At 37.9% G+C, this 288,358-nt stretch overlaps 20 protein-coding genes and 1 pseudogene across 31 annotated transcripts; 12 read left to right on the top strand and 9 right to left on the bottom strand.

Moving 5' to 3' along the window:
• Nucleotides 1–8,218: 8,218 nt before the first annotated feature.
• LOC115632958 (GTP-binding protein Rhes) lies at nucleotides 8,219–11,331 on the top strand. Its single transcript, XM_030530257.1, has 4 exons — nucleotides 8,219–9,025; nucleotides 9,104–9,297; nucleotides 9,774–9,957; nucleotides 10,720–11,331. Exons 1-4 carry the CDS (start codon nucleotides 8,556–8,558, stop codon nucleotides 11,123–11,125), a joined length of 1,254 nt encoding a protein of 417 aa, XP_030386117.1. The 5' UTR covers nucleotides 8,219–8,555; the 3' UTR covers nucleotides 11,126–11,331.
• Nucleotides 11,332–22,131: 10,800 nt separating this feature from the next.
• Nucleotides 22,132–106,419, bottom strand: LOC115633094 (collagen alpha-1(XVIII) chain). Its single transcript, XM_030530474.1, has 23 exons — nucleotides 106,263–106,419; nucleotides 85,151–85,252; nucleotides 84,214–84,752; nucleotides 52,412–52,489; nucleotides 50,132–50,201; nucleotides 49,896–50,059; nucleotides 49,006–49,143; nucleotides 45,198–45,389; nucleotides 41,156–41,306; nucleotides 35,494–35,574; nucleotides 35,009–35,163; nucleotides 34,004–34,081; nucleotides 33,569–33,824; nucleotides 33,250–33,327; nucleotides 32,552–32,694; nucleotides 32,378–32,470; nucleotides 27,904–28,026; nucleotides 26,693–26,719; nucleotides 25,472–25,486; nucleotides 25,062–25,192; nucleotides 23,778–23,957; nucleotides 23,468–23,695; nucleotides 22,132–23,347 (listed from the first exon to the last, which is right to left on the bottom strand). Exons 2-23 carry the CDS (start codon nucleotides 85,236–85,238, stop codon nucleotides 23,278–23,280), a joined length of 3,078 nt encoding a protein of 1,025 aa, XP_030386334.1. The 5' UTR covers nucleotides 85,239–85,252; nucleotides 106,263–106,419; the 3' UTR covers nucleotides 22,132–23,277.
• On the top strand, nucleotides 39,184–40,183 carry LOC115633093 (GTP-binding nuclear protein Ran-like). The gene is made up of 2 exons (XM_030530472.1): nucleotides 39,184–39,796; nucleotides 39,880–40,183. Exons 1-2 carry the CDS (start codon nucleotides 39,362–39,364, stop codon nucleotides 40,096–40,098), a joined length of 654 nt encoding a protein of 217 aa, XP_030386332.1. The 5' UTR covers nucleotides 39,184–39,361; the 3' UTR covers nucleotides 40,099–40,183.
• On the top strand, nucleotides 62,351–63,292 carry LOC115633092. Its single transcript, XM_030530471.1, has one exon. The coding sequence runs from the start codon at nucleotides 62,361–62,363 to the stop codon at nucleotides 63,048–63,050; it is 690 nt and encodes a 229-aa protein (XP_030386331.1). The 5' UTR covers nucleotides 62,351–62,360; the 3' UTR covers nucleotides 63,051–63,292.
• A 7,613-nt stretch (nucleotides 106,420–114,032) lies between the features above and the next one.
• Nucleotides 114,033–115,778, top strand: LOC115632605 (differentially expressed in FDCP 8 homolog). The gene is made up of 2 exons (XM_030529832.1): nucleotides 114,033–114,775; nucleotides 114,947–115,778. The coding sequence occupies exons 1-2, from the start codon at nucleotides 114,085–114,087 to the stop codon at nucleotides 115,660–115,662; spliced, it is 1,407 nt and encodes a 468-aa protein (XP_030385692.1). The 5' UTR covers nucleotides 114,033–114,084; the 3' UTR covers nucleotides 115,663–115,778.
• On the bottom strand, nucleotides 115,682–118,810 carry LOC115632604 (protein KRI1 homolog). Its single transcript, XM_030529829.1, has 4 exons — nucleotides 118,677–118,810; nucleotides 117,104–118,614; nucleotides 116,882–117,045; nucleotides 115,682–116,814 (listed from the first exon to the last, which is right to left on the bottom strand). Exons 1-4 carry the CDS (start codon nucleotides 118,792–118,794, stop codon nucleotides 115,776–115,778), a joined length of 2,832 nt encoding a protein of 943 aa, XP_030385689.1. The 5' UTR covers nucleotides 118,795–118,810; the 3' UTR covers nucleotides 115,682–115,775.
• A 116-nt stretch (nucleotides 118,811–118,926) lies between these two features.
• On the top strand, nucleotides 118,927–119,517 carry LOC115633144 (autophagy protein 12-like). The gene is made up of 3 exons (XM_030530553.1): nucleotides 118,927–119,070; nucleotides 119,132–119,268; nucleotides 119,323–119,517. The coding sequence occupies exons 1-3, from the start codon at nucleotides 119,001–119,003 to the stop codon at nucleotides 119,443–119,445; spliced, it is 330 nt and encodes a 109-aa protein (XP_030386413.1). The 5' UTR covers nucleotides 118,927–119,000; the 3' UTR covers nucleotides 119,446–119,517.
• Nucleotide 119,518: 1 nt separating this feature from the next.
• LOC115633143 (NADH dehydrogenase [ubiquinone] 1 beta subcomplex subunit 5, mitochondrial) lies at nucleotides 119,519–120,457 on the bottom strand. The gene is made up of 4 exons (XM_030530551.1): nucleotides 120,301–120,457; nucleotides 119,994–120,223; nucleotides 119,820–119,926; nucleotides 119,519–119,762 (listed from the first exon to the last, which is right to left on the bottom strand). The coding sequence occupies exons 1-4, from the start codon at nucleotides 120,383–120,385 to the stop codon at nucleotides 119,624–119,626; spliced, it is 561 nt and encodes a 186-aa protein (XP_030386411.1). The 5' UTR covers nucleotides 120,386–120,457; the 3' UTR covers nucleotides 119,519–119,623.
• A 100-nt stretch (nucleotides 120,458–120,557) lies between these two features.
• LOC115633142 (rho GTPase-activating protein 68F) lies at nucleotides 120,558–124,706 on the top strand. Of its 2 annotated transcripts, none has more exons than XM_030530549.1 (6): nucleotides 120,558–120,645; nucleotides 121,904–122,008; nucleotides 122,759–122,881; nucleotides 122,939–122,974; nucleotides 123,044–123,239; nucleotides 123,300–124,706. In XM_030530549.1, exons 2-6 carry the CDS (start codon nucleotides 121,972–121,974, stop codon nucleotides 124,354–124,356), a joined length of 1,449 nt encoding a protein of 482 aa, XP_030386409.1. In that variant the 5' UTR covers nucleotides 120,558–120,645; nucleotides 121,904–121,971; the 3' UTR covers nucleotides 124,357–124,706. The 2 variants fall into 2 exon arrangements, with proteins under 2 accessions (XP_030386409.1, XP_030386410.1); XM_030530550.1 differs by lacking the exon at nucleotides 120,558–120,645 and adding an exon at nucleotides 122,617–122,649 and having other exon boundaries at nucleotides 121,926–122,008.
• A 194-nt stretch (nucleotides 124,707–124,900) lies between these two features.
• On the bottom strand, nucleotides 124,901–127,107 carry LOC115633140 (eukaryotic translation initiation factor 3 subunit L). 2 transcript variants are annotated; one of them, XM_030530548.1, is made up of 5 exons: nucleotides 126,987–127,107; nucleotides 126,360–126,835; nucleotides 125,336–126,308; nucleotides 125,132–125,275; nucleotides 124,901–125,076 (listed from the first exon to the last, which is right to left on the bottom strand). In XM_030530548.1, the coding sequence occupies exons 1-4, from the start codon at nucleotides 127,014–127,016 to the stop codon at nucleotides 125,141–125,143; spliced, it is 1,614 nt and encodes a 537-aa protein (XP_030386408.1). In that variant the 5' UTR covers nucleotides 127,017–127,107; the 3' UTR covers nucleotides 124,901–125,076; nucleotides 125,132–125,140. The 2 variants fall into 2 exon arrangements, with proteins under 2 accessions (XP_030386408.1, XP_030386407.1); XM_030530547.1 differs by having other exon boundaries at nucleotides 124,901–125,275.
• A 232-nt stretch (nucleotides 127,108–127,339) lies between these two features.
• Nucleotides 127,340–139,325, top strand: LOC115632319 (neurexin-4). Of its 2 annotated transcripts, none has more exons than XM_030529422.1 (12): nucleotides 127,340–127,765; nucleotides 130,744–130,860; nucleotides 133,461–133,657; nucleotides 134,901–135,042; nucleotides 135,100–136,278; nucleotides 136,335–136,460; nucleotides 136,525–136,728; nucleotides 136,796–137,725; nucleotides 137,793–137,972; nucleotides 138,036–138,380; nucleotides 138,436–138,573; nucleotides 138,703–139,325. In XM_030529422.1, the coding sequence occupies exons 1-12, from the start codon at nucleotides 127,672–127,674 to the stop codon at nucleotides 138,891–138,893; spliced, it is 3,843 nt and encodes a 1,280-aa protein (XP_030385282.1). In that variant the 5' UTR covers nucleotides 127,340–127,671; the 3' UTR covers nucleotides 138,894–139,325. The 2 variants fall into 2 exon arrangements, with proteins under 2 accessions (XP_030385282.1, XP_030385283.1); XM_030529423.1 differs by lacking the exon at nucleotides 133,461–133,657 and adding an exon at nucleotides 133,980–134,176.
• On the top strand, nucleotides 131,178–132,190 carry LOC115632320 (L-aminoadipate-semialdehyde dehydrogenase-phosphopantetheinyl transferase). The gene has a single exon (XM_030529425.1). It carries the CDS (start codon nucleotides 131,252–131,254, stop codon nucleotides 132,134–132,136), a length of 885 nt encoding a protein of 294 aa, XP_030385285.1. The 5' UTR covers nucleotides 131,178–131,251; the 3' UTR covers nucleotides 132,137–132,190.
• Nucleotides 139,326–140,348: 1,023 nt separating the features above from the next.
• Nucleotides 140,349–149,019, bottom strand: LOC115632889. Of its 2 annotated transcripts, none has more exons than XM_030530170.1 (3): nucleotides 148,826–149,019; nucleotides 142,734–143,321; nucleotides 140,349–141,176 (listed from the first exon to the last, which is right to left on the bottom strand). In XM_030530170.1, the coding sequence occupies exons 2-3, from the start codon at nucleotides 143,166–143,168 to the stop codon at nucleotides 140,817–140,819; spliced, it is 795 nt and encodes a 264-aa protein (XP_030386030.1). In that variant the 5' UTR covers nucleotides 143,169–143,321; nucleotides 148,826–149,019; the 3' UTR covers nucleotides 140,349–140,816. The 2 variants fall into 2 exon arrangements, with proteins under 2 accessions (XP_030386030.1, XP_030386031.1); XM_030530171.1 differs by lacking the exon at nucleotides 148,826–149,019 and adding an exon at nucleotides 144,992–145,064.
• Nucleotides 149,020–154,135: 5,116 nt separating this feature from the next.
• Nucleotides 154,136–168,607, bottom strand: LOC115632451 (opsin, ultraviolet-sensitive). Its single transcript, XM_030529602.1, is given in 4 exon segments — nucleotides 154,136–155,010; nucleotides 155,523–155,872; nucleotides 157,015–157,541; nucleotides 168,420–168,607. Coding segments are annotated over 3 exon segments (1,452 nt in total). The 5' UTR covers nucleotides 157,242–157,541; nucleotides 168,420–168,607.
• A 5,562-nt stretch (nucleotides 168,608–174,169) lies between these two features.
• LOC115632296 (carbonic anhydrase 2) lies at nucleotides 174,170–179,660 on the top strand. Of its 2 annotated transcripts, XM_030529390.1 has the most exons (5): nucleotides 174,171–174,516; nucleotides 177,443–177,915; nucleotides 178,350–178,577; nucleotides 178,630–178,816; nucleotides 179,256–179,660. In XM_030529390.1, the coding sequence occupies exons 1-5, from the start codon at nucleotides 174,465–174,467 to the stop codon at nucleotides 179,300–179,302; spliced, it is 987 nt and encodes a 328-aa protein (XP_030385250.1). In that variant the 5' UTR covers nucleotides 174,171–174,464; the 3' UTR covers nucleotides 179,303–179,660. The 2 variants fall into 2 exon arrangements, with proteins under 2 accessions (XP_030385249.1, XP_030385250.1); XM_030529389.1 differs by having other exon boundaries at nucleotides 174,170–174,516; nucleotides 178,630–179,660.
• A 2,461-nt stretch (nucleotides 179,661–182,121) lies between these two features.
• LOC115633062 (arginine-glutamic acid dipeptide repeats protein) lies at nucleotides 182,122–205,145 on the bottom strand. Of its 7 annotated transcripts, none has more exons than XM_030530422.1 (16): nucleotides 204,922–205,145; nucleotides 203,646–203,883; nucleotides 193,183–193,299; nucleotides 191,799–192,032; nucleotides 186,686–191,483; nucleotides 186,496–186,619; nucleotides 186,178–186,322; nucleotides 185,957–186,114; nucleotides 185,756–185,815; nucleotides 185,414–185,497; nucleotides 185,202–185,319; nucleotides 184,669–184,768; nucleotides 184,470–184,564; nucleotides 184,367–184,419; nucleotides 183,893–184,201; nucleotides 182,122–183,757 (listed from the first exon to the last, which is right to left on the bottom strand). In XM_030530422.1, exons 3-15 carry the CDS (start codon nucleotides 193,228–193,230, stop codon nucleotides 184,186–184,188), a joined length of 6,033 nt encoding a protein of 2,010 aa, XP_030386282.1. In that variant the 5' UTR covers nucleotides 193,231–193,299; nucleotides 203,646–203,883; nucleotides 204,922–205,145; the 3' UTR covers nucleotides 182,122–183,757; nucleotides 183,893–184,185. The 7 variants fall into 7 exon arrangements, with proteins under 7 accessions (XP_030386282.1, XP_030386284.1, XP_030386280.1 ...); XM_030530424.1 differs by having other exon boundaries at nucleotides 184,669–184,702; nucleotides 193,168–193,299; XM_030530420.1 differs by having other exon boundaries at nucleotides 184,367–184,410; nucleotides 193,168–193,299.
• Nucleotides 205,146–205,550: 405 nt separating this feature from the next.
• LOC115632390 (UPF0687 protein C20orf27 homolog) lies at nucleotides 205,551–215,719 on the top strand. The gene is made up of 2 exons (XM_030529519.1): nucleotides 205,551–205,777; nucleotides 214,205–215,719. Exons 1-2 carry the CDS (start codon nucleotides 205,744–205,746, stop codon nucleotides 214,705–214,707), a joined length of 537 nt encoding a protein of 178 aa, XP_030385379.1. The 5' UTR covers nucleotides 205,551–205,743; the 3' UTR covers nucleotides 214,708–215,719.
• Nucleotides 215,720–237,102: 21,383 nt separating this feature from the next.
• Nucleotides 237,103–237,887, bottom strand: LOC115632943. The gene has a single exon (XM_030530239.1). The coding sequence runs from the start codon at nucleotides 237,774–237,776 to the stop codon at nucleotides 237,150–237,152; it is 627 nt and encodes a 208-aa protein (XP_030386099.1). The 5' UTR covers nucleotides 237,777–237,887; the 3' UTR covers nucleotides 237,103–237,149.
• A 7,128-nt stretch (nucleotides 237,888–245,015) lies between these two features.
• On the bottom strand, nucleotides 245,016–246,117 carry LOC115632901 (annotated as a pseudogene).
• Nucleotides 246,118–255,248: 9,131 nt separating this feature from the next.
• On the top strand, nucleotides 255,249–256,305 carry LOC115632942 (protein phosphatase 1 regulatory subunit 7-like). The gene has a single exon (XM_030530238.1). The coding sequence runs from the start codon at nucleotides 255,294–255,296 to the stop codon at nucleotides 256,215–256,217; it is 924 nt and encodes a 307-aa protein (XP_030386098.1). The 5' UTR covers nucleotides 255,249–255,293; the 3' UTR covers nucleotides 256,218–256,305.
• Nucleotides 256,306–257,510: 1,205 nt separating this feature from the next.
• Nucleotides 257,511–258,059, top strand: LOC115633008. The gene has a single exon (XM_030530334.1). The coding sequence runs from the start codon at nucleotides 257,583–257,585 to the stop codon at nucleotides 257,940–257,942; it is 360 nt and encodes a 119-aa protein (XP_030386194.1). The 5' UTR covers nucleotides 257,511–257,582; the 3' UTR covers nucleotides 257,943–258,059.
• Nucleotides 258,060–288,358: the final 30,299 nt, after the last annotated feature.

Raw genomic sequence — 288,358 nt, forward strand, 5'->3', positions numbered from 1 at the left:
CTGACCTTGTAGTTTGCGTATGGTTTCAGTTTTAAAATTTCTGCAACTGCAACTAAGGTTTCATCTTTGCGTTGGGCCTTTAAAAATTGTGCCTGAACTTCTGTGCTTACGATCATGACTGGGAATCGACTGAGGCTGTCGACATGCTTCATCCTTATACCAGCGCGATGTTCTATGGTATACGTAAAATCTTGCAGATACATTAACCACTGCACTACTTCTCTGGGAATTTCTTTTTTCGTTGATGTCATCTTAAACGCTGCGCAATCAGTAACGAGAACAAATTCAATGCCCATTAAATAATGTCGTAGCTTTTTTGTTGCTAAATATGCTGCTTTCACTTCCAAAAAATAGCTATGCAACTTTTCTTCTTGAGGTGTCGTTTTTTTACTCCAGTACAGAATAGGATGCCACTTGCCATCATGCTGCTGGAGAAGAGTAGCACCAAACCCATCTTTTGACGCATCAACATGTAACTGTGTTGCCGCATTCTGCATAAATATCTTCAATACTGGTTCATTCGTCAAAGCATTCTTTAATTGTTCTATCGCCTGTACATGTAACCCTTCAATTTTGAATTCGGCTTCTTTTCTCAACAATTGTGTCAACGGTCTGGCTAGTAATGCATAATCTTTAACGAACTTTCGAAAATACCCCGTTAGTCCAAGAAAGGCCTGTACTCCCCGTATGTTTTTGGGAAGAGGAAAATTCTTCACAGCTTTTACCTTTTCTTGACCTGGCCAAACACGTCCGTTTTCTACTTCATGACCCAGAAAATTTATTTTCTTCTTTAAGAACTGACACTTGGCCCATTTTATATCAAGCCCATACATTTCTGCCTGCTTCAGTACAATTCGCATATTTTCCAAACATTGACCAGCTGAATCTCCGAAAATAACTATGTCGTCAACATACATCTCCATTATGCCTTTGTTAATCAATGTTTGAAATATGTAATTAACGTATCGTACGAACACTGCTGGGGAGTTGCAAAATCCAAAGGGTGCCCTATTAAATTCATACAACCCTTCCTTGGTAACAAACGCTGTATACTTTCGACTTTGCTCCTCTACCTGCACATGAAAAAAGCCATTTCGCAAATCCATAACAGTAAAATATTTCGCATTTTGCATCTTCTCGAGTACTTCTTCGACAACTGGTACTGGGAACCTATCCTTAAGTACGAGGGTATTCAGCTTACGATAGTCCACACATAATCGGTAGGTCCTATCTTTCTTTTTGGCCAACACCACCTTGCTTGCAACGTTTGACGACGACTCTCTGATAATGCCACAGTGAAGCCATTCATCCACCTGTTTTCGTACAAATTCACGTTCTGTTGTAGACAATCGGCTTGGACTTTCGCGAAAAGCGATGCTTGGAACATTCGGTATGATGGTCATTTTTATTGGGCATTCTACTGCATTGTCCACCGGCTTGTAATTGGCGATCATTTGTTTGACTGGTTCGGCATACTGGGATTCAACATTTAAATCGATCTCGCTTGCTGGACTTACCACGTTAAAAACATTCAACTCAGACTGCTCATCATCAGCTTTTGTTTGCGCCTGTACGAACGTGTAACCATTGGAATTTAGTGTGACAGTAAACTTCTGTAAAAAGTCATAGCCAACAATTATTTCAACTTTTAGACTTGCATCTGGTACAACAAGAAATGTATGATTTGTCACAAAACCATCGACCTCAACTGTTTCTGTAAATTCACCCAACACGACAGTGGCAATATTGCCTAAGCCAAACAGTTTAGTAAAATTCTTTTGCAACTTTTGGTCACCGAAAATGTTTTCATATTTTTGTTTTCGCATAAGTGAAACATCCGCGCCAGTGTCAATCAAACACGATACAACTGCTTTCCCGATTTTTATTTCTTTAACGCGATTTTCCTTTAATACAATGTTAACGCTTTGTTTGCTTGCCACGCACTGCTTCGCTATGTGACCGACACCGTTACACTTAAAACATTTTGTTTCTCGTTTACATTCTGCCCGCTTATGTTCTGTTGAACCGCAATTGTAGCAATGCTGCTGTTGTTGTTGTTTGTCTCCTACTTTATCAACGTTTTCGCGACGTTTGTTATACGAACTGCTCTTTGCCACTAATTCAGTAAGCTCATACCGACTTCGAAGTTCTTTGTACGTGGGCGCACTGTACAACGGAAATTTTAGATCGTCACGCACGTCTAAGCCATCAACTATATAATTTATAACCGACTGATCTTCAACTTGTCCAAGTGATGCTATTTTTCGCATCTGGAGCACATAATCATGAAAATTTTCCGACACACGCTTTTTCCGCTTTTGCAACATTTTATGTACTTCGGCACTGCTCAGCTGTTTATCAAATTCTTCTATTAAGGCTGCACATAACATTTCATAATTTGATACAGTAATAGTTTCCACAAATAATTTGGCCGTGCCAACCATTTTATTTCTTGCATTCACATACTTTTGTTTTTCACTTAATTCGTATGCCTCGGCGTTTTCGTCGAAATTATTTACCCACTGCTTAACTGGTATAGCTATGCCATCGAAATCAGGGACTACTTTTGCAAAGCTTTCCACCGACACACTGTTCTTGTTTGGGTTAGAATCGTTCTTTTCACTCAGCATTTTAATTAAAATTGACAAATCGTGGTTTTGTATACATGTGTGTGTCTCCTCAGAATACATTCTTTTCTCGGTATTTTCAACTGCGCAATTATCATGTAGTTCGACGTTCGCACCTTTTTCTTTTATTCCTGCCGTTGTGCCTTGTTCGCACTTGTATATATTTATCTCTTTTTCGCACGTATGATTTACACTTTGTTCATCATTTACCACTGCTCTGCTTTCCTCTACCATTTCAAACGTTAGATCGAGATCGTCTACACTTTGTGATGTCTTTCCATTTTCCATGCGCGCCACCGGCAACAGATTTTTCTTGCTTGGTGCGCCATTTTTATTTTTTCTGCTTGAGCGTATCATTTTTAAGCACTGCAACTTTTAGATGTATTATTTCAACTGACTGCGTATGAAAATTTATGCGGCTGAGCCCTTATGTAAGAATCATTTTTTATGAATGCTTCACTTAAAAACTTTGAACTGTTCTGAATATTTGTCCGGCTGCTCGACACGGTTGAGCCCCCATGTAAGATTTATTAGGTTTATAAATCGTTTAATAAAGTATATCGAGTATTTGACAAACAATAAGAATAGTATTATATAATAACATAAGACTTAAAAATATGTTTAGACGCCGACTTTTGCAACTTCTGACCAACTTTAGTGACTGCTGTACAACTTTACTACTGACGACTGAATGCCACGACTGCTGCTTACGACTGTTGAAAAACGACTATCCCACGACTTCTTCTTAATTACACCTTCGCCTGATCGGGGGTGCCAACTGATGATAATGGCACAAGGATGCCACTTTACATAAATACTATAGTAATTTTGAGGATATAACAGTTTAAGTAACTATCTCCTAAGGGGCTATTAGCTACTAGCTTCTACATTAAAAGTAATACACTTGATAGATGGATATAACTAGGGAAGCCAACGTACGTGTGCACTCATCTTGAAAGGCATACCCTTAAAGTTGTGGACTTAGCTGACTACTTACAATTTTGGTTTCGAGCTCTCTCTCTCTCTATATTTATGAAAATATGAGTTGTCGGCTCCATCTTGCACGCTCCGGACATAAAACGCAGAAGTGAGTCGCGGCGTTGGATGTTCAGTGCATTGCAGTGTGGATGTCTCCCGAGTGGGTGAATAAGTTGGCATTTGTATGCGTGAATTGTAAACGAATATAAAAATATGAAAAAATATTTTGCTCACAGGCTAAAATTACTCAACCATGTGGGAGCGTAATAGTAAGAACTCGGAGGAGCGGCTGACAGCTACACATCATGCCAATTGTCACTTGTGTGTGGCAAGTAATGAAAAAAACACAAAAAACTTGCACTGCCTCGCACTTAATTTACATTGTTTTTTATGTGTGTCGTGCATTGTTTCGCTAAAATCAGCATAAAAATAACGCACCTGAAAAGCATACTACTTACTATGTGATATTTGAAGTGAAAACAACACTTTGTCGTCGAATACGCGCCTCAGTCATTATAGTCGTAACAACGCAACCAGTTCTTTTTATCATTTTTTCTTCCTACATTCCTATTATCTGCGATCGTTCAAAATATGTTAGTGGGAGTTTTATTTTATTCTAAAACTATCACACTGAAATTCTCTGTATTTTAGACTATTTGCAATTTGCTTTCTAATTTTCTGTATCCACCAATGAATTTAGAACAGAGGTAGAATTTTCACATTATCATTCAAGCACATTTGAATAAAAACATATTGATATTCGACGCCTCCATCTTTATTCAATACTAGAAACATTTACAATTGCTCTTGAATCCCAGGACCCTGAGGTATTTTCAATGTGCCTGTGAAAAAGTAACTTGATATTTTGCGCCACCAATTGCAATAAAAGTATCAGTTACATTCTAAATTGTCATAAATGGTTTGGCCGGTTGACTACTTCAGAAAAAGAACATATCGGCGCATCACCAAAAAAAGAAGAAGAAGAATAAATTGGCATTCTTTGTATTTTATTGAATCTCGGCGAAATTGTTAGCTTTTTAGTAAATTTTCCGCAACTTTTTATTTGTCGAGCCTGGATCATTGAAAATTCCCAAAAGTTTCGGTTTGTTGTCTTAGTAAAGTCTAAGAACGAGGCAGCTATATGTTCGATTATTAAATTATCCATTAACTCTCTAAGTAATGGCCAACATTTTAAAGGAATTTATATGAAACAACATTTTCTTTGTCAAACAATTTATCACAATTATCGCATTTTAGTTAATTATAGATATTAATAATAACATGGTAGACACAAACCATCGGTTTATTCAAAATGAATAAATAGTCTTTAAGTTAGAAGAAATTTGTTGGGTATTTTTTTACTCTTCCTTTTTCTGTACTTTCTTATCTAAAATCATTCTCTGTAGAAAAACTGCCTGTATTAAATCTTCTGTATTTTAACTTATAGAGTGAGTGCTAGTTTTAGTTTCTAGTTGTCTCGTTGAGACATTATAGGGGGAGAGCTCCGTTCCTTGCGTGGAGCTGGGAAAGTCGCCAAATTGATGAGCGTCTGCTAACTTCTGTGTAGAGCATATTTCGAACCACACAGTTTTTAAGTAAAGGGAGACCAAAATGTACAAGGATTTATGTTAAAACATGAATATATTTTTGAAGTATTTTTAGCGCATCGACAAAGCCTCCTTTGTGGTACGTGGCTTTCCACATAATTTAATTATCGAAATTTCATGTAAATCATTTAGTTTCCATATGGCTTGTGTCTCCAAATTCCTCAAGGCAGGCTCATAACTACCTATCGGCTTTGCAATTCCCCAGCAGCTTGTCGTGCAGTTCAAAGGACAATCCATGGCCAAAGCCAAAGTACATCATACATAAGTCCAAGAGCCTGCAGCTGCTTAGGGGCCCACATACTCGTAGTATGATTACTCGCAAACAGCACACATCCCGAATACCCCAGCCAGTATTCATTCAGTCAGTCACGCGACTGGGGCGCACACAGGTGCAGCAGCAACTAAAGTGGGGCACAATTTGTTGATTATGTTTCTTTTATATACTCGTACTCGTACTCGTACTTGTCCTCCGACTCAACAATTGTGGCTGAGCTTATGGCTGCCTTGCATTTGACATTTTCACAGGCACTTTTACATTGTATGGGGAAAAATATGTTTTTAAAATGCGGTGGCCATTGTGGGCATTGTCTCAGTCACTTGTGTGTATTTTCTTAACAAGCATAAGCAGCTTGGCGTGCCCATAAAACCGAAATCAATTATGAAAACATTACGAGTAGTTGCGCTAAATGGCTTTTATGGTACGCCAACGCTGACGCCAATGCCAAAGCCAAAGTCAAAATCAACGTCTGTGAAGGGCTGTTGGCAACTCAGCAGCTTGGCTTCGCTTTGTTTTTCTTGCCATATAAATATGTATGTGTGGGCCTGTGTCTGCGTGTGTGTGTGTGTAATAATATGCAGCGAATTTCCACTCGAATTCTTTTGAACTAATATGATGCTGTGTGGGGATCCATTTGGAAGCATATTATATGCCCTGGCCACAAGTGCAAAACGAGAGCGTGCACGAAAATGAGCAAAATGGCAAAATGACAAAGAAAAAAGAAGAAAAAAAAAACAATAAACAAAAATAAAATAAAAATCTAAGCTCGGCACTTGCAGAACTCGACTACGGGCACTTTCCGGTTTGATTTCGTTCATCCGGTCATGGACGCGCCTGCATCCTACGAGGTTATGCATGAGTCCGAGTCCGAGTCCGACGAACTTCTGTTGCTGCTATTCACGCTACTGTAAACCAAACACGTAGCAGGCTAAAACAAAGTTAATTAGATTTGTTGCAAGACGACCATTATAGAAGCCAAATGGTTGCCGCTTCACCGATTCCCCGGCTCACCGATACACCGATACACCGATACACCGTCACCGTCTCTACTTGCCACGGAGTTGTGTGCAAATTCCTGTTGTACTTGCCTCCTGTTAATCCATGCCTGGCCCGACACTTTCAAGCCCTTTTTATGGCGCGCCAGTGCAGCTAATTTGAAATTTGTATGCGCCATTTTGTAGAGCCTGTTCGCTTGGAATGGTCCGGTCCTTGACGTGCTCCAATAGGGCCCATGCTAAGTACGCCCCAAAAATGTGCAACGGCAGCAGCAACAGCAGTTCAAAATAATTATAATACTATACACTCGCCAAAACTAAGCACTTCGGCATTAATTTTTTTCTGCATCCTTAAAAGTAATCCTTGAGCTAGAGAGTACTGTAGTTTGTGTACTGTTAGGATGTTACGCAACAAGCCAACACATTTTAAAATACATTTTTTTACATTTATACATTTATTTACTATAAATTTTTATTTTCTAGAATACATATATTGTAACATATTTTTTTCAATGCGTCACTCCACTATCAATTTCAAAAAGGTTTCTATATTTTTTATAAAAATAATATTTGTTCATGTAACTGATCTAAAATATATTCGTAGTAATATAGTTGAACAATTTTTATATAAAGAGCTAAAAATATTTATTTTTATTATTATATCTAGATGTGGTCTTATAGCTATTGAATCTAAAAAGATATGAATTCTAAACTTGGAATTGGAACACTGTGTGTGTTAGTTATAGTTAGTTGTAAATAAAATAAAAATCATTTGAACTCATCTTTGAAATAATCAAATAGGAACTTACATTTTATTTTAAGAGTCATTTAACTTAAAATGAATGATTCGGCCGAGTGGGAAGCCATTAAAAACCCTATCCCGAGAACACACAAGTACCAAGTTTGGTTATAGCTCTATTACTTAGCTTACTACATTTAGTACACCCTTTTACTTCTTGGGTATATAATATATTGAGATCATTATGGAATATGTATATAAATGTATTTAAAGTCAACCAATTCAGATTGTCATCAGTTATTCCTTTACCGGTCAGTCTGGCCTGGCATCTTCTAAAATCATAATATTTTGACAAGCACGTTGAAAATTCTTCATGGATCAGATTAATCAAAAACAAAAGTTATGTTCTGTCAGAGCTGATTGAAAACATATCTTAAATGGAAACTGTGGTTTGATTTACAATTTTTTGCAATTAACATTGTTGATTGTGTATACTCCATTGAGATCGATTTGATCCATTATCCAATTCGATTTCCAGGAATTACAATAGATAGCAATTTGAATAGATATAAAAGTATATAATGCTAATGTATATAGAACATACAACTACATACGCTGAATACACTTACTATAAGTAGCTTACTGTTAGCCATAAATGTAATAAATCTCACATGTTTTTCTCTCTGTGACTTTATATTTCTTCTTTTTGTGCATTTTGTGAAAGTTTTTTCTATTTTACGACTCAAAACCTTCTCATTCGTCTTTGGCCTTTTGCAGCTGAGCAAAGCTAATGCATTTGCCTGAGCATAATGCAAATGTGTCGAGCACTTGGACCAACAGGAAAAACGCAAACGAGCCCAGCAACCATCCTAGGCTAAGCTAGAGAGGCAACTCAACTCAACACAAGGCACCGCAACGCAAGGCAAGGCAAGGCAGAAGCAACCGCAAAGCAAATAGGAAAAGTTATATCATTAAAGTAACAGAAATCGTACATATGTAAATGTCAGCTTGTTAACGGCGCTGGGGCAAAAGTTGAGCCTGACTGATTGAAAATGCAAATTGTGCAGTGAATCAACAGACTTGTGGTATCACCAGCAGAAGTAGAAACAGGAGCAGAAACATCAGCAGCACTATTGCGACCGCCAAAGCAACAAAAACAACAATTACAGCAAGAGGAGTGTTTGTGGCAGACAGTGAAGTGAGAAGTGGATTTGGGGCAGCGGCTAAAAAATATACATATAGACAAAACACAAAGCAATCAACTGCACGCACGTTGCACGGGGCGTATGCGTAACGCGAAGCATTAAAGCTGTTGGAAATGACACTCGCAAAATGTATCGTTGCAAAAACTGGTTTTGTGCGCGCAGCAACAACAACAACTACGTCGATGTTGCACTAAATGAGCCTACGCCCACGCCCGGGCCCACGCCGACGTCTAATAACATCAATAGTGTGCGAAACAAAGGCAATCAGCGCGAGCAACAACACCAACAGCACAACAGCTCGAATCGACCCACCGACGATGAACCACCGCACACACCACCACAGACAACGGGCGCCCATGTGGTCACTTTTTTGGATGATGCACCAAGCGGCAGCAACGGAACTAGCAGTGCTGGCATAACCAGCAGTCGAATCGTGACCACAGCCGAGCTCCACCAGGCCCACATGCTCGAGCATCATTCCAATTTGGATGCCATTGAGCAGGCCGATGATTTCATTTATGGTCCCGGTGCCGGATTGTCGCTTTGCGATGATAGTTTGCCATCGGCTAAGAATTGTTACCGTCTGGTCATGTTGGGGTAGGTGTTATATACTTGTGTATCTGTGTATATCTAGTTATATCTTTGTGTGTGGCTAACAATCTGTCGCTCTTGCAGCTCCTCACGCGCTGGCAAATCGTCGATTGTGGCACGTTTTTTGGGCAATCGGTTTGAGGAGGCCTATACGCCAACCATTGAGGAGTTTCATCGTAAACTGTATCGCATACGAAATGAGGTCTTTCAATTGGACATTTTGGATACTTCTGGCTATCATCCGTTTCCTGCAATGCGTCGTTTGTCATTTCTAACGGGTAAGTGGCACGACAACACAGATACATGTCTATGTGTTCGTGTGTATATGTAGTCGTATGTGTGACTGACTTTGCAATCCACACCAAACTCACGTTTCATCACTTAAGTTGCCGAGTGCCTGACGCTATTTAATGTCCTATAAATTATCATAAAAATCAGGCTCAGCTGTTGTTGAGCAGTCGCTCCTACATCTTTTGCCTTTTGTCACCCACACTCCACCGCATTCACACATACATAGAAGCTGTGCAACTGTGCGTATGCGCAATATTGGATACATATTGATGGCTGCTTCATTTAGTGGCAGCAAATTTGGTGAATACGCAAAGACGACGCATGAACGACACAGATACTCGTATATAACCAAATAAATAAGCCATAAATTAGCATTAACCAAATCAAACGCCGATTAATGTTGATTTAATGTTTAACTAAATTGCAGCACTAAACCTTGAGCTCATATTTTTTCTTTTTACAGGCGATCTTTTCATACTAGTGTTTAGCATGGACTCGCGCGAATCTTTCGAAGAGGTGGTGCGTTTGCGAGAGAACATTCTTGAGACTAAATGGGCTGCGTTGAATCCCGGCTCTGGCTTCAAAAAAAAGAGTTTGCCAAAAATACCCATGATACTGGCGGGCAACAAATGTGACCGAGAATTCAAGTGAGTTAGCAGCGAGTGGCAATTTTTCATCGATCTAGAATTAATGGAGCTCACATAATAGCTGCCATTTGTCCCTTCTTTAAGCCCCAGAAATTTAACTAATTTTGAAACATATAGTAGAACCATTTAGTATAAACAGAGAAAGGGGTCCCAGAACATGTTGGTTCGAAGGAGAAGAGCTTTCAATATTTGCAATTATGATAGGAAGAAACAAACATAATACAAATATGCAGGAAAAAGAAATGTGGATTGTAATAATCTAAAGAGCACTTGGAATTGTCCTATTTATTTTAGCACGGAGCCAGGAAGTTTATTTTGAATTTGGTTTCAGTTTCCAAACGTAAAAACAAAATCTAATCTAATTTCGAATTTGTTTCTATACGCCAACCAACGCTGAGTAACAATAGTAGGAGGTTAAAAGAGAGTAAGAGTGGCTGCACTCTACCGATAAATGTAGATGGAGAACACATCTTAACATCAAATTATCCAGTATGGTCAACTTTACATTCTACGATATATTCATTTTAATTCAAGTCTTAGCTTGACACAATACTACAAAGATATGTCAAAGTAAAATTCTTGGGCAGGAAATAGGTATAAATCTCAGAAGATATGTATTAATCTGTTTAAAATTGCCAGTGGACTGCCTCTAACCCTCATTCAAGTTCAAAATAATTTACAATTACATTGTTATTTTTATTTTTTAAGATTATTTGTTATTTGCGTTATTTGTCTATTAAATGTCTCACTGTCCTTTAACAGAACCGTGCAACTGGACGAGGTCATGGGTTACATAGCGGGTCAGGACAACTGTTGCACCTTTGTGGAGTGTTCGGCTCGTCAGAATTATCGCATCGATGATCTGTTTTATGCACTATTTATGGTCTCGAACTTGCCACTGGAAATGACGCCGAATCATCATCGGCGACTGGTGTCTGTCTTTGGAGCACCGTCGCCCCTGCCACCGCATGGTGCGAATGTGGGCGGTGGCAAAAAGAATGCCCTCTCCATAAAGCGACGTTTCAGCGATGCCTGTGGGGTGGTCACGCCCAATGCTCGACGCCCCAGCATACGCACCGATCTGAATCTAATGCGTTCAAAAACGATGGCGCTAAACGAGGGCGAGGGAGTGCGAACCTCGCGCTGGAACCGCTGTGTCGTAATGTGAAGTAATCCTGATCTCAGAGCCTATTGAGCTCTAGGTTGGGCGACCGGCCTTGTGATAGTAGTGTACGAGAGCAGTGGACACGGTCGGGGGCGGGCATAATTTTAAACGCAGCGTTTGGGTGATTTTGATATTTAATGTAAAAGCGAATAACGTACATACATATACATACTATATACTATATATACAACTTTTTTGCATTATTATTATGTTATAAGCCAACAATGAAAATTACATACTCGTATAAAAAAACTATGATTATTTCCATTTTACAAGTGCTATATGTACATGTCATTTCTGTCTGTCGCACAATTGCAAATATTTACTTTTCCTGCTCAACTAAACATACTTATATACTATACATATGTATATGTATATATAAGTACAACATGTATTTTGTCTAAATTCAATTGTTATATAATGGCACAAGTGTTTATTTTATGCACATATAAAAAATAGGAAATTAAAGAGAGCAGCAGCCGACGACAATAATGTTACAACAAAATTATGTATGTAGTACTATTGCGAATTGTTATTGAATTTAATTTCAAAATTGATAGTAGCAACAAATTCTATACATTTTTAACAGTTAATTTTAGAGTTATTGTTAATTGTTGAAGTTAACTCAGTATTTTATTTCTTGCCCAACATTTTACAAAACATGTCGACATTTGCATATCAGCAAAATCAAATAAAATAATAAAATAAATGAAGAAAACTATTCAAGTGAACCGAAGGAAAGAAAACCAAAGCTATCAAACCAAAACCAAACCAAACTTGACCTAAACTTGACTTGGGTCCAAACAAATTCTATGAACTTGTACACCGAGCAACTTTAAACTAACCTGCTAAATATGTATAAACAAACTCTCAGCTATACATACAGACTATATAACATTTACAAAACTGTAGTGTTAAACCGAATTTACCGGCAATAAATTCGAGATTCAACTAAAAATACTCATACTCATAGGCAAGGGTCGAAATGAAGGTACGCGTTGAACATTTAAATGATACGATTAAACCAAATAAAACATATGCGTTTCTTCGCTGATAACAATAACATTTATAAGATAAACATACATATGGAACAAAGACCAAATTATAGTTATACACAAGCATATATTAAATTAACTGAATTATGCAATTGAGCATGTGCTAACAATTTGTATAAAAGTTACACAGCCACTTGATTTATAAGCATAAATTTGAAATTAAATGAAATTAAATGGAAATCAAAGTGCATATATAGTATATTTACAATTTCATGTTGAATCAGGCACCGACCATTTGGTGTGCACTGACAATGATTTATTATGTCCTTATGTACTAAAATATTTGACCATAAAAATGCGTTTTAAAAATTGCAAGTATGTTAAGTAAACAATTTACCATTTGATGCTTTGGATTTGCATTATTTTAACATTAACAAAATAAATGAAAACTGAATAAAACAATTTGTTGAGACACTCACTTCAGTAGTAACAAAAATTTGGGTTGGTTATTAGAATCTTTAAATTTTGCAAAAGGTCAATATACAATTCGATTATATTTGGGGGCAATGAAATATTTATTTTCTGTATTTCTTTTACCGATCAGATGATTTTTTTATTATTTCTAAAATGCTTTGAGAGACCCTGTACTTCAAAAACTGCGAATATTAATGTTATTATACAGGCCCGTTCTTAGATCAAGCGTAGCTGCATTCTTGCTTCTATAAATAGGTGACAAAATTTGAATCGCAATCAGTTTCCCAGTTTCGTTTTCTCTATTTATGTAATTGTATTTAATGTTGAAGATGCAATAGAAAAATAAATAAAAATATAGTTAGTATCTTGCTTGTTAGTATCTTGAAGTGCTCCATGTGTGCTAGAGTCGAGCGCGCACAATTCTTAAATACCCTGGTATTTATTATTGTCTATTCTTGTATAGTACGAGTTAATGCACAATGGGCAAATTTAATACTCAAATTTAGTAAACAAAATTCCAAGAATTACGGGATTTATGGAAAAATTATTAAAAATATAATTTTATATACACTCATTATACATACACACATATATTGCACAGAACCAATTGATCTTTTCTAATATGAAGACAAAACGAAACGTTCCGTATTAGATTACCATTACATTTCTTATTTTTATTTACACAAATGTGTACGGTCCATTCCTTTTTTAAGCTTCATATTATAACCGCAAAGGATCGGGTTTTTTAGTTCCTTTCCTTTTCAGTATTGGCTTCTTTTCGCTGTCATATTTGATGTTTATACTCTGTACATAAAATGTACAAGAGTATATTAGGTTTTTTTTGTATCACTTGTTTTTCACTCCCTCCGCTGAAATAATAACTCGGATATGGTTTCACGGTATTTACAAATTTGTTGACTCACTGATTTTTCGTTTTGTTAGGATTTTTTTGAAAGTTAGCTTTAACCGCTACCAAAAAGCTTGACGTGTTTAAAAAATGTCCTAAAAGCTGGAAGCTACATTTTAGTACTGTAACTTTACCACGAAGCTTTTACACATATTTTCCAAGTTTCATACCGACATTAGAGCTTTAGGTAAAGCTCTGAATACTCTACCTTGGCCCACCTTACTCGACCCTTGCATTTGTTGCAGCAGCCGGCGAAACAATTGCCAAATTTGGCCCAAGCTTTATCGACCGTTTGATAAGGAGTCGATGTGAATTTTTGTTCCATGTCTTGACATTTAGGAACTTTTGTTACAAGATTACGCTTTAAGTAGACACACGAGCACCCACATGCCATTCATCAAAAATTTTGCACAAATTTAATGCAGCTGCCGGGAACACCTGGATTGTTGCGTGATATTTGAAATGCCGACAAAACAAATCAAAACAGACTCAGTAGCAGAAATGTTGCCGGCATGTCGGCAGGACTGGCAAGAATCTGCAGCACGTCGACATAAATTTAAAAGCATGTGCCTTACAAATTTATGTTTTCGAGACGCGCACAACCTGACAAAATAATTGCCAGTTGTCTCGACAGTCGGTGCCGGCACGTGTCCACACACATCGTCAATGCCGATAGTGTCGAGGACGACGACACATTCACGCCCAATTGAACCGATTAGCAGAGTGGGGGCCGCATGCTGGATTGCAGGACGCTAAAAAGTGCAGTCAATTTTAATTGTTTGTCTGATCGCAGACAGGAGCTATTAATGGGCTTATGGTTTATATGATATACTGCTCTGTGTGGCTTTTGTGCTTAGCTGCCTAACTTATGCACATTCGTCGGTTGTATGTGTGTGTTTGTGTGTGTTTGTGTGTGTGTGAGTATGTAGTGTATTTGGTATGAGCTTGGCACTCGATAATCGCTGCGGTTATTCTGTGGGGGTGTAGGTGGGGCGCCATTGACATGGTCTGCAATTTGCATATGCGGCTGCTCTAAATACTGGTGTTATTGCCATCGCCGCTGCCAATTGCATTACGAAAGCTGAATAATATTTGAAATTATTTGTTGTCGCACATTATGCTATATTGCTCATATTTGGCATCTACCTAATTAATAGTTAAGCGGTATTGGCACGCACACTTTTGCCAAAAGAGCATGCTAATTATCTTATCGGATTAGCAGCATGCAAAAGTTGGTCTAAAGAGAAATTCCCTGACAGGGCTTAGAATTAGCATTCGCACAACGAGAAAGTTTGTATTCCCCAGGCAATTAAATGAGCTGAAAAGCTTGTTACTTTTACCTCGTAATCTTTTATCTTCTTTTTAAAATTATCTTATGGAAAAAGTAGATGATGTAAGAATTATGTCTATCAATATTATGATTACAGTTAGTAACTCTTTGAGTTATAATTAGCACTTCCGGGTGGCATTTTAGCGATATGATTAATACAAATGATACAAATAATACAAACTAAAAAAACAGAAATATTAAATATAATTAAATATTGAAGAATTAAGGAACATACATGACTTTTTTTTTTGATTATATGTATTTTATTGCTACCCACATTAAACGTTTATTGCAGATATCATTGTTTAATTTTGGCCATGGCCAACAAATGTATTTTTTAAAGGATGTGTACAAGTGTGAAAAAAGGCAGCGACTTAATTCAATAAATAAAGACGGAAATTCCATAAAGTATCTATTATTTATATAATACCGATATTTATCTCTACGCTTTTTAAGCTTTTGATTTTCTTTCTGGAGGCTATTAGAAGCAAAATATTAAATTAACCATTTTAATTTTAAATACGTATTTATATGCATATCATATATATAATTTGTTCTCTATTGTTTGAATTTTGTTTGCCTTTAGTGTTGGTAAAGAGGCTTTTTTTAGAAATACTTAAAAAGGATTAACCAAAAAGCCATATATTGAAAAATTGTTCTTTCGATGAAAATTGAGCTGTTAGAGTTACTTTCTGATTTGACTATATATATTTATATCAGAAATTTGATTTATTTAAAAAACGATATCTAATTGATTTAATTAATTTTCCTTTATTTTAGGAACAATTAAGAATGCTTAAATTGACTGCAGGGTACATTTCTTTATCCATTATTACTTGTATATAGTGTGAAACTTATTTTCAAAAAATATTGGGGGTAGTGAACTAACTTGATGCTTTGATAATTTAGTTGTAATTATACTTGTATTTTAAAAATCGTTCAATGAAGTTAAAGTCAACTAGTCTATAGCAGCACTTTAATTAGATTTACTTTAGAAATAAATACAACTATAAAAATACTATAAGTTTTTTTTTTATCCAGAGCTGTATTGCTTTTAATAGCGATAACACATTACAAATTTGAGAACCGTGCACAAAAAATAATTTCCATTGCTAGAATCATTTCAAAATATTTTTCCTAGATCACCATCGGGAACCTTTTAGTCATCCCGCTCATACTTGTATGTATGCCTATAGGTATACAGAATAATTACATGAATGAAATGCTTAAAAAAAATTTAACACTGTGTTACATTCAGTAATTGCGAATGAAAACAACTTGTGAAGCCACAGTTTCTGAAGCTTACTGTCTGGGGCACGTATCAATAAATTCAATATTCAATTACTTAAAATACATATCTCGATATACTCGTACATATACTTGTATAAGCTGTTGTGATTTCGCATTTCATTTGCTTGCCCAATTTCCATTGAAACAAAAATCGATTCGGACGGCAAATGAAATATCATAGTGTTGCCACAAAAAATCTTTCTGTGTGAGTATAAAACAATGATGGAAAATAAGCGTAATGTACTTATACTATATGCAGCTGCAATCCGACTGTGAATGCAGACAGTAACAAAGGAAGAAATGGGAAAAGACGAGTATTATAGGAAAAAAATACATATAATTAAGCTTATGCCAGGGATCTTAAAATGTTGTAAGTATGACTGTCCGTTTAGGGAAAATTGTGTGCATTTTGATTTTATTTAAGTGCTTGTGAAGCAGGCATTATGAACGCCATACCGGTTTTGGCTGCTTAGCCTCAAAATATTTGCTTAAGTACCCAGCGACCAAAATAATAAAACTTCTATGCACGTTTCACCGACAGACTTTACTTAGTTGCACGAATATACATTCATACACACCCATATAAATACTGGAAAACTACGTAAACAAGAAACTTTCCGTGCAAACAAGATAAATATTTAGTGCAGTCAAACTTTCTTACAACGCACATTTTTGTGTAGGTATATTTTTTCTACAAACTTTTATAAAGAAAAGTCTCTTCGGATTGTAACAAAAATCTATTGAAGTGCTAACAAAATATAACTTTAATTATAGTAGGCCCAGGAATTCAGATGCCATATAGTCGCACGAGAAAAAACCATTATCTTTCACATAATATCTTCATAAATCAAAGATCTATTCGTTGGCCAATATTGCATCTACCGAGGTATGAAAAAATTGTACCTCTGGGAAACATTTACATACAATACTTACATACTGAGAAGAAATTTCTTTTTCTGCTTAACCATTTTTCAAATATCCAAAATGATTCGATCAAATAGATATCAGAATTACTTTGTAGGAACAAGAAGTGAATTAAACTTATTCAAAAATATATATTCAATAGGATAGATAGATTCCTAGGTCTATGTCTCTATGTCTTGCATGGAAGTCAAATGGTTTTTAAAATATTCCCCACGAATACAATGAATGCGTAACATTTTAAGTGAATATTAATAAATAATAATTTGAAGGCTAGGGCAATTGGCTGTTAAGTGATTCATAAGATATTGCTATATGAGTCGATGTGAAGAGATGAATATCCGAAACAAAAACTGTTACAGATCCAGAATAAATATTATTTATATGATACTATCGGAATGATTACTTTGTTTAATAACCCAATTAATGGCCTCTATTATTCTTGCTAAAGTTGTTTGACTGTAGAGGTAACTGTGGCGCCTTAAAGTCTCCTACACCTGTGCAGGTTACGCGCTTACACGTGCAACAAAAACAAAAACAGCAGCAGCAACTGAATGAGAGTCGCGGACGAGTTAACAGTAGCTGAAAGTTACTGCTATCGTCATCGTCATCGTCGCCACCGTCGTCGTATTTGCTTATTGTGTTTGTAAACATTGCTAACAACTTGAGTAATGCCGGCGACAATGCGCCAAGGCAGTTTCTACCGCAGCTGTTTCTGTTTCTGTTGTTGTTGTTGCTTCTGCTACTGCTGCTGCTGCTGCTGCTGTTACAATTGCTAATAGAAAGGCAGCCGTTGCTGGAATTGGTAATGTGTGCAAGTGAGTATCTGTGTGTGGGTGTGCTGTGTTGTATTTGTAAGTGAGTAGCGCGGAAATACAATATATACATATGCCACATCGCTGACTGCATAGGTGTGTAAATATATATGTGTATTTATATATGTGTGAGCTCAAGTTGGAAGTGCTCAAGTTTTTCAATTAAAAGTTGCTACCTTTTTGTGTTGCTGCGGCGGCATTACATAAATATGCGAACCTGCATGAACAAACAAACAAACATACAAAGGTATATATATATAGGGGGGCGTGTATCGTGTGTGCGTGTTGGTGTTTGTGGGTACGACTGACTAATAGCTTTCACTCTTGGCTATTTACCAATCAGCAAAACACACACACACACACACACACACATACATACCCCTCAAACCTGATATCAATCCATAAGTCTCGCGGGTCATTGTAAGTACAAACAAAAACATCACAGTGAGAAAAAAGATACCGAAAGAGAGGGGGACGAAACCGCAGGTGTTGAAGTCCAGAAGCATTATAAATTCAAACGAAAAATACCGAAACGTCAAACAAATTGCAAGTTTTCAGTTACATTTCCGCAAAAACGTTGCACAAATAATATGTTGTCGACAACGCTGCGCCGCAAAGTATGCAACAAAAGCCCTCGCTATATCGAATGCCACATGATGCAGCACGACAAAGTGAAGGTGTTGCCCCACAGCAATACTAAAACATAACCCTCTGGCACGGTCTCAGTCTCAGTCTCGGTCCCGGGCTCGCCTCATGGCAGTCCGCCAATCGGCGTCTTCGACTTGGCATGCACCTGCAACACCAGTATGTGAATGAGTGTGCGTGTGTGCTGCTGCTCGCCTGACAAGTTGAAATGTTGACGGCTCACTGACATTGCGTGTGTGTGTGTGTGTGTCTGTGTGTGTGTATGCGCTGCTTGAATGGAATGTATGTATGAATGATTTTGTGGCGTTGCGCCGTTGAAAAATCATACAAAGTTATGCAAATTTTGATGTGGCAACCACGTTCCTGTCACCGCCGCCAACATCGTCGTCAGCTACGTCGTCATCGTCATCGTTGTAGTAGTCGCTGCTGGCGCATTGGTTTTTGCGGTTCGGCATGCATAATTGTTGGTTTTTAGTTACACGTTAGGTCGCGCATGCATACAGAGCTGTTGAATGCAGGCGGCAGCCATAATAGTATTTGCGAAACTTCTACCATACACCAAAACAGTTAGGCCTCGATTATAATGAGCCTAACTGCACAATTTGTTGTATTTTATTAACAGACCTATTTCGAATAATACAATATCTCTTAAACATGTTTATTTTTTGTTAATATGCATAAGCGTTCTATTTCTTAATTTAGAAAATCAATTTTGAAGAAACATAAACATAACAGCATAATTTCGAAATACTTGTAAGATAAACATCCAAAATAAACAAATGTAAATTTATGAGAGTAGCAAACAAATTGGTTTGGAATACGTAGTAATTTTATTTACATTTATAGCTTGAGGTTAAAAATATACACATCAAACTATCTTTCTAAGCACATGGGCTTTAATTAAAATAAAAACTCAATTATGCCCGTTGTTTTTGGCTCAGAGAATTTTTAAGCAAACATGATTGTTTTAAATTAAATTATTTTATTGGGTTTCAAAGGATTTTCTACATAAAGGCGAAAAATATACAAGTATTTTAGAAATGAAATCCTACAATGAAACGGCCGTCTAGCTATTAGAAATGCTATCGTGTTTCAACTGTACCTATATAGAAAATATGTATACCATATACATATGTATGTAGGTGTAATCCAATGACTGCGGCGACTCCAATCAGTCGTAATCAAAATCACATAGGCATTCGTACATGCATACTTACGTTTGTACTACATTTATAGAACTAGAACAATAATAATTTCTTGGCAATTTCTTATGTTACTTTGTTGGTGTTCCTTTCCTTTTTTTTGCAAGCGCCTGTTATTTAACTTGGGGCTATCATCAAAAAACAATTCCTGGGCATGGCGTTCGCAAAATAATGGACGTTAGGCCGCGCTTGATAAGCTAAATGATAAATTGTTTTTATTCGTGACATATGCTTGTGTGGTTAGAGTTTAGTGCCGCACATTCACATGTGGAACGTGCTGGAGCTGTGAAATCTACAGCATCCTTGTACCCGCCTGTCAGGGAGGATGTGCGCCCAAATGTTTGCAACATGTTTTGGGATGCTCTGCGTGAAGTGCGACAAGAAAGTTGCGCATGTATGTTGTTTGTTCCTTTTTTGCTGCTACGTATAATAAAAATATAAAAAAAGAATAACATGCCGAAAAACTTGTAAACGCGCTTGGGCACAAAAGTGAAATCTAATAAGCTTAAGGCTAAATGTGTTATGATGAATAATGACATTGTCAGGCACATGGAATTCCAAAAGTTTGCGGCGCCTAATTGAAAAGTGCAAATAATACAACTTAAATGGCATATGAAGAGGTGGTAGTACGCAGATTTTAGCAGTGTACTTGTATATCTACACAACTGCGATGACCTCAACAACAGCCCTTAACCACAAGTTTCCACCTACACCCAACCACTCCCTTAACACACAATGGCCGCACGGGCCTCTGCTTCAGTTTCTGTTTCAGTTCCAGCTCCAGTTCTTCACTGACTACGCAGCTAATCAACTAATACAAAATTTTCGTATTCATTCATTAAATTAAAATTTCATCTTGCTCATCTGGTTTGATTGCCTTGCGCCTAAGTGGCATTCACAATCCCAACCGTTGGCTGTTGGTTTCCTTGCTGCCCGTATGTCTGTCTGTATGTATGATTGTCTGAATGTCTGCATGTTTGCCGACTTGTGTGCTTGTTTAACTGTCGGATTGACTGTCAGAACCAACTATGTTGCCTGGGCATTGAAATTCATAAAGCATCAATATCTGCGCGCCGAATTTGGAGCCTTCCTTGCGCTTTTTGTTTGAAATCATTTGCTTTAATTCAAGTGAAAAATTATTTAAATTGCTTATCAAATACGCGCTGCTGACGGAACATAGCTGTTTATTTGGTTATTGGTTGCCAACTTGTACACACACACACACAGTTACACACACACTGATACCCATACACAATCGTGCAGTTGGCGGTTGTATGTCTGAAATAAAGATTTCTTTTGTGTTTTTTGAAGCGCTTGTGTGGCATTTTTGATGGGTTTTTGTTTTATGAAATCGAAATGAAAATGAAAATTGATTCCAAGTCAAATGAAAAATATTGATCAAAGTAATTTCTTGCCGCACGCAATCGTAGGCTAACAATTTTGTTTTCGTTTTGTTTTATTTGTTATGAGAGAAATTTACGTGCTCATGCATGCACAAAATACTTGTATTTGAATACGGGGGGCAAAGCTTTATTTGCATAGACAAAACTTAGGCATAAACTTTGCCTGAATATCAATGCGAACTTTTCTGCTCTGCCGAAGTTCAATCAAAGTTTTTAGAGCATTGCCCAGAATCCTGAAAAACATAAGTAATGACATTAAATTATAATTCCGGATTGGAGATTTTAAATAAATTCCACAAATTCTAAGAAATATCAAAAAATAAAGTTCTTGTTTTTATTCATCTACTTGTATGCGAGATAAATATATTGGTAAGTTACTAATGGTGTGCATTCAAATTTACTTCATGCAGTATTTTTTATATACATAGACTTTATATATTGATGAACTTATAAAAACTTTCTACGATAAATGTAGATATTTCTTTCGAGTGGGGATAGTTTAAACATATCGTGCACGTAAATTTTTTAGCTAGTATATACATATACATATACTAAAATGTATTTAGAAAAAGGAAAATGAGTCTAAATTATTTTTGTGCCTCGATTTTTGCATCAGGGTTTTTAGCTCGACGTTTATTAATGTTGAAAATCAATAATGTAAGAAAAACTACTCATATATATGGCTTGGAAAAATGAAAGCCACCCCAGTGGTTCTCCAGCTTTCGCCAACAAAATGGATAAGAGTTGTAAGTTTTGCTTTGTTTTAAGTATTGTTTTTGGTTTTTTATTATTTATTTTTACTTTTTTTATTTAAATATTTTAAGCTTACGACTAGAGGGTTCTCTGTGTTCATTTTGATTTCACTAAATGTAATTAATTGTATTATGTATATATTTATTCTTTAGTACCTTCCATTCTTCTGTTTAACTGACTTGATTTAAGTTGCGTGTGGAGTTTTTGTTGTTTACCTTAGATCTTAAGTTATGTATTACAATTATAATTTATTACAATACAGTATTAAGCTGGAAATGCATTGATTAAATGCAAAAGAAATTATGTAACTAACTAGAACTATAATTCATTTTAAATATTCGTAGTTTTTTAAAGTTACACTTCTGTTTATATGCATAATATTTTTGAATTTATGGCTACGATTTATCTCCACTTGTTCAGTTACGCTCTTATAAAAAATCGTTTGGTTTTCATATAAATATTTAATATTGAGTATTCCAATTGCAACTACGAGTAAAAATTTTAGAAATCAAAATCTGAATTGAGTATTTCTATCCTCCCTTTTGTTTTTGTGTGTTTCTTATAAAAACAGAATGTTCGTGATTTTCTTAATCTCTACACAATAGAGTTGACAGCTAAAAATGTTTGGTTTAGAAAATCGATCGTATTCTGTGGTTGTTTGTTTTAATTCATTTACACATTTAGAAGTCTTTTGACAAAAATACATTAATATGAATGTATGTATATGTATTTATGTATATACAGCAGCCATTTTTAAAATGTATTTTCCAGTGGAGTTTTCCTTTAGTTGTGTCCTTCAATCGTTTTGTCGCGCTTCTAAATACATAGGAGACTAATTTGGCCTGTGTACGCAGTTGGAAATGATTTGCTCTGTTTCTCTAAATACATACAAGAGATATGCATAAATATGTGAGTATGTATGTATGCATGTATGTATTTACTTGAATACTATGCAGTTCTGTATGATGCGCAACGTGTTCTTAATTATAAAATTACATTAGGTTTTATATATTATTATATTTACCATAAAGTTACAAATACCTTTCGTCGCTTGTACAAAAACGGTTCTCGTTATTTTTGTTGCAGTTGTTGTTTTTGTCGAACATACAAAAATTTTACATATTACAAATTATTTGATCTGCCTATTTATTAGTGTTTTTATTACCTACAATATGTATGTATGTATGTATAGTATGTATGTATTTTTATGCAATCTCGCACTTGCCGTTTGTTTTACTTAAGTATTTTTTGGTTTTGTTTGGAATTCACTGATTATATGCATGGCCATGATTTACGTTTACATTTAATGTGTGTAGTATGTGTTTGTGTTTGTATTTGTATTTGTGTGATTGTGATTCTGAGAGTACGCATGTACGCTGTGAATGACTGGCATTGTTGTTGTCATCAGGGCTCGCCCGCCTTACAGCAGTAAATTGTCTAAATGCGCCGCATACTCCTGAGCCGTGCTGAACTCGTCGAGCTGCCGTTGACTGTAATGAGCAAAGTTTCGTAGCCATAAAATGTTAATGCCAAATCAATAGAAATTATTTCAATGTTGCAAGCATATACATACAAGTATGTATGTTTGTTTATTCAAATGGTACACTCACCTGTCGCTAACATCCCGCTTTTTCCGCCGATCCTGCGACAATGCCTCCACACACAACACAATCAGCTTGCCATCGCAACTCTGGCGCTCCTGATCGAGCAGCTTATTGCCAAGCAAATTGCTGGCATAGCCAAATTTGTCCCGTGCGCTCGAATGCCAGGCATCACAGTAAGTGTCCATTGAACGCTCCCCATTTGGCAGCGAGCCGTGCCACACCAACTTGAGCGGCCTGTGCAAATGGAATAACAGAAGAAGGGGCGAAGGAGTCAGTACAGTGGTTCGTTAAGCTCCAGCCAGAAATTGTCAATTACCATAATGGATCTGTCAAGACGTTCTTGCCACTGAAACTGTAAATACGCGGTGCCTGCGAAAAGAAGCCACCCTGTCCGTTGAAAATCCCCTTCCACGAATTGAAGAGCACATCGCCTCGCGTATTGACAACGGGCAGATCACGGTCGGCCACACGCACAATGGAGTCCAGATTTTGTACTCTGCATAAGGTATTCAGTATTTAGTTTAGTATATTGCTTTGTTTAGTATACTGCTGGACGCTTGCATGCGACAACTAATGATTAAATAGTCTAGCATCTTGTTATGAATATTATTTTCAGTTCATGTGTTTTAGTCAAAATAAGTCGTACAAGTTAGTTTTATATTTCTACTGTTGTTCCCTCAATGCCATTTAATTTTCTCATAAGCTTTAATTTTTTTCCGCCTTTTCATAGCTTAAGTTTGTAAATTTTAGCTTGTACTATGTATAATTAGTATATCAAGTAATGACAAAACAGCAAACTTTTAGGGTAAGTAACACAATAGTACAAAGTAATTTATTTGTAGTTTTTAATAAAAGGTCTAGGAGTCTAATTGTTATGCCAAATGTATTCCTTTGATGGAGCTTTTAAACACGCAACAGAACAGATACTGTTTAAGTTTTGCTTGAAATTCCCATCTCTATCGTCTACAGCTCGGCTGTTGTAGGTAGTACGTGCCTCTCTCCACATGTTCTTTTTATTTATTTATGTTTTTCTTTTTTCCATCCGGCAGCGTTAGTATTCATTTTGTTGCGTATGCCATCAAACGGCATTTCCGTAACGACTGCCTAACCTCTCCCCTTCATGTTACCGCCCTTTATCCACTGCCCTTGCTCCACACGTCAGTCATTCACCGTTTTGTGCGCCACCCAAACAAAACCAAGCCCAACCACACAGAGCACTCGGAGCCTGACGTTGTGCAAATAAATTGTACGAAATTGTTTTCAAAAGCTTTTGTTTTCATATTTTCTGCGCTTTTCGCTCGCTTTGGTCTCAAATATCAAGATTAAATTCCAGCTAATGAGCTCAGCCTGAAAGGTTAGTCCATGTATCTACTCGTAAAAGTGCGGCCATGGCACACGATGCGCATAAGCACCGCCCTCCCATCGAACAGAGCGAGCCTGGCCAATTTATTATACAAAACTGTCGAGTCTGGCAAAATAATGCCGGAGTGCCCACACTTCGAAGCCGAGTATATTCCCATAAAAGAAAAGTCTAAATGTAGATAAGACACACACACTGAACTGACAGCCACACCTCATTAGGCGGACGTGGTGCACTTACCTGGATGAGAGGAACGCTTTGAATGTGCCCCGCAACCCGGCGCGTCGTCCTTGGCGATAACAGGCGAAATCGGCACCGCGAATTCCTTGCAGGTCGCCTACATAGGGCTCATTTAGAGCCGCTACGCGCAGCTATTGAAAATATGGCAGGTAATTAATCGAGAATTTATTTCAAATATTTTCAAATTTAATTAATGGAGATTTTTATGACTGTTTGGAGAATGACAAAAATATGCAAAATATTGGGAACAGCCATTAAAATGATAATGTTTGTAGAAAACCAATGAGGGAACAAAATTAATATCAAAGTAAATATACAATTAATTCGAAAATGTGTGGGCAGCTAATTTAAAAAGTAACCTCAGATTACAGTTGATTGGGAAATTTTTTAATGGATCCTTAAGCACTCACCATTCGTGGATACCACTACGATTGGCATTATTGTTTTTTTTTTTTTAATTATTTGTAGCGTTTCCAGCATTTGCAGCAAAGTCGCGCAAGCGTAAAAAAAAAAATAAAAATGATTTTGTAAAATTCCGAGTACATTCAACGTTTCTTATTTTATTAGAAGACAAAAATAGAGCAAACTATGTATACGACCATATTGAATACTCTAAACTGATACAAAATACAAAGAAGCTTGTTAAAAGACTTTTAGAAACACTTAGTTCTTGGGCTAAATAGCGAAAAAAACGTTCATAAATCAAAGAACTATTAAATGTGATAAAGGCTCAATTACGCTGATTTTGAAACAATACTTGTAAAAATATAAGAACAAGTACAACTTTTATATTCTAAGATAGTTCTTTTACCGTCTTCGCAATAGGCTGTTTAAAACATTATGTAATGCAATTGAACTGGATGTCGAGTGCTTGATCTTTGCAGAAAATGGTAAAGTTCCTTTTAGATTTTTAAATTTATCAACTAAGCAGCTTCTGTTTGAGTTAAACTTGATGTTCGAGGGGTATTTCTATATATTCTCACTTATAAATACACATATATGCAAACACTATGACCCTGAAAGTCTATTGCGTCTCAGTTTCATCGCAATACTACAAATATTTCTTCTATTTCACGTTAATTGGCTAAAAATTAATAGGAAAGAGTATTTGATTCTGAATTCATTGCCAATGACTATTTCTGAATTATTTAATGGTAATAAATTACTCCGGATCTATTTTTCAGAACTTTCAATCACTTTAATTTCAATTTAATGAAATTAAAATTTTAAAAAATTTTGATTGCAACCATAACCACGATTCTTAATAATGCTTTAAATGACTCATTACCCAGTATTAGCCGCTTATTACAATTCATTTCGAAGCTGGAAATGTGAGTTTTCATTGCACCAAAAGGTGTATTTTTTTAGACAGCCTATCGGCACAAACAGTTAAGAGAAACAAGAATATAAAGCACAACAAAATGAAAAGCAACTACAACAATTTTGTTCGTTACATCACACTGAACTTAAAAGGCAATTTGCACTAATTAGAAACATTTCCATAGACCAACTAACATAACGAAATTATGTACTATAATTATATTGGATGCGTTAATTTGAATCATTTTGGTTTTGGTCGTTTTTTGTTATTAGTAGGCGAATATTGTATTTTATTTGTTTAATTTAATTACCGTTTCGTATTCGGGCGCGGTTGTGAACTGCATTTAATAACAATTAATTATTAACGATTTTAGTAGTGCCTATTAATAAAATTTGCTTTTTTCTCTACTGTTTTGTATTAATTATTGAATTAGTAATATTTCTGTGTGTGTATTTTACGCTTGTACTATACATATTTGTTGTAGTACTTGTTTCACAAAACTGTGCACATATACATACGAGTACATACTTGTATATGAGCTTTGGTTTAATCATGATGTATCGATAATTGTGGAGTGTGAACAATTTTATAGGTAAATTAGAAAATTGCAAAAACGGTTTCGATGCAAACAGCTTTGAAGAGAATTATTAAATTTTGGTTAAATAAATACGTAAACATACAATGTAAATATTTGCATGGTAACAAAATTTCTGTCGTAAAAAAAGTTAAGCGTGTTGGTCTGTTTAGTTATGTATATAAACCATAGGATGCGCATATTTCGTCAAATTCATAGAAATTATGTTATTTATTTACTTGACTGCGTGTAGTAAGGGGAATATAGAAATTTCTATGACATGGCTGGAGGGCATTTTGAACTAAATTGAATGGTTTAATTCTTATGCGTTGATTATACTCAACACAGCTGATAATCGAAATTTCATTAACTCAAATGTATTGGTTAGTTGAGTGACGTGGACATCTCTACCACTAGCAACAATTGCAGACTACTGTAATTTTGATTCATTTTTCTAACCTCTATCCTATTTTTATATACAAGTATTGTATGCCAATACTCCACCCCTTACCAGGCGGTAGAATGAATAACGATTATGGTAGTGTAGTGGGAAAAAACAATACTAAATAATAATAATATCTGTACTATTTTCAATCTCCTTTTGTTTTAAAAAACAAAACAACAAAACAAAACTATTAAATATGCTTATTGCTTTTATAACTTTTCATGTTGTACGGCATTGTTGTATATACTATATTTATGGTGCCCTTCCTTCATTATTGCACAAACCATCTTAATGCTACAGACAAAGTTTTACGAATGATAACATTTATAAAAACAACAAATGGATGAATATTAAGATACTGATGCATACTTAAAAAAAAAAAGGTTTGAAATTTGAAAAAGGCAGTTCTTTGCATAGAAACCATTTCATCAATATTAGTAAGAAAAGTGACGTGTATAGAATTTTGTAAATCTTTGTACCGACACATATCTCTGTTACTTACCGTCGGCGTGTTGAGCAATGGTGGGGGGCTGTTTAATAAGTTCTTCGATTGCAAGTCGAAACGCACAGATGGTGCCACTGTGGTGGGTGGTGCGGGTGTTGCAATTGGTACCAAGGTGCCCAGCTGTAATGAAAGAAGGAGCCAAAAATTAAACTCAAACGTAAAGGAAAGAAAACATCGAAGCACACCAGCCCTTCACAGCCAGTCAAACAGACGTTTGATGAATTTCAAATTAATAAAACAGCAGCCGAATGCAAAATATATTTTAAGGCCCGCAGCCTATGTGTGGGCTTTTGCCGCAATCCCCGGCCCACGCACCAAACTGAAGACCCACTTCAAGTAGTTAATATTTCAGTAAAGGAGCTTGCAACATTACGAAATGAAATCTGCGTCGCGCTGTATCAAAACTTTTGCTCAAATATTTGCATTTCGTGTAGGAATATTTGTAAATTTGTGACACAAAAGGACGCTGTTCGTCAGTTCGTCAACTCGTCGACTCATCAGCACTGTCCCCTTTTTTGAGCGCTATACTCGTATATATATTTTTTGAGCGAATTAAGGTCAATTTTTCGACAGCTTTGTGGCGTTCGTCGTGCCATAATGCGATGCCGCCATTTTACTGTCTACTGCGACGACGACTGACAAAACTTTTAATTACTATTTTGAACTTTAAGTAGTCGGCTCGTGTACTGAAATCTAATTAGTATGGCGGAAGAGGCGATCCAACAGCAGTAGCAGTAGCAGTAGCTACCAGCAGCTAAACCTAGTGACAACACGGAGGCGTTTTGGCTTAATTTGGCGGCGTGTTTATGATAAATTTGTACTTTGATGTTGCTTTGTATATATATGCATGTACACTCCTTTAAATAGAAACATCAACTATAGGACAAAGACTCCTTCTTCATATCCAGGTCATTAGAAACAGCTGCAATAGCATTGAACAATTTAAACAGCGAAATATGAAAATTCTAGTATATTTGTATATAGTATATGTATAATATTTCCAGTCTATTGATTTTGCTTAAAAAATTTAAGTACGTCAACTGTAATATGAAATGAGATTTTTTTTCTTTGATACTAAAACTTATAACAACAATAGACCAGGATCAGGAAAATATCAAAACTGATTAGCCCGATAGCATTCTTCATTCTTTCTTGCGCTCAAATCACGACACATTTTTATGGCGCTTCAATTAATAGCTAAAAAAGCTAGTACGTCTAAACTTAGTACTGCAGTAAGAACCAACCAGTATTTAGTTAAAACATGCAAATGTAACATTGCAGATTTTAGTTCAATTTTCTTAAGTAGTGGCTATAGAGAGACTTTTATTGCTTTTGATATCATATACATATTCTGTTTATATTTTTAAATCTACTTAATCTAATGGCTACGGATACCATTGATTGTAAATTTGACCTACATAGGAAGTATATAAAATTATTATTATGTAGTATGTATACCCAGAAGCAGGCGTACATATGAGACGAGTCGTTCTTTATATATCCAACTGTCCTTCAGTACGTCTGTTCTTCCGCCCGCCTGTCTGTATTAACGCAAGGATCTCCAAAAATTTAACAGCCGGAGTCACCAAACTTGGTAAGCATGCTCTCCTCAGTCCGATGCAAGCTTCTGGGTTTAAAGTTTACTTTTTCATATCGTACTGCTTACATCGTGGAGTTTGAAAGCTACATTTTCGACATTTGTCATCTTCATTCCTCTAGACTCAAGAAAAGACTACAAGTAGTATAGGTTTCTTTTTACATACTATATACTCACTTTGAATGGAAGTTATATGTACTATGTATGTATATGAGTTATACTACGTTATCGTCTTATTTAAAATAATGTTTTAACTTTTCAGTTGAGAAATGATTTCAGTCCTAAATTTAATTAATACCCGGCCAGTGTGTATAAGAGTTAAGCGCGCTCGACTCTAGCTTTCAAGCCGAAATAAAAATTTTGTGTTGGTGCTAATCATGTTCATACATATTTATATCAATAGATTTTGGTTACGGTCTGCAGACTGCAGTTATAAAATGAGCAGTCATTAGAGTTCCATATATATTATACAATTTGTATACACTAAGAAGAAGGGTGTATAAAATATGTACATGCCTGTAGAATTTGCTGGAATTGTAAGTAGTTGTCGTGGATGAGGCAGGCTTTATGCTGAAAGTGTTTTAATGCTACTACGGCAGCTGCTGCTTTTGGCAGCCGAGAGCTAATGCATAGGCAGAAACACAGCTGGCGATTGCCGCCTTGCCGAGCAAACGGCCACGCCCACTGTGCAGCTGACAACACGTGGCTTTGTGGCTCATGCAGCAGTCAGGTAGACGGCATTAAGGTAAGCGGAAATCGAATCTTGGGGAATTTTGAAAATATTGTTTATTTAGCATGGACAGAAAAAAAAGTGCCAGCTTTTGCCGAGGGTTGGGGGAATCATATAAAAATAAACTGAAGCTTCTGTTGCCAGCGTTTAGATGTGTTCAACAAGCTATTGAATAGAAGAAATGGAACCGTTTAATGTTGCGTGTAATTTTGAAATACCTACACATATACACGTACATGTTAAATTCATTTGTATGTGAGCTTTTTTTATGCTTAGCTGCCGCTCACAATCGCTGACCATGGCAAATTGCCAGCCGGTCTACCTTTGAAGAACTTGTACACGTTGACAGGCAAGATTAATTGCTGGCTGAGAGCAAAGAGTTGTGCTGACTGTGCCAAATGCTGTTCACAGATTCGTGCGGCAGCCCTGGCATCGTGCCTGCAAGCAGCTTTGCCATTTGAGTCAAAATAAAATATTCGATTTCCGTTTAATATTATTTTTAATCTGCTGCAGCAGTTTATGGCACACACGCGTCCCTCCCCACACACACACACACACACACACACACACACTTATGTTTATGTGTATAGGCAGCATGTGCTTGTAGCTTTTGGGTCGCATTGCCTATGTTTGTTATGTATGTGTGTGTGTTATACATATGTATGTATGTATGTATGTATAAGTATGCATGTTTTATGTTTCGTCAATAAATGTTTTCCAGCGGCTCAACTGCTGACTGAACTCTGTCTTTTCCTTGTAAGTAGACACGAATTGTTCGTCCGTCCGTTGTCTGTGAGTCGATCTGCTATCGAAATGCCTTTTGTACCGTTAACTTGCACAGCTAAAAAAGCAAGCTCAAGTCAATATAATTGAATAACGTGCACACCCGCGCACACATACTCATACACACACTCCTACGGGTGTATGGCCAATCAGTCAGTACGTCTGTGCAGCATTTAATGTGCAAATAAAAATACAAGAATTCCGATACAAGGGCAATGCCAAGCGAACCTTATTTTATGGCTCTCAAAAAAAATAAAAATAAATAAATAAATGATAGGAAAAAGCAGCTACATAAACAATTATTTGGGAAGTGGTGGTGGTGCTTAAACAAGGTACGGTATCTTAAAAACCTCACTTAATAGAATTTCTTGCACTAGTAGAGATTTACCGAAAAAACGCTCCTTTGAGTTAAACTAAGTACGAGCTTAGTGTTATTTAGGTAAATAGAAATAGTAAAATCTCTGCACAAATTTGTGTATTTCTATTAAGGAATAAGAAGTTATATGCGTTGGTAAAACCATAAAAATAAATACATAAAAATTAAACTCTATGCTTATATTAGATAAGCATCTTTTTTAGCATTTCATAAATTGTTTGACTAAGAAAACGGTACTTAAATCTAATAACTAAAAACGTCATTACATTTGAAAGATGCCCTGAGCTTTTTTTTATTATTATTAATTGTTAGTTAAAGGATCAAAGTTTTGGATAAAAAACTTTGGGCTGTATGTCCAAAGTTCATTGATTATAGAAAATTTAAAAATAAGCCAATAAAAACATTATAAATACTGAAAAGCGTTTGAGTTATTTAATAAGGGCACACTTTTAAACCGAGTTTTCTTTTATATTTAAATGTTTAATGCATTTTTGAATTAGTTATTCTACTCATTATACTACTATTCACTATTTTTTCGCGTAATGTTTTTGGCTACTTTTCTGACTATGATTTCTAAAATATGTGGTAAATTTATTTAGAGAAAAATATGCAAAAATGAAAAACATTTTCTGAATTGGTTTTCGTTGCATGCAGACTATATTTTATTGTTTGGGAACCCATTTTGTTCAAATAAATTGTGGAATTATCACACTGTGCCGTGGCTCCCTACGGTCTTTTTTAGCTAAAAGGTACCTCTGTGGGTGCAACTATCCTGGCAGCGTGTTTGAGATTGTTTTTCCAAGCGATATTGTCATAATAGAAAGCAGCAAGGCAAACAACTCAAAGAACGCTCAATAAAATAATAACGTGGACCCCTTTTTCCCAGTACCACTAAAACCTCCCATAGCGCGACATAAATTGCTTGTTTAAGAATACTGCATGTTATTTGTTCAGGCGCCGAAGTCAAACAATGTGGACAACTCACCGCTATGTATTGCCAGCCCTTGTTGACGCGCACCAGCAGAGCTTCCTCTTCCGTGATGTAGGCCAGTGTGCCAGGCGGATTGAGTGCCGATTTCTATAAGCAGGAAGGGAGTCAAATAGATGCGTGAAACGTTTTGGAAAGTGTGGGATAGCCGGAAAGCGGATGCACACGCACCTTTGACATCTCATCAATGTTCTGGAATGTGACTGCACCTGGCACGATTCGCATGTTGGAAGATGATGCGGAGAAATATGGCCCCTCCTCGCCCTCGTCGTGCTTGTGGGAGTGGGCGGTCCGAGGAGGCAGCAGCGGAGGCTCTGAAAGTAGTGCATTGCAAGGCGTTAGGTAGTGGCTTGGCAGTTAGAGTTTGGCAGTAAGTGGAATGCAAAGCTAAGTAAGTTGGCAAACATTTACATATAGATTACATCAAAATATACATAAGTGTATACGAGTATATTATTATTGCTGGGCCATGATTTGTGAGTTTTTCACTCGCGCTGTTGTTGCTGCAATAAATTGAGTGTGCGAGAAATTGTGGGGCAAAAGTGAAAATCAAGCTACGACATGACGCGGCAGAATTACGAGTATGTGTGCAAAATATGAAGAGGTATGTACGAGCATGTATGTATCGGTGGAAGTATCTGCAGTACGAACACACTTAATTAAGGTTAAATGAGTTAATAATGATGGGCAGAAATGAGCGCCAGACATCCAATTGGCTATGACATGGTATGTGGTATGAAAAATGCATGAGTTATGAAGCTGCTGAAAGTGTTATTAACGCCTTAACTAATGAAACGCTGCAAACGAGTACAAGTAACTGCCATGCAATACACAAAATACAATTTCTAGTTTTTTGATATTTCCTTTACCGGCTGTGCCATCGGGTCTGTCGCGCAGATCTTGCAGCTCACGCAGCGCTTTGAGTTCGTCTAAAGATGAGCGCGCACCTTGATCATACAAATCAAAACAATACAATACAGAAATGGGTAGGGTATTTTGCATGGTTGTTGTTCAGAGTGGGTTAGAGGGTAGAGGAGTAGTTCGTTACATGGGTACATATATACACGCTTGTGACATGACATATCGTGTGTGTGTGTGTGTGTGTATATGCATCTGAGAGCTAGCCTACCTATACATATACATATTTACATGTGCAGGAAATCTCATTGAGCGCCTGCTTTAACTTACCTGGTCGACTGTAGTAGGAAGCATCGCCGAAGAAACTGCTCCGCGGATCCATGCCGGGCTCGCCTTTGGGTCCGGAAATTGAAAGACCCGGCATGCCGGGACTTCCTGGAGGACCGGGTGGACCGGGGGGTCCTGGCATTGGTATATATTGTACTCCACCACTATCGCCATCGCCGCCAGTTGGTGCGGGCATTCCCGGCGGACCGGGCAGACCGTCGCGACCATCCTGTCCACGATCGCCTTTTTCGCCCTTGGGCTTTTTGAAGTGAGAACAAATAATAATAATAATAATAAGCATGTTACGTATACGTTATTTTTACTTTACTATTTATCGAGCAGGCTAAGATGGCCTCTGATTTACAACTAACTCACTAACTACCTAACCTGCGGCCTTGATAACCACTTCAGATGTGGTATAAGGTATACCCTACTCACCCCTTCACGTCCGCCTGCATCTCCTTTGGCACCTTTTGGGCCCGTTTCGCCTTTGGCTCCCATCATGCCAGGACGGCCCTGTGAATATAAATAATTTTGAAATCTCTGGCTCCTTTGTCATGTCAATAAATGAGCAAATGCGGATACTCTAGCGAGGTAATGGCAAGTACATGCACCAACTGCCAACTGGCAGTGGCTGTTGATAAACAAAGGTTAAACATAAGCGTATTATAGCTGCAACGGCAGACTTTACTAAGTGCTTGACTGCCAGTAAGTTTGAAAAACTAAACAAAATTGCTTCATTGCTCGAAATGGTGAAACTTTTGCAGTTTAAAGTGCAGCAATTTTGTACTCGTAGTGGCATATATCCAAAAATTGAGTCAAACTTTCGTTTGGCTTCACTGCATAGCTATATCCGTAGCTATAGCTGCGATTCATGTAAATGCATGGCTTGATTTTGATTTTGCTAGGCGGTTAGCGGAAAGTGGTAAGCGATGCCAGTTGGCAGACGTGCAGACAGAAAAGTTTGCTTTTGTTTGTGCCGCCGTGTCGTGACGACAGAGTCGACAGAGAGTTGCTATTGTTGTTGATCCTGTTGTTGCTATTGCGGAATAATGGCTGAAATTCTGGCACAACTGCAATTGGAATCGTGCTCGCGTCCTGAATAGCCGTGATGAAAATGCACTTAAAATACTTTTCGTTTGAGTTTATTTCGCCAAGTTGAGCGCCTCTCGTGCTCCCATTCCCATTCTTCTTCATGATTGTCTAGCTAGCGAATGTGGCCAGGAGCTGTGCCTCTGAGACTTTGACGAACTTTTCATGCTAGCTATAATAACAGCAACAATAGCAGCAGCAACAGCAGCAACAGCAGCAACAGCAACAACGGCTGCGGCAACAAAACTGCATTGCTTAGCTGAAAGTCGCAGAAGAGTTCATGAATATGCATGCTGAAGGAATGAAAAGTTACCTGGACATTGTCAAGTGTTGTGCTCTTGCTTTGCTTACCGAGTGTCCAATATCACCCATGGCTCCTGGTTTGCCAGGTGGCCCAATTGGTCCAGCGGGACCCGATTTGCCGCGTCGTCCGCGCATACCCTTCTCACCTTTTTCGCCCTTCGTCCCATTGGTAGCCATGCCTTCCAAGCCGCCGGCGAAAAAGCCTTGCCCCGGCGGACCCTCAGGCCCACGATCGCCCTTGGGGCCACCCAAACCGCGCAAGCCTTTTTCGCCCTTTTCTCCTTTTGCACCAGGCAGGCCGGTCAAACCGATAGGTCCAACTGGACCAGGCTCACCGTTCAAACCAGGAGCCCCATCGAATCCGTGTGGTCCGCGTGCTCCTTGCGGTCCAGGCGCTCCGGCTGGACATGCACACTGCGAGATATTTTGCACGCCATTGCCGAACGGTGCCTCAGCATACACCACTTGCCCGGGTGGGCCAATAGGTCCCACAGGACCCATTTCTCCGGGTAATCCTCGATCTCCTTTTAAACCGGAGGCGCCCGGCTGCCCAGCTAGACCGGGGACGCCAGGAGATCCGGGTTCGCCCTTGGCACCACTTGGTCCGTGCGCACCTTGGTGACCCTGCGAATGAAACAATTTGGGACATTATTCATGTATACACACAGACACACACACACACATATACACACGAGCACATATATGCGACCCTCGGGGGCACCCGCTTGTCTAATTTTGGTCGTAAAACTCAATTTCAAACGTTTTGTCGTCCGCCAAAATTCAATTCAAACTCATTTTGAAATCAAATCAATTCTGAAATCCACAATCCTCACAATCACACGCACCACACATTCACACACACCGACACACACATGCCGCCAGTTACACTTACGCACCGTTGAAAAATTTATGCGCCTCAATATTTGCAGTATGGGTGACAAGCCTGAAAACACAAAACCATTGCCCAAAGACTACAACGGCAGGGTTTGCGTATTTTTAGCTCTCGATTTTCTATACCCTTATTGTTCCGCAATTTCTGTGAAAGGGTTTGTGACTTGCTGGCGGAAATAGGCCGGAACAACGTTCCCATTTTTCTTTAACTGAGCCGATATCCATATAACTTATCAAAATACATATATGTACATGATTTCAAATTTCCAACTACTGCATTTGATCGGTAAACCAGTAAATTATACAATGATATACCATAGATATTTTTTAATTGATTTAATTATATTTTTCCTATTGCGCTTATTTATTTATGACAGAATTACTTGTCAACATTTTAATGAAATACGTGAAATATTTCAACTTCATACATAATTTATTGCCACATTTTTTATTAGTAATTGCAATCTAGAAAGCCTAACAGCTTAGTAGAATAAATCATTAAAATTAATGTATTAATTATTATTGGAAGTTTCGATATTTTGTATATCAAATTGGAAACTTCAGTCAAAAGAAAATTCTACCATAAAATTGTATAAATATAGTAAATATAATATAATAAATATAATAAATATACTTTTGGAAATAAATTACAAAGATTTAAGACAAGAATTCTAGTTACTATAGAAGCCATTAGCCTCAATGTAGAGAATCATGTATTCGACCCAATGAAATAAACGTTTTTATATTGAATATTGTAAGGCCTTTCGGGGTTTGGCAGTGCTTTGTGGAAATTTGCAAAGCGCTTGCCGTAGCCCGCTGGCGTTGCCCTTGCCAACTGTTTTCAATTTATTCCCAGCGTAGCTTTCACTTTTGTTTCCCCTCCACACCCAACCACATCCACATCCGCATCACCATAGGCATCGCCATCGCCATCCTCATCCCCGATACCATTGCCACCGTTGTCGGCGTCATCTTCCACATCATCAGCGCCTTAAATGGTTTGCCATAAATTTGCAGCGCCTTCTTGTTCCTGTTGTTGTTATAATGTTGATTGTGTGGGTGAGAAGGAGAGGAGGAAAGAGGAGGGCGGTATGAAGGGCGGCATGAAAGGCGGCATGTAGGCCACCACGCCTATACGGCAGTTTAAAATTGACCCTGTGCTAAGCTTTTCGCTGCTTTGTACTTCGCTGCCAGCATTGCCAACTTAATGCCAACTAATGAATAATTAATAAGCTACGCACACACACATAAACACAGATATGTATACGCGCACATACGCACACGCTCACGCACACGCACACCCACACACATGTACGAGACCCTTACAAAGTACGCGTGAATGCTTCCGGCTTCCTTGTCTGGGTGTGGGTGTGGGTGTGGGCGTGGGTGTAGGCTCCTCTTCTTGGCCTTGTCTGTTGGATGCTTGTCGTCGTCGCTGTCGTCTTTTGAGTTAAATGAAATGTGCTTAATTGTGCGTTTAAAATGCTAATTTCAATTTTAGTTTCACAAAATTGTAATGCAATAACCAAGAATGTGCGATTATGCGTAGCCTAATTTGGCGTAAATTTATCATAAAAATCAAATCGATTTTTCCCTCCCATGTGCAATGTGTGGCCAACAACTGTTGGGGTTGAGTGAAACTTTTGCATAATTTCTTTTTATTTCACGCACGATTAAGCTGGGCGTGGCCCTATGTTGTCGTCTCTTTGCATGCGTGTGCATGTGTGTTTGCGTCTGTACAAAGAAACTACTTAAGAGAAGGTTCAAGAAAAACTGATATATTGCGTACAAACTTACCCACAACCGTGGCCAAATAAATAATATATCAAAGGTCAAATAAATCTTGTGCCTTCAAATTAGGTTGACACACACACACACCTACATACACACCAACTCTAGGTGTAATAGCCTGCAAAAATAACTATACGGAAACGGGCTTTCAGTGAGTTATGCGACATCGGAAGTCGGCTGACAATCCGAAAAAGCAACGCCCCATGCCCACGTGCGACACGCCCATCAGAACACACACGCATTATCTGCATGTACGTAAGTATTCATGGATGATATATGTATGTACATATATATGTACATATATACATACATATATTTGTATGTCACAGCTCTATGTTTTGAGGGGCACATAAAAAATATATTTGGGCTCTGCTCCCTAGTTCTTCCTTTTTTTGTGTGTGTGTGTGTTCGTTGTCTTTTAAACTAACAGTGAAGACAGCAAATGGCAACTGCCTGCCCTTGATTTGGTTGGGCTTGACTTGGCATGCACATGATGCTAACGAGGGTAGCATCAGCCTCTAAGCCGCTAAATGGTGTGCAGCGTAATGGGGAAGAAGTAAGTGAGTGCTGCCCCCTCTAAGCAGAATGAATGCGACGGAAAAAACTTATTATGAAAATATATAGTGCCAGCCAAGTGGGGCTGAGCAGTAAATGACTCAGGGTTGAGGATGGCTTATCTCCATAATTTGCCTGAAAGAGGGTGGTATTATTTCTTTGTTAGTATTAGTAGTTAACAAAAAACAAGCTTCTTAGAAAATCCAAATAAATTAAAATAAGAATTGTAAACTAGGAAGTAGGGCATGAAATCACTTTCTCCAGTTCTCTTTTGCAACCTGCACAAAAATGTTTAATTTCCATTGCATTACTTTTACTGAGATTAAATGTTATAAAAATGAACTCTATCCTGTACTAGACTATGTTAAGATAATAGGTATTATGAGCATGTCAACATTATTATTTTTCATCGTTGGACAAAATATTGTTAATTCCAAAACTATAATTTAAAATGGAGATAACAATATTTGAAATATTTTGTTTCGAACTCAAATCAAGCGAAAAACTGGGTTGAAACCAGTGCTTTTGTTCGTTATTAAATAAATTTTGAGCTGACTGTACTTTAAATCTTGTATTAAACATATCAAGAATTTTTTATACACGTATCTGTAATATGCTCTCAATTTTTAAAAAGAAACAAGTCTTATGACTTTTTTTTGCGTATAATTGAAAATATACCAGTTTCAGCATAAGGTCGTTTCTAAATATATAGAATTATATTTTGATGTATAAAAGTTCTAACAAAACTGCTCCCATTACTCCATATTAACCGAATCGGTAATTGAATATATTAATACATGAAAAAAGACAAGCAGCTGATTTATATACTACTTATTACATTTTATTCATGTAGCATATTTATCACAAAAAACCAAAATAGAGCTGTGTTCTATTGAAAATTTGAAAAAATGAAAAAGTGATTACAGAACAAAGTACGTGCTGAAATTACAGTAAAGAGCAACAGCATTTGATGAATATCGGTTTGTCTCTAGAAACGATTCAGTATTGACGTATAAATATACTTTTTGTACTGCGCCAACAGAATATCCTTACGAAAAGCCCTCAATTTTCGGCACAAGCGTTGGTAAAGTATACCTGTATTGGCTGATTGCCAGCACACGTATTTTATTGTCCACATTCAATAATATTGTCATTGCGTGTAATATGACTCAAATGGCTGACAATGTACCCACTTTCAAGTGCGTAATGGTTGGTGATGGAGGTACGGGAAAAACAACATTTATCAAGCAACACATGACCGGTGAGTTCGAAAAGAAATATGTCGCCACAATGGGCGTGGAGGTGCATCCATTGATTTTTTACACAAATCGGGGTGCTATACGATTCAATGTTTGGGATACATGCGGGCAAGAGGATTTCAATAGCCTGCGGGATAACTATTATAGTCTTGGGGATTGTGCCATTATCATGTTTGATGTCACCTCACGGACCACTTACAAGCATGTGACCAACTGGGAGCGCAATCTGAGACGCATTTGCGATAATATACCGATAGTGCTTTGCGGCAATAAAGTAGACATGAAGGATCGGAAAATTTCGGAAAGAGAAGTGAAATTCCAAAATCACTCCAATCAACAGGTGAGCAAAATTGCTTAAAACGCAAATAAATTTATGCTTTCTAATAAGCAGTTTATGAATTAATAGTCTTTCTACCATCCTAGTATTACGAAATCTCTGCCAAGTTGAATCATAAAGTAAAAAAACCATTCCTTTGGCTGGCACGTGCATTGATTGGCGATCTTCAACTAAAATTAGTTGCAATGCCAGCTTTGAAGCCCCCAAAAATCCAAATGAACAAGGGGAGGAAATTTCAAACTGAACATGAGGTGCAGGCGGTGCAGGAAAGTAATTTGACAGATGACGGTGACCTTAATCCATAATAATTCATCTTTTAAAAATTTCAAAAGTTCCTATGTACCAAACCAACAAGATAATATGGAATAAAAGCAATTTTGATTTCTGATTTTACGCACTTAACACTGCTCGAAGTACTTCTAAGTATAACTAATGACAAATGTGGTCGGAATTGTGAACTTATCTAATTGTACAGATTTTAATCGAAAAATGATTGAGCTTGAAGACTTTTTTCCAACAATAGCAGCTTAACCCACATACTGATGTCTTCCGTTGGAAGCAACTTGATGCCTTTTTCCAAATTTCGCTTTCAATCTCATGAAGTCTGAAACAAGTATAAACTTGCCACACCACCCTCGTTAGTTCCAGTCATTGGCAGCGATGTGGTAACTGCGAAAGCTCTTAAATTGAAGTCACGAAAATGATTGGCAGAGAGAATGATAGTCAGAATTATTATACAAAGTTCTATTTGTGTAAAGGATAATCTAAAAAAGGGAAAAGCATATAGCCATAAACGACAACAAATTGCCATGCTAAGAAATCAGGCAATCATTGAATACTTATAGACCAATATTGTTGAAATGGGCGGCTGATATAAATTTATGTGCCCAATTATGTGCTGAATATTTTCCGCTGACCAAAATTTGTGTAGCGCAATAAAAATATCCACAATCCAGTTAAATGTTGAGCATTACGAACACATGTACATGTCGTCCAGCACAGGCTCTGTATGTGTGTGTGTGTGTTTGTCTGTATGTATTACGCATATTACACATACGCAGCAGTGGCCCTGCCGTTGCTGGGGCGTGTTGTTTTAGGCCCTTGCTTCAAAATCAATTGAGTAATCAATAGAGCAGAAATTATTATTTGAAACAACAATGGAACATACACACACATATGTACAGATGTATATACACATATATCCTTGTATATACACTTTAGACAAGCAAACACAGACAGACAGATAGACTCATACACACACAGGCATATATACACAGATGACCATTTATTACACATGCCCCGAGGCTTGTGTCGCCCTTTGCCATTGCCTTCGCCTTTGACTTACCCGCTCGCCTTTTTCACCGGTCATGCCTGGATCGCCACGGTCGCCCTTCTGTCCCGTCTGTCCGCGGTCACCGGGACGGCCTGTTTCACCTTTTTCGCCAGGCGCACCTTTGGGTCCTGGCACCGTTGAGCCTCGAAATGTGCCCATCGAGTTGACCATTAAGGATTCCTGTACATTATGTTTGTGTGTTTGTATGTGGGTGTGTATTAGTGTGGGAATAGAACGTAAGCATAGTAATTTGTTAAATATTTGCTTGTTGTACAATTTATTTTCGATAAATGTATTTTTCGCCCCACTTTTGCTTTCTTTTTTAACAGCAGGCACCACCTACTTGTAGGGCGCACATACATACTATACACACATAGATGTACGTATGCATGCACACATACAAGTACATACACGTACATGCTGTATATGTATGGATATATGCTTAGCGAATTTGATTAATGATCTTGTGCGTCCCTCTTGGCAATGCCGCTAATGTTGCGCCTAATGATGCCGAGTGGTTCAAGTCCATTAAATGTAGCGTTCGTTTCTTACCCAGATCAAGTATTTCATTTCTTTTTGCACTTTTTGTGCATATTTTGTATATTTTATAAAAAAATAGTTAAATTGTTAAATATTTATACCTTGAAAGTCCTGGTAGGATTCCAATTTATCTGTTATTTATGTGTTGGTTTGGTTGTTACAAAAAATATGTGTGTATGGTTTTTCGTTTCGTTTGTGGCAAGATTTTGTTTCAAATATACATTTTGAGATATGTGCGTGAAAATTAAAGCGTATTATTATATATATGAGCTTTAAACATTTAATGCTTAGAAAATAAAAGCACAAATTGAGCTTGTTTCTTTGGTTAGTTGATTGTTGGTACAAATTTATATTTATTTACTCCTTCTGGCTTCACAAAATTGCACCTTTTTGTACTTACATGTTTACATAATTGACTTTCCCGGCGAAGTGGCATTAAAAATGTATCAAAACATTTCAAAAGTTACAGAATCGTCCTCGACGTCGTCATGTCAACAATCAAAAGTCGCTCTAATAAACATAAAAGCATTTTGATGCACGCACAGCCCGCAACCTCCTCCGACCCATGCCCACATTTCGCCTGCCGACCTTTGCCCACTCCTTTTAGGCACACCCACACCCACAAGGTCAAAATGTTTGACAGCAACAGCAGCAGCAGCAGCAACAACAGTAACAACAATTGCAAAAGCTTTTAAGGCTACTGAAATAATAAACTGCCGTACAAGAGTGCGGCGCGCATCCTGGCCTGAGCATAAAACAATGGGGAAGCCTGATTTAACGGCAACGCGACTGCCATAAGTAGCTTGACACTTTCATAACCGTAACAGTGCGATAATGATTACGACCACACACACATACACACACTCACCTACACCCACGAGTAGGCGGACACCAACTCTTCCCAGCCTGATAACCTTTAACAACAGGCGACGGTGTCGAAATACGGCAGCCAAACCGTTAAAAAGAACCAAAAGTTTAACAGTTGCATGAAAGGGTTAAATGTCGGGCCAACAAATGCTGGCGCGATATGAAAGTACCTCTTCATACATAAGAATATTCCTATTGACAAACATACAAACATATGTACAGTCGAAACTTTTTAAGCGGAACTCGCTGCCAAGTTCCCAAGAAAATGAAGTCAACAAAAATTCAAGTCAATTAAAATGAAATTAGAACAACATTATTATTTAAAGGCTCAAAGGTAAAATCTGTTAAAAAAGGGGAAGCAGTTGAGATCTTAATCCGATTTTCAATGAACAACACTAACGTTTCTTAAGAAATCTGGGAGAAATTTTATATTAAAGAGACTGAGAAAACAATAAATACTCTTTAGTTATAGCTCTGCATGAAAATGTAAAATGGTCTTTTTTAGATCTTCGCAAAATGCTGTACTGGGGCCTTATTTGTTTTCGTGAATATTTTGTAGAAGGAAAACTTTGAGCCTGCTTCAAAATGAAAAATTACTTTCACTTTATTCAATGTTGGTATTAACAGGTGTTAAAATTCCAGTTTGTTTAAGATATCAGAAGATTATTTGGAGGCCTCGAAAGCATTTGGGTTAATAAGATTTGATAATTTCCTCCAAAATAATTGCGTGCACATTGAATTGATTTTTGATACAAATACATACTAATAGACCGACTTCGATATTTTATTTTCAAATTGTCATTTATTTGTAAGAATAAAGCGCTACGTCAATCATTCATTTCCTACCTTTGTTTTATAAGTACAGTTCAGAAGTAAAAATGAAGAAATATTTGATATCGCTTTAGATGATAAACTATTGTTGTTGATTAGGATTTTACAAAAACCCGCCGAAGGTAAATAAGTTCATTATAAGGAGTTTCGACTTTTGCTGTGTGTTTGTTAGCGTTTAGCGGCGTGAGCTGCGCACCATGCGCTGATAACGGTAATTGCCACAAGCTGGCATGCCGACACATTCAAGCAACGCCTGCAGGCGCGACCAGTCGCGGAGGCGCCTTCGCCTGGATTTGACTTGTTTCGGTTTGCGTGTTCAAGACACTTACGTTTCAGCATTTTTGTGAGATGTTGTTTTCGTTGGTGGTCTTGCTATCAGGGCTGTTGTTCTTGCTGTTGTTGCTGTTCTTGTTGTTGTTGTTGTTGCCGTTGTACCTGTGTGGTTTTAAGATTATTAGCACAGATAACCCATTTGCGGCATTGCTTGTGCCAACGACATCGGGAACGAAAAGCACGTCGTGCACACCGCCAGATAGAGCACCCCCCACATTGCCATTCGACCACACCTACACCAACGCCCACACCAACTCCTTCACAACTGGGAAGCTATTTTTCACAGTGTACAGTGTGCGCGGCGCCACCATCAGGAAGGAAATTAGTTTAGGCAAATTGTGGAGCTTGTAAAACATGACCGACGTTTACAAACACCACCGTCGCGTAAATAAATATTGCGGTGGCGTCTGCGGTGGCTTTCAATTCATAAACCTGTGCGTGATTAAGAGCCCAGACGCACCCAACACAACACAACCACTTACAGGAAAATGCAGCTGATGGAGTGGTTGCCTCACGCAAAAGGTGCAATTTTGTACCAAGCCACAACAAATGGGAAAATTAAAATAAATACATATTTATTATAATGTTAATTTCATTAGAGATAAGCTTCCGGCAGGCCGAAAATTGCATGCACTTTACAAGCTTGTCCACGATTAATCGGTGTATATACTTTAAATGGAAGAAATATTTGGATTTTTTCCACACAATGAAATATATGATAATTGTAAAAAGTATGTTGTGAGCATAATACAAAGCGATGAGTCAAATTTTATCGCTATTCGAAAAGCCGTTTTCCAATTCAAATTTTCTAATACTATGCAGTCATTCCCCAAGGTCGTACTCGGTTATTAGATATTTTATAAACAATGAACATATCAACGATCTATGGATTCCAAAACCAGTCTAGAATATTTGTTTTTGTTGCGCCTTTGGGTGTCCTGAAATTGCTCTATCTAGTTATAACTTTAAATGTACGTTCATTCTTCAGTCTTTAAGATTACTCAATTCACATGTTTTTTTGCATCTAATAACTAGTTTCCAAAATATCACATTTTCAAAAGTTATTGCGTAGAATAACACTTTCTGGCGCCCTTGATGAGAGCAGACAAAATTTCCGGTCAGTTTTCAAAACTAGCTCTACCCGTTTTGAAGCAAATTGAATGAATGAAATGAATTGTGGTTATTTTATTTCACTCTGAAATCCGTGACCACTTAAATAATTCTAATGCCATTATCTATAGTACGGGCGTTTAAGCTCTACCTTAGGGCGCTGTCTAAAATTATTGTGGTATTAGGTCATAGCCTTTACATGAAACTGTGGCAATTTAATCATAGCATGATTGTTTCCGAATGGACACATTTATTGAGATAAAGGATTAGTGACTATCCTGAGGGCTTACACATTTAATTATATGTGCACTTGAGCTTGCAAAGCACAATCTATTAAGCATATTACTTATAGGTTGACAAGTGTAGAATCGATTAAAAAATTGTACTTACATCGTAATTCTCTGGCAAGCCAGGCTGGCCCGGTGGTCCTGGTGGACCTGCGACGCCGGGCATTCCGTCGACACCTGGCTCACCCTTGTGCCCCTGAAGCCCTTCCGGTCCACGAGCGCCAGTGTCGCCACGCTCGCCGCGATCTCCTTTGAGACCGGGAGCGCCACGTTCGCCAGCGACGCCCGTGGCTCCCTGCAAATGAAAATGGATGGAGAGAGAGAGAGAGAAGAAAAATATAAGAAATAAATCACATTAGTGGGAGTCCGTAAGTATATGTATACGAGTACATACAAGTATATAAAAGCTACATGTACATAATCCTAGCTATGTACTATACTTAGTTATTTTTGGTGGGCGGTCAATGGGTGGGGGAGGGGCGTTATTCTATGGATAGCGTTTCAACTGCCTGTGGTTGATTTACATAATCGTTGCGTTTTAGTCCGAGCTCATTAATCTACGCGGGCCAGCTGCCCCGGATCTGTTGTTTGGTGATGTTGGTGGAGGTGGTGCGGGTGGTGGTTGCCGAGGAATTTTCTAGCTGGTCAGGGACAGGCGCAATACACAACTTAAGGGGAAAAAATGTGTCTCCCAATGCTCTTAATCTTATGTAAAATGGTCACGATGTGAGCCATTTGCGTGTTATGTTGTAACTGTTGTTGTTGTTGTTGTTTTTGTAGTTGTTGGAATGTTCTGTTTCTTATCGTCGTCTTTTAAATTAATTGCTATTAGTTAAGGGATTAGCAGCACAGCAACAAAATTGTCGCAGGAATTTCCGGTATGCGCGCCTGCTTGCCATATTTTACTCAAACGCCATACTTGGAATGGTCGAAATAGTGGGTGGGCGGTGAGGGGATGGGGAGCATCGTACATGCTACAAGGGTCAACAAATGTCTCTTAGCTTGCTGTGTGGCTTATGGCCTAATGCTCTGTTCATGTTGTTGGTTAGTTGGCTGGCTGGTTAGCTCTGGCGCGCTTTACATTTGGGCATATTTTGAAAGCTCGCATATTTGCGCTACTTTGGCCACCGCAAAATATTTGTCATACCATTTTTCTTTTGATGTATTCCAAGGTATTAAATAGACTACGTTCCACAAGTCGCTGAACGCCCGAAAGCCCAAAAGAAGAAAATCTTTAATAATAATAGCCAAGCTCTCAAATCTGTTACATACATATATGCATATAGTATATAGTGGCAGACTCGCAATTTAGTTGAGTTGAGGTTTTAGAAACTATTTACGAACAATTGCTTCGCCTTAAAACTGTCCGTTCGATTTAAATAAAACTATCATAATTTTAACAAGTAAAAAAGCTAAAGTCGGGTGTCCCGACTTTGAAATACTCTGTACATATGTTTACAATAATTATAGAAAATAAAAAAAATTTGATCGATTTTACCTCTCTCGGTATTCGAACTCACGTAATTGCACATTTACATAGCAATTGCGTCTGTGTGAGTGTATGTATGCCTATGCGCATCTATTCGTGTATGTGTAAGCATTTTCGCAGTCAACCAAACAGCAACATCAACAACAGCCGCGGGCAGCGCTTGAGCAGCGCTGCAGCAGCGCTGCATCAGCAAATATATTTATGGCTATAACTTCTTGTTAAATCGGTCTATCATAATGAAATTTGGCATACGGACACATAATAACCAACTGGGGGTATTTCCAAAATTTTAGTTCGAAATTCCAAGAATTACGGGAGTTACGATTTGCGGGGTAGAGGGGGGAGGGAGGGGAATTCCAAAATATACATTTTCTGCGTATTCACATAAGGCATCTGGGACTAAAATTTGGTGTTCCTAGGTCTTATAGTCTCCGAGATATAGGCGATTATACGAATGGAAAATCGGGAAAACCCCCATAGGGGGGAAGTGGGGGGGAAAATCAAAAAAATAAAACAAACTCGTATAGAATACACACATAACGCATCTTCGTGCAAAATTTGGTGTCTCTATCTCTTATAGTCTCTGAGATCCAGGTGTTCATACGGACGGACAGACGGACAGACGGACAGACGGACAGACAGACAGACAGGGCTAGATCGACTCGTCTCGTCATGCTGATCAAGAATATATATACTTTGTGGGGTCTGCCACGCCTCCTTCTGCCTGTTACATTTTTCAGCTCCCGCAAACCTAATATACTCTTGTACATTTCATGTACAGAGTATAAAAAGGAAAGTAGCAATCATTTTATAATTAATTGTAACTCACTAGAGAATTTAATGAATTTCGGTGCAAAAATGAGAAGAATTTACATCATACTAATTGAATATTTTAACAGATAATAATGTTGCATCACAGGTGGGCGAGGAGCGTCTCACCCTTCACATAAAGTGTATTTAAAGCATTTTAATAAAAGTTAATAACTAAAGTTTTACATTTTATTAAATTTCAGAAATTATGCCAGTCATCTTAATATAATAAAACATTCAGCTTTTATTAAACACATTTAATTCTTTTAATTTCATTGGCTTGTAACGTTCACCACTATTATCAGACTCACTGAACTCCTACATTCTGCACATGATTCGATTACGGATATTTCAAGTGGATATACGGGATACAAAAACCGAATTTTTTGTGTTAATCAGCATTAAATGCAAAATTAGTGAATATAATTATTTAATTTGCCTTTTAAAAATATTTTCATTTTCAATTTCGTATGCCAAATCCTAAACCTAAGTATTTAGTTGAGTGGCAGGGTACGTATATTTTATGTCTATCTTTTGACACGTACTCAAGTCTGGGGTAAAATGCATTTTCATGTTGGCTCGGCATAAGCTGCATTTGCAAATGGATTTCACCTTTTTTATGTATTCTATGTATGCATCCATATGTATGGCATGAGAATATGTGTGTGCGATTGTGTGTGTTCCTGTATCTATTACATATTTTCGGTTAGCTGGGCAAAAGATACAACTGCAACTTTGACTGTGCTTAGATCTCTGAAGAGACGGCATGCACTTTAAGTAAAGGCCAACAGATTCTTGTAACAGTGTAGACTTTGCCTTTGACCCACTACTCTATGTACACGCACACACACATACATACACCATGCATACACATGCTCGTTCACAGGACTAAATGGCAAGTACACACGACTACGAGTACGAGTACAGTTGTCGCTCGAGCAGGCATGCATGTGTGGGTATCTGTGTGTTTGCACGCTCATGTGTATATAGATACAACTCTTATGGTTCCCAAAGACGCTGCCAGTTGATGAGATAATATAACGAGAAGCACCGAGAGTGGATAAGTGTTTAAGCGTGAGCTGCCGCTTACGCTCAAAGTCATAAAGAATTTTTTGTTGCGTTGCGTTTCGTGTCGTTTACGTTTTTGTCGTTTTGCTACGTTTCCTTTCTCTATTTTTTTCCATTTCCGGTTACACACTCAAACACACACACACACACACACACACACACACAGACACCAACATATACTGCAAATTATAATGTTTGACATAGGAAAACAGCAGTAGCTGCAGAAGCAGCAAGGGCAGAGCATATTGAGGCAGCCTGTCGGTTCCTGTGTGTCGGTGGGCCAGTGGGGCCAGTGGGCTGGTGGATCGGTGGGTCGGAGTGTGTGTGCTTACCCAGCCAGTCACTCCATCAGGCACTTGCCCCCCCCCCCCCCACCACTTGAAGATTAGACGATGTGTGTAATGAAATTGAAAATGTGTTAGATTCATGCCAAATATTGCCTTTTTGCCATCGTCTCCGGCTGCCGTTTTCTAACCCGTTCTTCCCTACACTCGTTCTCAAACCCGTATATAGTATGTTATAGACGATTTAATGTTTTACTTACGGTACTTCCAGGAGCTCCAGTTTTACCCTCCTTGCCCTGTGCGCCCGGCGCTCCACGTAGCGATTCACGTAACCTTTCGTTGTCTTTGAGAGCTTCTAGGATATCAGACGCATTACATGTACATTTGCCAGTGTATTTCTATACGAAGGCGTAGATACAAGTAGAAAAAAGAAAGGAAAAAATTATAAATCATGGCTCAGCCTAAAACACATGTCAAAAGTTCAATTACTGGAACAGACAGGCATTCAACTGTAAGGACAGCAGCTCTATCTAATTGACAATTTGATTTCAAGTATATGTCTAGGCCGCATTAGCATATGACAAAAAATGTTTAGATCTTTATACTCGAGTTGAGTTGGCTGTCATAGAGCAACACGCAAATATTAACCTGCCCGAAATCCACTCCTGGCCACAGTTAACCCTTAATACCCAATTGTATGAGTTGCTTAGCTATTTAGTGGAATGAATAAACGTCAAAGTTTGCAAACGAAATAAAATCAAAACGGACGAATTATTTTGCGAGGAGAATTTACCAAACTTTAGTAGCAACATCAAATCTGAGGGTCGACAAGGCAACGTTTTGTATATGTATTTTTGGGATAAATATAGTATACCTAAATGTTTTTGCGAGCAGGTATTATTTTTCACGCATATTAAGTGCAATTCAAGTGAGTGCCTACTTTAGTACAAATTTTAATTGTAAATACTACATATTTTCTTAACCTTTTTTCTTTTAAACAATTTGTCAGCAGTATTCTAAAAATTAGAAAATTTATAATTTGTCCATCGTACAATAATGAATGTTCTACATTTAAACTAAGAATTGTAAAAATGTATTTTGCATGTTAAAATCACATTTGTAAATCTCTTACAGACTGTGGAATACTTACAGCCCCCGCCACAGACGTATCTATAAAGGGCGGATATGTTGCCGATTCCCCTTTGGGACCTGGGGGTCCTGGCTGGCCCGGCGGACCCGGCGCTCCGCGAATAGTTTCGCCAGGAGGGCCTTTGGGGCCACGTTCGCCCTTCTCGCCCTTTATGCCGCGATAAGCTAAAAGTAGAGAAATGATAGCATTAACCGTTGCTCAATTAGTGGCCTACTCCTTCCTAAGGTTTTACTCACGTCTCTCGTGTGTGTATTGTGTCTGTCCAGGTGGGGGCTGAATTCCACTGGCCTCGTAAATGTCTGTCGCCTGCGAATAAAAAAATACAGAGGTGAGAATTGCATGTTTAGTGATGGCGAATTTATGAAAGCGTAAGTGCAAATGGTTGTTATTTTTCTATAAAATTCACATTAATTTTATTTTAACTGCATATTGCAATTAACTTATGGCTAAATATTTAATTATACACAATATACACTTCACTTCCAATGACCGCAGTGTGGACAAACACGTTGCGTCATTTTTGTTGTTGTTTTACATGCAAATACGAAATCGTACGTACTTTCAAGTGCACTGTCAATAACAATGAGAATTGCTTAATGCGGTCGACTCTATAACAATTTGCAGTTATTTGCATTTAAAGTATATTAAATTGTATACTTTGCTTTAAAGCTAAGCTGCAATGGGTGAAGCTGAAAGATGTCAAGTAAATTAAGCCACTCACATCAAGTGCTTTGTTCCACACATCGTCACTCAAAACATTATCTTCATCATCAATAAATGGCTCATCTAAGACCTGATTAACACAAAAAAGGAAAGGAAAGGGTGAAATTATGGAAATAAAAAATGAAGAAATAATTTCAAAATATAATTAAAGTACAAACAGTGTTAAATAAATAAACAGAAAAATTTTTCAAATAATTAAAAAATACATATAAATACACATACCACAGAGTCTGGATTTTCTAATATTTCGTTGTCCATCTCCTAAATTAAACGGCAACAAAAACAATAGGGAAAATTAAAAAAATATAACAGAAATAAATGAAATAAAAATAAATATATCTTTTTTTACGCAAGCTTGGACTTTTTTAAGCAATCATATATGTTTATAATATAATGTAGGCAAAGGGTAATATACCTGAGGCAGATAGTTATTTCAGTACTTCTATGATCTTGCAATAAACAGTATTGATATTTTTTGAGAAACTCCTTATTAACATAAAATATTTGATTTCAGTAATTTTAACAAAATTGATGTAACGAACTAAGAACGGTTTATTTAAATTGAAGAGTGTTTTGCTAACATTACCAAGCTATCTAATACATAGCTAATTAAATACAAAATACACTTCACTTCCAAAGACCGCAGTGAGAGTGTATGTACTTTTAATAGGACTGTCAATAACAATGAGGCTTTTTTAATGCGGTCGACTCTATAATTATTTTCATTTAAATTTTACTAAATTTGTAAAGTTGGGATAAGCTGAGATTTCGAGTTAACCAAGCCACTCACATCAAGTGTTTTATTCCACACATCGTCACTCAAAACATTATCTTCATCATCAATAATTGGCTGATCTGAGACCTGATTAACAAAAATAGGGAGTGGGTAAAATAGTGAACTTAATAAAATTACAAACAGTTTTAAATAAATAAACGTTGAAAATGGTAAAAATGGTTTAAAAATGTAAGTACACATACCGTCGTATCTGGATCTCCTAATATTTCGTTATCCATCTCCTAAAATAAACAACAACAAAAGCAAAATTGGGGAAATTAAAAAAAAAAAAAAAACAAAACATAAAAGAAACGAATAAATAAATATTTAATTTCTTAAGCAACCTGATTGGTTGTCTATTACGAATGGTTATTCAAACCTTATTCGGAATAAATGCATATATACTACCTTCAGTAAAAGATCGTTTCAATACTTATGACACTCACAGAATAAAAATAACGTTAACAACAACAACAAAAAACGGGGAATAATCAATAATTTGTTTCAATAACTTTAAAAGGTACCTTAAGAGATACAGGAAAACATTTGAGGTGGCACAACTAACAATATATTTACCTTCTATTTAAATGTTCATTAGGAACATAATAAGTTTTTATTCGCGTATCTGGAAATTTGTACACCCTTGTTGATGGAACGGGAATAGTGCTACATTTATTCGCCGCTTTGATTCAAATAATTGTAAATTGTTCATTTGTACGCAATACTTGTATATTAAGACTTTTTTAAACATCAAATAATTTGATAGTTATTTTAAGTGCTTTTTCTCCTCGAAAGTATAAGTATACCCACATATTGTATACTTCTCGTATATGCATACAAAATATGTTAACCTAAAACTTGACTTGAATACATTAATAAATTGCTGAAAATGCATTTGGCCTTTGCACTTTAGGCATACTAGTACTATATAAACTTCATTGGGCCTGCAGCAGCACAGCAAAATAATTGCATTTATTCATTCATTAATTGAAGTTCGTGTGGTGAATGGAAAACTTACCGTTGGCTTTGGTGGCGGCTTGCATGTTGTGTTTAGTGCATCCGGGTTAGTATAAACGTTTAACATATGGATATTTCCCTAAATTGAAATATTTATTGAACGATGAGATATGCATATTCAAAATCACCAATTTCAATATCAATTGAAATATGTATAATGCGCGGAAAATAATTTTTGAAACGCCATTTCACATGCGCCGCTGGGTCCGCCTATGCACACACACACTCATATGTACATATATGTACGCATTATATTTATATATGTACTTACATACATATGAATGAACATACTTACAAATGAATTTATACATGTGCATATTAGATCAATCAATTTGGATGTGATTTGAAAATGCATTCAACACACATAGGTAAGTGCAATTAAATGACGAAGCTAAGCCTGCAGTTGCAACCCAATCCGCAATTGTAATTGCCGTAAATATAAATGTATTATTCATGTTAATATTCGAATGGCATATGCAATGCCATGATTTTGATTTTAAATTACAATTTACAAATGGCAACGACTTACCACTTGCAGTGACTGACAAAGTCAAATGGACTGACCCGAGCTGCTACATTGAATGGCACAACCCATACAACCATCTCAACAAGCAGATTCAGTATCTGACACACTTACTTAGAGCGTTCGACTCAATTGGAAAGAGAAATCCCAACCGCAGAGGCAAACGACTGCGGCTGTGGCTATAGACTGAAGTCATCCAGAGACAATGAGCCACGAACAATACGAAACAAAATGTACGACCAAAATGAAAGCGAACTAACCAACGAGCAGAACCACAAAAACGACAGGAATGGCAACAACGAGGCACTCAGTGCACATTTGCCATAAACTCTGTTCCGGTATCTTTTTGGGACCGCATGGACAAGCTCCTGAACAGAGGTTCGAGACTGCCGAATGGATACGCTCAAACCACAAGAATTGCCTGGCACAATAAGGGGAGTCGATTGATGTCATCGTGAACTCAAACGAGGAATATAGCTTAAAATATTAATTATGCTTCGCACATGTGATGTTCCAAAGAAATGCAGAGGAAAAATAATAGCGGAAAACCTCATACACGTGACACGTTTGGAATCAAAGAGTATAAAAATTTGTGCTTCTGCCGCACACATTGCGGTTTTTTTTTTACCAACATACCATTTTTCGAGCCTCGTTTGCCTTGAAGTTTTCGCATTTTACCCGAAAGTACAACTTTTTAATAGCTTTTTAGTTTAAGAAATTGAAAATTCGATTTCTTTGTAATTTTTCGGCATAGCTTTCGCTCCCATCCCTAAAACTGATGTACAGTTGTCTCTACTGCTATGTACTTCTGCTATTGTAGTTGTTGTTGCTAACTGTAAATGATAGCAATATCTATGAAGCTTTTATGCTTTTCAGTTAAAAGTTTTGTCTCAGACGTTCAGTCGTTGAGTTTTGGGTTAAAAGCAAGCTACCGAAGCTTACAATGGCTTAATATGCGCACACATACAGACAGTCTCACACATACATAAAAACGCATACATACACACACACACACACACACACACACACACACACACACACACACACACACATATGCGCAATTCTGTTGTGTGTGTAATGGCCGTCAATAAACATTGAAGTGTCTTGGCTGTCCTGGCCATGCAGCTTGTTGCTGTTTTGGCCTGTTCTTGGGTCGAGTTGCGGATATTAAAGCTTCGCTTTTCTTTTTTCCGTTATTTCTGTATTCTATTATGTGCTCTCTTTGTTTGGCTTTTGTTTTGCGCTTCACAAATGTATGCACTAAACAAATGGCAGGCTAGTGAAATCGTCGGGCGCAAAGCATGAAAACAATGCGCTCGTCTTCATTGTTTCTAAGTAGGAGGTTGAGTGTGTGTGTGTGGCACAGTTTTGCAACAGAGCACGTGATAGTATGTGTGTGTGTGTGTGTGTGTGTGTGCCTGCAGCAGAATTAGCAGCAAGTAAATTCACTTGAAACGGAAATTAAGTAGCAGGAAATGGCATTTTGGGTGTGACTGTGGATTCTCGTCATCATCATCACCATGCTCTTCATCTTCATTATTACGTGCTGCTGAGTACGGAAATTTTAGTGTAAATTAACAAAAATAAACATTTGAAGATTTTCTCTTTGAACATTTACCAAGAATACAAAACCGAAAACAACTACAACAATAAAATAGAAAAGAGCCATAAGGCCCGACCTAGACAGCGCAAAATGATAGCAACAGCAGACTAATAGACTACGCTTGCTGTACACTTGCTCATTGTTACCCTTTTTTGGGAGGGCACTAGCTGCAAGGAAAAAATTCAGAGCGATGAACTGATAAGAGCACATCAAAGCTCTTGCTACAAGAACATTGTATATGACAGCAAATAAAGAGATGAATGGCAGAAGGCACTGGCAAAAAATGTACACAGAAAAAACATACGCATATAAGTATAGTATAGTATGGTATGTATGTACGTAAAAGGCAAGTAAATAAATAAGTAAATATACGTAGAGTCGAGAGCAGCATAGACAGAGGGTCAAGCGCAGACAAAGGCATCTGCATACATGCACACATACATAACTACGAGTATGTATGCCGCCAGTTTAAATAATAAATAGGCTGTCGCCCAATGCTGCCATCTCAACGATTTTCCGGAAAGATTGGAGCGTCGCCGGAAAAAAATTTCAAAAAAGTCCTATCTAGGAGCTTTTTAGTACACGTTGTTGTCTATCAAATCAACTTTAAGAACTTGGATTTAAGTTTTCAGTTTTTTCATTGTTTAACATAAACTAAAGCTGAAAATTGCAAAATTGGAAAAAACGATGTGTGAACAATTTTTACGTACAAGCTAGCTTTAAGTGCACACTTTTTAAAATCTCTTGTGAACAATCGAAAATATTAAAGCAATTTTTAGCCAGTTACGCACCTTCTTTGAATCAGTTTCAAGTCACAGCAAACCTATTCGAACATCATATTTAGCTAAAATATTTTTCGTTATATTATTTTTCCGAGCCACTTGCAAAGCTGATAACCAGGATAAAAAATAATTTTAGATCACATTGTAATCAAACCATATATAAGGAAAGTTCCTTGAGCCGAAAAAAGAAAACTTGTTTTCAAAATTGTACAAAAATAGATTTTATAAAACCGATTGTGTTAATTATTTGTATATAAACTATAAATATAGGCCGCATTTGATGCTTTACTTGAAACTTTTCGACAACTAACAAGAAAACCATATCTTTATAATGAATCTGTACAACCAAAATACAAACCCCTTCGCTAGCTTCGGGACTCGAAGCTTATATTAACATAACGTTACTATGTCAGGTATTATAAAACTGAACACCTAATATTTAGCAACTCCTAATTGAGTATAAATAAATATTAACACCATAATTTTCAGCTTTATTTAACATTCCCGTTAAACCAACCCAAAAGGAAGCAGCACTTCAAGTTCCGAAGAGCACAGGCAGATTTTTTGGACCGGCAAACCCTGCGTGTGTAGTTGCAGGTTGTTGCCTAATGATGACATTTTTAGCTAAACACACAAGCAGAAAGCAGACGCATTTAAGCTAAACTGCCAGCAGTACCAAATGGCCAGAGTCTAAATATGCGAGCGTAGGAGCAGTCGATGCTGAGGCTGAGGCAGAGGTTGAGCACGGATCTGAGTCTGAGCCTGGGGAGGAGAGCAACAGTCGTTGCAATGTAGCTCGGTCAAGTGGGCCACCCAGTGGCTGAGAGCCATGAGCAATTAACTACGCTATGCTGCTGTCTGAACACACGCACACACATACACACACCCGTACATATACACATATGCACGGCTGCTGTTTGTACTGTGCCGCACATAATTAAGGCCAGAAATAAACTGAACAGAGCTGCACACAGCTAAGGCACATTGAAGCAAAGCGGCACAAGGACATGCCAAAGAGTGCGGCTTATAAAACGTAAGCGTAATGGAAGCGTTTATTGCCTCTGCCATGTAGTCCAGTGTTGCAACAGGAGTAAAGCAAGGCGGGGGTTCTGGTTCTGGTTTTCGGTTTTCGTTTCGGTTTCATATTGAAAATAAAGCAAATAATATGCAAAGTGTTTGACCTTTTCTCTGCTTTCTTCTCCATTTTTATTTTCTTTTATTGCTAGCCAGTTGAAAGGTATGCCAAATAGTTTTAACATTCTAGACACGTTTCAGATACTATATCCAGGGCGGGAGTAGCAATCATTGGAAAAAAAAGGGACATCCATTAGCAAGACCGTGCACTGCGGTTGCCTGCCAATTTGTCAAAAATGTGTCCATAATAGAGATCGATTGAGGTCGAACCCATTGGCTAGTCTTTTGGCACTTGCGTGAAAAGGTCATATAAAGCCGTGTATGTACTTGTATGCATGACAATGGCATATAAAAAGCAGATATGTACATTCCTACGAGCAATTGCATTTCGAGAGCGCACGCGATTTATTTTTGTGGATTGCCTTTTCTCGCACTGCGCTTTAAAACATATTTTGAATTTTTTGTAAAGCACATAAACATAACAAAATTTATCAAATTGCCTTCAAATTTCGTTCACTTTTAAGCTCTCGAAATTTTCTGTTGCAGCCCAAGCCAGGCCATAAATGCATCCGCTAAATAGGGCCACGCAAAGGTTCGTGCGCAGCAACTTTAAATTGAAGCTCAAACGCCTTCGGCATTTCCTAACCACAGTATTTGTGGCTCAATACCCATGCATTGGCGATATCAGCGACTGGCCCGGCTATTTAATTTATTGCAGCAACTTGCCCTTCACCAACATCACCGAAGCAGCTGCCTTTATCCAGAGCACGCTCAAGGATTTTCCGACCGAGCTGCGCCAACTCAGTGAGCTTATCATCGAACAGGTCATCAATTCGCGTGTGCATCGCTCGCAGTTAGAGAGCCAAAGTCGCTTCTTTAGCACCGCCCTCACCGACATTACGGATATGCTACGCCTGACCCAAAACGTATGCGAACAGTGCGACAAATACATAAAGCGACGCAACGGGTTGCAACAAAATCTGCGACGTGCCCAGGCAGCAAAGCTAACCGAACAGGTGCTGCATTATCGCACTCTATTGCGAATCTTCGATGAGTGCACGCTCCGGCAGATGCGCTCTGAGCTGCAGCCGCTGGTGAAGTTCATCGGCGAGTTCTACGAGGCCATTACCGAGCATTGCTACATTTATCAGGAGAAAAATGGGAAGGAAATCAAATACTACATTAAGTGAATGAGCTGTGTATTATAATGCTCCAGTGGGTTAGCAATTCTATCAGGCACTGTGGCTGGCATGAGCAGCGGCAGAATAAGCAATAAAACTATTTTATAAAAAATCAAACAGATTCGAGGGGTCCGATTGCTTCCAACTTGAATTTTAGCATCATTCATAAAATCGCCAACGTTACGAGATACCAAGAATTCTCAACGTCTAGTTGGCTAACTGAGGGTTTCAAAATTGTACCAAAGTAAGCAATAACATTTTAATAACAAAAATGTTTATAACTGTTTAGGGTCTTATGCAGCTTCAATTACTTGAAGAGACCATAAATGTTCTTGCTTTAAAAATTAATTTTTTTTATTCGTTTTTTTTTGTCATTATTGTCTTAATGAAGTAATTCTATTTATCTATCTTATAAAATGTATTATTGTGGTTGACATTCGTAAATATATTAAAAGTGATTTTTTTCTACATCGATAACTTTTTAATAATTCACACCTACGTTTCAATGCTAGTTAAGTATCTGCAGATTGAGAAGGAATGTCCCAGTTTGTTAAGGTTTGTTGAATCTAAATTTAGTCGAATATATAAACCTCACACGTTTTATTCACTTATCCTTCTTATCACGCAAGAAATATCCTAGTACTTTCACGAATCATTGATTGTAAAAATTCTTTGATTTTCAATTAATTTAATAATAATAATCGCTTGAATCACCTACAGCCAACGGTAACTAAGTAAGCTAGCTAAAGGCCAAATAAATGTTTGATTATTATTAAAGGTTTATTGCATCAGCTTATTAAGAAAGACAAGGAACGGAGTTTCGGAAATATACATTGCATTTACTTTGTTTGAAAAACGTTTGCCATGTAAGTACTGTAGAGAAATAATAGCCTGAAAATCAAATGCTGCCAATGTTTAAGCTGCTGTCGCATCTGAAAAATTGTCTAATCCTAATTATAATTTTAATTAGGCGCAAATATTTAATAAGCGCAATTTGTGACATAACAAAGGACAGCTTTAAAACAAATGCCAACTGAAAATGGCTGCACATTAAGATTAGCATAACTTGTTTCCGCAAGAGGCGTTGGGCTCGTGTTTGTTATTGTTCTTGTTGTTGCTATTCTTATTCTTCTTCTTCCAGCTCGTCGTTGTCTGTGGTGCTCTTTACATGATGACAATGGCACAGACGACAAAGATGGCGACGCAGATGACGACGACAACGACATCGAAGTCTACGAAAAGGACTGAGAAGCGACAGCAGCGGAAACGGATGTAAATTTTTGTCTTATGTTGACAGTGTGGCGTCGTTTTGGTTGTGTACGAGTGTGCGTACGAAAATGTGTGGTTGTATGTGTCATCGTGTGTCTGCCAGTTTACATAAGTCGAGCTGGAGAAAGGCAGCCGCAGCAGCAAGAGGCATTAAGTAGCTGACACCAGCTACCATTTCCATTCGGGCACATGAATTTATATTCTCGTGAAAGTTATGAGCAAGTTAATAGATAATTAACCATGGAAATTGCTGAGCAACAGTTTACAAATATCGCCAACAACGTTCGAGCTAAAAATGTCGTGTCTGTCAGGTGTTTGCCAAGTACAGGTACGAGCATATATACGAGAATGTCGCGTGTTCACCTTTCTGCTAATAAAGGTATGGGCGTGTGTTCCTCCTGTGTGTGTGTGTGTTTGTGTGTGTGTGTGTGTGTGACTTGTGGGCGCGCATTCAAGCACAAAAGAATTAACTCTAATTACTTTGTAATGTTGATTAAGCTTGTTAGAGCGCATTAAATATGTAAACGGTGTTTAACATTTTCAGCATATTATTCTCTAACGCTAACATATGGAAATATTTGCACCTAAGACACACATTTTGACATAACATACATTTTTCGTTGCGCTTGGCAACTAGACATGCAAAAATAATTTTTGGCTGCCTTGACAAAATTGAAAATGCATCGTAATTACTGCATGTGGGATCCTTTGGGTTGCACACCTAATTAATGGGGGAATATACTGACAGTTTTGAGCGAGTGATATGTGACAAATAAAAAAGTGAACTCTTTATGTCCTTCTTTGAATTATCGCTTTTGAAATTAATCTGTGATTAATTTCTTTTAGAAAGGTTATTTAGCTAAGAATTAATAAGTCTTGTTCATCCACAAGTTGAGAGAGAGTTATTATATATTTGTATCTCAACAATGCTGCTTTTGCCGTAGAGAATAAATTTGACAAAATGCAAAATAAATTTAAAAAGAGAATCACAAATTGTCGTGTTGACGAATCGCTTGGTAACTTATTCTCTTTCATTAAATCTATCCGTGATTTTATATTTCAACCAAAATTGTTCCTCTGCTCACACAAAATGAGGGTCAACAATTTTCAATTCACAATTCATTTAAATTATTTAAATTGCTCATTTGATGTGGCGAAAATGAAAGTGGCACGAAAATGCCAACTTTAAATTCACCTTTATGGCCAACAACGATGGGGCGAATGTGAGTTGGGGCAGTTGTTAAATGAGCTTGTTGGCCGACGAGGGTAGCATAGTTTCTAAATCACTCGCTGACAGTCTTACTGTAACAGTAACTACAGGAGCAACAACAACAACAACACCAAAAACCTTAACAGGAGCAGCAACATCAACAGCGATAGCAATCCCAACGTCAAAAAGTTGCGCACTTTTTTGTAATTTTATTTTATTTCCGTTTAAATGCGTGCGGCAAGGTGTTGCCTTCTTGCCCATCTTTAATTTTTTTTTCCTGTTGGGCTGGTTAGCCAGCCCAGGAGTCGTCAGTGGGTGTGATTTTAAAGCAAAATTATAGCAACATAAAATTTTACGGCCAACTCAGTCAGGAAGTAAAAAAAAAAAGAAAAAACGTAACGAAAGGCAGGTACAAAGTTTAATTTTGTGCACTTGACTCTTAGACACTTGACGTGCGACCGCTTGTAGGCAGTTTGCACGAGTATCGTGGTATAAGTTCATTCTTCTTTGGTACATAAATATATGTACATATATACATAGTATAAGTATTTGTTGTTGGTGTATTTTAATGCCACCTTTTTGCATATAATCAAAATAAATTACTTTGCACATTTTGCGGCATATAAATAATTTAAAAAGCACAGGCACATAAAACGAATGACAGAGTGCAAGATGGGGTAGGGGGAGTGTTTGTGATGAGGGTTTGCATACCCGTACCGTATAAGTAAGCTGCGCAACACCAACATCAGAAGCAGCAGCAGCAGCAGCACCAGCAACAACAACAATAATGGCAACGACAATACAGTGACAGCATTTTTTTAATTTTGCTAAAAACCTACGACTAATTCTCAAACGAGCTGACACAAATCTCGAAAGTTTTTGCATACTTTCACACACACACTCATACACTCACACAGACAGGCACATACATGCATGTAGTAGTACGAGTGTGCACACATATTTACCGACTGGTCTGTCGCAATGAGCTAGGAGCGAGTGATTTTATTTTTTCGTTTTGTTTGTTTGTGGTTAAAACACAAACAATGCTCACACACACTTACACAATGAAATGCAGAGATAGAAATGCATATGGAAGCGGGTAGGCTAAAAAACATTGGCTGGGGATGGAGTGGAAGCAGTGGCAGCACCAGCAAGCGTAACTGCAACAATGGCGTTGAGCATTTGGCCAAAACGCCAGCTACAATTAGTTTAAAGTGAGCAGACACAGATGCACGCACATACAGACATAAACACACACATACAAGCAAACACTCTAAGTGTGTGCGAGAATGAGAGATAAGGCGGGACTGCATTTCATTTGGCATAAACCAACATGTTATGTGTGTCAGACAGTTTTATAAACCTCGTGCAAACATACACACCATCACACACACACTCGCACAATGACTGTGTATACTCAACGCAATGCAAACTGCAGTGACAGCCTCTTGAGGCCTAGCCTGCCAACTAAGTAGCAAATTATGTAGCATAGTGTGGTGCACAAGCAATTTCAAATAAAATTCGTAGCCTAAAAGTCAAATTTAAAGCGAAATATTTAAAAAAAATTGTCGGGCCCAGAAGGTATCCAAATTGAAAAAAATTCACATATTTCAAACTGTATTTTTTTTTCGAAAAAAATCAAAAAATCCACAGCTAGGGTGTTTACAATATTTGACTAAATGTTTCAACATTACCAATTCGGTAGCCAATTCGTGATCACCTAAAATAACGAAACGAGTTTCTTTAAGATGATTTGGACAAATAGTTAAAACATAAGGCTGACTAACAAAGCTTAAAAACATTTTATTAAATAAATAAAAGAAACTCCCATCATAATTTGTAAGCACTTCAGCTTTTGAGCAAAGCCTTTGTATAGTTACAAAGAATTTTACAAGTAAAGTAAATTACAATTTCTCAGCCTTTATCCAAAATAAAACAACTAAAATTTTGTTAATATACCATCTATGATTTATCATTCCCGCTAAAACATATAACATTCATTAGCATAATATATATTTAAAAAAAATCGGTTTTGATTGATTTGAATCCAATGGAACTATAATTCAGTGAATTATAGAAATTTCAAGTATGATAAAAAGCATGTCCCAAAAAAAAAAGAAAGGAAATCGATGTTATTTGTCAAATTTCATCTCATGTAGTGGGCGTTCATTTTTCAATTTCTATCACTACATACACTAACAATTTGACATTCAAGCGGTACACATCTACGACAGTAATAACAATCACAATGCAACAATCGACAAAATTCCACAGTAAACTTTCCGCTCAAGTGGCCAGCAAGAAGAAGAATATCCTTAATGTGCGACCAGCCGTACACGCTCTGATTCTCGAGATGTTATTACCGCGCATTCACATGTTGCGCCAAATTGTCTGGACGCGCATAGTGCCCGAGACGCGCATGGACGAGGCCGATGGTGACGTGGATTGGTGGCCAGACTATGCCGTCTACTCGCACACGCACGCCATAACCGATATGAAGGGCCTACTATGCTTTGCTCAGGACTCGATGAAGGGCATGCCCGATGAGATGACTGCGATTGCCGTCCGATTCCATCGAATGTACGACGAGGTAAAGCATCAGATGCGACGCTTAACTCGTAGTCGGTATCGTCTTGTTCTCAGTCTGATTAAGGACATCGTCGAGTTTGTCCGGAGTTGCCATCGCCATTGTGACGTCCTGTTGGAGGAACGTCGAAAACTCTACGAACGCGCCAATGCCACTCGAGAAACTGGTGACCGTATACGCCTTAAGATCTTTGATGAGCACACGTTTGTTCAGTTGCACAGCAAGATGTCCAATCTGAAGAGTTTCGCCCAGGAGTTTTGTGATTTGTTCGAGCCTGGTGATATTGAACTGTTGCCGCCAGCATCAGCAGCCTCGAGCGGAAGCAGCAAACGAACCAAGGCTGTTCTCTAATGGCAACCAATATTTGGATGGCCAGAGCAGGACGGGCCAGTCCAGGCCAGACCAGGCCTTCGGTTGAGGTTGGTGTTCATTTTCTCACAGTTGGTTACATGTTTTGTGCCTGGTCACAATTTTACGGCAAGACACAACGGTAATAAAATGTTTACCCCCAGTGTATTTGGAGTATCTGCGAAAGCTTTTTATGCCTCAAAGTCAATATAGAGTGCCACATGCACACAATTTTAAAACGGCAAGTATGCTTTTTAGATTCGTGGGCGTTCCATTGTAGTTGTTGCCTAACGTGACTCACTCACTCACTACCTCCCTGGCTGTGGCTATGACATACTTCCACACACAAACACACACAGAACCAAGCACATGCCGTGCTGTGGCATTCAGGCTTTCAGACAACCAACAGTCAGTTAGTTGCTCCAAGCTCAGGCGCCATTCAAGCGGAAATGCAGCAACGAAACCAAGCGATGAGCGAGCGACGAGCGCATACTTTACAGTGGCAGAAGTAGCAGCAACAGCAGCAGCCCAACGACAAAAAAAGGAAAAGCCAACGGCAAAAACCTCCACGTGAAGTGTGTCATCAGTTTAGGGTTTTGTGGCCGACCAACCCCTTCACCAACACCTTAACGTGCCTTGCACTTAGAGAAAATCGGAAAGACTTAAGAAAAACCAACTGTCATGTGAACGGTGTAAGCGGCTTATTTCAAGCAATGCAATTGAATTATGGTAGAGAACACAAAAGAGCTCTTAATGTAAAAGAGAATAAGGACTACTCGTTAAGCAAAAAGCAATTAGGACACTTAATACATATTAATAGCTTAAGCATATACAGTTTTTGGTATTAAAGTTTACAGAACCCTTTTTTTCATTTTTTAGTTTTATATTAGTTAGCATAATACACCTCCCACAGTTAAAAAAAAAAACAAGCAAAACCATTATTTAACAGACCAGACTATTTTTTAAGTTATTTTCCTTGTTTTTGAAATCTCTCTTTCGACACTCTGTTAAGTTCCCCCTCTCTCTGCTACCCAGCGTACGCCCTTGGCTTCGACGCTGACAAAGTTATTTTTCTATAGCTATTATTTTTTTTTATTTATGTAGCGGAAGGTTTTATTATTTTATTTTTCATATCATTCAAATATGATTATTTTTATTTAAAGAAATAAAATTTCACGTAAAAACCAATTTCCGTAATAAAAAAAATTATATTAAGACAATCGGCGCTACATTTTACAAGTATTTAAGACTACTTTTGAAATTTCCATCAGTTTGTTTCACGAAAATATATTATTGTGAAAATGTTGCTAAATTTATTGTTAAATTTATTCATTGCAAAAAATTATTTGTATTATATTTACTAACATATTTTCCTTAAATATCACATTTTTAAAAGTCGTTGATTGCAGACATTTTAAAAAAAGGGATCTATGTATTATTTAATGAAGTTATATATGAAGAAAATAAATCCATTAAATTTGAGTGAAATTCATTATTTTCATAATTGGAAAATTTGTTTACATTCAAGTATTTTAATTATTTCAAAATTGTATTACCATTTGATCAATTTTTCAAGGATTACTTTGACATATTAATTTAATGCTTTCACTATCTACTATACTATTAATTCTGGTAATCAATAGAAGACACACAATGTTTTTCGATTTTCTCTAGGTGTGAAAATTCTCATAATAAACAAATGGGTTGTAAGGTTGGTTGGCTTAACTTTTGGGTTGCCAGCAACTTTCAGAGCAGAGTAGAGAGGAGCATATGATAGCGTTGGCAGGTAGAGGCAGCAAGTTTCGTTCATATTTGTTAACACAAATCAGTGCTATTTATATTGTGGTCATGGTGTGGGATGCTGACGGCTGCTTGGGGTGGATGGGATGGTGGGGTCGTTGGCAGGTGGCATACAACCGGTGCAATGTTAAAAGTGAATGCCAGTTGCGGGAGCTACGCTCAAATGGCTGTCAGTCCTGCAGCTTGTCAACACGTTTATACATACATGCACAAGCACGCGCACACGCACACGCACACACACACATATATATCGCCGCACATACAAGTAGTAACACGGACCCTCGGGCTATATCCAATTTGCAAAAATAACCACAAGAGCAAGAGTGTTGCATACTTAGCAGCGCAAGAAAAGTTCGGCACGCAGCTTGCAAGCAAGAATATTAACATTTTTGCTTATCTATGACATGCAATGGCAGAGCAGACTCAGAGACATTGTGAAGTGGGTATGGCAGGGAAAACAGACTTCCCCTGCCCTTCAACCTCCTTTTATCGACGGCACGTTTGTCAATGCAACAAGTTTTGGTTTTCGCCTCTCGTTTTTGGCTGGCAAAACTTTATAGCGGTGGTGCCTATCACAGTCCAAACCGCAGAAGTCACCGAGTATGCAAAGTTTTTGCGCGTCTAAGGACAGGGGTAGGACAAATACGAAAAGGACTGCTTATCAAAGACATTGACAACGAGTCACAAGTTTGCTTGGCATTAAAATCATAGACAATAGCATTAGGAGACGCACAGTACATACATAACTAACCATAAGGACTGATCTAACTTGGATGAGTGCGTCGCTTGGGTGTTGAACGTTCGCATTCGCAAGCATTAAGCACAAATACACACACACACACATAAACAGACTTACAAGACAACAAGAACACACAGATATGTGTTGGAGTATTCTATGCAGGGCTTTAATAAAATATTATTATAAGCGCAACGGATGCCAGTTTTTCATATGTTTATTTTACCAACGGATGCGAGAGAGAATGTGTGTACTCTTACATACTATCTACTCGAAGCATGTTAGTTGGCCATGCAAAAGTTTCTGATGGACTTTTTTCATTTGGTACTTTTTTACTCAACCCCTTCGTTGATAATGTTGTTGTTGCAGTTGTAGCTGCTCTTCGAATGTATGCATGCACATTTGAAAATTTTTATTATTTATTGCCAGCTGCGGGAGTAACAGGCATGCATGTTGGCATGAACAGCTCGCTATGTTGCAGCAAATCTAATGGCATGTGCTTTCTTGAGCTCTCTTTTTTATTACCCAACTGAGAGTTGAGGGCGTATATAAATACACATACACATATAGATATGTATAAGTTAGTGGGCAATACTTTGCTACTTTGTTGCAATTTCATAGCATTGTGTTTTATGAGCTGCCAAGACACCAACCCACTTACTGTGTGAGTAAATGTAAAAGTGTATTGGTCAAGTTACCAAAAGTCTGGCGCTAATGAAATAAGTCCTAACGGCTAATTGATTGATTTGATCAGCCGTAATTGTCTTTTTAATTAATTAACGTACAGCTCAATACAATACATGTCCATTTGATCTATAAATGTAGGTACATTCATACAAAGAGATAGACTTTCACTTATCCATCAAAGAGCACTTAAGTTCCAAGCGAATATGAACTCATGACCCCACCATTGCCATGGCTTATAAAAACGGATAAATACACCGCACAAAACTATGCTTATAGGCCATTTAAATCAAGGATACACTGACTTTATTTTTTTATGTAGCTTCTTAAAACCGTCATCTAAAATGCTTTAATTTAATCTTAAGTATTTAGACCAAAAACATCCATTTGATAAAATAAATTAATTCGTTATCATTAAATAATTGGTTAAGAAAAAATTAATATTAGTTCAAATAAAATGCTGTTCGACTTTCCAACCAACTTACTTTTACTTTTTTTTTTAAAGTATTTTCTAAAATCTCCATGCCTTCTATATATTATTTTTTCACTTCCAACCCAATTCCAGCGTCAAAACTGGTGGTGCTTTGTGCAATTCTCTTTTTTTTAAATAAACAAGTAAATAAGAACAGAATAAGACATGTTTACCTTTTGAATAAGTGATGTTTCTTTTTAAACGAAGAAATATTTTCCTTTTTTACTGAGCTTTGTTTTGTATGTATTTTTAAGTGTACAACAGTGGACTGCTTAAGTTAGTCATAAACTTCGACTACGCGAATGAGTGACTTTCTGGGTACCTAACTTTGTATCTAATTCATTGTACTTAAGTAGTTTTGCTCTCGCTTTGGTCCTCTTTCTCGCACCTACTCTGAATATATAGTATATCGTTATTTCATGTGCCTGTGGATGTATGAGTATGTGTAAATGGGTTGAATGCGTCAAAGTTGAATGCATTAACAATAATTGCCTTACGAGTAATTTCGCTTTTGGGTAATTAGGCACTAATGAAAGCTAATAAGCATTGTTATAAGCCACATGCTAATCCACACACATATTGTGCTACACACAAAAGAAGAACAACACCAGAAGCGAAAACTTTCCAATCCACCTGAAAATCTGCCAGTGGAGGGACAGACAAACAGAAAAGCAGTGCAACAAACAGCAACAAATTGATTATCAATTTACGTGTAATTTTTATAAACTTACATCAGATATCCTCCCCCCCCCCCCCCCCCCCCCCCATACACATACACATACATGCTGTACATGTTGTCATGCTGGCATTAAGTTACAGTCATAATTAACCGCAACCTTGGCAACCTTCGAGCCGTGCAACTAGGGGCGACGATAATACAGGAGCGAAGGCTCTGGTAATGTTGGCCACTGCTGCTAATGAACTCGACACCGTCCTGTACGTGGCGGATGAAGAGAAAAGTGAAAATCAACAACAGTAACATTAACAACAACAACAACAATCAGGTAAGGCAGCATGCGAAAATGACTTTATTAGCAACTCGCGTCGTTGCTTTTATTTAGATTTTTATTGCTAAACTTTGCTGCCTTCGCTTTTTCCATTCCTACTTTTTTTTGTTGGTGCCGCACATTTGACAGCTGCAGGAGCAGCAAAAGGAGCGGAGGGAGTAGAATAATAACTTGTAGTCCTGCCAACATATCGACAAAGTCAGCGACAGTTAACGATTGTCGCAGTCAAGTTTTGCGTCACCGTCAACGAAAACATTGAGCTCGAGCTCGTTTTTATGCGACACTTTGAATGTTTTAAATGGTTTTTTATTGCTTTCCTTGTCGCTCGTCGGACGTTTGTATTTGTGTTTTTCTTGTTCTTGTGGTTTGGTTCGACTTCTCTGCCATTCCTGTTGCCGTTCTTGCTGCATAAAATTAGTTTAATCACTATGCACACCTCACTCGTTGCCTTACACATCGAGGAACAGGTTAAAGCGAGACCCATAAGTAAGCGTAAACAATGTCAGAAATGGCAGCTACTGGGCAGAGGTGGGGAGAACGGAAGGGAGTTGCAACTGGCTGCCCTGGTCGCGGTGTCAATAGAAACATTAACTGGGCGTGCCGACGAAATTAGCACAGCAATTATGTGAGTATTAGGTGAGGTAGTGTTGCTGCTCGTTTTCCCTATTTCTTTCTTTTTTATTTTACTACAAGGTGTAAACAATGAACGTTTGTGATTTAGCATGCAAATATCACGTATACGACCGCTGTACGATATACATTAAGTGGGATTTCTCTTCTCGTTTGCTTTGTAGCAATCAAACAAAAAGAATGGTAAAAAAAGAAGACGGGGGGGGGGGACATTCAAATACTTGGTAAACATTTATAAACATTATTAGATTCAAATGTACTTAATTATGTACTATATATGTTCTATACTAAATATTTGTTCGAGTATAAGTTCTGCTGCATACTTGGATAAGTTTTATTTGCCATAACAAATGACAGAAAATATTAATCTACATATTTTGATTTATAGATCCAGGAAAAATTAAGGTCAGTTTAGAAAGTTCATATCTTTGGAAGCTGAGAAACGAGGTCCGAGGCGCCCCAAAACCAACCAATTTTTAAGTCCAGAAGTTTTGTGCATTTTAACATACAGTGAGTATGCGGCTAGGAAAACAAAGGCAAACATGAATGACCGTATTCACAGTCAAATAGCTTGTATAAATTATAAAAAAAAATTAAATAACAAATAATTACTAATACAGCAAATAATTACGAGTATAAGTTTCAAACCAAAGCTTTCAAACAGTGTATTGTGTATAGTATATTGTCTTCTATAATCATGTTGATCGAATTAAACTCATAAAAGCCACACAACTTTGCATATAAACCGCCATTATTTCTTCAATCGCGCGTGTGTTATCCACATATGGAATATGTTTCAAGGATTAGAATCTTACAAATCGATTTGTCACGGTTGACTTGTCCAGATCCTTTATTGAAACGTAGTAGTTGATTTACTGTTCGTTTAAATACCAAAATTGTATGGTGCCATATTTTTCTACTATTTTCCACTTAAACTATAACTGACGGTCTTTCATTTCCTTCTATAACTTGGCAATTTATGTGCCGCTTAAGCAAGCTACACATTTATATGGGGGCCATCAATTAAACACAACCAGCTAATCCCTCAGTCGACACAAAGTAGGACCCACTGAGTAAAACAGTTAAAAAGTCACATTATGAGCGAATCGCTTGCGCACGTTCCGCCTCTGTGTACGAGTATGTACAAACACAGATTAGTTTAGGTTCCACAAACACAACCCGCGTTATGTTTATCAATTTATCTTGAGCGCAGGGTCGAGGCAAAAGGGAAGGAAAGAAGGGAGGGGGGAAGGGGGGGGAGCGCGTTTAATGTTTACTAATAATTACAATGGCTTTTTATTTATATTTGTCACATAAGCGCACAAGCAAAAGGCATAGAATGCAGGCATGTGCCGCAGCAATTTTCTCACCTCAGACAGACAAAAGTGAGCAAATAGACAAATCCACACACACACACACACGCACACACGCACACAAGCACACGTCCACGACAGGACAATGGAAAATGTGCTGCTGTCATGAAACATTTGTCACAATAAACTTTATTTGTTTTCGTGTAGTGTAGAAATATATTTTATTTACCGAGCGCCCGCCATACGCTTCTTTTATAAGTGTGCGAGTTGGTGAGTGTGTGTTTGGTGGACGGATGTGTGTGGTATGTGAGTGTGTGTGATTGTGGCAGAGTGTGCGTATTTAAAAGTAGTCTTAACTTGTTGTATGTTGACTGTTGGTTGCCTGCCAGCTTGTTGTTGTTATTGTTGTTATTTGTTTGTTGTGTGCGTGCCTCTTGCACATAAGCCCATTCTTAGACCCACATCTAGTAACGGGGCCTGTGGTGACCACGTCATGGTAAATTATGCTACCAGTTTCATTTGTTTACATTTGAAGCCGGAAGTCATGGGAGTCAAGCATTTAGCATTAAACATAACACATTTTTCACATTTCCCTCGCATTTTCTTTTTTTTTTCTTTTAAGCATCGCGTTAATTACACCCATAAAACGTTAGAATAGCACACATGTTACCCATAATTATTATTAATCTGGTTCGTTTTTCAAACTAGATTTAACAATGAAAGTTAAATTAGATTTGTTCGTCAAACTTTTAAGTGTAATGCACACATTAAGAATGGAAGGTGATAGTAATTGTAATTGATAGTTTTAAGCCAGAAATTTTATTATTACTATATCAAGGTTAATGGATATTACAGTTAATCACAGCTGGAGACATCATGTCTTTGTAATTAACATAATGTACTCATTATTTGACAGTGCTTCCTTGCTCTAATTGTGACGGCTGATCTGTAAATGCAGCTGTTAGGGCCGTGCGCTAACCGAAATTAGTCCAGAAGTTTCAATCGCTCAAAAGGGTGTTGCCTTTCTGTCGACTTATATAGTCGGAGTCATTACTATATATATAGTTTGCTCGTGACAATTAAATAAATAATAAGCCATTGTTGTTGAACGCCATCTGGTTCCATTTGGGTGGATCAAGGCTTGGCTATAGCTTGGTAGTTCAACACATACTTACAAGTAATTCTTTTAATACAAAATTGCAATCAGAAATTTATAAGCAGCAGTCTTACTTCGTCAAGAGGCATTTATATTAAATAATTTTAATCATAGTTTGTTGACTAATAAATATTACAAATGGGTTCAAAACTATTTTTAAGTAAATACAAGTTCATAGAAATTGCATAATTGAGGGAATAAATAAAATTTTAAGACTGCCCTTTTGTATTTTTATACCCAGTGTCCAATATGCAAAAGGTATACTGAGTAGCTTTGTGCGAATATATGAAACATACACTAGGAGACTTAGCCTCAACTCTATCCTTCGCACAAAACACATATAGACAAACTATTTATATAATTTAATTGTTTGTTTGTTTTTTGAATGGAAATAGGTCATTCTAGTTTGTTATTTCCTAAAATTGAAAATATTTGGTTTTTTTTATTTATTTATCCACATGCAACTTTTACATACTTGTTATTTTGTTCATCGAAACACAAAAAGAGGAACATAAACATAAATTTCGGAGTAATAGCAAACACCCTATTTTTCTTGTGTATAATTTGTTTTTAAATTGTTTTTGTTTAATCGTTTATTCGCCTTCACTTCATTCGCTTATAAGCTATAATTGCTAATTTCAGTGAAGCTGTATTGTATGTTGATTGCAAGTATTATTACCTGTATCCTAGCGGCCACACGCTCCCCGTTGTATCGATTTGGGATGAACCAGCCCTTTGTCGAACCCGTGACAAGGACAATGCCGAGCAGGAAGAACAGAATTAGGGCGGTTATGACGAGTTTCGCGCGCGTCGAAATAACCATTGCCATTTTCGTAGGCTATTTTATATGCTTATTTACACGATCTATGAAATGTAGTATAACACTTTGCACTAACTTACAAATATATATATGTATATATTTATATTTTTCGATGATAAACACGCCCGCGCCCTTGTACCGAAACAAATACGCACTTAACACAAAAATTTGCCTGCAAAAAATATATATGGAGATTCATGTTAATAAAGATAGACTTGTGTATGTGTGTGTGAGTGTTACCACGCACAAACACTGACGCAAATGGCTTGAATGTTGTTGGCTGTTGTTGGTTTTTTTCATTTTGCACAATATAGCTTGCGCAAAATGCGTTTGACCCAAGCGTTTGGCTTTTGGGCCTTGCTGCTGCTTAATGGCTTTTATGCCACGTATTAACCTTGTAAACTCGCTTGTAACGTGGAAAGCATGAGGCAAAGTAGAAGAGGAAGAATTAGAGGAAGAAACGAAACCGAAAGTTGCTGCCACAAAGCGTTTTGCTGTACAACACATGCCACAATGGCACACATACACGTACGCACACATACGCACAGCCTCCATCACATATTTGCTGCCAAGGTTCGAAATGTAACACGTTTTATTTAATTCTTTTGCTTCTTTTTTTCTTGTTTTTGTTGTTGCCGCTTGTCAGCATTTTCTTACTGATTTGCGCCGCAAAGGGGCGCCACCAAATTGTCGTTGTGTAAGTATATAGAGGAGGAGGGCTGCAAGAGCGAAACTTTTTTGAAAAGTTAAGCTGCCAACAAGTTTATTTGCAAAAATATTGAATTATAGCACATAGCATGTAGCTACAACAAGTGAAGAATAGAATAAGAAGGAAAGCGCCCAAAAAGTTGGCAAATGCGTTGCCTAGATTTACAGTTTTACCCACGAAGCGCACGCTCTGCGCTCAGGCGCTCAAGATATCTTGGGCCTGTGAAAGGGCTTTTATTTTGAGCGCATAAAAGCATAAACTGAATACTTGCGGTTATGTGTCTTGCCTGTCCTTGAGATTCAGCCACAGTCAGCGACCGAAAATGAAAATGAAAAAAGTAAAAAAAAGAGCGAGCGAACGCAAACTTTGCAACCTACATAATTGTGGTAAAAGTTGGCGCACACAAACACCCACATAGCTTCAAATGTATACTTTAACATGCTCACAGCCACACACATACAAACATCAGACAGTTTAGCAAAAAGGTTCAGCGTCGTCAAAAGAGCTTTAAAAGAAAGATAAGTGGAGCCGCTATATAAACAGTTGATATCGACTCTAGTACACGCTTTATTAAGTTAAAGACCCTATTCTTAGGAATTCAAAATCCCAAATCTCTGCCTAAGGAGCCTGTAATATAAACATTTACTTCGATTTAAATTTAAATTTATGCTACACATGTGTTTCATTTATGAAATGGAATAATTAAAAAATAATATAATCCTTGTATGGCAACATACTCTCAGGTCGATCATATCTTAACGGATTACGATTAAATTCTATAATCTGAAGAGAGATTACTGAAAAATGAAATGAAAATAATAAAATAAATGAAATAAATGATTCAATATCATAGTTCTGTTTACTTTAATTTAAATAAGAATTTAAATATTTTTGTTAAATTCTGAAAATAATTTTTAAATTATTACCGAGAAAATGAACAATATCTTAGATAAGGTGAATACATTTCTCATTGCTATCTACTAGTTTAAAATGATTGGAATCTATTGATGCTAACCACTGTAACTCGTATACATATATGTACTTGTATGTATTGCCTATTGAGCGTCGGTTTTATAAGTTGCGAAAAGAGCTTCAATAATGCATTCTATTGTTTTCAAATAATGAATTTATCAAATCATCTCGCTAAGCTGCTGTCACAAACAAGTTCTCTATGACAATGTACCATTTTACCCTTTGTGCGGAGGGTATTGAGACTAACAAAGTAAAATAAAGCGAAGTGAGCGCGCGCACAAAATTATACTACACCCAACGCATAATTACGATAATCGTGTCAGTCTACCAACGCCCAGTCAGGCTCGCGGAGGGGCAGTGTGGTAGTGGGGCTGCCAACCCTCTCAGCCTTTAGCTCGGCGCTTGCAGCCAGTTATTGAGTCAACGAGTCGGCAGTGTAAAACAAAGTTGTTTTTTTTTGTATCCCTTGTATTTTTGTCTGTGCCCAAAAAGAAAGGAAACTTTTTTCATGCGCCCACTGCCTACTTTGCCGTGTGTTTTTGTATCGCCCCCTGCACTGTTCCATTGGCATTCTCCTGGCATTCTCCTGGCATTCTTCACGCAGCATTAAAATTCTACGGCGATGCTACAGCGGCAGCATAACACAGTTTAAGCTTAAAGTTTGACATGGCTCAAGTTTTCTAATGAAATTACCTACTTGGACTTTTTGGCTTTCTTTCTTTTTTGGCTCGTTTTTTCTTTCTTTGTTGGCGCGTAATGAAAAGGGGCAAATGAGAGTGGCAGACGGGAGAGCAGTGATAAGGAAATTCATATCTACTCTTAAATTAAGTACGCAAAAATGAGTAATGACTTTTGAAGTTGTCAGTTGGCAGGAGGCAACAAACGTTGGAGGCTCTAACTGAAAAGGGGATAGTGCTGAATAGACGAAAAGTTTCTAAGACTGTCAAGGTTGCGGGACAGTCAGTCAGTCAAGCAGTCAGACAGACAGACATTAGCGCTCAACGGAGATAATGGGTGAAATATTAAAAAAGGGCAAAATAAGCTCACATTGCCAAATGCCTTATGCCTGCTCATTGTTGTCTGCGTGCATGTATTTTCTGTTTTGACATGTAATTTTTAATAAGCACCTTTTTCCACACAAATTTCCGTTTTCCCTACACAACGGATATGTGTATACGCACATTTTCATTGTATGTATAGTATATGCAGGGCTTAAGCATTTGACGCACATGTGTCTTTAATAAGATGCCTACACAATAAATTGTAAGCCATGGACAAAGTCTAACATTTGGTTAAACTTAGAAGCGCGTTTGATCGATAGCAGCACCGCCTGCTTCATAGACCCAACTTATACTCATATGCCTCTATATATGTGTATGAGGGTGTGAGTGCATGGCCAGCACGCGCGTGTTCAAATGATTAAAACGTGCACATCAAATTCTAGTCAAATTATTAACAATAATGACATGGTCGTCAGTTGGCGGGGCGTATTTAGTTGACGACTCCTACCGCTACAATTCCAGTCTAAAATTTACATAATTTATGTACATTATTAGATCCGCCCCAGCCCGAACTTTCTGTTGTGTAACCCAATTCGTAGTGCCATAAAATCATAAAATTATTTTCTTAGGACTGAGCGCGTTGGTTTATACATACATATACACATACCTCAATATATACATATTAATACTCCTATATATATATGTGACTATATATTTATATTCTAAGTAGCGTGTGTATACGATACATATGTACATATATACAACAATGTAGTTTGATTTGTATACAATTATATGGGCAAGCCCACTTTTGTTTTCTTATGGGTTTTCTAGAAACTGCAAACGGTGGCTCATAAAACAAGATTAACGACTATCAGCCGTAAAAGTCACAAAGAAATATGCACAGTATAGACAAACATACGCATGTCTGCTATACTTAAGAGTTTTCAAATGACTGGCTCTTTAAAAATAGTAGACTCTTAAGTCGTATCTGTCTACCGTGGGCTGAATCGAATAATACCTAACGTTATTGGCTTATTATTAGTTTCTTTTGTACTTTGAATACAGCATGTATTCGGTCCTAATTTTGTATCTTTTCATCAAGCTTATTGTTCCTTTTAATCAATTATTAACACACAATTCAACTTTTATGCAAAATGTATTTGTCTGAAAAAAAGTTATTTCATTTTAAAGACTGCAAATAAGAGAGTAAGAAACTAATAACAATAAATTACTCATTTCATGAAAAACATCTAGTTTCAATATTTAAAAGCAAAGCTATATTAAAAAAATACTGTCATTCCATGTGAAAAATAATTAAGTAATTAGGAAATTATTTATGGTCGACTGCCCCGAATTAACATTCCACTAATTACACATTATTTAACGGTATGTTACCCAATGATAATTGAAAATCATTTAAGAAATAACGCTTGTATGTTTAATAATATGCAAAAATATAAAAAAAATATATGTACTTGTATATCTGAGAAACGTCGTATAATAGATGTTGTTGACGACTTCAATGTATTTGCAGCGGCCAAAAAAGAATAGGGCCAAAAGCTTAAGCAGGAGAGAACCGACGTTGTTCAAAATGTCAATAACCGTATGTGTACACTACAATATTTTAAGTACTCAATTAAATTCAGTATACGCTTAAATTCATTTAGTGAACATAAATTATAGTGACAGTACTAGTAAAAATATAATGAAATATGTATACATCTTTAAAACATTTGAAATGCCCCTTAAATTGTATGTTTGATGTTCAATGAATCTGTATGTTTATTCAATGAACCTTCGTTTATAACAGTTAAGTAAATATTTAATGCTTAATGATTCTGTGCTGAGTTGTACAAATAATTTACTGTACTTGTGGCATCAGTAACCACCGTATAAATAAATATGTAATTTGTAAAATTCGCTGAAACTCTTAAATACAGATATTTTTAATGTTATTTTTACAGCCAACAGCCGCAAGGCTCACTACAATGGCAGGCAGCCTCAAGCTGACCAAAAATGTAAGCAATTATGTGAAAAATAATATTGTTAGATTTATGTTTACCCCAATTTTACATTTATAAATAAACAAAGGCACTTTACTCAATCTAAAAATTTAAAAGTTGTTCTTTCATGCTCTATAGTAATTAAGAGGATTTTATTATATAACAAGGAACACTGAACTATTGTTTAATATTTAGTATAATTGGTAAAATATTTAATGTTTCCGAACATATAAAATGTATTCTTGTCGAAAGTTACATCATTTGGATTTAATGGATATTGGAGAGGTTATGGAAAATATTATGTAAGTACATACTTGTATTCAATGGCCTTAAGCTTAAACATATTAAATACATCCCAGCTAATCAATTCGTTTAACTACAAATTTCATGGGGTTTTTCTTTCCACCGAAAGATTAAATTTAAAACTTTTCAGCAAGCCCAAGTTACTTAACTAGGTTAACAAGAAGTTAATACACAAATGCAGGTGTATAAGTTATTTAGGGCGAGGAGAAAACAAAAGATAATTTAACCAAAAACTATGCATTTTTGTTTTTTTTTTTTATCCAAACTAAAATCTCTTCATTTTAACGCACGATAATAGCCAATTTAATTTGCAAATGAATGTACAGTTGGTCGTAGCTTATTTTCTGCAGCCAGCATTCCAATTTTTAAAAAACAAACAATATTTTGTTTTAAGCCATCTGTATTGTCCACTCGGGTGCACGAAATAATCTTCTTATTCGTTTCTGTCTTACTTTTTGTAAGCGCATTAAATCTTAAAAGCACATAACTATACAATTCAGGATTCAAATAATTTCAATATCAGAAGAGCTGTTGTCGCATTTCGAAAGCCCATCTGTGTATTAATGTCGATATGAAGAAGAATTTAAAAAAAAAGTATTTAGTGGATTTGGTTCATCTTCTATAACTTTATGCGCAGCGTTACCACCGTAAATAAGTAATCTGTATATTTAAAAAAAAAAAATCATAAAAGCATGCGAGTATATCAGAAAATATTACTCTTCTTGAACCAACACAATTAATATACATATATGCATATATGCATATATGTATATAAAATGTTTACGCTGTCTTCATTCTAAAATAAATGTTTTTGTTTATAAAGGGCTTAAGGGTATGAATTTCTAAGCGTGTTTTATTCATATTTATATGCACATTAAACGTTAGTAATATAAACGTAATTATGCATGTATATTTCTACTCACATAATCATACAATTAATAAAACTATATATGTAAATTAAATAAGTTTATTCTCCTAGTCAATTTCTTTCACGTTATGTTTTATAGGAATATGCATGTAAAGGCGCGCTGGCCAAGGTACAGTGGGCTCAGAATATTTTCAATTGAATAATTGGTGATGCTTTCAATGTTGTGAGTTAGTATTAATTTAATTTAAAAGGAGCGCGGCTAAATATAAAATATGCGTTGTCAGCAGAATTTCTTACTACAAAATTATTGTTCACATTTACGATAGTTTATTTTTGATCGAAATTCATTACACCCTCGAACTAAAACAATTTCCATAAAAAAATATTTGTAACACAGCGCGTTATATAAGAAATAAATATACAAATTTTAGAATTTTCTTCTTTTTATGCAAACCCACTCTCACATACTTTCACTTTTTTTTAACGTTTTGCCACGAAGAAACTACTTCTTATTATTCCTTTGAGTTTTTTTTTTGTTCTTTGAATGTGTTCTGGCGAACAACTGATTTCCATATTCTTGCTTTTATCCGAAAATCGGACGAATTATTTTCCGTAGGAGTGGCGGAAGAAAGACAATTTGCTGATTAAAAATAAAAATACTTTGTGATTTCTGCCATGCCTCCTTCTGCCTATTAAATTTTTCCCACTGCACACTGCACCTATTATAGTCTTGTACCTTTCAGGAAAAAAATATTAAAAATCTTCCTGTTCGCTTAAATTTCAAAGACTAAATCCCGTTCAAGTTAATATAACAACTCTACTGTATTTCTAATAATAATTAATTAAGCTCTCCAGCTCTCTTGTAAGCCGTTTTAAAACATATTTGAACTAAGAATAATTTCAATTGCCAAAACTATTGTATGCAACAATGAGCACGTATTGTTCATATATGTAGTACATACATATGTACATATATGCTTAAGTTACTAAACTGTAACAGCTTATTTGATACACAATCACAGCAATGAAATCACATTTTGTGGACGCCATTTTTCGTAAATATGCAAATATGCAAACATTTTAAATGGAATTTTAAATTGCGCCCATAAAATAATGGGCCAAAATATTGCATTATGATGATAAATTGATAAATTTGCAAATCAAAATTACAGGCACACACACACACACACATGCAAAAATAAATGCGTATATAAAGCTATTATTGAAAAACGATGCCTAGTTCTGGTCCTCAGCGACTAAAAGCCATTGTGTGGTAAACAAATAGAACAAAAGAACAACAGCAGAAGTGAAGGCACAAATTCAAGCTGTGCTGTTTAAATTCATGTCAACACACAGAATTACAGAAACACACACTCTCTCTCACACACACACACACACACACACACAATATTTGTATGAAAATTGATGATTATTTATGTCTGTTGCAAAGTTTTCGATGAAACTAATGCCATACACACACATGGACCAACAGATACAATATTTTCCTATACTTGTATATAATATACAGCTTTTGGAGCAGTTATAATTTTATTGAAACGTTTTTGTTATTGTTGTTTTTGTGTTTGTGTTTGTTGTGCACATCCAGTTGCGTGTCATGCACGTAATGAAAATTTAATTAAATGCACGCACACACAGCCAAAAGCCCAAAAGCCCAAAACTTAAAATTTCAAATGGCATTAAGCAGGACACTCGTACAACACATGCTTGCAGAACAGAAGACTTATCTCCGCCAATAGCTAAAGCATTTCGAATTGACGTCCAACCGATTTATATAGAAAGCAACACTAAGAGTTGCCTTATTGGTTGTGGGTTTGAAAGTCAAGAAGGGCGTTGCTGCATTTGCGTATCTTTTCGGTCATGACAAACGACACATTATTTATTTGTGCTATAAATATTTAAAAGGTTAGGCATGTCAAATTACAGACGGCTAGACAGGACAAAACACGCCAAAGCATACTAAAGCGCTCACACATGTCTACATTGCGAATGAACATTAGGCTATAAAAGTATTTTTACTAGTCTCGACAAGTAAATAAATAGTTCAAGTATTGGACAGAGTAAAGAGTGAAATCATATTTAGCCTTCAAACTGCTGGGTGTATATAAAATTGCTGCTTCAGAAGGAAAACATATAAGTTACTCTTCAAAGCAGACTTTTCGTTTATGAGTAATAAATGATAGTGAAAATTGAAAGAACCCCGATTGCCGATGCAGTTTTCGTCAACTCTCAAGGCATGTGCTAATCATAAGAACAAATAAAATAATAAAATGATAAATCATATAATGCAATTACTCAAATGTATCAGTAATTCATTTCACAATTGATTTGATTTGAAAATTCATAATTAATTAAAATACATGCAAATTGAGGCAAGCAAAAGCTAAGGAGTTTCAATTAGCTGTAATTTTTTAATTGAAAATATTATGCTGCCAACGTAAAAATATCTGAAAATATACTTATTCGCTTAATTAAAATTCTATTTTAAAAACCCTTGCATTAGTAAGTTAGTTTTTGGGAACTATGCATCACTCTTACATCAAAATAAAGTAACAATTCTAATCTGAAAGATCACAAATAAATAACTAACTTATTCATATTATTAACCAAAACAGACCCACTCTGCAACATATAAAGCCTAATGTTTGTAATTATGTTTTGAAACTAAAATATAAATAAATATAAATAATGATAAATATTTGAAAATGTTAGGCAATAACTAACATTTTCTAGTTTTCAGTTATGTTAAATACATTTTTTTCAGGCAGGATTTTATTACTGTATTCCAATATAATTGAGTACTCCCATCCATGTTCTTGACTTGAAAATTACTTATACCATCACGTGTAATTATGTACTAGGTAGGTAGGTAGTTACTGCAGACTCGCAAAGCCCGACGAAGTCTAAACACGTCGCACGGCCTTTTGTGCGAATCAAGTTAAAGTATCAATAGGTTTCATACAACGTCGCACGGCTGTTAACCTTTTTATCTTTTGTCAGAAATACAGAGCACGGCAACGGCAACGGCAAAGGCAAAGGCAACAACAAAAAGTTCAGCCGACAGCCAACAACAACATGTAGTCGCAAGTACATAAAATAGTTGACGAACGAACGACAAGTGCAGTCATTGAAAGAGTTCTGTGTGCCGAGCACTATGTTCGGAGCTCTGAATTGTGGCGGCCTCTATGGGTGCTCTGGCTAGCTGGCAGCGTGCAGCGCTTTTATTTAATAAATAAAACGTATTTTCATATGCCTTTCGTTCGAAGACAAAAGGACACATACACGCACACACTCAAACACTGGTATATAGATATGTATGTATGTATGTATATCCACACGCCTCATATAAATTACACATACGCCCAGTTGTTTAATATGCATGGGTGTAAGTGTGTGTGTCTGTGTGCGCCACCCATTTGCGGTTGCGGGGGCTTATACTGATTTGGTTAAGGGTGGTTGTTATGCTTTTTGTCGCTTTAATGAGTTTGCCATTGATTTAGCTTCGCCAATGAAGCGAACGGAGCGAAACTGCGCTGCTCTCAGTCCTTGTCCAAGTGTTTTACTCATAATTTATGCAATTCATTTGAAAAGCCGCCCAGAATAACAACGTTCAAGCCATTTGTGTTCGTGTGTGTATGTGTGTTATGAAGTGTTTGGCAAATTGCAGTAAGCCTTGTCACAATATTTACCTATAAATCGAACGCGTTGAAAAAGTCACTTGGATGAACCGATTTAAATAAATGGTATTAAATACATCTGACTATGTGTATATTTGATATATTGAATATGTTGAAAAATCACAGATAATTTAATTACAAAATATGTGTATTTTTTTACTGGTCTTGTTGTTGTTAAATTTGTAATTTATGTTTATTTTGCTTTAATTTTTAAGTTTTTAAATTACACGTCTCGTTTCATTTTATTGCATTGAATTTTTTTGTTTTTCCGCGTGCAACTGACAGCACAACATTTATGCATGTGTTTTCAAAATTTGTTAACTTGGCTTTGATGCTTGGCAGTTTGTTTGTTTGTTCTTTCGTTTATTTACATGACCTGCTGCTGAGCTTAAATAATGTTTCTTTTCACACAATTGTTGTACATATTGTACCATACAATTAATTGGTTTTAATTCAATGATGCATTTAGTGGCAGTGGCTTGAAGCTTTTTGTTAGCTAAATTGCATTCGTCTTGTTGCTTGAGTTGTGTTGTTGGCCTTTTCGAGGAGCGCGCGTCCGACCCGGCATAGTATGCAACGAAAAGTTTTTCTTGCCGGCACACGATGTGATGAGTAAACGGAGGCACGAGGACGAGTAAGGGAATGACGTGCAGGCGAGGCGTAGCTTTATACACTTGACAAGCTACAGCTACAACAACAACGGCAAGAACGAGTAAACCGCGCACATGCCAAACTAATTGTAAATATTTGCGCACCAACAAACAACAATTTTGTACGCGTGTGTTGCCTTTGTTTTTACGACCTACATGGAACAAGAACACTGAGTATACGTGTAATATGCCAACCGTGACAATTACTCTTATTAATTTTGCAATCAAATCTGCAATAACGTTTAGTTTTTGGTTTTTTTGCACGCGATATGCAAAATCTTGAATAACACGCGCGACGAAGACGCGGATATGTCCAACGCTTGGATATGTTCAGTATGATACGATCACGATATAATTTGTTGCATGGAACTATTACTATATTCAGTTAAGCGAGCGCATTTTGAAACGTTTGCGCCGCCTTTCCTTTTCCTTCATTTTCGGTCGCATAATTGAATTTTAATTGACATTTGGGTTCCACACTCTCACTCAGTGAACACTTTGTTGCTCTACATTTCATTTCATTAAATATTTGTGCTATTTCATTTAAGGCATAAATCACTTTTATTCTTATTTCTGGCCATATTTGGCTGCTTTATTTGCCTTGGTTAGCTTAGGCAGTAGCAGCTGCTTGTTTTTGAGCCGCCACACGCTCACCCATACGCACATACACATATACAAATAACATGGCTACGAAAGGCAACGCCGAAGAGCCGCCGACGACGAAGAACGGAGACGAACACGCACACAAACGTTAAAGGCGCCCCAAGTAGTGCGTGTATATGTGCTTGAATGTGGCTACAATATTTTCAGCGTTTAGTTTTCCGTACGCACATCCTAACTGTTTGCAGCACCGAACGCGACTGAAAAGGTAAACGCACTCGTCTCGGCATAGGCCATGAAGCAAATCACAGCAACATGCGGCACAAACACCCACACACACGCTCATACGCAAGCGAGGGCAGCTGTCGTGCCACAGACAACACAGACACGTTCGTGCCTGTTGTTTCCACATCGTACGCTGAATTCTCCGTGCTCTGCTGAATTCTACGCTGAGCGGCCAGTCTCAAGCGTACTACATGGCGTATACGCGATTCGAAAAGGATTTTTGAGTGAAAACGTCAAGCATATTTTCAGCGCTCAGTGAAGGGTGGTTTGAGTGGCGCTCGAGTTGAATCTCACGTTTTGAGCGCTTTACCAAAACTCGCCGCTAGTTGACAAAGTGGCGCTAGCAACGAATAGGGGTGAGTTTTTATTGTGAAGCGTGTTAGCTACCGTGTTGAAAAGCTATTGAGCACGAGCTCTTCACTTCCTCAATATTTGCCCATGCATCCACAAATAACTGTTTAGGAAAGCAGGCACTCGAAGCTAATGCACAATGCGCTCAGGGTATTACAAATGAAGTAAGCGAATCAAGTTTCAAATTAAAATCTTAAGTACAGCGGATTACAACACCAGCGCCATTTGAGGTACTAAAGCGGCATCCGCAATTGAAAAAAGCAAACATAATATTTCCATTTCGTCAGCTGAATGTACATTCAATTCTAATTTGGGCGAACACAGATATTTTATGAATTTTCAACGATGTACAGATAAAAACAAGTACACGGTTGGATTTGAATTCTCGAGTACTTGAACAATTTGTTTCCCAAAAAAACTTGAATAGCTACGTAACTTTAATCCTATACACAATCATTTGCTTTAATGTTTTCATATTTTCGATGCCTTCTCAAATTTATTTATTTCATTTTTAACAACAGAAGAGAAAACCACTACGCATGAAAATTGTTAGGCCCCTAGCTTAAATATAAAGAAGCCCTTTCAGTTTGTCCATCAATAGAAGACAAAAATATACTCCAGAAATTTTCCATATTCAGATTTAAGAATCAACATGTGGCTTAAGAAAATTATTTGTGTATAAAACTAGGTAGATTTGATGAACGTGGCGTCAATAAATGTCAAAACCTTACCAGTAGCTATACAAAAATTTTGCCATTCTCAAAATTTTACTGAAATGCAAGCAAAAAACAATGTTTGACGTTCATTAGATAGATATAAGATATCATCCACTCGATACCAACGTTTTTGTTAAGTTATCAAATGTTTTCCGAAAATTTTCTCAAACATGTTTTGCATTTGTTTTTATTTTTAAGTATGTATGTATGTTCATTTTCAATTAAATTGAATTGATATGCATTGAGGCACAGATTGCCACACATTTTCCTTTTGATGTGGAGCAACTCTGACTCCATACTATGGTTTTATGTGTGCTATTGTATTGGCGTTTCAAAAATTATTTCATTAAAAGGCATTACACAGTTATGAAGAATCGGGCGCCGTCAGAACTTACCTCATAGTGTCCGCCAATGCGGGGACCCGCTTGACCAATGTATAGCGTGGATGAGGTGTCGAAAACCAATTTAAAGGGGTCACGCACTACAGCCGTGCTGTTTTGCAGCTTGCAGTCATAGTAGAATGTCACATTGTCGCTCAGCACCTGAAAGGCCACGGAATTCCACTTGTCCGGCTCGTGGGTAAGCGGAAAGCTAGCCAGCTTGCGTCCTGAAATCGCATCGGCCTGAGCATAGACCAGCGTGACGTTGTAGCTGTTCTTGACAACCGGAGAGAGATGCACTCCCAACTGCACGACGGTATCAAGGGGATTGACAACGCTAAACAAGTAGCCGCCTTTTAACGAGCTCGACCGATATTCGCACTGGATGGCAAACTCGGAGAGTGTATCGGGAAGATGCAAGCGGTACGTGCTTTTAATATCTGCCGTGGGCTTGATTTTGGGGACAGGAAAACCGTCTTCGCCTGTGTCAAATTCAATTTCCTTGAATCTGTCGTCATACATCAGATCCATTAATTCGTATTCGCCATTGAGATCTGCAATATAATTAGAAAAATGTTTACATATAAATATAAAAACAAACCGACTTACAGAATGCTCGCGAATGGTTCCATTCACTTCAATCGAATGAATTAAGAATGGGAAAGACAAGTAAAACAACTAATAAACTTTTATTATTTTTTAAATTTCCATCCGTAAATTATGCTTTTATTTTTTCACTTGCATAACTGAATAGACACAATGCTTAATATAACATTTTCCCTTCAGCCCAAAAGTATGCTGTTGCTTAACCCCATCCTAGTTATTTGTTAGTTATTTGGTATTAAAAAACCAACTAGTAAGTTAAAACTACTAATGTTGATTTTAATATTTTAATGAACAATTATTTGTAATATTTTATAGAAAACTTCTTTTAAATATTGAGAAAACATACCTTTAACAGACGCCACCTCCAACTCGTTCACTCCAAAGACCAAATTCGCCCCGGGAAGAGCTAAGAACATTAACAAAATTGCTGCCATAATTGGACAGTGTCCTGCAAGAAAAAAGAATGAGAAAAATTAGTAAAACAAAGACTAAAACACAATACGAAATATTATGTGACATTGTCATACATACGACATATTACGACTAAAGCACAACCGCAGACACTTCATCTCTCAACCACAATTATTGGAAACACAAGCCCATTAGCAAGCCTGGCTACAAATTTTGTGCAGACAACATACTTAGCCACTTGACTGCAGAGTGCAGTTACACCACAACCACACCACCACTAAACGTACCAGGCAAACCACAAACGTACTCACGCACATACGCATACACAGAACGATAAAAGCCAGTCAGCTGGAAGCCACACAAATTTGTGGTGGTTCGCAAATTTTTGTAACAAACAACTTCATGCGTCATTCAATAGCACACACAGCTACGAGTATACATATAATGATTGTCAAGCCTACAACTCGTTTAGATTAATTGCAATTAGAAGCGATGCTAATCATTCGATGCTTGTTATTCATGCAAAGATAGGCCGGCGAGCGATTGAGACACACCTTAAATTTTTGGCTGGTTGGTAATGTGTATTATTATTGTTTGTTGACAAAGTTCATAGTATTCGAAATGTCAAAGCGCAACAGACGCAAATTAGCAATAAATCAAATTTGTCAACAAAGTTTTGAAACCATTCTTAAAGAGCCCAATAAATCATTAAAAATCATGCTAAGTTAATTGTGTAATTGCCCATCAAGGGCAAGCGGCAGCAGCAGCAGCAGCAGCTGATAAGTAAATAATAATTTCTTAAGCATCCCTTGGAATTTGTTGTCTAATTTAGGCATAAATTACATACATATGTATGTATTTGTATGCATAAACTAACACAATTAATGAGCGACACACAGAGCACACACATTCACTAACATATGTACATACATCAAGGCGCCAAGCTGACCTCAAATTGTCACTATTCAGGCTATTAATATTTATCAAGCGGGTCTTTTTAGCTCGAGACATAGATATAGAGCCCGAGTATATATATGTATGTACATACATCTGTACGTACGTATGTATGTATGTAAGTGTTCGATGGCATTATTTTAATTATTGGGCCACTTTCACTTATTCGGCTTGCTATGCAAATGACTTTCAATTATTAACATTAAGCAAGAATGCTGCTCTTGAAGAGTGCTGCTCTATTATGACTAATTAACATGTTGATGAAGTGCAAGAATGTCAACAATAAAAATTCAATTGCTGCCGGCTGTTAATCATAAATGATGATAATGCCGAATTGACAGCTAATTTGATATAATGTGTGAATCAATGTATGTATGTGTGTGTTTTCCTGTGCGTATAATTGAAGGTCGGGGGAAATGCACAAAGTGACAGTCAAAAGAAATTACAAAACAAAACCCAATACTCGTAGATGTAACTCCACAAATATATAAATGCATAATACGGTATTTAGTTTATTTAGACATACATAATTGTATGTATCTCAATTGATTGGTTAGGCATCGAATTATGACACCAAAAACCGTCAGAATACAATATTATTAGTTTGTTAAACAATTCAATGGAACAGATTTCCTATCGTAGTTAGATATTGTAGTCACTTACTGAATTCAATTGTGATAAGAACTAAGTAAACCATTCTATTAAAATAGACTTGAACCTGGGATAAAAGTTAAAAACTATACATACATATCTAAAATAGATTCTATCTCAAGAACTATTCGAAAACTTTACCTTTCAGAAAATGAAATACATAAACTCATAATTTGTATGTGCATCACTACTGACTTCAATCTGACTCTAGAGTATTGGATTGAACTAACTAGGCATTGGGCTGATTGTAACAAATGGCACAAAAATAGACCTTTACTTTAAGTGATCGTACCATATATATATATATATATGTATTTATAGCCATTTAATATATATTATTTAATTACTTGCTGCATACAAATAAATATTTATTTACATGGCCCTAAATTAAGTCATCCGATGAATTTTATAAGCATTATTTATGGCATCATTAAGCGCATTATTTACAAATAATAGATAAGAATAATGTTGACGGAAGTGACTTTCTGTTTTATTTAATATTGATGGACAAGATTTTTGCCAGCGAGGGGCAGTTTGAAATTAAATAACTTAACTTATTATTATATTCTAATTATAGTATTAGAAAAATAGGTCAATTTGTAATGAAAAACACATTTAGCTAAGAAACAACTTATATTACCCGAATGTAAACGAAATTAAAAGAAAGATTTTTTGGTCAATGACCACATTTCAAAAATATGTATTTACAAACAGCCTTCCGAAATGTAAAAAGACATAAAATCTGAAGAATATAAAATCTACATAAAAATGTACAACTTTGTGGCCAGATATATCACAATTTGAGTAACGAAAACAAACAAGACGCCGGCGAATCAACAACTTGATTTTTTAACATTCATAAAATTCAGAGACGTTTTATTTGCCCGATTGCTAACAAGGTGGCATCTTCTTCAGCATCACCAAAGCCTTTAACATATTAGAATTGCCGCTTTTGACATAATGAGTCAGAATTTATGCAATTCACAGACACATCCATACATACTATATATACACACTTACATACATTTACGACGTGAGACGCGCGAGTTGCTGACACGTGCAACGGGCCGTGCGGCCAATGTCAAATGCCCGTATGTCTGTGGCAACAAAATTGGCTCCTAGGGTGCTGTCAAAGAGACAGCGAGCAGAAACAACAACAACAAGCAGCAACTCGCGCCATGTCGCCGCCTAAGATTGTTTAGAATGGAGTGCACGTAATGCCGATTAGTTGGGCCTAACCCGCCAATCCACAGCCCAGCAGCTAAAGCTAATGCTGGAGCCTATCAAACCCAGACCCATCCAGAACGCAAACCTCATAGCTGGGGCGCGTCTTCGAGTTAGTTATTCATGCAAATGCTTCTGAAAGTGTTGAAAGTACAACAAAAAAAAAAAAAAGTAAACGCCTTACAATCAAATACATTTGTATGATTTGTATGACGCATACATAAATACATACATACATACATACATATGTATATAAAAGATACACAGACATCAGCATTATGTCTGTTTGCTGCCAGGGGAGAATACAAGTTTCATAAATTTATAACTCATTATGATTTGCTGCTGAAAAAGCTTGAATGGGTGTTTGCTTCCGAAGAAAATGAAAAAGAAAAAATACTGGAATGGCTCATAAAATTTAATGGAAACTAACAGCAGCAGCAGCTGCTGATACTTCAGAAATGTTTCAAAATAACCGGCACGCAGCAAAAATTACACATTTTTCGCCTTCTTCTTATTTTTCCGTTTTTAAATCAAAACCATCGATTATTGAAACAAATCAGAATGTCGTAAAAAGCTGTGGAACAACATCAAATTCAAAAGTCGTCAGAGCGTTGCACATTTGAAGTGATAACCAGAGAGGGGAGGGAGGGTGTCAATAAGAAGAAGAAGACGAAGACGAAGACGAAGAAGAAGAAGAAGGAGGGCAACAGGGCAAGCGACCAGCAAAAATATAATAAAATTTTATTTTCAATAGTAAATCGGCTCAATATGACTTAGGGCCGCACACAACGTGAGCTTGCAGTGTGTGTTGGTAGCTCTCCCTGGGTGTGTGCCAGTCTTCGTGTGTGTGTGTGTGTGTGTGTGTGTGTGTGTGTGTGTGTGTGTTGTTGGGAAAATGTGTGCCAGTGTGTCACACGGCGCTTGCTTGGCTTAGGGCAACCATCCAGATCCAACCATGCACCCAGTCCATCAGTCCGTCCGTCCGTCCGTCACCTCTGTCCCTGCCCAACTTTGTGGACAGAAGACATACTCGTTCAGACAGACAGACAGACAACTGACATCGTCGCCGTCTTTTGTTATTCGGTTTTCGTCTCTCGCTGTTTTTTATTTTTTTTTCTGCTGCGGCGGTTTTCCCTAAGTGAACTATTAGCTTTGTTGATTTTATGTTTTCCAATTTGTTGTACTTCTTGTGTTTTCCGTTTCTACTTTTTTTTTGTCGGTCTGGTTTTTTTGGGGGGTGCCGGCAACAGCTGCACGTCGTTGGCTTTTCGCGTACGCCAAAAATTTCACTGCCATTCAGGGAACGTTCAACATTCGACGCTTTGTCAACATTTATTGCCTTTAATGTTTTGTTTTTTTGTTTTTGCTTTTTGCCAACGCCTGCAATTTGTTTTGTTTGATTTAAAGGATTTGCATGCCAAATTTGACTTTATTTGTTTTCCTCTACAATTTTTTGTTGCTGACTGCCATTAAGGTTAATGCCAGCGCACATACGAGTTTCTGCTTACATATGTTCCGAGGTGTGTAAGTATGTGTAGCATATCAACAAGTATGTCTGTCTGCCTGACTGTCTGTCTGTCTCTCGGCCTGCCTGTCTGCTTGCATCATGTTTGCTCTTTTTTTTTTTTTGTACGTTTAAAGTGTCTTTATTGGAGCTTTGCATAAATTAAGCGACTTCATGCCGGCCTTAAGTCAATGTATCGCACATTAGCCCGCACTTTTTGGACAGATGTTGAGCTGCCAGCCTCATAAAAACTATCCAAATCGAGTGTGTTGAGCAAGTTTACGATACAAGTAGAAACCATGACATGTACTTGTAATTCGATAGCCTATCTAACTAATAAATGCTCACTAAAATCGCGTAGCATAAATTCCTATGATTAGGAGTTCTATTCGAATCATGACACGCATTTTGTTGGTAATATTACAAATATTTTACCGAAATAACCGACATCTTTTTATGAAAATGTATTCAAATAGAATACCATTTTGACGCTACACTGGGATACTGGATGATTAAAAATAGAGATTTAAATATTTGGCTCTACAATATTACCGCTAAATACGAACTTTAAACTGTTTTTCCCATAGTAGAAAGAAAGGAATGATTAACTGATCAATACAATGAAGCTCTGTGCTTTCCGCAATTTCGAAGTTTTAGAACTATTTGGTTCGAAAAGAAAATACTTAGTATATTATGGAGCTATTTTACCTTCTTATGTTTATTTATTCATTTTATTTGTAAACTATGTAATTAACAATGGAAATTGAAAATTTCGGTCTTTTAATTTTAATATTTTCCGATGAAAGAGCATGAGTTACCACTATTTTATTTCTTTTTTATTCACCACCACAATTTAGTTATCGGTAGATAGCATTAACATATTTAGTTGTTTACCTAAAATACATGAAATTCTAAATACATGTATAATTTATTTATTGATAATTAAGTTTTAATAATGCATTAGTTTGTAATTTAGCGGCCTGCGAATTTACAAACGAAACAATTTCTTTTCAATTTATTGATATTAAAAGCACTTAGCAAGCTTAGATTTAATAACAACCTCTTTGATTCATATCCGGTGAACAATGAAAATTTAAAATGCATGCCGCATTTATTATTTCCAAATAATTATGCGATAAATTAGAAGCGAGAAGGGTTTTATTTGTAAATCCCAAATACTTTATAGGACTCGAAGTAAATGAACAAAAAATATCCAATATTATTTAAGTATATATGTATATAAGTATTTGAGCAGAGACAATCGTAGACAAAGCGTATTTACTCGTATGCTAAATACGCCGCCCTAATCGCTACTGAAGTGAATCAATATGTAAATAAAATTCATTTTGGCTTGATAACTCGGCTATGCTTTGCTTGTTGCCAATCACGATAATCCGGTTTAGCATGCGTTTCTCTCATTTCGAGCTGATTTCCATTGTAATGATGTGCGGCGCCTTGAATTCGCTTTGAAGATATTGAAGCATGCTATACATATATACAAGCACATAATTTCATGAAAACAAACCCAAATAAAAACGTCCGCCTAATCGTGCTTGGTATTTTCAGCAACTCGCACAAAAACATAAATGTATGCCTTCGAAAATGGCACAGAATAAAAAATTACAAATAAGAAAAAAAGAAAAAGGGGAGAGCACAGCTACGGAAAAATATAAGAAAATTGTGAGCAAAACAATCAAATTATAAATACGAACGAAAAATGGCACAAAATAATTCCCTACTGTCCGGCTGGACGGATGCAGTGGACAAAGCGCCAGGCAGCTCAAAGCGAATGTTGTGTATGTGGAAGAGTAATTAGCTACATGCCACAGGCCATAGCAACAGCAACAGCAACAGCAATAGCCGCAACAACAACAAGAACGCTGACGACCAAATATGTGGCACTCGTTCACCCCTTGCCACAACAGCTGCCAGCAGTGATTTAAATAATCTTTAAGCATACCCTCCCCTTTTATCCCCTCCTCTTGGGACGGCGACTTCTCGAGTGCTACTCATATTGCACTTAGCTGTCGACACTGTGCGTTGGCAGCCAAGTGGATGCCACAGCCACATGCCTCAGCCCCCAAGGCTCGGCCATGTGCAACATGTTGTCGCAACCGAAAAACCAGGGCAAAAAAAGTTCAATAAAATGTGCAACAGACAAGAGGCTGTGTTCATGTCTCTGAGGCTGCTGTGCGTGTCGTGCGTCCCATCGAACTTGATGAATGGGGTGTGCCAAGTCATCATCGTCTCCTTCATTGCTGTCATTATAATGTTTTTGCTCGCACGCTATGGGGTCCGCAATCTCTTTCTCGTACTCTTTCCTTTTATTTCAGCTTCTTTTTTGATCCGACTACATATTGCTGTATTTGCTTAACTCGATATGATCCGCGATACCTGGAAACGCTCAGCCGAATCAGGTAGTTGAACTCTTTCAGTGCACTGACTGGTGGGTTCGGGTTCAAGGTTCCCACTCGTAAGGTTTGTTGTGAGAGTGCATATGCATCCTTACACAGTAAGAAATTGAAATGTAAACTTTATTATTTCACTTTTATCTACTCATTTCATTTACATCTGATTTCCTTTTGCTTTACGCTTCATTAATTACTTGTTCTTCTTTAAAGAGTTTGCATGTTTCAATGCACTTTTATTTTAATGTTTTGTTCCATTTGCTTATTTCATGTCAATTTAGATTAAACATCAACATTTATGAATACATTTTTTTGACTAATCATTACGGCCAATTTATTAAACAGAAAAAAAAGTATAACCTCAGTATTAGCTTTGGATTTGCCATTTACAGTTATCATATTGTTCTACCTTCTTAACAAGTTTTCAAAGAATAGATGGTTCTGCCCATAAACTAATATTTAAAGTGGGTAGCTCTGAGCCTATTATATATAGTAATTATATAAAGCAGACCAGACAAACAGGCAGGTTGAATAAATTCGCATATTTATGAGTATTAAGAATATGTTTTAAAATTTAATATTCAAATTGATAACTGAGCTGAAATTGGTCTTAGGTTCGGGCGATTGCCGGCAATTGCATATTAAAGACCAGCAGCCAACATTTCATGCAGTCTGGAGTTGCATTTGGCTTTCAGCCAGAATGAGCCATTGGCCAGAAATGGAGCAAAAGTTCATGAAAAATGCTGCTAAACAAATTGCTGCGACCAGTCCAGTCATGGGGATACAAATACGTACGAATACGAAAATCATATTTTCGCATGGAAAATCGTGAAGATATAAACGCATTTATTTTTGTGCTCATTTCTTTTTTGGGTTGTTGTATGTTTGGCTGTTTGTCTGTTTGTCTGCCTGCTTTGGTGTTTGTTGTGCTTGTATAAATAGCCCCTGGATTTAATTGCCTTTTATGCCTGGAGCAGACGCAGCTGCTGTGGGCAAAAGCAAGTGAGGAAAAGTGTGTGCGCATTTGTTGGTTGCTGTTGATTGCTGATAATTGTTATGGCCAAACTCATAATTGTAGCCACGATTGCCAGAGAAGACTTTCACTCACTGACCTTGGTGCAGCAGATGTGCGTGTCTATAATTTAGGGCATTGTCTTGAACTGAAATGCATTTAAAAACGAAATTACGCCTTAAGGAGCGTAAATGAATTGTGTTGTTGTTGTTGTGTAGTTTTTAAACAATTACGCGAACTTTGTTGAATATTTTAAGAGACTACGCACGATTTGCCATATTGTTCTAAAAACACATTCCAGTGCATACAAAGAACGTTGTACTTTTGTATCCTGTGTGTGTTTATGTTCCACATATATGCATGTGTGTATGTATGTATGCGGGAGATATTTGCTGTTGCCATGCAGCTCGTTCGGCTTACGCATCATTTATCATATTTAAAGCGCTGAAACGGTGGCGTATACGTAATGCGCCGTTGATACGCCACAGGCCGGCCTAGCGATGTGTGTAGGCAAAATATTTATGTGCCTGAGCTGCGTTTAGTTCGGCAATTGCGGTTTCCGGAACCGTTATCAGTGCGGTTGCAGCTGCCACCAACAGTTTTGCACTGTTCTGCAAAGATTGTGTGCAAATTTAAGCATTTGGGGGCAACCATTAAAGTCGCTTGAATAAAGTTGAACTTGATTGGCAATCAAATGCTCTCTGATAAACATACGAAACACAAAAAATCTATTAAGCACCCATACTAAGGCCGCAAGCAGTGATGACTGTTAGGCTGTCTAGTAGAGATGGGTGCGTGACGTGCAAGTAAGCGCCAGCTGTAAAGGCTTTTAATTCAATGAAATATTAATATTAAGTAGCAATGAAAACCATCACTTAACATATATGATATATAAAATGTTTCTCCAATCACAAAATATTAAATATAACCCTATACTCGTTTTATTTAAAGTTGTTCAAAAGCTGTAAAGCCAGGCTGCACTTTAAACTATAAATAACTTTAAGGAAAAGCATTTAGGAAATATGAACTATTCAAATTAAAACGCCTTCATCCAATTACCAGTTGGTCTTCAGTATCAAGAGGAATATCTCATGGCGATTGCGCAGCGCTGATTTAAAAAAAAAATCTGATTTGAAATGAGCCCTAGAATGTTCTGTTCATCTAAAAGAAATTTAATTTAAAAAATTTTAAAACGGAAAGTAAGCACTGAAAGTTTTAAAATAGACTATAAATTTTTAGCAGTTAAAAACATTTAAAAATAGACGAGTATGGCCAAAAATAAATCGAAGGCAAACAACGCATGTGTAGCACTGTGGCATTAAAAATATTTAAATTTAAAGATTAGGGCTAATCAAAAATGTTCATAAAAAAGACTGAAATTTGTCCCATAAGTAAAGTATATTTTATATTAGTATATTTAATTTAAAAAATTAACTTTTTCGATCAACAGTGAGCAAGAATGCATAAAGAATATATTTAATATTCTATCTAGTAACAAGAGATAAGTTTGATTGCTTTTATTAACATGATTGGCGTGATGTGGTAACTGGGCCATCTCCATCTCTATCAGCCCTGCCCTTAAGGCAAGCCCACAAATAATGTCAAAGCGCGTAGTGATAACGATATTGAAGGCGCCTGCCTGCCACAGCGAAAGTTAATATTCCAGTATATTTTGTTTCTGTTTCTGTTGCTTGTTGTTCTTGTCATTGGCCTAAGGGCAAAGTTGGGCAGTCGTTTGGCACAGCATCATAATACACTTACGCACACGCACTCCCACTCCCGTACCAACACCCAGATCTATTCCCCACCCATAAATAAGTAAAAGGCCCGTGTCCACGCCAGCGCCTTGCATTAATACAACAGGACAGCGTTTGTTTGTGTGAGTGTGCGCTGCTCTGCTTGAAAGGTTAAGCAGCATTGAGATGCTCTGTCGAGTGGCACTTGAGGAACCAACAACGTCTATTAGTCGCCTCTATTGAGCCGCATGCAGGAAACGGAAGTTATAACACGATTGATGCCGATAAGTCACATACAATATTACCACTCAATGCATACGTGGCCCTTCGATGTACTATACATATTTCTTTCGCTCCTCAAGCAAATCTGTTAATTGAAATGGAAGCACGCAGCCAGGCGAATGTGTTTAGGCCTTAAGCCGTGCCAAGTTCCACGTGCTGAGTGCTTAGACAAAACAGAGCCTGACATACAACAACAGCAATCGAGCAGATAATGATGTAAGGCATTAAGGTGGCCATGTACACACTACATATAGTACCTATATATACGAGTATAGTCTATATAATTAGAGTGTCTAGATGCAAGTTTGAATTTAGTTCAATGTCTTGTAGGCGCCTGTTGTTGACTGTGCAAGAGTTTGCAATCGGAAATGATTTCATCTCCTTATCGCTGTAAATATGCACATACTTCTATATATTGTATTTAGTGCATTCCTTGCTTTCGTTGTGCTTCTGTCTTAAGTTTAGCGATAAGCCACAGACATTGAAGAACGGCTGAACTTTGTTTAAAAGCTTAAAGTATCTTCAGATTCAAATGCAAAACAAAACTGTACTTCTTCGCATATATGTATGTATACATGTATTACAAACAAATCCTTTCCAAACTTCATGAAATGCAAGAAAGGGAATAAGATCGAAATACTGGGCTAAAATTATTTCCCAAATTACTTTTCCGAAAACCAATCGATTTGGATGAAATTACATATAAATTAAGCATGGCAAATTAAGTTTATGTATAAGTTTAAGTATAAGTTATAATTCTAAGAGAACTAAATTAAAATCCGCAATTTAACAATTTTCGTTTAAATAAAAGCCATTTTAAAATGTTAAGTAATTTTAACGAAGTGTTCATTAAAGATTACGATTATTATTCCCCTCTACTGCCTTCACTATAAAAGACATCAGCACACATATAAGTTCCTATAGGCGCATATGTAAAACCACATATTATTATTTTTAAAGCACATTAAAGCTAAAATTTACGACAAACGCACGCCAAGAGATATTTATTTTTGATACAAACAAAAAGTCTGGGAAGATTTTCGTATTCGAACATGCGATGAGTGCATAAATAAAATGAAATAATAAATACATATGCTGCACACACTCAGAAAGAAACACACACACTCGATTATGAAATTAAATTACTAAAAATATTTTGATAGCCAATTTCTGTCTCTCGGTTTGTTCGTGGGGCAATAGGCTTGCGAAATAGCCACTTGAAATAAAATGTAGCATAATAAACACAACAAAGACAACTGCTATGTACTTCCAATTATGCCAAATTGGTGTCTAATAAATGCCTTTGCATAAAAATCCAGCATAAATTGCCAGCAATAACATTCTGACTTGTAGTTAAAATCAACAGCTGGAGGACAACCACAATCGCTGCCAGCGAACCTGAAAGCCAACCTAACTGATATCGCCTGATGCCAGTAAACTGTGCATAACTTTATTTACTTTTTATTTGTGCTATGTAGACTATGGCCACATTCACAGCCACAGAGTCTGGCCATGCAAAATTTATGACAATTTACACAAAATAATGACAGCACTCGCCTAAGTATGTACTCGTGTGTGAGTGGAAACGTGGAAGCGTACTAACTTATTTATTTATGTACATATCTATATACTCGTATTGCAACCCGATTTAAAAATCGTTACGCTTTTTGCATAAATTTTCTAATCGCGGGCGAATCACATAAACGGCCAAACAATATCGATATGAAATAAACGATCTATACGCGACATGGCGCTTGCCAGCTGGCAAAGCATCAAAATGGCAACGACAACGTCAGACACACATCCACACACACACTCGTACACATTGCATACGAATTAATTAAGTCTTGGCCAGTAGACAACTATTGTATATTGTATGTGAATGGTGTATTTGCCAGCCAACTCATTTGGCTAATTGTATTTCGATTTAAATCGCCAGATAAGCGGCCGAAAAATTTCAGCAGAAGCGGAACCGGTATGACCTACAGTGAAACTTCCCCCAAACGAATCGATATAATTACATTTAAACTGCTTAATTCGACAGACTAAAATGTCTGAAGAACGTCTTTTTAAATTTTATACATGCAAATATCTTAATACAATTTTTAATATCAATACAAGTGAGCATTAAGTAATTCAACTCATAGTGGAAGTTTTAAAGCAATTATCATCAGAGTCTCGAAACCTGTACCATCATTTCTAAAAAAACTACTTGAAAATTCTCTAAGAATTATTAGAGTACTCGTATCAATAGAAGTCTTTAGAAGAAGGATAAAGGTTTATTTGGCAACTGAAAGCGCTACGCAGTACATTTGCTTATCTGCATAATGCTTCGATTTTGCTTAAACCGATTCATAAGCGTTTGGTGTGAGCATTACTTTGATACGCCAATAAATGTCATTGCTGATTCTCGAAATAACAACAATACAATAATACAAAAGGCAACAAATTTATTGCATTTACGTATATCTTTTGACTTTGGGCTCTTTGTTTGTTTTTTTTTTTCCTCAAAATTATTGCTTCTTGAGGAAGACCGGCTGTATATCATAGATTAAGGCAAAAACTGAAAGTATTTGTGATTGTCAAGTAAATCTTTTTATCGCTTGATTTTCTTTGCTACCATAATGAATAATGTCGGATTATCTGAGGCATGAAATATTCTAAAAATGTTGTTTTCAAATATCCAAATTAATATTTTCAAGTCATTATATGGCGCATATGTACTATGTACATGTATATCCTATTTTTTGTTGTTGTTGACTTTATAGCAATAAAATGAATAATGCAATTTAAAAATGTATATATGTATGTTATTATACTATTGAAGTGTGAATCAACCATTGACCGAGCGATGTCACAATTCGATGCAAAGTAATACAAGGCAGGTGAGCGAGTAGGAGCAAATCATTGTCAAGAAGCCGCACTTCTGAAAAATGGCCACCAATATTTCAACCGTTCAACTTAAGTATATTTTGAAAACAGGCGGAAGGGCCTTAACGAGAGTACCAAAGTTGGTGGCCTAGATCTTGGAAAACTTCAGATTTGAACTATGCACTATGAACATTAAATTACAATGCTTATGTTTATAAAGAATGTTTTTAAAGAATGTCAGTAATATATTCTAGGGACAACACCAAATCACATTTCCCAGAGATAAATATCAAAATTGGTTTCTTCTTTGAAATTACTCAGCTATTTTAAATTATTATACCATTGCATTCTATTTTGCAGATTAATAAGGACACTTGATGAACATACACATTTATTTGCTAAGAAAAAAAGTTAGTTTCAATTATACAAGTGTTTTATAATATTACATCTCAGTACCACCTGATCTCTGCGCTTATATATCACTGTGGTCCAGCTAAACCGACTGACGGTTCAAAGCCAAACGCCGACTTGGCCAATTATTGTAAACAGAAACGCTCGATGCTTATCACAAGCTGGGGCGCAAGTATTGGGCGGCCAGCCTTTAGGCGCCTACTATATACTGTACAATGAGACGGCGCTAAGCGTTCAATTTATTTGTGCATAAATTAAATGTGTATTATTAAATCTGCTAATGGCGAGAATGACGCTTGTCGCTTGCCACACATACGGTAGCCAATTAAGAAGCAATCGCTTGACAACTCAGTTATTAGAATAATGGCCACAATGTGCATCAAAACGTGTTGATGAAATGCGATTACTTGGCATAATTCCGTATGTCTTTGTGTGTGGATCGCATTGAATGTATCTCAAATGTGCGCAGTTTTCAGATTAACATTCAAAATTATTTATGTTCGCAAAATGGTTGTACTTGTATGCATTGCCTTTGTAAACACTGAGCGGCAGACAATGGGCATTGTCCCGGCATTACAAATTCCAATACTTTGCGTTAATAAAAACACTCGGAACAATATCCGACAATGTGTACAATGCATTATAGGTCGTAAGTATTCATAAGCACGCACATTTTATTGCCAATCCAATGAGACGCTGCAATTTTTTCTGAGTATCACTAAACTCAATATCAATCGCCGATTCAATTGCCGAATAATACTTTGTAGAATTATGAATAATATTTCAAAACAATCGATCTTTAATATGCTATGAAATATGTTTTGAAACGTGTTTTAGGAGCTGCTATATAAGAAGAAGTAGAAGCACAATCGTGAATATGTGTAAAGAATTTAAATTTTGTTGTAATGAGTGATGTATGTATGAATTTCTGGTCGTTGCTGCTGGCTGACTGACTGACTTATAGTATATATACTCGCATATATACTTGTAGTACAATATTATTTTATTGCCTTAAGGATGTTTCATATGCGAGCAGCTTTAAAGAAGAAAGTCCTTCTTAGCTTAATCTGCAACAAAACCACATGAAAATTCGAGACACATAAATAACTTAGAATACAATATTCGCAATAATTCATTGCGTTCCATTCAAACCAATTCATCTGTACGGCAGCATTAAACCTATATACCATAATAGATAAATCAATTTAAAAGTGCTCTCAACTAATGGTTCCATTTCAACATTTTCAAAATGCAGGCATTGAATGCTTTGGCTTTAAACATGAATTCTTCAAATAAATGCAAATGTCAGCAAATTTGTTTGCTTATCGTGGGAATTGGGCTTAACATTCATGTGAACTTGCCTGAGCGCATTTAAAGATTTACATGAGCCGCGAACAAAAAAATTAAAAGTGAAAATTCTCAAATGCCAGCAGTAATAATTCACTTGGTTCATTTGCATAATGCGGCCATTGAATATATGTATGTATTTCTTTTAATTATGCACAAAATGTATATATTGGCGTACAACTTGCATTCTCTGTCTGTCTGAAGATGGAAAAGAAGCAGAAGCTGAGCTTAATCTTCGACCACGATTTTGCCAATCTTTCATGCATCATGCAGCAACCACCTTCTGCATCTTTCCACATACCTCTTCTGCTTCTTTTGCTGGACTTTTTAATCGATGCAACATGCTGTGCTGTTGATTCATCAAACCCGTTCCTCTTTCTTTTTTATTAATACTCGTACCATAGTTGGGTTCATATTTTTGAACGTTACTTTTTTATATTTTTTCTTTGCCACATATTATGCTAAGCTAGGATTTTTTTATTTGCCGTCCCTGCAGCTGCCGCCAGCACCCTCACTTTTCTGGCCACTTGATTTAGGAGTTTACTTTGTTGATTGCATTACCATGCAGTTTGCAGTGGCAAGTCCGAACGCAGTCGCATTTGAATTGAATTTGAAACTGTTGGTTGTTCATGTTGCTGCTGTTGTTGTTGTTGTTGTCGCGGATACTGCAACTGCAATTGGTCTTTGGCTTTGCCTGGTTTCGTTTAATGAAATTGAAATGTGGAAACGCGTTAATCAACAAGCAACAAGTTGTACAAATATGAGCAACGCACATACCAAGCGCATGTTTCTCATTTAAATATTTCGCCATCGTGGGTCCAAGTGCGCCCAACGACCACAAGACCTCACGACCACACGACCAACCAGCACCAACTCAGTCAGTCAGTCAGTCAGCCAGCCAGCCAGCAGCAACAACCAGACATTCATACATACATACATCATAGGTGACCCATTTAAAAAAATTTTAATTCTTAACACACATACACACGATTCTGCGTCTACTGTGCCTATGACGAGTACAACATTTTTCTCACTTTTTAAAGATACTGTCATCACTTTTGGCTGAGTCACCAATAGCAACACGACAACGTTTGGGTTAGTACAGCATTATGGGCCATAAATTTGCATTTGACTTTGATTTCCAATTGCATATTATTTCTGTCAGTGAATTTGACTTAATCATTCATGAAAGTGGTGCAGATTTTATTCATTTTTCAAACGTGCAGGCAAATCCTAAGTGTAAGTGTTATTGTTTCGAGCAAGAGAATATCATAAATGCAATTGTTATTTTCGGCAAAAGCTAATTCAGCTGATTCTGAAAAGTAATGGAAATTCAAAGGAATTTTGTGCTCTAGTATACCAAACAAAACATACATACATACATATGTATGTATAGTGCGTGCGTGAATGAAGTGATATTATTCAGATACATGGTGTCGATGAGTAGTTAGAAAAACATGAATATATACACACATTTTCATAGTCATAATAAGTCCGATAAAGGACGAGTTTGTATTTTTTTTTCTGATACACCCCCCACTCCCCCGCAATTCGTGTTTCTCATAACTCCTGTAATATATATATTATACATTCAGTTAGTGATTATGTGTCCGTATGTTATGTTAGTTTCATCATGATTGGTCAATTCTGAAGAAAGTTATAGCGGTAAATAAAATCGCTGCACATGCGCTGCCTGCAGCTGTTGTTGTTGCTGCTTTGGTTCAACTTAGTGCTGCATACATACTGTTTCAAGAAAATCCGAACTGACTGTACGTATTTATTTATTTATTTTTGTTGATTTGAGTGCGGATATTATTATATTATATTTTTTCTATTTCAGTGAGCTGAAGATGGGAATTGGAAACATTAATGAAGAAATTGAATTTTTGTCTTTTATTAAAAGTGACAAAATTGAGCGAATCCCCTCTTTTTTATTCAAGAATAAAATACACATCCACAAATGCATGGGCATTTTTTCAGTTTGCTTTTGGCATCGTGTTCTGTTCTTATTTTATTGTGCTTCCTCGTCCGTGTTCTTCTTGCAACTCGGCCATACACGGAATATACAAGTATATACACCTGTTGTGTAAGTAAATGCCAAAATATAATTAAGTGTATTTGAATTAAGTCATTCAAAGAAAATATTCATGACAAGAAACAAATGTAAAGGATATAATTAATTGCACAGGATGGCTGTATACATACATATAAATGTAAATACATACAAGACTAAGTACATATGTATATAGATTCACACATTTTCATGTTGATTTCTTGAGCTGAGCACGTTGCAAATTTCGAAATTAGCACACATTTAGCTTTATGCCACAATTATTATTTCTGCTCTTGTGTAGGGAATATAGTAGACAACCCGACAACAATAGCCCAGGGACTTGGGTCTAGTTATGAACATGCATATATGCTTTGTATACTTGTATATACATATCCACAAGGGCGCACGAAGATTTTCACAAAAAGAGGGTTAGATTTCTATAATCTTTTAGGCCTTGATTTGAACATATTAACGATACGAATATTGAATAACGCTCATAAAGAAAAACCGATTAGTTTCAGTATGCTATTCTAATTTCTGGTAAGTTCTTATTTAAAGGCAGAATTTATCTAGAGTTGAACCCCTTGACTAAAGAGTGGGGATATAATTCTTAGTTTGAATCCTCAGGTGGAAAATTTGTCTCTGTTCGAACATTTTTAATAAAATTTAGATGATAACTTCTTAGTTGTGATAGAAATATATAACCCTTGTCATAGTCGTCCTCTAATTGATCCCCCCTGGCCGTTCCTGCATACGCCCTTGCATATATTGTGTGTGAGTATTGGACGTTTGTAGGCACAACTAATTTTTGTGTTGTTCGCTTTGTTTGTTGGCATATATGTTTTACATCAAAGTACATTTGTTTTATAAATTTCGACTGCCACTGCTGGCTGTCGTTGCTGTTGATGTAGCTGCTGTTGTTGTTGTGGTTGTTGTTGCCAATGAATTAGAGTTGCAGAGCAGCAGCAACAACAGGCGGAACAATAACAACAAAAAGTACAAACATTGTCATGCATGTCATACATACAGACAATGGGAATGTGAATGTGAATGTGCCGGCATAGTTTGGAGTTGGCAACAAATATTTTACATTTGTTAAAAGTTTATACAACTCTTTGGCAAAGGGTGTAGCAGGAGTAACGGGAGTACCGGGCGTACCGGGGAATTGCCTTTTAATTAAGATAAGAGTGTGTACTTTTTAAATCGTGATGCCCGCATAGAAGTTGAAGCTGCTGTCGGTGATAAGGCCCACGTACCACGTCGGTGGGGGGCTCAACAGAATGTTGTCATACACAACAGTAATTATATAACCATATAATATTGTTGTACTTCCATATCAACTTTGAATGCAAATGACACATTTGTTCATTTTTATTAATCATAAAAAATGTCAGATGCAAATGGGCGTAACCAGTGATTAGAAATGAACATTTTCTTGAAAGGAGAAGCCCAAAAAAAAAAAAAAAAAACAACAGGTCGGAACTAACTACTCTTTTTAATACAAAATGAACTATTTTTAATGATATAGACAAAACAAAATTTTACAATGAAATTTTTCATTACTAATTACAAGTACCACATTGTTTTGAGTTGTTTATAAGCATATTTAAGAGTCATAAAATGATTTGTGCTCATGAATCATTTCTAATTTTATGCATTGATAAATAAAATCAACATAAAATATAGGGTTTATGACGCATAACATTACATTGAGGTCACAATTAACCTACTTCATCAAACTGTTCATGTTTTTTAACCTGTTAGACAATATCGAGCTCAAACCATTCATGTCGAGCTTTATGTGAAAAGTGCCTAAAGAAAGCCTGGAACGGGCTTTGTGGGCATAATCCGCAATTGTTAATTTCCTGCTAAAATAACAATTACTCAGAATATATCGAAGGAAGCATGAGCAATTGCGGAATCATCGCTCTCGGATTTGTTCATACATACATATATAAGACCCGCATGTGTTCGCAGTTTTCGATCGAACTCGTTTCGACTAGAACCCGCATGCAAGCAATGTGACTATTAACCGATCTGTCAACATTTTGGTTTCAAAGAATCAAAAAAGCACAGAAAAAGGCCCATATGTAAATATGTCCATATGCAAATAATTATATAACACTGCTCATTCTTTCAATAACTAATGATGATAGCAAAGGACAAACATTAGCATCACTGTACGAATCCGTATATTGTTGACAATCCACTTGTTTATGTTTCAATCACAACTATAAACCTCAATCAAAGCAGAGAGACTTCCATGGACATCAACAGAGCCAACCATTTTATTATACAAGTATGTGTAGATCTGCTAACATTTTTTCAAAAATATTTAAATGCGTTTTTGTTGTATATTAGATATGTGTTTATATTCAACAGATGATCAGACAAATTGAATAGCTAAACCTGATTATTTACCAATGGGAATGAAGGCAAACATGTGCAAAAAATATTGTCAGACCCACCGATATTGCAAAATAAGTGAGCCGCGAATTAATGATCATAATACATATATATGTATATTCGATCTTCATTTCGTTATTAGTTTATTAGGATATCGGTTTTATTCTTTGTTTTTTTTTTCATTTAATAAGCAAAGCATAGTTGAGAATTAAAGTGCTTTCTGAAATTGTCGTTTCGTCAACATTTAGATTAATCTGAAGTACTTAGCAGTATTTTTATATTTCAATTTTAAATTTTGCAAATACAGAAACTCTTTTCAATGTCTAACTTCAATTAAAGGAAAAAGATTCAGTAATAGCTATGAAAATGATAAGTTATGTCTACATTGATGTTTTATTTGAAATGATGTACGAGTTCGCCATATTTTTCTTCTCTGTGACAGCTGACATGTGCTGTTGTTATTTATTTAAAACAGATTTCGCTTTTTAGTAGTAGTTTTTTCACATGTTTTCTGTTACGCCCTTATCACTTTCATTCATTCATGGTAAATGCTTGTACGAGTATATATGTTCGAGTATGTAAACAAACGACAATGGCCTGCAAAATAAATTATGCATATTTGCTCATTTGTTAATTTCGTTTTTGTTTCTTTTTTCTGCTTCATTTTGTAAAACGTTTTAAAGCAAATAGCAAAAAATGAACCATGAAAAACAAAAGCAACGTAACGCCAGCGGATGCTCGCAACTGAGATAATCGAATAGTTTTATGAAATATATGTACAAGATTAACATGTTAGCTCATATATATACTTGTATATACTTATATATGTGTGTGTGTGTATCTGTTGTGCTTGACTTAATGCAGCAATTTGCATGACGACATTGTTGGGACTTCAATTTTTGTTCAAGTGCTACTTGTACTGTTTTATAATGAGTTTATGCGAGTATTCAGTTTGCCATAATTTTGATTGCTTGGAAACGGAAATTGATTTTGGCGAACATGAACATGCCCCGGTAATGGAGCAGAATTTGATTAATTAACTAATCAATTTTTGGGGCGGCAGCCAAACACTAATAAAACATCGAATTAATAATGAATGCCATGCGTAGCGCTTGTCTCGAAGTGTTTATGCAGTCCTTTTTGAGACAATATAACATCAGGCAGTAAAAATCCTAGTCGGTTGGATTTCATATTTTTATGAATCTCATGAATAACTTTCTGCTCATCTTTTATTCCACTCTTCAATTAAATCCAAGCTTTATTGTTTTTTTTTTTCTTATCTCAATCCCAACTTAAGATTTCGGTAGTTAAAGTTTCGATAAGAACCCAAGCACATCTTGTTCCAATAGAGACTGCATTTAAAGCGAGCATATATGTATTTATTTACTTAAATATAGTATGGTTATGTGTTATATCGTTTATCGTATTAAAAATTAATGAAGACCAAGCACTTGAAATTGTTCAATCCACAGTTCAATAGACTATTGCGTGCAAATCTGATTAATATAAAAACGGAATGTCTGTTCTTAGCACGATTTCCCTTCTTCTCAATTCTGTTTTGTTCATTTTTATTCTGCCATAAGCGAATGTTTGTGATAAGAGCGTGAGAGAAAACAATATACTCATAAGTACTATAAACTATAAGTTAAATAAAATGTTTTTAAGACTTGCCAAATTGACAATAAAAAATATACAGTAAAAGAAAACAATAAACCAAGCGTTCTTTGACTGTTCGAAGACTGAATACACTCTTTTATTATATACAACCTATTTCAGCTTTGCAATTGATATTTTTGATGAGCTATACAAAAACTTCTGCTGAAGAATCTTTACTGGGAGCACTTTAAAATGGTCTGGCCCTGATTTCAAAACAGATTCAGCACTGAGGGGAATAGTAGAGACACATAAATCAGCATTGTCGGATGTGACTTTGTAATTCTAAACTATCTATCTGGCATTCAAGTGTCGCGAAATCTATCGCGAAACTAAAGCTATAATACCTTTAATAGTAAGAGTATCAAAACACAAACAACTTGATTCGATTCATTAAAAAATACTTAAGTATATGACACAAAGCAGGTCGAATTGCTTCTCAAAAATTAAAAATGTATAAAAAATCAAACATTGTTATGGTATTATTACGGAATGTAATCGTTAAAAATAAACTGGTGATTGCGCCCTCGCTTACCTCAGCTGTGTACTTTTGAATATTCCTCTGGCTTTTATCGGGCCACTAGCGCCGCATAGTTTCGGGCAGGATTTGGACTGTGCCGCTTCCGCTTGTTGACTGCTGACAATTGGGCACACACAGACAGAAATACAAAACTGCTCCACGGATACAGTTGACAATGCCTGTGGCAGTTATCGTGCCTTCACTTCACTTCAATACACTGAGCCTGCTCTTTTTTTCAATTTTTGTTGTTGTATTATTATTGTATGGATTTTGCTGGAGGCTCACACTTCATAGCTAATAGAGGCAATAGACACGGGAAACTATTCAGGCGGGCATTTTGCTGCAGGAGAATAAAAGCGATTGCGGCTATGGATGTTTCATATGCGACGTTTAGGCACAATGGCCAAAAGGCCCGCTCTTTATTGTCGGCCAATCACAAGCGAATCGATGACAACGCGACACTTTAAGCTGCACATAAATGACTAACACTCACACACACACACACACACGCAGAGATGGGTTGGCAGACAGACAGAAAGACGAACAGACGGACACACAGACATTTAAACTGGACAGTAAAGAAAGAACGCAAAAATAAAACTGTCAATATTTGCGGATAGTTCACAACAATCGTAGGCCAGTAACAGGGCCGGTCCTTGACTACATTGAGCTTGAAGCCTCACTGATTGTGAGCAGAGGGCACTGGGGGGGTGAGCATAAATGATGCATTTTATTGGCAACATGCAACTGACAAAGGCATTCAGCACATCCCCTTCCCTCTTAACCCATTCACAATGGCTTTGCATAAACAGCTAAGAAATAAATATGGAAATGTATAAATAAATGCACGCGTAAGATGCACAAAGGCAGACACAAAAAAACAAAAAAGTAAAATACAAAAGTAGAGTAGAGCGCGCGACAAGAGCCTTCATAAGCTCGAGCTCACGATAATCAGCGGCCGGCAAGTGCGGCAAAAGGCCGCACAAACCTACCACTTACACACACACACACACACACACACTGATTGTAAGGTGCATGACGTATACGCAACGAAAACGAAACTGCGTGTGCTTACAGTAACAAGAAGAGCAACAACAACCACAACCACAACTCAAAAACGCGCAGCACGTTTAAAAGTCGCTCGCATAAATTTCGCGTGTGCCAGGCTCGCGTCGCACTTGCTGAACGTCAAATAACAAACTGAGGCTGGCGCTTTGCTTCGAGACCAGCGAGACCGTCGAAAAGCCGACAAGCAGCGACGCCAACGCCAACGCCAACGTCAATGGCAGCGCCTGCACAGCAGCGACGCTGGCAGTGAATGTTTTTAAGCTTTCAGTTGCTGCTGCTGCTTTGCTTTTGAAGTCGACGCAGTTGCTGCTACTGTTGTGAACGGCTGCTCGTTGTCTCTTCGCGTCGTCGATGTCGCAGACGTTGAAGTTGACGGTGAAGCTAGCGCTTTTTTGTTGCCTTTTCCTGAAACAAAAGGCTGCCTGCAGTTTTGTTATTAAATTTCGGGCGGACAATTTCATTTTGTTTGTCATGTAATACACAACGTAATGTTATTATTTACGCTCTGCAAACCTGAATTGTCAGTTAGTTTGCAAAAAAATGGAGAAAATTATACTTTGTTTGTTGGTGGAAATACGTTCTAATAAGAATACGACAGCTTCAAAGAGTGATGAGAACTATGTTGCTGCCATAAATTTTCATAAAATACTACTAAGACAAACATTTATTTCACAAATATATATTATTATCCTATATTAGGTTTGTTGTTTGAATAAAGATACTGAAATGTTTGCCCATTGAATTATATTAAATAATTGGAGTATTTGAAATTGTTAACATTCATTTCATTTGAAATGTATTCTAGTGGCTGGAATAAACTTTATATATTAAATAAACACCCCTTAAATAAAGAAATAATAGCTACAAGAAATAGTTCAATTAGCCCATCAAACTATTAACAAATGTTAACAATTTCATTTCACCTTCAGTAAGACTTTGGCAAATCATTATGCTATTCTATATAAAACCATTCTCCCCACTTCTTGCCATTTCATGTCGCTATTTGAACAATTTAAGGTATTTGACTGTCTCTCTCTCTCCCTTCGTGCCAAGCCTTGGTCACGTTTAATTGTGGCAGGCGAACTATAAACACGTTTTTGTGTGCCTCATTTCAACTTCTCGAGGCAACATTTTTTGAACTCCTTTTGCTGACACTGTTCACAGGCGTGCGTTTGAAGTTGATGCTGCTTAGCTAAAAATAGCCAAGTGTGCCAGCCTGTCATCAACACGCAGACCCAGGCTCAGGCGTAGGCAAAACTTGCAACACTTTCGTTTAGAAAAGACATAACAAACAAACAAAAAACTTGAGAGGAAAAACAGTTTATTGTTGGTAAGCGTTAAACTTTGGCAACTGCCCCCCAAGTCTCACATGTGTTCATAGTTTAATTATTTATGCTCTAATAAAACTTTGCATAATTTTGCAAGTGGCAGCAGCAACTAAGGGTGGCGGCAACGCTTGATTTAAAATTCTATAAATAATTTGAAAAGCAGTTTATAGAAATGGCTAAAAAGCAAAAACCCATTTCGGGCTGACGATAAACTGCTGGGCCAAAAAGCCAAAGAAAATGCCGGAAAAACATTTGGCACATTCATACAAGTTGTTGAAAATGCCAATGGCACGGAGTGCGTGCGTGCAAGAGAGAGAGAGAGAGAGAGAGAGCGGTGGTGAGAGCGAGCAAGAGAGGGCGCTGCTTCTTTTTTTGTGTGTTGTCTGCCGGCAAATGTGCGCATCAGCGTTAACTGCGACGCAGGCAGCAGTGCAGCGTCGGCGTCAGCGTCAGCGCCGACGCTATCGTCGACGTTGGCGTTGGCGTAACAAGCAGCGTATGCGTAATATTGGCGGTCAATGCGTGGCGCCTGCCGGTGTGTCTGCATTTGGGTTTGTGACTGCGTGTGTGTGTGTGTGTGTTATCAGAATGGCATTGCGGACAAACTGCATTGTGCGTTATAATTTAAAGAGCGCGGCTTTTATCGTGCACATTTTGCTGTTGCTATTGCTATTGTTGTTGTTTTTTCTGCTGCATGTCGATGCAACGATGCGTTTGTTGGCTTTGGACCAGCCGGCCGGCCAGTTTGTTTGCCGTCTACAAAGGCCTGCACATGGCAATTGTTTATTCAAGCAGCGTCAGCACAAACGGCCGACCAAACGGTCCAGAGACCCCCGCCCACGGACGCACCGCCCCGCGCCACAATCCAGAAACGTCTGTGACTGCAGCTGCATGCCTGCATGCGCATTCATCTGACTGGCTGCTTGTCTGTGATTTTGTTGTTGCTTTTTCTCTACGCGCTATTGCCATCCAGAGCTGAGCCCCCCTAGCAGTTATTTTATCACAAATAGTGAGCAAAAATGAATAACTAAAAAGTGGCGGATCACATCTTGAAGTTAAATTCAAAAGTAGGTGATCAGTTATCGAGGCTTATGTTTGTCCCGACACCAGACACAGCTTAGACCTTTCCATAGCAAAAGGATTTTTTGTATGAAACGATCATTTACACTTCCTTTGTAGCTCTAAATGATTTCTGCTTTCAATGATCCAATGATTCGATATAGCAACTATTTATTTATAAAAAATAGGAATGTAATAAATAATATTGTTCAGAAAAGGTTTAAGATATTTGTTACAATTTTGAAATCATTCCAAGAAGAAATTCTCTTAATACTTGTACTTATAAGGAATTATCTATGATAAAATTCTTCATTTAGAAACGATCAATAAAAAATAATGTATGCCATATGTACGAATAACAATACACTATAATTTCTTTTATATACACACTTTGTAGTAACCAATAATGAACGAATAAATAACAATAAAAGGGACTATCATTTTCATAAAACAGGATAGAAATGAATATGTTCCATTTTTACAGGATTGACGGTGATTCCCTCTGATTTTTGAGGATTTATCTTCCACAATACCCCAAAAACTAAGTTGCTATATATAGTCAGCTGCCTTTAGAAATTGTACGATAAATTCCATAAAAATAAAAATAACATTTAAAAATTAAAAGAAATAGTTGTATCAACAAAGTAAACAGATTTTTCATAATTGCTAGTCTCTATTTACCTGAAAAAGATGAACTGCTAGATTGATTTGGGTTAAAGGAGCTGCCTAGAAAGCATATAATACATATATACGTATATGGAGAATACTTAAAAATGCACTGCTTTTGCTGACTCTGTTACGATTCAGGAATATTCATTGCACGTCATAGTTGCGTCGCTGATTGAAAGTTGATGCCACAAATGTCACGATATTGCTCATCTCTGTTGTTGTAATTGCTGTTGCTGTTGCTGTTATTGTTGCTGTTGTTGTTGTAGTTGTTGCCGGCGCATCGTGACCAGACCGACCCATGCGTTTTAGTCGATTTCGATGTCTGAGCAGCTTGTAGCAGCATTGTAGTCGATGTTGTCATTCATGCTGTTACTATTGTTGCTGTTGTTTCTGCTGTTGTCGAGCTTAAACGGCTTTTAGCGCCACTGAATCACCCGATTTGTAATCTCTTTAATGGCCGTTCATCTATTGTACTCTCATCCCTCCCCCCTTCCCCTCGAAAGGACTGCCAACGAACGCCACATTACGCATACGCCATGTGTGCGTGTGTGTGTTGAAATTTGCATAATATGGCGACAACATAGTCAGCCACATTTTTGACACGCTTCGCACTAAATGCAACGCTCGAGAAAACCAACTTGCACCTGTTGCTTAGCAACAAATTAGAAATAAATAGTTTACGAACAGACGCGGCGCTGGAGATTTGAGAAAAGTCAAAAAACGAGAAAGAAGCACATAAAAATTTCAAGTTTTGCGCGTACTTTAAACAGAACATTTATTAAAAACACAGACAAACTTGTTCCGTTGCGGCCTGTTGTTGCCTTTTTGGCACTTAGCATTGAAATGCCTTCGAGTGATTTGCATAAAGCAACGGGTAGAAACAATAACAGAGCTCCGCTCCGCAGCCGGCTGCCTTAAGCTTAAGCTAAAATAATAATAAATAAAGCAAGACAGTGCAACTTTAAAGCTAGGCCTTTTTGCATTTTCAATTAACAATTTACAATTTACGTTGCCGTTCAACAATGAAAAATGGATGGCACATAAACGCCAGCAACCAATGCTAGCAACAAACACAACAAAACACGTATCTTTCGCAGTCTGTAAATAAAATACAATGAAAATCTATAGCACATGGACGATGCATTTGGAACAACTTAATTGTTTGGTGCGCATATCTAATGGTTGTAGAAATTTACAAAAACTTTTCACATGTTTTCTTGGTAAGCGACAGAATAGAGCTGGTCGATGCTATGCAAAGATAAAAAAAAAGAAGAAACTTCGCAAGTAAATGCTCAGGAAAAATAAATTCGGATAATTTTCTTGGCCACATTTAATAAGTATTATTTGAAATATTGCTATAAATACTTGTACATATCAATAAAACCAAACAAAAAGTTGTGTGGCGAATTGAATTGGTTCAGATATGAAGATGCACTAAATTTAGCTTGTAAAGTAAATCACCCATTGTATTTGGTGATTAAATTGAAAGGTGACTCTCTTTTTAAAATGCAGTTCATTGATTTTCGTAAATGTTTGGTTGCAACTTCCAAAAAATATAACATAAAAGTTGTCTTTTGACCCATCGTTTCGACGGCTTTTAAAGGTTTTCAGCCATTTGATTTCCTTTATATTGATATATAGTATATGTAGTTGGGAACCATATCTGAAAACCCTCCACAAAACAAGTTCACACAACAATTTTAAAGCAGGTAAATGGTAGTAGAGAGTTGGGCAAAACAATACCGATTCATCTCCCATTCATCATAGCTACTAACCAATAGAAGCGCATAGACAATGTGTTTTTATATTTTTAACAGAGAACACATTAAAGTTAAAGCACGAATAACTAATGTATCATAAAGATAAAACTTTAAATCATTTATCTATGCGAATTATCTCAACACCTTCATTTGTTGCTTGAACAACCCAAGAATAATAACATGTTTAAAATTTTACGACCGCCCAAAAATATTCATTATCCAGTCAGCTTGCTTTCTAGTATAGCGACGCCCATTAAACCCCCATAAGATTTCAAATAGGTATATTGGTATGTTAATGGGGAACACTCTCATCTGATACTGATCGAGAAATGAAACCACACGCAAACATTCCCAGCCAGTACTGTAAAATGCAAATAAATATAAACGAGTATTTAACACTCAACTGACTGACTGCCTTGGTTTGCTTCATTTATGGGCTTTGTTCATACTTCTGGCATTCAACGTAACTAAATAAGGCAATAATTTGCATGTGAATAAAACAACACAATGAATCAAATACTGACTTAATGTTTATTTAATCAAAGCACATAAAGTTTATCAAACATGTCGCTGCAATCGCTTAGATCTATTTTTTCACTTCATTTTATAAAAGTATACATGTTGATATTGATTAACAAAGACGCTTAAGCGATGTTTCAATTTAAGGAAAGAAAAGAGATACTTTGACGTATTCGTGAAAACTCGGACCAACATGTTCTACAAAAGCAAACCTATGAACAAGAAGGAAACTCGTTTTTTTAATAACGTCCTAAAAGTACAACTGTAAATGTTTAATGTACGTCGTTTTATACCCTGTACCCAATGGGTAAAAGGGTATAACTACCCGCTCGACTCTAGTATTCGATTCTTGTTCAGTAACTATTTTCTTTATTTATTAAACAATGTAAAACTTAAACTTACTTGGAGCTAACGAGGCGCGCTTGCAATGTAACTACTCCGCATTTAATACTTGTGTACATAACAGTGACAAATAACAAATTTGTCCTTTAAAGATTGAATTACATATGCATACTAATATGCGTAAACACGTCTATACAAATGCTACTACATAATTCAATCAATCGATGCACATGTATAAAATGTGTACAATTGTTTGGAATAAGATAGCCAGTACCTGCCTTTTTTTGATCAGGAGAACATATAGAATAACTGTGGCTTGGTACTGGTTCGCCGAATTCAAAAGGTTCTTATACAGTAATTGCAATCTGTATCTGTATCGGTATTACTTATTATTCTGTAAAAATACATAAACGATCTGTACAAAAAATTACACCTAATATTTTAAAAATGATTAAGCACATAAAGTGGTGTTTTCAAGCAAACAAACTGAAACTTTTAGTGGCTCAGCATCAGGAACGCGGCGGGTTGCTTTTTAATAAAAGAGTTTTTCAAAATAAACGCCATCGTGTAAAGAGTTGCCCATTATAAAATGTGGTGGTTGGCAACGCGAATAAAGGGAAATTTGGCTCCATCTATCAACTTTTCGAGTAATACTGGGCACAGGTTGCAAAATATTGACCACTAGATGTCGTACTAGTACTGTTATACTGTCATTCAGAATGGAAATCGTATAGTCAATAATATTGCATTCACGTATAAATATATGTACATATCATCAATATTGTATGGAATTAAAAGCAAACTGCTAAATTCAGGAACGATCAGCCAAATGTAGGTATTTTATATGCAATCTTTAAATTTTCGGAGTGTTTTAGAGACATATATTTTACAACTGCTACTACTTGAAATCAGTATAAGTGTGAACAAAACAGTAAGCACAATGCTACCATACAGAGAATATTAAGTGTAGCACTGTTTTGAAGCTTGTAACAGGTCTGGCATCGCCAATGTAGTGACAGCTGTTAAATGCGCTGCACTTTTTTGTTTATTTTCTTTGTCCTGGGACTACCCTGATTCTTGGCCACTTCCACGATGAGCTCCTGGCGTGAGAGCCTTAACAGCATTCCGGGAACCGTGGCCGCATTTGTGAATGAGAGCGCAACCACAGCCACAAACTATCTGCACCTGCGGCCAGGCACGCCCACACCAACAACATCTGAAGAAAGCGGACCGCAACATAGTGACTACAAAGCCCTGCCCATACCTGCATCTCTGGTTAAGGAGCAGTGGCGTTTGATCTTCACCTCGGACGCCAACGTACAGGACTTACAGGCGGCTATTGCCCATTGCCGTGACTTGGTGCTGCTCTCGGACGAATGTAGCGAAGAGCGCCGCTGGCTGGTTCGTCACCTGGTTGACTTGCGCTACTCGCTGCAGGAGCTAGAGGAGGCACAGGCCTCTAGCGATGGGCTGGTCCTGGTGAATGCTATTAAATCCGTGGTGGGCCATCACTTTGTGCCGTTCCATGTGCACGCACGCCAGCGTCTGGCCAAGCGCTACTGCGACCACTGTACCGGCATCATTTGGAGCGTTGTGCAGGCCTCCTACACGTGCAGCGACTGCGGTTATCTGGTGCACCAAAAGTGCATTGATAGTGTGGTGCGGGTGTGTGCGCACGTTCTCGTCTCAGAACGAAAGTATCCCATCGCAGAGATCTGTCCAGAAATCGGACTTGCCGCCCAGCACTATAAGTGCGCCGAGTGTGCCACACTGCTGAATTTTAGTAAGTCCGTAATAGTCCCTGTAATTCAAATGATGCCGAAAATATCAGCTTCAATCTCTGCAGCATCAGTCCAGGCTGAGGCAATACCTTAATACAATGGCTATCGAATAATGCACACTAAATTCGGGATATTTCAATGATTATCTTATGTTTTGTCCTTCACCTTTACAGAGAACTCGTGGATTGAACCACGTCTATGCGACTACAGTGGCCTGTACTACTGTCCATCGTGCCATTGGAACGACTTTTCCATTGTGCCGGCACGCATTGTTCACAACTGGGATTTCGGGGCTCGGAGAGTGTCGCGCACAGCACTGCAAGAAATTAAATTGTTCCTCGATATGCCGCTGATCAAACTAGAGGACGAGAATCCCAAACTGTTCGTATTCGTAGAGAAGTTGTGCGCGGTGAAGAAACTTCGCCAGAATCTGGAACACATGCGTCACTATTTGACTGCATGCAAGCAGGCCACTGATGAGAAACTCATCGATGCTCAACTTGGTGGACGTCGCCATCTGGTACAGTCCAAAGAGTTCTATGCTCTGAGCGATCTGATGCAGGTGGACTCAGGCACTCTGGCTGATTTTCTGCAAGCAATCTTCAATGCGTTCGACCGTCACATTCGCAGTTGCGTCCTGTGCGTGGCCAAGGCCTACATCTGTGAAATTTGTGGCAACAACGAAGTGATCTTTCCCTTTGACGATGGCTGCATTAAGTGCGATCAGTGCAACTCCATTTGCCACCGCGTTTGCATGACCCGCAAGAACATGATATGTCCAAAGTGTGTGCGAATCCAGGAGCGTCGTTTGCAGGTGGAACGTGCGCCCAGTAAAAACGAGAAATACAACGAGGATGGGGATGAGGCTGATGATGCACAGGAGGCGTAACGTTCAACGTTCTAATGTCTATGTTTACATATTTTTGTTTTTAATCTGTTTTTATGTCTGTATGTACATAATGTATAAAGGAGATAGTAACTACTTAACAGTAGCCCTAACATTTACTCTTGCTGTGCCTTCTTGCCATACTTCTGAGTCTTGTGGAATTTGCGCGGATTAATGCCATAGGCTTTAAGGCGCTCATCGGTTATGCCATTGGGAGTGCTCGTTTTGTTCTTCGCCTTAAAATTGTGCGTTTTGCGGGGGCCAACGTTTTTCTTCTTTTTCGACGCATCCGTATTGTGATTGCGTGACTTCATGAAGGGTTTGCCAGCCGCTCCAGAATGCAGTCCTTTGTTTTTGTTAAAGGGTTTGGCATTTGTCGTCGTCCCCACCCGCTGTGGCTTCTTGAAAGGATTATGTTTGGGCTCTGGATTATTAGATTGTTTTGTGACAGTTGGAACTTCTCCATTTGTTTGCTGCTCTGCTTTAACGGCCTTACTGTCAATAGATTCTTGTTCCTTGTTTTTGTTGAAGGGTGTGGCGTTTGTTGTTGGCTTGCCGTGTTGTGTCGTTACCGCCTGCTCTCTTTTCTTAAAAGGATTAGACTTGTCTGATTTGCTAGCATTTTTTGATTTATCCGTGGCAGTTGGACCATCTTGATTTGGTTGCAGCTGTGTATTTTTTCCCCCGACACGAGATCCCTGTCCTTTGTTTTTGTTGTTGAGTTTGGCATTTACCGTTGGCTTACCATGTTGTATCGTGGCCGCCTGCTGCGTCTTCTTAAAAGGATTGAGCTTCACGTCTGATTTGTTAGCATTCTTGGGCGTCTTTGTGGCAGTTGGAGCAGGAGCAGCAGTTGTTGGATCTGCGTCTCCGTTGGTTTGCTGCTCCTCATTGGGTGCTTGCCTTTTCTTTTTGGCAGCAGGCTCACCTATATCTTCCTTATTTTCATTTGAAGCTTCTGCCTGCTGAGTGATAGCTTCAGCCACTGTGGCAGAAGCAGCCGCTGCTGCTTTGCGCCTTAAGCGCTTCTTCTTCGACTTGGACATGAGCTCTGTCGAGGGCTGAATGGGTGCGGCTGCAGCAGAAGAGGATTGATCGATTCCAGCAGTTGATGTGTCCACGGTGTTCTTTTCGGGCTGTTCCTCATCATCGGAACTGCAGACAGTCGGACAACAAATATAAACATGAATGATTTACATTATTTATAATTTTTAACACCCACCCTTCGCCATACAAGCTCTTGAAGATTTTGCGCTTGAGCTCCTCGTTCTTGGCCTTCATCTTGTACATACGTTGCTCCTTTTTCTCCACATGTTCGGGCCGAGTTTGCACCGCCTTCTTCAGGCTGGCCCATTGGTTAAGTTCCTTGTTCTTAGCTAGCAGGATCTGTTAGTAAGATGGGTCATACAAACAGTCGACTTGAAAGTCTTTCAACCTGACTCACCTCCTCGATCGTAAGACCAAAATCGTTTGGCGTTGTTTCCACATATTTAAAGCGGCACGGTTGATCACCCACAATGTCCTCATAGTCCAGTTGGTAGTACTCGTCTATGTACTCACCATAAGTCTTCTCATCGTCAGGATTGAAGGCGGGCTTCTCAGCTTGTATCATCTCCATGAATCGATTGCGTCGACCTTTACGTCCCTTACGACTTCGGGTGTTCTCAATAAGCTCTTGCTGTAGTTGCTGTTTAGCTGCTGTCGGATCATAGTCACAGTCCATGTTGAATTCATCGTCTTCGCAGTGCAAATCATCATCGCCGCCAGCTTCATAATTCTGATGTGGATCATAGTTATCCCAGTCTTCTATGGCCAGCTCTTCGATATCTGAGGGACACTCGGGTTTCTCCTCGCCTTCGTCTACATTGTAATACTCCTCATTGAATATCTCCTGCATCCGTCGATCATGTGCCGCCGGATCAAAGTCCTCCTCCAGTTCATCGTCTTTAAAACCCAATTCATCGTTACCCGTAACTGCTTTGAGTTTACGTATCTTCTCCTCAATCTCCTTTCGCTTCATGTCCTTGATAATTTCGAGCTCCTTCATTTTTTGCTTTTTCTCCTGCTCTTTTCGTTGCTTCAGCTCCTTACGTTTGTCCTTGCGCTTGTCATCTGTACGCCTCACAGATTGTTCAATGGTTCGTGGGTAGCGCTTTATAAAATCGGCATCTGGTTCCTCGAAGCGAAAGTTATACTTCTGCTCAAACTCTGCCTGCTTCTCCAGCTCCTGCTCGTCTTCGGACAACGGCGCATTGTCGCCCACGATCTCATCGTAGGTGGGAATCTCTGAAACATCAGTGTTTGCATAGCCCTTACTCAGAATATAGTCGCGTAGAAAGCTCTCGCCCTGCGTCAGCTTGCTGCTGCTCCAGTACTGTCTAAGTGGTGCCAATTCCTCCTTAGCACTTTGCTCAATTTCCTCCTGTTTGCCAGCCAACCACTTGGCATAGTCCGCCTCCTCGGCATCAGTCTGCGCTTTAGTTTTCTCACGTTTTTTGAATATCCCACCGAATTCTTCATCTTCACTCTCATCGTCTTTGTTCATCACCTTTGTAAACTCTGCCCTTAAGCGGCGTTCCTCCTCTACTGCAGTAGGTGAGTCCGCGCGTTCTTGCACCGGCTGATCCTCATCCTCAGAACTTTCAAACTTTCCATTATGTTCCAATATCACTTTACGTTCGTAGTCCTTCAAGGTAACAGGCTTGGTCTTGGGAGCTTTTTTCTTCTTCGATTCCCTCTCGCCGTCAGCAATACCATCATCTTCGTCACTGTCATCGCCTACGCCATTAAAGAAACGTGTCTCTTTGTCGTAGATTTTCGGATCTTTGCTCTTTAGCGACGCCAGCGTTTTAAAAAACTCCTGATCGAATTTGACGTCCACTGCCTCATCCTCGTCGGACGACTCACTGTCGCTGTCCAACTCCGACTCTGAGACATCAAGCCCGCGATCTTTATCTGCAAATACAACAAAAACTAGTGAGTACTGCTGCATTATTGGCGCATTAGTGGAGATTTACATTTTTTGAGCAGCTCCTTCTTGCGAAGCACATTGTACGATTTTGCATAGTTCTCGTTGGTAGTAAGCTGCAGGTCCTCGGCATCGTCATCAGAGCCATCGAATAGATTTTTACTCATAATTAAACTATGTTTACAGCTTCAATGCGTCGCACGTGTTCTGGGTTGCCTCAATTGAACTGATTGGTTCACGTAGTCAGCTGTGTGGTTCGCTGTTCGATAGCTGCGAATCGAAAAGTACAAAAGTGCCATCACTACTACATTGTGTTTATTAATTCTTAAGGATTTGATAATTACTTTGTAGTCAATTGCAGCTTTCCAAAGACATGGCCGATGCAGAGGAGGCACAGTCTGGCAGCACTAGCCTCACGCCCACCGATAAAGACGCCTCAAAGAGTGAGCCTCATTATAACTGTAGTTGCCAACGATTAATCACCTGTTTTTGTTTTGCTTATAGTTTGCATTCTACTTAACGCCACGGGAAATGTACCCATCATAAAGAAAAGAACTTGGACTGTGGATCCCAACAAGACCGTTAGTTGGATACAAAAGTTCATACATAAGTATTTGAAGCTTGACGCCAGCGAACAAATTGTAAGCCCCCACCTTATCCAAATGAATTTCAAATACATAATTCGTCTTTTTCAGTTTCTTTACGTTAATCAAACGTTTGCACCTGCGCCAGACCAGATAATAAAGAACCTGTATGATTGCCATGGCACCAACGGAAAACTAGTGCTGTACTATTGTAAAAACCAGGCGTGGGGCTAAATCGATACTTAAGTTTTAGTATTTATTTTGTCTACAGTAATTTATTAATTAAAGTGTATGTACGCGCAGTAACTTATATTTCACGCTTTATTTCCCAGATTAGGGCTAACAGTGCATACTTTTTCTAAATCTGAAAACAATGCCCTGAAGGCGGCGATCCTTTACAATTGGGAATAAATTAATCACCATGCAGTGCCTCCAACTCATCGGCAGCCTCTTTGGATATTCTATGATACTTGGCCATTATTGGTCGGTAATAGTATGCTTGGTAGTCGTTACGCTCGGACATTTTACGGCGAATCTCCTCCTCGAGTTTTCTACAAAGACAGATAGTTTAGCCGAACTGCTTGCGCGACGTGTATTTCCCTGCTCACCGTATTTGCGCCTTCTCGTTTTCCTCATACATAAAGTGCAAGGCCTTCTCGTAATCCTGCTGCTGCGAACTAAACATATAACGGGCAATAAACCGAGAAATCGGGTGCTGTTGATAAAAATCAATTGATTGGTTTTAAGATATTCATTGCCACATTTAAGCTATTACGTCGCACCCTTTCATATTCCCAATGCTTCGGCTCATAGCCCTCCGGTATCTCTGCAAGCTGCGCGGGTCCAACGAATATATTTGTGAGTACCACCAGCGCTGTAATGGGAATTACGCCCAGCATTACGTAAAAGTGCATCAAATCCTTAAATTTATCCCACTGAAAGCGTGAGGGTTTGATCGTCATGTGGTGATGTCCATGATCGCCCCCCATCCGGCGCAGTTGTTGCTGTAAGGCTGCAGTTGATTGAGAGATCAGTTAGTCTGTTGCGTAATGTGCACAGTGTTTACTTGCACCAAGTAGGCGCACTTACCATTGCGACAGGCAGGTTGTTGTAGCACAGTGCGGTACTTGACGAATTGTGCCGCCGGAGACAACAAGCGGCTCCAACCAACCATTTTATCGCAGTAAATTGAACAAAATATATGCTACTTCGTGCTCTAAACGGTGGTGCAGAAAGCTGTCAAAATACAGGGCTGATAGTACACACAGTGCTGCCACTGTGTTAATCTGGCATTTTTGGCATTGTTTCTGGTGATGCCAATATGCACTGAAACCAGAAAGCAGTGCTACCACCTCACCCGGGCATATATATTGCAAATAGGAAGTATAAGAGGCGCAAAAAGCCAATAAAGTAGCGGAATTATTCATTTAAGAGGTAAATTTGTGATAATTTTTGTTTTAGTGAAACGTATTGATGTCCCACAACAATATGTCTATGGGTAATCATTTTCAAAAGTTAAAACTATCGCTATACTGGTAAAAAAAAATCAGCACCCTCTGCCCCGCCCGCTCGCATTCACATTGCTGATAAAAGCTCATTAGGAAAAAAGTAAATAATACTATATGCTGTGTGAAAACAAGTGCGCAGTTGACAAATAATATTGTACAAACGCGTTGTTAAGCAATTTGCTAAGTGCCTACAACTTCATTAGTGCGGAGCTCGTTTCTTTTGCATATTTAACTGGTACTGTGGGCGTAGCCTTTCGTTTCGTTGGTCCCTCGCCCACCCCCTCGGCAACGGCTTGCGTGCCTAAACTTGGCCTCGGCTGCCAAGCAGGCACCACTTTACCTTAAACTTTTGCTGCTCCGTAGAGAAGACAAAATACAAGTAACACTTTATTGACGTTCGGCGGAAATCAATCGCTGTTTGACGTAAAGCTATTGTACAGCACACACTCACATTTATACATAGTATTTATGTGCATATGGCTGTACATTCATAAAGATATGAATCAGCGACGGCGCGATAAGGGTTCTGTGACATTTGCTTAACTAGGATGTGACACAGCGAAATTTTCAATCTGTGGATACAATTGTTTTCCTAATTTGGCACACATGTGTATGAATGCACTTGGAATTACAATTACACTCAAGTTTTATAGTTATCGCTTGCATTGTAGTTAAAGCCAGTTATGGTGATATGTGCTAGCTATTTACTGACTTGCCTCTTCAAACAAATGTGACGTCACCGTTTGTTACAATTTTAAAGCAAGAAAAATATTTGTGAATGTACTGTTTAACCAAATATTAAAAGAATCATTGTACGGCACCGGAGTATATCTAAGGAGGAATGAACTATTCGATTTTAAAGAGTATAATACTTATCTTTAGACACAAACCATTCATTCTGATACGTCCTTATGGTCATACATATTAAAATGCACAAATTTGTTCATGGCTTTATCTATGATACATATTTTATGATATTTTTCTTAAATGGAAACAGGTATTTTTTTCATGTAAAGGTTTCTAAAGGTACTCTTAAAAAATAAAGATTGTGACTGATTATAAACATGATATCATTTATTAGCTACAGTCTGTTCCATTCGAAACTTTTTGCTTCCTAAGATATTCTTCCCAACTCTGTGGATATTCTAATTATCTAACTCTTTTTTTTTTAAATTTTTTTAAAGCCAATTTGCACAAAAATATATACCGCATACTTTTGCAATAACTCAACGCACAACTCAGCGCCAGGGCAATGGACGCCAATTCACGTTTCCCAGCGCGATTGCCAGGTAAGCCCGCAAACTCTATCATTAAATTGTTATCATTTGTACTTTAAAATGTATTTGTATTGTTGCCGCTTAGCATTTGCTCCAAAAATATAACAAAATGAAAAGAAAAATATGAAATAAACCCAAACTATGCCTTTTAATAGACGTTTGCGACGTTCTCGTTTGCATAGATAATCGTTGTTTATAGTTGTTTAAACCTCGCTAACCGTAACAGTAATTACTACTAATTGTATGCCTTCTGCCTTGCTTTTTACTATGCTAACCGTCCCTCAGCTAGTTGTTTGGTTTCGTTTTTTAATGATATCGAGTTGTGTGCTACTAACCCAAATTCCAAATGTTAGAACTGGGCCTCAAAAGCCAACCAACCAACCCACTTGAACTGTATTGTACATACTATACTAAATGAATTTATGCTCTATTGTATTGTTTGTCGTAACGTTTTGTATGTGTTGTGCGCTTTAGCTCTTTCTTCTATCTCGACTTTATCCATATAATTCCTTATAAAATTTACAATACGATTACAAAAGCGTTTAAAACCGAAACTCATTAAATATTTCTGATTCATATTTATTCACTTACTCAAAATCCGAACTAACTTGTTGCCTAAGGCCGTCAAAATACTTAAGTGAAAAGAATTACTTGTAAGATTACGTTTTTGAGATTTCCACTTCTCCAAAGAAAACCTAAGAAATTAATGAACGCTTTTCTCACCACACACATTCGCATGCACAACAACTACTACTTCAAAAGGGCCCGCCGTCAATCCAATTGTTGAAAATTCAGACGAGCCGCAACCCAGTCTATCGGATCTTCATGATTTTGAGCCCAAGCTGGAGTTTGATGATACCGAGTTACAGACAACAGTAAATCAGGGTAAGACAAAGAAAGCTGCATAGATTAATGGTTTAATATGCGATTGAACTATCTTAGAAGATGTTATGCTCGACGGTTTCGTTTTAACCGATGGTAAGTCAACGAGAGTTTTGTATTTGCATACATGCGTTACTTAAAATATACATTCCTGACTTCGCACAGATCCCGAATTAGAGACAGAAGAAGTTGTAAATCCCCTAGAGGACGATTTTGAGGATCAGCTGAGAGAACAATCGGAAATATTTCAAGCGCCTCGAAACAAATGTGATTTCCTTGGCACTGATAAGCAGGGTCGTCACATTTTCGGTATATACGCCTCACGCTTCCCCGAAAGGTCTCAGCTGGAGGGGTTTGTGCGGTAAGGCAAATGAGATTTCACATAAAAAAACACGGGACTGAATTTTTTATATTCCCATAGCGACATCATCAAAGAGATTGAACCCTTCGTGGAGAACGACTATATCCTCGTCTATTTCCATCAGGGTCTTAAGGAGGACAACAAGCCATCGGCCCAATTTCTTTGGAACTCATACAAGGAGCTTGATCGCAATTTTCGCAAGAATTTAAAAACACTGTATGTGGTGCATCCGACGTGGTTTATACGTGTCATCTGGAACTTCTTCAGCCCCTTCATCAGCGACAAGTTTCGCAAAAAGCTAGTCTATATCTCGTGTCTTGATGAGCTGCGTCAGGCACTGGGCCTGAGTAAATTGAAACTGCCCGACAACATTTGCGACTTCGACAACAAGCTGAGCTCCAGTCGCAAACATTCCACATCATCACCAAATGCGGCATATTCCACATCGACCAGCACTAGTGGCGCACAAAGACAGCAGCAGAGGATGTCGCCTACGACACAATTTGGCGTGACGTTAAAGTTCATTGTGATGAACAGTCCTTGCCTTAATTCGATTCCGCCGATCGTGCGCAAGTGCGTCGACTCGCTCTCAATCACAGGCATGATCGATACTGAGGGCATATTCCGGCGATCCGGCAATCATGCAGAGATTATGGCGCTAAAGGAGCGCGTCAATCGTGGCGAGGATGTGGACCTTAAGAATGTGAATGTGCATGTCATTGCCGGTCTGCTGAAGAGTTTCCTGCGCGATCTCTCTGAACCGTTGCTGACATTCGAACTTTACGATGAGGTTACCAAGTTCCTCGAGTGGCGCACCGAGGAGGAACGCTCCCGGAACGTCACCCAATTGATACGCGAAAAACTGCCCGAAGAGAATTACGAGCTTTTCAAGTACATTGTCGAGTTTCTGGTGCGTGTGATGGAGTGCGAGGATCTAAACAAAATGACCTCTTCGAATCTGGCGATTGTCTTCGGGCCGAACTTCTTGTGGTCTGGCCGTAACAACACATCGCTGGAGGAGATCGGACCCATCAACGCCTTTGTTGACTTTGTGCTACAGCATCACCGAGAGATCTACCTGATCGATATCAACCAACGCACAGTGAACGTCGATTAGCGATTAGCGTAGCAATCGTTGCGATGACCACACCACTAAGTCCGTATTTTGTAAATTGTTTCATCTTACAATTAATGTTAGTTCTACAAATGTAGGTATTTAATGCGCGATTGCGATCGCGTTATAGTAGAGAATGCGCCTGCGTTGTTACGTGTATAAAGTGTTTTTAATCCTAAGTTGCATTTTTAAATTGTCTGTCTAAGTGTAAGCTGCTTGTACTAAGTTTTCTTTGCCTGTTCTGCTTTCCTTTTATATAATTGATAGCTAACTCAATTTCTAAGTCCCTTGCTCCCTCTTAACTTCTAACTAATTTAATTGATTAAAAGAAAAGTATGTTAATTTACCAAAGAGATTTGCTTGTGTTTTACATTAAACAAATACAAAAACAAGAAACAGGATACGTCGAACTGGATTATGATAAAATGTCAAACGCACATTCCAAATTGCAAACGCTGCCTCCAAACATTTGGCAGACATATGTATTGGAATTGTAGAAAACTCACATTAATGTATAATGATTAATTTAAAATTGTAGACTATTGAATTTCCTTATAGAGATACATACAAATTTTATATAACAGCGGTATTGTTAAAATAAATATTAAAGTGAAATGTTTAAAAATATGAGGTCCCGACTATTTCCTTGAGTGAATTAGAATTTAGAGCATTTGGGTGACCTTTTGCTGCACCTTCCTTTGGGCGCACAGTTCATTTATTGTTCTTAAAGCAAAAGAATCTAGTTTGGAATACATATAAAATAGAACCATAAACATACTTAGTGGTCTTAAATATTGATGTTCTTCAGCTTGCGGTTCAGGTCGTTGAATTTCATTATCTTACGCACAAAGAAGTCACCATAACGATGCGAGACCTTGGTATCGGCTATATGGATCATGTCATCGTCAATGTAGAAGTCGAGCTGCAAAAACAAACAAATTTTGGACACATCTAATGCATGACTTTAAATAACAAAACTTACCTCCGAACCAGACTTGAAGGTGCCCTCCAGCCCGCTAGGGCCTTTGCTCCAAACCAAATTGCGCATCTTGTGTTTGAAGCAAAGCAAACGTATCAGCAGCTTGGACACGTCATCCTCGCTAGCATTGGGATCGATGAAGGAGGCCAGTTTGGCTAGCGGCAATGTTGTGTATAGCTTCAAATATGAACGAGTAGTTGGCAAATCCTTCTGTTGACGCACCTCGTCCATAAACACCACCAACTGATGCTCCATGGGGTCTTTAACATAGTCCTCCATGGGCGCATCGGCAGCAGGTGGACAAGGGCTGACAAAACGTGGGCATGCGAATATAAAGAACGACTTGAATACGTCTAGGTCGCCACACTGCATCTTAAACATTGCATCGTGGTAGTTCTTCTCGCGCAGAACCTGCTGAATAGATTCATCGATGCACTGTGGATGCAAAACCAGACAAATTGCCAAGAGGTGGTACATCTGCTCTGCCTGCTTGTTAATCTGGTCGTTCTGATAAGATCGTGTGCTGTACAACTGTTTCGTGCGTTGAATGTATAACAGGATCTCTGAGAAAGTGCGAATGGCATCCGCATAACGACGCATCATCATGTAGGCGAAGCCCACATAATACGAGGTCGATATTTGGCAGGCGGGTATGTGCGAATAGGCCGATTTCTTGTGGATTTCAATAGGCTCTAACACCTTAATGGCCTGGTAGTAGTCACCGAGCAGCGAGTGCACGCGCAACAGACCCACCAGTGAAAAATATCCCAACATCTTATAGAAGGAGAGCTTTCCAAAGTCCCCTGCAACTGTCTGCGGATCAACGCTTTGGGAAATGGCTTCCAGTTGTTTTTTAATGTTTGAAATGTCAACCAATGAGTGAAGTACGTTCAGAATGCAGAGAATGCTCCAAACATTGCTATGGTTAACGCACAGCTGCTGAATCTCGTCCTGCGACTTGTCAGTCAATCGGGCACTGCATTTAAAACTTATTTATAATTGTTTCTAGGTATATTGCTTCACTTACCGGTATTGCGCAAAATTCTGGAACTGGTAGACGAACTCATCGACAAGCTCCCACAACCAAATGTCGGGCAATTCCAGCATAACCGGATTTTGCGATGAAATAATCAGATTAAAAAAGTCGCAGTAATTGAAGAACGAGTTAATACGCTGCTCCAGTTTAGGACCTCCCGGTATGCGTGCATGGATGTGGCGATAGTACAGCTCCTTATACAGGATCAGAAACACCTTGTCATTGTCTACAATCGTGGCGACCTCCTGTTCCTCCGGCCAGGCAGACTTGTCGAAATGATGATCGCTGATCTGCGGGAATGTATTCTCATACATGTTTTGTATGTCATAGAGATTCCCCTCCTTGATGGCCTGGCAGAAGTTCATAAGGAAGTACTTCACGGTTTCCGGCATGCGGGCAAAATAGGTGCGCTCATACTCCATATCCAGCTGCGGGTCACCGGTGTGCGCGAAGTCATCGTAGTAATCCTAGAAATGTATTATTAATATTGGCATGAATATTGCTGACGGTGGCACAAAAGTTGGGTTATGTTGGCGGCAGGAGAAATAGATGTGTAAGTCACCACAATTGCGAGGCTCAGGGGCCAAATTCTCGTTAATTTCCGAAAAACACACTTACCGGGGTGCTAAATTCTTCGCCGCCGTACATTTTTGCTATTTATGAGAAATGGATTTGACACAAAAACAGAACAACTTTGCAAAAGCACGCCAAGACAATTTTCTGGCGATGCAGAAGAGAGTGCAAATGTGAATGGCAAATATTGTGATTAAATAAATCGTGCTGCCAGATCTCCACAAGGCAGACGGTATCTGCTAATGGACATATAAAAAGAAAACAATGTTTATGATCTGTCGATGTGGCATCGCAGTGCTTACTAAGTGGTAGCACCTGAGACACAAGCGATATGAACTTATCGGTTGAGTTGTGCATCTCTAAACCAAGAGCGAATCAGAAGAAATTTGGAGTCGCGAGCGTGAACGTCGTGCGTGTGTCATAGGAGTAGCGTTCATTAATTGTTTTTAAGTTAAACGCTATCAAAATTGGGTGTGAGTTCACGGAAGTGTCTTCAAGAAATAGAAACAGTTTAAATCCATTTACAATCCGGTGTCGATAGCGTCTTTTGGACAAAAACTAGTGAACGGTCGCCAACCTGGCAGGGGGGAAAAAAAGTTAACCAGACGGCAACGCAGGGTGTACCAATTTGCATTCCTGTTCAAAAACAAAAAGTTGTGCTTTTAAGTTGAAATATAAATGTGTGCTTAAGTCGTTTTGTTTATGAATTTTGAAGCCCACTAAATTCAAAATGAGGCTGCGAAGAGCGTCGACGACAACAATTTCAATTTGCAGCTGTATTCTTTTGCTTCTGGGCAGCAACAGCGTGGGAATCGTGCAAGCAGGTAAAATATCGCATTAAATGTAAAAACCCCGATTGAAATGTATTCTAAAAACAGCAATTGCAGTTGCATAAAAACATGAAAATATTGTAAGCCTAGATTTGGGCGTGTACTCCACGCTGAAGACTCGTCATTTTATTGCTACGTTTTCTTGTGTGCTTCGCTTTTAACTCGCTCTTTTGACACTTGTGTGATCGTCCGCACACTCACGCTCTCTTTTTCTCTCTCTCTCTCTGCGATCCAACCGTTGCTTACGAACGACACTGGCAAAACAAAACCGACTAACAACGCCTTTTTTATTGGAGCGGCCCTCAGAGTAGATCCGTGGAACACCGTAAATGAACTAATTGGGTTTTAGAAAACGCCAATTTGAATTTGCAGTCTCCTGTTGAGTTGCCCTTGACATAGGCACCCTGTTTGCAGGCCGGCATTTTCGCTGCGGCCATTGTTGCATCATCTCCCACTGCTTTGCCCCCACCTACATCTTCTGATGGAACGCGTCCCGGTGCGTTGAACTGCGCATGCGGATAAAAGCATCTGCTTATTTAGAAATCTCGTGTTTTACACGTGTTATGCTGCATCCGACCATATGTCACAGTTTTTTTAATGCTTTCCAAATAAAGTTTGGTCGGAGTTAATCCAGCTCAGATTTTGGGAGTAACTGACTATTACAGTAAACAATGAAAGATCATTTGCAAACACTTTTGACTAAAAATAAACAATTTCTCAAAGATTTTCACGCCATTGAGTGTCGGACCGCCGACTCTTTGTTAAATTTATTTAATGCTTATAATAGTGTTTCCGTGCCAACGCGCCCATCATCTACACTTCACAATTCAATGCGTGTGTGTGTGCCGTTGATTTAGGCGGAAATTGCTTTCAAAATCGGTCGCGTCATATTTATTTCATTGAGAACATTAGCAAGACTTTTTATTACGAACATACATTGTTTTATATTTTGTGATTGTAATTTCAAGAATCATACATGCATACGTATGCACAGACATAAGAGTATATACATATGTATGTATATATGTACCTATAGTATATTTATTACAAATTGCGTGTACATCAGAAATTATGTAGAGCTCATAGGGTTAGGCGCTTGGGAGCCCGAAAAGTAGTTCAAATTTGATGCCCGTATTGATTATTTTAAGGAATTGTTGTGCGTGCTTAGTTTGTTTACCTTTCCTGCCCCAAACAGAGCATTCCTGCCTGCAAGCAGGCTCGCCTGACTGCCTGTCTGAAAGTCGCGAAAGCGCAAAATAAAATGGTCGGGCATATCAAGATTGACTTTTATGCGTGTGTGAGCGGATATTTGCTAATCTTTACCGCTTGCGTTTGTTGTTAAAGTGCAGCTTCAGTATACTGAAAATCCAATGCCAATAGTAATAATATAAAAAAAGAAAAAAATCGGCGAACTACAACTAGCTTATTAAGATATGTATGTACATACATATGCATCAAAACCGTTGGGAATGCCCTATAAAAATAGATAGACTAATTAATTAGTCGTGTATGGAATATTCGAAAATGATCCTGCTGTAAAAAATTAAAATGTACATATTTATGAAATGGCATGATTAGTATGATTATAAATTTATTCAATGGAGGAAGGGTATCGTTCGCTCCAATTAATTTAGCAAAAACAAGCTACCGCTTGGTTAAATCTTGGCCATTTCTGATAGTTGGCTTCTACTACTTGGCGAACAAATTTACAAAAATAAAAAAAAATTCAAAATAAACATATATTGAACTTTATAAATTATATTAAAACTACATACATATATTTAAAAAAAACTACATATGTACATATTTAAAAATATTATTAAAAAGCTCCCTCTAAGACTAAATTTTACATATGTACATATATTCTGCCGATTGTATGGAAAGAGTCAAATAAATTTTCTGAAATAAAGGGCAATTATATGGTTATAAAACTACCTCAACTACTTATGCAAAGCATTATGTACAATTTTATTTGAAACAAGTGGTCATTTATTTAGCTGCGTCATATAATTTTTATCGGTCCAAAAGGTTTAAAATCTTAGAGCATTCAATAAATGTGGCCCGTAAATATCTTTGTTTGACTTCTTTAAAGAATGAGTCTCATACTTTGTATTAGTTCACGATATCAAACATACACTGTTTATACAGACGTTAGGTCGTGTTTATTTCTTCAGCTGGATGTCAACTTAAAGTGCAAATGAAGTCAAGACTGTTTATGGGGGTTGTTTTGCCTTGCCTTGGCTTGCCTTTCTTTTGCTGTTGTTTACCAACGAACTGCACCCACTAAAGCGACGCCAGTTTGGGGGTTGCCTGTCCTCTGCCTCTAGCAGAATTGTCAACGCTAGGATTTCCGGCTCCTTTCATGCTTCCATGGGCCCGTTCGCACGTCTGAGTGGCCACTTTTGCAATTGCAACATGCGCAATATTTTCAGCGATGCGTGGGGAATTTCTGCTGCATCTAAGCGTCACACTTATCGCTCAGGGATGGTACGGGAATGGGGAAATGTCATGACAACCAACCAAATGTTTATGTAAATAAAAGATAACACAAGTCTTTTGTAAGCGTAGAAGAAAATCAATATTTACCCTTTGTTTATTTATTTTATTACTCTGTGGGTTGATTTATAGCTCATAAAAATTGGCACAGTCCTTGCCGCACATTGGGGGTAATATACTACAAGTAGTACATTTATGTACATACATACATATGTAGGTCTGTTTGCCACTTGAAAAATTCAATTAAAATTGCATCTTAAAAATTTTGGCCAGCACCCAAACATATTTTTTATTTCGCAATGCTCATATAATTGTCTGCGACAGTTCATATTCTGGACATATCCATATTCCATGCTTTATTTAAATACGTTAAACAATGTAGACAATAAGTACTCGTATGTGGGACATGCGTCTGTTTATGGAACGGCGCCCACTCGATTGGCTATTTTTAAGATATACACTTTTCTTGCTTGCAGATTCCTTCAGTGATTATTTCTCCGACTATGAATGCAATCAACCGCTGATGGAACGGGCTGTTTTAACGGCAACTTCATCGCTGACAGAACGTGGACCGGACAAGGCGCGTCTTAATGGTAAGTGCAAGCAAAGTAGTTATTATTGGATAGACACAAGTTTTTTAGTTTTCCCATCTGTTAAATTAATAGAATAAGGCTGCGCGGTCTTTTTCTAGTTTGATTGATTTGATTAAGTTTTTGTTTGTATATATATGTATATTCGTATATTAGTTGATCAATTTAAAATTCAAACATATTCAACCCCGCCCAACTTCTTTAATTCATTAATTCTGGTCACTCTAAAAAGCTGCTCTTTGCGTACTCTTCTTCTTTACGCCCAGCTGAGTGTGCACGGAAAATGGGAAGAAGAAGCAGCAGCAACAAAGTGTTAGCGAAAAGTTGATTAAGCGACACATCCGACATGTTTTGCCATTTAATTAAATAGTTCGTACAAATATTTTGAAGCCAAATGAGTAAACACATCTGCACTCGTTGGGCCTTCGATTTGAGCACATGGACGCCCACGTTGCCTCAATTGACGCAGGCAGTGGCCGCCATTCAGCCAGAGGAGCGTACACGTCTACTAAAGTTCCATTTCATTGAGGACTTTCTGTCGTCGTTAATTGGCCGCTTGTTAATGCGTAAATATGTGAGCACGTGCAGTGGGCTCCCCTACCAGCAAGTGCAATTTGCTCGAGACGTGCGTGGCAAGCCCTACTGGGTGAAGGGGAAAGGACAGGATCAGACATCACCAGCACCACCCCTCAGCTTCAATGTGTCGCATCAGGGCAGTTTGGTGCTGCTCGCAGGCATCACCACAGATAATGCCAACAGTGACTTTGGCATCGGAACCGATGTCATGAAGGTGGAATATGGTGGGGGCAAGCCTTTGAGCGAGTTTTTTCGCCTCATGCAGAGCAAATTCTCTGCACACGAATGGAGCTATATTGGTCGGCCGCAGCATAATGAACGGGCACAGTTGAAAGCGTTCATGCGGCACTGGTGCCTAAAGGAGGCATACGTCAAGGAGCTGGGCGTGGGAATTACCATTGATTTGGAAAAGATTAGCTTTGCCGTTGATACCACACATCCGTTGGAGGAGGCCGCATCGCCATTGTGTGGCACAACTTTACGCTTCAACGACACACCCATGACGAATTGGCATTTTGAGGAGCATTTATTGTCGCAAAAATATTGTGCAGCCATTGCATTCCGAAACTGCCAGCCTCACGAGAAGGCCAAATTTAAAATTCTACAATTCGAGGATTTGATTGTGCGATGTGAAGAGGCCGCAGAACAACCAGATGTGGTGGCCTATTGCAAGGAGGCGCTTCAAAAGCCACAGAAACGATAGCATATTAAGTTTTGTGTGTCTATCTTTAATAAATATGTATTTTTTTAATACAAAGTCCCTTGTAATCCTTGTTACGTCTGCAAAGTACCAATTACTACCATATCGTGCCATTGCTGTCGCACCCCCGCAACCCTCTGCTTGTCAACCAGCAGCTGTCTGACTGTCTGTGAAAATTAACAAACCTCAGCCGGAAATATGCTTAAAAGGGTATGAAACCAAAAAAATAGATGCCCTCTTCTGTTTACTAGTCCACCAATATGAAGGAAGGGTCTGCAGGCATGTGCCAGACAACTTTGTTTGCCAGCCATTGCATAAAATTATGCACAAACAGCGCGTTGCAGGGGCAACCAGCGCGTATTTTTTGGCCTATCCTGAGTAATTTTTCAATGTTTTATCGATTGCCGCATCGACTACGACGCCAACTATAACAATGATGCACGATAACAGTGTGAGCTATAATGGGAGTGTTCTTTTATCCCCCATGGATATACGCTTTCAGAAAATGATTTGTTAAATGTATAGAAAAGAGCATTTGTTCAAAATTATTTTTAAATTTAAATATAGAATAATAACATATACATATATAATACATACATATATGTACATATAAACTTCGCTTGTTGCTTTTTGGGTTGTTTTATGAACACTTATGCGGCAATGAACCCTTCTTGAACCCAATTTTTTCCTTAATCCTGGCAGAGAACGCTTAAGCGCGCTCCTTCTCGTTCACACACAACTTTGTCACACCTGCCCGCCATTTGCCACAGCCTGCAATTAAAACAAAGGGACACACATAATGCTGAATGTGTTTCTGCAATTGTTTGGGTTCGCCCCAGTGCCATGTCCATTTAGTGTTAACAGCAGAAGCGGGACCCTATATCCAGAACAAAACACAATCAAAGCGAAAATGTGCGAACCCTCACGGCAAACATTTTCAAATTGCAAGCAGTGCCCCATAGGGGTTGATGCTGCAAATAGCGAGGGAACCACGCACCCTTGTTAATATGAAGGACCTTTACTTGTATGCACCACTTTCAGCTGTCAATGGAAATCGGTTTAAATTATAGCATATTAATTGGCTAACGTCGACCGAACGGTCGAACGTGGCGTGGCTAAATGTCAGCATTTGTCCTGCGATAATTTTAATGCTTTGACCCGGAACCACCCAACCAAAACGAACTGACGAGCGATCGATCGACGAACGACTTTCGCTCAGTTTTATATTTATTGTTTTTATTGTACTTTACTGCATAGTGCATTTCAGTTTATTTTAGTTTTTAATTTGTTATTTATTTATTTTATGACCCGTTGTTGAAATTTGAAGCTGGCACCTCTTGGTCTGCCAAAAGCTCGGACTTTGATCAGCGTCTGATTGTTAATTTGGGTGATGTGAAAAATGTCACACACATTGCGCTGCAAGGACGCCCGCATAGCAATGAGTATGTGACGGAGTATACCATTAGCTATGGTATAACCGATTTAGAATTTGCCGACTACAAAGAGCCGGGTGGCAACGTCAAGGTAAGCCACCATTTGACGGTGCTCCCAACACTATGTATAATAAATCTAATCGTCTCTGAGGTGTTGGCTGAATGCATATGGCATTATACTAAAAAAACAAATGGATAGCAGCTGCACAAATATGCACTGACAGGACTTTCATGCCCATTATTCCTTACTAACATTAACATTTTTGTTGGATTTTTTATTTGTATTTCCGCTTATGTTTTTATGGCTTGCATACACGTTGCTTTATTTCTTTGTTTGAATTGCACAAATCGCGCGATTGCGAAACTACTGTAACCCCCACTTCCTACACATAACTAACTACTTACTGGTGCAGGTAACGCTGCTTGGACGCCCGTCGAGAACACATATAACCACTTTCTAACACTCGATTTGGGCGATAAGCGCATGGTCCGCAAGATCGCAACCATGGGACGCATGCACACAAACGAATTCGTAACAGAGTACATTGTTCAGTACTCCGACGATGGGGAATACTGGCGCTCATATGTGAATCCTTCAAGTGAGCCACAGGTAATGTGACTAACAGGGCTGCTACATCTTGTAGGATTCAAAAGTTAATATTATAAATATTGCTGCCATATTTGTTATTTAGACAAATAGAAAGTACTAAAAGTAATTTGTTCAACACTTCCGTAATACTCTTGTTTGTTAGGTGTAATCAGGTGATCAAACTATTTTCTAGATTTGTGTGGATCGTCTTTGAATAGCTATTTCTCCAGCTTTTACAATTCTAAATCCGTCATTACAGAAACACTAATATCGTTTTTAAGAAAGTGGTTAATTTATTGTTGTAAGCAAAATATAAAGTTTCTTAAAATTAGTAATTAGAAAATGTCGATAAACTTCAACTTCACACATGTACTTGTATTTACACATAACATATCATTCCGTATAACAAGAACTGTTAAGATATTAGCAAATTCACAAAATATAGAATTATATAATAAAACTTTTCGTGTAAAAGTTACAGTTTACAATGTGTAATATTATTTGCGACTGCAGATTTAAATCTCCCGTTACTAGGAGAAATTACTAACTGAAGAAATCCATTTATTTATTAGGCGGCTCGTTTTAAGCAATAAAAATGTACTTTTTGTTTCTAATAACTAATTCTAGGCTAAGCATGTGGTTGAGTAAAACTAACCAATAATTTTGGCACAATGGGTTGACGGCTTTTGAAATTCAATTTAATAAAGATTAATATCTAATGTCGCAATGTTTTGTTGCTACACAGATGTTCAAAGGCAACTCGGATGGAAATTCGATACATTACAACATTTTCGAGGTACCCATCATAGCGCAATGGGTCCGCATCAATCCCACTCGCTGGCATGATCGCATTTCCATGCGTGTGGAGCTCTATGGTTGTGAATACGGTAAGTCCAATCAGATAGAGCCAATATTGGAGAATTAATCAATTCCTTAAATTGCAGTTGCCGAAAATCTATACTTCAATGGCACCGGACTCGTTCGGTATGATCTGCGTCGCGAGCCTGTGGCCTCCACTCGCGAATCCATACGCTTTCGCTTTAAGACAGCCTTTGCCAATGGCGTAATGATGTATTCGCGTGGCACTCAAGGCGATTACTATGCTTTGCAACTGAAGGACAATAAGATGGTGTTAAATTTGGACTTGGGCTCTGGTATCATGACTTCGCTTTCGGTGGGCAGTTTGCTGGATGACAACGTGTGGCACGATGTAGTGATCTCTCGCAATCGTCGCGACATTATCTTCTCGGTAGATCGTGTAATTGTTCGTGGACGTATCAAGGGTGAATTTAGTCGCTTGAACCTGAATCGAGAGCTATATTTGGGTGGCGTTCCAAATGTGCAGGAGGGCATTATTGTTCAGCAGAATTTCTCGGGTTGTTTGGAAAACATATATTTAAATTCCACGAATTTTATACGCAACATGAAGGACAGCTATGAGCTGGGCGAGGCATATTTGTTTACCCGAGTCAATACCATCTATGCGTGTCCTTCGCCGCCCATTTATCCGGTAACGTTTACCACTCGCAGCTCTTTTGTGCGCCTCAAGGGGTACGAAAACTCTCAGCGCTTGAATGTATCCTTCTATTTCCGTACCTACGAGGAGAGTGGTGTCATGATGCATCACGATTTTTATTCAGGCGGGTATATCAAGGTATTCCTGGAATTTGGAAAAGTTAAAATCGATTTAAAGCCCAAAGACAAGCCGCGTATTATTTTGGACAACTATGATGAGCAATTTAATGATGGAAAATGGCACTCGTTTGTGATTTCCATCGAGCGCAATCGCCTGGTGCTCAACATTGATCAACGCCCCATGACCACGACAAAGAATCTACAGATTGCTACTGGTCCTCTCTACTACATTGCGGGTGGCAAGGAGAAGAATGGCTTTGTGGGCTGCATGCGTTTGATTTCGGTTGATGGAAACTACAAACTGCCGCAGGACTGGGTGCAGGGTGAAGAGGTGTGCTGTGGAGATGAGGTCGTCGTAGATGCCTGCCAAATGATTGATCGCTGCAATCCAAATCCCTGCCAGCATAAGGGCGTGTGTCATCAGAATTCAATGGAGTTCTTCTGCGATTGCGCCCACACTGGTTATGCGGGAGCCGTGTGCCACACTTGTAAGTTTATAGTGAATATAAAATGTTCAATTTATTATTATTTGTATCCCAAACAGCAAACAATCCACTCTCCTGTCAGGCTCTGAAGAATGTACAGCATGTGCAGCAACGCGTCAATATGAACATCGATGTGGACGGAAGTGGACCGTTGGAGCCCTTCCCCGTCACCTGCGAATTTTACTGTAAGTCACAGCCATTTGTCGAAGCTTGCTTTTGTTATTAAGTCCTTAACATATTTGATGTTAGCCGATGGCCGCGTCATTACCACCCTGAGTCACAGTCAGGAGCACACCACCACTGTTGATGGATTCCAGGAACCGGGCTCGTTCGAGCAATCAATCATGTACGATGCCAATCAGCTGCAAATCGAAGCTCTGCTCAATCGTTCCCACAGTTGTTGGCAGCGTCTCAGCTACTCCTGCCGCTCGTCACGCCTCTTCAATTCACCATGTAAGTTAGACACTTGACGTGGTTACAGCTGTCATTGCTTATAAGCTCTTTGCGTTATTTTTCTTAGCGGAGCCCGGCAACTTCCGTCCATTCTCTTGGTGGGTTTCTCGCAATAATCAACCCATGGACTACTGGGCAGGCGGTCTACCTGGATCGCGGAAATGCGAATGTGGTATTTTGGGCAAATGTCAGGACCCCACAAAGTGGTGTAATTGCGACTCCAATACGCTAGATTGGACAGAAGATGGTGGTGATATTCGCGAGAAGGAATATCTACCAGTTCGTGCAGTAAAGTTCGGCGACACCGGCACACCGCTAGATGAGAAGCAGGGTCGTTACACGTTGGGACCACTGCGCTGTGAGGGCGATGATCTGTTTAGTAATGTTGTAACCTTCCGCATTGCCGATGCCTCAATCAATTTGCCGCCCTTCGACATGGGCCATTCGGGCGATATATATCTTGAATTCCGCACCACGCAGGAAAATTCAGTGCTATTTCACGCCACCGGCCCTACCGATTACATTAAACTCAGTCTGAACGGTGGCAACAAACTACAGTTCCAATATCAGGCAGGCAGCGGGCCACTGGGCGTTAATGTGGGCACCAGCTACCACTTGAACGACAACAACTGGCACACAGTGAGTGTGGAGCGTAATCGCAAGGAGGCGCGTCTCGTTGTCGATGGCTCCATCAAGGCGGAAGTGCGTGAGCCGCCAGGTCCAGTGCGTGCGCTGCATTTGACCTCAGATTTGGTAATTGGTGCCACAACAGAATATCGCGATGGCTTTGTAGGCTGTATACGTGCCCTGCTGCTCAATGGCAAGATGGTGGACTTGAAGCAATATTCTACCCGTGGTCTCTACGGCATCAGCACAGGCTGTGTGGGTCGTTGTGAATCCAATCCGTGCCTCAACAACGGCACATGCATTGAACGCTATGATGGGTATAGCTGTGACTGTCGTTGGAGCGCATTCAAGGGACCAATTTGTGCAGATGGTATGTTGAAATGGTTGTTAAAACTATTTTGAATACAGATTGATAAGTAAGCTCATTTTCCTTGCAGAAATTGGCGTCAACTTGCGTTCCAGCTCAATCATACGTTATGAGTTTGAAGGTTCCTTCCGGTCCAGCATTGCTGAGAACATACGTGTTGGCTTTACAACAACTATACCTAAAGGTTTTCTACTGGGTTTCTCATCTAACCTGACCGGCGAATATTTAACCATACAAATATCCAATTCAGGTGGGTTTTAGTAAACAATATTATTCTCATATGCTAATTATTCACGTCATTACACTTTTAAAGGACACTTACGATGCGTCTTCGACTTTGGCTTCGAGCGTCAAGAAATCATATTCCCCAAAAAGCATTTCGGTCTTGGCCAGTACCATGATGTGCACTTCATGCGAAAGAATAGCGGTTCCACAGTCGTCCTACAGGTCGACAACTATGAGCCGGTGGAGTATCATTTCGATATTAAGGCCTCAGCAGATGCCCAGTTTAATAATATCCAATACATGTACATTGGCAAAAACGAGTCCATGTCCGATGGCTTTGTAGGTTGTGTATCGCGTGTGCAATTCGATGATATCTATCCCCTTAAGCTGATGTTCCAGCAGAATCCACCAAAAAATGTGAAATCGCTAGGCAGTGAGTACCTGCATAAGTCAGCTTCAGATTTGGTATAATATTTTCTACTTTCCAGCTCAACTAACCGAGGACTTTTGCGGCGTTGAGCCCGTAACACATCCCCCCATTGAAATTGAAACCAGGCCACCACCATTGGTGGATGAAGAGAAGTTGCGCAAGGCTTACAATGAAATAGATTCCGTGCTGCTAGGCTGTAAGTGTTTTCCGTATGTGTGTCTTTGTTTTGAAATATTATTTAATTTCAAAACCTGAGATTTCACAAGTATCTTTAATGATATGCACAAGTTGATTTTAATTCCATGCAATGCATTTTGTTTTCTAGGTCTGCTCGTTATACTCTTCTTACTGGCCTTATTAGTGATCTTCCTAATTGGTCGTCATTTGCATCGACACAAAGGGGACTATTTGACGCATGAGGATCAGGGCGCCGATGGTGCCGATGATCCTGACGATGCAGTGCTGCATTCAACCACTGGCCATCAAGTAACGAAAAGACGCGAGATCTTTATTTAGATGTTGAAATTGGTGGGGAAGTATTTGGAGGATGAAGGTATCCGCTTGCTGGTTGCAAGTGTGTGCAGGAAGACACAAATTGTTTGTAAACGCCTTAGACATGCAACACCATTTAAACACACAAAACAAAAATCAAACGATAGGAAACGATACAGATGCAGATCACTTTTTATATGTGTCCATAATTGTACTTTTTCCCTACACTGCCAATTGTTTTGCAGAAGATTTGCAGTAACATTTGCTTTATAATTGGTTAAAGTTTTGATGTATGTATTGCTTTTGATGCTCAACGGCATTTTACCTTATTTTTACTTTGGAACTCTCAATAGTTTTACAAAACCGTCCATTTTTATTTGATTTTATCATATTTTTGTTTACCAAATTAAGCATAAATTTTAATTTAGTTTAATCAGCAATCAATTTTAAAACAAGGTCAACATTCCATTATATTTAATATATTTTTCTCTAAATAATTTTAAATGTCTTCTAATTTACACAAAAGTATATTGATTTTGTGGTAAAACAAAATTTCTAAGTTTAAATGTTTAATAATGAAATAAAAACGAATTGTATTTTTGGAAAATACAAATAAAGTTTTATAAACACAAATTTAAAACATCGTAAATATGTATATCAACAATGTATATAGAGTTATGCCTATATATGTGTTTAAAATGGGACAATGAACAATTTTTAAATTACATACAATAAAATAAAATTTAAAATATTATAATGTAGTTTTTTCTACTACTTACCTTTTATTGCTATAACGAATAAAAACTATTAAATGATTCAGTCTCTTAACGTTTATTTTACAATAAGCTTGTTTACTAAAATATATGTTTATGTATATGTATTCGCTATTTTGTAATTGATATTTATGCATGTTTTATGTGTATAATTTATTCGTAACAATATTGTTTAACACTAATTTTGATTACTACGGGCTTCTATTTTCATTATTATGCTACTAAATTTATTGGAATATTCGTTATGTTTGTGAGTTGGTTTGTATGTAAAATGTGTATCTTATTATCCAACAACAGTCTAAATGGCTTTTAACATTTTAAGGTAAAATAGACGTTAACACTGGATGGGTGTAATTGGGTTTATGAATACTCGTAGCTGCCTAATATTATGTTTTGGCATCGTTGTATTGCGTAAATAATCGTTGACTTGTATATGCAGCTATACGTAAGGCCTATCTATAGGCAGACCTGGTAAGCAATTGTATTTGTTCGTTGTAGTTCAACGAGCTATGTTCTATTCTCTATGATCTGTTATTCATCCCAACCGGAACAGACTTTAAGACAAGCTGAATTCGTATTTCTATTTTCAATTAAATTACCCATCCAGAGTTAATGGAGTTATGATCTAAATAGTATCAGAGAATAGACACACATACAAATATGTAATAAGATTAGTCTGTCTACGCTATTTATATTCGCTATAGGGATATGTTTAATGAGTTTGTTTTCGAAACGGAAGCTAACAGTTTTTCCTATTGATTATGTACTTGATTACTTGATATAACATACATATGCATTGATTTTCCGTCTCAAAGTACAACAATTTTTTATTGTTTGGCGCATAAGCGCTTGTGCTAAAAAAATCTCGTTATATAAAAAACACGTACCAAAAACTATCACATTGCAAAATGGAAAATATCGGGGAAAAGGTTCAAACAATTCTACAAACATATACGTACATATGTACGTACATTCAAACACTGACACATACATATACGCACGTGACTCTTTGAGTTCCATATTGTCCCAGTTTTATTCGCCCATCATGGCCCAGCTTTCAGTTATGCACATTGCCATCAGCCAACATACGATAACGATTTAAGAGCTGCACGGCAGGATCTGTAACAAGAATTTTCCCGTGTGCCTCCTCGTAGGCATCCAACATGATTCGTTCTCACAAAATCGTACAGAGCACAAAGAGCAGGCTGACGAAGCACAGCATGGCCACAATGTCCCGATGCAGCTTCCGATCCCTGTAGAAGGGTCTTGTGGCATAGCTTTCGCGTCGCGTCTGGCGCAGCAGCCAAATGGGAACGGTCAACTGCAAAATGTCCGGCACCATGAATCCAATATCCCGCACAACCTGATGCGCATAGCCCTCGCCTCGGATGATATTCATGAAGAACTGATCGAAACTGCTGGCCAGTATATGCAGCAATGCAATTCCCACAATACAGAAGATTTTCTTTGGGGTGACCACATTGGTGGTGCAGGCCAAATGCATCACCAATACCGTGGAGACGAGCTCCGTTATCTGCAAGTAGGCAAATAAAAGAAGGGAACTTGAGTTGTTGCGATTTCCAAGAGTGCACTGTGAAAAACGGGTGCACCGTTAATTCGATAGCTATACTATAAAGATCATAAGGTTAATATTTAATATCCTCTAAGTATCTACATCAAGTATTGGTTAAATAAACTTGGCATTGGCAGGCAAATGAACCATACATCTATTCAACTTATTGGGAAAATCAGTGTTAGCTATGCTATGCTATAAAGATCATAAGGTTAATATTTAATTTCCTCTCAAGTATTTACATAAAGTATTGGTTATATAAACTTGGCATTGGCAGGCAAATGAGCCATACATCGATTCAACTTATTGGGAAAATCACTATTATAGTCCAATTAACAGCTTATTTTGTTTACCAGCATTATTTTAAGCAAATATGGGATTTATAAGATTTGTATAGTGCATCAGAATATTTTGATTTAGAAACGTAGAAAAAAAGCTAATTAACTTTGTTGTTGGTTACGATAAGTGTGTGTATTTAAGATTCTGGCCGACATGACTTTAAATATAGTTCTGCAATTGCAGAGCATGACTCTGGTATGCTGATTTGCCAAACAATTTTGTATGTAAAAATGCAATCGGCACTCGGTAAACGAAAAACTTTTTAAATGCTAACACACTTAAAAAATATCTTCCAAAAACACCCTATATATATAGTAACTATTGGTGGCGGATTTAGTCTATTCTTGTCTCAGAAGCAATCTCCGCTACTAGATAGGACAACCAGTCGCGAGGTATTACGTACATATGTATTTGCATACTACTTTATCAGTCGTATTTATATAAAATACTTCTGAAATAATACTTTAAAGATTTTTGTCTCCTAATTCTTTACTCTGAATAAAAACCTTCCAATGTGTAAGCTAAGGCATTCCATTGAGTTTACATAAATTAATTATCATTAGATATTTTTTTAAATAATTGAATTAAATGTAAATGTAAAAAGAACTCGTCATATCTTAATGTAGCTATTTGTAATATTAATTGATGTGTTCTATATTGAATTCATTTTATTTTCGATTATATTTGAAAGTAGCCTGATCTTTTCAAATCATTTCTCTCAGTGTGCTCATTAACAGCTACCAACTTTTGCCTTGTTGGCTGCCTGCTCTGACCTTCATCGTACAATTTACACTTGAAACTTTTGACGGCTTAAATTGTTCATGGAATTCGGCAGCGGATTGCCGGATAGCCATGCATCTCATCCATCGATCCATCAGCATCCAACGGCAGGTGAGCGGGACGTTTGTGGCCATTCCAAGTGCGTAGAAGTAGAAGCGCATGCTGTGCCCTGAGCACAAAGTTTAATACTATGGCGAGGCGAATATTGTGCAAGTTTTGAGCACCCGCTCTCGCAACTTAGCTAATAAATTATGAATAGCCAATAGCTAAGTAGTGAGCAGCACATAACTTGTTCCACTATTTGTCTTTCAGAAACTACATGTCCGAGTTCTAGGAGTTCTTACATATGTAAACATATGGAACATGTCAAACACTTGTCGCACCCATACCCGCACTTACCGTGAAGAACATTTGATGGTTCCATTGATTGTAGTAGTCATCGTTGTAATAGTTGATGTACGCCCACCAGGCATAGTAGTGCGAGAATATTGATAGCATAAAGAGCAACAGCATCGAGTACCGCACCCGTTGCTGCAGGATGAGGGCAATCAGCCGCTTGATGCACTCGTAGAGGGCAATAACAGCGAAGACTGTCAGTAGCCACATCTTGAATGTGTTGGGCGTGGCATTGAAGTACATGTGCTTGTAGGCGGCCACACCGGACTCGTAGGGTCCCTTAAACACCGTGTCCCAACAGGAGCAGGTGCAAAAATGACGATCCACATAGCGGGCATAGTTCTCCCAAAAGTACCACAAGATGACAATGTGTGCGGGTGGTATCAGAGCTGGTGCTAGAGATCCGCAGGCGGTAGGCAGCCAAGTAATGTCAAACATTATTTCCACTGTTCAATGTGCGTCGGAGTCTGTGGGAAAACCCGGCTTAAGCTGCCCGATAATTACGAGTGGTCCCAAGTGTTTTAATTATTGTAAGAGCACCTCTTTTTGTTGTAGTTCTTTTTGGCTTGTCATGCCTTTGTTTGGAGAAAGCTTTAAATAAAGGCATTTTTAATTTATTTTTAAACATCCAGTAAATTATATAAGTAAATTTTATACTTAAGCTAAGTTTTTGAAATGCTTGGATAGCCTTTATAATAAGTACAAGTATTTCTGCTATTTGTTGCAAATGTTATTTAATTTTAGTTTTAACCATAAATAAAGGCATTTTGCTGTCGAAAAAAACGTCCATATTTTTGAAAATATTAAATTAAATTTTTTGATTGAGAAAATATAATTTTCTCTTCAGAAATTATATTTTGAATTTAAGAATTAGTTTTCCAGCTATCTCTATGATGATGGTTTTTGAAAAAATCAAAAATAGCATAAAATGTTCAATACATACAATGTATGTGTACATTTATAAATTATATGAGAACAAGAAACTGCCTGAAAACTAGGACAGGCTGTCTTACCGAGTTTAGTCAAGGTTTAGTCAGTTTAGTCAGGCTTAGCGGCTTTTGAAATGCAGACGTTCATTCTGACGGACGGATAGACGGTCAAGAGCGATTTGTTTTGTTTATGTGGTCCGAAATTTGTACTTTTGGTTATTACATTCTTTGGAAACCTTATACACCCTTCTGTAATCTGTACGATTTATTTAATGCAAATAATTTAAAATAACAACGAGCATGTTGATGTAATTTTTCTATAGCCTGAATTTGAATCGGATTAGTGTCTATGCCTTTGTGTTTATCAAACTTTATTAATATAAAAATTTATAAATAATTGGGGATATGAATATAAATCTTAGAAACAGTCTGGGATATTTAAAAAATACAAATGGAGCACATTTTGTTGCGAGGTAAGGATGGAGGTATATTCTTTTTATGATGGAACACAGTGCTGGTATCATTCAGCAGAATGTTTGCTATACGTTGTTGAGTAATTTACGCACAAATTCAGATACGATTATAGCTTTTCTAAATTCGAAGCGCCCTTCTTAAATACGTACTCAAGTTAGGCATTTTGGTTAAACGCGAATTTTTTATTTTGGGGCATACTGAATAATTTTCTTTCGAGTTATGTTTATCAATAAATGCATGTCGAATTTAACGTAAAGAATACTTTTTTTCAGTACGTGAGTTTAATATTAAAAAAATAAACTAAAAAATCAACTCAACTATATATTATTAAGAACTAAATGTTATTGTACAAGTGATCAAAGCAGCTGTTTTATTTAAGTACCTGAAAATTTGGGACTGCTAAGAATGTAAGATTAATCTTTCTATTTAAAAAAAAAAACAACAACTAAATCTGCACAATAGCTTGAGTGCTACAGGCTTCATTTAAAACAGAAAGTATTGTAAACAAAACCACATTGAGCTTTCTTTAATCATTTATAGTACCCATTTATTATATAAATATTTATGGTGGGTAGTGTAAACATTTCTGTGATTTGGGTTGGCATGGTGATCGAAAAAATGAATTTCAACAAAATGTAAATAAAATTGTAGCACTTTCCGAATGTGCGATGCGTGCGTTTGTTACTTAAAATAGAGACAGCGAACCCATTTTCCGAATACCTTGCCCCAAAATTGGCATGCAAATTGTCATATATGTACATGTATGTACATACCTATGTACTACACGTATATGTATATATATATATATATATAGGTATTTTGTGATGCACGAGAGCCTCTGCGCATTTGGGTGCTTACTCGCATGTGCTCCACTCTCAGTTGTCGGCATGCAGCATCGACTATGATGTGGGCCCAGCATTGATGCAATTATAAATTCATGCATACGCCACCAGACGACCAGCATCATGCAATCCAATTTCAAGGCATACACCTAGGAACGGGAACACTTTTACGGATGTGTGTGTGTGTGTTGTATTTGTAGAGATGGATGTGCCGGCCAGAGATGGCTGCCAACAAAAAAAATGCGAGCGGTCATTAGCGACGACTGGTGCATTGCTCAAAGGGTGTTCGTTTGTGGGTAATACGAATAGTACAAGCTACAACATCAACAACAACAACTAGAACGATCCTACAACAGATGCCAAACAATGCCGAGCAAAAACCGTCCAATTGCCGTTTCGAGTGCTCGACTCCGTACATACATTTTATGGGGCAGTCGTCGCGGCTGCCTCTATTTAATTAATGCCGTCGAATGTGCAGTTGTGAGTGAGAAACTATTTCAATTCATTGTTGTTGTTCTTGCTGCTGTTGCTGGACCATGTTGTTGCGCCACAGCGTAATGGAAACACAAACAAAACAATACAATACACTCCTACGTACACACTGACGTCATAGTTTCTGCTTGGAAAAATAAATGCCGCTAGAATGTTTTCTTTTATTCGACAATGAAACGAAAATTAAATTCAACAAGAAACCTCATCATCATAACATGTTAGCTGACCATGAATCTAAAATCAAGGAACGCAGTATGAATTAATCAAACTATGTATATACAGCATGGGTTAGCCAATGAGGATCAATTCTGCATTTATCGGTGGAAGTAATTGAATGTTCAATGCATTCATATAAACATACATAGATACATATGTTTATTAATGACTCTGGTTTGGTTGCTCTTTACAGAAGGAGCCACATGCCATACCAAAAATAAAGTATAATAAATCAGTACATAGGTAAATATTTAATAGAAATACGTGAAGTAGGAGGGAAGGATTTTCGATTTATGCTGCAAAAACCCATTTTGTTGACTATCAATGTGTAAGCTGATTGTAGCTATGTAACTACTTTACTACTTAAAGCGTATATCTAATGCAAGAATGTATAAATTCGATTATGTCATGCATTCGCAAATACACGGAGACATTGCACAAGGTGCTAACAAATTTTTACGATTCATAGATAAGCGGACACAATATGTTTGTTTATACCCACATTTTCAACCCTATGTCATATATGATATATGTATATAAATAAGAAACATTTCCATGAGAAAAGCTTAGCAAGTTTTTAAGAAAATCGAATTAAAATTGTACAACATGCAGATGTAATGATCTAATATATTTGTACTTGTAAGCTTCGAAGATCATTTTTAATTACATACGTGTACATGTGTACAAATATCGGGACAAGTCCCGGATCAGAAATGTTTTATTTTGAGGGCTATAACTTAACATAACCGTAACTTTCTCCGCATCTAACGACCGTAACAATTAGACGTAACAATTAGAAATATACAAATTCTATAAATGTCCATATCAAACACCTGATGCGTCCAAGATCATTTCTAGAATTTATTTGTGTATTTACTTATTGAAGTATTTTGTTATAGTTAAATCTAAATATCTTTCAATAGCATATGGTTCAATTCGATCGATGTGTAATAGAGAAGTCCAATGCTGGTGCCTTAGCCTCTACGTAAATTGGTGATACGAGCATAAGAAACCCCTTGTAATACAAGCTGCAAATTGTCATAAATTGGAAAACTTCGCTTTTATTACCAGCACTCACGTTTTGCTCAGCATGCCCTCAACTCTTTGGCATATCGTTGCCAACTTGGCAAGGACTCTCGAGTGGCACGTTTGTTTACCAAGTCATCAAATTTTACTTTGTGCTACTTAAAGCGCACGCCACAGACACAGACGCATAAATCAAATGTCTGCGCTAGGACTTACAGTTTAACACATGCTCAGAGGCACCCTTTACACTTTCAGGAGTCTCAGCCCCCCACCGATCCCGCAAGCATTCAAATCGCGTGCGAAAAGTCACAATTCTTGCAACAGCTTCGTGTAAACAACACCTAGAGCAACAAAGGCAACACCAACAACAACAACAAGAAATACAATAATAACAGCGTCGCCAGCAGTGACAACAAAGCCGTCGACAAACGTCACTTGAGCTGCGCTGTCGCTTTGGCAACGGGACGGATGAGTTATATGAGTGCGACACATTGAAATGCGGGAGACTGTGAGTCTGCCTGCTAGTCTGCCTCTCTATATGTATGTATATGCATGTATTCGTCTCTGTGTGTGTGTGTGTGTGTGTGTAAGTGCGGAATGCGTTCTTTGCATGCTCATTTGTGTCTCTTTCAATTGTCGCCGTCGTCTCTGTTGTTGTTGCTGTTTTTACTGCATTGAATGGTTGGAGCTTATTTAAGCCATAAAAGTGCCTTTCATGCACTGATCCGAAACTGAAACTGAAGCAGTGCATAAATTTAGCCACCAGTTAGTTCGATAAGTTGCATATAAAAATATTACACATACGCCCCATGTGACTGCTAACGAAAATAATAATGCATTGAAATGTGTTTGCGCTAAATGCCAAATGATGCTCGAGCACGTGTGCGTGTTTGTTGCCTTAGCAACTATTAAACAGGCATACACATAAGCTTGTATATACACTTGTGCAAAAAAGTGACATAAATTGGTTTTTTAATTTTTACACTCTTGTTTGCTAGAAAAAAAAGTATTCTTGAAACTGTAAAGCCATACCTATAATAACTCGTATTATAGACTAAAGTTTCTATAATGTGTTATTTTCTACTATTATTTATTACTTCTTGCGGCCATGCCAACTTCACAAATATGTTTACATTAGCAAGTAATCCAAAGTACAGTAAAGTAAAAAAAGATTTTTAGAAAATCGCAGTCGGTTTGAAGCAATTGGCTAGATCGTTTAGTCAACCTCATTTTCTATGTATTCTTTCAACAAAAAAAGAACAAAGGTAAAAACTGAAACATGAGAAAAACTCTGCTGGAAATATTTAGATATAACCAATTCTTAGCAAAATGATTGTTTCTGCACTGTTTTTAATTGAACAGCTCTGTAAATTATATTCGAGTTTAAATACAGCAGTTAACAAACGAAATTACGTTATTAGCTTCCAAAGGGATATCATAGACCTTAAAACTGCATACTAAAGGGAAAGGTAACCTTACCTAATCTTGTATTTAAACTGTAAAATAATAAACAAATTTTCTTCGGCTTGTGTGGTCTTAGTTCTATTGAGAATAGTCAATTTTCTAACAGTGTATATGTAAATATATACATGTATGAACCATGCGTGGGCTGTTCGTTTACATTGAGATAAATCGCAAGCAATAACATTGCCTATATGACGTTTGTTTAGTCAATATTTATTTTAGCATCAGACACGAAATTGTGACTAGAGAAACACACACACTCCCGCACACACATATATTGTGTATAAATACTTGGATATAGCATGTGGATAGAAAAGCAGACAGTCAGTCACGGCGGGTCACAATCAAACACAATTGTTGCCCTGTAATGTCTGTATAGTTGAACCTCAGAAATTGCTTTCAAATGTCGAGACTGTGGGCCGGTTATTTGGTAGGGTTGCTGATGGGCTGATGTGGGTGTATCTGCTTGTTTGTTGGGTGCAAGTACAACGAACCAACCGGCTTAAGTGTCGGCGGCAAAGGTAAACACACAAAGCAAGTCAGCAAATTGTTCAGGTATACATAAAAATAAAGAAAAACCGAAAAAATCGAAATACAATCACGCGGCTCGACTAAAGGCAGAAACCCATATTACACCACTATGTATACGCACCAGGGACACATGTCTTAGGAGTCGGATGCTGCAGCCAGTTCCCTTTATTCCGCACAACAGAACATATTAAACGCACTTTTGTAAATGAACCCGAGCGCTGACTAGCAAAAATTACAGCACGACATCAAAGGCAATTGAGATAGCTTCGTAATTGAACGGACAGCTAATAGATAAATAATTTGATATCCGAAAAAAACAAGCACTACAATTTTCAATTGCTGCAATAGTCTTCTTGAAAGAACAACCGCAGGCGCGTCGGGAAAAAAGCGACTGAAATTTTGTTATGCTCTTGGTTTCTTCTTTAACCGAAGCCCCAGCATAGCGGCGGCGTTGTCTCGCAAATGTTTTCTAACAACAAAATACTGGGCAGGAGAGCTCTCAGCTGTTAACACCCTCGCATGTACACAAACATACAGTCACACACATACACACTAACTAAACTATATGTGAAGAGAGAACAAGCGGCCGGCATTGTACACAGAACGAAAATAATCAAGTGTAAGCTTTCGATGTACTTGTGTAAAACTGGAATAGTACCTTTGAGTTATTAATTATTGTAGTTCGTTGTGCGTTATTTGTTATGCCTATTTTCAATTTTTTAAAATCAAATTAAAAATAAATAATGGGGTGTACATATAATAATAATCACTGCGTCTATGTGTGCTTTTGTGTCTGTGCAGCTGCAAAAGAATCAGTTTCAAACCGATGTAATAAATGCGTTCGTGAAGGACAAATAGGCAAAACCTCCAAAATCCCGCAAGTTGAATCTACTTATTTTAATAATAAAGCAGTTTTTCGAGAAGCCACTGGAATACTGGAAGGCACAACTTCTGGCACTCACATAAAACTTATTTTATAGTCAAGTGTATATTCATGAAAAATCTATGCATTTCAGGATGTGTTTGTGTTTTCGCACTGAACTACTGTACCCTTTGGGTACAGGGTATAAATAAGCTGCTGCTAGAACATGGTAAGAGAACATTCTTTTTTTTCGATCTCACAGACAGTCATGGCTTAATACGAATTATCTCGTCATACTGATGAATTTTTATATGTATACATACCTTTGGATTCATTGTATAAAATATACAAGATGGAGTTTTCCAATCGAAATTTTGAAGGAGGTCCTTAGTTCTAGTCCTTTTTCTTTGTTTGTTATGCCCATAAAGAATTTGTACAACTTATATAGTTTAAACGAAGGGATGAATGTAGCCCAAAATAGAAATACTCCTTAAAATCAATTTATTTTCAGTTCAATTTTATCAGTTGCTTCATCTAATATATTCTCATTGTAGTACTGTTTGAAACTTGGAAGCTTAATATGATTGTATTAAGAAAAGAAAACTGTGTCAGGAAGATGTACTAAAAACTGTCCAACTTAACTTTATCGAAGTTGGTTTTAAGAAAAAAAATATAGAAAAAGTATGAGAATAAGAATTTTGTTGGACCTTAAATTTAATAAAGTGCTTCATGTTCTAATTGATTGAGTTAATTGTAATTGAATTTGGGCGTTTCTGTTTCCAAGCCTATACTTATAAGAGTCAAAAATGTGAGAAACTTGGATATATCACAAAAATAAGATAAGTACATATAACAAACACCGACTATTTTTAAATGACTCGCACTGTAATGCTCGATGGCTCTCTCTGCTTGTAACTGACTCTCTTCCGTTAAGGGTGCATGAGAGTGTGCTCAGTAAAAATACTGGGAATTGCATGCGGCATTTGACATTGCCAAATAAATTAAGTATACGCGCTGTTGGCCGAGCATTGGCTGTTAAAGCATCGGCATCAGCAATGCAATGGCAATTATGTGTGTGCGTGTGTGAAATGCTAATGCAAGTGAAAGGCACAATTCAGCCGACTGACACACATGGATTTGTTATGGTCTCAACTGTAGATATACTTATATACAAGTATATACATATGTACTTGTATTCAATGTTTTTTGGAACTGCCTGCAATGTACTTACAGCTACAAATACGTTTTCTTGTTAGCCATGCACCTGTTGAAGCAATTCTTTGATTTTATGGTCTGTTTGTGAATGGGTGTGTTGGTTAGCGCTCTGAAGTTGAAAACATTTATGATTCGCACACCCAATACAGGTCCCTGTGGAAATCCAAATGCTAATTTCTCCGGTTCCCGTGTTAAAAAACATTGTGTTTATTGAAAATATTTTTTACATTTATGTATGGATTTTATTATACATTTTGGCATTCGATGTTTACATTTTGCTAAAAACCTGCGCGCTTAACAAATTCCCATGGTCGCGTTAATACATGAATATCTCTATTTATGTAAATAATTTATCTCGCAAATTTAACTGAAACTTTTATCGTTTTATAGTGCATTTTAAATATGCTAATTAAATAGTTGTGGCCACTTTAATTTTGGATTTTATGTTACGGCCACATTTACATTTAAAGTGGCAGCTGCCACAAAAGTAAGCCCAAGTGCCTGTTTGAGTCGACTCCTACAACCATTGCCATTGTAATATCTTGTGAGCACATACACACTTTGAAAAGATGCGAGTGTATGTGGAAGTATGGAAACAATGGCTTTAATTTATATGCACTCTGGTAATTAAAAATTCTTTCCTTGCTTTCCAAGCCATTTCGCCATTGTTCTACAAATTGTGGTGACTGCCTTAAATTATTTAGGACTAGTATAAGTGCCATACAATCATATATTTAATGCAAACATGCATATGTATATTCACGAAATATTTATATAACTATACAAAGATACATGTAATGGGGCTTATCGTCAAGTTAGCTTTTAATATATAAATTCGTTTCGACATTCGTGCAAATATTTGTTAATTGTTTCAAATTTCATCTTATAGTACATTGAGCTTATCTCTTATTTAAAATCCTTTCTCTTTATTTGCATTAAAGATTTCACACTTGAAATATTACCAAGGCTATTTTCAAACAATGTCAGCTGCTTTGTGCAGTCAGAAATAAACAAAAAAGAAATAACAATAACGTTGAGTGCCAAATAGATGACAATGGTACTCAAAGCAAGCAAATTTTGCAATTTAGTTTAACAGCAATAAAAAGTGAAAATGTTATGTGATTCAATAAAGTGTAGTATGCATAGTAATCCATCCTGATAGATTTTATCGTTAAGAACATTTTACATTTTGACTCTTTTAAAGATAGTATATATTAATAGAAGAAAGTAAAGGACGACATCAACATTCGCAAAGCCCGTGAAGCTCGAACACTCTTCAATATTTAAATATAATATCTATAATAAAAGAAGATTTTTTGTCAGGTCATTATAATTAATGCATTATTTCCCGAAATTCCTGTTACATATTAAATTAGGAAATCAAACATTAAAAATTGTAATGTAAATTATAATTGTAACATTGAATAAAATGACATACTGGTTTTAGTTTTATTTCTTGCGAAATCTAACAATGCACCTATATTTTATACAATTGTTGAGATTATTGTTCTTCTGGAATTAATGGAATTATAATCAACAGTTTCGAAATTAAATTCAAACTTGGTTCAATTGAAACACAACCTTGTCCAAATTCTAACAATGTTTATTTCTAAACAAAGGAAACCATACGCAAATGACGAATATTTAATTGGTTTAAAATCGAACTATTTTCTAAGCGATTTTTTAATTTAGGATACCTTCGTTTAGAGTGTGTAAAAAGATTAATAAAGTCACTAAAATATGCTTTTACATACATACAAATGCATATACTTGTAGGTAAAAGCTCTTAGGAATATATATTTAGTAAATGCTTAAAATTTTTTGTTTTCAATGCATGCTCAAAATCAAAGGACTACATATTTCATAGTTACATTTATTACTGTAAATGTGAACAAATGCAAATGTTGATATATTTGATGAGTATTTAATAATTGCTTACATAATTATTTCTTAATTGAAAACAACAATTTTGATGGAGCAATAATGTTTTGCTCCTTGAATATGCATAACCCTTTGCTACGCTAGCTTACAACTACTTAGATACACATGAAAAATTCGACAGATACATACTTACAAGTATTTATGCATTCATTATATCATACTTCGTCCCACTCTGATATTCTTAAGTGCCTTAAGTTGACTTTTCCTGATATATGTAACGAAGTCCATCTGATTCAATATCTACCAATAAATACGTGATTCTTTGTACCAATTGTTGCCTGCTTATACGTATAATTAAGTGCTACTTATGCCATACATACTCGTGGAGCATGCTTGTATCATACAGATACTTTTCTATTTGTGTTAAGCTCATAAAATACTTATAAGTTCACTATCACTTTGCGCCACATCCCCAAACTCTGCCCACCTACCATGGTCAACAAATCAGAGAGCATTGTGTTTGTTTGCGGGAAGCAAATACATTAATAATAACAATATACTTGTAGTTGTTGCGGTCCCTTCTGCAGCTGTTGTTGTTGTCCTCGTGCTTCGTTTTGAGGTGCGGCCAGGCACATAATTGCCCATGGAATCATAAGCTTAGCCATAACAATGAGCCCACGGTAACAACAACAGCAGATGACAAAACTAGACGGATTTCCATTACAAATAGCTTTCATTTTTATATACATATAGTATACTTATATTTTTCTGCATTTGGTCGCTTATAATTGAGACGCTTGAGCGCAACGTAAAGCTTCAGCTGGCCTATAAGCACCGGCTGGTTAAAGACAAAGGGGACTACATTTGACAAATGCTCTAATGGCTGCCAGACTGATGATAAAATGCAGATTAGAATCTGGTGCCGATGTATATATGTATGCATATCTCTCTTATATGTTCTAATTCGGGTAAAACAATTTGGTTGTAGGTTTACTTGTTAAGCTGATAGTTCATCTTACCAAACGTGTCGAAATTTATGGAAATGTGTAAGATTTTGCATCTTGATTAATAGCAATTTTAGGCAACTGGTCTGATGATGCATAATTGTCAAGTCAATGCATATTATGCAAATGAATAGGAATTGTGCACTATTGCTATCGGTAGCAAGAAAAGCAACCGTGTAACAGCTTTAATGACATGTTTGGCAAGAGTAAACGAAATTGCTGCAATAGTTTCGTAATTATGGGTAAATTCTGTTCACTCATTTATGGTAGTCAACAAAATTAGAGATAAACCGAACAGATCATTACTAAACATCTATTTAGTATCGGCAAGTGTTAAGGACCTACACTTACAAATTTACCTGCACCCCAAAAAGCTCCATAGTCAATATCTTTTACTTAGAAAACTTAAAAGGTTCAATTTTTGAAGTTTAATACCGATGATATGAGATTTAATTCACAATACTCGTATCTAAAATTTGCTTTGCTCCATGGCTGTGCACGTGGAATTGTTGATCTCTGCCACTACAACTATCTCTTCGTTCTCCTCCGTTTCCTCTGGCACCATCATTAGATTATTGTTTAACGTGTAAGGCTCGGCACGATAATCGCCTTCAGTGGTCGAGGTGCGCATGCGTCGCGTGAAGGAGGAGCGAGTCACATACGATGAACGTGTTGTGGACACACGTCTTAGCGCCCCTCGTCCATAAATGAGCATTCGAACTTCTACCCGAAACCTGGGATGCGTAGCCGCGTACAGGTAGGGATCCACGCAGGCCGCCGTTTTGCAGAAGAGCGCCGGTATCATAGAGCCCAGTGGCGTGATATGCTGTTCCAAGCCAAAGACACCCATCATGGCCACAATGGCATAGGGGGACCAGGCAAGAAACCACAGTCCTATAATTGCTGCAACTATAAACGTCAGCTTTTGCTCCGTTTTCACCTTATCCTTGTTCGACTGAATCCGATTCCCTAAAAACACCACCTTGAGAATGTAGAAGTAGGAGTACACGATGGCACAGAGCGGAACGCAATAGGCAGCCACGAAGAAAAGAGCCATAAAAATTCGTGCTGGAGTCTCCTTATTGAGATAATCAAAGCTACAGGTGGTGAGAAAGCCTTCGGGCACATAGACCGACAAGCCGATATCCAAAGCCGGCATGACGGAGAACGTAAAGCTGTAACACCAAATAAAAAAGATGATCACATAAGAGCGCAGGCGGGAGTAGCGCCGCAGCGGCTGCAACGGATGCACGACGACATTGTAGCGATCCAGAGCGATGGCCGTGAGTGTACCAATAGCAGAAGTTCCGCTCAGACCGCCCACAAAGCCATAGATCCGACAAGCTGTGAATGGTAAAAAGATAGCTATTAGCCCCACATCGATTGAATGAAAAGAATATGAACAAGTATATTTCCAATATTATATTTTGGTATCATTTTATATTTTGAACATATTGTGCCTTATAGCTATTAAATTGTTTGATGGGCCTATATAGTATACATATTGTGTAAGTTATATCTCTGTCAACTTATTAATTTTATTAAAGGAAGTAGTAAGGGACAATTATTCACAAAATATTTTAAAATAAATTTGTGCAAGTCACAAAATTCTTTTAAAAAAATAAATAAATAAAATGAATAAAATATAATTTCTTAATGGGGCAAACAAGCAATTAAAGCACAGTTTATAAATGTACATAAATAGTTTATTGAGTAATTTTATTTGAAAATGACTGGCTTGAGTTGTTGAAACTAATTTTAAATAAGCTCAAGAAAATTCAATAAAGCAGTTTATTTAATGCAAGCAAATCCTTAAAGATACAAACTACTAACAAAAATGATTAGGAAAGATGTACCTGCATCACCCAAGGCCGGCCCTTCCTTGATGTTATTATAAATTGCTATGGGGCACTTGACGAGCATCAAAAAATCGCATATAGCCAGATTCATAACGAGTATGTTGGCCGGCGTGCGCAACGATTTGCGGCTGCCGAACATGAAGATGACAAATGCGTTGCCAATGCATCCAACAACTGATATGAGGCAGTACAGGGCCGCCATCATGTAGAAGGTGCTGGTGCGTGGAGGCTCGAACTGCAGCCAGAAAGGATTCACTTTGGCTATGTAGGACAAATCGTATTTGTCACGATAGTGTATATAACCCGGGTAGGCGCTGTAAATAAACAGAAAGTAATTAGGCATTCATCTCTTTGTGCGAAATACATTTTTGAAATTGTTATTTAATTGGCTGTAAACTTTATTGGGTCGCATGCTTTTGTGCCTTGCAAAAATTCTATTGTGTAATTAAATCTAAATAAATGAGGGTGTTGCTGTAGAAGGCAATTAAATTAATTGAATTTGCCGCTAATGGTGACTGGTTCAGGTCAGAGGCTAAGCAATGTCGAGATATAAACGCCAGGAACAAACAGAAATTATAAATTATTTTAACCTTAGTGGTGTTTACAGCATTCATGATTAACGGGATGGTACTTTGCTGCTTTTACACATATACAGCATATTTATACATATGTATATACATATACATGTACATTTACATTATTATTCTAATTAAGGAAGCATTGATAATTAATATTGGCATTGTTGGCATTGCATCCCAGTTAAAAGAAAAAAATAACTCTTTTAATCGCGTGGCATTAGAGTTTGTTTCAAAAAAAAATGATACAATTTCAAACTTTTTTGAAACATATTTCAATTTTAAACTCCGGAAAAAAGTTTAAAACTCCACACATTAAATGAATGGAAGTATGCAGATAATTAAATAGTAGTATATTTTCATTTAAAACAAATGAATTACTCTTATGCCATTGCCAAACCAAAGCTTGATGTTGCAACTCGCTTAAACGTAAGTAAATATCTGTATATGTGAGAGAATGAATAAAAATTAAAATGTCAAAATCATGGTAAATATGCATAAATAATCCTAATAGAAGGATATTGGTACAATCCTCGTTTTCGCAAAGATAGGGGAATGATTTATTCGCTGAAAAAAAAAAAAACAACAACAATATAATAATTATTTGCAGTGTAAAAGGCTGAATTTAATTCTGATAATCATGTTAAACATTGAAGATTTTAAGGTATGGAAGTGCCTAAAATTTGGGTATACTTTCATTGCGAATGAACAAAGTATTTGTAAATTCTTGTAATTTCAGGATAATAATGAGAATTAATGCTACTACTTTGTATGGATTTGCATTTGCAAAGCCCAACTGTAAGCCGCGCAGTCGTCTTGACACAACAAGGTAGAATTGTAATTGCAATATGTTTTCTTCACAGCTAAATTGTGCAGAAGTTGCGCTTTTGTGCAGTCCCATTTCTCACCTCAACCCTGTCACACTGTCATTCACGGCATGCTTGTCGTGCACCTTGGCTGCACTTCCGGCGTTGGCCGCTGCTGTTGACGTTGTTGCTGCCGTCGTCGTGGCATCCACAACTGTCACATTCTGGGCGCTGGTGGTGCTCCTGTTCACGAGGACTTCGGTGAGGGCGCTGGTTATCCAGAGGCTGCCCTCCTCTGTCGTCAAGGTGGGCAGTGTCGACATGATGGTCTCCATTTTGTCCTCTTTCGTCTGCTGCTTTACGATAATGATTTTGGTTTTATTGCTCTAAAATTTTGCACAGGTTTTTGTTGTTTGTAGAAGTAAGCGCAGCGGCTGCCCTCCGTATTCGCAATGCACTACTAATCCGTGACTTTGTTGCGTTGGTCGCTTATTTACTTGCTGTGGGCTTGATTAGCCCACTTAGTATTATTGTCCATAGCTCGGGCAGACACAAAGCCATTGGCTTGGCACGTTTCTCGACAGCATTAAGTCAGGTTCGACTAGTGGTTTCTTCCTGCATTTGTACAAAAGCAGCTGAAAAGAGGAAGGATAAAAATTTAGTTACGTTTAATTGGCGCTCGCTTGATTTCATTATGGCTAATTTTTGTATTCTAAAGTCTATAATTAAGCCAACCGCTCGGACTGTGGTTGACATTTGGAACCCATTGTGCACGAAATTCGCCCTGAAAGCTGCTTTTATTTTCCTTTCCTGCGGTTTGCAGTTCAACTGCTATTTCTAGCCAAAACATCGTTAGAATATCCTATTACTAGTTTCCAGAGAACTATATCCGTGTATAATCTTCTGGGCATTAAATGACGCTGCTCTCCTTTTAACATTTAACACAGCTCACGTCAAATTATATAGTACATAGAGATGGTACGGTGTTCTAAGTGCGCTGAATTATGAAGGCAAGCGTAACGTAAAGTTTGCTCAACTTGAGCAAAACAAGCCGTTGGCTTAAACCTAAACATAATCCCAACATAAGCAGGAGCAGCAGGTGAGCAAGAAATGAGCAAAAAATTGAATAGGAGCAGCATGAAAATGATAACATTGCGCAAACTTTCGGGGCGCATTAAACGCACTAAGCGCAATAAAGATGATGATAAAGGGTGTGAAAATGTAGCGTAATTGAAATGAATTTAAAAATGTGTACTTATCGCATTTGTCAAGCTTCAAAATATATTAATTTCCACATTCGTGCTCAGAAGTATTTTATTCAGATAAAAGCATGATATTGAAAATTTATTTAGCATTTAAATTGCATTTTGAACTACCGACAAATATTTGCTTGGTCTACTTAGACCACAAGCATTAGAGTAAGGGTCAAATTTATACTAATCATAATGTACATAACGAGAGACTATTCCTACAATCGACCAGAAGGTCCCATTGCTGTGCATACCTGTAGGTATAACTGATAACAACAATCGGGTTAGTAGCCTTTGTACAAACTTGGATGGCATTTATCCGCTTTTTCATCTTAAAAAAAAAAATGGCAGCAGCAGACAAATTTTTACAATTGTCATAATTAAGGTAGCTCAGAATTATAAATGCATCTGTTTCACGAAGGATGACAAGCGGCATTTCAATCGAAGGGTCCGAAGTACCCAAATTTGTAGCCATCACTCAAACTTGTTGATCCAAGCAAGAATCCTGCAATACCTTTGCTGTCGGGCCTTACAATTGATAATTAAAGTTATTAATTGACAACAGGCGTTTGCCAAGAACTATTACAAAACCGCTTTAATTTACACTCAGAATGGCTGATTGCACCAAATACGTTCAAATATGTGTACATACAAGCACATGTGGTAAGTATGTTTATACTCTTGATTGCGGTAATCATACATATGAACATAGGTAAACTTACATCTTCATATATAACAATTACAGTCTGCGAATCTGTCTGCCATACTGGCATATGTTCATATGTTCATACATACTATACTATATATACTACAAAATAGGTCATTACTCAGAAACAATTTGACTCACATTTGTGAATTTGGGCATCTATGTATTATTCGTTGAGAAGAAAAAGCTGAGTGAAGCAGTGATACGGACACCCTTATTTTTATAGGACAAAAATAAAATTTGTATTGCCTCAAAAATGTTGTAAAGCAAACGAATGTATTTCTGTTTGCATGTATACTCGTATATGTTTGGACTTGCAAAGAGAAGGCAAGTTTAAAATATTGTTGTTAGCAGAACAATACATTGCAACGCGGTACTTCCAGCCTTCAGTAGTTTCGAACGAATATATAGTAAATTAGTATTTTATCAGCCTTTTTAGAATAATAAAAATACTTCTAAATATCGGCAAACACACACAATTTCGTTCAACACTTTAAGAACTAACTAACTTACACCAACTCGGCACTGTATTTCAGTCAGAATTTTTTGCAGTCTTACTTTTGCCATATATCTCGTATTCAAAACAACATATCCAACATGTTGATGAAATAATGCGAAAAAATGTCTGAAATATTCTAAATTCGCGATTAAAGTATCCAAACGATAAATAATTGTGATAACAACTATTCTACGCTTAAGTTAGACCAAATTACAGATACATGCAAAGTTTGATTAATGACAAACATTGTGACAAGATGTTATATATATAGAAGATATCTATTGAGATCAACTTTAAAATTATTTCGCTAATAATTTTCTTGTAAATAAAAAACAACATCAAAATGGACTAGTCACAAAAATTGTGTTAATTAGTAAGTAATCGATCCTTTTATTTCGTGAATATCGTGAATGTGACAAGGAACTGGTATGGCAGTGTTTTTATGACACGCGATCAGCTTCAGTTGTTGCTTTCGTAACTTTAGCAGTTTTGTGTAACAACTTCGGATTCGAGGAAATTCGAAAAGTATTAGTAGCTATGGTTTCATGTTCAGCTGGCTCAAAGCCAACACTAAAAGCCCAGATATAACAAAAACCATCAAAATGACAACGATAGCAATGAGGATTGAGGATTATGTAAATGACGAGGCGTTTACATTTAATTAAAGCACAATAATTACTTATTAAATAACTGGCAGCTTGGCAATGGCCACGTGAGCCAAGTTGCATGTGGCAAGTGCTGCTTAACAACACTTGGTAGCAGCTCAAGCCACCAAACTCAAGGAACAGGCAGCGAAATGACAAATTCTTGTGCCACACTTCGGCATGCCAAGAAAACTTTCTTGTCGAACAACTAAAGCAACAACTTCAGCAACAGCGACAGAAACAACAAGAAGGGGAGCTGAAATAGTCGACACAGTCCCACAAAAGTTTCTTATTACATATATTTACAACAAGTCTCAGTGGGTTCCGAAAGTCAGTGAGCACTTTGTCGGTTTGTCATCGTCAACTCGTTGCCTTTGTGGAAAATATAGCTTTGAGACTTGCCGTAGCTCCTTGTTGTTGTTTTTGCTTTCCTAAATGCTGCACTAATTGGCCAATTGAATGATGTTGGGGCCACGCGCGAAAACACATCCAAGCAAAGGCAGAGGTTTTGCTGAAATTCAATGCAATAAACATATATGCATAATATTCACATCTATTCAAATATAATCGGATGCAGTTCGCATGCCAATTAATCGTAGAAATTATACCCACACTAACTTGCCAAACAGGCAGTAACGGTAGCAACAGATTTTACGAGTATCACCAAAGGGCGGCTTGCACCCTTCAGATGTAAGCAAATCTTTCGTAGAAATCTGTTAAGAGGTATACCGTCATGTATATTAATTTGTTTCAAATAACCATAGTAAATATAGAAACTATAACATAGAAGACTTTAGTTGGTGCACTAAGGACAAACGACGAATGAATTAAATTATAACTTAAGAATTTAAGCACTGATATACTAGTTCTAAAACACTATATACTATATGTATGTAGTTCTTGACAAAAAGAAACCTTATACAATTAGGTCCGAAAACCTGAATGCTATAATTACATTTAAAATCCCCGCTGAAGTTACTAATAAACTACGGAAGTAAAAGACATTTATATTCCAGCAATTCTAATCATATACTTGTATATATAATACTAATATACTAAATAGCTTGTTCTCGTATTTTCTATTTTTAAATTCAAAACCATTTTTTTTTTCTCCGCCGATTTAAAAGCTGTTAGTTTTACTCGTATGCAGCACTCACATTATAGTGAGTTGTTAATATTCAAACGACACGTAGTACTTTCGATGCTATGAAGCAACGACCATTTTAGTTTCATTTGTGTAAGTCTTCAGTACTCTGTACACACCCGTACATATGTACATATGTATATGTGCCTATGAATATTTTCCACATATAGTATAGTACAGTTGTTTGTTTACGTTAAGTGCCTCAACTTTTGTGAAGAACTCTTGGTCTCGTGCCAGCAAATTGGACGCGTATCTCCGCTTAGATTGAAAACTAATGCATTGGCGGGAATTGTGCGAGACATGCATTTTAAGTTTCGCCAATGTCCTCCGGCTGTTTTCGCAGTCCTCGTGACAGCTTTGTAACTTACTAAGAACAGCAAAGCAAAGAAGTTCCTGGTTGGCTGGCTATTTTCATTCCGGCCTTTGTGCCAGAAGCAACAAGCAGAACGTATTAAAGCACATTTGCCTTTTATCCGATTTTTCTTCTTTCCCAATTCTCTCATATTTTCTTCTTATGTTGCTGAGGCACTGTCACACTATCTTGTACTTTCTTGCTCTCAGTTGAAAAGATGGATTTAAAAAATTGTTCTAAAATAAAAATAGCCTGCAAACATAGAAAAGTTTTACATTTGAAAGAAATTCTTTTCTAATATGTGAAAATCATGATGATTGCCCAAAGTGAGAAATTCGCTTAAAAGACTAAATATGAAAAATGGATTTCTGAATCACGAAGTATAAACGTATTAAAAATTGATTGAAAGATATAAAATAGTATCACAATAACAGAAAATAATTATTTTCTAAAATATAAATATTTACTTTTGTTGGGAGTTTAGCCAAAGAAAATCCTCGTCCTTGATTCTTTCAAAAATAACTTCTTTACGAGTACAGAAATTTCGTTTGATTTTTCAAAATATTTCCGCAATTTCCATTTATTTGTTTTTTTTTAAAAAGTGATCTAAAAATTACGCCGAATTTCTTTTTCTTGTTACATACAAAAAGCTATTTCCCTAATTATGGTACAATGTCGGGCATATTTTTTAAGCGCATTTCAATAGCATGCAGAAATTTCTCCAACATTTTTAATGAAATGGTTTGTACTTATTGCATAAATGATTGCTGCTATAGCTGTTGTTGCTGCTCTACTAACTGTATGAAATATTCGTTAGCTCAGCCATTTTGTCGCCATTTTTGTTCGTAGTTGCAATTTAATTACGCAAAATAATAAATAAAAAGAAAAGTGATTATAATGTTTCGTTGTCTAACCATGGCGGTTCCTGGTGCTGTTGCTGTTGCCGTTGTTGATGTTTTTATTTTTGTTGACGTTTTTTCTTTTATAGCTGCAACAATTACGAGCCCATTTGCAGTTTAACGGAAATTGCATAAGCACGCAAAATGCGCGCCTAAAAGCACGCAACAATAATTTATTTAAATTCTGTTTCAATTTCGTTTTCTGCGCTTGTTTCTGTTGTTGTCGTGCATTTGTTATTGCCTGTCTGGCACTTGTAGACAAGTGCCATTTCGCCATCAACCGTGGCAATGAAAAATACAAAACTTCTGGTAACAGGCATGGAATAAAATGATTTTTAATGGCCACCGGCCATGACAGTGCCGTTTTTATTTTACTTTTTACTTTGTCAATATGTACTTGTATACTCAAAAAACGTACCATTTTTAACAAGATAGAACGCTACAGTCGAGCAAGCCCGACAGTAAAATAGCCTGTACTCTCCACAAAAAAGAAAAATTTTAAAAAAAATATTAAAAAAAATTAATTAATTAATTAATTAATTAAATTAAATTAGAATACATGTTTATGTTCAGTTTTGGTAATTCTAGCTCTTGTACCTTCTGAGATCCTTGCGCTCATACAGATGGACGGACGGACGGACGGACAGACGGACATACGGACAGACGGACGGACATGGCTATATCGACTCGGCTTGTCACCCTGATCAAGAATATATACACTTTGAGGGGTCTGCCACGCCTCCTTCTGTGTGATACATACATGGACACAAACCTAGTATAGCCTTTCACCCTTTGGGCACAGACTATAAAAATGAAAATACATTTTTTTTAAAGCTTATTTTTAACAAGAGAGAACACTACAGTCGAGCAACCCCGACAATGAAATACCCTGTACACACTCCCACAAACAAGAACTAAATTTTTGTTAATAATAATAATAATTATTATATTATATAAATTAATTAATATATTTAATTAATGAAATAAATTAGATTAAATATATTTTAATTATTTATTAAATTAAATTAAATATATTCAATATATACATACATAAGTGGAGACATCATGCGTGTTTAATATTGTTTGTATAGATTCTTTAAATTTACAATTGAAAATTTCAAAAATTGTGTTCTGATATGGATGGGGGAAGTTTAATTTAGAGTAACACGCAAGAAAACTCAGCTCTAACGGAGACTGATATTTGCTGGTATGTTTACAATTACAATGAATGTACTTTAGCTTTAGGGCTTAAAACTCACATGCTTTGTAAATGTGCTTCGCCGCTATTAAATAAAATCCAAGCATTAAGCCGTTCATTTCTTTTAAGGTATTACAAATGTAATATTTCAATTTAATTATATTAAATTTTTACTACCTCAAAATAAATATTGAGGTAAAGTTGCTTAGTAGAACTGTGATGAAATAAAAATGAATAAATGCTCTTATCCTTCACGTCTTAGGACAACATCGAGTTAGGCATGCCCGCTGTACTGTTTATTTGTACAAATTTGAATGTTTTTTTATGCGCTTTCAGAAACAACCACACACAAAGGCAACAACAGAAAGTTGCTCTAACGAGCGGTAAAGCACTGTAGCAAAAATTGTCGGTCTGAAGTTTTTTTTAAAAAAGATTTTTGGTGTCTGACAGCTTTGGCAAATCAAAACTTACTTCACTTAAAGAAACGTTTTTTGCTTAGCTTCCTATAGAGTGGTTGGTGTTTGCTAAAGCCGCTCACTCGTCCTTCTTTAGAATGCCTGTGTCTTAATTGCTACTCATACGAGTATGTAGGAAAATTAAAAAATTTTTCATAATTCATACGAAATTGATACTTTTGCTTAGGAAAACATGCTCCTAATTGCAGACACATTCAAGTACACGCAAGTACCCATCCGTTTCCATGGAAATTGTAATTAAATATTCGCAACAACAACCACTATATGCTGAAAAAGGTATTCATACATTAAACATACTGCTTTAAACGTTGAATACCTTAATATATGTTTATTGCCTACCGATAAAACGTTTTTTTTCTAAGACGTATGACAATTTATTTACAGAAATTTTATAACCGGATTATCGCAAGTAAAGTCTCGTATATTAATGTGTGCCTCTGCATTAATGGACGTGTATATAGACGCAGACATATAGTTCATATGTGAGCATCCAACCATCAAATACTTATGATGCCCATCAAAATAGGTGTGTGTGTATGTACGTAGCCAGACATGGTACTGTTATAGCCTTGTAAAGGTTATAATAACTTTGTCGTAAGACATAACGTAGGCACGATTTATTTTAAATAGGTCTCAGATCCTGCCCCCAAGTTCTAAAAATGCCTATTTCAAGTGACAGTAGTATATAAGCAGTGCATTTCTTTGCAATAGTTCGATACACGTACACCATTCCCATTTTTACAACATAACTATTGTAGTAGTCAGAGGTAAGTGGAATTTATATTTAACAATTTATATATTCTTTCTCATTCCTTTTAAAATGTCTAACATAACAACATGTTCCCAAAATAATTTGTTCCAAAACAAAAAATATGACAAATATGATTGAATAATTTCTATATATCTTTATCTTTTTATCATTGATTAAGATTATTTTGTTCACATTCTTAGAGGTATATTCAAGTTCACAAATACCTACATAAGTACTTCTAAATATAACTAATAATGAGTCTCTTAATATAATTTGTATATTGTAACGAAATAAATAAATAATGGTTTGCTTATTCAATTAAAATTCGTTAAAGCAACATTTATTTTAAATCATTTCTATGTATATTTTCGATATACAGTGATAACAGACTGCTCTGACTGTGCCCATCTAATTCTAATTAAATTACTGAATAGCGGGGATTTTCTTTGGTAGAGTATTAGATTATAGACAAGCTCCAGCACGAATGTTTGTATATAGTAGGTAAGTATATATGTTTTTCTAGTTTTGCCATTGCAGCCCATGACCCTCATGGCTATATTGATTTGTGCTCGCGCTAGTTTTCATTTCAAATTTTTTACTTTTCCCCTCAACCGTTCACTTAAATGCAATGTTTTGCAGTCTACTTAAGCGCTGAGCTGAAGGCTGTGATAGAATATTACATACATACTCGAATATGCGCACATACATATATATGTATATGGAAAGTACCATCAACAGGCTCTCAAATGCTTATGACATTTTGAGATGTTAGGCGCCTAGAGCGACGTCAGCGACGCGGACAACGACGAAGGCATTGAACACTGTTGATGAGCTACTGAAATTTACTTGTGGGCCGGCTCACCAAAGCGGATCAAGTGTTCAATTTGTTTGGGACTTTAAGCAACAATTTGAAAATGTGGCCTGGTTCAAGTAAATTTAAACACCGATTTTTTATTGCTATTGTTGCCGTCTGCTGTCATAGCAAATGTAGGCGGAAAGGCTTAAGTGCACTCATCACTGCACTGCGCATACATATGTACTATATGAGTATGTATGGGTGTACACTCTTCAGGCGACAAGTCCCGAGAGGTTTCAGCATTTTTCTTTGAGGCCATAGTGCTGCGATGTAAAAAAACTTATTCACATGATGTCCTGCAATTCGTGTCTTGGTACCCACAATTGCCTAGCCACTTTATGAAATCCTACCTATGTACATAGCCACATAAACACACACACGCACAAGCCCACATATATTCTTTTGCATATTTACTTGATAAATGCAACAAAGCTTGGCAATGCATTCAACTGTGGGAAGATTCAAATACGAACAAGGCACTAAACCATTAGAAATGTTCTTTGCCCTCGTTTTTGATGGCAATTTTCAGCGTAACTTGGTAAAGGCACCTTTGATGCACACAAAGTTGTAAAGCAATTTCATTTATTTTGTTTATCCCACAATCTGTTCGAATAACACGTATAAGTATATATGAATTGCAAGCATTCTATTATAGTACAGTCAAACTTCAAAGACCTTTAATTCTAGATTACAATTGGTTATAACTTGAACAACATCGAGTGATTCTAGTTTACTTGTTTAAAAACATGTCTTTGAGCATTTTATTGTTATTCTTTCATATATATACAACTAGTATTTTATATAGAAAGTATTGAAGCGAAGTATTAAAATTAAAAATTATTATCTTAGCTTTTCTCCAAAGAATACGAAGACAACATAAATTTCAAAGGTCCAATTTTAGACAGCTTTACAAATTTGGTGTTACAGTCAGACATGCAAACATTTGGCTATTACTCAATTATCAACCCAATATATGTATTTGATCACAATCGAACAATGCCATCATAATAATCTAGCTCTCTAAATAACACTTCTTCTTTCGTAAGCGTATTAAATTTAGGCAAATCTCTTAGAACGAATAATGTTAGTGTCCTAGATGTCATCCTGTTGGTTCGGTAAGACACATTTTTATTTTAAACTTAAAGCACAGCAAAAGTAATGATAACGATAATAAGAGACTTAAAACTAAGTTAAACAAAATTAAAAATTCATCTCACTAAATGATGGTTTTAATCAAATAATATTACAGTTTTTATTTTATTCTTATATACTATATATTGGCAACCTCTGAGGACTTGTAGCAAAGTTGGACTGTACTTTGTATAACTTCAAGTCTCAGGAAATAACACGCCATCGACCACACACAGACATTGCATAACTTCATTAACACGCCATCGGATCAACTTAGCTAAGTGTGACTGTATTTTGTTTAACTTAAAATCCAAGGAAATGCCGAGAATAGACGCAATTTGAATTTCCTGTTGCCACACAGACATAACTTCACTAACACGCAATTCTTGCATTTTCCGAAAAGTCGGCGCGGAAGGCATTACCTTCCTTCCACATTTCTATCAGGGGAATTGACTTTAATGTGTTCGTACCGGCTTTGAAGAACTTATGCAATGACCGATCAATAGCATTAAAAGATGGTCTCCTTTTTATTTTTACATTTTATGTCAGAAAACTTGTCATAGGACCAAACGTTATTGACAGTTGGTCTCAACAGTTTTTTATTTCGAAACTTCTTACATTAACAGTCTTTGACAGTTGGCCATTATGTATCTTTTGTACACATTTTCAAATACAAGCTTGTTAGGGGTTTTATTTAGGCATATGAAAATGTTTAGTAGTCACAAAAAGGTTGAATCAATAATGTTCGTTTTCAGAAAATTGACAGCATTTCAAAGGTTTGTCTAGACATCTTGATTACTTAAAGGCAGTCTAGAAGTATTGGAACTAGCTTTTATGATGACATGCAACTCATGTTACGATTATGCTTTAGTATTAGTAGAACTACAAAATGTATTTTTTGTTTGTGTCTAAAATAAAAACTCCTATAACTAATACGTGTTGACATTCAAATGAATAACAAGTTTATGAATGACATTTTCCTTAGTGCCTGTGTTTTTAGTTTAGGTTATCAAATAATCGAACCGTAAAACTAATTTAAATGGAAAAAAATCACACTGATTTGATCGGAAAATCTAATTCATACAAGTATTAATGAAATTCCTGTTTCTTCACCGAACCGCAGAACAATTACATGATAATAAGGTAATAAATGTAAAACACGTCTATGCTTTGTGTGTGTATAGTATATATGCAGTAGACAGTTGAGCCAAAGCAGTAATAGCAACAACAAGTGCTGGTAAAGCATGGGCAGAGATTTCATTTGATCTCTCAAAAATCATACTTGGCATAAGGACACATAATCACTAGCTGCCAAATTTGGCAAATGGTTGCAGGAGTTAAAAGAGGTATGGACATGGTGCATGCGAAAAAATACAAACTTAGCCTGCCAGATAATTATGAATGCTAAGGTTGGTTGTATACTTTCAGAGATCCTTGCATTCATACTGACGGACAGAATTAGGTACAACGTATAAAAATAAAATAATAAAATGCACGCAAATCGGTGAGCTTTTGGTATATAAATATAAAAATTTAATATATCTAGGAAAATGCACTTTATTGTTGTTATTGTATTAAAAACATGAAGAACATTTTACTTATCGTACCTCAAATTTAAACCTTTAAGCATCCACTTTGGAATTAGCTGGAGTAGAGCTATGTAGTTTGTAATTGTTGAAGTGAGCTTAAATGTTGGTATTTGTTTTTCTAAGTTATTGGGTTGTTTTCCAAAAATAGATTGAATAGCTCTTTTGGCACAGTATCTTATTTGTTCGTTTTTTACACACACCCAGCACAAATCTTCAACACTTGATAACAATTTGGCTACTTTTGTTGCGCAAAAGTTTTCGAAACTTAAATCATTATCGAAGGTGGCGCCATTGCGGCGTACAACTTTTCCAAAATGTGACTCTTCGTCGATTTATTTTTCTTTATTTCACGTGAACCAACGATTTGTTATTTGCTTGCTTAAAAGAAGTACCGGAATTTTCTTCATTAATTTTTATTTTATTTTTGTAAATTGTTTTTATGTCCCTGACTTACGGGTCGTATACGTTATTTCAATTATGCACACAAGCATGTCACGAACAGGATAAACAGAAAGGTGTGTTTGGCACTGCTTAAACGAAAATATGAAAAGGATGCGAATGCTTTTGTCCGCTGTCTGTGGTGCTGACTGACTATTAAGTGGCTGACTGATACGAGGCTGGCGTAAGACTGAGCTTCAGGACATAGCAGCTGGCGTATTTATCAATGAAAATTGTTGCTTGCCTGGCTGTCTGCCTGCTTGGTCGAATGCCAGCCAGATGGTTGATAGCTGCAAAGCTGTGCGGCCAAAGAGAAAATAGAGGAGGCTGCCTGCTCTTAAATACACATACGCCGCTCTTAAATGGCTGCCAGAGGCTCGTCGATGCTGCATCCCTCTGCTCGCCCGTGCATATTCGTAGCTTCCACCTTTGTTATTTATATTTAAATTTCGTTTCGTATTGCATTGGAAATTGTTTTTCCACACTCGTAGCATACTTTGTGGTGCTCTTGAACTTGAGTCTTCGCATGGAATAGCTGCTTGGATTGCTTACAAGCGTATGATTAAATAAATGCAAGAATACAGATGGGAGCGGGTGCCAGCTGTTGAATGTTTACACGTTCCCCAACTTCATTCTGACGCATAATTCGTTCAGTTAACTCATTAAGCGATTACTAGCTCGCCCTTTATCCATTTCTCCATTTTTACATCTGTCAAGTGGCAGCAACAGCAGCAGCTACTGAAACGTGCATGGCATACCAATTTCAAATTTCTGCCGGTCACTGGTATGAGTCAGTGTGTGCCCGTAACCAGCCACACATCAGCGGCTGGGATTCACCTGGGGCCCAGCAATTTGCGAGTTATTTTTTATTCTTTACCCAACCAGTATGCAGAATATTATTATACTCGTATATTTTTACGTCCGCCTCTGTCTATGTTTCTGTGTATTTGTCTGTCTGGCCCTGTTCAACGTTGTCTAGAAACATTATAATAATTTACTTCTTCTTCAGTCAGAGTTTTTAGCTTATTTTGAGTATTAAACATATTGTAACAAAAAATAGGGTATACCACAGTCGAAAAGTAGAACTACAATGTAGGTTTATTCACAACTTAACTTATCACTGTTTAATTTGATTTCATTTGAATTTACGCATTTAACAGTTCATAGCGTCCCGACTTATTTCTAGAAACTGACTGATTATCTTGCTAAGTACAAAGCTGAAGCTAAACTACTTATTATTCACAATGCATTGGCAGTTATATGGCGACTATATCTAAATTGACCAAAGCGTTACCGCCGCTGCACTTTAATTAAAGTTGAATAAAAGCCGTGCCGCAAGCTTGGAAAATGACGACTGGACAAATGATTATTGATGACTATTGTTCCCAGTGATGTTGTTGTTGTTATCGCTGTTGTTGTTGCTCGCACCATTTAAAACTTTTGAGCTGAACTTGCGCATAGTAAACAGAGTGCGAGTCAGTCTGTCAGATAGTCGATAAGTAAGCGGGAGCAGCTGTTGTTGAACTCACAATCCGTCTAACGCTGTGTGAAACTAGTAGTAAACATGAACAAAAAACAATTAGATTTACTTTTATATGCAGTTTATATGCCAACTTTTTCATGCCGCAACTTTTAGCATTTCAGCGTATTTATTTTTGTTTCATTTTCTCCGTTTTTCGTCTATGTCAAGTGGTTTTTTTGTAGCTTTGTGATGAAAAAACTTAAATAAAAAGCCGCCATACGACTATTTATACGTATATATTTACATATACATATGTATATATGCATGTATACCAACGAAGACGCACGCAAAGCTAAATGGGGTTGGCCAAAATTAAAAGTCTTGCTTTCAACCACACAACATCATAAGAATAAAAAATCTAACTGAAATTATACGACATGTACGTCCTCTCTAAAGTTTATTTTCTTCTCGTTTAAAGCAAAAAGCACTTACCCGCACAAAGTAATTAGTGACTTGTATAAAATACAAAGCGACCACAGATACACTCTTAGCCTTCTCTTTATAAGACGAATTATATACATATGTATGGGTGTGCGTGGGTATCTTACTTGTCCCCATGCGTCATAAATAGAGAAGCGGTAAACGTTTTCGAAAGAGTCATAACATTTGCGGTTGTGACGTGATCGGCGTCTCAAACATTGATGTAGGCCAGGCTTGAACGCTTTAACAGCAAAGCCATTAAAATAGCTCGAAATTTGAAGATGTGACGAACGTGTGCAAATTTTCCATTGCCAGAACAAAACAGAAACAGATTACGTACCAATGCAATGACCCTTGTTAGTTGGTAGTTTTTAATTTCTTAATTTCTCAGAAGAACTGAGACCAACTAGATATCATATTCCTTAACTCCTTAATAGACGCACAACTGAATATGCAGTTCAAAATCCTTTTCGGATTTTATGCTGAATTATAATGAACATTTCTACTCGCCCTCAGCCGAATTCTCTCTTCCCTCTCTATAAGCCTGTCTTGTTCGCTATTTTCGAACCCTACACAATTTGTTTTCCTCTATAATGAATAGATTAATAGCTATTAATTAATTTAAAAATTTCATTTCTCTGATTCGACTTTTAACCCAAAATTGTATTTTTAAATGTTTGGTTGTAGGTCTATTAACGTCTCGCGTCGGAGGAGTTCATAAGATATTATTGTAATTTACTTAAAATTAGCATTTTGCTTGTTAAGCTAACATATTAAGCCAAAGTGTGGGGAAATAAAATACTACATATTAGGCCTAATGAAAGCAGAAATTTGATAATTATTGATCAATTTATGAATAAATTTAAAAGTGCTCTCATTTTGTAATAAGTTTTTTACCACACCTAAGACACTTCTTCTTTGTTCTTTAAATAAGATTCGGAAGTGCGAGGGCAAACTCTTTTATGCCTCCGTGACCTTTTTATGAATTTCTGCATATCCACGAACCTGCTTCATTGCGAGCATTTGTCTAGGACCTTAGACATTGTTTGCTTATTTTTAATACAAACATGCCCAAATGGAACTTTACATTGATTTCCTTAATCAAAATCATAATGTTCTGAGCGCCATCGACATGTGTGTAGACACAGATATTAATATTTAATGCCAAAATCAACTGTCGTGGGAAACGCGTGTACGAACAGTCATTGTAATAATGCAAAGAGGAGGCAGTTGAAATCGTAAAAAGGCAGGGAAGGAAGCGGAATAGAGTTTACAACTATTATGCGCTATTTATTAACAGCGACAGCAGCAATTTTAAAGATAAGTGGAACGCAATCAGTGTGCAAGTATCGAGCAGATACTTTGATGGTAGACTGAGATAAGCACGGCAGATACCAAGTATGTGGAGCCGAAATGAGCTGTAATCATAATAAAATGTATCTTATCTGATTTCGAATAAATTTGAATGCTAATGACGCAATTCCAGAATGCGAAAGGAAATGTACATTTAAATACGCATGTAAAGTGTGAATTGACTAGACAAAGCGGCATATTCTAGCGAGACATACATTTTCGCATTGAAAGGTAAATATAGCATTTAATTGAATACAATTTCAGTAAACGTTTTAGCGCCAAGTGTATTAACGCCTCAAAATACTTCGTATTATATCAATTTTAACAACTAAAGTTTATGGCCCTCAACACTTTAACACCCAACCAAGGATTATAATCAATACGGTTCGATAAAATAAATAAATAAATTTGAATGCTTCTTAGTTTTTTAGGCACTTTAACCTTTTGACAAACGTAGTAGTAGATTACAAAAGCTAATTGATTTTAAGCAATTGTGACGTCAATAGACACTCGAAACTAAATTTTGTCAAAACTAAATTTGCAGTCTATCTTGGTTTTTAGAAAATATCTTTCACAATAGAAGGTAGCTTTTAATAATAATAGGTCTTTGAATACAAGCAGCATAATTTAAAAATTTCCATCAACCAACAAAATCGGCATGACCAGACATTTCTTTCATGGCAACGGCTGTTGTGGCTACGAACACTGCCAGTGGAAATATACAGCTCCGCGCAGACTAATTTATGTACGTTACTCATCAGCCTAATGAACAACAAAGAGTTTTGAATATAGAAGCTATCTTGAAGAAGAAATATAAAAAAAATAAATTTGAATAAAATTAACTGAGGTCCATTCTTCATGTGCGAACCTTCTTACAACAAAACATCATTTAATTAGTTGTAAGATTAAAAATTAATTAATTAGATGTACTTTTATTATAATACAATATTTTAAGAAATACTCAGTATATAATTTTAATTCATATAATTTTTTATCAAGTTAGTTACTAGCTAATTCTTTTACGTGTATACATATACTCGTATATGCTTTTATACAACTATGAAGAGTCAAATATCTACACTGGGATACTATTACTAGAAAAACCAAGCGCAGAGGTAATTTAGATAATCTTTTAATTCAAAAGAATCGGACAATCTGGGCAGCGTATCTGAAAAATTCATCTTCAGTGGGAGCAGCTAACCCAAGTTTTTGAAATGTTTAAAAACTTCTTATGATTGCTTTTCATATTTATATGCCCGTAAGTATTATTATTCTAATTATCTTGTTTAATGGTTGAACCTTGTAGTTGCTATTGCCTGGAGTAAGGCCTTAGAATTTTACGAGATAAATTGTATTTTGATATGCAATTAAACGGGGTCGGTGGAAGGGGCAGTTGCGAAAATTGCAGCTAATCAACGTGACAATCAAGTAGACTTTATTTATGCATAGTATATCAGTTGGGCAGGAATGACGTGACCTTCAAGCTGTGCTCCAGAGGTTGTGTGCAAGTGTTTGGAACAAATTGTCTGTCTGTCTGCTCATCTGACATCTGGTTAACTAATTTGTTTGTGTCGAGTTAGGGCGCTTGCCTATTTGTCTTTCACTTGTCTTTCACAGGCCCTCGCCACTACTTCTGCTCCGGTCAGCGGCTGGCAGCTGGACAAGTGACAGTGCCCCCAGCTACCGTGTCAAGTAGTCAAGTAGTCAGCTAGTCAGCTAGTGAGCTACTCATGTCGTCATTGTTCGTTGGCAAGCGAGCATACGAGTTCGATTTCGAACCCGAGTCTTGCCAATCAGCGCGAGCTCATTTCCAACACGCACGCAATTAGTCATTCAAAAATATCACCCATACGAATAGTCACAGGCACTTACACACACTCGCACACACTCACACACACTTATTGTCGTATACTTAAGCATTTGAAATTTTCGTCTGCGTTGTATTCGATTTCCTACTTGTACATGCGAACTCACGAGGCGAGTTTGAAAATGTTGCCTCATTTCGATTTGCGCTGCCGCGAAACGCGGACGTTATTTTGGTCGCAAATGCCGCTTTAAAGTTCAATTGTCAAGTGTGCCTCGAAACAGTACAGTGACAATCAACAGTGCCACCATTGGCACATTCATATAAGTTGGGGTGGCGTTTAAAGCTTAACCACAGTATTGTGGCTGCGTTTGTCGTGCACGGACTACCGGAGAAAAATACTTGCGAGTACGAGTGTGCAGTGCTGACATAGCAGGCACCAAACAACAAATATACCTCTTGGATATATATAGTTATAGCTACAATTTTTTCGTCAAAAGTATTGACTTTCATTTAAATTTGAGACATGAAGTGCAGCCCAGCGAATTGTGTTGCGTTGACGCTTCTCCTAACCTGTGGTGAGCCAATAAATAAATAGTATTTAACATTAAGCCCGAACACTCAGACAATGATTTCTGAAGTAGTGATAATGTTACAGTGAAAAATTATTTGTTTAAATATTAACCGACAACGGTAGGAAAAACAAGCTGTTCATTTTATCTCGACAAATTTCTGCAGTATCTCCGACGCTGTTCTTTGAGTGAAATGTTCGATTCCAACTAAAGCGTATACTACAATCGCATTTAAGACCTACCCATTGGGCAGCCATGAAAGCAATACCTTTCAGAAATGTTCACATTCACTCAATACGTAAATATTATAAATATTTGCACAATTTTTCGAGTTGTCATATCTCCCCCTCAGCTCCATTGAACTGCAAAAGTTCAGCCGATGAAATGTGTCAATAATCTCAATGCATAAAATCCTTAGGAATTTATGCTACATGCCTAATGTCTGCGGCAGCTTAGGATACACATGTTCACACTTCTCTTCATCGTACAGGAAAGCACGCGAAACACAAATCTGATGCCAAAAGTTAAATTTGGATAAAGGGCATGAAGAAATTTGTCGAATATCGCACACACATAACAGACAGTCATATAAACTCGTATACATATGTACATAAATACTCGTACATACAAGTATGTACACTTACAAAATGCTCACAGTCAGCTTTCCCTTCGACGTAGACATGGCCATTACGAGCATGAATAGCTCTTCAGTTATTGGCTTAGCTACAAATTCAAGTGTTTAAAAAAACACCACTTTTTCTTTGATCACAAAAGAAATTGTTTCAGCCACAACTATGAAACGGATCTTAACTGTCCGCTTATATGAATACTCGTATAAGATTAGAAAGTGCGTGAAAAATACAGATATGTATTTATGTTCGAGACCCAGACATATTTTACACCCAAACATAATTATGGAGTTTTGAATAATACAAAAAAGAATCGTATTTTTATGTTTAAAACTAAATAACCTACGTACATATGTAGTAGAGTATTAATGACCTTTCTCTTTGAAGTATTTCAAAGAATGGAAAAAAATATATTTCCTGGTATTACTAAGAAGGCTGAATTATAATTTGCAACGGTGATAGATATGATTCAACTCACAAATGAATCATAAAATGATAACTATTTTAGACTTTCAAATATTATAACTAACCATCATGCTCTTATTAATTCTTATGAACTGAGCCTTTCTCATTTTCGTAATAGTTTATCTAGTTTCCAAGTAAAAGGTATTTCGATCATTTCTACAGCGGATCATGTAATAAAGGAACAATATTCAAGGAAGAGCTTGTCCTTTAATGAAAGAATAACTTATATATAGAGCTTTAAATAGGCAAAAAAGCAATCAATCATCATTAACTATTTAAACAATGTACTAATGTGAAATCTATCTCTCTCACTCTCGTAAGAGCAATGATAAGTTTAAGTTGAAGAAAAAAAGGCCCTTTGTTTTTGGTTAAGAGAAGCACACACTGTACAATAGTTATACGCTTGTAGTTAACGACAGGTAAGTTGATTGCTGTGGACTTACCCTCGTCTACCTGTCCATTTTTGGTGCGTAAGACGTACGTCTGACGCAACTGTCGGTTTCAGAAGCCGAACATGTTCATTCACCTGCTCAAAGCAAAATAATCAAAGTAATAAAAATAACAACATCCATTTGTAATTGGAGCCTCATATACTGGGAAATATCTTACGCAGCTCAACAACTTCAATTACACATACTGTTTCCGTAGATCTTAAGGCATGAAGGGACTACAAGTATATTGGCGTTGCGCAACAAAAAACATGAATGACAAGCGAAATTTGCAGATCAGCAAAACAATCCCCAATTTTGTACACAGATATGACTATACACAATTTTTTGCTTTACAAGAGAAATTGTACAACTCATAATTAGGTTAAATGTGTATTTTAATCCATTTATTTATAATTTGTTGTACATTATAAGCAAAATATGCTAATTAGAACAAATTTGATTACACGCTTCGCGCACAGTGTTAACTCAAAAGCGCGCATTTGTGGACAATAAATTAATAAGATAATTATAGTGAACAAATAAATTTGACACTTGTTGAGATAAGTGGGGCTTCGTTAGGCTTTTTGCACATCTAAATATTTTGTTACAATTCTATGGATCGTTTACCAGAGATTGTGCAACATTTGTCGATTCAGCTAAAGGTAATTAATTATAATGGCTACTGGCCAGGACTGGGCTGTGCTGCGCTGATCTAACAGAGAATTAACAAATACAATGGATGCCATTGTGTAAGCACAAAAGCAGCAAAATGCTTCATTTAGGCTCAGGTATTCATGAGATGTTTGGTTGCAATTGAAAGATAACACTTTTTACATTCTGGAAAAATATTGTAACATCAGCAGCGGCCATAATTACACATAAACTGAACTTTACAGCGGTAATTGTTATTTAATCAACGCTAATTGAAAGAGTAATTAGGTTTGGCACATGCTAGACGGTTGCCAGAGTGGGGAATCGACAGAGATATTATGTACATAGTCGAACATCCAAACAGATTGTCTGCTAGACCAGACAGCAGCAGTTATGGCGAAAATTAAATTAATTAACACCAGCAGGAATTGAATTTAAATATTTATTAAACGTATATTTTTAGCTTTCGCTGCGTCCAAAAATAGATGGGGTAAATAACTAAATGATAAACCGCTCAAACTAAGCTCCAAGCCTACACGCAGTATCGGAGTGGTTAGGTATGGCTGCAACAGACACAGAGTGTCGCCGTTGCGTGGACAAAGGCAATTAGCACATTTCGTAGTTATTATACTTGTATGTAGTATTCGCATTTCGAATCATTTGACACCACCGATTATTTATCATGATGTCTGTCTCGCGAATGACTCAATTATTTTGCACACTTTTAATCTTTATCTTCGTTTCCAATGTTTGCAGGCGCCGTCACAGCACAAGATTTCGGCTATGAGGGACAGCATGGTCCCGAACATTGGGGAGAGGATTACAAGCGTTGCAGCGGCAAACATCAGAGTCCCATTAACATCGATGTGGTCAATGTGGTGGAGAAGCAGTTTCCAACCCTAGAATTCATTAACTTTGATGAGAAACCCAAGGGCATTCGCTTGACAAATAACGGACACACCGTCCTGGTGAAAATGGACTTCGAGCCGGGCAAGACGCCCCGAGTACGTGGGGGACCTCTGGATGCACGTTCTGCCAACACTGACTATCAGTTCGAGCAGTTCCATTTCCATTGGGGTGCAAACAATACCGTCGGCAGTGAGGATCTGATCAACAATCAGTCTTACCCTGCCGAATTGCATGTGGTAATGAGAAGCTTGCAATACAAGGATTTTGCCAGCGCCTTAGGTCAGGATCATGGTGTAGCTGTGATGGCGTTTTTCTTCAGGGTATGTACTTTACTTACTTCATTTAGTTCACATATAAAACTGAAAAAGAAAGCACTTGACTGGTTAAAAGATAGGGCCTTTTTAGAAGTAGAAAGTAGAAAGAGACATAGGGAAAGAGGAAGGGGAAGAGAGAAAGATGGAACGAGAAAGACGAAAAGAGAAAGAGGGAAATCTTCAACCCGGTGGGGGAAAGTTTTAAGCCAGTCCGGCCAGATATGACCCGACTCACAACAGTATGTGGAGAGATTTTTTTTAGGAATATTTTGTTTGATTAAAAATAGCAAAAGCACCAAATAAACTAATAATATTTTGTGCCAACAAGGAATATTTATTTAACTTGAACAAAATATATATTTTCCCCATTTTCCATTAGATTTATTTCCATCATTGGATTTTGTGTGATTTTCATTTAATTACTTATAATTTGTATGTAGGTAAAAGGCAACGACAATCCCAACTATAACGAGTTCACACACTTGCTCTCAAGCATAGCGACTAAAGATAAGTCCGCGAATTTTGTGGCGCCTCTACCATTGGAAAAATTTCTAACTTCCGATCTGGTTAACTATTATACCTATGTGGGCTCGTTGACAACGCCGCCATGTAGCGAGGAGGTGGTTTGGATTGACTTTAGCAATCCCATCGACATCTCGGAGGATCAGGTAAAACCTATTCCCCTATATTATTAGACTTGCTTGACTTTTTTCCTTGCAGATCGAACGTTTTCGTCATTTAACCGCCAATGATCAGCATTTGATGAACAACTTCCGTCCCATACAGCCGCTGAACGATCGTACTGTATATCAGAACCTGTTGCCCATGACTCCATATGGTGAAATGCCCATGAGTTCGATTCCGTTTGTGGATGCGGCAAATGGGGTGGTTGAGGTGACAACATCCAGTAAGTTACTGCTGTTGTGCCTGTTGTTGCTCAAGGCCGGCATTTTAGTGGCTTTTAATTAGAGCTCCAACCCAGTACACCCAACCACTCAACGCCGCTGACGCCTGGTGCTGGCGCTAAAGTGGGCGTAAGCAGAGGCAGAGGCAGTGGCCGATGTCGATGTCGATGTTTTCTGTTAAATGCATTGCATGTGCTTAAAATTTTAATTAAGCGTTGTAATTTACATGTGTGTGCTCTGCTTACTGGTTTTGTTTGCTTGTTTACTTGAATGCTTCTATGGTTGTATGTCGTTAGTCGGCCACTTGCCCGCCAGCAGCGACAGCGACAGCGGCAGGTTGAAGGGGCTGGTATACCTACATACATATATATATATATATACTATAGTACATATGGCCTCCTACTAATTAAACACGTGTCTTTCAAAATTAATAAACGCCAGGCGCGGCATTTTTGCATGTGGACTCTGCGACGATAGCACCGCCATAGAAGTGAGAGGCATGTTCGACATCATCATCACAATCATCGTTATAATTTATGCACCGCATGGCCCACCACATTTCTGTGCACCTACGCTACTACTTGTATTCTACACCCAAACGTATTAGAACTGCAGTTTACGCATCAGCTTAGTTTTAAGCAACTTTTTTATGCTCGCCATTTAAGTTCTTTCCGCATTGAATTTAATACCTACTTATGTATTTGCTAGTTACACATACTAGTTAGTTAGATAAGTAACTGCACCTTGTGATTAAAATGCTCGCTAAATGCAACGCTCTATGTACTTTAAATTTTAGTTGTAGAACACAGGAAACCCATGAATAAATATTTTAAGCACTTCGTCAAACTTGCATTTGTTATCTGAACGTTTAGTGTGCAATGGTTAAATCCTACAGTCACTCAGCGGACAACTTGGCGTAAGTTGAATTAAATTCGAAAGCTCATTTGATTGATTGCTGAAAAGGCATCGTGTTCTAAGTACACTATTTATGAAGCTAGAATACATTTTATTGACAAGCATTAAAATCTTTAAGCTATGTTTTCATACCAAAATAAAGCTATGCTATATACTATACATAAGTGAAAATTGTTTATTTTACAAAAGCATGATAAAATTTAAATTTGGGTGCAGTAAGTATATTTAATAAGATACTATCAACTGTCAACAATGGGCAATTGCAAATCGGCTATCTGTTATATCTAACCTTTTCTGAAATTAGCCTTAATTTTGCAATCCATGGCTTGCAAGATGCACATCACTGCATACGCAAAGAAATCAAATTTAACATATTAACGTTAAGAAATGGAAACCTAATCGTGGAAATTGCAACTTTCCAATTCAGTTGACTCTATAAAGCTAGCCATCAATAACAGCTACTGCTCAACAAATAGATACATAAGTCATTGTGGACATTCTAATATTTTCTTGTGGGCCATATTTTTAAGGAGAAATTACGATTGAGCCTGCCTTTGATGACTCAAGATATTAAAGCACACCATATAAAATGATATGCCTAATGTCTTAACTAAAAACGCATGGATAATAAAGCGTAAAGTTTAAAAACAAGCAAAAAGAGCGTTCGCAGAGGGGGCCCCCCTGCCCCCTCCCTTAAAAATTTTTCCATACAAAGTCGACCACACGTTCATTATTATAACATACTATTTCGCCTTAGAATGGAACTGAGTTGGATTTGTTGAAGTTTTTTCATTTATCATATGCATAAATTATTTTTTAAATGCATCGTGCATTATTTAATCAAAATTTTAATTTTTTGGCCCCTCTCTTTGCTAAAAGCTGCCTACGCCCTTGCTCAAAGGGTATACAAGCTTAGTGCAAATGTACATATGTAACACACAGAAGGAGACCTGCAGACACCACAAAGTATCTATGTATATTCAACGGAAGTATCTAAGAAAGTATAAGAGCTAGAAATACCAAACTTGGTATCCAAATTCTTCATAGTTCGAAAAGTTGTGCTGCATACATACACGTAAAGACACGATTGAAACTGTACAAGAACATGTATCCATGTCCATGTCTCTCTCCGCGTTGATTATGTGTCCGTATGCCGAGTTTCATTATCAGGAAGTTATAGCCATAATATAATTGCTGCCCAAACGCTGTCCGCAGCTGTTGTTAATGTTGGTGCTTTGGTTTGTGCTAAATGGCATAAAGTCAACTTACAATATATTAAAGTTTTAATTATTCACTCTAATAAAGTAAATTCATTTCTTCCTAAGCCTATTTTGAGAAGTCATCGATATGCGTGCAGAAAAAAGAAACCGACTATAATATGTACTATGTGCACAGTTTCAACTTACACGTTGCGTGATCGACAGTTTATTTTACATCCATTCGCATAAATGAAGAATTTCCATATTTCCCTGCTCCATTTGATCTCTGGTACAATTTTATATTTGAATTTTGGCCATCACTTTCTAAATAATTTCAGACTATTTAATAAAAGTATTTCGATCAAATCGCTTTAACTGGTTTTACTTATTCAGAATTCTTTAAATATCAAGCAAGCTCATATTAATACTTATTTTCTTTGTGCGAGTCTTTGGGTTATCTGTTTAAACCCATATTTTATAATTTCAGCAATGTCCCCAAAGACCAAGATTGAAAAACCAGATGTGATTTTTTAAAATCTTTGTTTTTTATTTTATGCATATTATTTGCAGTTTTCCTTTCTTAAATTTCTGTTTGTTCTGCTCTCATACAATTTTGAAAATGAGTGCCAAGTTTGCATCCCCAGCTTTCAATGTGCCATTTTCTCAAGCATAAGAAAATGAAAATCTCTGATTTTGTGTGTAACCGAGAGTCTTGTCTGCATGCGTGTGTGTGTGGCTGTGTTGTAGTAAAGGTGCACAATTCAATGTAACTCTACTTGAATTTTGTTTGCACTTTAAGAAGTTGAACGAACTTTTTCTTTTACTTGGATTTGCTTGCTAAATTATATATAACTAACTTTAGTTTTGTTTACTTAGTTTTTACAGTTTTAATAATTTATTATTTACTTCATGGTTGCTTTTCTTTTGTTTCCATATCATCAAATTGTATGTTTTTTTCTTTTCTATAGTTTTTTATATATAGCTAGATGTGCTTGTTTTTGTATAAATATATATATATATATATATATATATATATATATATATATATATATATATATATATATATATATATATATATCTATATATATATATATATATATATATATATATATATATATATATATATATATATATATATATATAAATATAAATATATATATATATTTATATGTATATATATATATATGCTTTCACTTTACAAACTTACATGTTAACTACGCGAAATGTGTGTTTTTGTTGTCTGTGTGCTTGGTTTTTTGCTTTTAAATACACATAAGTATGCAAAATTATTATTAAATTAAACTTTATATTTAGGCATATGTATCTATATAGCTACAGTATAATGTATATTTCATATGAATAATCAAAATATTAAATTAAAGATTGTGTTTAAAAATGTTTCTTGTTTTTAGTACGATTCACGCTGCCTTGCATACACATGTGCATATTCATAATGCATAACTTTTGCAAAATGTTTAGGCTGCCCTTACACTAAATATAAATTTTGTTTTGTGTTTACATTATGTTTAGTATGTTTATGCATATTTGTGTTGTATGCAATATTGTGTAAAATTGCTACATCAACTAAATTAAGCACTCAAAAAATTGCAGCTGTTACAAATGCACGCGAAGAAGCTTTCTATATAAATCGCATTTGCTTTAATTAGATTCAATATTATTTTGCTTTGTTGCTTGAAAACCGTATAAGTAATTTACATTTACTTTTTGTTGTTTATTTTTGCACTTTTTACAAACATTTTCGTATAATTTAATAATACTCCAGTCATAGCAAAATAATAAATACATAAATGAGTAAGCATAGCTGCCTAACAAAAGAAGGTGCTGTTCTACGAAAGCGGTAGCAGCTTGAGGTTGTTATATTTTATAGTCCAATTAAGCAACAAGCATGTCATAAAAATTAATTCAGTTGAGTTTGGAAGTACTATACATTTAAATTAAATAATTATGGATACTTTTGCTCTGTTTAGAGCACAGAGCACAAGTTCAAACAGCTATGGTAGCTCTTATTATAGCTGATTACAAAACGTATTGTACAATAAATATAAATATTTGATATACTGGCCCTAAAGACTTGCGCAAGCGCTGTTCAAGTATCTTTGTTTGTTCCATTTCATAACCTGTAGGGGGTGGTTGTGTGGCCTTATTGGCTTTTTCTTTTCCTATTTGGGTTTAGGAAAGTAGGTAGAAACTCCAAACATAAGGAAGCGTTTAGAACTGATTAGCTTTTACGTTTTTCTCTATACTTAAATAAACTCTGCCTACAGCAAGTTTTGTGTTTTGGTTTTGCTCTATTCCATTTCTTCTTGTTCTAATTGCAAAAGATCTAAATACATACATAATTTGATTCGTAGAGCTTAGCTTACAGTTTATAGTTAATCAAGTTCATAGTGCTATAAATTATAAACATTTTGCACATTTACATTTTCATTGTTGAAAACCTCTCATAAAATTAGTGTGCTAAGTTTTCTTTGTTCCATTGCCTTAATATGTTGTGTAAGCTTAAACGATATTTAACACGCCTTTTTTTTAAGAATTTAACACTATACACTAAAAAGACTTAAAATATTGCGACCATCATGTTTGTTGTTGTAGTTTTTGTCTTCTTGGTTTCTTTTTGATTTTGTATGCCTTGGTCAATTTAGTAAGTGCGGTTGTTTGTATGGTTGTCAAGGTTGTATTTTTGTGTTCTTGTGTGGCCGTGTGTATCTGTGTGTTTCAGTTTCGCAATTGAAAGCATAAGCTGTTTTACGGTTTGATCCCGGGCGATGACATTGCCATCCCATCGAAGTCACTTAACGTAGTTGATTTCTGTTGATGGATAAATCATATAATATATTAACATATTAAATAAACGACCAAGGCCAAGGCACTTAGCAAGCCACTTAGTATCATGATGTGGTGATGCATAGAAAATGTTAAAATTAAAATAAATTATGTACTAACTTTTTACATAAAAACTGGACAAAACGTTGCACAACTTAACACGTTGATGGGCTAGCTGTTGTTTTTGGCCATATGGGGGTTGTCATCGGTTTATAGTAACTGCTATTGTTGTGGTTCTTGTTCTTTTTGTTCGAGTTCTGATCAAAATCAAAATGTAAACATTTGAACACAAAAATCACACAAAGCATTTCCTCACGGCTGATGCCAGAGTATTCTCTTTGTTCAGTTGCTTCAAATTCTCTGTTTTCTATTTTCTTGTTTTAATTTCTCTATTAATATGCACTTTAGTCCATTTATCTGGGCCGTTGTCTGTAGTAAAATAGATGAGAGAAAAAAATAGCAGCCATGATGATATGATCAAAATAAAAAGCCAAAAAGACAAATCAAAGTAATCAAAACATAATTTCATGCCAATGACATAAGCTCATGAGTTATCTCATCGTCTGGTCCGTCAGTTCGGTTTGGTCTACTCACCTGAAATATTGATCGTGTAGTGATTGACGCTGAAACTCGGCGGCCTGTAAATACTGTATATATGTAATTAATGAGTTAAGCAATTGTAAAGGATTTGGGAAACCTGTAATTGATCCGCATACGACATGCGCAGCAGGACGTCCGAGTGCGGCTCCCTAGGTATAAGCATATTTGGACGTGGATATTGTCCAACATTCGCTATAAGCAGAGTTATATAGAAAAGAGAGAGAGAGAGAGAGAGAGTGGAAGGGCATTGTTATAGCAGGCTGATATTTGGACTCTCATATGATATACAAACTCACGTGGCAGTTGGAAACCGGCCTCCGGTGGTTGCGGCTGTGGATGCAAAGGCAAATGTAAATGAGTATGAGAGTGTGCATGATATTCTCTCGTCAATCGTATCTGAAAATTATTGAATATCGTAGATAGTTTCAAAAGAGCAAGTGCTGCGTATTTATTGACGGCGATTGACCAACACATATAATGAATCTGTGGTTCTTGATATGGTGAACGGTTAGCCGTTTAGTTTTGTTAAATCGTAATTGATGGGGGCGGGGGGAATGCGTGTTAGAGATGCAAACGAGCACTATAAGAGACAGCTTTTGATGTTAAATGCCGAAGGACATATGGGCATGGCATGGCAATTAGTTAGAGCTTGAATTAACAAAAACAAGCGCAAATGAATGAGATTATTTTTTAGCGCTTGCGAGACGAATGTTAGACGAACTGACAAGGTGCAATGCATTTTGTTTTTGGGCTGGATTTGCTTCCAAATACGATTGATTTGTGAATATGAGTTGAGTTTGAGAATTGTCGCCGTGATTTCTATACACACCATATGCTCGCCAGGATCCAGGCCCACATGATGCGGTGGCGGAATACCCAAACGTTCCCGTTCCATTTGTGATATCGCTGGATTGGCATAAAGCGGAAACTGTGAGGGATGCATGCCTCTGCAAGAAATAAGTTACAAATTTGATTATATCTGATTTGTACTGGCTCTATATGCACACATGGCGAGTAGCTCGATATTAATTATCTCCTTACCGCCTGTAGTACTCCATCCAGTGTGGATCCAGTCGTGATTGACTTGCAGCTGCCGCTTGTGCGTTTTTGATCTCCTCCAATTCTCTGCAAATAGTTCGAAACTCATCAGCAAAGATACCATAGAATCCATTGGGAATGTTTCTTTGATGGATTTAAGGGCAGTTGGCAGGCAAGCAAATAAAAGTTGAGAAATGATATAATGGAACTAAGCGGTTTTTAGGCGTGCATTAATAATAAAATCAAAATGCGTTAAAAGCTGGCGGTTAGTAGGATTCTAGGTGTGTGGTTGTGTGTTTTGGGCGGACGCATTGAGATGAGGATTTGGTAGGCTTGGTACTGTACCTCTCTCTGCTATACATGGGGCCCATTGGATGATGATAAGGTACCATCTGTTCAACAGGACTGAAATTGAATTGAAATAATTACAATCAAGACGACTCAACGACACAAATAGATTACAGCAACAACTGAAAACTTTTATAAAGACAACACTCTAAAAACGCAAACTAATGCTGGATAACGACTGGATTTTGGACAACATACCTGAAGGCGACGTGCGGACGTGCGTATTCCGACAGCTGCCGTAACGCAGGCGTATCCGCATACGGAGGTTTCAACTCGGCCTTGAGCTTGGCCTGTTGTGCGGCTTGTTGGGCTGCCGCAGCCTGCTGTTGTTGTTGCTGTTGCTGCTGTTGTTGTTGCTAAATCGGATACAATTGGAATGTTTAATCGTTTTATAAAGGAGTTTAAAACATTAAGTTCACCTGACGCCGCTCGCGTTCCTTCTCCGCCAGTTTGCGATCGCGCTCCTCGCGTTTTCGTGCTAATTTCGAATCGGCGACGGGTTTGAAGATCAAATCTGTGCGCGTGCACGAGTTATAATCGCCACGATCGATGTGTCGCACAAAACTGTGAAAGAGTTGCAAAACCAAGATAGGAACTTAGAATAAGTAATGATGACAAAAACAGATTTCATTCTTCTTATAAAAAGCACGAAGGAAGACTCCCATTAATTTTTTTTCTTCAAATTCGTTAATGTTAACAATATACTATTTAATTTGGGTCTCTTCCTGATTACTTACATGGCAGATTGCGAGCGATGGCATTCTGTATCGTCCGGCTTGGCCTCAGGACTGGGGCCGCGCGGTATGTTATGTGTGGGACTGGGAATTTCCGGCTCAGGATCGGGCTCAATATCGATAGGCACTACAGAACAATTAGAATACCAAATTGTAATTTAAGTTTTCTATTGATCAACAACAATAAACTCACGAGGCTCCGTTGGATGATGTGGACCGCCCAGCCCAGCAGAATTAGCCGAGTGCGCATGGGCCCGCAATGCATCCATGTGAGATGTTGGCTTGAGACCGTGTTGTTGCCCATCTTGTGGTGCAAACGGCGAGGCATGTGGTGGTGGCGGATAGCCGGGTATGTGAGAACCAGGGTACGCACCAGGTGGTAGACCCGTCGGTGTCGTCTGTGCGTTCACACCACCTGGGCCTTGTGGCGTCTTTGGTGTGGGTGGCTTGTTCTGTGGGGGTCCTCCCTGTTGCTGTGGAGCCTTCAATTGTTGTGCTGCAGCCGCCGCCGCGGCCGCCGCAGCATGCTGCTTCTCAGCGGCCGCTTGTGCTGCAGCGGCTTCCTCTTGTCGGGCCTGAGGTGGGGGTCCTTGCAGGCCCGCGTGATGTGCAGCCATGACTGCAGCTGGATCGAGAGGTCCGGATGGAGGCGGTGGCTTCATGTATGCAGGGAAACCAGGTCCATAGGGAGCATAGCCATACGGCGAATTGAATGGGTTATGGTGATGTGAATAGAAGACCGAGGGATGTAACAGCGGATGCGGGTACGGCGACTGCCCGGGATGCACTCCAATCTGAGGGATGCCACCACCAGGTGCTATTAGCGGTAGTGGCAAAGGCATCTGTGGATGGCGTATAACCGGCGGGGAGGCACCCGGACGTAGATGCGGGGGTGGTGAAGTTCCTAGACCACGCTGTCCCGGTTGCGGAGCGTACATCTTGCTCAGCGGGCTAGCCATGAGGCCAGATGCATTCGAAACAGGCGGCGGAGTCATATGTGGTGATTGTTGGCGCAGCAGGGCGTGGCGATCACGTTCGGCGACGGCGGCCGCGGCTGCCGATAATGCCGATGACGAGGGGTGATGGCTAAGCGGTGACTGAGGCACAGGATGTAAAGGACTCTGCCGGCTCAGGCTGCCAACACTCGATGCAGGCGATGCAGAACGATGTGCAGCTCCAGAGTTGTTTAGTGCGCCTGGTGTGCCACTGTTGCTGTTTCCAGATGGAGGCTGCGCACCGCCAAGACCGGCAGCACTCGAGATTTGTACACTGGGACTAGCGCGACTGAAGGCGGAGGATGGCACCGTGGTCGTGGTCAGTGATGCACTTGTAGGTGCCATAGAGGCCGCCACAGAATGTGGCGTCGTTGGCGCTGAGGAGGCGTGCGAGTGTGGCAGATGACTTGGCGGCGTTCGGCGACTGAGCGCCGACTCTGGCAGACCGCCCAAGCCTGCAGGCCCTGCAAGCAGAGCAATGGGTCCAGCGCCTGGACCTAGGCCAGCAATGGAGTGTGATAGCAGATGATGACCCGGATGCGCGAGCGCTGCATGCGCAGGATGGCCAGGAGGCAAATGGGCCAGATGTGGGTGTATGGGCATCGGATGCCCGATTAGACCAGGTGGCGCATTGCCTGCTAGTCCAGGAAGCGGTGAAGTGCGATGAGCATGTGGGGATTGCTGCGGCATTGGTCCGGCCCCGCTCGTTGGCACCGCTGATGGCTGCGACGTGGGCGGTAGCGGATCTCGTGCATTAGGTGGCGGAGGACCGCTCCGATCGTCGTGTAAGCTGCGTGGTGGCATCTGCTGCTGTTGTGCCGGAGAAGGTGTGCGTACGGTACCAGCGGGCGGTTGCTGTGGTGGCAGTGAGTGGGAGGGTGCTGGATGCCCACCACGCGGGTCATGTGCCTGCAGCGACATTGGTATTGGGGCATGTGGATGCATTGAGGGAGGCATATCGGGATGCGGTCGGTGCAGCGATTGTAGGTGTGGATGCATATGCGGATGCATATGTGATGGTGCCATTGTGGACAGTGTGGGAGGTGCGCCACTGCCAAGTGACGTGGGTGCCAGCGAAGATGACACTGATATTTGTGAATGTGGTCCTCCAGGAAGACCGCCATGTTGAAGGCTCGGAGGCGCAGGAGCGGACTGATGCAGAGATGTGGGTGGCAGCTGCGACTGTGGACCACCAGCTGAACTAGGCGGTAGGCCTGGGGTGTGTCCTGGTGGTGGACCATGTGAAGATATGAGATTTTGCGGGTGCATACCCGGCGGCAATCCACCACCCGCTGGAGAAGGCATGTGTGGAGATGGATGTGGCGACTGGAACTGCTGTTGTTGCGGTGGTAGCGAGGGCTGTGAATTGCTGTTGCTACCCTGACTGTCCTGCCCGGGCGTCGACCGCGACGAGGCGTCGATAGGGCTCTCAGAAGGCGGATACTTTAGTGCGCCACTGTCTGCCCCTGGCGGTGGACCATAGAGAGATCCCTTGATTAGATTCTCTCCGTATGGTTTCACATCGCCGGCTGCAGAAACAGGCGGCATGGGATACTTGAGATCCTGGGGCTGAGGTAGGCCATACTTGCTGGCCAGGGGATCGCCGTACTTGAGCATGAGTCCTGGCTCAAAGGGACGCCCCAGTGGTGGAGTTTGCACGTCGTGCTGGTAGTGCGGCTTAGGCATAGCAATTCCGGGCGGTGGTGTGGCACCCGGAGGTGTATTGTGCGATTGCTGTGGATCCTGCTGCGACGTGGGCGGTCCGTACTTGTGCACCCCTGGACCAGGGCCATCTAGAGACGTCGCATTGTACTTGCCTGAGCCTTCGACATTATGCGGCAGATGTCCAAAACTTGGCTTCACATCTGGTATTTTAATGGAGTCCTGATAGCCGGGCTTTGGTGGCGCCTGGTGAGCAGACAACTCTATCGGATATTTGCCCTGCTGTTCCATCATGTACTTCATGTCGTACTTGCCCACAGCGGCGGCTGCCGCAGCGGCTGCTTGTATTTCCTGGCTGTATTTGAGCGCATCGAGAGTTGGTGGCGGTGGCGGCGGATATTTTAGATCTTGCGGCGCAAATTTACCTCCCTCAAATTTGACAGCACCTTCATTGTACTTTATATCCATATCACCAGGATACTTCTGCGGCACTGCTGGCGCTGCACTTCCACCACCTCCGGCCGCATCGCTGTGCAGTTGTGGCGGAGGTGGCTGACCCGGTGCGCTGTATTTCAGTTGCCCGTCGATTATGTAGCCGGCAGGCGGTTGTGGTGCGCCTGTCCCTTGGGGTCCATGCGCTAGATGCTGCAGATGGAGTGGCTCCGTACTTCCAACATCGGCCCCGCCATGATGTAAAGCCGACAGCTGGCCAGCCATTGAGGTTGGGGCCCCCGAAGGAGGCAGTCCACCCACTGCTGGCTTTAGATCTTCGTTTTTGATTTCGATCTTCACTTTAAGATCTTGGGGCTCATTGCTGTTTTGATTGCATGTGGCATCCATTGAATCATCCATGGGCTCCTTTTTGATATAGACCGCATCTGCTGTTGACGGAGCACCCACTGGCGGTTGTGTCGTCACTCCTGTTGCCGTTGAGAGTTGTTGTGGAGATGTCTCCTGCTTGATATTTGCCAACTTCTTTAGTAGCTCAGGATCACGTGACGCAGATGTGTCGTTTTCGCACGTCTCCATCTTCTCGATGGCTTCTTTGCGATCAACGGAGGCATTCAGGGCCTCAACTGTGGCAATAGTGGGCACCTTCATGGTAATGGGCGCATTGGTCACAGCTGCCAAATTGCTGGCAGGCACATCCGACGAGCTGGACTCTTTAATAATGCCATCGACAAGTATCGGTTTTAAATTAACGCTGGTGGGAGCCTGTATGTTCGTCTCCTCATCCATGTTTTTGATGGTGTCCTTGCTATCTTCCGTGGACACTTCTGTTTTGATTGATTTTTCGGTGGCCTCAGATTTGGTTTCAATGTCGGTGACAGCGCTCTCTTCTTTGCAGTTGATTTCCTTGCTATCCTTCGATTGCTGCTCGGCAGTTGTTGTATCCGTCGTATTTGACTCGCCATCGTCCATAACGGAATCGGGCCGACTGTCTGAGTTCATGCTCTCGACGGGACTGTCAGGCCGCTTGCGCTTGTCCTTGTTGTCTTCACTGTTTGCATCGTTTGACGCGCCAGTGCCATCAACGTCAGAGCGCTTCTTTTTATTCGGCGTATCCTGTTTACCGCCCTTGCGCTTGTTGACCGAGCTCTCCGCAACTGATTTTGTGGGCGTCTTAGGGCTATCGGCAGCACCACCCGAAGCGTCTGGCGTCTCGGAACCCCGTTTCGGCCGTTTTCCGTTGGCCACCGTGTTGGTAGTCCCGCTCGCCGTGGCAGACGGTTGGTCCTTGGACGCGCTGTTCGCAGCATTACCAGTTGCACCACCACCTGCAGCACCACCAGCAGCACTGGTGCTGTTGTTGTTATTTTGTTGTTTATTTCTCGTCCTCATCCTAGATGGTGATTCATCCCTTTTGTTCGTCAGACTCGAATCACTGTCGCACTCGCTTGCGTCGTCCTCGGTTAGAGAACTGTTCTCCTCCTTGGAGACAGCGGGCGATGAGCGACTCGCCGTCTCTGCCGCCGCCGCCGTCGCCGTCGTCGCAGTTTGTGGTTCCGGGGTGTCCTCCTTCTTGGGAGGTGTATTATTAGCGCGTGTAACACGGTTACGACGCAAGGCGCTCTGTCTGCGTCGCCGGTGCGGTCGATTATTATTGGCGCCTGGGGTCTTCTTCCACAAATAGTAGAACTCGACCAATTCAGGGGTGTCTTTGTGCGGTAAAAGATCCTTATGGATCCTGAAGAAATTCTTTCCAAATTGCCGTAGACCCTTGATGAACTTTTTTGTTTCGTCTTCGGTCCACTTCTTGTCAATGCCTTTAGAAACAGGGCACTTTACGAGTGCTTGTAGGGCTTTACCTGGATCGTAGCCAGAATCGTGTAACTGCAATAAAAACATAGAGAAGAACGAAGATCTTTAGAATAAAAACTTATATGGAATGAAAATGTTGAGATATGTAGATGGTAATATGTAAAGCCTCTAAGACATTTTTCTTGCCAAGACTGTGTTGACGTACACCTCCCTTACGAATAAAATAATCCTAAAATCCACAAAGATCGAATTTAATCTATGGATTACGTTAATCTTGCCGCATTACAAATTGTTATTCACTGTGGTGGTCCCTCGAATATCTTGGCAACAGAAATGTCTACCCTATATGCATCAACAACCTAAGTGTGGGCCATGTTTGCCACTTACCACGTCGAGAGCGTTAATTGTAGTATCGTCGCGACTGGCAGCTAAACAACCGTCTTCTAGTCCGCCATCACACATTCCTTGAAATGCAGCCATTGAACGCGCCGCACGCAAGAACATTAATAAATCGCCATCGGCCACAACGCCAGGACTCCATCTTGATTCTTCTAGTTCACGTTCATCGGTTTCCTTGTCAACGGGGAAGCTTGAGATTGGATTATAATCGGGCAGTTTTGCCTTCAGTCATAAGACGAAAGAAGTTGCGGTATTAGTTTTAAATGATAAAACGCGCGGGGTTGTGGGTTAGTCACACAAGACGCCGACGACGACGACGAGGACAACAATATCAAGCCATACAACTGGGTTTAAGCACTACATACATATAGTAAATACATACATATGTACACAATCGTCGCGACCAGTCACACGATACACAACTTAAGACTAATGCATGAAATGTATGAACAATGTGTTTTGATGAGTGTGTATTTAGGTTGCGGAGTGGGTGGAAGAGGAATTTGTTTGACAGAGGAGTCATTGAGATAGGTTAGGCATGAGGCTTTAAGCACCTGTTTGGTGGCATGTTTGGTCATGTAAACAAATTGACCTTTTGCCACAAGTCGGCGCAAAAAGCCCATTGGGTTTTTTACGGGGTTGTAGGATTAAGGCTTCTACTAATTAAACACCAATTAACATTAGCCAATTGAATGCATAGGATTTGTTTTGTAAGTAAGTATAGTAACATTATCGCATACAAGACGTGAAAAATTAAATAAGTTCACAAGGTTAGTTAAAAGGCTGAATTCGGTAAACCGATCATTTTCTATAGACTTTTCAGATGTGATTCAAAGGTAGCGAAAAAATACCTGACCTGAAGTCAGTGAAGGAATATAACAAGGGTAGCATTTACTTTGGCCTAATCAGCAATGGACCACGCAACTCCAGACTAAAGACATTTTAGTTTAACGCTCGTAGTGCTATATTTTGACCCACCCTTTATCTGATAAACAATGTTAAGTACCAGTTGTCCCATCGTATCCTCGACAGAACGTGAATTCAGACAGTACGGACAATGGCTACATTGAATTAACAATCTTTGAAAACTAATCTACGGTTATGAAATTGTTTTTAATGTTGCAGAGAAACACGTTGACATTAGATTTATCTTTTATAAGATTAAGGGAATTAAATTTTTGAAAAGTCTACATTTAAGCAACCAAGCATTTCGAAAATTCTAGATTTTTATTTTAGCAAGTCAAAAACAAAAAATGTTCAGAAATTTTAAACATACATACAAAAAATCATTTTTGTTGTTGCATTTTTTTTTGTTACCGTGAGCTGATTTTCTGATTTGTGAGAGTTATGTACGTACATAGACATCGTTTACCTGGTGGCCGGGACCCACTCGTATTTCTCCTTGAGTGGAGGCCGCCATCACCCTTTAAAAACACGCTTCCGGTCCAGTGTTAAGCCTTTTTATGCCCACTATGATATGAAATTTCAACTGCAAAAATAAGAGAATACCAAATAGAGATGAAAACGAGACTGGAGGTGAAAGGATGAATATTATATTTAACACACATAATACATATATATTTATGCATACATATGTAGTAGTCGCCATTGCTGTCGCATGCCAAATTGAAAAGCGTAAACGAGTGGCGAATAAAAAAACATTTCAATAAAGTGATGAAGTTGATATCAACATGCATAAATAAATAATCCATAAAAATAATGCCATGTAATGTGTGTGCGCCTGATAGACGAGCGAAGTGTGCGCAGCATGAGGTGGCCACTGAAATTAGGGGCTGTCTGACTCGCTCAATGAAGGCAGAGAAGCAGCCTGGCCTGGCCCGGCCTGCCACTTAATCGCTTGCATATGTTAATGCCTCAGCCAGAGAGTTGCTGCTTCGGGCTTATTTTGCGCATACAGAGGCTGTCGGGCCGGGCCGGGCCGGGCTGGGAACCATGCAACATACTTTGTATTTTTCTTTCCCCCTCTACCACAATAGTCGGCACGAATGAGTGAGTGTGTGCGTGTGTGGGTCTGTTGTATGTATCTCAAGTGTGCGTGCAGCTGTAAACAGATTTTCCGCTCAAGTTACTTTTCGAATAACTGTAACGAAGCGGCACATCGTTATTTGTTTGGAGGCCAACGGCCAAGTAGACAGCGCCAGGGATAGAGAGGCAGATGAAAAACCAGACTCATTGCATCAGTATTTTTGTAAAATTATTATTGAATTTGTTTATGAATCAATATACACACAAAACACACACACACACACACAATCATTCTCATAAATGCCATCGGTGCTGTTTCTGTGGTTGTGTATGTGAGAACGGCACACAAATTATGGCAATTAAAATCAATTAATTAAATGCAGCAGCGGCAGCAAATAAAAAGCGACGCACATTGGGGCCAGAGGCGTGTGCGCTCACAACAACAACGAAATTATATACATATATATATATTGTCGACAGATTTACACTCAATAAGGCACGACACGCCGACTAAATAACTGACGACGACGACGACTAAGGACAGAGCGGAGTGGCAGCGGAGCGAAGGAGCATTGATAGCTGACGATGTGCAGGCAACGAACGCAGCGCCACACGCACGAGCAGTACCGACTACGGCTATGGCGCTGGTGTTGCGACGGCGTTGGAGCCCAACACTTATCAACGGCATCAACATCCATTCTGCTCACGCACAGTGACTCAGCTTGGCATTTCTTGCAGCAAATTGCAGTGCCTTTAAATCACGGACGGTGTCATTTTCGGAGAATGTACATTGTACATACATGAGAGGTATTTAATTATCAAATATTAATGATTTATGAATATGTACTTGTATACCAAAATTTCCTATCAATTCAATAAGTATTTTAAAAATGATCAGAGCATAAAATGTCTACGAAACGTTTTTCTTTTATCAAAGCCAAAATAAGTTTATACAAGTAAGTGTTCAACGAGTATAATAATCTTTCAAGACCTTTAAAGGAAATATAAGCTGTCCTGCAAAAGTTAATGTCGTGAAAATATTTAATTTTATTTTTGTTTTTTTTTTTTCGGTGTTTACAAGAGTTTAGTTTTTCATAAATAATGAATAAATGGTATCAATGCGCTTGACCTAACATTTCCCATCAATTTGAATGGTTTTGTTGCTGTCCTTATTTAGTTTCGCATGTTCTGCACTTCATTTATATTAAAAACAAATTTCCATTAAAAGTTTGTTAACAAGGAAAACAAAATGGTAAAAGGTAATGAAATAATGTGGGCATTATAAACCATAAACATATAAGAAGATGTGGTATATTAAATACTGATAACCCTAGAATTTATTTATGCATTTCTATCTTTTTCCCCTCGTTTTGTTGTATCCCACCCACTAATCAATTTCACCACTGTGCGCTGTTAGCTGGTAAAGTTAGCTGCCTCCTGGTTTGCTGACTGACTAGCAGCGGCAACTTTTTATGGGGGAGTTTTCGGTATCGACATCGTTGCCGCTGTTGGTTTGTTGTTGGCGGGTGTTGCGAGTGGAAAAATTTCAGGCCAACATAAGGCAGCGAGTTGGCTGACAAAGCGCAGGGCGCAAAGGCACGCGACCAAGTGACTGTTACCCCGCGTCCCTGCCTCCGGCTCTGCCTGTACCCTTGACTGTTTGCCTGGCGCTTGGGGAAAATTGTGTAATAACTGCGAGCAATGTGCTAAGCTGTGTATGTGTTTGAGTGTGTGTGTGGGGGGCTGCTGTACGGCTGTTATAAAACAAATGTACTACAGAAAAAACTGCCGTTGTAACGCATATAAAGCTATAAAATCTAAAAAGACAAAATACGAAAAAAAAACCCCCGTCAGGCTCGAAAATTTTAACCACCACCAAAAAGTGGCATATGTATGTGTGGACATGGCGTGTGTATGTATTAATAGCCGTATCATAATGCTTCGCACTGAGGTTGCGGCGCATACACAACACACACAGTAAAAGACCACAAAATATGGCAGCAGCAACAGAGGCTGGCGGCAAAAGGGCAGGAAGGCCAGACCAGGCCGGGCCGGGCCACGCCAGAGCGGAGAGGGGAAGCTAGGGTGGTGTTGCTATATGGGGCGTTGGTTGTTGTTGGTTGCCAGTGCTCTGTACAGAGTACGTGACTGAATGAATGGCTGAGTGAGTGAGTGACTGACTGACTGACAGACTGGCGGACTCAATCTCGTCCAGCTGAATGAAATGGTCCGACTGCCTGCCTCAGCATTGCGGTTGCCAGCGTGTAAATTTAAGGCCAATAATGCTGTCAATTTCAAATGGCGCGTCGATTAATGTCAACGCTTTTTATATACATATATACTATAAGTACTACAAATTTGTGTATATGTACATTAAAATGTATCACACAAATTGTGTAGAGCTGTTTGTGTCCCAAGATTGCTTACTAAATAGCAATAAAAACCAAATGAGCGAAATGTAAATGAGTAAATGAAAACAAAACTCATGAACCGACACAAACTGCCTCGACCGACAAAGACGAGTGGCGGCGTGGCGGGCGGGGGCGGGATGGGAGGTTGGTGAAGGAAATTCAATAAACAATTTGCAGCATGAGTAGCGGAAAATTGTGTGTACGCACGCGGCTAAATGGACGATGCCAAACGAAGCCAGCGGTGCCGACGACGAGTGTTTATGGAGAAGAGCGTGTGAGCACTTCGCTTGCATTTGTGTGCGTGCGTATGTGTGTATAATTTTGAAATGGAAAAGCTGTTCGGTTGGCATGTTTGTTGTGTTTTGTGTTTAGCTTGTTTTTCTCTCTCTTTGTAATCATCGCTTGCCAATAAGCTGACTAATTGACTGACAAATAGCCTGAAACAACAACAACAACAATACCAAACAGCAGCAGCAGCAGCAGCAACAACAACAACAACAATGACAGCAAGAGTCAAGCAGGGAACTAAAAATGTTTCGGTTGCTGCTGCTGCGGCTGCTGTTGATGAATGCGCCACAACTGTACATTAGGGTGGTGGTTATGAATTTCGAGTGTATCTATAAGTACTGCCTTTGACTGCCTACCCGCCTCCGTCCCTGCCAACAAGCCTGCACTCGCCGCAGGGCATTGAGGTCAGGCTGTCGTGAAACTTTAGTGCGCTCCGCAGTCGTAAAATCTTTTAACCCAAACAGAAACAACCGCCACTTACATTCTCATAGCTGTAGAGCAGCCGCATAATAAACTGGCATTACAGTCACAACATTCCTTAAGTATCTTAGTAGGTATGCGCCTGCATGCTAAAGTCAGCTAATTCATCATTAAATTTAATGGTTTGATTTTTTTTTTTAATGTACAGTACAATCTCGTCAAAATAACGTACAGCCTAACAGATATTCCTTCAAATAGGAATATAGCTACGTTAGTAGGTAAACATCCATAATATGACCAAAAATATCTACAAATTTTTAGCAATATTTATTAATATATTTTAGTAATATTGAACTGTTGTTCAAACGGGGAGTTAAATAAAAAATACTCTCTTTAAAATGTTAAATGTTTTTTATTGCCAGATACTTTTCATCGTTCAACTGTTCTAATTTTCCATTATACTTTTCTCGTTGTAGAAATTAATTAGCCTGCTTTAAAATTCGGATGCAAAACAATAGAACATTTATAAAATGTTTTGTCAATAATAAACTAAAGGAATACCGAAAGCATGTACGTATGTATAAATTTATTTTATTTTGTTTAGATTTAAGATTTTTTTCTAAGAATGTCATATATGACAAAAAACATACATAAATTGGTTTTATAAATAACTGATTTATTTTAAACTTAATAAAAATCTACGGATACAAATAAATGATAAATTCGAATTTGGTTTATAGATATTTATATTTAAAGAATTCAATTTGAAGACTATCTTTAAAATATATGAAGAAAGTTTCCTTTATGCTATTTGGAATATATATTTATTGCTATGTGTTTTTCGTTAGCAATCAATGAGTTGATTTTTTCTTGAGATTGCATTCCAAGTTTATCTACAAATCATTTCCTAAGCCAAATTAGCCGTGAATGTATGCATTACAGGGTTAATTATGGTCATGAAATAAAATTCCAGCATATGGTTAGTTGAGTGTGCGTGTCAAGTGCGGAAATCCTATTAAATGTTAGTAGGCAGCACTCGAGGCTTGTCCAACCCTAATAATCAGCTCGACTAGCACTTGGCGGAGTGAATTTATTTGTATGCTTGGGGTTTCTGTGGCCCTGTGTATGTTTAAGCATGTTGAAAGCCAAATTTTCACAACAAATCAAAACACAGCGTCTATTCACGAAAAGTCCAAAAGAGGCAAACAAACAAACTCAAATGACAGACAGACAAACAGAGAAGACCGAAGACATGGGCACTCAACTTGACGTGCGTTTAACCCAAAACAAATTTCTCTTTTTGACTATGCTTTTCTTTCGATGCTTAAAAAAATTATATAAGTTCATACATACTCGTACGTAAGCATGTTCTTTTTTTCTGTTTTTAGGGAACACAGATTTCTCAAATTGCTGCCTAACGTGTTGGATGCCTGTGTGGCTGGCAGTAAAGCTTACAGTTGTTATGCCATTACTCAACATCAACAAGAACATTATGCTACCCTCTGTTTGTCAGCCAGTGGCATTCTCATTCATTCTCCGCGTGCCGCTCTCCACAAAACTCCACACCGCACGTTTTCCTTCATTCAACCATACGATTGAGCATCTATTCAAGCAAGCAACTGATGAACAGTGGTACCATTGTATTGGACTTAGTTGCCTTTATATAACGCATTTTCATATATGTTTTGTAAATTGGATAAGATTGTGGATATTTAACCAAAAAGCAAATATCAACTACTAGGAAGAAAATAAGCCATACATATATGATGAAAACTGACAGAAATATTTAGATGACAGAATATTTTCTATTTATTATGGAAGTGAATGTTTAGATCAATCCGACTTCTATACATAAGACAGTGATTTCCAAACACCATTTCCTCATTCCCCAATGTTTGTTTGATTTCAAAAGTAACTTAAGGCGGCACTGCGAAGAGCCCAGCCAATCGCTCCCATTACCATGAACAACAAAAATATGTCCAGGGGTTGCATTTCCGTACTACCAAAATAAATTTAATGTACTTAGTAAACGGAAATCGCACACTAAATTCGAAATTGGTACATATTTTTCAGAAACCTTCAAGATGTTATTTATTTATGCAAATTGTTTTTGTGTCGCTTTGATTTAATGAGCCACTGTGCAGAAGAGTCAGAGTCAACGTTCCAAAAAGCCAAAACGAATAAACGATGATGGCAACGACATTCAGCAGCGGCAACAACAATAAAAACAACAGAAACAAATTTGACTGTGAATACGACAGCCGTTCTGTCTCTGAACCTGCAGTTCGTCTGACTGTGACTGACTGACTGAATGGCTTGGCCTGACTTGGCTGGCCTCTTAGCTGTTTGGTTTGGTTTGTTGCCCCGACGGTCGCTCGTGTCGCAGTCGTTACGAAGCGTCTGTGCTGCCGTTCCCGTTCCCGCTGCCTTGCCGCTGCTCTGGGCTATGGCATCGTAGTCGTGGTTGTCGTCGTCGTCGCTTCATACGATTTGTTGGATTTGCTCATGAAGTTGTTAAACAGATTGTCGGTGTAGATACCTTCATCATTTTGCACGCCGTCGCCATCGTCGTTGCCACTGCCACTCATACAGCCAATTCTCAACGTAGACGGCTACGTGTGCGTGTATGTATGTGAGACTCTATCTGTGTTTGTGTTGTGTGTTGTGTGTGTGTAGCTGCTGCTTGTGCGATTAGTTTTATGTAATTTTATCGAGTATTTTAAGGATTTTGCGGCTTATCCGCGCTTCATTTGGAAATTGTTTCGTGTTACTTATGTCGGCCTCCCGTTCGGTTTGCTCCTCTTCTTCTCTATCAGATTGTCTCACTTGGTCCGTTTTGGGTCGGTTGGCCTTTCTTTGTTGGCCTGTATGGGTCTGGTCTGTCTCTAATGTGCGGCATATTTAGAGCTACTTGTGCGCTTTTTCTTCATATTATTGTTGTTGGTATTTTTTTAAGTGTTTATGGCAATGTCGTCATTGTTTGTTTGTGTGACTACTATTATGGTGATAAAGTAAAGTAACAATGTATGTGTGTATATATTGTACATGTAAATGAGCGCTTTGCATGTAAAATGATAGTTGTTGTTGTCGCTTCCACTGTCGCTGCTGTTATTGTTACTGGCGTCGTGTCTATAATCGAATTATAACGCAAAAGATTTATGTGGCTTTTTAACACGCTCTTACATTATTTTCACACATAATTTGCTTTGGGGCGTGCTTGCAACGAGGTCTATGTTCGTCTGTGTGTGTGTGTGTGTGTGTCTCTCTGTGTACGTTCATTGATTTTACACCGATTAACATACGGTTAATTATTTTGCCTTGTTTTTTTAATAACTAACAAATGCGCACAATATATTGTGGCATTATGCTTTTTTTATTAAACGCTTTGTGTGCTAATTATCTTATCTTTAATGGAGTAGCAGACATTGTTTTATATACACGAACGGTTCAAATTCGATTGAAACGCGTGGCTACTACAGCTACATATGTACAGACATATATGTATGTATATCAACAGATCAGTTTATCTTGTTTCTCAATTTGTATGACATTCAGATGGAATTGAATCATATTATTGAATTTGACTTCATTGCAGTAGTTTAATACAGTAAATTAATTCATTAAAAGTGGTCAATCTGACTATAGCGTTTACAATTTTTCGTTAGATAAAAAAATTAATGATAATAGAGTAAATATGCATTAAACTAGTTTTTAAGTTTCTGTGGACAAGCTGCAAATTATACTGAAGATAATAGTGTCGAATAGACATTCCTGTTTGCGGGTCTAACCGTTTTTTTTCCAACGTCAATAATACCTGCAGTAATTCAGGAATTTAATACCAGTGGAATATAAAGAATATTGACCAGAATGTACGACCGAAACAAAAATATGAAACATTTTTTGAGTTAATATTAATACTGTATTGTACTGCTGTAATTTATGCATATAGCTTATTTAATAAATAAATAGTAATATTATGTTGCCGGATCGTTCTGATATTTTAAGAGGGTTCAGTTTTTGTAAATTACTTTATCTTTCAATAATAATTTAACCTAAGGTACACAAATATGCATCATTGTATACAATGATTTCTCTTAAAATAATCATGTTTTTAAAGTTTGTATTTACCTAGAACAAATTGGTTGTACCTAATGAGGCTTGACTGTTCAGATAGACATTAACCGACATTCATTAGGTATGCAGCTTCATAAGCTGCGCTTATGCTTTGGGCGCCGGACTGAGCTAAAGCAAGCGGCTTAGCGCTATTCTTTTGTTGTTGTTGCATCTGTTATTGCTGTTGCTGTTTGTGTTGTTACATTTGCTGTGCTTAACAGCTCGTTTATGTAATGACCAGTGCTGCCCTACATCGTACTTACGAATACAAACGGGTAGAGGCAGGCAAACCACCGCATTTCTAATCGCTCGCTATAAATCGACACTCCAGTCAAGTGTTCCGCCTTTTCAATCAGATAAGCGGCAATTATAAATTAAAAGCACACCAACAGATTAATAAAACCTAAACTTTTAACGGCACCTTATAAATAAGCCAAATGACTAATAATAAAATATGAAAGCACACGAAACAGACATCAAAGGCCAACGCCATCAGCCAGCACCAACCCCATCCCACCCATGCCTCCTCCCGTCATTTTTCCCGAAGTCCCAGCAGCAGGCAACAATAACAACAGTGGCAAGCAATCGCAGTGTCGGCGTCAACGGAGGCATCCAAAGTGGCGCGCATTTCGCAACAAATTTTTCGGGGTCTGCGCGTTTCCGCTTGTGGCATAAACTTTTCAAAATTGTTGACGTCGTTCATAGTGCGAGACCTGGGTTTTCTTTTCATTATAGTTTTTTCTTATTCATTATTAACACGTTATTTATTAATTAAACACTTCAATTTTTATATGCCTGTAATCAAGTACTGAGCGGGCAGGTAAGGCGACTCTCGATGTTGTTGTGGTTTTTGTTGTAGGGTGGGGGTGTTGAGAGATAAGCGCGCGGCGTGCAAATGGAAATGGGCGTCTCTTACGCTAAGGTAAGTAAAATGCATTTAAAATTTCCCCCAAGCACTGACTAATCGAGCAGTTTGCCTCACGTGGAAGCAACTGTTAATGGGAAGTCGGAAATGGTGGAGAAGGAGAACGAAAGACGGTGGGTTAATAAATGAATAGATACACTGCACATCGAAGATTGTCTTGGAGTTGAATGGAAAGTGGCTAAAATAAAATATATAAAAAGCGAAGAGCTGCGAAATAACTTTTATAATCCGATAAGATTTCTAAAAACAGAAATGTACTATTGCTTTTGATACCCAAAATTAGTTACAAAAATTCAATTTTGCACAGTTCACAGGGTTCTCGGAAATATGTATGTACTTTTTCAATCCGTCCGGATGAAGCATACTTTTTTCGTTTTTAACTTGCAAATTTGTATTGGTATAGTATTAATGATTTGGTTCTAAGAGAAATTATCAAAATATATTTATGATGTTTATAAAACAAATGACCATTAATTTTGTTTTTTCTGGCCCAGTATTTCTTTAATGGGTTTTTCTCATTTACGACATTAATGACTATTGATGAAAAGACTTCCCATCACATTTCACATTTCATAAATTTGTGGCTGCAATTCTCGTACCATAAAAAAATTATTGTACGAACGAACTATTAATCGATTCAGAGGCATATGCAGATAAATGGTTAATGAAACAGTCTACAATGGGAAGGTATAGCATCAATTCTTCTACACTGATACAAAAAAATCCCACCATCTATTGGTAAAAAAAAAAAACTACAAAATCTAGAAAGATGAGCGAAAAGAATTGCTGAAAATGCCGATGAAAGCTATCACGTTTGCAAGAGGCATCCACATCTAGAGCCATAAAAACTACGAGAGTCGCGGGTTCGACAATGCGCGAAAGGGCATCCACTTCTGATCCAAGACACACAAACAGGAGGCGATGAATATCTTTTGTGCAGACGAAGAAAGGTAGACGATGGTGGGTACTCAACTATAGTCAAGGATCTAATCGAAGCCATAAAATGCGAAGGAGGTACATATTGGGAAAGATGTGACGTCGGAAAGCTTAAAAAGCACTACAATCCAGCAAATCCTATTTGTTACACTCTTTTTTTTTAGTGTAAGCGCAGGTATTTAGATTTCAGTTAATGACTGCGCACTTAATAGCTCTATTAGTTTTAGTAGCTAGGTCTGCGTTGGCAGCTGAAAGCTGGCTAGTAACTTGAGCATGACTGCTCGCTGATACAGAGAGCGATAAATTTAAACAAAGCGTTGGAGTAGCTTAATAATTTATACACACACATGCACCCATATGCGTACATATAGTATGCTGTCATAGCTTTTTCATTGATTACATTTTCGGACACGTTAATGATAAAACTGTCAGCTATTATATATCATTCGGTTTGTTACTGTTAGCCCTAAATACAAAAAGCTGTCAGGGCCGGCACATTCAACAACTTTCAACCCTAAATGACCCCCTTGGCTCATAACTATTAACCCTTCTGCTTGCACATAGCAATTTTGCCTTGAACCCTCTCACTGGTTGCTTCAAGTGGCCTGCTTTCACTCTTCCTCCCACACAAAGGAGCGACACATAAGCCAGCAACAATATCAAATTAAGCAAACAAATAATTAAATACATATGTATGTATAAGTAGGTTGGCATGTTCCTAGACAACAAGCAACAAGGAAAGCAAAGAAAACTCACCATGAATCCAAGAGTAAATGTGTTTGGTGTGCGCTTAAGGCGTTCCAGCAAGGAATTCGAAACCGGGTGGCTCCCACTTGCTGATGAAACAAGGCGCGAACTCTGGTTGTTGTTGTTATTGTCGTTCTGTTGCTGATGTTGGTCTCGTTGTTTCTGTTGTTGGGATTTGTGGCTGTCGCGTTTCTCAGCGAGGGGGCAGCCGGAAATGTATATTTTTGGTTAATTTGCACAAACACAGCTGGAAACGAAGAGAGATGACGTAGGTGAGCGCCAAGATGATGCTAATGGTGATTAAAGAAGCAGCAACTGAGGCAAGCAAGAGAGGCAGCTGCATATCATAAACGTTGCAGCGTTGCGAAACGGATAAACAAAAACCACGAAGGAAAAAAAAAAAACGAAAAGACAATGTAAAATGTAAAAGACGCCTTATTGTGGGCACAAACACTTTTTTCAGTCAACGTCAGCGAAAAAGCAACACTGGCAGCGCCGTCCGCTGCGACAGCGTCGGCAGCGAGAAGCGGGCGGCTAGTTGTCTACAGGGTGGCCACAAAGCGTCGGTGGTGGGTTGCCAGCCTTTGTTGTTGTTGTTGTTGCTGTGCCGTTGCTGCTGCGCTTTGTGATTCCTTTTCAGAAAATTTGTTGAGCCTTTGAGTCGTCACCGTCTTTTGTCACACGTCCGGCCCACGTCGTCGTCATCACCATCGCATTGTTCTACCCCCATGTCCATAATAAAGCGACAGGAGCAAGTAGTACACTTCAACCCACCCCAACCTCCACCTACGTCCTGCTTCTTTTTTCGTTAGCTTTGTACAAACAGTGCAGGCGACGTTAACTAAAATGACGACGACGTCGAATTCAAAGTCGACGCCAACGCTAGCATCGCTGGGCAGCCGCTTTCATACTCATGTACATATGTACATGTATATGAGCATTTTCACTAACAAATTTTAATGATTTCTACGCTGCGCGGTCGCTACCTCTGCTGCTACTGCCTACACCAGCGCGCTGAGGCTACAACGCATTACGAAGAAGACGACGGTCGAAGGCGCTGCGACTGCGACGGCGACGACGATTCAAATTAAATTAGTGACACACTTAATAATAATTCATTTTCGCACACTTGTTGTAGTTTTCCTTACACTTATTTGTGCCTTTTTTGGCTGGCATGTGCGCGTGAATTTTGTCAGTGACTACCAACAATCTTTTTTAATGCTTTTCTGTTTTCTTCTTCTTTTTTGCATACACTTTGCGCACACACACATCCACAAACACTTACACACACACACGACTTCGCTGGCTTGCGTTTTTTATTGCTGCTGCTGCTCTGCCTGGTTGCTTGAGTAAGAGATATTTTCGCTGCTATTATGCGCAATTTGCGTACACTTTCACGCGCGTTTTCCAACAGAACATTGCAGGGCCTGTCGTCGGGAATGTTTTTCACTACAATTTAAATATTTTTCTTAACTATAGTGCGTGTTTTTCGCTCGTAATATTTACAAGACAACACCAACACCGAGAAAATGGTTAGATCTGGGGGCTATCGTTATCGCAACAATCAAAATGGCGTTTTTCGTCGAGCAAGTAGACCTATCGCTATATCGCATATCGATAGACCGCGGTTCTTGCAGCGCTACCACTCGAGTTCGCTGTATAATTTGGTAAATTGTTTATTTCACTTTAGAATGACGAATAGAACATTTACTTATGATAAACAATTAATAAACAGTTTAGATTGAAAATTCACAATTGTGCCGCCGTTGGCCAACACTGCCGCTCAAAGATTGCCAGATCGCTAACATTATGAAAATACAAGCCAGGTATCGAAATATTCGATATCTGCGTTGCTCAAACTTTGGCCACCACTATACCCCAGCCTGCTTTTTGTTGTAATTAGTCGGTTGCTTGGCATTGCCTGCTTGTGTTGCTGTTTACAGAAGTATTGTGCAAAAACATCCAACAAGCAAACGGTCAGAATAGCGCGCCTGCCGTTGATTTAATTTGTATGTGCGTGCGATTGTGAAGGAAAAGCACCCAACGACAATCAAGACTCGCATTTATTTAATATATTGACTGGAGAGCGGAAACAGCAGCTGGAACAATGTCAGACGACAATGCGGATTCCTTGGATCAAGGTATGCGCAAAAAACATGTTTACTTTGTTTATTTGCATGGCTATTTGGTCGGTTGCCATGTACAGAATACACGGCACACACAATTTGGAATTGTTTGTCATAAAAAAGTAATTGTGCGCCGGAGCATAAAATCGTGTGATAGCAGGTGTTCCTTCCCCTCTATACTCCTTCTCCGCACGCATTCATTTAGCCGTGCCCCGCACATTAAAAGTTCATTAGCCAAAATGCCACCCATTTGCTATCTCCATTAAATTACAATTAGAAACATATTTTTGCTAAATTTTACATTGCACTAAATTTGCCATTTTGCGCCGCACTGCATCCGCACCCCTTGACCTTTTCAGGCAAATTGCATGCAACTGGAACTTGCAGTGTGTGTGTTTGTGTGTTTGTAGGAGCTTCCGCATTGCTTGTTGCTAACACTCTCGCATCTTGTGCATTGATAGGCTGCGTAACGACCTGACCGGCAACCTTCTCTATCTTCTTTCAAATCCTTCTCTATCTTTTCCTTAGTCTCTGTTCACGAGCTTTCCTTTGAACAATTTATGCATTTTGCCTCACAGAATATTCAGACGTAGTTTTCTTTGGCATTGACAAACGTCAATAAACAGGGAAATTCAAAAAGGCAAAATATTGACAGCAAATGGCGTGCCACCCTCTCCACTATATGGCTGGCTCAATAGCTGTACTCTTGTTATTGTTCGGAATTTTCTAGTTATTTTTACCGCAATGTGAAAAATAATATTTTTTCACGGTCATGTTTAAGCCAATTTTCAATGTCCACCTCGAAAACTGCGGCAAAACGGACGCAGCGAGCGCATGGCCCCCAAATCAAGTGCCCACAACCCCATTTACAAATCCCGGTTACGACCCCAAGTTGCGTGCAATTTTTTGCGGCCCATTTGAAAATAAATACATAAATGTTATCTGCAGCGAGCCGATAATCATGCACCCTTTTTTTGAACAGTAACATTTTTGATAGAAGCCTCCCCATGTTATATACTTGGAATTTTTAAAACTGTAAGTAAATTTTGAATCATGCTTTATGCGATTGTAGCGCCGTGATTCGAACCGAGTCATATACTTAGGAACGAACTCACATTGTGGGATTCCTCTTACGTCGACCGCTCGACCCATAGTTACTTACAACTAACATTTTTTAACGTTAATAATGTTTTTGTTAATAATCTAAATAGATCTGAAGATGCAAAAAGAACGAAAATAATGCGTTCAGACATTTTATGTGAGTTCGGAGGTTTGTAGGCTCTTCGTTTTCGTTCAAGCATTCTAGCGCCTTTTGAAGAAGTTTTTGAAACAAACTTAATATGGTGACATGGTGGGAGAATGCTTTTACAACAACATACTACTTACTATTATAACTATTCCAAAATACAAGTCGTACAAATATGGGTAGACAACCGCCCGATTTGAACCTACACATATTGTCACGTAACTTGTATACCCTTTCTACCATAGTATTAGATAATATGGTAGGCCGATTCTTATATGAAAACTGCATGTGCTTTTAAATTTTGTTCTGAGTCTGTCCGCTCGGTGTCTTTCGCCATTCGCGTGACTTTTCGACACCGACATTACTATACTATTTCATTCTATATGTATGTATGAGCTTATCAGTTGGCGTTGCTGCAGGTTTTATCTTTGACTTAGAACGTCGGCTGGCATCTGAGATTAGTTTGTATTATTTATGGGGCTACCTTGTATTCATTAACTGCCAGTTATTAATGTCGGGGGCAATAACAATTTGTAGCTTCTCTTAGATAGTTGGTCACTTAGCGTATCATTATCGGACTCATTATCAATTTTCGTTCAGGGTTTGTGGCTCGACGTCAATGCTGTGTCAACTTTCCCACGCGCCGTTGGGTTAATTAAATATGAATTGCAAAAAAGGCTGACACATGCTACAAGCTTTGTTTGAAAAATTGTATATGATAGCTAGACTATTTATAGACATACAATATATATGTTTACATATACATTTTGTATCTTTGCTCGTGTCGTGGTTGGGTTTAGCGATGACGTTGGGCGGTGCATCGTTGTGCCTCACATAACAGCCGAGCCCCTGACGGCACTATAAGGAACCGACAAACATGCACTCTAATGTAAATAGATATATGCACGTGTATATGTGCGAGTATATATATATACACCAACTTGTTAAGGTGTTGTAGCATTTATCAGTACCTTAGTTGCTTTTTTGATTGATATTTTCCAGTCGTTTGCGCGTTTCACTCTCCGGAACGTTCAATTCATTGCATTGATTTTGAAAGCTCAACAATTGGTACGCCCGTTCCGATATATTCTCGAGGTCGGTGTATGAGCCAAAAAGCACGTACAACACATTTTGTAAAATATTCCTCGGAGGTGCTGACTACATTTTTTGTACGTATGTATGTAAGCACCCTTATATCTCCAAGAATAAATGGGAAAATTTCTTGTCTCATTCATTGCGCAAATTCATTTGGTATTGCTACGAATTACTTTTTCTATAAAACATCTTAAAATATATTGCTAACGCTACAGAAATCTATTTTATCATTTGTGATGGTTTTTTTTTTTAAGAAATCGGAATATAAAACTATTTTGTTAATACTTTCGTATATTATACAAAAAATCCAAAGAATACCAAATTTATAAGTAAACAATAAGTTTGGCAAGATTTGGTCTTTGGCTTACAATAAAATTAGAAAAAACTTTTATAATTATCATTCCTAGCTGTTAGAGCTCAAGAGTCTATATCGATCTCCTCATACCGTCATACATATCAATGATCAGCCTCTTCTTCTTTGGACTGTTACATAAGATTCTTAAACGAAATGTTTTGAGTTTCTATATACTTGTATAGTATGTTCGGTTATTTAAGTGTTAATATCGTTCCATTACCAGAATGCTTATTTGCAGCTCGGATCTAATCGTATATTTATGTTCTTCAAAATACTTTGGAGTTCTTAAATACTTTCGTTCAATAACTATAAAATATTGGATCTTGCTGAGCATTTTATTGGTTGTAGCGACATATGTACTTGTATGTAATTTAGTATGTACTATTAATCGACCATTTTAATGAGCGAACATTTCTAACGATTTTTAATCGATTTGAGTCAAGTCGTTTGAACCGCACTCAACCTACATCGCAAAGCTTCAGCTGTTGCATCAATTAACCAAAGCTTGCAAACAAACCAATTGAAATCTTCTAAAAAGATGGAGGAGAGCTATATGTGGAAGCGTATAAAATAAGTCTTGAGCAGAATACAGAAATGACAATCAATTGGACCACAATGTATATACATATAGTACATACACACATACATATGTACAGTAATGGATATTATGATATATAGGGGCTAGTGATAATTAAGGTCTGTTGCAAAGCAACGCCATCCAATCTGATGAATTGAAGATTAATTTCAAACTTCTCAAAGTCACTGGCTCTTTATCCAATGCGAGACAAGTGGTGAGAGAGAAATGGAAATCAAGCGCAATTTAAAATCAATAATAAATAGAAAACTTCCATTATGCTATTAATGTTTGATCAATGCTGATTGATCGTTAGGCACGTGAGTGTTCCACAAATTGGCAGCCAGCCTGCCTCACATTCTTCACCCCCCATTTGTCATGCCTCTCCGCACCACCCTATTCCGGGGGCTCTTCCACATATAGTATGTTTTTTTTTTTTGGTCTTGAATTGCGTGTGTGATGTTTGTTAAATAAAAAGGCGCATAGAGCGTGACTTTAAATGAAATTAATAAAAAGAACAGTCGCGAGTGGCCTCTTAACGGCCCTCCACCCCCTCCAACACGCCCACTATTAGTGACAATTGAGTGTGTTTGTTGTTTTGCAAATTAAATGCGAAATGCTAGCGACTAGCTGGAAAGATCAGTGGGAGGTTGCATGACTAAATGGAAGGAGGAATGATGTGAGGTGACATGATGTGGTGTGGTGTGGTGTTGTCGCATTGTAATATAGTACAACACAGTTTGTACTTTATGTTGTTGTCTCTATCCGCCTCTATTTGTCATTTACATTGACTTGCGTTTAAGGCAAATTACGTTTAATGATAATAAATGGTATTCACACACATGCATAAATATATTTATATAACTACACACAAGGGCACAGGCGTGCAGGGAAATTTCCTCAAATTTATGCTAAATGGCAGAAAAATTGCAATCGCTCTTTTTCAATTTCTTTACATTTTAAATTGTACTTCTTGTCATGGCTAGCAAATATAACAAATTAAAGCCACATTAAAATCATAAAAAGTGCTCAGCAAAAGCATATGAATTATGACGTCTTGCTGAGTGGGCGATCGGCCAAGAAAATAAAAATATATTTATTTGTTCATAATACAAAAGGAAACAACAAAATAGTTTACCCAGACAGTTTTTCTTGTCGCAATGTGGCAATACGAAAGGTATTTCGTATTTATTTTTGAATGAGTTCTGCAATATATATGTGTACAAAATATATGTGTAAACCAACTTGAATGCATACACAACTATATACCCTGAAAACATTCTACAGAATTATTCTTATCTTAATCCAGTGTGGCATAAGAAATAAATGAGGAGCCTGTAAGTGACTTTGCAACCCAACGATTTAAAAATACAAAATCACGGGCTTCTCTTTTCAATTATAATCACTAAGAACTCTCTTCTGCTGCACTTGAAGTTTTACAATTTATGAATTTTAACTAGAAAATAAATAGGCATGAACTTTTTCTGCAATATGGAGACTTCTGGTGTACACCAGAATGTAGCTTGTAAAATCCTAACGATTTGGGTGCATTGATTTGAATTTAAAGCAACAGCAAAGTTTTTTTCGATCTGATTTGAGAAATTTCTGGGCTTTGTTTTGTATTGCAATTGCAATTTGTATTATGTATAATAAAAAGACTGAGCGCTATCTGAAAAGTTTGTCTGTATGTACCTTGCCATCGGGGAAACTAAGGGACTAAATTGTTAACTTACCTTTTATTCTAAATAGCCGCTTAATTTTTTGTTAGTGAGGACTTTACTTTTATTTGATCATTGTTTTCGCTTGCAATGTTATATCACTATTGTGACGTTATTTTAATTGTTTTTTAATTTTCATTTTTAATGGAATGGTCCAGATATATATTTTGTTTGAGCTGTGCATATTTTTACAATTTCCAAAACAAATCGAACTGACTTATCTCTAAATAAAAAAGAAGTAGAGAGTATAAAAATCGGAATTGGAAATGTTGCGGATGCAACAAAACACACTAAAGAATATGTTTGCATGGATAATAAAGATTTGTAGCTGTGAGTGAGGCATTTAAAAAAATATGTATGCCAATGGTATTTATTTTTAGACGGTGCTTGGCATATAATAGTAGGAGGCGGACCATGGGCTTATGTAGATTCTGACTGAGACAATCGATCTGTAGTTTAACTACATTTGCTGATTTATAGAGAGCAGTTGGGTATATTAGTAGTATGGACTATATGTTTATGGCATGTAAGGCTATTGCTGCTCCGTGCTATTTCCTTTTCGTTTTATGAACTTATTAATTCAAGAGGTGAAAGAAAATTAAATATCTTTATGTGGTGCAAATCACTGCTTTTTATTGCCCTCTAAGACGCGGTTGATAATAATGTATTCGTAGGCTTGGCAATTAGCATCGTAATATTAGTTCTAAATATTTTCAGCCTTTTATTGTTATAAGATTCTTACGTACATATGTAGTGTTTATAATTTCAATAAATGGTGTTGGCATGTGATACGAAAACGCTAAGCATTATTCAAATAATATGCCCAAAATAGCTATAACAAATATTACTATTTATGTAGTATCTATTTATGTAGTATCTATATTTAGGAATTCATAGAAGTGTATTCTAGCCTAAAAAAAATGAATTCATTTGATCTGTAAACCGCCAGTTGGCAACATCGTTTTAAAACAAAATCATATGCGTATTCGTTTACAGAACATCCTCTGAAGCTAAAAGAAGAAATTACGCTTTTTAATACACTGTTCCCAAAGGGAACTATCGCAGCTAATTCTCCAATTTCGGCGTTAGACATTTACATGTTATTTATATACTAACAATAAATTGAAACTGTGTTAGCACTGTTTATGCCCATATCAGAAATAGTTCACTTGTACCGGGCATATTCTTTACAAAACTTAAATATAAACTGCTTTGCTGTTGAATATCTGAAAAGAAGTGGAGCAGCTAAAGTCGGGTGTCCGGACCTTGAAATACTCTGTACATACATATGTGTAGAATAATTATAGAAGTTAATTTTTTTTTAAAAAGTAAACAATATTGTGCTCGATTTTACAGAAATTTAATCTATGTGAGTCTATGCATTTCATTCGGTGTTCAATGTCCATATTTTAAAATATCATCTCAGCTCAGTTGCAAATTAATTAATCTGTAACGAAGTTAAATTAACTGCAGGAATACCAAAAATACACAAATAACGTTAACGATACAATCGATTAGTTTCGATAGAGCAGCAAAAGCAGTGCGCTGTATTCGACAGTTAAAAGCTGTATAAATCAATCTATCGGAATTGCAGCATCGATACGTTGAATCAAACATACGAGTACATACATACATACTTATGTATCTATGATCTAAAACTTAAACTGCATAAATAAATATACATGGCGTTCTGCGTAATTTTAACGGAACAGAGCCATGGATCTATTTGAAGATTTTTGTCGTATGTGGTGTACAACACGAAAATGTTTTATTTATTGGATCGAACAAATGGGAATATCGACCTTAACAATTCTAAATTAATAATTTAAGCAATATGGCATACATTTTGAAATATGAAGTATGGTTAGAAATCAACCTTGCTCTGTAGCCTTACTTAATTGAATGTAAACTTTAATTAGTCGCGAGCCAAGTCTCATTAGCTATATGGTGTGCCCTTGCTCATTCAAATTTTGTGCAATCACTCAAGATGTATGTACATATGTACGTATGTATGTCGTTTAAAATCAGAAAACACGAGCCAAGTGCACGTTAGTCCCAATTGACCCAATTTTAATGCAATTTAAGCCGCAGACCCAACGGCCTCAAAGCAAAATAAACGCTCTGGGGGAAAAGAGTGCCTTGGCCATCAATTGTGGCGCCAGCCCCTGTCTCTTCTCTATCAGAGGCAGTGTTGGCCTAAGGAGGGAGAGAAAGGGGGTCATAACAAGCATTTAATTACGCGCTTACACGCAATTTCCGTGGCTCATCGTCGTCGTCGGGAAGTTTACTGGATTGCTGGTCGCGCTTCTTGTTTGTTCGCTTGTTTGGCTATTTGCTTATTTGCCTGCCCTGTGGGATAATATAGTATATTTAAAGATCGTAGACCAACCAGCCTGCACACGATTTTGTCTTATTTCCGCCTAGTACAATTTTTTAATTGCGTTCGTTCCAAGCTCATGTTAAACAAATATATAAATGTTAACTTAATTTGTTCATTTGCCAGGCGCAAATATTCGAAGTTCAACAATTACACGGCATGGCCTCGTGACTGGTGTCGATTGCGATTACGTTGATTTTTATGCAGATATACTACTTGTATACTTACAAGAATAATTATATACACATGCATATATGTATATACATACATATACTTGTATGTGTACTATGAATATATGCATACACAGGTATACAATAGTGCAATGTAAATAACTGACTGGCTGGTTATCTGGCAAGTTAAAGTGCTGTTCACCAATCACCAATAAAAGCAGTCAGCAGACTTAGAGCACATATTACAAGTATACCTAACAGAGCTATATTATTTAATAAACTTTCTAATATGCAAATACTTTGTGAATGTAAAAGGCCAATTATCATCGAATTTATAGTATGTTGTCACATTACATTTGACATCCAAATGTAGAGTAGGCCTTACAATCGGATTGCTCGTAGTTATTACAGTTTTTTCAAAAAATATTTAGATCGTTATAAAGTGCGTTTTAATGATTCCTATAACATGGCTTTCCACATATTAGTAGTATGCACACAATATACAATCGTTTACAAGTGTAAAATTGAGACAAATAATAATAAGCAATTTCGTCGCAGAGAAGAAAATTAATGTTAATGTTCCGCTAATTGGTTGAACAATTTACATTTTTCTATGCATACAGATTTGGTCTTCAATCGTTACAACACATACTTGCGCAATAATGTTACGCGAAGGAAAGCCGCCGGCCAACCGTCCCACAATAGTATTGCATGCGGATAAGAATTTCACCTCACCATCGATTCAGATTGAGATAGATACATATAGCATTAACATGAACACTAGAAATTGTTTTTAATTCGCACAACAAATTTGTTATAAATTATGTGTAGCGTCAATTTTGTATACCCGTAGTATATACAGTTACTTAAAATGACACTAATGGCTCGTTTTTGCTCTTTCCTCTAGATCACCATGTGCACTTCGACACCACTACACTGAAGGATGACTTCGAGTCAGACAATTGTGTGACATATCAACGCTCGGGCGACACCATAATAGTTAGCTTGGGCTTTTTACAAATTAACCACCGATATCTAATTGATTTGAAACTGCCTGCCTCGCTTTTTGGAGATGTTGGTACGTCTAGCAACAAGTTCTTGCCACATGTCGATGCCACACCGAATTTGCATTGCCGCATTACCGAATTCTCGGGCAGCAAACATGACGAGCATGACTTTTACGAGATGAATATCGAGTTCTTTGCCTATAAGGAGAAGCTGTTGCGCGAGACGTTGCACATTGTCAACTCAAAGAATTCCAAGGAGGTGTTCCAGCTGATCATTGCAGCTCGTGTCCTAGGCCGTGGCAAGGGAACGCCAATGCTGCGGACAGGAATCCATTGCATTGGTGTGGAGAAGGATGATGATGAGTCCGAAGCATCTGATTTTGCGGGCTTTGACAAACCCTAAGCTGTGCGCTGGCGCTGAATCTGATGCTGTCGTCAGTGATTTAGTTTGTTTTTAATTGTTAAGAACATATTTTCCTATTTGTAAGGGGAAATACAATAACATTTTTAATATTAGTTTAAATTAATTGCAATTAATTGAATTCTTTGTTGTCTTAAAAACGCTACAGATTGTTTGTGACTCTTTAGCGTGTACTTAAAAGAATTCTTTGTTATTATCATCGTCAAGATTTATAATACTGATTGAATATATGACGCATCTTAACTATAGACGAAAAGTATCGCTAGAAATGTTTTTAAAAAGCGATTGTAGTCGGGCAATTCTAATTTAAAACACGAACGTAACTCAAGTTTTTTCATACATAAAGCGAAATCATTTAAATAATTTGTGAGCACTATATGGAATCATATTTGCTATTAAATTATACGTTTTAAAGTTGTATTTGGACAACTTATTTATTTAGCTTGATTGTCATGGATTGCACATCGTTTTTATCAATTTATATGTTACTTGAGACTATGGCACTGTTCATTTTTCTGCTGATGTGTTGTGCGCGAATATTATAATTTGTAACCGATCTTGACCTTGAATATGCAAAATATGTATGCATTACGAACATGCACTCCCTTACGATGTAGAATCACGAAATAATAGTACAAGCACCAATTACTCAATGCAATGTAAACTTACAAGTATGATGAAATGCTCAGTGTAATGCCACACCACGACCAATTGAAAGCCTTTTTACAGCCCCAAAATGAAAAAATTCAAAAAAGAATATAATACAATTTATATATGCATGTGCGATGCCAGGTGCTGTGTAATTATAAACTTTTATGCAACTCACGAAACAAAAGCATTCATCTTTGTATTTAAGCGTCAAATATTTAAGAAAAATTAAATATATATTTAAGAAAATGTTAACAATATACATGCATACTTATAAAACAACCTACTTATGATAACAGTTTTGAATTATGCCAAGCAATTATTACTATATTCTAAAGTTGAACACAGTCTAATTTTTAAAAAGACACTCAACGTCATTTATGTATGTATGTTATATAAAATTTTATTAGAATTTTTAAATTAAATTTTATAAAATGGAAAAGAAATCTTAAGTATTTCTAATAAATAATAATTAGAATATTCTTTCATTTATATATACTAATTTCTGAATATAAATTTGACTACAATTTTGTGCCCAACCACAAATAAATAAGAAATGTTAATAAATATGATAATAAACTAGTATTTATGTATCCCTTAAACCTTTCCTTATGGAAATGTTTGAAAGACATATATTAATCTGATTACAATACTTTTAATGCATCTTTTGTATCCATCCATTACCGTACTACAATGGCTTATTAAATTTAAGCCATTGACAGGTTCGCATTAAAGAATCTCGAGTTAGGTGAGAATTTAGAATAACTGTCAACGGAACGATCTAGAAAATGCTTTTAAATATTTGGTTTCAAAACAGATTTTATTATTTACTATAAAGGACAACAAAAATTCATTCCAGCATAATTCAATAAAATTAAAAAATGCTTTAGATATGCTGGGGAATATTCTTTGTTTGTTCCGCCATCTACATAAAATCTTATAACAATATCGCAATATATAGCTCAGCTCTTGCAAAGATGATTGCGCATGATACGACTTGTCTTAACCCGGCCCAGTATAATGTTTCAAATTGTATTTATTTTCTGTGTTCTTGACCTACCCATATGTTTTCCGTTTACTGTTTTAACCGTACGTAGAGAACCGTGTACATACATAAGTGTAGTCCGTCAAGGGTGTACGCAGTTTTTTCCAAAGGGGCACCAAAAAATTAAAATTTTGATTAAATAATGCACGATGCTTTTAAATAATAATTTATGTATACTTCAAGAAATCCAACTCAGTTCCATTTTAAGGCGAAATAGTGCGCTATAATAATGAGTGTTTGGTCGACTTCATATTGCCAAATTTTTTCTAGGGGGGCAACGGCCCACTGCCTCCCTGCGTACGCCCTTGTAGTCCGTTGTTGTAGCATACAACGTACACTTTTTGGGTGAGCTGATGGTAGGGCAGATGTGTGAACGGAGCACGCGCTAGCATACCGGCCTCAGTTTAGTCGGCTGGGGGGGGAGTGGGTTATGTTGAGGGTACCGCAACACTGCGTGCTCACAAAGGTGTATTATTTTATTTATTTAAAATTCGCGTGCTGTTTTATGGGAGGAGGGAAATAAAGTTCTATCAATCAGCGATCAGTTATAGGGAGGAAAAGAAGGAAAAGGGGGGCAGAAAGTATTAGAGAAGAAGCTTGCTACGCTAGGAGCCATAGTGGCGAAATGAGCTCGCAATGGTGGTAATGAGCGGCTCGAGTAACCCCACCCTTCCATGATCGTCATGCTGCATCTACAATTATTGACGATCCCTAAGCACACTGCGGATTCCTAAATTGGCTCACGGACGGCACACATGATTCCCGAATTTAGACACTTACGTCGATTTCATTATAAATTTATTCATATTAACAAGAAAAAACAACTAGTTCTAATAAGTAAATAAACAGAAAAAAAATTCAGGGAGTTTCTCGCTTCATCGATAATCACTATAATCCATATTAAAAAAGGGAAACACAATAATAAAAGTAATAGCAATAATAATTAATAATAGTAGTAATAATAATAACAGGAAATACAATAATTAAATACAAATTCCACGAAAGAATTTGAACAGTGTATAAATGTGCATAGCAAAGAAAAAATAATGAAGTTCGGTATTGGCCTGTATTTAAATTATGCTGTCCAAAAAAAAAAAAATGGATTTCAATTTCGAATATACAATCCGCAAAATAAGAAGCAAAAAAAATATATATATATATATGGAGAATAAGGTGGGGGGGGGAAAAAAAAAAAAAAAAATAATATGCACAAACGAAAATTGCATATGTTTTGTGCAGTAAAATGTATTAATGCACTAAGGTCAATGACCGACTTAAAGCACACAGCTGACTACGATGTCGGCATTGCTTCGAATTTGCATTAGACTTTCAAGAGAGAGCTATTAAACATTGCGGTTTCTGTCCGCTTAAAATGAGCGCTTTAAGAGCGGACAAGGTAATCAAGTAGATAATAAAAAGAAGAGCGCACTTACGGTTTCGACTCCGAATCCAACGGCGAAAGATCTTTCGGCGGTGTTCGGCAGGCTTTGCTGAAAAAAAATTGTTGTTGTTCCGTTTCATCGGTTTCTTGCATTATTTAAATGCACTCATTAAAACACTCATTTTATCTTAAACAGAGAACAAAAAAAATAATAAAAAAAAACAAAAAAAAAATAATATTTACAATATCCACGCTCGTTAGTTGTAGGCAGGAACGACCAAAAATAAATACGACTACCAATCTTGGCTTCACTCGGCGCTTACAGACTGCGGCACTGCCTAACCTCACTCTCTTATTTTTCTTTGCACTGCAGGCACATTTTAAAGGTAATTTAACCTATTGGCAAATTAATATTTTTTCTGCGGCGTAAACAAAAAATATATGAAACCGGGAAAATATAAGAAATCAGGAAAACATGTAACGCTAAAACCTAATTCGGCGGTTTTCCCATTATCACTGTCCACTTTAGAAGGCGTTTAAATTAACCCCGAAAGTAATTATTTTGCGACTGGCCGTAAGCACAGGGTCCGCCGGCGTATACATCCGCGCATCAACTGCTGGGCTTAGAGTTCTCGGGTCCGCCAGTGAGTACGAAAATAGTTCGTTTTTTCGGACAAGAATTTAAGAGCGGCTTAATAAATAGCTCCAGACGTAGTAGAATGCATCGTACATAGGTATATGCATAGGTATATAGGCTCCAGACTTAGTAGAATGCATCGTACATAGGTATATGCATAGGTATATAGGCTCCAGACTTAGTGCCGAATCCTGTTCGGCATCAACTTAAGAAGAATTCCTTTTGCCAACGCAAATGGCATCCACGCCAAAAAACAGAAAATAGGCAGTAGCTCTAACTTGCACTTAACACAGGCGTTCACTTCTATACCAACATTTGTAGTTTCTTTTTTTTTTCTTTAACAAAAGTTGTTTTTTTTCTTTTAAATTTGTTGCACGGGAGCAATTATTTCTTGCCCAAATTAAAATTTTAATGCAAGCACATTTATTTTTGCTATGCGAAAAAGTACGTCTGTTCCGTTCGGCGGTTCAAAGAAAAAGAAAGTGGCTAGTTCCAACCTAGGCTCATTAGCCCTTCCACGGAAGTGGTTGAGGTGGCAGTTGTCAAAAGAAAGGTGCAAGGAGAACACTGACATTGACAATTCAGCCAAAAGAAAGGAAAAGAGAAATGAACCTTGCCACGACCATAGATGGCGCTCGTATGCAACTAATCTACTACTAAGAGTAACCATAGATTCTACTACTAAATGTAAAACCGAATCTACTACTAAATATAAAGGCAAAAAAAAAAAATAAATAATAAAATTTTACTACAAAATAAAAATAAATAAAAGCAAAGTTATTAATATTTGCGACAAGCGCTCCTACAATTCCCCCCGGCCAAAATCACACTTGGGGAATGCAATTCCACAACGGGTGATCCACGCTTGTCGAAACATCTCTTGCTTGGACCAAACTATTGCTTAATATCTTTAGCATGATATTTCCCAACCACATTTCCTTGCAGGTCCTCTAGCTCGTAATAACTATTTCCAAATTTTCGTTTTATTCTAGCTTTTACAAATGTAGGCGCTAGTTTGGCATTAAATCCTTTACTAAAATTGCTTTGCTGGAAATTCCTACGGTACACTTCCTGACCTATAACAAAAGAAACTGGGCGACATCGCAAGTTATAAGTATTTTCATTTCGGCTATGCTGCTTCCGCATTGCAACTGCAGCCTTGTTTCGCATCAGCTCCAATGAATCATCACGATCAAATCGGATCGTTCGATCTTCTAACAACTCGAGCTCGCGCAACAGTTTATATGAATTCCCTTCGGTAATCATGTGCTGCCCAAAAACCAATCTATAGGGAGTATTGTTCACGGCGGAATGCCAACTTGCCCGCAGTGCGCAACTAATGCTACTTAACTTTTCGTCCCAGTTTGACTGATCAGGATGAATATAAGATTTAATTGCCGTCAAAACTGAGCGATTTACCCTTTCTGAAGCATTCGCTTGCGGAGCGTATAACGCTGTATATGCGTGATGTACACCATATCGCTGTAGCAAGTCTTTAAAGATACGGGACCTAAATTGAACTCCGTTGTCTGAGACTATAACTTCTGGTATCCCGAAACAATGGAATAAATCTTCTTCTAAGAACTTCAAAATGGCATCGGCTGTGATCTTCTTAACAGGCTTTAAAAAAGGGAATTTAGAAAAGTGATCCAGTACTATAAATATTCCTACATTACCGGATTTAGACCTGGGATACGGACCCAAAAAATCTACATACAACTTTTGGAAAAAACGCTGACTTTCACCCGTTTTGCCCAAAGGTGGACGGAGTACATAATTAGGATGTTTAGTGCTTTTGCACACTTCGCATCGATTGACGTATTCCTTTACATCTGTCACCATATTTGGCCAATAATAATGACGCCTAAGTTTTTCAAGCGATTTATTTATTCCACAGTGGGATGACAATGGGTCATCGTGAACTCTTTTCAAAACTTCAGGGATCAACTCTTTTGGGAGCCACAATTTCCATACCAGGTCATCTGCTATTCGCTCTCCTGAAGCATGTTCGCTTCGTCGATAAATAAACTTATCCACTATTTTTATGTCAGGTGTTCGAGCTTTCTGCTGCTCTAGCTTCGACCTCAGATCCTGATAACTTGGTGAATTGAAATGCGGATGCTGCAAATCTATAACACAACCCAAATCTATTGCAGACAAATCCTCTGTGAAGGTACGTGATAATGCATCTGGGACCACATTCTGACTACCCTTCCTATGTTGTATGGTAAATGAATACCCTTGCAATTTCAAGGCCCATCGCGCTAATCGACTGCTAAGATCTGACTGTGACATTAACCATTTAAGGGACGCGTGATCAGTTATAATTGTAAACTGCTGCCCTTCTACGTATGCACGAAACTTCTTAAGACTTAAGATAGCTGCCAAGCATTCTTTCTCTGTCACTGAGTATTTACGCTGACACTGATTCAATTTTCGAGACATATAAGATATTGGCACCTCATTTCCTTCGTTGTCTTTCTGCATGAGCACTCCACCTACTCCCGTATGACTTGCATCACAATGAATATAAAATGGAGACTTAAAATCGGGCGTGTGCAAAACAGGCGCTGTACACATGGCTGTTTTGAGCTGCTGAAATGCACATTCGGCTGCGTCAGTCCATATAAAATGTCTGGATTTCTTTAGGGCATCCGTAAGGGGAGAAGCTATTGCTGCATAATTCCTAATAAATTTATTGTACCAGCCAGTCATACCTAAGAACCGGCGTAATTGCTTAACAGACTTTGGAGTAGGATACTCTTTTATTGCAACTATTTTATGACCATCCATCGAAATGGTACCATGCCCTACAATATGGCCTAAATACTGCACTTCTGCAACACAGAAATTACTTTTTTGAACATTAATTGTTAAGCCAGCGTCGGCCAACCTTTTTGCTATGTCCTTCAGAACAGCAATATGTCTTTCAAACTTATCGGAAATGATGAGAAGATCATCCAGATAAACAAATACTTCGTTTCGATATTTGACAGGAACTATTCGGTCCATTAGTTTTGACATTGTGGACGGTGCGTTGGTAAGGCCAAAAGGCATTACCGTGAATTGGTAAAGAGCCCGCCCGGGAACGGTGAAAGCAGTTTTGTCCCTTGAACTGGCATCTAGAGGAATCTGCCAATAAGCATCTTTCAGATCCAGAGTTGTTATAAATTCAGCCTTGGGAAGCCGACTTAGTATGCCATCTATCAGTGGCATGGGATAAGCATCCTTTCTCGTCACTTCATTGACCTTTCGACTATCTAGACATAGGCGCACCTTTCCAGGCTTCTGTACTAGCACTACTGGGGACGACCATGCACTCTCTGACTCTTCAATTACTCCAAGGGCAATCATGCGGTCGAGTTCCTCGTACATCAGTTTCTCTACGGCCGGAGAAACAGGATAATGCCTCTGTTTAATTGGTTTGGCATCGCCAACATCTATTATATGAGACAACAAGCTAGTTTTTCCTAACCCTTTCTCTACAAATGAAGGAAAACACTCAATGGCGTCCTTCAACGCTTTCTGTTGTTCGTTATTTAAGGGACGCTGTTCCACAGCAATATCTTTTTGCACGCTGGCGAGAGCAGCGGGGCAGTTGGACACCTGCTTCGATAAGCCCATTGGCAATAAATCAAACTCTGTCCAAAAATCTATTCCTAAGTACAACGGTTGATTTAGGGAGGGTACTAAATAAAATGTCAAAGCTTTACTACTTCCGAGATACTCAACTTTACAACGAATCTTTCCTACGATATTTTGCGTTTTACCATCGGCGGTACGCACACTGGACTCCATAGGCTTGTACGGCTGCCCAGAGTCTATCAACTTCTTTGCAAAATTTCCACCGATACAACTAATCGATGCTCCGGTATCCATTAAACCTATCATAGAACTACCAAGCATGCTGACTTCAGCATATGGCCTTAAATCATGACCGACTATGGCGGCGATCAAAGCTTGTTTTTCAATCTTCTTCCGCTTAAAATATTCCTTCTGTCGCAAGCGAGAACGAGTGATTCTCTTCTCCTTTATGGTTATTTTTGTAGATTTATGCTTTAGACGGTTATGTAGCAGTGATTCATAAGGTAAGTCAAGGGAAAAGGGATTAGTGGGGGCAGAACCGTCCACTATTCCGTATTGGTGGCCTTCGTCACTAGTTTGCGTACACTTTTCGGCAGTGCACGCTGCAAACAGTTTTTTGAAGCATTACAATTATAGCAAGATGGTTTATACGTATCTGGCTGTCCACAACCATAACAAAATACGCGTCGTTCAGAAACACAGTCCTGATACCGATGTCCCATTGCACGACAATTCCAACAGGACAAAGTCAACGCGGACACTTCATTGTCGCTTAGATCCGACTCTTCTAATGGCGCTTCTATTTCATGTACGGTGCGCTGTGGAGCAGTTCGCATTTTAGGCCCTGCAGGTTTAGCTAACGACTGCAAAAACGACTCACGCTTTCTTACTAGGTGTCGGAGCTGGGCTACACTAAATATGCGTTCATACAGAAGCTCATGTTGGATTTCTGGCAACAAGTTAGCTTGCAGTGTCTCTAGCAAGGCTGTCTCTGGCAAGGGGTTAGACAATTGGTCAGCTAGAAGAACTACTGACTCATAAAATTGGTCAAACGACTCATTTGGCTGTTGCTTTCTGCGACTCATGACAGCTCGAATATTGCTATCAGTTCGCTCATCTTTAAACTGTATTCGCAACTGAGTACACAAATCCTCCCATCGGATGGATTTAACGCTTTTATGATAGCGCCAAAACCAGTCACTAGCACTACCATCAAATAAATTACTGACGTGACGTGCTAACAGGTCAAAATTTGCATCCAGTGTTTGAATAGTTAGTGCCTCTGCGCGGTAAATAAAATCATCAACGGACAAAGATGATCGTCCAGAAAATCGTAATTTCCAATTCAGAATGATCTGGCTGATTCGATCTGGACGTATATCAGAACGTGGAGAAGTGCGAGGATGTTCTGACTGACTTGACAATCGACATGGCTGCTCATCCTGTGGCGGAAGAGTATGTGTATCCACATTTGTTACTTGACTCGGACTGTCATTTCGGATTGCATGAAAACCCTCGGCTATAGCCTCTCTCAACATATTTGTCTGTCGTAATGTAGCTTCTGACAGTATTTCCGTTTGTCGGATAGCGGCTGCTGCCATTGCCTCAGCTACAATTTGCTGTAATTCACTCATATTCGGTGAGGGAGCCGTAGAAGTTGTAGGGGCTGCATCTAGTGGCAACTGCGGACCAGTAGATCGCACATTCGAGTGTTCCCTGGGTGGAGCATCTATTGCTTTAGAGCCACTTCTCGTTTGTGCTGGCATTATTTCTTGTATATTCTGTATAGACGGAGATAACTGGCCTAAACTAGAACCATACAGTTGACCCAAGGTAGAACCTTGCAAGGGAGCTTGGCAAACAGGGCAAACTTTCTTCGAGCCTACTCTGGTGTTTACACAGACTTTATGAAAAGTGTGACCACAACAATTAGTTATCAACTGAGCCTCAAACTGCACTGATCGGAGGCAAATAAAGCAGTCAATATCGCTCAAAGTCTCGTTTGATTCGTCGCCGCTGCGATTTAAAGACATTTCCGCCAACTCTCAGATTGGCCAAACCGTACAAACAGTTGATATGTACACCCAAAAATATCAAAGAAAAAGAATAACAATATTCCTTTGTAGCGAAAAAAAAACTTTAATACTAACAGTAAATACCAATTAAAATCAAAACTAAAACATTCGGAAATCATGAAACGCTTTCATGAGCAATGTAATGTAGCAAGTGAAAAAGAAACCAGAAGACAGAAAATTGGCACAAGTACCACGGACAGTATACAGCAAACGGCAGCGCAACTGATATCCAGCAATACCTATGCTCTACATAAAATAGTATGCAGAATGCTCAGCTTTCAATATAGGAGTAATATTCTAACGAGTACTTATTAATCCAAGGAATAAGGTAATTAAGTCAAGGCACCAGCAAAATAACTACACATTCCTGTAATAATTCTCGAATACTATAACCAACAGCTTCTAGCCGAACAAGGAGGAAAAAAAAAGTTAACAGTTGAAAGAACGGACATTATCCTAAAATATTGTGCATTCGCATTTACATATAATTAGCGCGGTATATGCAGTATATCCAGCACTGGTCAAATAATGTAGCTCGCACATAATACAAAAGATAATGGTAAATAGGACAAGGGTTAAGAGTTGTGCCGGCAATGAACTTATGTTGAAAGTATCACTGATCCAATACACAGCGTAGGGTGTAACTAATGTTCTGAATTTAAATAAGCGGTAGGCCGTAGATTGCATCCACATAGAACCTAAATCCAGCAATACTTTTGCAGAATTATCAGAAACACAGGAAAAAGAAGTCATCGGTTATCTCATGTGTGTGGAGCTGTAACTGATCTAGAAATACAACATGTCCAACCAATCTAACCAAATGCGCAAGCGTTTACAGCTTCTATTGAGGCAGGGCTGGAAGTTATTTGAAACCACTACAGTGTCCGCCGCACTCAAGTACGTAAACTGGTATTTGGGAAAAACATTTAATTTAACCTACACTGATTGATTTAAGTCAGCTGTTAATGACTGAAACTAGGATGGGGCTTGCTGAACCAAGCTTATAAGTTGATAAGCTAAAAACATAAACTAATAAAAGAAATCTTGTAAATGGCTTAGAATGTAGCATTGGGATAGAAACAGGCCTCTTAGATTGGCTCCAAATAATTAAAATACTAAAAAGAAATATTGTTTCTGGCTTAACATTTAGTATTGGTTCAGAAACAGGCAAATAAGTAAAATATTAAAAAGAAATAGTGCAACTGGCTTAACATTTAGCATTGGTTCAGAAACAGGCAAATAAGTAAAATATTAAAAAGAAATAGTGCAACTGGCTTAACATTTAGCATTGGTTCAGAAACAGGCCCCTCACGTTGGGCGCCAAAATAATTAAAATAATAAAAAGAAATATTGTAGCATACAACGTACACTTTTTGGGTGAGCTGATGGTAGGGCAGATGTGTGAACGGAGCACGCGCTAGCATACCGGCCTCAGTTTAGTCGGCTGGGGGGGGGAGTGGGTTATGTTGAGGGTACCGCAACACTGCGTGCTCACAAAGGTGTATTATTTTATTTATTTAAAATTCGCGTGCTGTTTTATGGGAGGAGGGAAATAAAGTTCTATCAATCAGCGATCAGTTATAGGGAGGAAAAGAAGGAAAAGGGGGGCAGAAAGTATTAGAGAAGAAGCTTGCTACGCTAGGAGCCATAGTGGCGAAATGAGCTCGCAATGGTGGTAATGAGCGGCTCGAGTAACCCCACCCTTCCATGATCGTCATGCTGCATCTACAATTATTGACGATCCCTAAGCACACTGCGGATTCCTAAATTGGCTCACGGACGGCACACATGATTCCCGAATTTAGACACTTACGTCGATTTCATTATAAATTTATTCATATTAACAAGAAAAAACAACTAGTTCTAATAAGTAAATAAACAGAAAAAAAATTCAGGGAGTTTCTCGCTTCATCGATAATCACTATAATCCATATTAAAAAAGGGAAACACAATAATAAAAGTAATAGCAATAATAATTAATAATAGTAGTAATAATAATAACAGGAAATACAATAATTAAATACAAATTCCACGAAAGAATTTGAACAGTGTATAAATGTGCATAGCAAAGAAAAAATAATGAAGTTCGGTATTGGCCTGTATTTAAATTATGCTGTCAAAAAAAAAAAAAAATGGATTTCAATTTCGAATATACAATCCGCAAAATAAGAAGCAAAAAAAATATATATATATATATATGGAGAATAAGGTGGGGGGGGGGAAAAAAAAAAAAAAAATAATATGCACAAACGAAAATTGCATATGTTTTGTGCAGTAAAATGTATTAATGCACTAAGGTCAATGACCGACTTAAAGCACACAGCTGACTACGATGTCGGCATTGCTTCGAATTTGCATTAGACTTTCAAGAGAGAGCTATTAAACATTGCGGTTTCTGTCCGCTTAAAATGAGCGCTTTAAGAGCGGACAAGGTAATCAAGTAGATAATAAAAAGAAGAGCGCACTTACGGTTTCGACTCCGAATCCAACGGCGAAAGATCTTTCGGCGGTGTTCGGCAGGCTTTGCTGAAAAAAAATTGTTGTTGTTCCGTTTCATCGGTTTCTTGCATTATTTAAATGCACTCATTAAAACACTCATTTTATCTTAAACAGAGAACAAAAAAAATAATAAAAAAAAACAAAAAAAAAATAATATTTACAATATCCACGCTCGTTAGTTGTAGGCAGGAACGACCAAAAATAAATACGACTACCAATCTTGGCTTCACTCGGCGCTTACAGACTGCGGCACTGCCTAACCTCACTCTCTTATTTTTCTTTGCACTGCAGGCACATTTTAAAGGTAATTTAACCTATTGGCAAATTAATATTTTTTCTGCGGCGTAAACAAAAAATATATGAAACCGGGAAAATATAAGAAATCAGGAAAACATGTAACGCTAAAACCTAATTCGGCGGTTTTCCCATTATCACTGTCCACTTTAGAAGGCGTTTAAATTAACCCCGAAAGTAATTATTTTGCGACTGGCCGTAAGCACAGGGTCCGCCGGCGTATACATCCGCGCATCAACTGCTGGGCTTAGAGTTCTCGGGTCCGCCAGTGAGTACGAAAATAGTTCGTTTTTTCGGACAAGAATTTAAGAGCGGCTTAATAAATAGCTCCAGACGTAGTAGAATGCATCGTACATAGGTATATGCATAGGTATATAGGCTCCAGACTTAGTAGAATGCATCGTACATAGGTATATGCATAGGTATATAGGCTCCAGACTTAGTGCCGAATCCTGTTCGGCATCAACTTAAGAAGAATTCCTTTTGCCAACGCAAATGGCATCCACGCCAAAAAACAGAAAATAGGCAGTAGCTCTAACTTGCACTTAACACAGGCGTTCACTTCTATACCAACATTTGTAGTTTCTTTTTTTTTTCTTTAACAAAAGTTGTTTTTTTTCTTTTAAATTTGTTGCACGGGAGCAATTATTTCTTGCCCAAATTAAAATTTTAATGCAAGCACATTTATTTTTGCTATGCGAAAAAGTACGTCTGTTCCGTTCGGCGGTTCAAAGAAAAAGAAAGTGGCTAGTTCCAACCTAGGCTCATTAGCCCTTCCCCGGAAGTGGTTGAGGTGGCAGTTGTCAAAAGAAAGGTGCAAGGAGAACACTGACATTGACAATTCAGCCAAAAGAAAGGAAAAGAGAAATGAACCTTGCCACGACCATAGATGGCGCTCGTATGCAACTAATCTACTACTAAGAGTAACCATAGATTCTACTACTAAATGTAAAACCGAATCTACTACTAAATATAAAGGCAAAAAAAAAAAATAAATAATAAAATTTTACTACAAAATAAAAATAAATAAAAGCAAAGTTATTAATATTTGCGACAAGCGCTCCTACATTGTCCCAAATTGTTAGTTAATTTTTGTGTTACTTTTAGTGATGGATTAGGTATTTATTATTTATTTTATGCAATGGCTCTAGTTACATATGTTGAGTATGTGTTACAAATTTGGAGACCGTCAAAAAAAATATTTAATATATCGTGTAAAAACAAAAGTTATTAATGAAAACCCGAATGCCAAATGTACTAAACAACGAAAAAATTACTTTTAAAAATGTTAAATAATTTTTAATTAATTAACATTTCTTGCCCTGTCAGTGCAAGACGAATGTACATACATACAGGGTACGCCATCTTTTATGTCGGTATGTAAACATTGAATATCTTTGAAAATAAACAACCGATTTTCAAGTATGAGATATTTTTATTTAATTTGGTTCTGTACAATTTCTTGAACTGAGGTTTTCAACACTGGTCTACTCAAGTCAATCGGTTCACTAATGACAAAGTTATTCAATATTTACATACCGACATATGTGTAGTGTCTCACATTTTGATTTGGCTATTTCAATCGTTTGTGTTGTTTGTTCTGCAAGCATTTGTAAAGCGAAACACTTATTTCTATATTTTGAAAATGTATTTTTGATTACATTACCCAAATTTGAAATCGATCGTACAAAATTTATAACACAAACTTTAAATATTAAAACTCTAATAATTCAACTCCAACACAAAATTCGAAAAAAACAAGTATACAGTATTGTATTCTTTCTCAGAGTATACAAACTAAGTTTGAAGTTAATCGGATGAAAATTGTAGATTTTTCATACAAACGTTGGAGCTCGTTTACCCCCCTTTGGAGTTCGAAACCATGCTCCATTTTACTGCGAAAGGAAACTTGTGTCGAAATTTCAGCTTCCTAGCTCTTAGCGTTAGGCTGTGCGTTGATTGCCAATCAGTCAGTCAGTCAGGACAACCTATTTTATATATGTATATAGATTGTGCATCGACGAATCGATGTACATATAGCCGTCTGTCTATTTCTATATCCCAGCTTAAAAGCAATTGAGCTTTAAATAATGTTACAACATATACCCGAATTTAATCCTAATTGGAGACCTGTATCATAAAGTTGTAAAAAATTTATTTACAAAGATATCTAAACCATCGACATTACTAAGTTTGTTGATAGAAATTGTCGTTTGTTCAAATTGAAATTCTTTGATTTTAATTACATACTTGTATATGTAACTATCGTAGGATGTAGCGATCGCTAAAATATTGCTATTCCCCAAAGTTGACCCAGACTTTATTTATGTATGTTTTAATCTATCCACTACTGAGTGTGAGAACAGTAATATTTCCGATAATAATAAGATATGTTATTAAAACTAATAATAATAAGTGATCTATTTTTGTATGCTACAAAGTCCTAGTTTTGGTCTGAGTTGTTACTTTGTTTAGATGAGAGGTTCTCAAGTCGTTCTAATTTTTTATTCTATTTAAACTGTTGAGAAAAGTAGCAAGCAGTGAATGAGCTTAATGTCATTTAAAAATGATTACTGGATAAAACATCTACGTTTATTATTTTCTGTGCGTGATTTAAAATGCCGCCTAAAACACGAAAACGGGCATCTGAACAGCGTTCTTCAGAACATGAGCAAGTTTCTTCATTGCCCAATCTGTTAATCGATCTCATCATGTCGAAGGTGAACTTTCGGCATCAGAAATTGATGCGATATGTGTCTCAGGAGGTGCGTGACACGCACACAGATTACATCATGTCTTACCATCGGAAATACCCGAGCCAATTGCAGCGGCAAGAAGCGAAGGCGAATGATTGAATGATTAAATAATAATATACTGCCAGGTTCTAAAAATGTGTGATTTATATATGTAATAGTTATCTGCTCCCGTCCAATTCTCAGCCCCCGAAAAATATTTAAGCACTAATTTTGTTTTTCGATGACAGTGAATGAGCAACATTATTAAAGCGATTTCTTTATGAAATAAAGAAGAAGAAGGGGAGATGCATAAAGCATTGCCCCTCCTCCACCCGAAAAAAAAAACCGATATAATCAATATGTCGTTATTTGGAGTTACTCTCTACCCTAGAAATTTCGGAATTCTCGTATTCTGAGGTCCGAAAACTCGGCCAAAGATTAGAAACTTACTTTGGAAGTAAAATGCGTATTTATGGGGTAAGCCAGACTAGCGTGCAACGTGATTTGCGCGTGGGATTTATTTCCATAATTAACAAGCTGTTGCATATGGAACAAGAATTTGACGAACTTAAGTAAGTAACTATGCGGCATTTAAATTTACTTTTCGTATACAAAAAGATTTCGTCTCCTTAAGAAAATGCAGGTGGCCACCGTACGTAGCAGAAATTAAGAATACCTACTTTTTTGGATTGGAAAAGGCACGGGCCAATCGGTGTGCCCGCCTTCATCTGAAGTTTAACGTTCTAGCGTTAACGTCTAACGTTCGAGATGTGAAGAGCGAACGAAATTTAGAATGTATTGAAGATCAGGACTATCATATAGATATAATGCTAATAAAATCTTTCAAAAGACCAAGTTGGAAAGGCGTGTTTTTAGAAATTATCCGGAAAATATAGTTACAAGTTTACAGTAAATACAAAATTAGAGGCACTTGAGAACGTCTCGCCTATACAAAGTAACAACTCAGACCAAAACTAGGACTACTTGTATATATATCAATACTAATATTATAAAGAGGAAAGATTTGATTGTTTGTTTATTTGTTTTTTTTTTTTTTTTTTTTTTTAATTGAAAAGGCTCCGAATCTACTGGATCGATTTAATGGATTCTTTCACTGTTGGAAACCTGCACTATCGACGGTTAACATGGGCTATATTATATTTGCAAAAATGAATGGAATCCTGGAAAGGAAAAAATTACCTTTAAAAACTCCTCAATAGCATGCTGTTAGTTCACAATCATCCTCGAAACATTGTCACTTTAAATATTAAGGCAATATTATTCAAAAACCCCCAGCCAAATAAAAGATTACAAATCGATCGACACCGTGATTAATATTGAAGACATTTAAATTCACTAAACCCTTCTAGACTGTGGCCACATGAAATGACGGTAGAATTCGGAATTGCAATCATGATTTTGAGAAATTAAAGCCTTCTAAGCAATGGGACGAGGCTGCTTATTAAGGAATTGCTGGTTTTTTTCTGTACTTATTAAGTTCCACAAATATCATATGCGCTTTTAAATGTGTTCAATTTTTACTATAGAAGCGAAAAAGTCGTTTTCGTTGTAATGCTGAAAATTATTGCATTGCAATGCATTCTGATTGTAGGCAATCAAGTGAATGACTTGTGAGTGCACTTGGTCGCCTGAATATTCAACTCCACTCATCTCTGCTCTGGTTTGCTGCTCCTCACCGCTACGGTCGATATATGTACTTGCATGGCCATTAAAGTGTCGACTGCGTTATAAATGATAATTAAAATACATCAATTTATTTTGCAGAGCAACTGTAAAACCAACAACAACGACAACTACAACTACAGTTAAAGTAACAAGATCAATAACAACAATTTATTAAATATGCTCAATCAATGTGCTGACCTGCAGTAACAGATTAAAAAAAATAAAATAAAATACGGAAGCATGTGAAGAGCCAAATAAAAAAATGGCAAAAAATATTTGCTTAATTAAAGTAATTACGGCTTCATATTTCATGTGCAGAGCTCACGCCAACGGGTAATTACGTTTTGCCATAAATTTAACATTTATATTAAAATGTTATTAAGCGAGAGACAAAAATACATACATACTACTTACTATATACATACATATATACAGACATTATGAATTGCTACTCACTGTTCCCTTTTTGTCGCCTGAGCGTGTGCAAATGTTTATTCTGTCGGGTTATTTGCTTAGCTTGCAAACATGTCCAGGACAAATATGCAACTTAATAAGTGCATGTGAGTGTGCGCATGTGTGGGTGTGAAGCAGACCACAATATAAAAACGGGATAATACTCTGGTAAAAAGAAAAACAAGTATCACAACTTTGGCTAAAAATGTGACAAGACAATACAGCAGAATGAATAATGCAAATACATATATAGACATGCACTCATGCATTGACTCATACACTTCCATACATTCTCACATAGATACGTACATATCTACATTCACAAAAGTGTACAAAGTTTTAATTGTTATCATGTTTTGTTGCTGCATTACTTGTGTATACATAATAGGCCCTGCGGCCAATCTCACTACGAAGTAAGTACGAACCACTACCGAACTACAAGTAGGTATAGCTGACTAATAAGTATTTGTCTTATATTTGTTCGCAGTGTTACAACGTAAATTGATTGGGTCGAGAGCACAATCTTAAAAATGCTGTAGCGAAATGAACGCCTGAAATTGTTCGTCTTATCCCATAATATCCCATAATAATATCCCAATTATAGCTAAACTAGTCTATACAGTTTCAAGTCATATATTAATAAGATTTTTTATGCATTCTATACACATAGCTGTAATCCTGTACTGTGTCGTACTATGTATAAAAAAAAACCTGTCTTGATTATATAAAAGTAATATGTATTTTATTATTTTCAGCCTGTGTAAGTCTATTTTACTTAAAAAGGACATATTTTGTCTTCAAATTAAAGTCAAGGTTGCTATAAATATAAGTAATTTAAAAATATCAATTTACTTTAAGGGTGCACAATTTAAATACAAAATAATAATGTAAAATGAGGGAATAATTTCTTTTGAGTAAATGCTTCGATGGCTTTTTAGTGTGTAACAGTTTTGTAACTATCGTTGCAGATAAGTATATTGGAACTGCCTACTTTTGTATTTTCGAACTGGATTGGTCTTTCTTAGTCTGTATTATAGAGTATTCCCATTAAAATTTAAAGAAATACTAATAATTGATATAGATATACAATTACTAACCGTTTACAAATGGCATTGTTTAGAGCTGTTTTTCAGATATTATGCTCTAAGTATAGAATATCTCTAGCATTTGTAAGGCAATGAAATTGACTTAAAAGCCTAGTGCAGTAGCTTTATAGTCAAAACTTGCAATTTTGCGCTGTTGGGTATGTACATATGTTCGTATATGTAAGTGTGTGCATGCACTTATGGCTGCCAAGCATCCATTTACGCATGGCTAAGTTTTGCGTTACGCATACGACACTTTGTTCGCCCGCCTGTCTGTTTGTCCGACCATCAGTGTTTTGGGTAGGTGTATGTGTGTGTGTATGTGTTTGGGTTTAGCGTGTAGTTAGCTCAGCTTGTATGCACAAGTTTTCATTTTGCATATGTGACTTAAATTTTAGCTGCCACTGCTGCTTCCTAAGAAATTGAAAAATTGTCCATATTTGTTTCTATGAATAAGCTTTCAAGGATATTAAAGCTGCTATATACATCCAGCTGCTAGTGCATCCATGTTTCTTGAAATAATACTCAATGTTCTTAGATTTAAATAACAAAGCAATAGTAAGAATTGAATTGATGGACTAAATAATTTTTTGCTCATATAGAATATATAAAATATTAGCAACAAATTATTTATTTATAAATTTTAACATTTTTCATTAGAATCACATTAGAAGTTTTCAATGAATTGGCTTTTGCTTCCATTTTTCGCCTCAACTGAGTGCGCTACTGAATCGCATGCAAACAAATTCGTTTATAAAAATCCTTTTGTGATTTTTTCGGATTTTACGCCAATTACGATAATACTAAAAGAAAAGTGGAACCTAAATACATTTCTCTATGCATTCGTTTTATTTTCTGATATATATGCTGACTTTTACTGTAGTTTACAAACAAGTTAACCCTGAATTTGTGGCTCTTCGTATTTATTTGGCAAAAATTTTAAGTGATTTATATTGACCACAATTGCCAATTTTCTGTGGCAATCTCTACGAAAAATTCAAAACGGACGAACCAAAAATGATGCATGCACAAGCTTAGAAAACAAGCAAGCACACACACACACATGTACACAAATGTACATTTGTATATGGACATGCATATTTATTTGCTTAAATTTACTTATGCCATAAAGCCGAGGCAATTTCATTTTGGGCAACTACAGCTTGTGGCACAAAGTTGTCGGGTAAGTGCAGCTGCATGTTGATATCCATGTAGATATGCACACAGATAGATTTTAGAATACACAAAGCAATACACACACATATTCAACTGTGGCAACTCGAGCTCAAGTGGTGTTTGCTTGCCTAGTTGCCGCCTGCTCTGCCACGCATATTGTTGCTACTCTTGTTGTTGTTATTGCAGCATTTTTGTTTACTTGCATGCTTACTTATTTACTAATAATTTTGAAGGGTTCTCTCTCTTAAGCAAACTAATTTCAAAGGAATTTTAGTTGGCCCTGCAACAGTTTTTAGTCTAAATAAATAATCAAAATGTCATAAGCATTTTCATCCTTTGTGGGCATGTGTGTGCGAGTGTGTGTCTGTGTGCGGGTGCAACAATGTGTATGCAAATGACATTTGCTTGCCACATGCACACCCTCGATGATTATGCCACTGGCAAGCAGAGCAGTCTCTGTTTAACATAAATATTTTATATAGATTTTACATAGCTGATTGAAGTCGTGTTCCAAATACAATGCATGCAGTAATGTCTCTCCCGTTTCGTCTCTGTCTGTGGCTGTGTTAGTGTATATTTGTGTGTGTGTGTGTGTGAGTTGGAATTGGAGCTGCTTGTAGCATTGCTCATGCATGCCATTGTGCTTATCATGCATGGCAATCAAATCAAATCAAACATGGTCGGCTCTCCTTTCACGGTACTCCTGATTGCAATGGCGCGCACATAAGTATGCTAATGTTTTTGTACAAGACATTTGCAAGCCTAATTGAAGCGCTGGGGATTTGAGATAACCGTACGTACACTAATGTCAATATGTATTTCCCCAAAACGTGTATGCATATAATCAATTCTGACAAATGCAATCAGTTCTTTTATTGTTTTAATTAAAATTGTTGTTTTAAAAGGGCGAACAAATATTAATTACAATCGAAATTCAATTTTGCGCTGGATTAGGTTTAATATTTAATAGCGGCACTTAACTGCTTGGAACGGCATTTAACTGCTTGGAACGATTATAAATAATATCGTTGCTCTAATCAAATGTACAAAATGTATGATTAATGTGATTTTTTAGTGGTTAATCAAATCAAAATACATTTTGTTGTATACCTTGTTATTATCATTGCTTGATAGTTAATTTGCTAGCCACGTAATGGATTTTAAAGTGAAGAGCATCAAGATATATATAAAAATGAGTGTAGTTTGGCAACTACCACAGCAACAACAGCATTGCCAATTAATGCTAATTTAGAGTGCGCTGTTTAAAAACCATTATTTATGATTATTCGTTTATTGCTTGCCGTTGTCTTCAGCTTCTTTTCTGTTGTTTTTGCTGCTCTTACCTGAAAGCATTACCAGCGCAGTATTAAACCCACACAAGCACACACACACAAAGCAAGGCAGTAGCATTTAGCTGCAATAGACAGCCATTTGGTGGCGCGTTGTTGGGGCGATAAAGTAATAGCTGCTATTTGGGTTTATGGCCCGACCAACACACACTCAAGCACATACTCGCCACGTACGCGAGTGTGTGCATGTATGCTTAAAAATTTCACTGTTTCCGCTTTGTTGTTTTCTTCGGTATTGGCCAGGACAAAGCAAAAGCTAAAGCCAAAGCCAAAGCGAACAGCAAAGGCAAGGGAAATGCCAACGGGCGTCATTTTGTCTGCGGTTAGAAGCGCGTACGTTTTCATGTTCATCTTTTTTTTTGGTGCTATGTTTTCGGCTGTTGCGCTCGGCACATGCTCGCGACTGCAGCACGTTGGTACATACGTGTTTATGGCGCGCATATCCGTAAATATGCAATCAGACTATAATCTACTTAATGTCTTTTTCAGCAGCAAAAAGTGGGAAAAAATGAAGTAATGCAGTTTGCCATTTTGACTGACTGACTGCCCAGTATGAACGAACGAATAAAGGCATAAACGAACAAGTATGGAGCGCAACGTAGCGTATGTGTAATTTGAATCATGAGTCATGGCCACAACGCATTAACTGAAATTAGGCAGTCACTTTGAACCTTCGATCGAAGGATGAAGCAAAAAGTGCGCCTATTTTTCTTTCCTTCGGTTTTTGGATGCAGCGAAGCGCAGAAAGCTTTGAAGACTGCCAGCTGCTAACCAGCCAGAAATTTGCTCTGGCTTGAATTTATTTGGCTTTTAGCTAATATTAAAGGCACGACAAGCTGGGGAAAAACAAAAGGCATGGCAAAAGACGCAACAAAAATATTTTGCCGTAGACAACATTAGATATTGTTTGTAGCTGCAGACATGGCATTTTAGTTAGTTTTAGCAGTTGTTCTGTTGTTTTTGTTGTCCTGCTGACTACAACAGAGGCGACGGTGGCGACGACGACTTGGTTGTTATTGTTAGCTGGCGCACAATGCGAATATAAAAAGCCTCAGTGCTAGTATCTGCAGTTTCTGCAATGTCTCCTTTGTACGTGTGTATGTTTACGTATGTGTGAGTATTTGTGTGTGTGTGTGTGTGTGTGTGTGTGTGTGTCTGAGAGACAAAAGCGCCCGCAAGCAACAATTGCAACAATAAAATGACTTTAAAAGCAGCAGATAAAAGCAATTACAGGGCGGTCTGGTGTTGATGCAGGCGTTGCCTTTTTGGCTAACAAATGATGTTGCCTACTTTCTGGCGTCGCCTTTATCGTATGCAGGGAGTGGAATTTTCTTTTTGGGCTGGGAGATAATTGTAAATCTTATTTGATTTCTTGTAAATCAATCGAAATCGAATTTATATTAGTGTTCTCAAACATAATTAGGGTTTTACTTTACATATTTTCATTACTATTCATTGATTAGTTTGATTATGTGAGAAGATTGAAATTTGTTTATATGTTATTTTGTATAACGGCAATACCTGTTACCTGTTATTTTGTGTAACAGATTTTTCTTTTCATTTTGCTATAGAACTATTTTTCCACTAATTCTGTAAGTTGGAAATAGTTGGAATAGGGCGTAAGTTGAATTGTAAGTATTTTGTATTCAATTCAACATGCTTCCTATGGATTTATATGTTAATGTCAATGCTAGAGTGTTAATAATTAAAATTGTTTAAAAAGACTGGATAAACATTAAATCGGAACCACCTTTTTTATTTATTTTATCACAGATTTTATTTCGGATTAAAAAGGCTCCTCACCGCTTCATCCGTTGTGTCAATTGGCAGCTTGTAGTAGCCGCCTCTTCGAAGCGCTCGTTCTTCGTCCTCGGTCACCCCATAGATCTCTTCTATGGGCAGCACGATCTCAGACTCGTTTGGTAATATTAACTTGCGCGCATCTTTGCGAAAAAGCGCGACTGCCTTAACCATGTTACTGTGGGCACGGGCATAATGCTGGAAGGTAAGACGCCTTCGCTTCGAGGACAACTTGCCATGAACACGATCGAGACGCGCAATCAGGCGCAGGAGTATGAAGCGAGCATAGCGATCCTTAATCTCAAGCAGCGTCAGCTCGGCCGTCTCAGCCAGCGGATGCAGATAGACAGTGACAACAATTCCAACAAATATTACATTGATGAACAGAATAGTCAAAAGGATGAGTAGTTGGAAGTAATCAATGTCGTGAGAGCAGGACTCGGTAACTTGTTTCCAGTACATCAGATCATATTTATGCACCTTCCATTCATAGTGCAAATAGGCAGTGATTATGGCAACGGAGCAACTGCAGATGGAGATGAAAGGGTAGTTGTGATAGAAAAACTCATTGAAGGTGGCTCGTAGCTTCCGCAATAAGTTCATGATGTACTGAGGCTGTGAGAGTAAATTGTGCTGTTGATATTACTGCTATTATCGGTATCGGACAGTTCCGATTTATTTCTTTAGAATTTGGAATGTTGCTGTGTTTGCCGAAAATGTGTGAATGAAATGTATTCGAAGTCTGTGCTCACATTTTGCGCACTTTCTCAAAGCATTGAGTGAAAATTCAAGTATAAGAGTTCTTTTTTTTAGTTGACCCACCACCCCTGCAACCTTGTGGATGATGTTGGGTGCAAACAGTCGCAACGTGTTGGGGCAACTTACCCGCTATATGATTGAGCTGACTTGTTTGAGCAAAAAGTTGCTCAAACATAGGGGATGTTTTGTTGTATCCTTTTGACCGCCACACGCCCACAATTGCAACAGCAACTGCAACGGCAACGGCAACAGTTACTTCACACAACATGTTGCCAACAACCATATACTACTGTATTGTCAACGGCATATTATTAAGTAATATATTAAAATATATTATTTACTTCTAGTCAAGTCTATGCTGCCACTATTTCAACAGCTAATGATACGAACAATATTTTTCGAAATCGCTTTTGGGACTTGTGCATTCTTGATAAGATAAACAGCCAGTTGGAAACGGTTTACCTCTCCGCCATTCTTAGGCGGTAGTCAGACAATCACAAAACTTTAAAAAGGGTAACTAAAATACATATAATAAAAAACTACGACATTTACTAACAACTATACACGTAAGCTTATAAACTGACAAATTTTTTCGTAGAAAATGTATTTTGAAAATTTGTATAGTTTCATATACATTTTCCAATAATTGTACTTAAACCTATCAAGTTAACTTTCTTGTCTTCTATGAATGAAGAAAATTAGTTTAGGATTGCGGTGGAGATATTTAAGTTTTCTTCATTAATTATTTTTGAATATGTATTTGGAACGTTTTATAATTTGTGCAAGGTTTTAAAATAATCCGTGCAAAGTAGACTTACGCCACTGCTACCGCTATTCAGCTTTACTCGAATTCTTTTGTTTCTGACGGTTTCTGTTATTTTTCGTGTTGTTGCTTGCCTTTTGCCACTTATTTCATTTCGTTGCTACTTATTATTGTTTCTTGGACTTTTTTGGCTTTTTGCTGCCATTTCGGACGGCATGCAAAACTGCATTTGGTAGGCAAACCGAAGCAAGCAAGGGCCAGCCAAACGGAAATATTCAAAAATTGTTGTAGTGGTGTGGGGAGTAGGGATGAGTAGGGGCGGCCAGCTGGCTGAGGGGCCCTGTCTAGCTTAAAACGTGTGCGCGCGCTAATAAAAACGTAAAATTTAATGGTTACGGAAGGCACTAAAAAACAGGCTCACAGGCGGGCCAAAAGGCATAGCTGCCAGGGTGCCAGGCGGCCAGGCGGCCAGGCTGCCAGGCTTTCGGGCTTTCAGGCACCCAGGACAGACAGTACTGGGGTTGCTTTTTGGAGTTCTATGCAGCTGCGGGGTTATGCTTGTGAGTAGTGGCCGTGGCGATAACCAAGCAACGAACCACAACCGCACACAGGAGCGAACTGTAACTACGCCAACGCGGTCGACATCGAAGGCGACATCCCTTCGATACTCGCCCCTCCCTGCACCGCACATCACCGGCTCCGCCAACGCGCTTCGCTGCCCATCCGTGCACGTCAAACGCAGACAACTTGAAAAATGTAGAGACAGCGCTGCGGCAGTTGAAACACACGCCAAAAAATATGCAAAAGTAAAATAAAACAGACGCATTTGGCCGTTACGACAAGCGCCAACAACCAACTACTACGATATCAACGACCAACTGGTAAGCTACAGTCGATAGTGCCTCTAAAGGTCTTGTATCGATCCTATTTAGGCTTTATTTTAGGTAATTACACATTGTTTATTGATGTTTCAAAATTTGTTATTAGATAAATACCATTTTTTTTTTTACCTTTGTATGCTGGGTTTTCAAAAGTGCTTGAATTATATTTGTATTGAATTAAAAATTGCTGTTTAAACAAACAGATTTGCAATGAATACTTGCTCTTTAAGCTAACAAATCATTAAATATATTAATATTAGGTAAGTAATGATGTTGTATTTCCTAATCAAATGAAGACACTGCAATTTAAAATGTTTTAAAGTTTTCAACTTGGCTTACACTATCTTTGGAGCGAATATGTGAAAAATCTATTATAAATTTGCTTGAGATATTGGACAATTTGCTTGGTGACGTTCAAAATGTTCAAGCTACTTCGAACCAATTGTCCGACTGTAAATGATCGTACTTAATTTTTCAAAAAATTTTCAGTAATTTAGTCGTTACATCATGATTAGGCTATTTTTAATTAAACGCAGTGAATATACTTAGATCGCTTTTAATATGGACAAATGGCTTTTTATTTAAAAAAATATATGAAATATTTAAGCTCTATTCTTCTTTTTTCAATTATTTTACTCAAAATGTTGGTTATAGCAAGGCCTGGCTGTATGAACTACCAAGAAACTGCAGCAACGTTCGATATTATGGGTTTTGTAGTTTGGCAGCGCATTGCACAATATTTTGTGTGGCCTGCCAGGCACGGGTTACGTGGAGAAAGGAGGGACGTTAGTTTTTTTTTCGATTTTTCGTGTGGCACTGTTGTCCACTTGCCGCTTTTTGTGACAGGAACAACAACAAGCTGCAGAAGCCGGCGCTCAAGTTGAAAAGTCAGTTGTCGCAATTCGCAGGCAGTCAAAGTTATGGGTGTGGTGCATATATGTGTGTGTGTGTAAGTGTATCGCGTGCCTTTTAGGCGGTATGGAACAGAACTTTGCTGCATGTTGCAGTATTGCAGTTGGACGCCATCAATGGTTAACTCAATAGACAGCAATTTGTGTGTGTACGAGTATAAGAGAGTGTGTGCAACCAAACGAGCTGATAAAGCGGCCATTATGTCATGAAGCACTGACGGAGGTAGAAGGCTAAGGGGGGCGGAGGAAAGAAGGGCGTGTCTGCCACTGTAATTAGGTTTGTCGCTGGGCCGCATCGCACTTATTACAAATCAGCAAACATCATGGGCGCAGCTGAAAAGTATGCTGTAAATAATTTACAATTACGATGCCCTCGAAATGCCCCGCACGAACGAGAGAGTTGTGCACAGTTCTGTGTGATTTCGTCAAATAATTGCAGACCAAATGAACCATCGTGCTCATTGTAAATAATGCAAAATTGTGATGCATGATTTTTTGGAGACGCGAAGGTCCCATTTTGTCTTTTTGATTATGAACCAGTGCATTCAAAATACTATCGGCTTAAAATGTATTATTTCTATATGAAATAATAAATATTACTTATATAATCCGAAAGCCGTTGGTTAGTTATATACCTAAGATAATTGAAAGAAAATATGCCTTATATTGAACAAGATCTCTAACTATCCTTAAGTAGTTGATTAAATTGTAAATTGAATTTCAATATACTCGCAAAAATTCCAATTTATGAACCGGTATACCCATACTACTTATATATGTAAGTATTATGAGAAACATTTTATTTAATATTAATAGTAATAAATTAATGACCTGCGCTGAAAAACTTTGACTCTCTACTTTATTGCCTTACCCATTCATATACAAAATATACATAAATAATATAAAATTTTATAAAAGTATTTCGTGTACTTAAAAGATCTTATTTGTTTGGTTCTGTAAGTTGTGAGTGATTGTTATATTGGTAAGGTATAAGTTAGACAGTAAGAAAGCAGTTACTAACATTAAAGCATTCTACTCCCAAATGGCTTGAAAAAAGGAGAAACAGTTGATGACAAATAAGAGATTCCATGGTAGCATTACCAGATTGTGACTAAATAGGGGAGTGTTTGCGCTTTTATTTTAATTGGCTCAGCACATCTGTAAACTTAGACATAAATGAAAATGAATGTGGACTGGATATAAGGAAAGGTGTCGAAAGTTGTCGTTTGCAGGATGTTTGCACTAGAGTGGGATAGTAGTTCCCCATTGGAAATCAACAAAGTCTACTATTATTGTGGACTAATATGCTTAAGCAAGCCAACAGAACTACGTTGGCTTCAATATTGAAATTGGCTTTCTGAATCAGTTTAAGCCGAAAGAACGCACCTCTGAGTTGAGCGTACGATTTGAATGTATTGGATTTTCGGCACTTTGGATTCAATGCATGGCATAAATTGCAAACGCACAGGCAGACAACGAGCAATGCGTGTTTTATGGCATCAGAAGCAGGTTTGCTGAAAAGGTAAGGGGCGTGGATAGGATATACTACATATAAATTGACTCACTAACTGCCGCCATAGCAAGCATAGCCCAACGACGTCTGCATATTGCATGCTGTGCTGCGAATTAGTGCAGCCCAAATCTGCATGCTATTCCGCATGCCACATGCAACATGCAACGCTATACGCTCTATGCTCCACGCACAACACGCCGACAAAGTCTGACAACAAATTTTGTAGCTAACAGCATTTTCAAGTTTTATCGTTACATGTGCTGATGAAGGTGCGGGGTTGGAGCACTAGCTGAGGGTGAATGGTGGCTGATGGCGACGTCCTTGCCGCAGCCATTGTCCCAACGCACCCACTCCTGCCACCTACTTTGCTGCTTATGCAGCTGCCGCTGCCACAATCGCCGCACAGTGGAGCATTATATTCCAGAAATCATGTTCGTACATCATTAAGTAAATAGAAGAACCAGGATAGTTTCTAGAGTAAGCTTAATCCACACACTAGATTTGAAGCAGTATTTTTATTTCTTCCCGAGGCATCGTCAACTCGCTACAATGAATGGTATAAGAAATAGATCCGCAACAAAGTTGATAAGGGATATACTGACTCAATATGTTTCTATCTTGTAAATCTTACTCTTTCGTATAAAGATTCTCTTTATCATATTTGTCGAAAAGATCTGAACTTCATGGAGCTAAGGTGTTTAGTTAAACATTTCGACCTAACTTTATTGCTGAAATTTAAGTTCAAGATCAAAATCACTTATACGATTGATAAGGAACCATTGTAATTATTATTTTCAGTCGAAGATCTTGGAGTACTTCACAAATCCAAATTGAACTTCAATCTTCGCATTTTTCTATCGTCAGCAAGGCTAAGAGCGAAAACACAGTATCGTTTTCTTATACAGCCAGTACTTGCATATTTATCATGCGTTTGGTGGCTGCAGTGCGCATCGGGATCGGATTGACTTGGTTCAGAAGCACTTCCTTGTTTTTGCTCTTCGCCACCCCACTCAAGCAGACACCAGCTTATTAACCTTCCTTCACAGGTTGATAGATGAATATATTGTGGGGGCTGCAGATTCCTCTGCCCTTTTAGGTCGCCTTAGTTTCGCAGTTCCTTGCAGAAAAACAAGATGGATGTATAACTAATTATGTATTGCGCATTACTGTTCGGGTATTATGTTTAATTTATAATAATCATTACTACTTCTCTACGGAATCTCTGAAATTGTTATATATTTATATTTTATATATATTTATATGTTTTATAACGTTTTTATTAATTTACTTAAGGGATCATTTGAAGGATGGTTTCGTTTTCTGCTTCTTATCCGCACAGCATTTGAATAATTTTTGTTTACCCCTCTTAACAATTGATTTCAGAGGAAAGAAATCGTTTTGAAAAATTCTGACACCACTCCAACTTTTGTGCAGTAATATCTTTTAAGGAAACTGATCATCATTTTCTTGGATAGGGTAGAATATTCCACGGTGCGTTGACGCCGTCGCTGACTACTTGTCTATTTAGCTGCTCGCCTGCATACAAAATGCACATAAATTGTCCGCGTATGTGTGTGTTGGTTGTGAGTGTGAGTGTGTGTGCCTGCATGTACATGCAGCATATTTATATTGATTTTCGCGCCCAATCTTTACCCCCTCGCCACAACAGTTGCTGTCCTTATTGTTGCCATTGCTGTTGTTGCTGTTGCTCGTATGTACTTTTGGCTTTTCAATTTCACAGGCACGCCGCCTGTGCCGCCTGCCCCGCCTGCTTCTCCAGTCCCGCCTTTCCCGGCTGTGCCTCATGTTTTATTTTTGTTTTGTGGGTCTTGTTTAGTGGGTGCACAATAAATTGAGCCGAAATTGCATCAGCAAAATTAACAGTTTCGTGCGTTAATAGACTTTTGCACTGGCAGCCGAACCGACTAGCGTGGTCAGAGCAGCCACAGCCACAGCCGCCTGTTTAGTTGCACTTTTGTCGCTTCAATACATATGCATTTGCGTACATACATACATATACTTATAGTACATATGCAAGTGTGTGTGAATGTGCATGTTGCCGCGTTCATTAGGTTGGGGCACTCTTTAATTATGCCACGCCTCGAAACGATAGTTAGGCACGCAGCCCGCGTGCCTGTAACTACAATTTGAGATTTGGGTTTGTCGCGCAAATATCTATAGGCAGCAGTATTGGGCTGAGAAAGTAACGTATATTTGTGAAATATTGACATCACTCGAACAACTATTGTGCATTTAAAGTAACTCATACAGATTTTTGTGGCCATTTAACTTATTGGCTATATTACAAATTAACTTAAGTTTTGAATTTGTACTGCTTAAATTTGAATTTGAAATTACCTGCCGATTATTTGTTTATGAAACTCTGTACTTATCGATCATTACTTTAGAATTAAGTATCGAATTATCGCGTCAGTATTCAATACGAAGGGAAAAGATTGGTATGTAAGCGCATAAAAAAGCTATAATTTATAAAACTAAATTACTTTATAGATAATAAACATCACCACCACAATCGCTCAAGATTTTCACTATATTTGCCAAGTGAAGTTGGGTTGGTTGTCGTTTTGTTATTCGCGGACCCTTCGGAGACTGCTCAACAGGCAACTTTTTAAATGCTTCAATTTTGTTTATCTCTTTACAAAAAGCGATTTTCCTTTACTCACATTAAATGTTATATATATTTCTTAAAATCGGGCTATTTTTAAGAAAGTGCACAAATTTTTTAAATAAAAAAAATTACAAATTACAATTATATACGGAAAACAGGAATGCGTGACACAAAGTCAATTACAGAACAGAAATTTAATTATGAATTAAAAATAAACAATAAATATCGATAAAAAAAATTCATCTAAATTTGTATAAGTAATAATACGAGTATATAAATTACTGATATTTTGTGCACACGCATGCATATTTCGTCAAATGGACACCAAAAAATGAAGGTGGAGGGGCCTACTAAGCACCAGATGAGCTCCAAGTAAAATTCGACTCTTTTGCTGTAAATTTTATTTGAGTACATGCCAAACAGAATATATAACACACTAACATATTTTGTGGAATTTTGGGGGAATATACTCATAATTATGGGCGGTTGGAAGTTACCTCATGCGCTCGTTGCTCGACAATAAGTGGCATCAATTTTCCTCAAATGGGGCAATATTTCGGATAGCTTGGAACGATAACGCACATCATTGGCCACCGGATTTCCCTCTAAATAAATGGTTCTAAGCAAACTATTCTCTTTTAGAACCTTTATATTATTCCAATCATGAACTTCATTAGAATTCATCCAAAGTTCCTCTAGTTGTTGCATTGCATTCAAATCATCAATCACCTTGATTCTGTTCTGTGATAGATCTAATGTCTCTAAGCCAGTTAGCGTCGAGAGGTTCTCCATGACTTCAATTCCATTCTCGGACAAGTATAATTCCGTTAGCTTGACAAGCTTGTCAAGATTTTCAATTTTTACAATACGATTTGCTTGGAGACTGAGGATTTCCAGATTAACGAGATTGTCTAGGTTCTCGATTTTCGAAATTTTGTTCTTTCCCAAAAATAATTGGCGCAGGCCAACCAAGGTGCCTAGGTTTTCGATTTTCTTCAGCTTATTGTCGCCCAGCTCCAGCATAGTCAGGTTGGTTAACATGCCAATGTTTTCGATCACGGTGATCTTATTAGCAACGAAATAAAGCTTCTGTAAGTTGACCAGCTTCTCAAGATTCTCTAGTTTCGTCAATCTATTAAAGCTCAGGTCCAATATGTTGAGCTTAGTTAGTGAATCGAGGTTTTCTATTTTCGTAATTTGGTTATCGTAAAGCTCCAGCTCCATGAGCGTTGTCAGAGTATGCAAATTTTCTATCTTTTTTATCAGGTTCCAACGCAAATATAGACGTTCTATCTTTCTCAACGGTTCCAAATGTTCGAGTTTCTCAATGCGTCTGTGGATTAAGTTCAATTCCAAGCAATCTGGATCAATCCTAGTGACTTCTTCAACAGAAGCACCATCACCTGGTGCAGGTATTATCTGCATACCTGGGTTCGATCTCGGCTCAGCGTACTCCATTCTTGAGGCCGTTCTGTCAGCTTCACTCATTTTGCAATCTAGTTGTATATTTAGGTGTATCTGTATATAGTTCACAATCTTGGCAATAACGTCAATGCCGACTTCTATAGCATAAAAACCCCTCGCACCCGACCATCGTGTCAATGCCTATGCCTTGGTAGTTCAGTAAAATTTAAATTAAAGTTAGACATTGGAGATTAAATATATTTTGGATTTGCTATTTTCCTTTTGAATAGGTAATATGTGGCTATTTCGCTTTTACGCCCTCCTACCTCACTTCTCTTACGTAACTCGCACTGGTTTTGTCATTTGTTAGCATATGATTCCCCCAAAACCTTAATCCACATTTTTTTGGCATTTCTCTTGGAACAAATGTCACCTCGCAATTGATGCAGCTCCACAAAAACCGGAAAGAACATTTTATAAATTGATATTTATATTATATTTGACAGCACAGTCGCATCAAACTGACATCAGAAACTAATATAAATGCGCACATCTATCAAAACCGTGTGCTTTTCCTATGAGTATCGCAAAATGTAGCCAATTGGAACAGATTGACGTCATGTTCATCAAATGTGATTATCAACCTACTATTGGCAATACCACAACCAGTAGATCCCTAGGTTTTGCTACAATAGAGAAACTGAGCGACTTAGCAATTATCCTGGCAGTCATCGAGCGCATAAAATTGGCTCTGAGCTGGTGCTTTAAGGGGGTTTTAAGCATAAACCATAAAAGCGCGGACGAGCAGCTTCAAATGCGAGAAGTGTCTGTAGGGCCAGCATTGAAGTGAAATATAGTATAGGTTTTACCGTTCCAGACAATTTTGAAATTACAGTCAATTGCGATCTACTTCTAGGTGTTTAAACAAACCACAAAAAATGGGATGCAGGAATGCATCTCAAAACAAATAGACTTTTACTGCGTTCTGTATCTAGCTCTTATAATATCTGATATCTAGGTGTTCATATGGACAGAGAAACAGACATTGCTAAATCAACTCATATTGTCATGTTGATTCAGATATTTTATATTTTATACACATAAAGTAATCTTGTACCTTTCAGGTACCTTTTCAGCATAAACATTTGCTACTGCCCACGAATTGCCAAACATTTTCTACTTTTTGATTCGGGTCGTACCAATATAAATAAGATGCGAAAAAAATATGCACAGAAACAGAATACTAGCACTGAAAATATGATGTTATATGTAGTTTGTTTAAATATAAATGTTTGAAAAATTGTTGCACTTATACTTGTATTATAAGCAGCATTCGCAGTGTTAGCTTTTTATCCACAATCTACTATTTTTATTTAGTTAAATATATAAAGCTCAAAAAAAGTTATGCATTAAAATGATTTAAGCCAAATATGCATAATACGCAAAGCCAAACCATATTTGCAATGACATTATTTACGTATCATTAAATGTTTAAATTTCATTAGCGAAATTTGTTTTCAACAAAATATCTGATTCGTTTTAAAATTGCAAACATAAACATAAAGCTAAATATTTCACTTGCATGCGTAATTAATCCGTGCGGAACATTAACAGCACAATTTAATGTTGAGAATGCACTGACAATGGACAAACCACTTAGCACACAGATACACACACACACACACACACAGCCAGATAATGTTCATCCTTGCAGGGCCCCAAAATACTTGCGAAGGAGACTGAAGACCAGTGAGTATCTTTTACTTGGAGTTTTTGCTGCAACGCTTAAATTATGCAAAATTTGTAATGAGCTCTGAACAAGATAGTGGACCGGAGAATCGAAAGAGGAGTGCGAGTGAGGAGTGAGGCTCGCAATTGGCAACGTGTCGCACTTGTATGTAGTTATACATAATTGTTAATTACCCGAAACCATTACCACATTAAAGGCGTCCATAAAATGCAACACTAATTGCTTTACGCCATTTGCCCCATGCGCGTGCCAGCCAAGGCTCGGAGCACATCGGAGAACTCCGAACACTCCAAACACTCCAAGCAATCCGGAGCATAACTACGTATGTAATGTAACGTTTTCTATTTGATTATGCAGCCGCCCGCCTGTGAGGGTGAGTGAGTGTGTCCGTGCGTGTGTGTGTGTGCTTTGCTCTTTGCATGTAACGTTATATGCACAACGACAATAGTTTTGCCATCATCATCATCATCATGGTGCTGCCGGTCCGGGCCATGCCATGCCATGCCATGCCAAGCAAACATTCACAGCCCAGCCGCATGCATTTGGAGGAGCAGAGTCGCACATGCCATATGATTAATATTTCAAAATTGCACACAGCCATGCCAAAGTGTCAACTCATTTTGAGCCACGTTGGCACTCGACACACGTCGACCGAGCCCCCACCTCCTGCACCCGTTAGCACTCGCCACGCCCCCCGCCTTTCGCCTTTCGCCACCTTGGTGCTGACAATGTGCGAAAGAAAGAAAAATGGTGAAAACGTTTTGTAACAATTCATTCGGCGAACAACAAAAGCTACGACCACAATAGCACACAACACACGGCAAATGGTAGGCGTGAAAATCATCGTCAAGTAAGTAAAATATTTATTAGCCAGCTTTTCGAGTCACGCGGACGCGGCACGCGATTAAATTGAAATTACATGACCTAAAAAAATGCCACACCGAGAGAAAATATTTAGCACTATCAGCCTCAACCAAACGGTGACAAAAAATTCAAAAGTTCCGGAAACTATTTTGTCAACTACGGCTCAAATGCTCTCATCCAGGTTAGCAACAGGATTAGCAACATTCCCTCTGGGCTGCTCAGATAGCTTCAGATTCAGGTAGTGTCGATTCAGCAACAGACCTATTCTTGACTGTTTCGGTATGTACATAGCTTTGCAACACCTACATGTGAAGAATGGCACACCAAACGTCATAGATATATATGTATGATCTGCATATCGAGACAAATCCAATCTTCGTCTATGAATTTGTCTATATGGCACACAAGTCCTCTTACAGCCTTGGAGATATAGACCCAGGCCCTTTTTTGTTACCGGAGGAACAAATGAGATATTGAGACCACCTATGTCAGATCATTATGTACACCATTATTATTATTTTCTTAATAAAGACATTGTTGAGACTGTTGATGCAACACTCGTGGGTCGCAAACGTTCGTCTCAGATGACCCAATGGAAAAATACAAAAATATATAATTGCATCTCAGGAGCTTGGCGGAATATAATTTTTGTGATTACGCTAAGGTATATTGTTTCGACGAATATAAATTCTTAGGTCGTTTATTTATATTTACCCACGCAATCTAAATTTAGGTATTTCAGCTTTTCTTAACAATATTATTATTTACACAGACATGTAAATAAAATATTGTTAAAGTCACAAAATAGGCGTAAAAACCCTCAGGGCTCACGGACAATATAACTGATGATTAAAATATAAGAAGTATGTAGGATAAACAGTCAACGATTTTAGTTGTGTATTAGAAGCCCAAATTATTGACTTATATTCAGATTTTTTAAATGTTGCAAACCTATAATGTTGTTTAATAATAACAGATATTGAAATGTTGCATTACAATTAATTCAATAAATTATCTCAGCAGCTGGGGGAGAGACTTCATCCTGCAAATTCGACTTAGTTTCACATTTTACTTATTATTTTAGAAATATACTATTTTTTAGGAATACTATAATGTGATTAGCATTCTATTCTGACAACATTCGATTCAACATAAACTTTTTTGTAGTGCATCAACGACACTGTAAAGTTGGTGCGAAAGGTTGCCTCCGTTTGGGGATTAAGGGAAGAGCAACTCTGACTTGGCATTAATTAAATGGAACTTTGCGCACGTCTCGATACGAGTTTAGGGCGCAGTACACCCAGGCGTCGTTTGACGACAACAGCGGAAAACACAACAACAATTGCCGAGCAATACCAACAACAGTATCGAGAACTACAACAATGTGCCTGCCATCGATTATTCTCCAATGACTTAGATGACAAACATAATTGCAGACATTTCAGCATGTAAATTGCAAAGTTTTTAATTGATTTTTGTGCTCAATAACAATTTGGTATTGTTTACAATAAAAAGTATTAAAAAAACAAATTCGTTTACTCCCAACAATGTTGACTTCAGTTTATTTATTTATTTATTTATTTATAAAAATCAACAAATTTACTGTCAATAAATAATTGGTAATATTAGAAAGTGAAATAAAAATATTTATAGTATTACATTATAAGTTAAACTTAAAAGATAAGAAAGCCTAAGGGAGAGCTATACAATGACGTCTATTAATGCCTCCGACACGTTGGGGGAATTTTATTTGCCAGTTGGCCAGCTATGCCCCGATTCACAGCCAAATGTGGTCAGAGACATTATAGACCTAACAAACTAAACAAATAGCAAGTAGAAGAGAAGAATTAATTCTACTTAAGAACTAATTAGAAAAAGTAAGGTGTAGAAAGAGGAAGAGGAAAAAGAAAAAATAAGAGGGAAAGAGAGATACAAAGACAGAGAAAGAGAAAGAGGTAAAGAGGTAAATCTCCAACCCGGTGGGGGAAAATTTAAATGCCAGTCCGGCTAGCTATGCCCCGACTCACAGCAGAAGTGGTCAGAGATTTTCCCGAAGATAATTATAAAGAATAATTAATTTAGTTAAGGGCTTTACCAAGAAAAAAAAAGTGGTAGAAAATTAAAACTACTTTTACAAGCCTTTATTAAATTTCCTGGACATACAAACTTTACGTTTTATTAGACTCGTTTACTTTAATTTTATTATTTATGAATTAACTCAACTGTGCAATATGTATTTCCGAGCTATAATTTAACTAAATTTAAAGCATTTGCGATGAGTATGCAGCTGACAAATAATAAAATTGGTAGTGCAGGATAAATGAAATAATAATTTAAATTTGTTTATCGATATAAGTGCTTTGACATTTATTGACTGTGTAAATAAAAATATAGGTTTGTCTTTTAGCCAACATATATGCCCAATTAATGATAATGTGTCGGTATGTTAAGTTACATCATGCTAGGTCCATTTTGAAGAAAGTTATAGCCATAAATGTAATCTGTGCCGCATAGATCCGCTTCTGTTGAAAATGTATGCAGTCGAAACTGCACATAAACAAAGTTCTCCACTTTTATATGTATGCATTGAATTTTTATTTAAAAATATTTATTTATTTAATTAATGCAATTTTTAAAATACATTTTTAAAAATTTTATTTGTGGGAGTGAGTACGCTGGACCTTAGCATTCCCTTCTTGTTTCTTCTTATGTGATTGCACAAAATTGGACTGCAGCATTAGCAGCACGCTTAAATATAACAACGTTTATGTATAAGCCAAAAAGGATATAACCACATTTGAAGTCGACAGGCTGATCTTCAGTCTGAGGGTGAGAATTTCTGATGCATGCCGTTAAGGCACCAGCCGCAGTCACATGAAGTTTGTAAGTTGTCTTTTTTTTGAGCGGGTTATAGGATGGGCTTCTTTTGGTGACTCTAGGGTTTTTTGATTTTTTTGGTGCTGCTGAAGTTTTTTAAGAAGCACAAAGACTGCTTAAAGAACTTGACGTTTGATTTGCAATCAAAATGAATACCTATCAGGCTGCAAATACACACACACATACACGTGTGTACTACAACACGACACATCCAAAATAATAAACAACAAACGACCCGGAAGAGGCACAGGCCTCTCCACTGGGCCTCTTGGCTGAAATATTGGCCTAGCGATTTGACATATTGCCAACAAAGGAACTCATTATCTGTGCATTAAACAGCGGCACTAAGCGGCGGTTGCTCTGCAATATGTGGGGGGCGGGGGAGGGATTGTTTCTGCTATATATGTGGATGTGAGTGTCACGCTTATAAAACACATTTATCATAACTAATCCTTTGGGTTTTGGCTGCCATGCCGCAACGCGCCTTCCTGCAACCGCCACCACCACCACCACCACCACCAGTGCCGCCGCTTGTCGCCGATAACACTTTGAATAATAAATAAATACGCAAATACAACACAGAAATTTTTGGCAAGGCGCAGCAGAGTGGAAATAGAAATGGTTAGGGTAGGGTAGGGCGGGATAGGGTAAGTGTCGGTGTTGGGTGTTGTTGTGGGGGCCGTCGCTTTTTAATGCAAACGATTATCATATAAGCAATATAAGAATAAATTGCATGCCACATACAAAAAAGGATGCTGGCAGGACGATCACAACACGTACCCAGCAACTTGGCAGTGTCGCGTGATTGTTGATTGCTGTGTGGGAGACGAAGTGGGGGGCCGGGCGGAATGGTCTTTGATGGGTATCGTGCTCTGCTGGCAAATACCCAGCGTATTTATTAGAAGCTTATAAATATAGTAGCAGCAGACAGAGCGACACTTACGAGTGTATATTGCACACATACATACATAGCTGCTGCTCGTTCTTCCTCGTTCGCTTTGCAAATTGACTACGACGGCTGCCTTTTGGCAGCATTTAAATAAATTTCACACAGACAGCAAGACAGCAAGACAGCAAGACAGCGGGACAGAAGACACAGAGCTTAGCAGGCCGGAGCATAGAAAATAGGCAACATGGGAATATGGGAACAACAGCAACAACTGCTAAGTTGTTGGCAACTACATTGGCTGCGGGCTGGCACCCATTAAAGCCAATTGCCCACAAAATCATGCACGATATCATAATTGCTCTTGGTGGTTTTGCGCTGCTGGCCAGCATCGTTTGGTTAGCGACATAGCTCCATGGGTCAGTTGAGGAACATGGCGCTCTGCAGGCCCATGTGAAATATTGTTTATTTCACAATCCCACCCATATACTACTCGTACACCCCCATTCAACCTCACGCTTACACAATCGTGAAGAGAGCGCTCTGCAAATCGCAGCGACGATAAATTTAAACACTTGTTGTACAATTTATTAGAAACATTTGTGGTTGTTTGGGTATTTAGCATGAGCATGCAGCGTACGCTATAAATGTCTCTAGGTTTCATGAATCTGTGGTGTGAGTTATATGCAGCACAATACAAGTATTGGGCAATTGGCACATGGAGCCTCTTTATTTCGGCTGCTTTTGAGTGTATGCCAAGTTAATTAAGTCAAACACAGGAGATCTCAGACTCAATCAGGGTGTCCGCTGGCATTTCTAATTACAAAAATAATAACACATAAAATATTATAAATATAAATATTTTAATAAAAAACAAATATTATTTTGGAGCGCAATTTGTTTTGATTTCTTTGTTTGTCAATTTTGGAACCGAAAAAGGTACTTTTTAAAATAAATTTGATGTGATACGTAAATGATTTCAAATACAAATATTTTAAAATGAATAATAAAATAACTGAACTTTAAATGGGAAGAAGTATTTTTTCAATAACGCTATAAGAGGTATTTATTAGATTCTTAATTAACTAAGATGTCTGATTGGGCTTCCAAATAAGTATAAAAGTATTTATAGATATCAAGGATATTCCACCAAAAATTTTTCAATATTTGAGACAAATTATGCTCCTTATTTTGCCTTATTTGTCCCATTTCGGATCACCCTCATGCCAAGGCTAATGAAATGGACTCCGAGCGTTGCATAAATTTAATTGTTTATCTAGACTCTGACGCAAAGGCAAGTGCGAGAGTGGCAGCAGCGGCAACAGTGGCAAAGGGTTTGGCCTGGTTTGGCAGCCATCCAATGATGGCCGCGCTTCTAATGGGCTGCCAATGTTTTGGCAAGCTAATGAAAGCTAGATGAGCATGTGTTGGGCTTAACGAGCTGTTCGCTGACTTATATGGCAAACATATGGCAGTCGCAGACACATATCGTATATAGAATACACCCACACTCGCATACAGGACGCAAAAGTCTTTGCAAGTCATTGCCGGCTGCCATGATGATGACTTTTAAACTTTCTATTAAACTATAACAACGATGATAGATGAATAATAAGAAAGCGAAAAAATACATAATAAAAAAGTTTCTTTTACTATGTTGGCGACATCAGCGTAGGGTAAAAATTTCTAGGCATCAGGCAGAGGCAGCGGCAGCGGCAACAAAACTAGCAAAGCGTTGCCATATTTGCCAAGGCATGCGAGCGTCGCATGAGAATGATGATGGAGAGTGGCGGGCAAGGGAGGTCCTGGCAGAAGGAGCAGTTTCATGAAAAAAGTTAAAGGGCAGACGAAGGCGGCTACGAAGACTGATGCTGCAGCATTTGCGGTGAGTGCGTGCTCCGCATAAGTTAGCCAAGGCATCAGACATCAGCCATCAGGCATCAGGAATGAGCAGACACTAGGAGCAGGCACTAGGCAGCCAGCCAGGCACCCAGCTAAGGCATGGCATCGAACAGATTGATGAGTTGTTGAAAAATGGCAAACTTAAACAAGAATTTTACTTAAAGATATAGAAAGGCAACTAACCCGCACACACACACACACACACAGGCACACACCCAGATACACACATCCATTCATATTGAGGGCAAAAGGAATACGCTTAAGAATGCAGAACGAGGCATTGGCAATGTCGATGGGAACTGACGACAACGATGTGTGCACATGGGAAAGCGAATCACTAACGACTGAAGATGGAGAGAACGGCTTCAAATTGTGCTCCTCGGAAAGTTCAAAGCAAAGACGCGGCCGGCAGTTCAATGAAGAAAAGGACCGAACTAGGGTATTGTAATGGAAAGGCTCACATGATTATTGTAAAAGTTGTTGCATACATAGCTTTATGGCCTGTTCAGTACAAAGGACTTTAGTGGGTCAGCCTAAGTATCACGAGTTCCAATAAATGTGCAATACATCCATTTGATTAGCCTTATAACTTATTACTACATAGTACAGTATGTATCTGAAAAAAGTAAAATTACTATACTAGAATAATAAAAGTGGTACGTCTTAAGTGGCTTTATATTGACAAAATCATTTATTGAGGTTTAATTATGATGCATTTGTTTGAATTATGTTTTATGTATCATTTAACTGTCTTGATTTATTTAGAGTGCTTTAACAAGATCTTCGGTGTACTGCAGTTTTTACTTTTTATACATTTCCTATTTAGTTAATGCCTCTTATCAGCACTGCTTTCACCTTTTGACATATTAATCAAGAACGAGAAATGGAAAACAAGTATGTTAGCAATGCGTTGGAATTAGTGCCAAACATGTAAATTAATACCTACGTGCATATACACACGCAGATTATAAGACAGAAAAAATGAGTAACGCAGGTATGCGAATAGTACCGCCAGACGATGAAGTGACGGTTATTAGTCCGGACTGTCTGGAACTAGATCTGTGCCATCATCGCATAAGGAAATTGGAACATCTGGAGCCACTGAGAAAGATAGAGCGTCTATATTTGCGCCGGAATCTTCTAAAAAAGATAGAAAATTTGCATACTCTGACAACGCTCATGGAGCTGGAGCTTTACGATAACCAAATTACGAAAATAGAAAACCTCGATTCACTAACTAAGCTCAATATATTGGATCTGAGCTTTAATAGGTTGACGAAACTAGAGAATCTTGAGAAGCTGGTCAACTTACAGAAGCTTTATTTCGTTGCTAATAAGATCACCGTGATCGAAAACATTGGCATGTTAACCAACCTGACTATGCTGGAGCTGGGCGACAATAAGCTGAAGAAAATCGAAAACCTAGGCACCTTGGTTGGCCTGCGCCAATTATTTTTGGGAAAGAATAAAATTTCGAAGATCGAGAACCTAGACAATCTCGTTAATCTGGAAATCCTCAGTCTCCAAGCAAATCGTATTGTAAAAATTGAAAATCTTGACAAGCTTGTCAAGTTAACGCAATTATATTTGTCCGAGAATGGAATCGAAGTTATGGAGAACCTTTCGACGCTAACTGGCTTAGAGACATTAGATCTATCACAGAACAGAATCAAGATGATTGCTGATTTGAAGGCAATGGAACAACTAGAGGAACTTTGGATGAGCTCGAATAATGTTTATGATTGGAAAAATATAAACGTGCTAAAAGATAATAGGAAGCTTAGAACCATTTATTTAGAGGGAAATCCGGTGGCTAATGATATTCGATATCGGGCCAAGCTTTCTGATATGTTGCCACAACTGAGAAAAATTGATGCCACTTATTGTCGGGCGACGATTTTTTGAACTAACTTCCATATAAGGGCACATCGCATTCTAGTTCCATTGTATTTCTTCTATAGAGCAAGAATAAAAATAAACAAAATATTAAAAACTGGTTTCTTCAATTTACTTGACGTTTTATTGACCTTTAATCGCAATAGGAGAGTCTGCATCCCAAGATTGGTGATTCTATACCCCTTCTACAACTATATGAGACATGATTGTGTTCGTGCCTTCAGCCAGATACATAGACAGAAGAACTTACGCATTTCTTTACATCAATTGTTACTTTCACTTTTTCTATATGTACATATAACATTCCTAATAATCTACCATAATAAAAATAAATATTGGGGTGAAGGTCAAGGCACATAATTTAATAATTTTTTTACATAATTTAAAAAGTGCCATTGGAAAGCAAATAAGAATGCTAATTGGATTAATTACAAAGACATTGAGAACATTGCAAAAAAAGTTTAACCCAATGAGATGATTATGGACACAAACGATCAGATAACAGGAAATTATAAACTTCAGACGACATTCGTCTTCGTCAAGAACAAAAGAAGTCTAAGTCCAATCGGCTGACAAAGCCGACAAGATACTGATTCACATACTGTCACAGATGGCGAAGTGAGCTTCTATTACATGATTACCTAATTATTCATTTGCATGCTCACTTATTAAATCTATTGCCAAATGTGTGCTGTGCGATTGTGATGTGGACTTAATGAATACTTTTTGAATTGCATTGTTTTGGTGTAAAGGAATTTAAAAAACTCTTTAAAGAAAATGAAATTCCGTGCATTCGTTGCAATTGTGTTGAAGATTTTGACTGATACCCGTTATTATCTTTGATGCAAATATTTCGTATTATTGTTCTTGAATATTCTTAAGATTGAAACATCTACAAATCATTCATATAACATTTAGTTTTTATAGAAAATATTTTATGGCAACATTTGTTTAAAAGAAAGTAAAGAAAGAAGTTTAATATTTAAGTGAAGGTAAATTAAATTATCATATTTTTAAAAATGTCTTATACGTGGCAAACCATTACTTTAAAAAACATGTCGTCGGACCACATTCTCGACGTCTTATCCCTAACATCGCCATATTAGCACATATATGACTTTTACCCGATCTGATGACCCGCATTCATCATAAGAGTGCAAATAACCAGCGGGAGTCTTTAATGTACGTTAGGCGGAATCGTTCAAACGAAGGACTTACAAGTAGATATATAGTATACTTGTAGTAAACCTTGTTATGTTAGCTTTGCAATAAATGCCTACACGACTGTGTAAACACATTTCTCGCCAGGTTCGTCAGCCTAAATGCTGCTAAGCTCTTCCTTTTTCCAAGGCAACTCGGATATTTTTGACGAAGATGGGCGGCCGGAAGAGCTTGCAATTGCTGCGACACCACTTGGGGAAAGTCTACTATAGGGTGTACGTGTATTTGTCGCTGTTCGCGATTGCCCTCGTCTGGTTGTTGCATAGGACCCGCAAACGGATCTACACGCTACCACTGAGCTGGAGGAGCATTTGCGTGCTGTATGGTTGCATTGCCTGTGTGGCCTTCATGCTGACCTTTGTGACGTATTATGGGTGGACGGCCTGGGTGGTGATGCGCCGGCAGCATCGTGTGGAACGTCTGGCCACACGGCGGTCGCACATCCTGTTCAAATTCTATCGGCTGCAGAGGCTGATGGCGACAAGCAACCAGGCGATGGGGAAAGATCGATGAGAGAGAGAGAACGGTTATGTTTTAATTGGCTTCAATAAATTAATCAGTTTGTATTTTATTTTTGCACGCTAAATTCGCATTGCGTGTGTACTATATGCGCGTAATTACATAATTTAATTGAGCAAATATGTAAATCATTTAATAAAAATGTAAATGCAGGTGCAAAAATTAAAAATGTAGTCATAAAAATGTTGCAGGTCTACCATGAGTGTGCGTGCGTCTGTAAAAAACAGGCAAGCAGACATTTTGTAAATATTATTACTACATTTTTTGCAATTTATTTATATTTTGTGTGAGTGGGGGGCGGACAGGACTCGCAGTTGGTTGTGCTTTTTTTCTTTCCATTTTTACTGCTGCATGATAATAAATTTGCATTTAAATCACCGCCGCCAACGCCAAATGGCTAGGAGGGCATGAACAGCACAAAAGTCAAAGCGGCAGTGATTGGAGTTGTGGGTTGGCACTGGCTTGGTATTGGGGCGTCCACTTTTTGGCTGTTGTCTGTCGCTTGGACCCGTGCCACACGAACGTACAAAACATTCGAAACAAAGCGTCAGTCGCCGCACTCGCACCCGTTCTCGCCATCGAAATCGCCGTCGCCGTCGCCGTCTCTGCCTGAATATACAACATTATTAACCACAAAGTGTCACATGATTTTATTCTGCTCGTTTCCGTTTCATTTTACCTGGCTGCAGGTTTTTTGCGCGTCCCGTCGCTCTTTTGCCAACAATGCCACCTAAAACAACAACAACAGCAACAGTGACGATGAAGGCGGGTTGGTGGGCGGCCACGAAAACCAAGCCAACCACTTGGGTGCCCGAAGGCGGCCAACCCGCGGCCGTTTAATATGCTATAAAGATGGACGTCTGACCAGATCGTGAGGTTCTGCTAAGTAGCAATCACCAAGAATTGGATGACATTACGATTATACTTGTACATATGTAGGAAGAAACTATTTTTAAAAAGCATTATTCGTATTATAAATGGCACATAATCTACTGAATGGCCTCGGGCTTACTGACACAAGGAACGCCTGCCGAAACGAAATCAATATCCTTGAACAAAATTAATCGCGTCAACGTGATCTTCTTAATATAAACATTAGTACGTCAAAAGAAGGTGCGTTCTCGCTCGTTCGGTTCATTTAAAGTTAATTTTCATGATCAACCTAGCTATCGGTCTTTAAACAATACTAAAACTAAAACTAACTAAGCACTGACGTGGAACAAAATTTTTGCATTAGCTTATCCTAAACCTCTAAAGTGGACAGTGGGATACGGGCTCTAGAAAGGTCTTAATGTGCCCTTCAAACAGATCCAATACAAGAATAAACGTGGCTTTTAGCTGATCAAGACTTTAAACGGCATTTGATTTTATGAAGCAAGGGCATGAAACAGTTATTTATGGAATTGGAATTATGAATCTCTGAAATACCACATATTGACTGAACATTGTGACTGCCAGAAGAAAATTTCTCACTGCGCAATTTTAATTTTTCATTAAAAAATACATTCGGAATTTTCTTGTTATTGCACTGTTTGAAAAATTACATTTGACGATGAATAAATATTTTTTGATAGCGTTTCAAAAGTTTCAACTGTCATCACCATGAGCGAGGAATTCAGCGTGTAAGGTGTAATTTAAAGATGTCTTTAAATAGACTCAGATAAATCGGTATCTTTCAAACAATTTGAATTCCGTTAATTTTTAAGATGCTTGGCTTACTTAGCTGGATATCCAGCACATATATCTTTTATTCTTTTACTAGTTTTCCAACATTTAAAATCTCTTTTAAAACCTACATTGAATGCCAATAAACACACAATTAATAATGTTTTTGTTGTTTTTGAACAATGAGCGGGATTTCATAATTTTGGGTGGCTAGAGTGACTGACTAGAGTAATTGTAGTTTATTCTCACGCACCCATCTTTAGGCCCTATTCTCATTCCTGCAGAAAGCGGGGTTCGCTTTTATTTTTGGCTGACTTTTGTCCGATGTTAAACGCTGATAAGCACAAAAGGACACTTCAACATAAAATAGCAGTAAGTAGCGGCACTTGTCTTGGACTAGCAAGGACTCAGGCAAAGTTTCCCGAGTAGTACAGACGTAGTTAGCATGCACTGCGAGTGCAGTTAACAAACTGCAGCCTGGGATTGCAATCGCCATAAAGCGACTTTGCCGTTGCGAACAAAATGAAGTGCAAATAAAAGCGCTGCAGTTTTTGGCTCTGGGCTGGACAGTCCCTAAAACCCAATCCCAACCCCATTCCAGGACATACAAAGTACGCCACATATTTCAACAAATTTTTTTCAGCTGCTCTGACGTTCCGTGTTTGGGTTCATTTTTATTTTATTTTTGCTTATTCTTTGTGTGAAACAAGCAAACGGAAATACTCAAAAAGTGTTTTGTTTGTTATGCTAAAATTTAATGGCTCAGGAAGTCATATTAAAGACTAACAAGAAGACACTTAAATTCAATAAAATTTATCTGCAAGTCATGTCGCCTAAAATGCATTGGAATTGCAAACATGTTTTGTTTATTTTAAAATGCGTATTTATTTTTCGTTTGATTGACCATGGTATTGAATGTGAATCTGAAAAAATATTCCAATGTACATTTTAAGCAGAGAAGAATGCGGGGATGTTTAAAAATGATATCATTTAGTTTTAAAGAATGCATTTTTATTATGCATTTAAGTAACTAACACTATCTATTTTACAACATAAAGAAATTATTTTAAAACCAATTGTAAAAGTTCAAAATATTTGTTGATTACATTTCATATCTTACCAACCTGAAGTAACCAATTTAAGTCAGTTGCGTGGGATTTATACACAAGAAAATAAACTATTAGTCCGCAAATATATTTTCAAAAGCATGCAATTGTGTTCTAGGAAACTGGTGCAGCTTACAAGGATGATTAAAAGTGCCTTCAGCACCAGATTCTAGTCATGCCATAGTTACTCACAACCTCCAACCACTGCCTACTTCTCAGAATCAGCTTAAGTGAACCTAGGCGGAAACAATTATTATACATTGCCTTGAATTTATGAGCATTCCTGGTAAGCACTCAACTCCAAAAAACCTTGACAGTTACTGGAAATAAGGCAAAACTCATTTATGACAAGTCCTTCGAAAGTGTAAACTTAAATTTAAAACAATTGTAAAATGCTAAACAAGTTTTTACAATATAATCTGAAAAGGGGCACCCCAGTATTTGAACTTATTGTTTTATTAATTTTATTATTTATTTATTTTAGAGAAATACTGTTTTTCAAAAAACAACGTGGACAATTAAAATTGAAATCGCTATGATGAAACCATTGCCAATACTTACTTATATTGAATATATTGGTTATAAAAAACAACGCCTTGTTTAATGAAATCCAATACAGAACTCTACATAAGAAATGACAAAAACGCAAATAATGTAAATTAAATCCCAAACTAAACAGAACTTTAAGGTTTTTTTTACTGGTGGCACCACATATTGATTGGTGACTGCGTTATTAAGTAACGCTGTGATGCCAGCTGATGGTTTAAAATATTTGTTTGAAATGCTTTGTAATTTTGCAAGACGCCATATTAAGTCAGAACATGACTATTTAAAAAAATAAACTTACTTTGCCAAAATTTCAATTATGTGTATTTATTTTTTAAAAGTGCCGCCTACTTCGCTTGTATCTGTGCATCTTTAAGGAAATAAAAATATATTCTTTACTGCCCCTTTTGGCAGGCTTCAATAGTCTTGAATGCGTTGGCATTCGCATTTTTTAAAACATTGGCTCGCTTTTGTTTTGTAAAACTATTGTATCAATTGATTGTGTACAACAATTGTACTCGAAGTTGCAAATGTCGACTTTTATATGTGAAAGAATGTTTTTATATTTTCAACATGGAAGTGAATATCGAATACATTCGTTCGCTTCTAGTGGGTACTGCCAAACGAAATGGCAAAGTGGTGTATTTTTCACAAGAAAAAATTGTTGTTTATTATTATATTGAATGTCACATATTAAGGGTAAAAAGCGAAAAGAGTTGGTTGTGACTTAAAAAATTGGATTGCTTTACATATTTACGTATTCATAATGAAATGACACTTCAAATAAAATTTTGTTCTTCTTTTATTTGTGTCTTTTGTGTGGATTTATATTTTCGTATTTTTGAATTTTCGTTAAAATTCAATTTTTGTAAACGACTTCTGTGTGAATTTATTTAAGCAATAGAAAGCTTCACATCAAATCGTATATATAAAACGCCCCATCATTGGTGAATATTCGTATCATGCTGTTGCAGGAGAAACAATATTGAGGAAGTTGTCACATTGACGAGCACAGATCTAATTGATATTGACATAGTTCTTTTGTTGTTTTTTGCTGTGCAATCATAAAAAGTCACCGGCCAACTTGCCTGCAAGTCAAAACTAAGCCTCAAAATGGCAGCTCTCGATGGGTTCGAGTAGTTATGTGTGCGAAATTGAGTCGGAAGCGAGTGTGAAGCAATGCGGAAGGCCATTTTTTTATTCCAACTCTCCTGGCTTTCTTGTTTTTCCCTGAACTGTTTCAATGCGAGTGAAATCCAATGTATTTGCCACTTGCACTGACACTGTTATGCGGACAACATCTGTGCATGTGTGAGTGTTTGTGTGTGTGTGTGTGTGTATGGGTCTCTGCGACTGTGAATGTTTTTCTATATAGCATACATGGAGGCTCGCGCACTATGCGCAGCATTTTATTTGGGCACGTGCTGCTCGTCATTTAAGAGTTTTGTCTGCACTTTCGTTGCTGGAATTTTAAAATATTTTTGCAAGTCAGTGTGTGTGTGTGTGTTTGTATGTGTGGAAAATGCCTGCGTGGCTTTTACTTTTCGCCCTTTTGCGATACAACTGCCTGCCTGGCTCTCTGCATGTCTGCCTTGCTGTCTCTCTGTCTGTCTGTTTGGCAGTATGTCTTTGTATGCGTATGTGTGTGTGTGTGGATTCGCGTGAGTGTGTGGCACCACAATATGACTGTTGCTGCCACTGCCTGTAGTGCCTCTGCTGCCAATGGTGCCTGTGCTGCCTGCTAACAAAGTGCCCAAGTGGAATGCAACATTGTTGCTTCACAGCATTCAAATGGCTCGGGTTTTTAGCTTCCCTCCTCTGTGTCTCTCCTCGTCATTTCCACTGACTGCGTTTCATTTCATTTGCCGTCACCACCACTACGTATTGTTGTTCTTGTTTTCGTTGTTGCTATATGTCAGGCCTGAGTCTTCTATGCTCCCCTACACCCTGCTCCACTCCAGATGCTTCACTAGTAATTTGGTATGCCTTTTGTTGTTGGCCATGGCGCAAAAAACTATTTGCGCTTTTAATTTGAATTACAAATTTCGCACAAGTGCAAAAAATACAAAAATTTCATCAAATTGTTGGGCATATAATTTAAAGAGCGACCCATGCTGACTGGCTTAACGGAATATCAGACGCAGCCGTTACAGCCTTCACATTTCATGAAAGTCCTTTCAGCGCTTTAACGCTTCATGCGAGCTCGAATTTAATTGACTGTTCGGCCGTGTTGGTGCCCAATTCGCGTGATAAGGGTGTGTGTGTGTGTGTGTGTTTGCCCATCGTATGTTAATTGTGCCCTCGCACATTATGGTCTACAACCTGGCTCACTTGCTACACACATATTTACACTCTCATACACACACACACATACTGCCGTGGTTGATGCTGCAATTGCAAAAGGGTTGGGTAAACAGGCCTCGTTGTAGTTGTAGCTATAGCTGTTGTTGTTGCATCATTGATGTGTTAACGCGCCATGTTATATTCCGTTGTCTTGTTTACCATGCAACAACAGTGGGGCAGCAAACCAACCAAGTGCAAATGAAAATGAAAACTTTGCACCTCCAAATTGTTTAGATTGCTAAATAATGACGGGCATCATTGGTTATGCTGGTAATGGAGACGGGGAAGGTTGATTGGGTGGTCGACGGTGGAAGGGGGCTTGGTAGCATGTGTTGACGCTGCTGCCATGGACGCTGCAACTGTTGTTGGAAAACATAAAAGTAGCGCAAAAGCAAACAACCAAGCTCGCAAATAAGGCAAACGCAACAGAAACCAGCAACAACCAACAATAGCAACAACATCAATAACGATGGCAGTATTGCGGCCACAAAAACCTAATGCCGCACAAGTGCGCATACGACACGTTGTACCCGTGTAGGCAAATACGCAACGCAAACGTACAATAGACAACAAACGTATTCTGACAAAACCAACAATGTCCTTTTTCAAAACATTCAGGTTCCTTATAATATTTTTAGTCATCTCTTTACTTATAGATTAGTACCAAACTATAAACAAATAGATTTGGACTTTTTGAGATATTATTTTCAAGTTCAAACCAATAGATAAAATAAATTTCGGAATTGCTTTGGAAAGTAGTGGCTTTCTGAATTTTGTTTTAAAATACAAGCCCCATTTAGACAGACCCTTCTATTCTTCCTCCCTCTTTCAGTAATATTTTAAAACTAGACCATATATAATATGTATAAAAAATATAAATAATATTTCGAAACGCTTAAAATTTTCCTCAGTTTAAGGACAAATTTAGTTATTCTATTTTAATATTGATTTGTTATAAAGCTTTATCAAAGGTATTTTAATGAATAAATTGAACTGGAGGTGAAGGTATTTTCCTGCCTCAAATACTTGTAAGTGTGAGCTGCGTGACTGCATTTCAAAAGTCGTATATTAATCTATCGATCAGCATACAACTTTAAAAAGAAGTGTGTTGTGGCATATACTTTAATAAAAGATGAGCTCCTTAGTGTATAAATGTTGGCTACTGTGCTTTTCTACCCCACACACACACACACACACCACACACTTACGTGGGCACAACTAAACACTAGACTAGCGTAACGGTAACAAGTGTCGGGCAAACAAAAGGCTCTTGGCCATATTCGATGGTCTGTCGTTGGTTGCTCGCTGTTTGAGCACCCAGGACCCAGCACCCAACACACACAGGGAATGAGCTTCGAACACGTTTGTCGAGCTCGTCGCGAACGTCGGTTTGGTCGTTATGGCAGCTGCCTGCTTCTGTGCCTGTCGTCTGCCTTTCGCCTGCGCTATGCGCGCAGTTGCCTGTCGTCCTGCGACAGAGCAGGTTGTCTGCGCTTCACGGCACAGCTTAGAAGTGTCCGCTTTGAGTTGCTAGTGTGTGTGAATGAGAGAGTGTTGGCAGTGCAAATATGAAAGAAATGGAGCCAAGACACAGCAGTAAAGGAAGCAAATACAAAAAGATAAAAATACACAAGTGACAACGAAGCAAAGAAAAAACTGTTAAAGGCAGAGTGCAAAACTTGACGAAGACAACATCGATGACGACGACGCCCACTGTTTGGGCCAGACAAACGCCCACGGGCTAAGCCACCAACGCACATCCGCACGCACACACACACACACACACACACACACACACACACACACACATACAGTACATTCACACACATGCACCGCTCGCTCACACAGTGCGTTGTAGTTTCATTTCATTTGTTGTTGTTCTATTACATTATTCTCAGTTCTTTTATTTTCGCTTTACAAAAATGCTTGCTGCTGCAAATGACTTGTTTTGTTCTTAAACTGTTTTACTTTCTTCGTGCGTTTGCGTCTGTTTTTTGAGTCCGCTTCGGCTATTGTTGTTGCTTCTGTTTAGCCATTTTCTTTTATTATTAAACCCATTACGGTTCTGGCGAATGCGCACATTTTGTGGTCAGTCTGCCATATGGTGGCTTTCGTTCCCTATGTGTAAGTGATCCTGTGCCTGTGTGTATGTGTGTGCGTGTCAGCGTTCTATGCAAAACTTTGCCTACGAATGACAATAACAACTAAAAGAAGAACTCAAAACACTTTGCCAACAAATTAAACACCCATTGTTTTGTGTGTGTGTATGTGTGTGTGTGTGTATTTGTGTGTTAGTTTGGAGCGCGCCCCAAAGTATAAAAAAGCATACCATTATTAATGCTGAACTTTTGCGATTATTGAAAATCAACTGTGCCAGTGGCGAAGGAAATAATAAGGAGTGTGGCAATGGTAAGTACTTCTTAATTAGCGAACTGAAGTGTACTTGGGCTTTAAGTATTTTGTCAAGTTGAATTGGTTTGTCAAACTGAATACGACACTCCGTAACCCGACATTAACTTGACTTGGCATAAATCAACATTAAGCATTTTCATACGCCCCGTTGCACAGCAAATGCGTGGGAATATTGTCATATTGATAAATAGTTGCAAGCTGAACAACTGACACGATTTGTGTAGTCTTCAACGCTAAGCGTTTAAATTAATTATGCTGCAATACACCCACACACACACTCTCACTCACACACATGATCTTATATATATATTATATGTATGTGTGGGGGTGTCACTTGCGCATATTCTAACACTTTTAAAGTGTCGCACCCTCAGAGAGAGGGAGTCCTATCAAGCGGCGGTAACTGCCCCACCTGTCCATGATTTATTGTGTGACTGCAACGTCCATGGGCCCCAACACCAACACCAATACCAACACCAATACCAACACCATATCCATCACCCACATCAGTGGCGCAACCAACAATAAACCCAACCCAATGCCAATGCGTAGTCGCTGTTGTTGCCCTTGCCTTGACTCTTGTCAGCTGCCTTCGTGGGCTGCTGTGTCTGTGTCTGTGTGTGTATATACATATGCATCTGTAAAACCAAGGTTGCACCATCCACACCAGGACCCACGCACCCACACACGCTTCAAATGCCATTCGTTCATACTGGCCCAACTCGCCCAACCGGCCCATGTTTTTGCATAGTCCCCGACGCTGTCGCAGTCACAGTCTGATAACATTAATTACGCCCTCGTTGCTGCAACGACGAGTTGTTAAAGTCGCTTGATTCTATTTGCCTTTTGGTTTTATACGAGTAGCTGGAAGGCCAGTAGCCCAATAATCGTCCTCACTCAAACAACTCCCATTATGAATAGCTTTAATGGGGCTACCCAAATAAAATTCCGTAGGGAATATGTTGCATGAGATAATTTTTTGTCAATTACAAATTGTTGTGGCAAACACGAGTATCTTTTTTTATCCTAATATTGAAACCTACACAAAAATCACTAGAATGTTATATCTAGAGAAACTAAAGTTGGTAAATATTTGTTGCTGAATGGTGTTAAAACAATAGAACTCGCATTTTACACATTGGACGGCCTCTTTCCTTTAAAGGAATTGTAAGAAATCAAGCCGCCATTACGTGAATTTATGATAAAATTTAGAAACGCTTTGAGTATTCCTGTTACTCTATTTTCTGCTAAGACTATTTGTTATAAAAAATGAACACTTCAGCTTCTATTTTAACACTATTTTTGGAAATAATTGTTAAATCATAAAAAAAAGGGATATTACTTATTATGTGTTCTATAACAAGTGTTTTCAGGTGCCTATTAAGTTGACCTTTTCCCGAATAGCTGTCGGCTTGAAAAATCATATAAGTATAAATCATAAATATATATAGTATAAGTATATTATATAGTTTAAATTAAAAATCCCTATCGCATTCTTATACTAATTACCCAATACATAAATAGGGTTAACTATTATTTTCTTATTGTGTTATGCGCTTCTTTTAATCCAGAGAATTTACACTATACTTGTAGTATTCGCCATTTTAAAATAACTAAAATAAGTACTTAAGTGTGCCTTCGCTGTGTTCTAAAAGCGCCGCCATTTTGTTTTAATGCATATAATTTAGGTGTACTTGGGCGTAGGCATCAGCTTCAGGTTCAGCTTCAGCCACAGCTGCACCATCACAAGTAATTTAAATTGCAGCACCACATTCTCTTTTGCCATCCAGTCAGGCAGTGAGGCAGTCAGGCAGTCTGTCAGACCGTCAACCAGTCACTCAGGCAGGCATGCACTCAAGCATTTCCTTAGACAAATGGCAAGTTGGCCTGCCAGCCGTTAACACATGCTGTCTAGCGAATCTGGTGCTGTTGAAAACAACTTGAATTTGTAGATTGAATTACGTGCACATGCCAGTCGCGTCTTCTGTTCGTCCTTTCACCTCCCAGCGCCCAGCGTCCTTCGTTCTTCACCTGCACTATCGAACTCTGCTTGCCCACAATGTGGACTGTGAGTCAACTCAAACAGGTGCTGTGGAAAGTTGCATAGGTGCGCCAATGTCAGCCTGTCAGTTGATGCTCGGCACACACCCAGTCACCCAGTCAGAGGCGCAAGGTTTGAGATCCAGACCTTAGTCCAGACCCACACCTAAGCCCAGGCCGATGATACCAGGCCAACCAACGACGTTGCCAACATCACCTGACATTGTTTGCTCTGCGGATTTGCATTGTGGTTAGTTGGTGGTGCAGTTGTTGGCTGACTGCCTGCTTGACTGACTGCAACTGTGGCGCACAAACACCACATACCACACACTAAAACACCAACACACGCATCGACGCAGAGACAGGCAAATGGCGTAATGGCGGCATTGCTCTACATTGTGGCCCATCCCATGTTTGCTTTAACTTAAATAAATGTTTTCTATAATCAAATGGTAATGCAGTCGGGCAGCCAGTCAGTCTGCTCACCAGGCCAGGCCAGGCCAGGCCACTAAGCCGCATCGCACACATAGCACACCACGAAGGGGTCCTGTGCGGAGCGAGGGGGAGGACGAGCTCTGCATTATGCCTGTGTGCCGTCCAACTTTCACCAGCATCAGCATCCTTCCACAGTGGGATGCAGCGAAGCGTCCAATGCCAGTCCGGAGGTCCAACCCTAACCCCAAATTGAATCCGAACTGAACTATCGCAGAGTGACTTCATCTTCTTCTTCTTCTTCCACTTCCATTGCTGCTATAGTTGCTTCATTTTCTTCTTCTTTTTCTTGTTCTTGCTTGAAGTAATTACATTGTTCGCAGGCGTCGTAAAGTGGAGTGAAAGGCGTTAAAGTGTTAAGATGCTTGTTAATTTTTCTACGCCAGTGCAAAGGCTGCTGTTTCGACTGCTTCCTACCTTGAGGTGCTGCTGTTGTCTAGCTTACTCTAGGCAGCCTTCAGCCTTCCCGGGTTTTGTTTTGTTGTGGCTTAGAGTCGCGTCTGATTAATGAAGCGTGGCTACTTGGCTGGATTTAGCTTACGAGCCACTGTGGCTGTGGCTGCGGCAACGGTAGCGGCAGCGGCAGCGGCAACGGCAACGGCAGTTGCTACTTGTAATTAAGCTGAGTGTAGTATAAATAACTATATTTGCACAGCTCGCTAAAGTCCTGTGAAATGTTCCATTAATTTCGTTACTTAGCTAAGTATAAAGCAATGCTGAATGGGTCGGATTTTACGGTGCTACAGTTGGAACAAAGCTGCATTATTGTTGACAAAAACAATACAATTAAAAGAAGTTACGTAATTACAAAAAGCAACAAGCGATGAGGCAATGAAAATAGAAGCACTTAGAATTATAGTTGGAGTTGAATATACACACATACTTATGAGATAAAAAGAAATATTTTGCAACAAACAAATTGTAGTATGAAGCAACTTAAATAAGGCCTTATAATGAAGAAGAAAATAAAAAAAATATGATAAGTATTAAGAAATGTGTATTGAAACTTGATATGCCTGCTTTAACTCGAACAGAAATTCAAATGGTTGTTATACTTATAAGTAATATTTAGAATATGTATGAGCATGTGAGACTTTTCGTAGAGAGCTTGATAGGTGCTTTTGACATTTGCAAGAAGTGCTGACTTCTGAATAAAGGCCCGGGCTCATCCAGCTACTACTAGAATTAGTTTTATATATGTATGCAAATGTAAGAGTTTGAAGCAATTGCCAACCCTAGCACGTAAAAGTGTCAAGGCAAAACTTATAAATTGCATAAATATAGAATATATGTCTGTATAGCTGATGAGTTTAAATGTAGACAACTAGTAGAAGTTATTAGCCTTACACATCAAAGGATAACTTAATATGATTTGGATAAAAAATTTGAATAGTTCTGTATGTAATGTAATTTATTGTGTAATGTTATTAATTAATTAATTTATTATTATTATTATTATAATTTATTTAATTTATTTTATTTTGTCACTTGACAGCTGTTCTTCAAGATTTAACTATTATTGTGTTAGTTATTTGCAAGGGAAGGATAGGTAGCTGTGTTTGACATGTTTCTACCATTATTACAGCTTAATAAAAAATTAAAGTTAATATAAACATGATACAATTATATTTTTAATCACTAAAAAATTATAAAATTGTTGCACACGCAAATAATAAAAGCAAAATTATGCAAAATATGTTTGCGACATTAATTGCACTAAGGTTTTTTTTTCAATATTTAGTGGAAGTGCGCACTTTCCAATTAAATTGTTGTTATACAGTTAAGTATCTATTAAAAAATAGTGTAAGCCTACTTCAGTAATATACACAATGGAATTTAAAGTTCATTTAAATTATTACATAAAACGAAAATTGCATTGGTTTTTTTCTGGCCATCAACTTGCCTGCCCGTATCCACGATTTATATTGTTTAATTAAAATTTAATTAAGTTTTATGCCATCATTTTTATAGCCTGTACCCAAAGGGTGAAAGGCTATACTAGTTTTGTGCGCATGTATGTAACACACAGAAGGAGGCGTGGCAGACCCCACAAAGTATATATATTCTTGATCAGGATGAGAAGCCGAGTCGATATAGCCTTGTCCGTCCGTCCGTCTGTCCGTCTGTCCGTCTGTCTGTCCGTCTGTCCGTATGAACGCAAGGATCTCAGAAAGTATAAGAGCTAGAATAACCAAACTTGGTTTCCATATTCTCCTAAGACCGAGAAAGTACGAGTTTGAGTTTTTTTTCGATGCACCCCCCCACTCCCCCGCAATTCGTGTTTTCTTATAACTTCCGTAATTCTCGGAATTTTGAAATCAATTTTGGTAGGTACATCCAGTTAGTACTATTGTGTCCGTGTGCCAAATTTCATCATGATAGGTCAATTCTGAAGAAAGTTATAGCCATAAGTAAAATCGCTGCTCATGCGCTGCCTGCAGCTCTGTCGGCAGCGCTGCCCGCAGCTGTTGTTGTTGTTGCTGCTTTGGTTCAACTTTGTGCTGCATACATACACGCATATAAACACGCATAGGTACGTGATGTAAATGTATGCTGTTAAAACTAAACATAAACATATATTCTAATTTAATTTAATTAATTAATTCATTAATTTTTTTTAATAATTTAATTTTTTTTTAAAATTTTTTTTTTTTAATTTTTCTTTTTTTGTGGAGAGTACAGGCTATTTTACTGTCGGGCTTGCTCGACTGTAGCGTTCTATCTTGTTGTATCTTTGTTTTGTTTGAAAAAGTCACGCACTATGCCCGGCTCATAATGCAATTAAATTCATTTTTATTAACAATTATCAATTTTTTTCCCCATCTAGAAAATGTAAATAGTAAATCAGTAAAACTTTCCTGAGCGCATAATTTAAACGTATTAACAAATTGTCAAAGCCTTTTGAACGACCATATTATTTATGCGAGCCATTTTGTGTTTATTTGTAAATAAGCGACGATATCTGCCCACGCTCATTAGCATAAAGTGTGAAGCATAAAGCATTATCTCTAAACCGAATGAAAAATGAATGTGCGAATTTTGTGGTGCAAATATTGTGTGCACTTGTGCATCCACTAACAAATTAATTGCAATTAGATTTGTGCATTAAATTTCAAAATATTGCAGTTTAAAATGACAAACAAATATACTAGATGCTATACGTGTATACGCCATGCTTCCCGAGAACAGAAGGCGCAGCTGGTGGAGGTGATTGGGGCAACATAAAGAAAAAACATCTGGGGGATACAGAACATGGGAATAAAGGAAAACGAAGCAAAACGCACAAAATACAGCGCATATTTTAAAAAGGATTTTCACTAGACTTTGGCCACGGCACTAAAAACACAAAAAACGATAAACAAAACCTACAAAAACTTACACGAAAAACGCTCTAAACAGATAAGAACTCACACAGACACACAGACACACACACACACACACACACACATGCACACATAGTTGGCAGTTAGCGCTGGAAGTTGGCAAGTGGAAAGTCAAGTCGCGCGCACGCTATTTATAGTCAACGTGGGCTTTTGTTTTCGATGGCCTTTTCATTTGCAGCCAACTACAGACACTGAAAGAAAGGAAGAGAGAGCACAAAAAAACTACACATACACAACTTTTTAGCGCACAAAAAATATCGCACACTCACTCACACACACACACACACACACATCCACACCCACACCCACTCCCACACATTCACACTCACGCAGATCAGGCGAGACAATGACGTTGCATTGTTGCTGTGCTTCACAATGCCGTTGTCTCACAGGACTCGCCATCCGACTCTCTAAGCTGGGCGCTCTCAGCCTCCAAATGCCAATGGTTGCCCAATGGGCTTAACTCGGCATTTAAAGTTGACAAAGCTGCTGCGCAATTTAAGCGTTCAATTAAACAAGCCTCGAAGCGTACAACAACATCAACAGCAGCAGTAACAACAACAACGAGCAATGTCCTAGCTACAATAACAGCAAACGCAATTCCTTTTCTCCCCGTTTTCCAATGCCACTGCTGCCAATATTTTCGTAATTATTTTTGCATGCAAAGTGCGCATTTTTCCAATTTTCACTTATCAAAGCGCACATGGCCCCAGCGAGGGAGTGGAAAATGACACAGTGGCCTTGTAGCACTCAAAACTGTTCCGAAAAGGGATGTCTTGACGACAAGTTACGAAGATTGTTATTAATGCGAAAATAAAAACATAATGGGGGAATATAAAATTAGATTTTTTAAGGCAATAAAATTCATATAAAAGATAAATGTGTAATCATTAAATCAAAATTTTTCACATTTCATATTTATTATTTATTTATAATTTCATAATATTATAAAATATATGGTAATTGAAGAAAAGAATAAGATATGTTCTTGCTCGTTTTTCATATCCTTCAACAACTAAAAAGAATAATATGTACTTATAATATTGATAATATAAATATGCTATTTAGGATATCATTTAACCTTTATGCGGGATAAATTATTTAATTTAATGTAAAGCGCTCCGGGTTTTTAATTTTTTGTAATGATTATTTTTGAATAGCTTCTTACGAAAATTAGTTTTATTCATAAACAGTACGAGAACCATAAGAAGTATATAAAATTTAGGACAGTTTTTAGTTTTTCAAATGAAATATTGTCACTGAACATTTTAATCTCGGCTCTATGGTGTCATCATATTGTCAAAAAATATAAGTCTAAATTAAGCTATAAGGAAGTATAATGTTCTTTCACAGTCTGGCCCACTGTGGGTGGGTGTACAAAAACAAATACATATGTATAAACGGTTTTGTGCCTTTTGTCAGTATTTCCCTGTGCCATCTTTTTTGCTATCTTGTTTTAGTTTGTGTTCATTTACTATAGCCGACTGTTGATGCTGTTAATCTGCCTGAATGGCTAGCTGTCTGGTTGGCTGGCTCAATGGCTGAATGGCTGGATGGCTGGATGGCTGGCCCGCTCAGCTTCAATCCCAGCGCTGCGCATTTCAGTTTGCATTTTCATTTAGCCATGGACGGTATCACGGCCACCGTTTATGTTTACATTCTGTATAACTGTATACGTATGTCTCTGTGTAGAGTTGATTGTAAGTTTTGATGACAGCATTTCGTTTGCATATTTTTGCATTTCGCTTCTGCATTTAATATGTATTGCACATCCTTGCTTCCTGTTGCCTGTTGCCTATAGCCTGTTTCCTGCTGTCTGTGATGGCTGCACCTCCAATAAGGGGAGGATGTGCAAGTTTTACAAGCTGAAATTAACTTTGTTTCCATGCGCCGACTTTTCCTTGCACGTTTTGCGCAATCACACGGGCAACTCATAAAAGTAGCTCCCCGGATATTGCAGAAACGAGATGTTGGGAGGCGTGTTGTTCTTTTCATTTGGCGACAGCTTTAATAATCATTAAATTTTTAGCACAGCTTGCTTAGCTTGCTGACTATTTCTACAATCGCCTTCATCGTCCTCACATGTGAGAGTTTTATTTGGCTGAGCAGCCCATAAAAGTATGCTACGCTTTATACGCTACTAAACGTTTGCCATTGCCAACAACAGCTTGCAGAAATAGTGACTGTTTGCCAGTCAGTTTGGCTACCAGCCTGGGCGCCTCTACAAATGAGAGCATAAAAGCATTGGGCAACAGTTGCTGTTCCATTTGTCGACCTAACCAGCCGACTATCAAGTGATTTCGTTGGTGGCGTTTCGGATTTTTAACCGAATTGACTGTTTATTACGAACATCCGATGCCATACTATACCACACTTTTGAATTAACTTCAAGAAAATACACAATTTCTCCTACTAAGAGCACCAATATAAAGGCACATATTCAGAAGTTGTCATATAAAGATGCGTCCGGATGTCCGGAAAGCCAGATAAAGAAATCCTAATACTACTGCACTATCGTATCATTATCAAAGCTAGATGGACTAGTTTATTATTAGATATGCGGTAAGAAAAGTAGGTATTTTGAACTGTATATTATATTATAAGTACCATTTATTATGTTCAATCGAAACTGAAAATAAATTCGTTAAAATTAAAACAAATTTATAACCATGATTCTGATACCTCATACTATAAGTGAGTTCAAGAGCCGAAATATATTTCAAATTTAGTTTGACTGAAATTAAACTCACATTTTTTATATTTCTAAGCAGAAATAATATAAAATTTTATAATTTTATATTTATAAATAGCCTGCTTATGCATTCCATCTTTGACTTAATGTTCATGGTATTAGGCCTTCCGTATGGAACATACTATACTATATGTACATCAGATAGGAAGATGGTTATCTTTTAATGGATTTCCCGGTCCCTGTTTGGAGACACATAAATATTCTGTAATAAATATGCATTAAATGCTTCCTGGAACTGCACAATTCAATTTGTGCTTCCTTTTAGATAACCTCTTCAGTAAATATATTTCAGAGAAGTTGATTCGGTTGTAAGGAATAACCTTTGCTGCATAGTGTGCTTGGAAACGCAAAACTCAACTTAGTATATCTTTGCTTTTAGACAGTCTATGCTATTGGCCATTTACTTAAGAAATTGCGTGGCATTAAAGTATAGATTTATAGTTTATTTATGCAGCTACTAAGAATTTAAAGGGCTCATTGGCTGCGTGCGTGAGGAGGCACACACATGTCAAGCCCACACGCTCAAACATTTATGTGTATCTATATACATACGAGTATGCGAGTACAAGTATGTACGTATGTAGCAATATACGTCAGTCAGCAACTCACAAAACCCACATGTGTGTATGTGAACGTACATCCAGAAACACATAACAGAGGCTCATAAAAGCCGCGCGTGGTTTATTGATTTCAAAAGCAGTCTTTATAGACTGAAACGAGGCTCGCAGACGACAACGATGTAACTCACAAGCTCACAAACACACAAACACACAAACACACAAACATACAAATATACCCGTAAGAGTATGTGTGTGTGTGTGTGTGTGTGTGTGTGCTTTGGCCGCCTCTTTGTGGGAATGTGTGGCAAATTGATTTTAATTTTGATTACACTGCTGTTGCCACTTGCTGTACTTGCTTTAACTTTTGACGCTGGCCGGCAACTTGTATTAATTTGTCAACTAAATCAAGCGCTAATAAAGTGCAAATTCATTGAAATGATTAAATGTGGAGAGCAGACTGTGCACAGCATTTACATAATAACAGTGCAGTGTTGTTGTTATTTTACTTCTTGTTGCTATTGTAACGCTACGTTGACGCCGTCGCTTGCATAATTCAATTAAATTATGCGGTCGGTCAATGTTTAGTTTTTACGTTATGTGGTTCTGCTTTAGCTTTTCGCTTATGAATCGGTTTGCATAATTTATGCACCAGAATGGTGGCCATGTGGGCAGTACAAATGATCAGTTTTCCTGCGCAACTACCTCTCTGGCTCCCTTGCATACTCGTACTGGCTGTTTGGTCTGTTGGTTGGTAAACTGCGTTCACTGAAGTGTAAAAAATACAATTGCAGATGCAATTTGGCAGCAAAAAGTGCCAGAGTAATCTACCCATTGCTGACCCATTATCCCCATAGATGCGAAATCAATTTGGATTTAATGGCAAAATGAAATGGTTAAATTACTGAAAACACTGGGCAGCAACCGTACGCCAATATACTTGTACACGGATGAAGTTCATTCGAACCCGCTCTTATTCAAATTTGGTTCGCCAATGTAAGTAAATAATTTTAAATATTACTTTTTAACTATTTTCCTCTTACAAAAAAATTGTACTCAACAATTTTACTTATCATTGAAAACACTGTTGAATCTGTCAAAATTCTAAGCGTATGGTGCGGATACCGCATGCTGTGCTTTAAATAAAAACACGGCCATGTTATTAAAAATTTATAAGCGCACTTGAGCTCAATACTCAACAATGAAATGAGCACATAACTTCGTTACAAAAGCCTCGCTCGGAAAAGTTAGCCGTAAAAGAAATGAAAAGAAAAGCAAAGAAAAGAAAGGCAGGACTTGAAACAAAGCAGACGAATAGACAAGTAGCCTGAGTCGTTGCCATAGCCCGATGCCAGCTTGACACAACTGTCAACAGCCATTAAATACTTCAAGCTGGCAGCCTAACCCAGTTTGCAAAATATCGCTAGCTATAAGCTATATATAGGCATAGATATGCTCGGCAGCTGCGTCTAAAAGCGTCGCTTGGGTGGCTGCTCGTATGGGTTTCACCAACTTCTGACAGAGCAATTTATCACTCAAACCAATGGTGGGCGGACATCTGTGTATGCGAATTTATATGCGTGTGTGTGTATAGTGCACATATGCAGGCATACATATGTATGTACTGCCTACACGCAAAAGTTGAAGTCGTAAATCAAAACTTAAATTTAACACATGCCGTCTGCATGGCAGTGGCAAAGTCGCCACTTACTGCCCCTCTTTATGTTTGCCTTTGGATTTTTATGCGCGATTTCTGTTGGCACTCAGTCGCCACTGCCAGTGGCATTGCGAGTCTGGTGGGTGGGGGGAGCGCAAACAGCCTGCCTGGTGGCACAACAATTGACAGACGTGGACTGAGGACTGGGTGACTGCTTGCCTACATGTCGCCACACGCGTGAGTTAATCTGTCAAAATAGCTCAACAGCAGGCGGACATACAACCACCCAAACCACCCATATCCAACCACCAATTCACACTACTGAGCCACCGGACAGCCAGCATTCGCACTACTAGTTAGTGATGGACGATACTAAGCCATATGTGAGCCGATGGCTTGTAGCTGCTGATTTCAAAAGCGAGCTTATTTGGTTCAATTAAGTCATAATAACTGATTGCTTGCAGACGCTTTAGGGCCATTGTACGATTTTTTGCAATACCGAGTTAGTTACAAAATGTAGAAAAAATGAAAACATGTCGAATTACATGCTCATTAAAAGATCTTATTGTAAGATTCTTTATTTTTAAGTCCAAACTTTAGCAATAACTAAAAATATGTTAGTTCTGCTATTCATAAATGGGAAATATGAAAACAAATTAAACCATTTCTGAATACTTTGCCAAGGGTTTTTAAAGGTTTAAAGCTTTCCGTTTTTATTATTAAACCAACTCGTTGGCAAAACGATTTACATAGATGGATAGATAGAATTGAAGTTTGCGTTAAAACAACTACATATGTATGTAACAATCACACCTGCATGTTTCTCGATGATGCGAATGAATCTTATTTAAAATTGTCTTTGTCGGCATTATTCCAAGAAGATCAAATCATGTATTATAAATAAATTTTTCCACTTTTTGTTATCAAATGATTCAACATCGATAAAGAGGTATATAGTAATAGAAATTTTCTCAATATGGAATGAAAACATTTATAATCAAAACATTTTTACTCTCGTCGCAAAATTTAAGCTTCAGCTTTAAATCTGAAGAGTAGTTTTAAGATTTAGCGTGTGAAAAATCTCGTTTTACTGCCATCATAAATATTTTCAATGGTAGGCAGTTACAGTCGTATCTCATCTCTAGCCACCACTTGAGGCCCCGCTTAATGCTCACTAGATGTGAGGCTGTCAAGATTTGTTACCTCCTCTGATGTGCACGCGTCAATACAAAGACATCAGCGGCATGCCGCTCCTTTCATCGTCCCACCCGTAATGCCTTTGGTTGTCGTCGTAACATCTCGTTTTAATTTGGCTTCCTCTACCTCTGCATGCCTGTTTAAGCTCCACTCGCCCTAACAACTGCCTTGCGAAGCCATCAAGTCATCAAGTGGCGCTTCGTTTAGTCATTTGGCTCAGCCATTTTATGTTTGCTCTTGTAATTTTGTATGATATGGTGATTTCGAGTTCATATCCGTTGCCAGCCAAAAAAAAATAAAGAATCGAGAACACGAATGGAAAAAACCATCAACCACCCATCCATGCAACGTTGCTCTTTGTTAGATTTGTTGTTGTTTCTCCTCTTCCTGCCCCTGCCTCATTGGCTTTTGTTGTTGTTTGTCTGTCTGTTGTCATGTGCGAGATTTGCGTGTGTTACGACGATTAATTTAAATCATTGATGATGCTACTACTGCTGCTGTTGCTGTTGCTGTTGCTGACGGGCCAAATGTCTGTCTGCCCCCCATTTCAGTTGGCTCTTATTATGTTTTATTTTTATTTACGTGATGCTGTGAGTGCTTCCATATCCTGCTCCAAATGCCAGCCAGCTAGCCTGCCTGCCAGCCTGACTGCCAGCCTGCCTGCGTGGCTCGTTGCTTATGCTCGTTAATCATTATTTTCGACATGCCACTCGTCAATTGCCTTTATTGTCATGGTGATGCGATGTTGTAGACAAGACATTCTGAGCCCGCCTGTGCTCAAGTCTTAGGTCGTATGCCTTATCTGTCTGTTTTAATGCGGCACTTAAGCTAAGCAAAGATTTCGAGCGCCTCGAGGCCTCCTAATGCATAGAGAATGTAGCCTAACTTTATGCCAGACACTAAAAGCACAGTCACTATATAGATATAGTCATAGTCGTAGCAGTCATGCCACTCCATATTCCAAGTAACATGGCAATTGTTATTCAAAAACCATTAGCCATAAAATGCAGCGCCGCAGCAAAAACAAATTAGCCTGTATGGTGGAAAGTGGTTCGGGGGCAGGCAGGCAGGCAGGCATAAAATCGAGCATAATTTACGATATGCAGCAAAATGGCAGTCCAGTCCAGTCCAGCCCAGCCAGTCAAGGCAATCAAGCAATAGAGGCCGTCGTTCCAAGCCATAGGCATAATTAGTTTTCGAACTTTAAAGTTATGGTGCGCTATCTTTATGGCCAGTTGGCAGACGCCATAGCATGCAGCAAGAACTGCTCTATGTGTCATCGTAAGTATATAGAAAGCTGCTATATACGAGTATATACACCTTCTTGTGTGTCTGCTCCTTGATTGTCTGTAAATAGCGCACAGTAACTATAGCTGTTATGTCTGCCAAAAAAAGGAGAAAGAATCAAGTGAGGGAGAGCGAAAAAGCAGCATCAGATACAAAAGTGAAAAAATCAAGCATACGCCACATTGGTGTGCAGAATTTTGCTGACTGTGTAGGTGCGATGACTACCCGCCCACTGGCTTTGCAAAGCCTTTACTGCTGCAGCAGCGACAATCCGACGCCAACGTGCCGGCTGCTGCCAGCAACAAAAACAACAACAACACCACCAAATTAAATGTACAATAACAAAAAAATTGCAGACGCCGCAATGCCCAAAAACTTGGCCGAGTTGGTGACGCCAACGCCATGAATGCCGGTAAGCCAGAGATCCAGCTTACACACTCGTAGCCACATAGCCAGACGCCGTCGCTACACCGATAAGTGTCTTTGTATGTGTACGTTATGGACTTTCATGGATTTTTATGCACTTCTATGCACTTAACATTATTTTAAACCATTTCGGCTGCTTAAGCAAATGCGCTCATATTTCTAAATAAGCTTATGAAATATTGAGCGGACTGTAAGTGTTCGTAGCCAATGGACTGAGTTGCAAGCATACTATGTGCCATAAGTATGCATACCATGATTTTACTCCTAATTATATATAATTATTGCAGTTTAACCCGATTTCTCTGACTAACGCTGTTTTAGCTTGTAAGGCTTATTACAACTCAGGTTAAGATAAAAAGGCAATAGCTATAAGGCATTACATTACCATTCGAAAAATGTAAATTAAATAAACCTAATTTTGTTTTTACACGGTTTTGATTTAACACGGTTTGAAAATTAAAAATTGTATTTATTGTTACACGACTTAATTCCATATATCATGATTCATTTTGCATATGATCAATGTCTTTTTTTAACACGACTTGCTTAGGAACCAATCTACCGTGTAAAAACAGAATTAGGTGTTTATAACTTCTGCATTGCAGTTATGGTATTTTTGTAAAGTAACAAAAGAGAAAATGAACAAAACGAAAAAATGAAATAAAATAGGAAAGAAGTTATAGCTTAAAAAATCATTATGCTGTTCGTTTATTTTAATTATTGACATATAAATTGGTCTAATTAAAAGTAGCAACTGTTTTTTTCAATTTAATATATTTTGTCATTAAAACTGGAAAGTAAATACACATCTTCCTTAATTAAAAGCCGACTTTCAAAAGAAAAATTTAAAGCAACTTGTAAAATAAGTTATTTATGGCCATGATGTCAGTTTCTAGTGTTTTGTTTTTAAATGTGTAATCATTTGTTCGAAATTTTGTTGTCTTGCTGGTTTTAATTATTGAGATCTAATATTTGCTGGCTCAAAACCTTTAAGCAATCATTTTACCAATTTGTTAATTAAAGTTGGTATATAAGTAAGGCTTCAATATGCAAATACGTTGTCCGAATACTGATGGTCGTGAATGTGAACAACTCCAGCATTTATTTATGTTGCATTTATCAGCTCTGAGCTGGCAACTTCCAGCGTTTTTCCTGCACACACAATTTAAATAATATTTATGCATTTACTTTGCCAAGTTAGCGAGCAAAAGTTTCGCATCAAATTTGCATGCGCTTTGTAAACATGTTCTAATTGAGTTGAAAAATACATAACCCATTATTATTGTTATTGTTTGTGCAGAAAATAATGAGCACGGAACGAGTATGTGGTAGTCACGAACGTGGGAGGTGCTCGAAGAGAGTCTGATAGGACGGCGCGGTGGCGGTGGCGAGGATGGTAGGATGTCAGAATGGTGTTTGCCTTTGCTATTAAGGGCGCAATGTTGTAAAAACTTGAGACACTTGGCAATTTTAGACGTTGACGCAAAATAAACATGGTATTGTAAAGTGTGTGAGTGTGTGTCTCTAAAATAGAAGATGGAAAAACACACACCCACACATGCACACATACACACACGCAGACACAAAGACACACATGCCAAAGTACACAAATTAAGTTAAGCTGCAGCACAATTTAAAGTTTTTAGCTGAGTGAAGAGATGTAGAATGATAAAGTGACTGGGAGACTGAATGCCTGCCTGACTGCCTGGCAACAATAAGTGCGGAAATTACTGTCGTAGACGCCACTTGAAGATGCGCTTTTGAGGGTGTGGATGGGGAAGGCGGTGGCGCTGGCGCTGGCGGGGGCGGTGGCGGTGGGGCTTGTCTAAAGCGTCTCGGCCATTATTGTGCAATTAGGTGAAAGTGCTCTAAAACTTGCTGAAACCGGAAGCTGCTGTCGCACAGGAAGTGCAGCAGAGCAGATGCTTGTCCAAATGCAATCAATAGCAGCATCAAGGAGCAACCAAACGCCCCATTGTACAGTAGGCTGAGGTGCAAAAGAGTGTGGAGGAGCAACGTCAAAGGAATTAAAGAGGAAAAATAACAGAAGCGAAATGTTCTGCCCATCTGTCTCTCTGCCTTTAACTCTGTCTGTCTGTATTTTCATTACCTGCCAGTGTTTGTTGCCTTAATTGGCTGTGGCCACACGAGAAACTAACAAATGTCAACAAATTGTGACAAGAAATCAAAATTTTTGAAGACCATGCACAGTGACAGGACGCCTGTGCTAAAATGGCAAGGAAAAGCACAGACAGGACGTGACTGACTGCCTTAGCTTGCTCTGCCTTGCCTTGCCTTGCTTTGTCCTGGCTTGGTTTGGCTTGTTATAGCAAACAGTGGAGAGTCAAGCGCACAAAGCTAATAAAAACACCTTGAAGCCATCACCGCATATTCTCGCACAAACGTGTATAATTTTTTTATGCTTTCGGCAAATTTATGAAGAAATTTGATTTGAATTTTAAACAGAGCCAAAGTCTGCCTGCCAGCCCAATCGTGTGTCTAGTTGGGCAACCAACTTTGGGCGGGCGATTCACTGAGCGCATAAATTACGAAAATAAATTGACGAAAAAAAACATAAAATAAAAAAAGGAAAGAAAATGCGGACAGCTGCGTCACGCGACTCAACATTCAGACGAAGATTCAGACGAATATTCACACTCAGGCCAAAAGGTAACAAGATTATCTGTGTCAAGACAGTTATTTTCGCCGCATCAGCAGCAACCACAATGGCCGTGGTGGCACGTTGTTGTTGCTATTGCTGATGGTCTTGTTGCTTCTGACTGACAATTCGTGCACGAATTTCGCCAAAACTGTGGCTCTAATGTCGCATGGAACATGCGGATACTGTATGGGATTAATTTACATGATTGCCGCATTGCGTTTCGTCCTCAATGGTTCTCTCTCTACACATATATACTTGTATATATTCATGTATTTATATATAAATGCATGCGTGCGTGTGTACTGTAATTGGTATAAAGACCCGCATGTTTCTACAATTTGCATCTGAGTGACACTAAGCCAGTCTAAATTAATTAAGACTTTAAGGGAATGACAGCGCCGGCAGGAGGAGCAAATAAAAAGCTTAGCATACATATAAGCGTCACATAATTAGCTTTTCAGGACATTCCATGGGCTGACGCAGCCACCTACTTTCCACATCCACATACATTAATCCATATTCTCACTCATTCTATATACATATGTACATATATACAAATATCTCTTTTCAACTCTTCTTACAGCGGACATTGCGCATTATCATTCACAACTCATCCGATTGTCATTGTCTATGCCTTCCTGCTGCTCCTCGCTGTTGACTCAAGTGGTGCGTCAACTCTCCGACAAAACTCTCGAAAGCCTGGCAGCTTGGTAGTCAGCTCGTCTTATCCAGCCAGCTTACGATTTCTGCGCTTGCATTCATTTTTATAAGTCCGCCCCCAAGGCACGCTTTAGACTCGTACATACTTCATTGTCTGCGGAGCGCAATCATCGTCAGGCAGTACTTACTCGACGTCCTTCTGCTCTGCTTATGCTCGTCCTTGTCCTCGTCCTCGTCCTCATCGTCATCGTCATCGTCATCTTGTTCCGTCATTCTACTCGTCATGCGCTAATGGCAAAGGTGAGTGAGTAGGTGAGTGGGTGAGTGAGTTCGTAAGTGAGTGAGTGAATGAGCGAGTGCGTGGGTGAGTCGCCGTCGTCGACGTCGTCGTCGTCAACTGAAATACATCAAGGTAGTCACTTTGGCGTAAAAAGTGTTAAAAAAGTGACTTTTAATGGGTTTAAATCAAGTAAAAGTTGTTGAAAGTTGACTTGATTTGAGCGCACTCTCCTGCGCAGATAGCAACCAGAACAGCAACGCTTGCCATTTTATGATGCTTTCAATACGACCGTAAAAAGTTTAAGCTGCCCGAGATCAGCTCAAGTAGCCAAGTAGCCAAGTAGTCAAGGAGCCGAGCCACTTGATGTCGCTCCTCGTTAGGTAATTTCACTTTGATTGGGGTTTCGGGTGCATTTTGTGCTGCATTTGTTTCAATGACACCAGCTAGATGTCATTGCCTTGATAGCCGGAAAGTTTTCCATGATTTAGTGGCATCCGTTGTGGGACCAAAGTCAAGTTGTTGTCTTGTTCATATTGTGAATTATATTTTACATGCGCTCATGTGTAACGCAATTTACAACTTCTTAAAGAGTTTTGGGACTGGCTAAATAAATTAAAATAGTTTGACAATATATACTTGTAGTATACGAGACCACAGTTCACAAATGCAATTGATCTGTCTACAAAGCATTAAGTTTAAATAGCCAAGAAAGGCAATCACCATAGTAAGCCGCAACGAACAATATTTTTACGTGTAGTTTCATTTATCAGGAACAAAGACATCCAAGTTAAAACAGTGATAAGAAGAAGAATAGAAGATGGTGTTCACTTTTTCCCCAAAATGTAACGTATTGAAATATTTTGTTTTACGATTTGCACAGATTTTCAAAATTTAATTTAAAGGTCCTTATTTACTTGCAAACTTTCGTTAGCGATACGAATGATTTTCGTCTTGTTTTATCTATACTAACATGCTTAATAAATAGATAATAGCCAGTATTTCACATTCATACCGTAGTATACGAATTCTGAAAGTAATATTTTCTTTGTTTAATATTTATTTCAAAACAATACCTATTAATTGACGATTTCAACGTACTCAAAAGCGTGATTCATTTTCCCAGATAAGCGAAGTTCTAATAACAAACAGCAACAACAAACCGCTTTTCCTGAAGCGGTGGATCCTTCCAATGGCGTATCGATTACATAGCCCGTTACATTTTTGCAACTTCCGGTGGACTGTTTAGCGGGCTATATGCTTTGCAACATATTTTAAATGAAATGAAGAGTTACTTTTGTGGTGTTGGAAATTAAAAATTATAAATTTATCAATTGCTATCAATTTTCCAAAGAAATCTAAAAAATATGTGTCGAATTAAATTCATAAAAGATTTACGCGTACAGTTCGACATAATTTGTTATTTATGAGAATGTTATTTTGCTTAAAAATTTCGTTCGTACGATATTAAAGGCCGGGAGAAGATGTTGTTTTTATTGCCAAACGGACACGTTGGCGGGCCACGCAGCTTTAACCGGTTAGCCGCCAATAAACGCAATCTGGCCACGGAAAGCCACCAAAAAGCCAGCACGTGCATGAGAGTGTTGGAAGTCCTTTGTGTGTGTGCGTGTGTTTGTGTGTACGTACATTGGTTAGTGCGCGTCTGTGTGTGTGCGTGCGCGTAATTTGCCAAGAGTTTTAAGCGCTCGTTTCGAAACTGGCAATTATCGTTTATTCGCGCCAAGGCGAAAACAAATGCCACATATTTTATTAGCCGGGCACAAACATACGAGTATGTACATACATATGTATAAGGTTATATATATATACATACATGAGAGACTATGTGTACATACTACTGTATAAATGGATGTGTGAGTTTCGGTTGCTTTTAGCCCATTTTAAATGTCACGTATGCGAGTCGAGTTCACACTCGCAAAACCATAAATATAATATACATGTCTGCATCTCATAGATATGGGCACGCCGTTTAGTGCGTCTAAGCGATAGCTACGATTTTTATTACTTTATTTTATGCTCTCCTGCGGTTGCTGGTCTCGCCCGTAGCTCCTGCAACACTTGTGCTCATAAGCCGGGCAATGAGACCTTAATGCGTGCAAAACTAATACAAATGCGTTTCTTATCCGCTCCCCTCCCCCCAATTCATATGCACACTCAAATTGCTTGTACTTGACTACAAGTGACGGCTTATAAAGCAATATACATAAGTAATATTGTTCTTGTGGTGTCTCCTCTGTGCCAGCGAGTGTGTGTGTGTGTGTGTGCGTTTGCATGTCAGATAATACTGTTTTTGCGGATGACGGGTTGCTTCAGTTGATACGCATTTGGCTTAGGCAAATAGCCGTTTGATGTGATTGGAAACGCTTTACGTTTTTATCGCATTAACGGTAACACTTGTGGCAAATATTATATACGTGCACATTATATGCATATAAATCATCTATAAATCATCTATAAAGTACATACTACAAATTCGAAGAAAATGAGTGCAAAATGTTATTTGTTTGTACAAATGATAAAATATATAACAAAAGTAAAGCTACAAAAATATTTTAATATGAATAATAGCTTCTTAAATTAATTATATTTTTCTAGAAGATCTGTTTCCTTAAATCAATGAATAGTATGAATTAAAAACCTAAACAACTTCCTGTACACAACAAAAGTTGAGCTTAGAAAGAATTTTTTAGTGCTCGCAAATATAAGAAAATTGAACACAATAACATATTTAAAATAATTCGATATCAAGCACTTAAATGACAAAGACTAACGAATTTTAGTGTTTACCAGTAGTCGTAAGTTCAAACCTGGAAAGGGTGGCACTTGTTTAAATATTGATCCCATTTTCGAGTTTATCAATTAATCGAAAGGATTGAAATTTAATTGAAACGCAAATCAGTCTCCATTTAATAAAATCAATCTGAAAACCGATATCAAATACCGGTTAGACCTTTACATTTTTTAATGACGAGGCACGCATTATTATTTTCGAAAGCAAATCAGTAATGGCCACTTAAAATTTTAATTACAGAACAGTGACTTTCGACATTTGAAATAAATTTGTTTCCTTTTTAATGATTTAATTTATTCCATACTAAAACAAACACTAAGCAAAAACAAACTCTACGAGTATTAAGGTTAAACAGCAATATGACAAATGGTAATAAAAAAATCAATTAAAAGTTGGAGGCATATAAATATTTATTTTGAATTTGCTATAATAGCATCCATAGTACATATTTGAACACAAATTTATTTGGTTAACTATGACGTTAAGAATATGTTTGAATTCTATTTGTTTTTGTCAAGCAACACTTTAATTTTATTTTTGTAACTAACTCAATTTTATTTCGCTTTTTGCGGAGCTCAAAAAAATAATGATGACTATTAAATACATGCTCAATTTTTTTCACATACTATGTGTGCATTCCAATTATTAAAATAAATTGGCACTTTGCATGCCAAATGATTTCCACATTCCATTCCATTCAAAATACCATATTCAGTAAAAACAGAAATGGAAGTGTGTGTTTTTATAATATCCTGTAATATAGTATCACACGAAACAAAATTTTATTATTGCAATCAATATTATTGCATTGTTTTAATAAACAATAACAGGCACATGCAGAGATAACAGTTCTAACCAATTGCGATCCAGAGAATATCTACACTCAGTTTGTTTAGATACAGAGACACACAGAAAGATATATTGACTCATAGTATTAGAAAATAATGCCACCGCTTTTCCGTCTGCGTGTTACAAACATTCTCATCAAGTGAGTAGATCTTTTTAGCCTTTGTGTACAGGGTATAATAACGAGGTTAGAACAAAAATAAAAAAATCTTGTGATTGCCTTCAAATATCAAATTTTTGTGTGCGCAGCTTTTGACTGCAGTGTCACAGTTGTAGAAAAAATTGTAATTGCCGATATTGTAAAATTTATGAAAAATGAGCACGCCCGACATAAAAGTGGAGTTGATGGACAGTGGCAGGCGAATGCGTGCTCCATGTAGCTATTTAATAATATATACATATATGGTCACATATGCACATTGATGTATCTGTACGACAGTGCAATCGACGTGCAGCTCAATTAAATCTGTGCCATGATTGCCAAATGAATGACTTGGTAAAAGTCACTTCAATTTGTGTGAGTGCGTGTGAGTGGAATTATTGAAAGTATGAATAGGTAGGCAGGCTGGCTGGCTGGCTGGCTGGCTGGCTGGCTGGCTGGCTTCTTGGTTGTACACGTACAATTGTCTATTGATTGCTGTTACTACAACTTTGGCTCGAGCTATGTGCCATTTACGAAATGGCCGAGGCCAGCCGTGCAAGCCGTCGCCTCTCAGAAACTTCAGGGCGGCGCACTTAAGGCGAGTACAAGTTCCTTCAGCTCAGACAAAATCAATAAAAAGGCGCACATACACACACACACGCGCGCACACACACACACACACAGAGAAACTTTAGCAGATTAGGGGCATTCAGAGTGTGCACACAGTTGGGTAATAAAAGTAATTTCATGCAAAGTTTTCCATTACATACGAATATGTGTGTGGCTATCTGTATGTGTGATTGGCAGGCCGTCCTGTCATCAAAGCAGAAATATGTCGTTCGACTGAAGGGGGCGTCTAATTTGTTGCGAATGACAATGGCCATAGAAAATGGCTTTTAATTAATTGAGACCGTGTTTTTGTCGAGCAGTTGTGTGGGGCTGCTTAATATGCAAATCATATCAACAGCCCGAAGTACGAAAAAGTCGAAATGCTAGAGACCTCAGAAGCTCGCCACTTAACTAGGCGTACGAATATAACTTTTTACCCAGCTCTTTCAAGCGACATTTTTAGGAGCAATTGTGCAAACCTGCCAATTCATTCACGTGCACACATACATACATACTTATGTGTGTATGTGTGTGTGTGC

The sequence above is a fragment of the Scaptodrosophila lebanonensis genome, unplaced genomic scaffold, assembly GCF_003285725.1.
Source record: "Scaptodrosophila lebanonensis strain 11010-0011.00,11010-0021.00 unplaced genomic scaffold, SlebRS2 tig00001415-arrow-pilon, whole genome shotgun sequence".
Classification (NCBI taxonomy): Eukaryota; Metazoa; Arthropoda; class Insecta; order Diptera; family Drosophilidae; genus Scaptodrosophila; species Scaptodrosophila lebanonensis.

What these genes read in the sequence shown, in the direction of transcription:
- LOC115632958 (XM_030530257.1), top strand. Translation starts at nt 8,556, where the DNA reads ATGTATCGTTGCAAAAACTGGTTTTGTGCGCGCAGCAACAACAACAAC. An exon ending in TCGTTTGTCATTTCTAACGG is followed by an intron (nt 9,298 to 9,773) that starts GTAAGTGGCACG and finishes TTCTTTTTACAG; the next exon opens with GCGATCTTTTCATACTAGTG. An exon ending in AAATGTGACCGAGAATTCAA is followed by an intron (nt 9,958 to 10,719) that starts GTGAGTTAGCAG and finishes GTCCTTTAACAG; the next exon opens with AACCGTGCAACTGGACGAGG.
- LOC115633093 (XM_030530472.1), top strand. Translation starts at nt 39,362, where the DNA reads ATGACTCAAATGGCTGACAATGTACCCACTTTCAAGTGCGTAATGGTT. An exon ending in AAAATCACTCCAATCAACAG is followed by an intron (nt 39,797 to 39,879) that starts GTGAGCAAAATT and finishes CTACCATCCTAG; the next exon opens with TATTACGAAATCTCTGCCAA.
- LOC115633092 (XM_030530471.1), top strand. Translation starts at nt 62,361, where the DNA reads ATGCAACAATCGACAAAATTCCACAGTAAACTTTCCGCTCAAGTGGCC.
- LOC115633094 (XM_030530474.1), bottom strand. Translation starts at nt 85,238, where the DNA reads ATGGCAGCAATTTTGTTAATGTTCTTAGCTCTTCCCGGGGCGAATTTG. An exon ending in CTGGAGCTCCTGGAAGTACC is followed by an intron (nt 45,390 to 49,005) that starts GTAAGTAAAACA and finishes TTTCATTTGCAG; the next exon opens with GGAGCCACGGGCGTCGCTGG. An exon ending in AGGGCTGGCAATACATAGCG is followed by an intron (nt 28,027 to 32,377) that starts GTGAGTTGTCCA and finishes CTTTCATTACAG; the next exon opens with CTGGGCACCTTGGTACCAAT.
- LOC115632605 (XM_030529832.1), top strand. Translation starts at nt 114,085, where the DNA reads ATGAGCTCCTGGCGTGAGAGCCTTAACAGCATTCCGGGAACCGTGGCC. An exon ending in TGCCACACTGCTGAATTTTA is followed by an intron (nt 114,776 to 114,946) that starts GTAAGTCCGTAA and finishes TCACCTTTACAG; the next exon opens with AGAACTCGTGGATTGAACCA.
- LOC115632604 (XM_030529829.1), bottom strand. Translation starts at nt 118,794, where the DNA reads ATGAGTAAAAATCTATTCGATGGCTCTGATGACGATGCCGAGGACCTG. An exon ending in TTGGTCTTACGATCGAGGAG is followed by an intron (nt 117,046 to 117,103) that starts GTGAGTCAGGTT and finishes TCTTACTAACAG; the next exon opens with ATCCTGCTAGCTAAGAACAA. An exon ending in AAGAGCTTGTATGGCGAAGG is followed by an intron (nt 116,815 to 116,881) that starts GTGGGTGTTAAA and finishes GACTGTCTGCAG; the next exon opens with TTCCGATGATGAGGAACAGC.
- LOC115633144 (XM_030530553.1), top strand. Translation starts at nt 119,001, where the DNA reads ATGGCCGATGCAGAGGAGGCACAGTCTGGCAGCACTAGCCTCACGCCC. An exon ending in CGATAAAGACGCCTCAAAGA is followed by an intron (nt 119,071 to 119,131) that starts GTGAGCCTCATT and finishes TTTTGCTTATAG; the next exon opens with TTTGCATTCTACTTAACGCC. An exon ending in TTGACGCCAGCGAACAAATT is followed by an intron (nt 119,269 to 119,322) that starts GTAAGCCCCCAC and finishes CGTCTTTTTCAG; the next exon opens with TTTCTTTACGTTAATCAAAC.
- LOC115633143 (XM_030530551.1), bottom strand. Translation starts at nt 120,385, where the DNA reads ATGGTTGGTTGGAGCCGCTTGTTGTCTCCGGCGGCACAATTCGTCAAG. An exon ending in ACAACCTGCCTGTCGCAATG is followed by an intron (nt 120,224 to 120,300) that starts GTAAGTGCGCCT and finishes AATCAACTGCAG; the next exon opens with CCTTACAGCAACAACTGCGC. An exon ending in AGCATTGGGAATATGAAAGG is followed by an intron (nt 119,927 to 119,993) that starts GTGCGACGTAAT and finishes TTTTATCAACAG; the next exon opens with CACCCGATTTCTCGGTTTAT.
- LOC115633142 (XM_030530549.1), top strand. Translation starts at nt 121,972, where the DNA reads ATGGACGCCAATTCACGTTTCCCAGCGCGATTGCCAG. An exon ending in CGGTTTCGTTTTAACCGATG is followed by an intron (nt 122,975 to 123,043) that starts GTAAGTCAACGA and finishes GACTTCGCACAG; the next exon opens with ATCCCGAATTAGAGACAGAA. An exon ending in CAGCTGGAGGGGTTTGTGCG is followed by an intron (nt 123,240 to 123,299) that starts GTAAGGCAAATG and finishes ATATTCCCATAG; the next exon opens with CGACATCATCAAAGAGATTG.
- LOC115633140 (XM_030530548.1), bottom strand. Translation starts at nt 127,016, where the DNA reads ATGTACGGCGGCGAAGAATTTAGCACCCCG. An exon ending in GCGAAGAATTTAGCACCCCG is followed by an intron (nt 126,836 to 126,986) that starts GTAAGTGTGTTT and finishes ATACATTTCTAG; the next exon opens with GATTACTACGATGACTTCGC. An exon ending in CAGAATTTTGCGCAATACCG is followed by an intron (nt 126,309 to 126,359) that starts GTAAGTGAAGCA and finishes TTTTAAATGCAG; the next exon opens with TGCCCGATTGACTGACAAGT.
- LOC115632319 (XM_030529422.1), top strand. Translation starts at nt 127,672, where the DNA reads ATGAGGCTGCGAAGAGCGTCGACGACAACAATTTCAATTTGCAGCTGT. An exon ending in CGTGGGAATCGTGCAAGCAG is followed by an intron (nt 127,766 to 130,743) that starts GTAAAATATCGC and finishes TCTTGCTTGCAG; the next exon opens with ATTCCTTCAGTGATTATTTC. An exon ending in AGATTCCGTGCTGCTAGGCT is followed by an intron (nt 138,574 to 138,702) that starts GTAAGTGTTTTC and finishes TTTGTTTTCTAG; the next exon opens with GTCTGCTCGTTATACTCTTC.
- LOC115632320 (XM_030529425.1), top strand. Translation starts at nt 131,252, where the DNA reads ATGAGTAAACACATCTGCACTCGTTGGGCCTTCGATTTGAGCACATGG.
- LOC115632889 (XM_030530170.1), bottom strand. Translation starts at nt 143,168, where the DNA reads ATGTTTGACATTACTTGGCTGCCTACCGCCTGCGGATCTCTAGCACCA. An exon ending in ACCATCAAATGTTCTTCACG is followed by an intron (nt 141,177 to 142,733) that starts GTAAGTGCGGGT and finishes GCCTACTTGCAG; the next exon opens with ATAACGGAGCTCGTCTCCAC.
- LOC115632296 (XM_030529389.1), top strand. Translation starts at nt 174,465, where the DNA reads ATGAAGTGCAGCCCAGCGAATTGTGTTGCGTTGACGCTTCTCCTAACC. An exon ending in GACGCTTCTCCTAACCTGTG is followed by an intron (nt 174,517 to 177,442) that starts GTGAGCCAATAA and finishes CAATGTTTGCAG; the next exon opens with GCGCCGTCACAGCACAAGAT. An exon ending in TCGACATCTCGGAGGATCAG is followed by an intron (nt 178,578 to 178,629) that starts GTAAAACCTATT and finishes TTTTCCTTGCAG; the next exon opens with ATCGAACGTTTTCGTCATTT.
- LOC115633062 (XM_030530418.1), bottom strand. Translation starts at nt 193,230, where the DNA reads ATGGCGGCCTCCACTCAAGGAGAAATACGAGTGGGTCCCGGCCACCAG. An exon ending in CCCATGTATAGCAGAGAGAG is followed by an intron (nt 185,498 to 185,755) that starts GTACAGTACCAA and finishes AACTATTTGCAG; the next exon opens with AGAATTGGAGGAGATCAAAA. An exon ending in GGCCGGTTTCCAACTGCCAC is followed by an intron (nt 184,565 to 184,668) that starts GTGAGTTTGTAT and finishes CTCTGCTTATAG; the next exon opens with CGAATGTTGGACAATATCCA.
- LOC115632390 (XM_030529519.1), top strand. Translation starts at nt 205,744, where the DNA reads ATGTCAGACGACAATGCGGATTCCTTGGATCAAG. An exon ending in TGCGGATTCCTTGGATCAAG is followed by an intron (nt 205,778 to 214,204) that starts GTATGCGCAAAA and finishes TCTTTCCTCTAG; the next exon opens with ATCACCATGTGCACTTCGAC.
- LOC115632943 (XM_030530239.1), bottom strand. Translation starts at nt 237,776, where the DNA reads ATGAACTTATTGCGGAAGCTACGAGCCACCTTCAATGAGTTTTTCTAT.
- LOC115632942 (XM_030530238.1), top strand. Translation starts at nt 255,294, where the DNA reads ATGAGTAACGCAGGTATGCGAATAGTACCGCCAGACGATGAAGTGACG.
- LOC115633008 (XM_030530334.1), top strand. Translation starts at nt 257,583, where the DNA reads ATGGGCGGCCGGAAGAGCTTGCAATTGCTGCGACACCACTTGGGGAAA.